At 40.1% G+C, this 288,358-nt stretch overlaps 3 protein-coding genes across 11 annotated transcripts in view; 2 read left to right on the top strand and 1 right to left on the bottom strand.

Annotated features, from left to right (window-relative positions):
- The window catches only part of zgc:153039 (uncharacterized protein LOC767698 homolog), a 117,176-nt gene extending 6,435 nt beyond the window's left edge, over positions 1–110,741 (bottom strand). The window contains exons 1-13 of the mRNA XM_059945254.1: positions 108,809–110,741; positions 106,588–106,722; positions 105,025–105,162; positions 97,483–97,782; positions 96,698–96,805; positions 96,195–96,306; positions 77,626–77,783; positions 74,945–75,027; positions 50,813–50,937; positions 19,442–19,634; positions 17,792–17,966; positions 1,503–1,649; positions 1–1,358 (exon numbers count right to left, since the gene is read on the bottom strand). The exon at positions 1–1,358 is cut by the window's left edge and continues 6,435 nt beyond it. Of these exons, the coding sequence (XP_059801237.1) occupies positions 520–1,358; positions 1,503–1,649; positions 17,792–17,966; positions 19,442–19,634; positions 50,813–50,937; positions 74,945–75,027; positions 77,626–77,783; positions 96,195–96,306; positions 96,698–96,805; positions 97,483–97,782; positions 105,025–105,162; positions 106,588–106,722; positions 108,809–108,983 (2,688 nt within the window). The 5' untranslated portion in view covers positions 108,984–110,741 and the 3' untranslated portion in view covers positions 1–519. The remainder of the gene's footprint in view (positions 1,359–1,502; positions 1,650–17,791; positions 17,967–19,441; positions 19,635–50,812; positions 50,938–74,944; positions 75,028–77,625; positions 77,784–96,194; positions 96,307–96,697; positions 96,806–97,482; positions 97,783–105,024; positions 105,163–106,587; positions 106,723–108,808) is intronic.
- Positions 110,742–129,046: 18,305 nt separating this feature from the next.
- On the top strand, positions 129,047–245,387 carry LOC132378379 (lisH domain-containing protein ARMC9). Of its 8 annotated transcripts, none has more exons than XM_059945272.1 (26): positions 129,047–129,154; positions 131,094–131,178; positions 131,987–132,112; positions 136,835–137,005; positions 140,125–140,280; positions 155,089–155,181; positions 157,278–157,302; positions 164,955–165,115; positions 167,714–167,812; positions 172,415–172,453; positions 173,620–173,657; positions 187,192–187,303; positions 189,906–189,998; positions 200,975–201,065; positions 201,206–201,329; positions 202,232–202,371; positions 203,558–203,634; positions 203,968–204,042; positions 204,137–204,227; positions 208,335–208,393; positions 210,864–210,968; positions 214,051–214,151; positions 220,118–220,254; positions 229,692–229,797; positions 231,768–231,943; positions 243,668–245,387. In XM_059945272.1, exons 2-26 carry the CDS (start codon positions 131,128–131,130, stop codon positions 243,694–243,696), a joined length of 2,475 nt encoding a protein of 824 aa, XP_059801255.1. In that variant the 5' UTR covers positions 129,047–129,154; positions 131,094–131,127; the 3' UTR covers positions 243,697–245,387. The 8 variants fall into 8 exon arrangements, with proteins under 8 accessions (XP_059801255.1, XP_059801238.1, XP_059801241.1 ...); XM_059945255.1 differs by having other exon boundaries at positions 210,864–211,001; positions 243,668–245,349; XM_059945258.1 differs by having other exon boundaries at positions 164,958–165,115; positions 210,864–211,001; positions 243,668–245,348.
- LOC132378414 (UDP-GlcNAc:betaGal beta-1,3-N-acetylglucosaminyltransferase 7-like) lies at positions 243,669–283,869 on the top strand. 2 transcript variants are annotated; one of them, XM_059945316.1, is made up of 2 exons: positions 243,669–243,785; positions 278,349–283,869. In XM_059945316.1, exon 2 carries the CDS (start codon positions 278,349–278,351, stop codon positions 279,552–279,554), a length of 1,206 nt encoding a protein of 401 aa, XP_059801299.1. In that variant the 5' UTR covers positions 243,669–243,785; the 3' UTR covers positions 279,555–283,869. The 2 variants fall into 2 exon arrangements, with proteins under 2 accessions (XP_059801299.1, XP_059801306.1); XM_059945323.1 differs by lacking the exon at positions 243,669–243,785 and adding an exon at positions 252,297–252,478.
- The last annotated feature ends 4,489 nt before the right edge of the window (positions 283,870–288,358 follow it).

Here is a 288,358-nt window from a genome sequence, read left to right as displayed (position 1 = left end):
GTTTCAATTACAATTTGTGGATGAAAAAAATTTAAGTTGTTCATATCTGATGGAAGAAATTTTTAGTGGAGATCTTTTAGTGGTTTGCAATATTTTCATGATACTTTATGGAAGCACAATCTAACTTGTTAGAAATAATTCATATTTGACATATGTTTTAAGATTTTGTAGAACAACTCCTGTGAGGCTTCTTCAAATCTCGAAGTGCTGATTGTGTTGCTGGATACAGTGGATTTCACCTTTGCCACTGTATGCAGAGGAAGAAAGTAAACTACTAATAGCAACAGCAGAGCCAATGAACATCAATCCTTTTGTTCATTTTCAGAAATTTGGATCTAAAGCAGTGGTTCCAGTCTGTGGTCCACGGACTCTTTGCTTAATGGTATTGGTCCATGGCATAAAAAAAAGGCTAGAAAACCCTGATCTAAAGTATCATTAGATCGTTTCCCAACCTTGCACCTTTATTAGTGGCAACACCCTCTTCATTACCACCACAAGCAACAGCATAAAATGCAATATCTAAAGATCAATACTGGTGACTGCACTAATTCCATGAATTAACATAGTAGGTCCCAGGTCCCTGGTCAAGATATCAAGCTGCTCTAGGTATCTTTCATGTAGAGTAATGTCTGCAGGAGGCCGTGGCAGGTAAAGAAAGCGGATTGCAGGATGGGTATCCTGCTCTAAAATCATCTTATTTACAGCTATCAGATAATCATTTGAGATTTTCATTGCATTCGTTGGGAAATTGTTTACAAAATTACCCTCTTCTTGACTCACTTGAGGCATCTGCTTGTGCCAATGTAATGCGGCAACATCATCCCAATGCAGGGTTTTAATTGAACCTTTAATACGTAGCTGACCTAAAAGCAGTTTTAGTTTTTTCTCATGCTCTCCAGCACTGTTCCCAGATTCAACACACAAAAAGATTCGTAGTTTGGCTGTCCTCCAGGAACGTACCATGTTGAGAATACATGCCATTTGTAACAGAAACAAACTACAAGTATCTACATAATTAGCACTGTCAGGACGTAGTGGATTAAGTGGCCACACATCAATGGAGACTTCATAATTCTTGCGGTTGAACAGATCAGCTTTGTTGAGCTGGTTGAAGTATCGGGCCAAGCAAACATTTTTTAACATTTTAATGGAATCGGAGATAATGCCCACATACTCTTTGCCTGACAGTTCCTTGGGAGAGGAACGACGTCTGACTGCAGGGAAATGTGGCAGTAGGCTGGAATTATCATCACTGTTGATAGAAGAATTATCTGCAAATGCTGGGATTTGTTGTAAGCCATCCTCGGGGACACAGTCATCGTAGAAACCAAGGATAAGAGTATTGGGTCTCATTCCACCTAAAAAAAAGGAAGGCAGTATAAAGACAGGATCTTAATATGCTAAGATGGAAATATCAATGCAGGTTTGCTTTTACTGATTATCCAAGAATAAAACAATTGCTATGAATATTGGTTTAAAATGAATTGATTTTTAAAACTTACCTAGACCAGAGATGAATAAGAGATGTTGTACTCCATGACGCACTGAATCAGCGAGTGTAAGGCTAACAAATGATTTTACATTCAACGCATCAACCAAGCTTAACCAGGAATCATACTGTGCCTGAAGAGGATCAGAAGGCATCTCATCTAAAAGGCAGAATATGGGAGTATTTAAGTTACTTTTACTCGTATATACAGACTTTTATTTACCCAATATTTATCCAGATACTTACAAAACAGAAACCTTTTTAACCGTTAATAACATGCAAACTGAAATCACACTATCATTCTAAATGTACAGTGTATTCAGTTCATTGGGGTCCAGTATATTTTGGCCAAGTTAGCAAAGTTTCATGAAAATGGTTAAGAAAAGTATTAAAACACACAGAGTAAATGATGCATTTAAATGAAATATAAAATACCAATAGTACTACAGTACTATAAAACTAATAGTTCCTAATAGTTACTGATGGAGGAATTCATCTAGTGTACACGTGAACAAAATCAGTGCAGATAATGGACTGTCTTCATACAATTCTGTTGACAACTGCATCCTCTACATCTTCATTTTCATTGTAACATTCAAGATAATCGTCGATGCCTTCAAATACTTTGTAGTTCCTAACTTGTTGAAGTAGTGAAATTGTTTAATTTTCACTTCTGCCCATTTCTGGTATTTCCAAGCCAGAATGCTTGAAACTGCAAAACAGTTCGGAATTGTCTTCCTGATAATTTCTTGCCAACTATCGGTGACAAATATCACTGCTTTTTGAACACAAACAGACACAAGTGACACTAGTTAGAAGCTGTCCAGCAATAGTCTCCTGCCCAGTTAAGTGGCATAGTGTCCCAAATAAAAGTTGATTAGTTTTTGCAAATTTGCAGCTTCACCTATTAACAGATAGCCCAATTAACCCGAAGCACTGTACACAACAGCAAATTTGATAAATACTTTTGGAATGGTGAAAAGATTTTATAATAAATGAGAAAACTTTGATGGGAACTGCTGCTTCCTCCTGGCTACTACTGAATTATCTGTCTTACTCAGGTGATTAATGGTTGCATTTACTGGTTGCCGGAAGGCACTGAATTGACAACAGCAGAGTTTCAATACTTGGCAAAATCTTGTAATATAAAGTGTTGCTTATTTATACTACTGAGGCAAATATTTAACATTGAATTGAATGTTTGTTACCCTGGTTACCAAATCAAGGGGAAAAAACACACTGCTAGCCTTCAAGATTTTACCACCCCCCTATACTCCTCTCATCAACACATATCAGTCTCCCAATCACGATGTTGAAACAAAGGATGCCACTGAAGCTGAACAACCTATGACCTGCCACCTGAGTGAACTCTCAAATAAGAGTGACCGCCATTCGTGTAATATACTGGATAAAATATGCATAATAATGAACTCAGATTTATAACTGTTCACAAGTCAAACTTATCAAATGTCAGCTGCATGATGAAATATATTTTAAACAAATGCAATTTTGTAGAACCTGGCCCAGCAATAAAAATGGCGTGTATCATGCTGACATAATAAATCAGCACAGACAGTTTCATATGCTGCGAGGTTATACACAAATTGCAATGTGGTAATAAAAGTACATTTCTTGTTTTTGAAATGATTATTTGCCCTGTGGTTATTTCAGATAAACAAATGCTTATTTTTAAGGGTTACTTATGAAAAATGAACAAATTAATTCAATGACAAACAGAGCTGAGAGGGCTGGCAGAACATAGGAGGAACAAATGGAAGAGAGGTTGTTCATCAAAAATAATATTATGTTCCTGGAAATGAATGACGTGCTTAAGCAGCAAAGGTTGTATTTGGGTATAACTGAAAAAAACTAGAACACTGTTACAAAAGCTCCGCACAGAACCAAAATTGTGAGAAACAGGTATGTTTATCTCAGAAAATAAACCAGTGCTGCCTCTGGAGGTGTGATGCGGGGTGTGTGTGTGTGGAGGGGGAGGGTGTTAATTTACTCAATAGTCACTCAGAAGTACATGCACAGTAGAAGCAGAAGAAATTCCTGAAAAGTGCACAACAAATTGTCCAGATCAATTTATGTCTACCCAATGAGAAAGAACAGATTTTTTGATTTAATTCCAAGCATTTCATCGGGAAATCATTTGAGGACTAATGATGAAAATATCATACCAGGTGGAAAGTAATCATGAAGTAAGATAATAAACTATCAAAAATACTTTATTTCAGCAAGTGAAAATGATCTGGCGCAGATGGACTGGGAATAAGTATTGACAGGTGGAACAGAAAATATGCAGAAGGAAGCCTTTAACCAGATAATGTAGCCATATCTTTTCATTAGCCATCTTGCTCTTAACATGAAAGCGAATGCATCCAAAATCAGAGCTCCCAAGACCAGTGATTCCTAACTTTTCAGTCAGTATAGATTTAGTGACACTTTAGAAGGACTGGACTTGCACCAAAATAAGTTTCTCTTTGCATACTGTGTATATAGATCAGGTCACTGCACAGTGGAACAAGGTTTAAAAAAAACAGCAGAATGCAGAATAAATTATAACAGCTACAGAGAAAGTGCAGTGCTGTTAAACAATAAGGTGCGAAATCATAATGAGACAGATTGAGGTCTAGAGTCCATATTATTTTAATATGGGTTACCAGACGTCTTATAATAGCTTGAGTCTGGCTGGTGTATCTTTTGCCTGATGGGAGAGGGGAGAATGGTTATGGGGGCTACGTTACTGAGGCAGTGAGAAGAGGAGACAGAGCCCATGCAGGGGTGGTCCTTGATGAGCTGAGCCGTATCCACAACTCTCTGCAATTTCTTTCAATCAGGGGAAATACCTGATTGCCATACCAAGCTGCGATGTATCCAGACAGGATGCTCTCTATAATGCATCAATAAAAATCGGTAAGGATTGATGAGGACATGCCAAATTTCTTTTACCTCCTGAGGAAATAGAGGCATTTGTGAGTTTTCTTCGTCATGGTGTCTACATGGTGATGTTCACCCCTAGGAACTTGAAGCTCTCAACATCAGTTCATTGATGTAGACCAGAATATTCGCATTGCCCCCCCCTTCCTGAAATCAGCAACAAATCAACCAATAAAATGGTGTCTTGATTAAACCCTTCCCCTCAATGCCATTGAGGGAAAGGTTGTTGTCCTGACACCACTTTAATAAACTCTCTTATCTCCTTCCTGTACTTGGACTCATCATTATTTGAGATAAAGCCCACTACGGTAGTATAATCTGCAATCTTGTAGATCTTCTCTTCATCTTTTATTCTCCAGTCTCATTGAAAGCCCAAAATGTTGACTGTACTCTTTTCTACAGATGCCGTCTGGTCTGCTGAGTTCCTCCAGCATTTTGTGTGTGTTGCTTGGATTTCCAGCATCTGCAGATTTTCTCTTGTCTGTGATCAAGGGTTCCCAACTTTTTTTATGCCATGGACCCTTAATATTAACTAAGGGGGCCGTGGATACTGTGCAAAGCAAAAGTGGAAGATTGAGAGATTTTGGATGTTAAGGAAATCAAGCCAAATGACTTTTAGTAAAGGAAAACGGCAGGATGTCAAAAGATCAGTCATGATCTTGGTGGACGCCAGAACAAGCACAAGAGGCCAAGTGGCATATTTCTGCTTCTACATCCTACGCTGTTCCAGAAATGGCAAAAGATTTTGTTGGAATCTTACAACACTCCAGTGGAGCTTAGGGGGGATGGTGGCGCCAAACGGCGACTCCTTTGCTTGCATCTTCAGAAACAGCTCTATTTCCAACTTAAGTATCTCTGTTTTTCCCCTTTCAGGGTTCTTTTGAAGACCCTGACCTGGAGTTACACGCAGGCTTCAGTTCTTTGCGGGAATGGGGCCCGTTCTTGGGGTTCCATGACTGGCCATTATTCGACATGCCAAGGGTTTGGCCTGAGTGTTTGGAAACCTAAGTTATCGGGGCTCTGGAGACTGACAGATCGAGGGTCAGTGTCACAGGAGGAGACTCGTGTGTTGTCGGGGAGGCTGGAAAATCTTTCACTGTGGGCCCGAAGACCCGAGGTTTTTGCAATCTTCAGACACAAAGCTCAAAAAAAGCAACGAAACGGACTTTTAACATCAGAAACCAGCAGGTTGTTGTTATGTCTCCGGCTCGCTGTGAGAATGGAGGACACCTCCCTCTCCCTTGCCAGGGAGAGTGAGAACTTGTGGTTTGTCGAATGTCGGATGAAATGCAAAGTCTTTGGGGTAACTTTGGTCTGCGTCTTTGCTATTGCTTAGCACACGCTTGAGCTCGGTGATGGTACCGATGTGCGTTTTTTTGCTGGTGGGGGGGGGAGGGGTATCTGCTGCTTACGTGTGGGAGTGGGGAGCTGGGGCAGATTTTGGGGTTCTCATGTTTAAATGTCGTTCATTCTTTGGGACACTTCAAAAGCATTTCAGGATGTATATTGTATACATTTCTCTGGCATTAAATTTGACCTTTGAACCTTTGGACACACCTTGGGTATAGTAGCACTGAGATGAAGATGTTATACTCTTATTCACAAAATGTAAGAAAAAGGCCACCAATTAGGCAGCAAAACAACAGGACAAGAGGCAAACTGAAGCAAAAATTAATGTTCAGTGCACATGGTTCATTGAACATTAAATAGACAATGATCTACAAAATGCAATAAAAGAATGCTTAATGAAATTTCAAGTTGTTTGACAAAATAACATGTTTGCAAAACTATTTTTTGGGATCTGTGCCTCAGTGGCAGAGACCAACATTTATTCCCCATCCCTAACTGCCCTTAAGAAGCTGGTGGTGAATGGCTTTCTTGCGCCTCTGTGGATTTCCTTATAATGATATTTCTCACATGCCATTGGGCAGAGTTCCAGGACACTGAGTGAGTGACAATGAATGAATGGCAAAATATTTCTTAATCAGGTTGGCATGCAACTTTGCAGAGCAGCTGCAAATGGCAACATTCCCATATGGCCTTGCCTTACTTGGCAGTAGAGATCATAGATTTTGGATGCTGTTGGAGTAATCTAGGGAGGTATTTTCTCCCTGATACCCATGGACTTCAATTTTTAATCAGGACTCTATACTGTTAAAGGTAGTTACTCATCCTTCATCTTTCAAATTCAGCATTTAGTCCATGTTAAGATCAAGACTGTAATGAGGTCCAGGGTGATATGGTCTTAACAAACAACTAATTGAGCATCAGTGAGCAGGTGATTGGAGACTAATAATTGTCAATGATGCCGTCTATCTATCATTTTGTTGATGGTTAAGAATAGAGATTGATAGTAGCAATTGTTTTTCTTAAAGACAAGGTGGTTAATGGACAACTCATTAGAGGTATCAAGAAATTTTATTGGACTATGGAAAGAGAACAGGACAGTGGGATGAACTGCACTTCCCCTTCGCATAGCTGACCTTTTGATTGGGAATAAATATTTTGTGAGAATTTGCCAATTCTGCAAATATCAACTCAAAACCCAAAATACTTTGTGAGAGATATGTGTCTTTGACTAGGACTGCTAAACACGTGGTCTGCTGTGCCTGTTACACATGGATCCAATGAACTCTATGAAACTGACCGTGTGTTTAACAAATATAATAGCAGTTGTCAAATACTTGTGCATACCTTCAGTGATCACAATTAAATGTGAATTTTTCTTATTCTATTTCTGAATCATGTAGTCTCTTGGATGTGTAGCCATATTTGTGTAAAATTTGTTTTCTCCAAATAACATCTCAAGGTATTCATACAAAATTGAATAATTCAAACAAAATGTTTCATTCTTTTATGATTTACAGCTGAGGAAGAATTTTCTTTAACATATGATAGTTGAGAAAAAGGCCAACACTTAGTGATGTATTCACAATCACTCTGAAACTCTATCATTTATCTGTTTCAAGGTCATTCGGAGCTGTCAAGGGTTATTAATAAAAATATAAAGGGGATGTTTAAAGCTTCTAGTAAGTGCTCCATTATGTGTTACAGTTGGAGGCATTTTAAACTTTTATCTTTAAACTATTGTTATACTTTATGTACAATAAAAACTTGGTTTGAATTTCTCAAACATTACAGTTTGTGAATTATTGTCTCTTAGTCAAAACTGCAACACCATGTTAGCTATGGAATAGACTTGATATATTCGAGCAAAGTCAGAAAATGCTGGAAACACTTAACTAGTTAAATGGTATCTACGAAGAAGAAGACCTGATTTCCAGCACCTGATGTATTTTGCTAATGAAATACTGGAGCTCATTCCACAGATGAATTTCAATCTATTGGCAAGAAAAAGGTACTGCAATGATTCAACGCATTTATAAATTGGCCGTGAACTGGGTTTTAACATAAATCAATGGGTCTATGAATCTTTATGACAGAGCAAAATGCATAAAGCTGCAGGTAGTAAGTACACCAAAAGAGATTTAGATTCAGTTTAAGGTTAGAGCCTCAAGCAGAAGAACTGGAAACTATAAGCGCTACAAGACAGTGGCCAAGGCATTTTTCAAACATAAAATAGTTCAGATTAAAACTAGACATATTCCCACAAGACTATATTTAACTGAATGAGAACAGTCATTAACATGCAAAAGAACTTAGAAATGATATCTGAAACAAAACTGAAGCCTGTATTTACGATAAGTTCAAGATTATTGTCATTCAACTGTACATACATATATCACCAAATGAGACATTCCTCTGGACTGAGGTGCACAACACAGTACAAATAACTCACACATAACACAAGTTAATTTAACCTCAGCAATATTAGCATATAATGAAGTGTATACAGTATAGGATACAAATTAAAAAGTAATCAGGATAACACTACTGACGCTCCATACATGATGAGACCTGGGTGGTGGCCAGGAGTTCAGCAGTTTCATGGCCTGGGAGAAGAAGCTGGTTCCCATCCTAGTAGTCCTTGTCCTAATACTACATTACCTCCTGACTGAAGGTAGGGGGTTAAAGAGATTATTGAATGATGGGAGGGGTCACTAACAATGTATAAGGGTCCTGTGTACACAGTGCTCCTGATAAATGTACCTTATGGGTGGAAGAGAGACTCCAATGATCCCCTTGGCTGTCCTTATAATTCTTTGTAGGGACTTTCATTCCCATACTAGACAGCAATGTAGCTGGCCAGGCGGTCAGGACACTATCAATGGTGCTCCAGTAAAAAGCTGGTTAAAATGGAGTGGTGGGGGGGGAAGCCTCACTTACCTTAATCTCCTCAGAAAGTGGAAATACTGTTGTGCTTTCAGGGACCAGGCGAGATTGGTTATTATATGCACAGCTAGAAACTTGGTGCTCCTAATTCTCTCCACGGAATCATTGTGTATGTGCAGTGAGGAGTGATCGGCTTGCACCTTTCTGAGTCTACAATCATCTCTTTAGTTGAGGCTTAAGTTGTGTTCACACCATTCTACCAGCTGCTCTATCCCATATCTGTATGGCGTCTTGTTGTCGTCGTTGATGAGGCCAACAACTATTGTGTCATCAGCAAACTAGATGATTCAGTTTGAACTGGATCGCGCTGTACCGTCATGCATTAGCAATGTGAACAGCAGCATGCTGAACATTAAGCCTAGGGTATGCCAGTGCTCACAGTGATGGAGCTAGAGATGTTTCTGCCAACACAGACTGACTGTGGCCTTTCTGTCAAGAAATCCAGGATCCAGTTACAGAGAGAGGTGTTGAAGTACAGCATGGACAGTTCACCCACCAGCTTCTGAGGTATGATCGCATTAAATGCCAGGCCGGTCAATAAACAGCATCCTGACATATAGGGCACCATTTTCCAGGTGGGACAGGATGGAATGGAGAGTAGAGTCTATATCATCATTAGGAGATCAATTTGGGCAGTAAGCTAACTGGAAAGGGTCCAATACAGCAAGAAGAAGGGATTTAATGCGTTCCATAACCAGTGGCTCAAAGCACTTAATTACTGTTGAGGTCAGTGCCACTTGTGGTAGCCTTTGAGCCAGGTTACTATCGCCCTCTTGGGCACTGGGATGATGGAGGCTGCCTTGAAGTCTGAGGGGACAGTGGACAGTTCCCGAGATGCTGAAAATGTCTGTTAGAACCTCAGTTTTATACTCAGAAAGTAGAGAGAAAGAGAGAACATATAAATATTTAGGGAGAAATGACAAGAAATCTATGACAAATAATGAAATAAGTCAAGGGAAAATCATGCTCTGTTGCTGACTAGAAAAGCATAAGACCAAATATATTAACGTAGTATTTTGCCATTCAAAAAGGTTTGTGGCAATGGGATATTTAAGGATAAAGTCAAGAATCTGAAATAATAAGCAATCTTAGTTGCAGGGGAAAAAGAAACTCTATGAAAGGCAGCAGACCACAAAATAGTGAATCAAAGAGTAGACAGAAAGAACAAATAGTACAGGTGTTAACTGTAAACAAATCCTTGGATATGGAACTTGTACAGTGGATAATAAGCCCATTCTACATCCAGCCCATTCTGTAAAAAGGCTGGATGGTTTGGAGTTTGTAAAATATGTGGATAGTTTTTTGTAGCAATACATAGAGGTACCAACTAGAGAAGGGGCAGTTTTGGATCTCCTGTTAGGGAATGAGATAGGTCAGGTGATGGAGGTATGTGTTGGGGAGCACTTTGGGTCCAGTGATCACAATACCATTAGTTTCAATATAATTATGGAGAAGGATAGGATTGGACACAGGGTTGAGATTTTTGATTGGCGAAAGGCTAACTTTGAGGAGATGCGAAAGGATTTAGAAGGAGTGGACTGGGACAATTTGTTTTATGGGAAGGATATAATAGAGAAATGGAGGTCATTTAAAGGTGAAATTTTGAGGCTACAGAATCTTTATGTTCCTGTTAAGTTGAAAGGAAAGGTTAAAAGTTTGAGAGGGCAATGGTTTTCAAGGAATATTGGAAACTTGGTTTGGAACAGGAGAGAGATCTACAATAAATATCGGCAGCATGGAGTAAATGAGGTGCTCGAGGAAGATAAAGAATGTAAAAAGAATCTTAAGAAAGAAATTAGAAAGGCTAAGATATGAGTTTGCTTTGGCAAGTAAGGTGAAAATAAATCCAAAGGGTTTCTACAGTTATATTAATAGCAAAAGGATAGTGAGGGATAAAATTGGTCCCTTAGAGAATCAGAGTGGACAGCTATGTGTGGAGCCAAAAGAGATGGGGGAGATTTTGAACAATTTCTTTTCTTCAGTATTCACTAAGGAGAAGGATATTGAATTGTGTAAGGTAAGGGAAACAAGTAGGGTAGTTATGGAAACTATGATGATTAAAGAAGAGGAAGAACTGGCGCTTTTAAGGAATATAAAAGTGGATAAGTCTCCGGATCCTGACAGGATATTCCCTAGAACCTTGAGGAAAGTTAGTGTAGAAACAGCAGGGGCTCTGACATAAATATTTCAAATGTCATTAGAAACAGGGATGGTGCCAGAGGACTGGCATATTCCTCATGTGGTTCCATTGTTTAAAAAGGGTTCTAAGAGTAAACCTAGCAATTATCAGCCTGTAAGTTTGACGTCAGTAGTGGGTAAATTAATGGAAAGTATTCTTAGAGATGGTATATATAATTATCTGGATAGACAGGGTCTGATTAGGAACAGTCAACATGGATTTGTGTGTGGAAGGACATATTTAACAAATCTTATTGAATTTTTTGAAGAGGTTACTAGGAAAGTTGACGAGGGTAAGGCAGTGGATATTGTCTATATGGACTTCAGTAAGGCCTCTGACAAAGTTCCACATGGAAGGTTAGTTAGGAAGGTTCAATCGTTAGGTATTAATATTGAAGTAGTAAAATGGATTCAACAGTGGCTGGATGGGAGGTGCCAGAGAGTAGTGGTGGGTAACTGTTTGTCAGGTTGGAGGCCGGTGACTACTGGTGTGCCTCAGGGATTTGTACTGGGTCTAATGTTGTTTGTCATATGCATTAATGATCTGGATGATGGGATGGTAAATTGGATTAGTAAGTATGCAGATGATACTAAGGTAGGTGGCGTTGTGGATAATGAAGTAGGTTTTCAAAACTTGCAGAGAGATTTAGGCCAGTTAGAAGAGTGGGCTGAAAGATGGCAGATGGAGTTTAATACTGATAAGTGTGAGGTGCTACATTTTGGTAAGACTAATCAAAATAGGACATACATGGTAAACAGTAGGGCATTGAAGAATGCAGTAGATCAGAGTGATCTAGGAATAATGGTGCATAGTTCCCTGAAGGTGGAATCTCATGTGAATAGGGTGGTGAAGAAAGCCTTTGGTATGCTGGCCTTTATAAATCAGAGCATTGAGTATAGGAGTTGGGATGTAATGTTAAAATTGTACAAGGCATTGATGAGGCCAAATTTGGAGTATTGTGTACAGTTCTGGTCACCAAATTATAGGAAAGATGTCAACAAAATAGAGAGAGTACAACGGAGATTTACTAGAATGTTACCTGGGTTTCAGCACCTAAGTTACAGAGAAAGGTTGAAGAAGTTAGATCTTTACTCTTTGGAGCGTAGAAGGTTGAGGGGGGGACCTCTATCGAGGTATTTAAAATTATGAGGTGGATAGATAGAGTTGACATTGATAGGCTTTTTCCATTGAGAGTAGGGGAGATTCAAACAAGAGGATATAAGTTGAGAGTTAGGGGGCAAAAGTTTAAGGGTAACAAGAGGGAGAACTTCTTTACTCAGAGAGTGGTAGCTGTGTGGAACGAGCTTCCAGTAGAAGTGGTAGAGGCAGGTTCGATATTGTCATTAAAAAAAAATTGGATAGGTATATAGACAGGAAAGGAATGGAAGGTTTTGGGCTGAGTATGGGTCAGTGGGACTAGGTGAGAGTAAGCATTCAGCATGGACTAGAAGGGCCGGGATGTGGCCTGCTTCCGTGTTGTAATTGTTATATGGTTATATAAGCATCTCAATGTAACAGATCAGGTCAGACATTTGGGATACATTTAGTAACTTGTCCAAACAACCTAAATGCGAGAGCTGGCAATGAGATAAAATTATACTTCTTAATGCTAATTAATGTCCTTGTAAGGCTAATTAACAGCAACCACGCCCATTTTAAAAATACAGATTGAAGTTGATAAATTTCCAAGTTCCTTAAGCTGCATCACTGCCTGGTTCAGAAATTGCACCATCTTGGATCGCAAGACCCTGCAGTGGATAGTGATGTCATCTGAGAAGATCATCTGGGTCTCTCTTCCTGCCATCACGGATATTTACACTACACGCTGCATCCGCAAAGGAAACAGCATTATGAAGGACCACATGCACCCCTCATCCAATCTCTTCTCCCTCCTGCCGTCTGGGAAAAGGCTCCGAAGCATTCGGGCTCTCACGACCAGACTATGTAACAGTTTCTTCCCCCAAGCTATCAGACTCCTCAATACCCGAAGCCTGGACTGACACCTTGCCCTATTGTCCTGTTTATTATTTATTGTAATGCCTGCACTGTTCTTGTGCACTTTATGCAGTCCAGTGTAAGTCTGTAGTCTAGTGTAGCTTTCTCTGTTTTTTTTTTAGTTCAGTCTAGTTTTTTGTACTGTGTCATGTAAACCATGGTCCTGAGAAACGTTGTCTCATTTTTACTATGTACTGTACCAGCAGTTATGGTCAAAATGACAATAAAAGTGACTTGACTTGACTTGAAAAGGAAGCCAACATCTCAGAGGATCTATCTTGGATTCAACACATTAATGCAATCACAAAGAAGGTAAGCCAGTGCTTCGTCTTCATTAGGAGATTGCGGAGAGTTGGTATGTTAACTTACATCCTTGCAAATTTTACTTGAGTACGGTGGGGAACATTCTGACCGGTTCCATTATTGCCTAATATGGAGCCTTCGAAGGGGGCTACAGAGGGTTGTAGATTCAGCCAGCTCCATCACTAGCACAACCTCCCCTATCGAGGACATCTTCAAAAGGTGGTGCCTCAAGAAGGTAGCACCCATCATTAAGGACTCTTACCATCTGGAACAAGCCCTCTTCAGGTACAGAAGCCTGAAGACCCACAAAACACCATCCACAAATTTACTAATCAAGTCTTGTGTATTTGCATCAGTTACATAAATAACAAATACCAAGGGTCCCAACACCAATCCCTGGAACACACCACCAGGCGCAGGCTTCATTCTGAGAAACAACTTACTAAGCCCCCTCATTATCAAGGTTCTCTATCTCTCATTATCAAAGGGTTAATAAACCTTACCAGGTTTACCCTTCACCCTGATAGGAGCAGGCTGCTCCTGGACACCATCTGTCACAATCTTAAAAAAAATCATTCTTGCCATTAATTCCTTTCCTGTCAAACAGCTCAGCGAACTGACTTCTGCTAAATCTTGTCTGATTCCCACAAAATTAGCCCCGCTCCAGATTAGGGCCCTGATTTGTGGACCTGCCCTATCTTTTCCTATCACAATCTTAAAACGAACAGAACTGTGGTCACTAGAGCCAAAGTGCTCCTTTACTGCCAATTCAGTTACTTGCCCAGCCACTGTTACTTAAATTGTCTAGAATTATCCTGTTCTGAATGGGGTCCCTCTATATAATGACCTATAAAACCCACCCCCCATCCAAGCCCTAACGCTCTTGGTAGCCCAGTCGATACTGGAGAAATTAAAATCTGCCATGAATACAACGCAATTTTTCTTACAACCATGAGTAACTTCACCGCACGCCTGCTTCTCAGGTTCCCATGGATTATTGGAGGTCCATAAAAGCCCCACTATAGTGAACCCTCCCTTTTTGTTTCTACTCACCTGGCCTCCCACAATAATGTCATCTCTAAATGCTGCTTTTACATCCTCCCCTATCAAATAGGCTACATCCCTTCTTTGCTTTCCTGCACCTCTGTCGTGCCTGTGGTGTCTGTATTCTGGATTACTGAGCTGCCAGTCCTGCCCTTCTCTCAACCATGTTTCTGTTATGGCTACAACATCCCACTCCTCAGAGTCAGAGTTCATCTGCTTTATCTGTCAAAGCTCGAACACTGAGTATTCCAATCCCTGCCCTTACTGTATCCCTGGCCATCCTGATTACTAAACTTGCTCCACAGCTACTGGCTTCTGCCATGACTTGCTCATACTGAGAGTCCTCCTGACCCCGCCGATCTACTTTAAACCTTCCCGTGAAGCAATTTCGACCATAACTGCTGGTACAGGACATAGTAAAAATGAGACAATGTTTTTCAGGACCATGGTGTTACACGACACAGTACAAAAACTAAACTGAACTAAGTAAAAAAAGAACACAGAGAAAGCTACACTGGACTACAGACCTACACTGGACTGCATAAAGTGCACAAAAACAGTGCAGGCATTACAATAAATAATAAACAGGACAGTAGGGCAAGGTGTCAGTCCAGGCTTCGGGTATTGAGGAGTCTGATAGCTTGGGGGAAGAAACTATTACAGTCTGGTCGTGAGAGCCCGAATGCTTCAGAGCCTTTTCCCAGACAACAGGAGGGAGAAGAGATTGTATGAGGGGTGCATAGGGTCCTTCATAATGCTGTTTCCTTTGCGGATGCAGCGTGTAGTGTAAATATCTGTGATGGCGGGAAGAGAGACCCCGATGATCTTCTCAGCTGACCTCACTATCCGCTGCAGGGTCTTGCAATCTGAGATGGTGCAATTTCCGAACCAGGCAGTGATGCAGCTGCTCAGGATGCTCTCAATACAACCCCTGTGGAATGTGATGAGGATGGGGGGTGGGAGATGGACTTTCCTCAGCCTTCGCAGAAAGTAGAGACGCTGCTGGGCTTTCTTTGCAATGGAGCTGGTGTTGAGGGACCAGGTGAGATTCTCCGTCAGGTGAGCACAAGCAAATTTCCCTGCAATTATATTGGTTTCTCACTGTTTTAAATGCAACGCTAACATCCTGTACCGGGCACCTCTACTTTAGAAGAGACCTTGATGGTCCAGGAGCCTAAATTCCTGGTTCCCTGAACCAGCTTGTCAGCCATGAATTTACCCAGCCTCTGATTTTATTTCTCACCTCACCAGCTGGTGGCGCAGAGTGTAAAATGGCGACACTACACTCAGGGACTTGCTTCTTAATTTCTTGCCTCATTCCCAATACTCACCCTGCAGGACCGCATCGCCTGTTCCAGCTACCTTTCAAAAACCTACCAGCAGTTAATTCCGTTTTTGCTAGTACTTCTCATTTTTTTAAGTGAAAGTTGTATGGCAGCAGGTGCCTGACTACCTCTCTCTGCCAATTTTACCCAGGACCTTCCTGCCTTGTTCAGCTCTATAAGTTAAAGATTCCTCCCAATTCTTGTTTGGGCAGTTACCACAGGCCTTGATCCAGACAGTGCCATGATACATTGCCCCAATATGGTCAAGGGGAACTTTCATGTCTTAGTTGATGCTGTCCTTCAACTGCACTCTCTGTCTGCTGCCCCACCCCAATCCACCCCCACTTCCCTGTATGCTGCCTCTCTCCTGCCCCTGTCCCAACTGCAGCATCAGGGGTTACACTGCCATTAGGCATTCCTTTTGTATTCAGTCTCCCAAGGGATTTCCCACCATGATCACAGGTCCTCTGTTGGCAATACAGAAAACAAAACCTTATGGACAGCCAAGAGTCGTCTTAAGTACACAAAGACCTGACCAATATGGAATCATGGCTAATTCTATCCATGACAGTCACTGAAAAGAAGAACTAAATAACATGGCTCTGTAAAAACATATCATAGATCTCCTTATTTTAAAAGGGAGCACAAAATACCGAGACAATATTAGACTAGATTTACATATATTATTGGTTCAGTTGTAGATAAAATATTGTGTTCAGTTTCAAATGCCCCAATTTAGAATAATACTAAAACCAGAGGTCTGCAAAAAAATAAATGAGAAAAGGTACCACGAAGAGAGGCTCTGATTATAATGGAGGCACTGAAAAGCTTTGGCAGTTCATATAAAAACAGAAGGTCAGGCAAATCTGGTACCAGTTTTCAAAACAGAGTTACTATTGAAGTAAATAAGGAACAATTTTTGACTGACTGATCTATAATTTGAAGTCAAAAATAATTTTTCTGAATTTCAAATCAGAAACAATTTCTTTTCAGTTTTGCTCCCCCTCCCCCAGGAATCAAAGTGAAATTGCACAAATGATTGAACAAAAAAAGAATTGGAGGGATACGAGGACATAGTGGGAAATGTAATTGGAACTACTTGCTTGAATGGAGAATAAACATTATGAGACTAATTGTGCTCAGTGGTCTGCATTTAATGGCCTGTTACTTTATAATTACTATACATTTTTAATAATAGAAGCAATATTCACTCAACTTTTTAGGACACTAATTAGTACTTGAAATGCAAGGTACAGGAAAAGTAAAATTGACTAAATTCACAGCTGTTTCAGAAAACAATCTGTGTATGATATTGAACATTTTTCTTTTGGTGAAATTAACTATTATTTCATAAATGTGAATTGATAGAAAAAAAGTGTTGTAAATTTTGAAACGTAAGTGAATCCACATATAACTGTAGTTTGTTGGTATGTTAATACAGTGATTGATAAAATCAGGAAACTGTGCAACACAAATATTACTCAAGTTTAAATAAGATGCTTGTTACCTGAAAATGGTTCAATGTATTCGTAAGCATTCAGCAAGATCCTAGCATGAATAATTGAATGTGACATATTGCAGAATGTTGGCAGCAAGGAAAATCAAAGTCACAATAAGCAATTTGTTGGTGAGATTCATTGGGTGAAGTGATGGATGTAGAATACAAAGTTTTCAAACTAAGAGATTGAGATAACTTGGTATAGAAAACATCACACAAGCACAGCAGAGATATTCACTTAGGGTCAAAATCGACATGGCAGACTTTATCTACCTCTAATCTATGTTAAATCCAAACTTGCATTTCTTCAGTCAAAAAAAACTTTAAAAGAGTTTCACTTCACAATAACATTAAAGAGAAGAAAAGCAAGGATTGTTTACCATGGAGCATAGAAGTTTGAGCAGAGACTTAATCCAGGTGTGGAAAATTAGGAGAGCTATGATAAAGAAAGAAGAAATTGTCTCTATTAAGACAGAACCAAATAATTCAGTTTCAAGGTAACTGGCAAAGAAACAGAGAGGAATTCACATTTTTTATACAATATGAATTTTTATATAATGGATTGTGATGGACTGGAATGTACTGAAAAGAATGGTGAATATAAAATTAGTATCATTTTGGGTAATCAGAGGTATGAAAATCTCTTTGACCTGCACTATAAACACAGCATTTTAACAAATTTAAAACTCATATTGGGAAATTAAGAGCAAACAGTTGCCTACCCAAACTTCCTTTCTGAACGTGACCGAGGACATACAATCCACTCTTTTTTAGGTCATTTGCAAAACTTATGAGTTGAGTGCTTGTTCTAGGGTTGGCCACCATCAGCAGAACTTGTGGGCGCCAGAATTTGACATGATCCTTCCGAACATCAAGCATGAGAAGATATTTTCTGACCTGAAAACACGTTACAGAATTCAGAATTTCACTGCATAAATATATTAACAGTATGAATACAGATCAGTACAGGGCCTTCGGCCCACTATGTTGTTCTGACCTTTTAACCTATTCTTAGATCAATCTAGCCTTTCCTTCTCACACAGCCTTCCATTTCTCTTTCATTCAGGTGTCTATCGAAGAATCTCTTACATGTCCCTAATAGCTCTGCCTCTACCAGCACAATGGCAGTGTATTCTACACACTTACCACTCTCTGAGTAGCAAACCTACCACTGACATCTCCCCTATATTGTCACTGGGTGGCAATGGCTAATATGAAAGGACATATTTTGACGTATGCTCTCTCGTATTAGACGTTGCCATCCTGGGAAAAAGGTGCTGGCTATGCACTCTATCCATGCCTCTTATCATCTCATACACCTCTATCAAGTTGGCCTATCTTGCTGTATCTTTCCTTATAAGGCTAGTTCTCTAATCCGGTCAGCATCCTGGTATATCTCTTCTGCACCTTCTCTAAAACTTTTCTAAAATGAAGTGAACTACCACAGAATAAACTACAAAAAAATCTATTTCTTGAGTGAAGTGAAAATCAAAATTGATTCTGATTACGAATTCCTCTTAGGAACACTTGTAAATCTGGACCAATTATCAAAAAATATTCCTTCATTCTTTTGATGATGACATTCTTGTACTGATATTTTGCATTTAAGTGCCATTTCCTTAGTCATCTTGACTTTCGCATGGTAGGATTTCAACGAAATCTGCTTTTATTTGATATGTAATCAATATGCAGTCTTACATATGTGGATTATTAAATCAATAATAGGCATTTGTAGAAAAATATACAACTTTGTCTATTTCTCTGAATGTTACTGTTAATCTGATAGCTAGATAATCTGAGACAGAAGCTTGACATAGTTACTGCTGAAATGAAAAGTAACTTCTTTCCCCAAATGGGCAACCAATAAGATCTAATCCTGAACCACGGCAAATTTGTTTAATTAGCTTTTCTTCTATAGAAAACGTTCTTGCCGTACTTCTGCAAATATTTTCTCCTACTTCAGTGCAATCAAATCTTGCAAACTTTTCCAATATTCAATTTATTTTGCATTAACATTAACAGGTCCATAACAATCTAACAGAACACCAGTTTTGAGAAAATTTCATCTGAGAGGTTTCTCTGCAAATATTGCCTGTTTCCCATGTTGTATTTTTGATTCAGATTATGAGCATCAGCAACGCTTTAGAGCTAACTACAATGGCAAATCTGCCTGTATTTTTGCATCATCGAGCGATGTTAATGAAAAAAGGTTTTATTTACAGATTTCAATCAACCTCAGCTAACTGTTAAAATTAGATTTGATCAGAGGTACAATTGCACTAATGATGATTTGTTAAAAGATCTATTACACAAATGATTATATTGCAGAATTAACATCATCTTAGAACAGTTTCTATAATAGTTATCCGTACCTGATGGAAGATAATAGCTTGGCTGATATAACCCCAGCTGCTAGAGGGTGATACATAGTGAAGGACCACCAGCAATATCAGCATGAAAGCAATACTGGATGAAGCATATATTGGGCTGATCAAAAACATCATAATTCCACAACCAATGATCCCCAGAACGCAAGTGTGCCAGGTGAAGTAACGGAAGGTTGGTCTGAGAAGAGAAAAAATAAAGATGGAAAAGAACAAATTAGTTGAAGAGCTAATGTGATGCGTTCTACAAATTAAATATGCCATTTTTCAAGGGCAGTAGAATATTATTGACTGGAGTAAATACAAGCTGCATTATGCACTGTCCTATCCCCCACAATCTCACTTAATTAACAACAGTAACATTTGAAAGCAGGTGGAAAACAGACGTTTTACTAGGTGAACAGTATGCTTTGTTCCATAAATAAGTCTGGAGGCATTTTGCTTCCTGAGTAATAAATACTGGGTGGGAGATACAAGGGGTAAGGGCCTTGTTACTTTTTTCAAAATAAGGTATAAACAAGTTATATCAGCTTCTTTTTTTTTGCAAGAAAACAATTTATTCCATATTACTAGAAGAGAATGGCAACTGATTGAAATTTCAAATGTTACTGCAAGATAGTTTATCCCTTTAATTCTTTTAATTCAAAATCACTTCATTTGAATTATCTATTAATTTGAATTCCTTTCAAGCATAAATAGCCTTGAGTGCTGTTTGATTTAAATGTGTTAATACAGATTACTATATAATTTTCAAGACATCCAGACTTAGAATTAACAGGAACAGTCTTTACAAAAATGCATAAAATCAGAACTGAAGATGTTATAAAAGGAAGGTTATACAGACAGTTTTAGACAGGAAAATTAAAATCAAGATTTATATAGCCATTTCTTTTGATTATAAATTTTAATCTTTAAAAACAAAAGGAACTTTATGTATTGTCTCTAAACTCAATAGTTTAGTCAGACATTTAGGTAATAGACTTCATCACATTATGTATGGTGCCCCAAAGCTACCAATTTTAAAAAAGTAAATATGAACAAATTTATTCCCTCGGTAGGGGCTCAATTCAACATCAGAACAATAACAATTGTATTATAAGTTGTTCATACTGTATATCTGTCTTTCTGAATGCTCTGTGGTGAAATTTTTCCAGCTAAGTCAAATCACCACAAGAAGCAAATTCAATAAAAGCAGAGATGCCAGATACGGCAAAGAAAATGCAATGCAATAATAAGAGCAAAAGCTAAGCAGCTAGTTGTTTATCAAGTAGACAGGAAATGCACATTTACTATAACCTGAGGAGAGTTAACAAAAAAAACTTAACAGAGAGATTTAAGTAACAATTCAGTTATAGCAGAGGATTCAATGAATGATTGTTGTAAAATCTATTCAGCACTACAATTTATGAATACAAAGAGTCTTTAATATGTAAAAGTATCCCAAGGCTCTTCATGGAAGCACTAAAGAGAATGGATACTATTTGGTCGTGCAATGTATTATCGAATTTACAAAACCATTAGGTGACCAGCTTTGCACCTCAAGCTACAGAAATATGTGCAAAAACTTGAACAAATGGAGAAGGTGAAGAAGAGATTTAAGACAATATAGCCAGGATTGTAACATTTTAGCAATACGGATACAATGGGGTTGTTTCCTTTGGAACAGGCACAACCAAAGGAAGAAGTAAATCAGGTGTAAGTTGGGTCTAGATGAAGTGAACATGGAAGTTACTTGAGCAGGGAGAGCACGAGGAAATCTGCAGATGCTGGAAATTCAAGCAACTCCCTCTCCTACTTTCAAATCTCTTACTATCTTTCCTTTCAGTTAGTCCTGACGAAGGGTCTCAGCCCGAAACGTCGACATTGCTTATCCCTATAGATGCTGCCTGGCCTGCTGCATTCCACCAGCATTTTGTGTGTGTTGCTTGAGCAGAGGGAGGGCAGGTCAATAACTTTGGGGCACAGACTTATATAATTGATAAGAGGGATTACTGGGAAGCTGACAAAAACATTTCCATCTGGAATTCAGCAATGGCAGCTCAATATTGCAGGTTATGGTGTTTAAAGATCAGAGGGTGGGAGAAAGTTAAAAGAGGGGAAAATAATATTGGTTAAGGAATCAAATATAGGCATAGCAAAACAACCTGACCAGCTTGAAATAACAGTTATTATGATTTGAAGATGAGAATGAAAATAAGTTGGGCACTATTGACCCCCAGACAGTCAGAGTAAGAAAAGGAAAGCAATTATCAAAGGTTCACATTATTGAAGTATACAATTCTGAAACTCTTCTTCTCCAGATAGCCACAAAACCAAGAAAACTGCAGCATGATCATCAACCCCTAAATCCCCCTCCCTGCACAAAAAAACACCAGCAAAAATGGAACAGACACATTATGTAGGGCAACTTGTACTTACTTATTCTGACAAGAAAAAGGATACTTGTCCCGTCAGTTCAATTTCTCTCTTCATTAAGTCCCGATAACCCTGCTACTTTATTTGCTTGTATGTTCCAGCAAATCTAATTCAGTTCCTTATTATCTGTCTTTGAATCTAAGTCTCTAAATAATTATTACCAACAAATCACTTGTAATCCAGAGGAACCAACACACTGGGCCACTGTTACACCACTAGAATGTTTGCTGTGCTATCCCATGTCCACACTTTGGAAAGTCTGATCACCTGGCTGTACTTCTACTCCCTGAGTACAGGCAGAGACTGAACACTGCAGCACCAGCAGTGAGAATCAAAAAGGTTTGGACAAGGGAAGCACAGCAGAGCTTACAGGACTGCTTTGAATCGGTGGACTGGACTGTATTCAGGGATTCATCTTCGAAACTGGATGAGTACGCCACAATTGTCACTGTTAAAAGTGTGTGGATGAGTGTGTGCCTACAAGGAAGATACTGTACGTACCCAAACCAAAAGCCACGGATGAACCAGGAGGTTCGTAGTTTGCTGAGGGCTAGATCTGTGGCATCCAAGCCTGGCGACCCAGGTCTGTACAGGAAAACCAGGTACGATTTGCGGATGATTACATCAAAAGCAAAGGAACAATTCCAAATGAGGTTAGAGACAGAATTGGAAGCACGTCAGCTCTTGCAGGGTTTACAGGCCATTACACCCTACAGCGAAACCTAACATCATGAAAGGCTGTGATGCTTCACTCCTAGATTACCTCAACGCCTTTCAAACACACTTTGAAAGGGAGAATAAAACTACAGCTCAGAGGATCCCTGCAACATGCAGTGACTCTGTGATCTCTGTCTCAAAGGCCAACACCAGACTGTCCTCAAGAGGGTGAACAGGCCCCAATGGAACACCTGGAAGGACTCTAAAACCTGTGGGGACGTTCAAAGACATTTTCAGTCTTGCATCCTTAAAGTCGGAAGTTCCCACCTGCTTCAAAAGGGCAACAATTATCCCAGTAGCCAAGAAGCGCAGGGTTAGCTGCCTGAATGACTATCATCCAGTATAACTCACATCTACGGTGATGAAAAGCTTTGAGAGGTTGGTTATGCCTCAGCAAGGACCTGGACCCACTGCAATCTGCCCATCGCCACAATAGGTTCATGGTGAATGTGAGCTCATCGGCTCTTCACGTGGCCTTGGATCACCTGGACAATACAAATACCTATCTCAGGATGCTGTTTATTGACTGCAGCTCAGCGTTTGACACAATCATTCCTCCAGTCCTGATCAAAAAGCTGCAGAACATGGCCCTCTGTACCTCCCTCTGCAACTGGATCCTCGTCTTCCTCACCAGAAGACCATAGTCTGTGCAGATTGGAAATAACATCAGGGATACGCAGCCCACTGCTCCACTCTCTCTACACCCATGACTGAGTGGCTAAGCACAGCTCAAATGCCATCTAAAAATTTGCTGATGATACAACCATTGTTGGCAGAATTTCAAATGGTGATGAGAGGAGGTTAAGGAGCAAGATATATCAACTAGTTGAGTAGTGTCGCAGCAACAGCCTTGCACCCAGCATCAGTAAGACCAAAGAACTGATTGTGGACTGCAGAAAAGCAAGATGAGGATACACACACCAATCCTCAGAGGGATCAGAATTGGAAAGAGTGAGCAATTTCAAGTTCCTGGGTATCAACGTCTCTGAGGATCTAACCTGGACTCAAAACATCGATGCGGCTACAAAGAAGGCACGACAGCAGCTACTTTAGGAGTTTGAGATGATTTCGGTATGTCACCAAAGACACTTGGAAATTTCTACAGTTGTACCGTGGAGAGCATTCTAACTGGCTGCATCACTATCTGGTATGGGGAGGGAGTCTACTGCACAGGATTGAAATAAGCCGCAGAGAGTTGTAAGCTTAATTAGCTTCCTCATGGGCACTAGCCTCCGTAGTATCCAGAACATCTTCAAGAAGCGATGCCTCAAAAAGGCGGCGTCCATCATTAAAGACCCCCATCATCCAGGTCACGCCCTCTTCTCACTGTTAACATCAGGTGGGAGGTATAGAAACCTGAAGGCATATACCCAATGATTCAGGCCCTCTGCCATCTGTTTTCTGAATGGACACTGAACCCATAAATACTGTCTCACTACTTTTATTATTTCTATTTTTGCACTACTTATTTAATACAACTATTTTCTATACACACACTGTAATTCATGTTTTTTTTCCATTATTACGTATTGCAATGTACTGCTACCACAAAAAACAACAAATTTCATGATATATGTCTGTGATATTACACCTGATCTGGATTCTGGTGATAATTTACAGTAACCAATTCACTAAACAGTGAAAAAGCAACAAACTACTGAAGCGAACATCTGCAGATGCTGGAAATCCAAATGCTGGAGGAACTCAGCAGGTCAGGCAGCATCGAAGGAAGAGTAAAACAGTCGATGTTTCAGGCCAAGACCCTTCATCCAGCAGCCCAGTCAGCGACAGGAGCAGGCCACAGTACAAGGTTTCTCCCAGCTCAGTAACGCTTGTTTAAAAGTACAGAAGCAACAAGCGAGGCAGCCATTGTTGGGAGTAGGCCAGTGGTGAGAGTAGGAGTGTCAGGCTTTGGCTCAAAGGAGGCTTCACTCGGAAGAGCCGTTGGCTCTGAGTAAGTTTCTGCTGAGGTTCCCTTTTTTCCCTCTCATTGTACCTAGTGTAGTAAATGGCTGTCATGTGTTCTTCATGCCGGCTGGTGGAGTCCTGTGAGAACTACATCTGCATGAAGTGTATCCAGCTGCAGCTCCTTGAAGACTGTGTTAGGGATCTGGAGCAGCAGCTGGATGACCTTCGGCTTGTACAGGAGAGTGAGGAGATCATCGATTAGCGTTACAGTGAAACAGTCACCCCAAAGTTGCAGGATGTGACTGTCAGGAGAAGTGCAAATGTGAACAGGTAGCTAGCACAGAGCACCTCTATGGCCATTCCTCTCGATAATAAATACACCACTTTGGATGCTGTTGTGGGGGATGACCCTCCAGGGGAATGCCACAGAGACCGGACACCAGGTCACCGACACTGAGCACAGGTCCGCAGTGCAGAAGGAGATTTTCCGACACTTAAGGAGAGATTGTTTTCTTGACAGAGAGATGACTTCTTCCCTGTAGGCCACCTTGTTATTGTTTGAGATTAGGCCGATTAATGTAGTGTCGTCAGCAAATTTAATGAGCAGATTAAGGCTGTGGGTGGTGACACGATCATGGGCATATAGGGAGTAAAGGAGGGTCTTGGTACACAGCCCTGAGGGGCTCCTGTGTTGAGTGGAAGCTGTGAAGGTGAGGGAGCCCACTCTTACCATCTACCAGCGATCTGACAGGAAGTCCAGGATCCAGCTGCACAAGGCAGGGTCAAGGCTGAGGTCTCTGAGCTTCTTGTCGAGCCTGGATGGAATTATGGTGTTGAATGCTGAACTGTAGTCCAAGAACAGCATTCTCACATAAGCATTTCTCTTCTCCAGATGTTTAAGGATGGTATGTAGAGCAGTGGCTATTGCGTCATCTGTTGATTGGTTGTGTCGTTAGGTTAATTGTAGGGGGTCCAGCTTGGGTGGTAGCAAGCTGCAGATGTAATCCTTGACCAGACTCTTAAAGCATTTGCTTATTGTTGAGGTGAGTGCGACAAGACGCCAGTTGTTCAGGCATGATACCTTGGTCTTTTTTGGTACAGGGACAATGGTGAATAATTTGAAGCAGGAGGACACTCTACACTGGGAGAGGAAGAGATTAAGAATATCTGTAAATACACCTGCCAGCTGTGCTGTGCACATCCTGAATACTTGTCCTGGGATACCATCCTTGTGACTGTCCACTCGTTGGAAACATCTGCGTGTCTCAGCCACAGAGATGACCAGGTGCAGGTTGTAGCGGTGGCTTTCCTCAGAGGCTGGAAGTTAGTTATATCGAACTAAGCGTAAAAGCCATTGAGCTAATCTGGGAGAGAGGTTGTGATATTGGCAGCACCACTATGTTTGGCTTTGAAGTCTGTGATGATATGTAACCCTCACCACAATTCTCGTGTGCTGTTCGTTGTGAATCTTGACTCAATCTTGTCCTTGTATTGTCCTTGATAGCTTTATGCAGATCATAACTGCTTTTTTGAACTCTAGCCGATCTCTAGTAATGTAAGCGCAAAGTCACACTGTCAGTGTCACTTTCTGCTTTGGGAAATTCCCTGACTGGGGGACATCATCATCGATGCACTTCCGAATGAAGCACGTGACTCCATCTGTGAACTCGGAGACATCCTCGTATGGAAGACATTCCAGTCAACGTCATCAAAGCAGTCCTGCAGCATGGAGGCCGAATGGTCGGACCAACAGTGGACGGTTTTAACTATGGCCGTCTCTTGTTTCAGCTTCTGCTTGTACATCGGCAAAAGCAGGATCGAAGAGTGATCTGATTTTCCAAAAGCTGGGCAAAGGAGAGCTTTGTAAGCGTTGCGGAAGGGAGTGTAACAGTGGCCAAGTGTCTTATCTCCACCAGTGCTCACCTGGATGTGCGGACAAAACTTCAGAGACCTTCGTGAGCGATGCTCGATTAAAGTCACCAGTGATGATGAAGGCAGCCTCCGGGAGCGCAGTCTCCAGCGCGCTGATGGTCTCATACAGTTCCTTGAGAGCCAGGTCGGTATCAGCCTGCAGCGGAATGTGATGATAACAGCCGTGAACTCCCTCGGCAGCCAGCAGGGTCTGCACAGCAGCCCCCTGGTCTGGGAAACAAAAGGATCTGAACGCATACACATTCTGGGGGTTGCAGCAAGCATTGTTGACCATGAAGCATACTCCTCCTCCTTTACTCTTCCCAGAGCGGTTTCTCAACCTGTCTGCCTGCAACAGGGAGAACCGAAGGGCTGGATGGCGTGATCCGGTATCTCCTCCATCAGTCAGGTCTCCACGAAGCACAAAACATTACATTCCTTTGTTTCCCACTGGTAGGAGCTTCTGGCTCTCAGTTCACAAAACGTGTTGTCCAGGGACTGAACGTTAGCTAGGAGTATGCTAGAGAGCGGCAGTCAATTTGCACGACATCTCAGTCTCACCAGGACGCTGGCCCTTCTCCCTCCTCTCCAGTGCTTCTCCCAAGGTTGTAAGAGTTGAGTCTCCCATGGATCGCGCAAGCAGGGGCTCCCAGTGTAGGAAATGCAGCATTTATCCACATTTAGTGAGTAAATGCCGTCTTTCCGATGTTCAGAAGGGTCAGTCTATCGTATCTGATGTGACCATCAGCTACTTGAACAGAAAACATGAAGAAAACTGTAGAAATTATTAGTATAGTATAAATTTGGAATGGAGCTCACAACATGGCTGCTGTACGTGGCGCCATCTTAGAAAATGTATGGCATGTTCAAAAGTGATGAGTTGCATCTGAGCCCGAGGGGGATCAATATTCTCGCAGGCTGGTTTGTTCGAACTGTTGGGGAAGGTTTAAACTAATTTGGCAGGGGGGTGCGAACCGGAGTGAAAGGACTCGGGATCAGACGGATGGTAAAAAACCAAAGATAGTGTGCAGTCAGACTGTCAGGAAGAGCAGGTGGATTATAGGACAAAATTGCAGGCAGCAGGGTGAGTATCAGTGCATTAGGGATGCAGAATCAAAAAGGGTAGCAAATACAGCACTCAAAATGTTATATCTCGATGCACAAAGTATAAGAAATAAGGTGGATGATCTTGTTACACTATTACAGATTGTCAGGTATGATGTTGTGGCCATCACTGAATCATGGCCAAAGGACGGTTGCAGTAGGGAGCTGAAAGTCCAAGGTTATATGTTGTATCCAACGGATAGGATGGAAAGGCAGAGAAAAGGAAAGTGTGGCTCTGCTGGTAAAGGATGGCATCAAATCAGTAGAAAGTTGTGACACAAGATTGTATGATGTTGAATCCTTGTGGGTTGAGTTAAGAAACTGCAAGGATAAAAAGACCCTGATGGCATGTGAACCACAGCTTACAAGAGGAAACAAAAAAGGCAAGTCAAAAGGGCAATATTGTAGCGGTGTGCTACTCGCAGCGCTAAAATTTCGACACGGAGTCGGTAACTGCAGTCGAAGGAAAGACATTATTCAAAATCCTCAGCCTCACTTTTAAGCCTCCCTCACCCTGCCCCCCGTGGCGCAGAGGCTCCAAAGCTCTGTGCTCGCAAACCCCCGTAGGCTATCTCCCTTAGCCGGAAAGCTGGCTAATTGTGAGCCGGTTCGGATGTGCCAGGGAATGGGTCGCCACATAACCCCCCCCCCCCCCCCCCCCGAACCGGCGATACACCCCCCAATGTCCACAGTCTGGGCCGGAACCTGCTTGTGAGGTCGGCCTCTGCGCCACGGTGCCGGAAACTCGACCGGTTGCGCCAGGTCCACATGGGCCGGTTTGAGTCGGTCCACCGTGAAAACCTCTTTCCCTCCAACGTCCAGCACGAACGTGGACTCGTGTTCCGGAGCACCATAAATGGCCCCCCGTATGGCCGCTGCAGCGGTGGCCGATGCCCGCCCCTTCGTACAAACACAAACTTACAGTTCTGCAGGTCTTTGGGTACGCAGGTCGGGTTCCACCCGTGCTGTGAAGTGGGTATGGGGGCCAGGTTACCGAGCTTCTTGCGTAGTCTGCCCAGGACTGCTGCGGGATCTTCCTCTTGCCCCCTTGGGGCTGGTAGGAACTCCCCGGGGACGACCAGGGGTGCGCCATATACCAACTCGGCCGACGAGGCGTGCAGGTCGTCCTTGGGCACTGTGCGGATGCCGAGTAGGACCCAGGGAAGCTCGTCCGCCCAGTTGGCTCCTCGCAGGCGGGCCATGAGGGCCGACTTCAGGTGACGGTGGAAACGCTCCACTAGCCCATTCGACTGTGGGTGGTAGGCAGTTGTGTGGTGCAGCTGAGTCCCCAAAAGGCTGGCCATAGCTGACCACAGGCTGGAGGTGAACTGGGCGCCTCTGTCGGAGGTAATGTGGGCCGGTACACCAAAGCGAGATATCCAGGTGGTGATCAGGGCTCGGGCGCAAGATTCGGAGGTGGTGTCAGTGAGCGAGACCGCCTCTGGCCATCTTGTGAACCGGTCCACGATAGTCAGGAGGTTCCGCGCTCTGTGCGACACTGGCAGGGGGCCCACGATATCCACATGAATGTGGTCGAAACGCCAGTGGGCGGGATGGAACTGCTGCGGTGGGGCTTTGGTGTGCTGCTGCACCTCGGCCGTCTGGCAGTGCATGCACGTCCTGGCCCATTCACTGACCTGTTTGCGGAGTCCGTGCCAAACGAACCTGCTGGAAACCATCCGGACAGTTGTCCGGATGGAGGGATGCGCCACGTTATGAATGGAGTCGAAAACACGGCGCCGCCAGGCTGTCGGGACGACGGGACGGGGCTGGCCGGTGGCGACGTCACAGAGTAGGGTCCTCTCACCTGGGCCCACGGGGAAGTCCTGGAGCTGCAAACCAGAGACTGCGGTTCTGTAACTCGGAATCTCCTCATCTGCCTGCTGTGCCTCTGCCAGTGCCTCAAGGTCTACCCCTTGGGAAAGGGCATGAACGGTAGGGCGAGAGAGCGCATCCGCCACGACTTTGTCCTTACCCGAGACGTGCCGGACATCCGTCGTGTATTCAGAGATGTAGGACAGGTGGCGTTGCTAGCAGGACAACCAGGGGTCGGACGCTTTCGTAAACGTAAAGGTAAGCAGTTTGTGGTCCATGAACGCGGTGAAGGGCCGACCTTCTAGGAAGTACCTGAAATGCCGGATTGCCAGGTAGAGCGCCAACAGTTCCCGGTCGAGAGCACTGTACTTGAGCTCGGGTGGCCGCAGGTGTTTGCTGAAAAACGCCAGGGGTTGCCAGCGACCTGCGATGAGTTGCTCCAGCACCCCACCGACTGCCGTGTTAGATGCATTCACAGTGAGGGCGGTAGGGGCGTCCATTCTGGGATGTACTAGCATTGCGCTGTTCGCCAAAGCTTCCTTCGTTTGAACGAAAGCGGCGGCGGACTCCTCGTCCCAGGTAATGTCCTTGCTCGGACCCGACATCAGGGCGAACAGGGGGTGCATGATCCGGGCAGCTGAAGGGAGGAAGCGGTGGTAGAAATTGACCATACCTACGAATTCCTGAAGGCCTTTGATCGTGGTGGGTCGAGGGAAGTGGCGGACCGCATCTACCTTAGTGGGCAGAGGGGTTGCCCCGTCTTTAGTAATCCTGTGGCCCAGGAAGTCAATGGTATCGAGTCCGAACTGGCATTTGGCGGGGTTGATTGTAAGACCGTACTCACTCAGTCGGGCGCAGAGTTGACGGAGGTGGGACAGATGCTCCTGACGACTGCTGCTGGCTATGAGGATGTCATCCAAATAGATGAACGTGAAGTCCAGGTCCCGTCCCACTGCGTCCATTAACCGTTGGAACGTCTGTGCGGCATTCTTCAGGCCGAATGGCATGCGGAGGAACTCGAAAAGGCCAAACGGGGTGATGAGAGCCGTTTTGGGGACGTCGTCAGGATGCATCGGGATTTGATGGTACCCTCAGACGAGGTCTACCTTGGAGAAGATCCGTGCGCCGTGCAGGTTTGCTGCAAAGTCCTGAATGTGCGGCACAGGGTAGCGGTCCGGTGTGGTAGCCTCGTTCAGCCTGCGGTAGTTGCCGCATGGTCTCCAGCCCCCTGTCGCTTTGGGCACCATGTGCAGGGGGGAGGCCCATGGGCTGTCGGACCGCCGGATGATCCCCAATTCCTCCATCCTCTAGAACTCCTCCTTCGCCAGTCGGAGCTTGTCCGGGGGAAGCCGCCGAGCGCGGGCGTGGAGGGGTGGTCCCTGGGTCGGGATGTGGTGCTGTACGCCGTGTCGGGGCATGTCCGCTGTGAACTGCGGTGCCAGAACTGATGGAAAATCTGCCAGGACCCTGGTGAATTCGTTGTCGGACAACGTGATGGAGCCGAGGTGAGGGGCTGGCAACTGGGCTGCACCCAGGGAGAACGTCTGAAAGGTCTCAGCGTGTACCAGTCTCTTCCTGGGCAGGTCGACCAGTAGGCTGTGAGTCCGCAAAAAATCCGCACCCAGAAGCGGTTGGGCTACGGCGGCCAGTGTAAAGTCCCACGTGAACTGGCTGGAGCCGAACTGTAGCTGCACCTGACGGGTGCCATAGGTCCTTACTGTGCTGCAATTCACAGCCCTCGGGGGGGACCTGGTGCCCTGCTGCGGGTGTCGTAACTCGTCGGGAGTTAAAACGCTGATCTCGGCACCAGTATCGACCAAAAACCGGCGTCCCAACCTTCTATCCCACACATACAGGAGGCTATCCCGATGGCCAGCCTTCGTAGCCATCAGCGGCGGCTGGCCCTGGCGTTTCCCGGGAACTCGCAGGGCGGGTGACAACGGCGGGCTTCTGCGCCCCACCACTGGTGGTAGAAGCACCAGTGTTCATTGGGCCGGGGGTTGGCGGGCTCTGCGGCTGGGCCTGGACTGGTTTGCTGCTGGGAGCCTGGCTGGGAGACCTGTGCGATGGACGCCCCGCTCACCTTTTTGACGTTCCACAGCAAGTCCGCCCGGGCTGCCACCTTCCGGGGGGTCACTGAAATCCGCGTCGGACAGCAGCAGGCGTATGTCCTCGGGCAGCTGCTCCAGGAATGCCTACTCAAACATGAGGCAGGGCTTGTGTCCTCCGGCCAGAGACAACATCTCATTCATTAAAGCCGATGGAGGTCTGTCGCCCAAGCCATCCAGGTGCAGTAAACGGGCAGCCCGCTCGCGCCGTGAGAGTCCGAAAGTCCTGAGGAGCAGGGCTTTGAATTCCGTGTACTTGCCATCTGCTGGGGGCGACTGTACGAACTCCGCGACCTGGGCCGCTGTGTCCTGGTCGAGGGAGCTCACCACATAGTAGTAGCGGGTGTCTTCTGAGGTGATCTGGCGAACGTGGAATTAGGCTTCGGCTTGCTGGAACCATAGGTTCGGTCGCTGTGTCCAGAAACCCGGCAGTTTCAATGAAACCGCATGAACAGAGGCGGCGTCGGTCATTTCTGGTCCAAAAATCGTTTGGACCGTCGGGGTCACCAATTGTAGCTGTGTGCTACATGCAGCGCTAAAATTACGACACGGAGTCGGTAACTACAGTCGAAGGAAAAAACTTTATTCAAAATCCTCAGCCTCACTTTTAAGCCTCCCTCAACCTGCCCCCCGTGGCGCAGAGGCTCCAAAGCTCTGTGCTCGCAAACCCCCGTAGGTTATCTCCCTTAGCCGGAAAGCTGGCTAATTGTGAGCCGGTTCAGATGTGCCAGGAAATGGGTCGCCACAATGTTATGATAATCATGGGAGATTTCAACATGCACATCGATTAGGAAAATCAGGTTGGTAATGTATCTCAAGAGAATGAGTTTGTTCAATGCCTACATTGTGATGTTTGCACTGTTTTTGTGCACTTTATGCAGTCCAATGTAGGTCTGCAGTCTAGTGTAGCTTTCTCTGTGTTTTTTTTTACGTAGTTCAGTCTAGTTTGTGTACAGTGTCATGTAACACCATGGTCCTGAAAGACAGTCTCATTTTTACTATGTACTGTACCAGCAGTTATGGTCGAAATGACAATAAAAGTTGACTTGACTTGACTTTCAGAGCGGTTTGTCATTGAGCCTACTGGGAAATCAGTTCTACTGGACTGGGTATGTAATGAACTGGAGGTGATTAGGGAGTTAAGGTAAAAGAACCTTTAGGAAGCAATGATCACAATGTGATTGAGTTCAACATGAAATTTGATAGGAAGAAAGTTTGACAAAGCACTATATCAGTGGAGTAAAGGAAATTACAGTGGTATTAGACATAAGAGTACATAAGTCACCAGATGAATTGCACTAGAGAGTTCTGAAAGAGGTAGCATTAGAGATTGTGAAAGCATCTTTCAAAACTCATTGGACTCTGGTATGGTGCTGGAGGACTGGAAAATTGCAAATGTCACTCCATTCTTCAAGAAAGGAGTAATGCAGCAGAATGTTAATTATAGGCCAGTTGATCTGACCTCAGTGGTTGGGAAGATGTTGGAGTCAATTGTTAAGGATGAGGTACTGAAGTACTTGGTGACACAGGACAAGATAAGACTAGTCAGCATGGTTTCCTTAAGGGAAAATCTTGCCTGATGAACTGTTGGAATTCTTTGAGGTGATTACAAGGAGGATAGATAAAGGGGATCCAGTGGATGTTGTATTATTTGGATTTTTAAAAGGCCTTTGACGAAGTGCCACACATGAGGCTGCTTACCAAGTTAAGAGCCCGTGGTATTACAGGGAAGTTACTTGCATGGTTAGAGCACTGACTGATTGGTAGGAAGGAGTGAGCAGCAATAAAAGGATCCTTTTCTGGTTGGTTGCCAGTGACTAGTGTGTTCTTCAGGGATTGGTGTTGGAATAGCTTCTTTTTCTGCTGTATATCAATGATTTTGATAATGGAATAGATGGTTTTGTTGCCGTTTGCAAATGATTTGAAGATTGGTAAAGGAGCAGGTAGTTTTGAGGAAACAGATAGGCTGCAAAAAGACTGAGATTAGGAGAATGGAAAAGAAAGTGACAAATTAAATACAATGTTGGAAAATGCATGGTCATGCACTTTGGTGGAAGAAATAAATGTGCAGACTATTTTCTAAATGGGGAGAAAATCCAAAAATCTGAGATGCAAAGAAACTTGGGAATCTTCGTGCAGAACAATCTATAGGTTAACTTGCAGCTACAGTCAGTGGTGTGGAAGGAAAATGTGATGTTAGCATTCATTTCAAGAGGTCTAAAAGAGCAGGGATGCTTTACAAGACACTGGTGAGGCCTCACAACAGTGGTGAATTTGTGGTATTTATTACAAGCAGCTGTGGAGGCCCGGTCATTGGATGTATTTAAGGCAGAGCTTGATAGGTTCTTGATTGGACACAGCATCAAATGTTTTAGGGAGAAGGCCGGGAAGTGGGGCTAAGGAGGGGGAAAAAAGGATCAGCCATGATAGGCCAAATGGCCTAATTCTGCTCCTAGGTCTTATGATCTTATGGATCAGGACTAAACTGTTGTAGGAACTGAGTAGGTTGAACAACTCCACTAGAAGTACAAGACATCAGCACTAACTGTTGTGCCATTATACATGCTGTCCTTGAGAGACGTGAAAAAATAAAAGACCCATAATATACAGAATTTCAACCACATTAACATTAATTGGGACTGTAGTTGACTAAATACAAAAGGAGATGCAAAGTTACTAAAATAAATTCAAGAGAACCACAACAAGGACATTAAAACAGTGGTTCACACCAAATTTGTTCTCTAAGCAAAAAAGAAGGGGCGAGTTATGAGGGAGTCAGATAGGGAAACTTCCAAATGTGAATCTCCAAAAAGGATAAGCTTAAGACAAATATCCTAGGGTCTACAAATGATCAAGCGAACGTAAGTTAAGGGGCTACAAGGAATGGTATGGAAGGGATTTCTCAGTTGGCATGAACATACTGGGTTGAAAAGCCGCCTCCAAGTCTCCTACCATGCTCAAAAGTGTAAGTATAAAATTAAAAAGAAAATCAGAGGGTACATAAAAGAATAGTTGCAGGTAAATCAGGAGCAGGTCATATTCAGGACCAAAGCAGCAATCCAGTCAAATTCCTGTGTAGTTCTAAATGAACTGGTGCTGCAATGAGAGGATAATGCAGAATTTGTCACTGTGAAAGATCATAATGACAAATGTACAAGAGAAGTGGACATATCCTGTGGCTTTGATTTTTTAAAAGTGCATAAATCTCAGGCTGAGATGAAATATATCCCAGTGTCCTATAAGCAGCATAAGGGGAAACAGTTTCTATAATTTTCCAATCCACTTGGCTATTGGCACTGTACCAGAAGAGTAGAATACAGCTAATGGAGGATTATTATTTAAATAAGGAGAAAGGGACAGGCCAAGTCATTTTCTCAGTCAGCCCAGCATCAGTAATGGACAAACTGATGGAATTCAAAAGGAGAGCGTAAGCAAGTTTAGAGCAAATTGTTAATTATTGATGGATTTGAGATAGGTAGAGAGAGACTAACCTTATCCAATTATTTTGATGAGATAACAAAAAGGTTGATGAGGGCAGAGCTATGTTTTTAGCAGAGGGCATTGTTCTTGGGTTGCAAGGGAAAGTGGCAAGTTAGGCTAAAAACAGACTCATTGAAACACAGTAAAAAGTAATGGTTAACAGGAATTTTAATAAACAGAGGACTTCAGAGTAGGATTCTGGAGAGTTTAGTATTACTCCCCATCTTTTTGTAATATGCATTAACTACATAGCCCTCACATTTAAGAAGAGTGCTGGTGACACTAACATTTCTGATTGGCAAGGACAAGATGGACCAACTAGCCTCCATCCTCAAGTGCTATAAATCTTATCATTCAATTTGTAGATTTTAAAATATGGTTGTTCTTTGCTAAATTTAATAGTAACTCCTTTAGAAAAAGAAGAATGATGTGTAGCACACCTATAAAAAAAATGCCCAGATTATTAGTGTACCAGCAATTACACACTTCAAGGAAACCGATGCTATTAACAACTGTATTTATCAGGTACTGTCAAAAAGGCCAATACTTAACAAATTATAGCCATGTCCTGTGTACTTTCTATACTGATGTTACTAATTGAGCAGTTTTGACAGACTAATAATAAGGATAACCATTTATCCTGAGGTTGTCACCTTACACCTGATAGTGCAAAGCAAGCAAACAAAATATACCTGAGTTACAAACAGCTTTAATTCAAAGAAAGCAGTTTTGTTCATTTTTCTATCCCATCAGTTCTTTATTTTTCCCCAATGTACAGTGATGAGCCAAAAACAGCCTCAAAATGAAATCTTGCTTGATGTCATTATCATACAATCTACTTGCCATAATCAAGGCAACCAACTGCGAAGACTGTAGTAAAAATGAAAGCTGAGAAAGCCTCTCAGAGGTGCTTTTCTACACTAAGCAGCGTTATTATTTATGTTTTAAGAACCTTTGTAGCAGCCAGGTTTTTTTAAAAATGCTTAGTGCATTCAAACTGAATTAATAGTTATTTGCAGATGACTTGTTCAAGGATATTATCCATACCTGGGCCAAAAACAATTATTTAGAAAGCCACTTAAAGAAGCTGATTGTTCAGTTTTATTTTATGGACCATGAATTGGGCTGGCCTGTGGCAATACAGGGTCACTCTCCATTAAAGCATCACTTCAGCGTGACACTTTTGGTGTCTGTGCTACGTCTGTACGACAAGTGGAAAATTAAATTTACAGTTAATCTATGTGCACATTAAACAGACATATTTTATACTGTGATTTACTTCAAAGAATTGTTTTGCACTTAGCAAAGAATATTCTACATACTTCGATACATTTCAGTAATTGAATTTCTACGCCAAGCAAAGAGAAGTTGCTTTAAGGAAATAATATCCTTATTGTTGCTCTTCTACCCTTTCCCTTTGTGCTACAGGTTTCTGCAAGGCTTTTCCAGTTAACCCGGAATTATTCGCTTTTTCAGTAGTCTGTCAAGTGAAATCAAGATTCTAACATTTTGTCAATTAAAACTATGTTTTATGTTACTATTTAATAAGATTACAGGACTATATTATTGTTATATTTTAAGACTAGCTTATTTTGTGCTCTATCTCTACAAAATTAGTATAGTAGAAATAGACTGTTTTATGCAAATTATTCATTCACACTGCACATACTGCAGTGGATTTCAACTTGCTTGCTTGTGCCACTTGAGCAAAATGGTCGTGTGTTCTCATTTCAAATGCCTGTTGGTGCTTCTAACACCCCACCTGATGCAGCAGATTTCAGTGGCCATCCAGGTAGATAAAGCTATGAAGTGAACAATGCGATAGTGGCATGAAAGTGGACTTGAGGTTTGGCTTACAGTTGCTATTTTCCTTCACCCCCTCCCCCCGCCCCCCCCCCCCCAATATCTAGCCATTACGCATGCATTAAAAAGCTACAAGATAATTTTGAGCCGAGAGTTATCTAGGTTGATCCTTAGGTATACTGAATTTAAAGTAACACATAGCACATTTAGTGTTGTCGGAACAGCACGTTCGGCACAATTTTTCATCTCACCAGGAGTAATCTGCTAGGCTATTTACTCTGAAAAGTAACTTTGTTAATGGATCTAATGAAAGGAGATTTGGAAAGCATTTCACTTTATCTACCTGAGGAATGACACCATCGTCAGCAGTGCTTGATTTACTAAAGCCCAGGTTAACTATAGTTACATGGTATATTCGATGCTTTGCATTTCTTTCTTCATCCTCAATGGTGAAAGATGCCTGGTTTCCAAATTACAAAATCTTGACTAAAACATAAGTCCCGATACATTTATTACTAAATTTATACATAACTACTGAAGGATACGGACAAGAGAATTATCATTGATCTCACAAAGCACGTACAGCATAGATTAGAGACTACTCAGACAAACTGGTCCACATTAATGATTATCAAAAGGAGGTTGTCCTCTCCCCACAGCACGGCAAATTCTTTCCGATCAGATACAGATCCAGCTTTGTACCATGGAACTGCCTGCTCTCCTACCCTTCAGTACATTCCAGACCCTAACCACCTGATGCGTAAAGATGCATTCTCCCCACGTTACTCTGAATTTTGCCTCCTACAAATTCAGAAACTGAATGCCACTCAAATTAAGAAAAGCACTGCACCCAATGGAACTCGACCCTCCCAACTTCAACCCAAGAAAATCAGTGTACTATTACAGCGTCCTGTTACTCAACTATTTTTTTTCCCGCGTTCCTCTCGCCTCTCTAGATTCATTCTTGATGATGAGGCATCTTATTAAATGCCTTTTTAGTAAGTGCATATATACTGTATACCTTATTTTAAGTCAATTTTAAGTTTTCTTAATCTTTTCACACTTGACCAAGTGATTTCTAATTCTGGACACAATTATGACAGCTGAAGGGCCTGTTTATCTTATTTATCCATAACATTCAAAACCAATAGCACAGGTTTTAAGTAAAGAACTGATTGAATGAAGTATTTTTGCAGTGGATGATGGTAGGGGTTTGGAACACACTGCTTGCCAAACAGAAGACCTCATCACATGTAAATGTGTACTTGAAAAACCATAATCTGCAGGGCTATGGACCAACAACTGCAAGTCAGAATTAGGCTGGAGAGTAGCATCGAACAACATACACAAGACTGGCTGATCAGCCTCCTTCTGTATCATAAGTTGACAATGACTCCACAAACAGGGAAATCCTTCCATGGTCTTCAGTCTCTTTCACCAATCAACTTCCCAGCTCTCTACTTCATCATTCCCCCTTCCGCTTCACCTATCACCTTGTGATTCTCCCTCCCCTCTCCCCACCTTTTAAATCTACCCCTCAGCTTTTTTTTCTCCAGTCCTGCCAAAGAGCTTTGGCCTGAAACATCGATTGTACTTCTTTCCATAGATGCTGCCTGGCCTGCTGAGTTCCTCCAGCATTTTGTGTGTGTTGCAGGGAAATTCTCCATTTCTGATGGGCAAACAAAGCAGTTACACGGTGGTGTGGGGCAGTTTTCTACTATTACAAGTTATTACTGGCACATCTTTTTATGCCAAAACATCCGGCCCCATGTTCCCAGTACCATCAGTCATGACATGTCTCAACACATCTATTCTGTAACTGACTGCCAAGTGTTGCTGTGAGGAGCTCCTACAGAGGAATAGAATCATTTTGCTGAAGATCATGGAAATATTCTTAACTTTGCCTCCTGCACTCCCACAGAATGAAGACTTTCATGACTTTCCTTTTCTGTTAGTACCTTATTGCTTAGGATTGTTTGCAACAGGCTGCAGGACCAAACAGAGTTGGCCTGATTATGCAGCTTTTGAGATTAATTATACATGTAGTAGTCACTCCTTCGGAATGTGCATAGTTTCCAGCTTACCACCTCTTTCATGCAGAGCAGAACTAGAATGCTTTTTCACTTATGACTGAAAAAGGTCAGATCATCTGGCTAGTTCATGGTAAAATGTTGATAGATTGAGGATGTGACTGGCCAAGAGCTTAGATTCTGGTAAAATATATCTGTGCAGATGACATTGTGCCTTAAGAGATGACCAACTTCCAACTACCAGACCTGTTCGGAATGTGTACTATTTACCAAAGCAGTAGTACCGAATAACCTTGTGTGAAGACAGAACTTAAGTCTCCATTTGGATCATCTGCTGGTTACTCCCGCCATAATGTCCATGTTTGCCCATAAGAGGAAAACACAGTGAAAGCTGAAATAATAACCCAGTTGTCAATCAGCTTGTTTGTTACTCTTCTGGGGCCAGGGGATGACTTTTTCAAGTTCATCTGCAAAACAGCTTAATTCCCTCTCTTTAATGTTTTTTTTCTCCTTTTCAAGGTGGTTGGGGTCCTGTGATCTACAGCTGCACTCAAACTGTGGTCATTCACGGTGATGGGTTCCAACTTGCTGAATGTCTGTTTTCAATATTTCCAGCAGCAGCCTGGAAGACGGTGCCATCGTGGTGCAGTACCTGTGGACTCGATTCCTTGCTGTTGTCGCCAACTGAAGTGTTGCAGGAGATCAGAACATTGAGACAGTGGGTGCGGCTGTTAGAGGCCTCTGCACTTGAGCAATTGATCACACTCTCTCTCCTCTTGATGGGGGTGGAGGGGAGGAGAAGAGTCTGCTAGTTCTCTAATCAGGTGAGCTCAACCAGGAGTCATTTCAGACTGTAATGTCGAAACGATCTGCTTGCCTCCCCTCTCGCTGTGGAAAGCTGACACCTCTCTGTCCCTTGTCAGTGAGAGAGAGCACCTGTGGCAAGTCACACCATTGGGTGAACAATAGTTTTTGTTGCAGATCATGGTCTCTCTAGGGGGACTTGCTTGGTGGGTAGCAAGCACTGCTGTTTCCTGCTGTGGGGGGAAGGGGGATTGGAGTTGGGTTGATGTTTTTACGCTACTTGTGTGTTGGAGGTGGGGGGCTTGGGGTTCTAACATTTTTCTGTCATTCATTCTTTGGGGGTTTTCTTCTGTTTCGTGGATGTCGTGTGAAGAGTACAAATTTTGGGTTGTATACTGTACACATTCCCTGATATTAAATTGAACCATTGAAACCAAACAGAAAGATATCCTTATTTATCACTAAAAGATGGTAATGAACAAAGATATTTGCCATCTCTGTCAACCTGAAGCTTTGAGACGGCAAAGTTCACAGTCAGTACTGCGGATTCCTGGGATTATTCCCACCCGACAATGAATTACTGAGCATCCAATTTCAGTCACTATCCTGGCATTGAGATAATCACATCTGGAGGTCTTGAGTAGTCTGGGACATAGATGAGTTGTGAGTCTGCGATTACAACTGGCAGATTGATGCATGGCTCAGCTGGGTGACAACATTATCTGCCTTAGCTCCAGCAAACAGATATGACTGAGGCATTTCTTGCAGGCTCTGCTTTTGCTATCCTTGTTTGAATAAACTGTCCTGTTTTATTTCTCTTTGCAGCAGTTAGTGAACCAAATGCCTTTGAAAAAATGTGTGACAGCATCATCGATGCACTAATAATTTAATGAACAAAACTCAAATTCTAAAGCTGCTTTAACAGGATTTGAACTTGCAATCACCAAATTATTAGTCCAAAACATTGAATTCAAAAGTCCAATAATTCATCATAACTATTTAAAAAAATTAAAAATAGAGTCACAGATTTGTACATCACTATGTTTGTGCTAAACACCTTGGCCATCTACAATAATGCCATTTGCCTGCATTCATACATTTGCCTGTATCCTTCTGTGGTTTACCTATTCAAATGTTTGTCTAAATGCCTCAAAATTACAGTATCATTTCCTCAATATTAATCTACAGGTAAAATTATCTCCTATTTTCAACTCCAGTTTCACCTGAAGGTTGCACTTGGCATTCATGGCACCTTGGGCTCAGATCCACTAGCTATCAACTTCAAAGTCCCAGGAGAGATGACCCCAAGAAACCAGCCAATTACAAAACTACACTTCTATTTGGAAATTCACAAAGTGTTCACGAGAAATCCAAACAACGAGTAATATTTACATATGGAAAACATACACTAACATTGAAAGAGAATCTAATGTTATAAACAATGCAATAACATGTAGATTAAGCTTGTGGAAGAGAGTTGGTTTGAAAGATAACAGAACAAACCTCTGACTGTATCCTTGTCACAGCAAGAAAGCAAAACATGGTTAAAGACAAAAATATGGATTTTTCAAATAAATAACTGTGTAGCTGGAATGTGATGCTTTTTCATTTAGCCAGTTTGTAAAGTTGAGAAGAATTTGCAAGTCAAAAGCAGATATGTTGGAGGTAAACAGCAGGGAGTAGTAGCAGGAAGAGATAGAACAGCTATAATATAAACCCTCAACGACTGAGGGGCAGCAAAGTCAACGTCTGATCAAGCACAATTAAAATGAGAACAACACATAAATTGTCACAGAGGAAAGCAGCAATGTTTGAAAGTAACAGGAAAAAAATGGATTAAGCAAAGTATGAGATCTTCTCAGAACTATCAGTTGACGTCAAACCTCGTTCCACCAGCAGCCTTTCATTACCCCAAGTTTAAATAGATTGTTGGGATTTTTCTGTGCCAATGCTGCATTGACAGTGAAACTGTTGATTGCTCCACTCTGGCAAACTATCAGATCCTTATTTGTTCTCCCCTTTGTAGTTAAACCCCCATCTCATTCATGAAATGCTATTTCCTTGCAGCGAACCACATCTAGTCCAAACTAACTTCACACATTAGCACAAAATATTTTAGCATTATTATTATCCTGTTCCCAAACCATTAGTAACACTCTTTATAAATAAAATTCTTAATCTTCTCACTCTCCAAATTTCGTTCTACCACAAACATATATCCTCAACATTGACATGGTCTGGAGGCTTGTGTGCCTCAATGACCTGGAGAGATATGTTGGCTGGAGTCAGGGCTTTATGCTTTGGCGCTTGGTAGGGTCACCCATGCCAAACAAGTCGAAGGGTAGAGGTCAAAGTAAAAGTGGTCCACTGGTCCTCCAGGTTCGGGGGGGGGGGGGGGGGGAGGGGGGAGAGTGGGGTGGATTCAGATCAGGGCTAACAAGCCTGACTGATAAAACACCTGAGGGCAATGATATTTCTGAGACCCTACACAGAACTTGCATGACTTTCATGAGCTACTGACATGATGAAGAAAGTTCTAAACAATGCCGAAGAAGGAGAACCTTCATTGCTGTCCTAAACGCCAACGGCATAATGGCAGTAGGTAGATAAATCCATATATTCTCATCATGCTTATCTATACCAATCCTATGAGTCTGCATTAATTCCATATCCCTCTCCTTGTTCTGTCCAGATACCTCTTAAATGTTGCTTTTATTTGTATCTCCACCAGCTCCTCTGGCAAATCATTCCAGACACTCCTTATGTAAAACGTTTACCACTCAGATCCCCTTTTAAATCTTTCGTTCAAATTAAACCTATCCCTTTATTATCAGACACAAATACCAAACAAAACAGATTGTGTTATCTACCCATCTCTGCCTCACATAATTATCATATTATCTCAGCTTAGTGCTCTTGGGAAGATAGACACATCCTATCCAATCTTCTTCATACGTTAATCCCTTCAATCAAAGAAGCATCATTGAGAATTTTTTTTTTCTGCACCTTCATCAACATCTTTTCTATAGTGTGGCAACCAGAACCTTGGGGCCTGCTGGAATCGATTCCTCCTCAAACCCTCCCAAGCAGACCACAGAAGGGACCTGAGATTCCTGAGGTCTCCGTATGCTTCTAGTTATTGTCCATTTCTACTACGGACTGCCATTTGTGGTCAGTCATACTCGGTCCTTCAGTGTACTTTTCAATTTGAAGGCAAACTCCCAAACACCTTGGAGGCTTGGGCAAATTGCAGATCTCTTGTTCATCCTCATATATGGCACGAGAATCTCATCCTGCAAGATTCCCCTTTTACCTCATTCGGTTGTTGGAGTGTACTTATAATGCTGTATGAAGGACTCATGGTAGTATGTGGGCCTGCTCATTTCCTATTCTATCACCTACTTGAGAGCCTGCCCACCTTACAAATTAACAGGGATTCCCAGCCTTCATGAGATTCCAGTGGGTGTTGGTGTGCCTGCTGTTTAAATTATACAATTTGCCTCTTGCTCTACACAGCCTCCCTAATCACTTAAGAGTTGGCCTTCACATGATCCTTTTATGCTTTTGTACTCCTGACCTTATGCTCCATCTATCAGATACCCTTTGCTGTCCTTAGTTTCTTCAGGCAACCTCTGCTACATCAGAGTAAATACCAAAGACATTCGAATGAGAATGTCTCTTCTAATTCTCTTATTAATAGATGAATTGCTGCAAATTTTCTGCAATCCTGTTTACGAAACATTGCTGTACAAAAGCAGCATCAATTATCAAAAATCCTTACCACTCCAGGCCATGCTCTTTTCTTGTTGCTGCCAACAGGCAAAAGGTACAGGAGCATCAGGACTCACACCACCAGGTTCGAGATCAGTTACTACTCCTCAACCATCAGGCTCTTGAACAAAAGGGGATGGCTACTGTACATCCATTTAAGGATTCTGTTATATTGCTATTTCATGCTCATTATTCATTGCTATTTATTTAATCTGCATTTGCAGTTTGTTTACAGTTAAAAGTATCCGATGTTTACAGTTACTGTTCTGTAGATTTGCTGAATTTGCCCACAGAAAAAGAATCTCAGGGTTGTATGTGGTGACATGTACGCACTCTGATGATAATTTTTACTTTGAACTTTGAAAAATCCTCCCTTCTCCACTTGTCATTTGTTTAGTCAATCATGGTCTGTTGATCCAATCCAGCAACTCTGATCTCCTGTTTCTTCTGCCTCAGCCCCAGCCACCTGAGCAGCCTACATCACCTTGTCTGTAATCTATACAGCAATCAGTTTACATGATTTAGGAGTGCTTTTAGTCATTATTTGTCTTGAGACATGGAACACTATTACATTTGTCACATTCTTAAAGATCTGTTCCTCTGAAGCCCCCTTCACATGCTCTGGAAGTTCAATATTGTGATTTATACGACAGGTGACTAGGATTCTGTAACCAGCTAACTTCTGTGCGATTGTATGTTCTATAAACACCATCAACAGTTTCACCGCTATTACAAATCACAAACTATTCAATTACATTTTCTTTACTTATCTGGTAGATGTGTCATGTAATAAAACTGGATCAGGTCTGGGCCACATAACTGAATATCAATGTTCAGACCTCCCATCTGATCCTCAATCTGCCAGTATGACTGCTCGATCAGCTAGCTTTGCCAAGTTTGCCTTATTAACTGGCTACCTGTACCATATTTCTTTCACTATGGCCAAGTTTAGCGTTTCACAATTCCCTCATGAATTATAAATTTTCTTCAGTCAGATTCCACAATGTTTTCAACTCGTATGTTTGTACTTAGCACTCCAGGGTTTTCTGGAGGATAATTCCACACAGGTAAGAGCCCTATAATCAATGAAGTTTCAAGGTATCCAGCAAAACGTGGACAAGGAAATCAACTAAATACAATCCATCGTTCTTTTAACTCCTGAATTTCTGATCATTCATGTTGAAGACTTGAGAGATGCGTAGAAGATGGTTTGAGGCAAAGATAGAGTGGACAGCCCAAGGTGGGAAAGGCAATTATGAGGGGGCATAATTTTAAAGTGATTGGAGGAGGGATGTCGGAGTTAAGTGTTTTACACAGAGAACAGTGACTGCATGGAACATATTGCCAAGGCTGGTGGAAAAGGCAGCTACATTAGGGGAATTTTAGATACGTACATAGATGATAGAAAAACAGTGGGCTATGTGTAAGCAGGTGTAAGTCACTCCTTGCCTCCACTAAGGTGTAGCACCTGCTTAGCCCCACCAACCAGGGTCACGTGAAGCCAGGAGCACAGGTGGTGGATGGTCGTATGAGCAGTTGGTGCATATTACAAGTCCTGGTTACATGACCACTGATGTCAGACAATCTCTGGAGAGTATTGATAATGGCTGGGGTCACCCGTCTTGTAAAGACACTGTCCAGAAGAAGGGAATGGCAAATCACTTCTGAAGAAAAATTGCCAAGTATAATCATGGGCATAAGACCATGATCACCCACGTCATACGACACGGTACATAATCATGATGATGTGGCAGGGAAGACCGTAAGATGCAGGAGCAGAATCAGGCCATTTGGCCCATCAAGTCTGCTCCAACATTTCATCATGGCTGATCCATTTTCGTTCTCAGCCCCAATCTCCTTTCTTCTCCCCATACCCCTTCAGACTAATAAACAGTCTATCAATCTCTGACTTAAATATACCCAGTGACTTGGTCTCCACAAGTTCCATAAATTCACCACTCTCTGGCTAAAGAAATTCCTCCTCATCTCCATTCTAAAAGGATGTCCCTCTATGCTGAGATTGTGTCCTCTGTTTTAGACTTGCCCATCGTAGGAAACATCCTCTCCACATCCACTCTATCATGGCCTCTCACCACATGATGGGTTTCAATGAGGTCATACCTCATACTTCTGAATTCCAGTGAGTACAGGCTCAGAGCCATTAAGCACTCTTCATCTGCAAGCTCTTCAATCCCAGAATCATCTGCATGAACCTCCTTTGAACCCTCTCAATGTCAGCACATCTTTGTTTAGATGAAGTAAAATTGGATAGGTATATGGACAGGAAAGGAATGGAGGGTTATGAGCTGAGTGCGGGTCGTTGGAACTAGGTGAGAGTAAGCGTTTGGCACGGACTAGAAGGGCCAAGATGGCCTGTTTCTGTGCTGTAATTGTTATAAGGAATCCAAAACTGCTCACAATACTCTGTGACACCTCACCAGTGCTTTATAAAGCCTCAACATTTCATCCTTGCATTTATATTCTAGTCCTCTTGAAATGAATGCCAACATCGCATTTACTTTCCTCACCACAGACTCAACCTGAAAAAGAACGTTCAGGGAATCCTGCACGAAGACTCCCAAGCCCCTTTGTACATCAGATTTTTGAATTTTCTATCCATTTAGAAAATAGTCTACCCTTTTATTTCTTCTACCAAAGTGCATGACCATATATTTCCCAACACTGTCTTCCATCTGCCACTTCTTTGCCCATTCTCCTAATCCTTCTGTAGCCTCTGCCACTTCTTCAAAACTACCTTCTCTTCCACCTGTCTTCGTATCATCTGCAAACTTGGCCACAAAGCTAGCAATTCCATTATCCAAGTCATTGACATATAACATAAAAAGAAGCAGACCCAACAAAGGCCCCTGTGGAATGTCACTGGTCACCAGCAGCCAACCAGAAAAGGCTCCACTTATTCTCACTCTACTTCCTCCTGCCAATCAGCAATGCTGTATCCATGCCAGCATCTTTCATGTAATACCACAGACTCTTAACTTGTTAAGCAGCCTCATGCGTGGCACTTTGTCAAAAGCCTTCAGAAAATTCAAGCACATGACATCCACCAATTCGACTTTGTCCTTTGCTTATTTCTTTAAAGAATTTCAACAGATTTGTTAGGTAGGACTTTCCTTTAAGGAAACCATTCTGACTAAGGTCTATTTTATCTTGTGTCTCCAAATACCCCAAAACCATCTCCTTAACTATCAACTTCAACATATTCCCAACCACTAAGGTCAAACTGACTGGTCAATAGTCTTCTTTCTTCTGCTTCTTTCCCTTCTTGAAGAGTGGAGTGACATTGCGATTTTCCATTCCTCCAGAACCATGCCAGATTCAATTAATTCCTGAAAGATCATTACTAACACCTCCACAATCTCTTCAGCCACCTCTTTCAGAACCATGGGCTATGTTCCATCAGGTCTAGGTGACTTACCTAACTTCAGACCATTCAGTTTCTCAAGAACATTCTCCCTTGTAATGGTAACTTCGTACACTTCTGCACTGACACTCCCAAACTTCTGGCATACTGCTAGAATCTTCCACACTAAAGACTGATGCAAAATACTTAATTAGTTCATCCACCATTTCCTTGTTCTCCATTACTAAGTCTTCAGCATCGTTCTCTGTCGATCTGATATCTACTCTCACTTCTCTTTTACATTTTTATATATCTGAAGAAACTTTTGGTTTCCATTCTTCCTTATTAATTACTATGTTAGTTGTCTTCTATTGACTTTTGCAGGCTTCCCAATCCACTAACTTCCCATTAATTTTTGCTCTATTATATGCCCTCTCTTTGGCTTTTATACTCGCCTCAACTTCTCTCATTAGCCACGGCTGGGTCATCCTGCCTTGAGAATACTGCTTCCTTTTTGGGATGTATACATCCAGCACCTTCCGAATAGCTTGCAGAAATTCCAGCAATTCATTGCTGCTCTGCCATCATCAGTGTTCTTTTCCAATTGATTTTGACCATCTCCTCTCTCGTGCCTCTGTAATTCCCTTTACTCCACTGTAATACTGATACATATGACTTTAGCTTCTCCTCCTCAAATTTCAGGGTGAATTATATCATATTATGATCACTGGCCCCTAAGGTACCTTTATCCTACGGTCACTAATCAATTCTAGTTCATCGCACAAAACCCAATCCAGAATAGTTGACCACCTAGTCAACCATGAGGTGCTTTAAAAAGCCATCTCTTAGCATTCTAGAAAATCCCCCTCTTGGGATCCGGCACCAACCTGCATATTGAAATCCCCCATCTCTCATAATGTTGCCCTTTTGACATGCATTTTCCATTTCCTGTTGTAAAAGACTTTTTATCTTTACAGCTCCTCAGCCCTAACACTCCAGTTCCCATTACCCTACCAAATTAGTTTAAACTCTCCCCAACAGCTTTAACAAAGCTAGATTTTAGTCCCCATCAGGTTCAGGTGTAACTTGTCTCTTTCTTATAGGTCTTACCTTCCCCAGAAGAGATCCTGATGATCCAGAATCTGAACTCCTGCCACCTGTACCAGTATCTCAGTCACACATTTATCTGCCAAATCAACTTATTCTTAACCCTCACTGGTGCATGTCACAGGCAGCAATCCAGAGATTACTACTTTGGAGGTCCTACTTTTCAGCTTTCTACCTAGCTCCCAAAAATCTCTCTTAAGGACCTTCTCACTTTTCCAACACGTGCCACTGCCTGTCAATATGTACCAAGACTTCTGGCTGCTCACCGTCCCTCTTTCAAATTCCGTGGACCTGATCCAAGACATTCTTGACCCTGGCACCTGGGAGGCAACATACCATCCTGGGGTCTCAACTGTGCCCACAGAATCTTGTCTCTGTTCCTCTGACTATAGAATCTCCTATCACCACTGCAGTTCTCTTCACCTCCCTTCTCCTCTGAGAGTCACAGCACCAGACTCACTGCCAGAGACCCAGTCACTGTGGCTTCCCCCCGGTAGGCTGTTACCCCTCAACAGTATCTAAAGTGGTATATTTATAATTGAGGAGAATGGCCACAGGGGGACTCTGCACTGGCTGTGCTTTTCCCTTCCTATTCCTGACAGTCACCCAGTCACCTGCCTCCTGCAACCTAGGGGTGACTACGTCCCTGTAGCTCCGGTCTATCATACCCTCATTCTCCCGTATGAGCTGAAGGTCATCGAGCTGCAGTTCCAGTTCCTTAACTCGTTCTCCGAGAAGCTGAAGCAGATGTGTTTGTCCGTTAGACTGGAGGTCTCCCAGAATTCCCACGTCTCACACCCAGTACAAAACACTGCTAATGGAGCCATTCTCGCTTTACGACTATGCCCTATCGGCCGAGGAATGAAGAATTAATAAAAGAGAAGCTTACCAGATACTTACCTGGCCCAAAGCCATTCACAGCAATGGCCTCTCCACTTGCGCTTGAGTTATTTTTATTCACCTTTTCTGATGAATCCCGCTTAGAGATTGGTCACAGTCCAACTCTGAAAAGCTGCTGCGAAGTTCTACTTTTTTTAAATCTTAAGTGGGAACCTGATTGAAAAGCTAGCTCAGGTCAAACACTCCCGCTCAGTGATTGGTCGCAGTCCAACTCTGATTGTACAGCGAGTTAAGAGGTCAACACAACAAAGGTCTGTCCATTGTTGTTCTGTTCTGTGTTAAGACAAGGTAGCAGGGAGAGGACGATCACCAAATGCAGCTTGTTAGCACCATCAGCACTGGTCTGAACAAAACCCGGAGGACGGTGCTGCCAAATTGAAACTAGTGTGTGACTTGATACACAGATCGATCGAACCTCATCCACACCAATCTACCTGTGGCTGATGCGTCTGCCTTTAATTGTATTGTTAAAATAACAATCATGCTGCACCCCTTCTGGAGACCTGAAACCTGTGCACACACGGAAGAGATCCAGCTTCATTTGCTGAGGCAGTATCATCATGTAAATGAGTTAAATTTTAAACATATGCACCTGCTCAAAACTAATCACCTCCACATTGCAGCAGGAGCTACCAGCCAGACCATACATTACAATCCGTAACCTCATGCGTTTCACCAGTTCCTTTTTACTCATGTAAGAAAACAATCCTGGTTGAAGGAAGTGTGCAGAATGCAATACAACACTTCAGCATGCGCAATTTCATCACTGTGGCACCTCTTACTATATTCCATTATGAAAAATGGTAGTTAATTATACATCTGATTGAAAGCAGCAGCCTCCAGGATGCCATCCCCTATGGCTGAGTGGCAACTGCTGAAGCAATTATAGCCACATTCACTTAGCAGTGCTAAGGCAGATTTTCTATTTTGCTTTGATGCTCCCAACATCTCAGCAGTCAGTTTTAGTCAATTTGATTCATTCTACACAGTATCAAGCAATGGTTGATAGCCCTGAATACAGCAATAACCATGGGACCAATATACATCCTGGCTGCAGTGCTGAAAAGTTGCTCCTGAACTAGCAATGCCTCAAGGCTAACTGCTCTGATCGACTTGCAACACGAGCATCTACCCTGTGCTGTGGAAAAACAACCCAGTTATGTCAAGGGCACTAAACTGAAAAATCCAACTGTGCTATTTACTGCCCAGTCTGCTCTCATCTTGCTCTCCGAAAGCATCATTGACAGTTTTATAAAATTGCACTAAAACCTCCATGACACCATCATGGAGTCAACGAAAACCTTTGCTCAAGTTTAGATCTCACCTTCACCACTTGGTAGTAAACCTCACTGCAGGCTCTGTCCATAACCAACCAAATAACATGGATTCCAAAAACAAGTGGAGGTGAAGGTTCCTGGCTTTGACATCAAGGCAACTGTGGCAGCAAGACATCCTCGTAAAAATGAAGTCAATGCAACTGATGATGCTATAGCCTCTGCTCTCCACTCCGTCCTGTCCCAGCTGGAAAAAGGAGTCTCATATGCCAGGATGATGTTTATTGACCTTAGCTCAGTGTTCAATACAATCATTTCTCAGTTGCTGGAGGGTAGTGTCCTTGTTGGATCTCAGGCCTCCTCCCTGTAAATGCATCCCGGACCGCTTGACAGAAAGGCCAGAGTTAGTCCGTGTAGAAAGAAACATCTCCAGCTCCATCTCGCTGAGCACTGGCGCTCCCCGGGGCTGCACACTCTGCCCGCTGCTGTTTGCACTGCAGACAAATGGCTCTACTGTTAGATCCAGTGCAAACCGAATCATTGCAGATGACACAACAGTGGCTGGCCTCATCAACAATGATGAGGGGAGGTAGAGAGACTGGTAGAATGGTCCAAGAACAACGACTTGACAAGAGCAAAGAGGAAACTGTGGACTTCACGCTGACCACTCCTCACTGCATCTACATGGCTTCTCCATGGGCAGAATTAGGAGCACCATGTTTCTGGTAGTGCACATAATAGGCAATCTCACCTTGCAAAGTAATTTTAAGTTGAGAACATAGAAATCTCAATACATGCTGTAACAATGCTGCATATATTTATTTTTTAATGAACTAAAATCTCTTTCCTACCTGAAATTTGGTGCTGAGGCCCATTCCAGGGCCAGGCAGGCTAGATCCACAGCAGCATAGACCAACAGAAAAATGACGGTCACTATTCCAGCAATTGTATTCAGTTTGCCAGTAAACAAAACAAGCTGTCAAAACAAAATATGTAGTTTTAACACCGTGATGAGCATTCACTTATTCTGAAACCATGGACACACACAAAAAAAAATCAAATGACAATGCTTGCCAAAGCTTTCCCTTCTAAAATGGTAGAGACAATTTGCCTCTGGCAACATTCAAGAAGATATTTTAAAAAGGTCAAGAATTCTTCCCTCAGTTGCTGTAATCGTTATGACACACCAACTGCCAAAGGGCAGATATTAATGTGAGTAAATGAGTACTGCTGTAAGTTATTGCATATTATACAAATACATCATTTGTTACAAATGAGATGCTCTATGATGGTGATGTTTAAGTTATATTTATCAACAAGGAAGTGGCATTTTTAAAATACATATTAAAACCACTGACCATAGGCATAGACACACAAAGTAGTACCAAAATTCCTCACCAATTCACTCGTACTGCTTTATTATTGTCAAATATATCAAGATCCAGTGAAAAGCTTGACTTGCATACTTTTCAAAAGTGTCAAATCACGACATGATGCATTGTGGAAAAACAAGGTAAAACCTTAACATTGTAGAATACAGTGTAAAAGCTCCAAAGAATGCAGAGCAGATAATCATGAAGTGGTAGATCATAACGAAGCAGATTGTGAGGTCAAGAGTACATTTTCTCATATAAGAGGTCCATTCAAGACTCTGATAACAGCGGGACAGAAGCTACCCTGGAGCTTGATGGTATGTGATTTCAGGCTTCAGCTTGTATCTTTTGTATCACTGCCAATTTATTTTGCTACAAAATTCTGACTTGAAAAAACTTCACATTTCATTTTCCTGAGCAACCCTTTACCAGTAATAAATGCACTTGGCATCAGATAGTTCCAAATTCTTCCCACTTTTCTTTTTCCTAATTTTTTTAAAATTCCGTTTACGAACATCTGAAATGTATGCATTTCAGCTGATAAATACTCAATCGTTTGCAATAATTGGTGAGTTAACTTCAGGTCATCAGATGGCCTTTTCAGCTCTATTTAGAAAAATCATACAAAGTTATAGAGAGCCCATTTTTGATAATACCTTGTTGTATCGGCACTGCCCATTTTCGGTTTTACTATGGAGTGTATTGACATAGCACACAGTATTCCAACCGTTTCTAATTCAGGTACAGCTCCAATACTAATATTAACTTAACTTGAGAAAAGTCAAATTTTAATATCAGGAGTCAGTAAGAACAGGCTTGATTCAAACAAAAACTTTTTGTTCTCAATGGGTTACACAAACCAAAAAAAAATTGTTAATACTTTAACATCGAAGTAAACTTTTGAGCATTTATGGCTGCTCTAGTCATGCAGTGTATGAAGCCAATTTGCAACCCTGACAAGCGGTAGCGAATGATAAGCTGACTGGGAAGACATTACAAACACAATGGCCCCTAAACAAACCCTCAGCTCATTTAGGGAAAATAAAGTTGAGGAAGAGAGAGAAAAAAATCAGCGTCCTTCCTCAAACAGAATCACGAGAAAAGCTTCCACACTAGGAGTATTACGGGTGAGGAGGATGAACTTGGAACCTGGAACAATACATGCAACTACGGTGTTGCCATTACAGAGACCTGGTTGTGCAAGGGACAAGACTAGCAGCTCAGCTCAGCATTGCTGGGTTTTGTTGTTTTAGATTTGATGGGGATGGGGGGTGGGCAGTGTAAAAGAGGTGGAGGGGTTGCATTATTGCTAAGTGAGTATGTCACAGCAGTACTCAGAGAGCACACAGTGGAGGGACTTTGGGAGGTGCTCAAAGACAAGAAAGGTGAAATTATGCTGATGAATAGTCTAGCACCCCACTCCCCACCACCAACAGCCACTGAGATGTGATAGGCCAGGTACATAAACAGAGTATGGAAAGGTGCAGAACCAATAGGGTGTCATAGTGGGGACTTTAACTTCTCCAATATTAATTGGAACTTACTTAAAAGAGGCTTAGATGGGGTAGGCTTTCTCCAGTGCATCCAAGGAGGATTCTAGGAACAATATGTGGAGAGTCCAACTAGAAAGAAAACTTATTGAACCTGGCTTTGGGAAATGAGCCAGATCAGGTGACAGACCACAGTGGGTGAACATTTTGGGACAGTGACCACATCTTATTATGTTTTAAGATGAATACGAGTATGGATAAAATCAGATCTGGTGGGACGGTACTAAATTATGGAGGACAAATAATCTCAGAACAAATCTCAAGAGGAGGAGATACAGATAGCACCAGAAGGCAACTTCTTTGAGTTTATCTGCAAACCCATTTAGATTCTTCTCTTTACTGTCTCCTTCCTTTTCAAGGTGGCTAAGGTCCTGTCAGTCTGTAATCTAGAACTGCACTCAAACTGTGGTTCTTCACAGCAGCGGGTTCCCACTCTCGGAGTTTGCCAAGTGGCCCAGCTTTTTCAACATCTCCTGGAGTGGCTTGAAAGTCGTGCGCCTTTGGGATGCGGCTGTCAAGAGGCCCCTGCACTCGAGCAATCGCCCTTTCTCTCTCTCTCAGCGGTGAGAGAGAGAGTTTGTTGTCAATTCTTGAGTCAGGGGAACTCCAAAGCAACGTTGCAGACTGTAACACATACAGCGAGACACTGGCCTCCCCTCTCACTGTAGCAGGAGGGAGGGAGAGGGATGGATGTCAAACTGTTGGGATAAACAGTGATTCTTGATGCACTATAAATCATGGTCTCTTTGGGGGCTTTGCGATTGCTTGCTTGTGGTGGAGGAGGCTGATACTTCCTGCTGGAAGAAGTGAGGGGAGCGTTGACACTGCTGCTGTTTGTACACGGAACAGGGAGGGGGGCTTTGGGGTTCTACATTTCTCTATAATTCTTTGGGGGTTTTCTTCTGTTTCGTGGATGTATGTGAATAGTAAGAATTTCGGGTTGTATACTGTACACATTCCCTGATATTAAATTGAACCATTGAAACCAAACAGAAAGATATCCTTATTTATCACTAAAAGATGGTAATGAACAAAGATATTTGCCATCTCTGTCAACCTGAAGCTTTGAGACGGCAAAGTTCACAGTCAGTACTGCGGATTCCTGGGATTATTCCCACCCGACAATGAATTACTGAGCATCCAATTTTAGTCACTATCCTGGCATTGAGATAATCACATCTGGAGGTCTTGAGTAGTTTGGGACATAGATGAGTTGTGAGTCTGCGATTACAACTGGCAGATTGATGCATGGCTCAGCTGGGTGACAACATTATCTGCCTTAGCTCCAGCAAACAGATATGACTGAGGCATTTCTTGCAAGCTTTGCCTTTGCCCTCGTTTGAATAAACTGACCCGTTTTATTTTTCTTTGCAGCAGTTAGTGAACCAGGTGCCTTTGAAAAAAGGTGTGACAGCATCATCGATGCATTAATAATTTAATGCATTAACAAAACTCTAATTCTAAAGCTGCTTTAAATAGGATTTGAATTTGCAAGTCACCACTGAACTACTGAGGAAATAAACTGCCATCAATCAGCTTCACATCGTATATGCAGGAGTTGTTAAAGGCCTGCTGATCAGCGTTCAAGATCGACATATTCTACTAGGAACAAAGATGGTAATGTATCGAGTATAAGGGCAAGTAAGTCATGCTGCAGCTATGTGAAATCTTGTCAGACGACAATTTGAGTATTGTGTTCATTTCTAGTTGGCCTATTATAAAATGACTGTGGTAACTGTGGTGGAGGCGCAGAAGAGGTTTACTAGGACGCTTCCTGGATTAGAGGGTATCAGCTACAAGGTGGACAAACTTAGGTTGCTCTCCTCAGAGGGGAGACCCCATGGAGCCTTTTAAAATCATCAGGGGCATACATTTAGAAGAGTCAGAATCTTTTCTCCAGAGTAGAGATGTCAAGCATAGAGGCCGTGCTTTAGCACCGGGGGCAAGGAGAAGTTTAAAAGTAACATGAAGGGAAAATTTCCTTTTTCAGAAGTAGAGACAGAGAGTGATTGGTGCCTGGAATAGATTACCAGGGATAGTAGCAGAAGCAGGAGGTTTGGAGTTGAAGAGGCTTTTAGACAGTCACATAAAAATGAAGGGGATAGACAATACAGGTGAAGAACACTTTGTATATATCGGCAACTAGATTGGCAGAATACGAGTCAAATTGCTTGTAGAATACCATATTGTTCCATCCCTGGTCCAATTACTACCTTTCTCTAATCTTGGCCTCATTATTTAGAACACATCAGTTGCAAAAGCTGCTCTTTCTGACTTTCACTTTCAGTCCCAATGCAGCTTTGTATATAAATGAGATGCAAAGCTATGGATACAAGCATGCCCTTCATCCAATCTGCCACTCAAACTTACTGTTCTTCTCTTCTGAACCAGGTTGCTTATCTAATTGATTTGTGTCTGTTAAAAAAAATGAGTATTTTGTTTTAAAAATGCCCACTTATTGAAATCTGAGTGCTGAAGCAATTTGAAGAGGTAATTAATGGAGATTAAATCGTGTTGTGACGTGATGGATATTCACTTCTCAGGATATTCAATTCTATCCTCAGCTTTCCAGCACAGCAGCATGACCTTTCCAAAGGGTCACAGGTGCTCGTGACAAAGTTAATCTTCTAACAAATATACCTTGCCCAGTATCTTGTTGTAAACAAGAACCAGTATTCAGTTCTTTCTTTCTTTTTAAATCTTTTTATTAGTTTTAAACAAACATAAATGAAACATGAATACAAAATGTTTGAGAGTACATAATTAAGTTTAAATAGACATTCAGATGTATAATAATAAAAATATATAACCTCTCAAGCTCAGAACATTAATGAACAAAGAAATAAAAAGAGAAATAAAAAGAAAAACCCCAGAAAAAAAGAGAAAAAAAAACAAAAAAAAACACTAACCAACATGAGCCATTGAATAATGTTAAGTACATATACAGTTGTGCCAATAACTCCGAACCTCCATCCAAATAATTAAGGATAATATAAGTAAGGTTTAGGAAAAGACAATTCAACTCATGTGAAAATGTTGAATAAAAGGTCTCCAAGTTTCTTCAAATTTAACTGAAGGATCAAAAACCACACTTCTAATTTTTTCTAAACTCAAACAAGAAATAGTTTGAGAAAACCACTGAAATACAGTTGGAGGATTAATTTCTTTCCAATTCAATAAAATAGATCTTCTAGCCATTAACGTAACAAATGCAATCATTCGTTGAGATGAAGCGGATAAACAGCTATTATCCGTCATTGGTAAACCGAAAATTGCAGTAAGAGGATGCGGTTGGAAATTAATATTTAAAACTCTTGAAATAATACTAAAAATATCTTTCCAATAATTTTGTAAACAAGGACAAGACCAGAACATATGAGTCAATGAAGCAACATCAGAATGACATCTATTGCAGGTTGAAGTAAGAAGAGAATAAAATCGAGCCAGTTTATCCTTAGACATATGAGCTCTATGTACAACCTTAAATTGTATTAGGGCATGTTTAGCACAAATAGAGGACGAATTTACCAATAATAAAATTTTTTCCCATTGCTCAGTAGATATAGGACAATGCAACTCTTTTTGCCATTCCTTCTTAATTTTTTCTGATACATCTAACTGTAAATTCATGATCATCTTATTTCAGTTCTTAATATGGGTAAATTGCAAACAGCAATCAGTTTGGAGTTAAAAGCACAATTTAGCAACAGCACTGGTCACAGAGCACGGGATGCTCACTGACAGCAGGGGCTGGCTGCTCAAGATATATGGTTTGCATGAATTGTCCATATTTTAGCTCACAGTGAATTTGGACGTAATGTGGGCAGATCTGAAGATTTCATACCAAATAATTGGTTTAAAGTTAAAAGTTTATGGAGGAACAAGATATGGTTTGTAAAGTGATATTGGAAAGCATTGGCGATTGTTAGGTATGTACAGGAGAAAGATAGAATAACAGAAAATAGAGCTAGAATTTATTCCTCGACCTTCGGTTTCTGTGACAGATGATTCATTCGCCTGCAATTCATTGGTATGTTATTTTAGTTCTTAAGAATTGTACCTGTGTTTGGAAATCATTTGTAGTTTATAAATCTTTTGTAATGCAGAAACCAGAAATACTCTGTGTGTTAGATGTGTGTAAACAAATATAAGTCTAAATTTAAATATGTATTATTAACAATAAATGGTTTTTACTTCATTAGTGGAAATATCTCCTCCTTGTGGTGGTGGTGGGGGTGGGACCCACCATTCGAACAGAGGGTAGCAGCAGCTAGACCTCATCACAGAGACTTGACAGGGAAGCAGGTTTGTTTTTGAAGAGTAGCTGGATACAGTATAACCTCCCTATTGTGATTAACTATATGGGACTGGGCGTAAAATCTTTGGAGTTAGGACTTTGCAGGCAGAAAAACCCAACACCATCGCAATGAAACAATACTAGTTCAAATTTACACTAACTTGCATCAGACAGGAAAGGGTCAGCTATAGCTATGAGGTAGTGAATGAAAGTATCAGTGAACAAGTATCCTGTGTAAACAAATCAAATATGACACAAATCCTTCAAGTAAGAAAGTGCTTTTGCCGTTTGAGAAGGAACTGTACATGGCCCAACAGCGTAAAAATCTTATAAGGTCTATTAAGCACCTATAGTTATCAACAGTGTTAAAGGAACATTAATGCATTGTAATTTCATGTTCCAGTGAGAAATGTATACCCACACAAAATATTTGTTGGTTTTCAATTTGAGGGCATACTTATTCAAGAATATTCTATGCTTTGTGCCTCCATAAACTTTTAACTTTAAACCAATTATCTGGTATGAAATCTTCAAATCTGCCTACAAAATCTCCTGTGGGCAATAGTGCGGACAACTCATGCAAATACTTCTAGAGTTGACAATCTTTTAAATTAGCACTTCCAAAGTCTCTCCTTATCTGGATAAGAAATGGACCAAAGAATATGCATCCTCTAAATGTGAATTGGCATTTAGTTATCTTAACATAGACTTCAGATATCAAAAATAGACAACTCTTCTCCAGCAGTATCCTCACTGCTGTTGCTATTAAGAAATAAATCAAATTGGCAAATGTTCTACACAGAAACATTAGCCATGTTATATGCTAGGTGGAGTCGAATCAGTATATAGGAGATTGAAAATCTGACTGAATGATGGCACAACAACTTCTCAACACAATGCCAGAAAAACCAAAGAGCTGATTATTAACTACAGGTGGAGGATACCAGAGGTCCACGAGCCAGACCTCATCTGGGGATCAGAGGTCGAGAGGTCCAGCAACTTCAAATTCCTTGGCATTATCATTTCAGAGGATCTGTCCTGGGTGCAGCACGGCAGTACCTTTAAATTTTTTTTTTTAAAAGAAGGTTTGCAAAGATTCTGCACGTCATCTAAAACTTCCACAAACTTCCACAGATGCGTGGAGGAGTATACCGAGTGGCTGCATCATTGGCTGGTATGGAAACATCAGTGTCATTGAACAGAAAATCTAACAAAAAGTAGCAGAGAAAGCAGAGACCATCACCGGGACGGCACTCACCACTACCAACCACTTCCGCTAGGAGTACTGGCACAGAAAAGCAGCCGCAATCATCAGGGACCCCGACAACCTAGGCTCTGTACTCTTCTCATTGCTGCCACTAGGGAGGAGGTACAGGAGCCTGAAGTTCCACATCATCGAGTTCAGGAAATTATTTCCACTCAACCATCAGGCTCTTGAACAAGAGGGATAACTTCACTCACCCCAATACTGAACTATGGACTCACTTAATCATGTTCTCAATATCTGTTGCTTATTTATTTTGATTTTTTAAAAATCTCTTCATCTTTTGCACATTGGTTGTTTGTGCATCTTTGATGTGTGCAGTTTTTCAATGATTCCATTGTTTTTTTTATTATGAATGCTTGTAAGAAAATGAATCTCAAGGTAATACGTGATGACATTATATGGAATTTGATAACAAAATTAGTTTAAATTTGAAATATAAACAACAGGCAATTCCCCACATGGATTGTTGCATCCCTAGAAAAATAACCATTTCACTTTTTCTGTAAGGCAAAGCTATAACATCTATGCATGCATTAAGTAAAATAAACTAATTGATCTTTATTCCTCACACAAATTCATAGAGTCCATATTTTATTCCACAACTGCAAACTTTTTGGTAACGATTTATAAAATTTGTAAGTGGATTACTTTCATAACGCAAAAGGCTAGCAGTTTATTAAATGACTAGCACAGCGTCCATAATTACATCATCTCAAATTGAAAGATCTAGCGCAATGTATTTACTGAAGAGAAAGACAACATGGCGTTTACCAGAAAGGTAAATGAGAATACAGAAGAGAGGAACTGAAATATGGACAATCTTCAAATGCTGAGAACCAGACAAAAACAATTGTGGCAATGGAGCACTTCAAAAGTTTCAGGGGGAGAAAAGTTGCACCCATGGCCAGAATTAACTTGTGTATGCAGGGACCAGGATGTGCCGTAATTTGCCTACTGCCACAATAGGTCTAAAGCAGAAGCAAGCTCACTGGCTCTCTACTTGGCCTTGGAGCACCCGAACAATAGCAATACCGACATCAGGCTGCTGTTTATTGATTACAGTTCAGTGATCAATGCTAACATACTCTCAGTACCAATTAAAAAGCTTCAAAACTTTGCCCTCTGTCTGCCGCTGACGAAGTCGAGAATCTATTTGCAAAGTGAAGTACACAGTCTGTGTAGATAAGAACTAACATCTGCTCTCCATTGACGATCAGGATGTATGCTTAGCCCACTGCTCTATTCTCTCCACACCCATGATTGCGTAGCTAGGCACAACTCAAATCCGGTCTATGAACTTGCCGATGACACAACTTTTGTTGCAATAATGGCATATGATAATGAGGAAGCATACAGAAGTGAGACAGATCAGCTGGTTGAATGGTGTCATAACAACAACCTTGTACTCAATGACAATAAGACTGATTGTGGATTTCAGGAAGGGGAAGTCAAGGGAACACACACACCAGTGCTCAATCAAGGGGTCAACAGTGGAAATACTGAGCAGATTCAAGTTCCTGGGTGTCAACATCTCTGAAGATCTATCCTGGGCCCAATATATTGACGCAATTACAAAGGTACACCAATGATTATATTTCATTAGGAGTTTGAGGGGATTTGGGTCATCACCAATGCCTCTCGCAAATTCCTTCAGATGTACTGTGGAGAACATTCTAATTGGTTGCATCACTGTCTGGTATGGAGGGGTCACTGCAAAGCTGCATAGGGTTGCAAATGCAGCCAGCTGCATCACGGGCACTTTCTCACCAGTATCGACAATATCTTCAGAAGGTATTGTCTCAAACAGGCAGCATCCACCACTTAGGCCATTGCTACCATCAAGGTGGTGGTCCAGGAGTCTGAAGACACTCAACATTTTAGGAACAAGTTTTACCCCCCCCCCCCCCCCCGTCCTCAGATTTCTGAACGAGTAACCCACTATTTTTTGGATTTATTTAATTTACAGCATTTTTATTTTTGCACTGTAATGCAGCCACAAAACAACAAATTTCACCTTGTTTGTCCATGATATTAAACCCAACTATAATTGAGAAAAGACTGCCTTCCAAATCAATGCTTGCTTCAATAGAATTTAAATTAAGTTTAGGACAGTAGCTTGCAAATTCAGAGGGGCTGGGTGTGAGAACTGTGTAAAGTCATTCAGAATGGCCACCAGGCAAAGACTGTGACCACCAGCAACTTAAGGAAAATGGAATGCTGAATTACAACCAGACATCACAAAATAGTTCTGTGGAGGCACGAGTTAGATAAAAATCTTATTAAATAGATGGCAGTTTCTTTCAACTTGTACACTTATTTTTTTTTTAAAAAAAGACAGGAGGTGGTGATTTGAAAAGCCCTACTTCTAATTGCTTGTAATGAAACTTCTGAAATCCACTTCACAAACTGCACTGAACTTAACGCGAGCAGGAATGTTTTCAGCCATCTGTGCCAGAAAGCCTTCCATCTTAAAAACCCATTACCTCGCCTTCCTTACAACTCCTCTTAAAATTCATCTTTCAGAAGTGCTTGAGTCACTGTTCGACATCTTCAATGGCCAGGAATCTATTTAGATCCACTTGCTACAACAACCATATCCACAAGAATATGTACATTAACCATACCCCCAAAACAAAGCAAAACATCCTAAACACTCCTTACCCCTCATCTTTATACTGGTTATTTCCCACTAGACGTTGCCCTGATGCAGAATTTCAACCAAAATCATCAAATGGCCCCTTGCTTCCAACGATGCTGTTGAGCTGCTGAGGTCCAGAATTTGGCATCTGCAGGCAGTTACATATCCTCTCACCAGGAGTGAGATTAAATAGTTTGCATATTATATATCAAAAGCCATAAACGCAAGATAGCTTTCCCCCTCCTCGGGGTTTTAGATTTCCTTTAACACAGCTGTATTATAATACATGCTCTCATAGAGACCCAAGACTGATTTAAGATGTTACAAAATGATTTTATTTTTTAAAAAATCCAAGAATCAGAGCACACAATTTATTCCCAACACAGAACTGAATGTTCCACATTCCCCACCTAACTGGCAGTTTTAAAGAAAGACACTGTATTCTCACATTATATGGCTGGTGGCAATTCATGTCACTGAACAGAGTACTATTAGAATTCATGGCAGAAGTAACTTGGTTACGAACAGCCCTGCTACCACCTTGTGATCAATTCTGGGGACTCCAATTAATCAACGACCATTATTATTAATATTTATAGCATTTTGCATCAGCATTTCAATGAAATTATGCCATCTACTAGATGACAGCTTTCAGCGAGCATTAGTGCCACTTCCGAGAATACAATTAGCAACATAATCATCCAAAAAATTGAATCATGAGAAATGGTTATATCTTGAACTATTCCAACTCTTCAGCTGCCATTACTAGAAGTGTAACGTGTCATGTTAAGTTTACTAATTTAAAAACTGCTTTTGCAAGCTGTTTTTTTAAAAAGTGTAGCTCCCATTTTGCACAATAATTCAGGAGTGTTTATTTTCAGTGAAGAGTAAGTTGGAATTTCTTCCAGTTTTACAGAAGGATTTTCAAATAACTGTTTAAAATTGCACTTCTATCCATGAGTCCACAGTTGGTAATTATATTTGCAACCCAAGATTGAGCCATTTCTAGATTGACTCATTCAGTGAAGGTGTGCCCAACTTTCAGAAAAAAACAGCAACAGCATGGGTTTGAAAAGAGAATTGAGGAAGATTTCTTATAAAGCAAATTACATTTCAGGTATCAAGTGAACTGATTTTGAAGCAATGACAACATCTCAACAAGTTGGATCGTGGTCTCTAGTCTCTCCTTTTCAATGATCCAATAAACTTGGATGGTACTATTTCCAAGTCATTTCTGTTTTCTGTCTCCTCCAGCTTTGCTGCAAAGGTTTCCAACTCTCAGGTGAAATTATCTGTCTGATCCTCTCCTCCACAAATTAGCAGTATAAATCGACACTTAAAATGTAGATATTTTACCCTTTTTTTTTTGAAAGTGTGACAACACAGTAAGCTTTTATAACCAATATTTCTATTCCTTGCTAATTTATGAAGACAAGTGGAGAAATTAGGATTCCAAGTTGACAATGCACATCCTCAAGTGCAATGGTACAAAAAGAGGAACCCCCAAAAATCTGGACAGATGTAGGATGAGGTAAAGGCAATAAGTATAGTTTTGCCAACAACCAATTCCACAACTCAACTGCTCCACCACACACAAAAATGGATTGGCAAACTAGAGTGGGGTGTGCTCTATCTTAATGAATGCAGCAATCCCCACAATGAGAGAAAATTATAACAATCCACACCCTGAAAAATTGCAAATGTTGAGAAAAATAAAACAATTTGAACAAAGATTATCATGAATGTGGAGCATTGATAATCTTTTGAAGCTTTCAAATAAAACTTAATTCTGATTCTAAAATTACAAATCCAGAGGGCTTCAGTCTGCAGGATATTCAAAGAAAAATAATTATATACTGAGCTTCAATACTGGCCAATGGATCAGACCATATTTATTCAGTTGCTAAAGAATTTCTACAGTAAATGCCGTGACTGAACCAATGGAGTTAAGTGTTGGATATATAAATGCAAATAATAGAGCATCTTGGTTAAGCAGCAGTTAAATCAGGAGGACTGCATGTAGATGTCAAAATAGGGATAAATTAATAATACTAGGCACATTAATCATTAGTCCAACATAATGAAATTACACAAGACCCTACGGTAACATTTGGAACAGTTATCTTTACTTGACTGGACCATATAATTTTTTTCTGCATGTCAGCTTCCAGATTTATCATTCAAAGCATTTCCGAGCAGACAAAGGGGCAAATGAGTGACATGAGGCTTTCAAATCTCTGGTGGCTTAGAGCAACTTATTAGGTTCTGAAAATGATTGTCAATTCACTGCCGCAAAGAGCAATTTCTTATAGTGCTTTTTGTTCCATCATTTAAGCAGGAGGAAATTTCAGTTCATTTTAATCTTCAAAGTGCACAATATACGCCAAAATGCTAAGCAAAATCATGTCTTCTGATTTTAAAACCTTTGACACATTTATATGGTACTTTTATATATCCAGACTTTGAAAAATTACAAATAACATGTTCCATAACAATAACATCCAACTCAAGAAACTGTGCTTTTGTTAACCCAGATGCTTAGACATGAATAATTAAATGTTGACGTAATATTCTTTGGATTGTATAACAAAAGACCAATATTTTGAAAACGAGATCAATAGAGGCGCCCTGTTTTCAAAGTATAATTTTAAAGGCACGAGATAAGCTACAAGTGGAAACCATATAGTTTGTAAATAAAAGCCCTGAACATGTAAATTGGTTCAAATGAAGGGTATGATTGTCAAATGTAGCTGATCGCTCATCTTAAGAAAACTATAATTATTGTGATTCCCACCAAAGTAGAACTGAGCAAGATATTTGTCACAGATCATCCAAAAACCTTTAATTCAACTTGATGTCACGAAATTATAAACAGAAACGCAAGAGTGTGCACCGTTCTTTTTGTGATTTGGCTACACTGAATTACAAGGAAACAGTGGTTCTCTTAGATATGTTAAACATGGGGCCAACTGATCAATTTTATGACCTCCACATTACGGAAAAATACTCCTGCATCACATTTCTGTCTTTTAATACTTACTTTATAGGGAGTTGGGTAATGTCCTCTGGCATACTGTGATTTTCATGGACTCAGAAGCAACCTCTGAAGAATTCCATTTCAAACACAGTTTTACATGAAGCTTCTTTTCACCCTTTTCAAAAACGGAACTAAATAATTTTGAAATAAATGTCTATTTTTATGCTGCATAAAACAGCACCTCATCATCACAATAAATATAGAGATAATAAGTACTGATGATACAACCATCAGTACATGAGCAGAACAGCCCTGAGAATGAGAAATTAGACCAGTTATGGTTAAATTACAAGAAAGGTTCAATGGATGGCAAAATAATCATATTTCAAACAAAATTAAAATCATGTCAACTTCTAACCATGTCAACTGAAAATGGTTTGAACACCTGCCTTTCAAAGTAAGTTAGCCAACAATATAAAAGATGATAACACAAGATTTTTCAGATATATAAAAAGTGAACTAGAGGCAAGAGCGGATAACAGGCCGCTGGAGAGCAGGGAACGGCAGACAAAGAAATGGTAAACGGGGCAGAGGTGAATGTAATTGCTGTTACTAAAGAGAAGGTGCTTGGGAAGTTGGCAGGTCTGAAGGTAGATAAGTCACATGGACCAGGGTTCTGAAAGAGGTAGCTGAAGAGGTTGTGCAGGCATTAATAACGCCCTTTCAAGAGTCACTAGAATCTGGAATGGTTCCGAAGGACTGGAAAATCGCAAATGTCATTTCACTCTTCAAGAAGGGATGGAAGAAGGGAAATTACAGGCCAGCTGGTCCAACTTCAGTGGTTAGAAAAATGCTGGGAGTGCAACATTAAAGTTGAGGCTTTGAGCTTCTTGGAGGCACATGACAAAATAGGCCAGAGTCAGCATTGTTTCTTCAAGGAGAAATCTTGCCTGACAAATATGCTGGAATTCCTTGAGGAAATAACCGGTAGCATAGAGAAAGGAAAGTTGGTGGATGTTGTTTATTTGGATTTTCAGAAGGCCTTTGACCAAGTGCAGCAAATGAGGCTTCAAAACAAGAGCCCATAGCATTACAGGAAAGATAATAGCATGGATAGATTGCCTTACTGGCAGGAGAGAAAAAGAGTGGGTATAAAGGGGACCTTTTCTGGTTAGCTGCCTATGACTAGTGGTGTTCCACAGAGGTCAGTGTTGGGACTGCTTCTTTTCATGCTATATGTCAATGATTTGGATGAGGGAATTGAGGGCTTTGTGTCCAAGTCTGCAGACGATACGAAGATGGGTAGAGGGACAAGTAGTATTGAGTAAGCAGGGAGTCTGCAGAGGGACAGACAGATTGGGAGAATAGGCAAAGAAATGGCAGATAGAATATAGTGTAGGGAAGTCATGCACTTTGGTAGAAGGAATAAAGGTGTAGACTATTTTCAAAATGGGGAGAAAATTTAAAATAAGAAGTGCAAAGAGACTTGGGAATCCTTGTACAGGGTTCCCTCATGGTTAACTTGCAGGTTGGGTTTCGGTAAGGAAGGCAAATGCAATGTTAGCATTCATTTTGAGAGGACTAATATACAAGAACAAGGATGGAAAACTGTGGCTTTATAAAGGCACATGTCAGACCACACTTGGGAGTGCATTATTGGGCCCCTTATCTAAGAAAAGATGTGCTGGCATTGGAGAGGGTCGAGAGGAGTAAACAAGACTGATATGTGGCATTAAAGGGTAACATGAGGAGTGTTTAATGACTCTAGGCCTGTACTTGCTGGAGTTTAGAAGAATGGGGGTGATGGACAGACGATCTCATTGGAACCTATCAAATGTTGAAAGGTGTAGACAGAGTGGATGTGGGGAAGAATTTATCTTTTTTTTTACAGTAGGTGTGTCTAAGACCAGAGGGCACAGCCTCAGAACAGAGGGATATCCATTTAGAACAAATGAGGAGGAAATTCTTCAGCCAGAGATTAATGAATCTGTGGAAATCATTACCACAGGCATCTGTGGAGGCCAAGTCACTAAGTACATTTAAAGCAGGAGTTGATAGGTTCTTGATTCGTCAAGGCATCAAAATTTATGAGAAGAAGGCAGGAAAACGGGACTGAAAAGGAAAAATCAGCATTGATGGTATGGCAACACAGATTCAATGGGCTGAATGACCCAATGCTGCTCCCATGTTTTATGGTCTTCAAAGCACAAAATTCTTTCATATGTGAAAAAACTTCCAAGTTTTGGTTTATTTAACAAGATGAACATTCCTAGGAAAGTTGCATTCCAAAAATTGTAGAGCAGAGGAACTTATCCAGCTGCTATTTGTATGTTTACACCCTGACTGAAGCTGAGGATGTGAAGACAGAGCTCAGTAGTGCAGGGAGTGGTTGTGAAGACAGAATAAGCAACTCCTTTTCTCCAAGAGATGCTGCAACTCATAAATGTCACAATTATGTCAAATTCAAAAGGGACAAAATTACCATCACCAACAAACAATAAGCCTCACTTTAAAACTGACCATCTGTCCTGAATTAAACTGGAAATGAATAATAGAAAACCTTGTTTAATTCCATCCAGTTTTACCATCATCCCAATGTGGGAAATTGGTATAAAATGTTTCCATCTTTGAATAAATTCTCTATTACTTTTTCCTGGAGAAAGCAGTGCAAAATATGTTTCCTCTCCAAATTGCCTTGTCCTCACCTACCACTCCACCAGCCTCCGAGTCAAACGTATAATTCTGCGTAACTTCCGCCACCCCCAACTGGATCCCACTACCAAGGACACTTTCCCTCCCCCCCCCCCCCCCCGCTTTCCACAGGGATTGCTCCCTACGCGACTCCCTTGTCCATTCACCCCCTCATCCCTTCCCACTGAATTTCCTCCTAGCACTTACCCTTGCAAGCAGAACAAGTGCTACACCTGCCCTTAAACTTCCCCCCTCACCACCATTCAGGGCCCCAGACTGTCCTTCCAGGTGAGGCGACACTTCACCTGTGAGTCGGCTGATGTGGTATACTGCGGCCGGTGCTCCCGGTGTGGCCTTTTATATATTGGTGAGACCCGACATAGACTGGGAGACCATTTCGCTGAACACCTATACTCGGTCTGCCAGAGAAAGCAGGATCTCCCAGTAACCACACATCTTAATTCCACATCCCATTCCCATTCTGATAGGTCTATCCATGGCCTCCTCTACTGTCAAGATGAAGCCACACTCAGGTTGGAGGAACAACACCTTATATACCGGCTGGGTAGCCTCCAACCTGATGGCATGAACAATGACTTCTCTAACTTCTGTTAATACCCCTCCTCCCCTTCTTACCCCATTCCTGATAATATTTAGTTTTTCCTTTCCTTTTTTTTCCTCTCTCTTTTTGCCCATCACTCTGCCTGTTCTCCATCTCCCTCTGGTGCTCCCCTCCCCCTTTCTTTCTCCCTAGGCCTCTCTTCCCATGATCCTTTGCGTTCTCCAGCTCTGTATCCCTTTTGCCAATCACCTTTCCGGTTCTCAGCTTCACCCCACTCCCTCCGGTCTGCTCCTATCATTTCACATTTCCCCCCTCCTCCTTCTGCTTTCAAATCTCTTGCTATCTTTCCTTTCAGTTAGTCGTGACGAAGGGTCTCGGCCCGAAACTTCAACAATGCTTCTCCCTATAGGTGCTGCATGGCCTGCTGTGTTCCACCAGCATTTTGTGTGTGTTGCTTATTTACTATTCCTGTTTAAAAACTCAAGAATTCTTTCCCTGCAGGTAGCTGCAAAGCAAAAGAGATTAATATACAATTATCTTTGCTGTGGCTTTCTGACTAATGTCGAGTGGTTCAATGGTTACTTGTAGGATAAATATCTCTTCATATCCAGAATATGGGAAAGAGAAGTACCTCCATTCTTCACTTTTAATGCATTGATAAATTAGTGTTAAGAAATTTGAGGTCTAACTTCATAGATAAGACCGTAAGACATAAAAGCAGAATTAGGCTAATTTGCCCATCAGGTCTGTTCTGCCATTTCATCATGACTGACCCATTTCCCTCTCAACCTGTTTTACTGCCTTCTCCCCAGAATGTTTCACACCCTGACGAATCAATAACCAATCATCTTCTGCTTTAAATTCACCTAATAAACGGGCTTCCACAGCTGTCTGTGGCAAGATTCACTACCCTCTGGTGAAAGAACTTCCTCATATTGATGCCAATATGTACCACGACTTCTGTCTGCTCACTCTCACATGTTGGAGAGGGATCTGGAAGGTGCAGATTTGTTGATTAAAGTGTTTTTTTTGGATAAGCTAAAACCTATTCAGAGAAACGCAGCACTAGCCAAGATAGCTTTGGGGTGACAAAACCATCATCATAGAGTACTGAATATTAAAAGAAGTGAAGAGTTTGCTGGGGCTTTGAAAAAGATCTGAGTCCTTACTAGCAACAGGAGAGGACTGGAGAGCAGCAAATGTTGTGCCTTTGTTCAAGAAAGGAAATACGAATAATCTAGGTAACTGTAGGCTTGTGAGCCTCACATCAGTAGTAGGGAAGCTACTGCAGAAGATGCAGATTTATGTTCATTTGGAAAAGCAAGGCCATCTTAGGGACAGTCAACATAGCATTGTGCAGGCCAGGTCATGCTTTAGGAACTTGATTTGATTGAGTTTTTATAAGGATGTGACAAAAGAGCTTGATGAGGCCAGGCTATAGCTGCTGATATTATCTACATGGACTTAATTAAGGCATTTGACAAGTGTTACATACCCCATGGGTATCTTGCGACTGTCTTATGACCATGATGTAATTGAGTGACTTGTGATGGTGGGGTGATGTAATTTTCCCACCAGTGTGAGGCCACATGATGTAATTTTCCCGCCAGTGTGTGGTCACATGATGTTATGTTCCAAGAGGTATATAAGGGGAAACCCCTGCTGTGATGCAGTTAATTCTGGGTAGTTCGTTAGTTAGTTTTGCTGCGTGTTCATCTCATGACGCAGTTTCATTTTTAAAGTGGAGTTTATATTTTCTATTGTTAGGAGTAAAAACCGTTGTGCCGGCAGTTTCGCCATTCCCTGCCGGTTCTGGTTTGTTGCATCTTTATTTACCTTTACAGTCGAGTTGGAGAGTGAAGACTTTACCGAAGTACGGAATCTGAAGGATTGAGTAAAGTTGGCGTCGTTCGGCGGTTTAATACAGGATCAGCCTTATTGAATCTTCGTTCAGAAATAGTGACCGGCATCTGAGATAACCCCTGTAAGATCAGGAAGGTTTGTGCAGTGTTCATTCGCCAAGCAGAATGTCAGTTCCTTTAAACTGTCGTGAATCCTTTGGACAAGGCATCTCTCGACTGTGATCAGCAGATTCGTCATTTTCTTCGGAGAAATTGTTGTTGCAGTAAAGTCTCTCCTTACTGACTGTATAAATCACTTGGACTTTCAAATTTACCACTTTAAGAACTACTCCAGAGTTTGGCTGTTTGCCGTGTAGCAGTTAACTCCCGGTTAAGTTAGTTGTTTGTTTATTTTTCACTTTTGTTGAGCAGAGTTTAATAAATGTTTATGTTTGTTTATAAAACCTGACTCAATTCTATATTTATTGTTGCCGGCCATATAACAACAAGGTTCCTCATGGTGGGTTGATTCAGAAGACAAGAGGCATGGGATATGCACTGAAAGTTTGCATTCAGAACTGGCTTGCCGATAAAAGGCAGAAAGTAGAGCTGGAAGAATGTTCTAAAGCAGAAGGTCCGCGACCAGTGCTGTTCCACAAGGGAGGGTGCTGGGATACGTGTTGTTTGTGATATACACCAACAACTTGGATGAAAATTTAAATGGGTGGATTAGCAAGTTTGTGGATGACTCCAAGAATGATGGGGTTGTAGGCAGTGTAAATAACTATCAAAAAATAGAGTGGAATACAATTATAGATATCAGCAGAGAAGTTTAAACTGGGCAAGGGTGCGGTTTTGCACACAAGGTCAAATGAAAGGAAAACGTATATAGTTAATGGTAAACCCTTTAATAGTATCCAGGTAAAGTAGAATCTGGGGGCCCCAAGTGCATAGATCACTGGAAGTAACCACACAAGTGGATAAAGTGGTAAAAGAAGCATATAGCATGCTTGCCTTCGTTGGCAAGGGAGTAGAGTACAAGAGTAAAAAACATGCATGCTGCAGCGGTATCAGTGAGACCACACGTGGGAGTATTGCATGCAGTTCTGGTTACCCTGTTATTAGACTGTGGAGAGCAGCCAGAAGATATTTATAAGGAAACTGCCTGGACTTGAGGGTATGAGCTACATGGACAAACTTGGGATGTTCACCCTAGTTTTGGAAGTTGAAGAGATACCGAAGATGTTTTTATAATTGAGAGGCATAGGTAGGATGGAAATGTCAAAAACCAGAGGACACGCTTTTCAGATCTGAGGGGGTAGTTGAGAATAGCTGTGATAGTTTGTTCCTTAAAGTTGTTATAGGCAGGGGTGGTAGTGGGGATAAAGCTTCCACTACTTATCAACTTCGTCCAGCCCCTGGCCTTCTCATTTGACTTAGCTACTAACTCCGGCAGAACTGACAGGAGAAGGGACAAAGATGGGTTACTTAAAACCAGTCACTTCAGGCAGATGGAATTGGTCAGCAGTGGCTGGGAGCTCATCTAGGAGGACAACTTTGATCTCAAACCGCTGCTGCCATCTTCAGACTATATCCACTCATAGGGAAAGTTCCGGGAGTAAAGCCCGAGGAAAAATCCGGAGCTGTAGTCCCTAAGAGGCAGCTCTACATTGAGTTCAACTCTGACTGGCAACTCCCATGACCCCACTGGTGTCAAACTATACCGTTCCTTCGGATTCATCAGCTGTGTGGAGGAGGAGCTGCTACATGTGCTCTCCATAATGTATTGCCCTGGCTTGTTTATCATGTAGACAGCTGGGACACAACATCCATGGTCAACAACAACTAACAGAGGGCCTCAAGTGGCACATATCGGGAGTAGGTTACCAGTGGAATCAAGCACTCTGATGAAGTTTAAGAGGCTTTTATGTAAGCTTTTACGACAGGAATGGACGGATATACATTGGTACAAATTGGCATCAAGATCAATACATAATCACAGGCTCAATGGCCTATCAAGTGCTGTAATCTTCCATGTTCTACATATGTGTTATGGCATACAAATAGGCTATTCAGCCCTACACATCCATGCTGACCAAGAAATCTGCTGGAGCTAGAATGGAGCAGCCTGTGACCAGTTCTTTGGTCCTCAATGTGCTGACATTTTAACCTACTCCACAATCAGTCTAACCCTTCCCTTCTACACAGAGCACAAATCTCCGTTTTTCTTTCACGTGCCTAACAAAAAGCCTCCTAAATGTCCCTAATATGGCAGCCACGACGACCACCCCGCCAGTACATTCCAGACACCTACCATTGTGTTTACAAAAACCTACCTGACATCTCCCCTAAACATTGCTCTACTCACCTTAAAAGGATGTCCTCAAGTATTAGCCTTGGCAGCCTGGAAAAAACGAGCAGGCTGTCCACTCTATCTATGCCCTTTATAACCTTATACACGTCTAACAAATCTCTTCACATTCCTCATTTGAGGGAACAAAAGAATATTCCCTCATGGAGGCAAGCTCAGGTCAGGCAGGCTTCCCTTCATTAATAACATGTCACATCCAGCTCATAAGGAGAAACCGTGGCCATTGAGGGTGCTTTTGATATGGAAGTTAGCAGTCAAGCTAAAATGGATCTCTGAAGAAAGAAGGGGATCATACTTCCAAACAAAATAAACATTGGCTTGAAACATTACTTGTTTCTTTGTCCACAGATGCCTCCTGCCTCAAGCACTCCCAGCATTTTGTTCTTAGCTCAGATTTTCTGCAACTGCAATTTTTTTGCTTTTCAATTACAATTTAAATGCAAATTGTTCTTGACTAAAATCTTGGGGGGGGGGAAAAAACTGCTGAGCTCCATTGTAAACTTCGAACACATGGAAGATTTATGTGCTTGAAAAATTCTGTATACAGCAACAGATAATTATCTCATTGCTCTCTGTATCATGAAACGATCATACCTTTCCACTTCAGGGTCAGAATAGATCAAACTCATTAAAGTAAGCATTTTGCAGGGCCATTCATTGCAATGTCACTAAACCTTCCATCAATCTGCTGCAGCATTCTCCTTTCATTGGACATGCAAGAGATTTGACTTGAAATCCCGAGAGGCTTCAGTGGTCTGCCACTTCCAGCAGTCCGGTGAATTACTTCTGATCTGCAAAAGTAGGTAGCCTCCCTCCACCTGATAATTACTGCCCATCACCGAACTCCTAAGACCCATAAATTCTTTCTCCTCTTCTATCACTGCAAATTTCAAGATTTCTTATTAAAACATCTCTGCATTCAATCAGAAAATTTAACTTCCCAACTGTGCAACCAGAGATACCATTTTGTTCCATCTCACGGGGACAACAAAATGCTCTGACTAGGGGAAAGTGACTGAAGAGGGACTGGGCACTCCCTGGGAATAGAGGGGAGGAAAGAATTAGCTCATTCATTTCAATTACTGCACCAAAATACAAAGACTGTGGTTCCGGCACCTTGTGAGAAGCAATTATTGTGAAATGGCACTGATAAAGAAGTGCTTGATTATATAGTCAGCCGCTTTTACTGAAGGTGTACAAGTTTGCACATCAGATGATAGATCAGCAGCATCACTGTTTGCATGAGGCTTTACACAGGAATAATCCAAGACTAATCACATCGTGCTGCTCTTTCCCTTTGAGATGCCATCTTTCCCTGTTTTCAATACTTATTCAGATTTCCCACAAGCAGCAATGGTCTCTACTTCAATCGCTCCCCACTACAATGCATTTCCTTCCCCAATGACCCTGTGAAAACCTCACTCTTGATACATTTGAACAGAAGCTCCAGTGCAGGAGGCCACCATTCAGCCTATCACAACTTTGCATGCTCTCAGGGCCCCAGATGGAAACCCCCTTGGTCACAAGAAAAATGTGCAAGCTCCAAGCATACATTGTCCAAGGTCAAGACCGAATCTGGGTTGCTGGTGCTATAACAAAGCAGTGCTACAGATGCAGCACTCTATGCCATCTACTAGCAGAGTAAGTTAATAAAACCTTCCCTCAAAAACTTCTTAATGTGAGGAAATAGGATTTCACAATTCATTCTAGCAATCTCTAAAAAATAAGCCTTTCCTCTGATCTCAAATATCCTATTATTAATATAGTCCCTCATATTTGGTGACACTGGCAATGTATTCCACCTTCAATAAAATCTAAATCTGGAATCAGTACAAGATTAATTGGTTATTGATATTCACTTGCCTAATTTGATAAATATTGTTCGATCAGAACTCAAAATGATCTGAAACAAGTATTTCAATCATTCAACACCTTTTAATCTATCTTTCAACATAGATCACAAAAGGAGTCGTATTCTTTATGGTAATGACCCACTCTGATGACTAATTACTTCATTAAATGTAAGATTAACCACTTTTTTAATCTAATTTTTCAAAAATTCTATCGACTTCTGGCAGCATTAAACCTCTAATAATGTGAAGTGCCTTTTACTCAAATATTTCCTTGTTCACTTGGCTCCTGAAGGGTACATTAGCATTGGAGATAATCCAGGTTAATTCATGGGATGAGAGGGTTGTACCATCACAAAAAGGTGAAATAGTCTGGCCCGTTGTTTAAGAGTTTAGAAGAATATGGAGTTACTTGAATGAAGTATACAAGATACTAAGGGGCATGACAGGGTAGATAATGAATTATACCGATCAGTAGGAGTCTCAAAGCAGAATTATCACAAGCATGCAAGGGGGCAGTCAATCAAAAAGATGCGTAGGAATTTCTTCTCACAAAGGATAGCGAAACTCGGTAATTCTCTATTTCAAGAAAATATGTTAGTGAAATCAATGGAGGTGTTAAAAGACAATCAATAGTTTTTCTTTAGATATAAAGATAAAAGAGTTGAGGACAATGTGGAAACAGCAAAGGAAAACTGTGGCGGGGCTGATTAGGCATGAACAGTGAATGACAGGTTAGATTTAAGTGCCAGCTGGCCTTCATCTGTTCCGAATTCCTTCTGACCTTTAGCTCACAAAAACTTTGATAACTTATCTAACTATTCATTAAGAAATGTCCATTGGGAAGGGGGATGGGGGCAGGGGCAGGGGCAGAGGCAGAGCCACAAATGCTTCTTTCAAATAATGGCATACAGAAAAAAAGATGGAGTTAATTCGTCCAGATCCTCGTACAATTGATCCAAATTTAATGAGAAGATCATTGCAGATAATCTCTCAGTATTTAAACCCAGACATGGCTCTCACACAGCTGATGTCTAAAAATGCCATGTTGGAAGGGAAAGTTGTGTGGGCTGTTGTCTAAAAGCCTATCAAATGCAACCTTAAACTTAATTTTTTTGGGGGACGAAAAGGAATTAAATACCAATTAAAATGTATTATTCTGCAAAAAACATAGGATTTTGTGTGTATGTTTTATATATACACACACACACACAAATATTATAACTGCAAAGCTGCAATCTAATTCATCTGTTTTACCTAAAATATTAAATGGTAATCATGATTTTGGACAAACAGTAACTGAAGTTTGCCATTTGGCTTAAATAAAATTTATTTTTTGGTTGCTGAAAGAGGAGGCATAATAAAATCCAGGTGGAAAATTGGTCGACATCAATCTTGTACAAATTGTTCCATATGAACAAAGTTTCGTAGATTGTCAAATCTTGAAACAATTCAACAAACAGCAATCAAAAGATATTTCTCCCACAGAAGACAAAAAAACAATTCTGTAGATATTCAATTTTTTGTGCATCATTGACTACATCAAAACAAACCAATCAGAAGTACCTGCACTAGCAGCCATGATATCAGAACAGCAGCCCAGGGGTTTCCACTACGTGAAGTTTTCTTTGCAGGCATGAGAAGTTTACCTAAAATGTGGAAAATAATTTTTTTTTGTTACTTTATGAAGTATTAGCGCATGAACACATTCACCTGCAGTTTCTCTTTCTGAAACAGCAAAAGGATTTCAGAAAAACAAATCCTACTTATCTGAAGATGCTCATTACAAGTTTTCATACAATATTAATTACTAGTCAGTAAATTTATCAAGAAGCTCACTTTATTATTATAAATTCTGATATCTCTTATTACTTTTGAACAAGAAACAGTTGTACCCACTACATGACTCCTTGGTCCACTTATCCCTCCCCACTGATCCCCCTCCTGGCACTCATCTCTGCAAGCCTGTCAGGGTCTTCTAGTGTTCCCAGTGCAGGCAACTCTACACTGGAAAGAGGCAACATAGATTGGTGGTCCGCTTCATTGAGCAACTTCACTCCATCCACCACAAAAGCCGGGATTTCCCAGTGGCCACCCATTTCAATTTGACTTCCTATTTCTAGTCCAACACGTCGGTCCATGGCTTCCTCTACTGCCACAATGAGGCCACACCTGGGATGGAGCAGAAAAATTCCATTCCGTCTGGGTAGCCTCCAACCTGATGGCACGGACATTGAATTTCTTCCCTTCCCCCTTCTCTTTTTCCATTTCCCCATTCCTGTTCCCTTCTTACCCCTCATCTTCTCCACACCTGCCCATCACCTCCAGCTGTTGCCTGTCGTCCTCCTCTTTCATCCAGTTTTCTATCCTCTCCCATCAGATTCCTCCTTCAGCCCTTCACCTATCACCTTCCAGCTTCTTTCTTCATCCCCCCCTCCCCCCGCCACCTTCCGCACTCACTTATCATTAGCCAACTTGTACTCTTCCCGCTCTCCCCACAATCTTTTCTGGCTTCTTCCTCCCTTTCTTTCCAGTCCTAAAGAAAGCCCTCAGCCCAAAATAACAACTGTTCATTCCCCTCCATAGATGCTGCATGACTTGAGTTCTTCTAGGATTTTGTGTGTTGCTTACGATTTCCAGCATCTGCAGAATCTCTCATTAATGTTGAACCCTGTATTCAAGATGGTTTCTGATTATTAATTTTTTATGTCACATCTTTAAAATAATGAATTAAAAATAGGGGTTTTAATATCAAATAGTCTGGAAAATCTATTACTATGACAACCATACTTGTGGATTAATGGAGTTTGACTGTAGTCTATATGGCTCAATAATGTGAGTTCTAAATTTACTTTGGACTAAGGTGGGTTAAATTGATTAAATGGTGAATTTTGGAAACAGTTTCCACCAAATTAATTTTGCAGTCATTATTAACAATGTTTGTTTCACTCTTTAATTTAGAAACATTACTGTAAATGTTAAAAGCATTTTTGAAAGCCTCATGGTTATTTATTACCAGTGATTAAACCACTAATTGCAGGAGGCAACGGTCCTTGTGAAGCTAAAAGCTAATGAAGAATATTCAGAATAAGGTTACAGTGCAAATAATCATAGTTAATGACAGGAATTAGAATCAAAAGTGATCACAGCTGGTTCAGAATCTCACCTCAGGTGCACAGGAAGGCAGTATGTCATCAGATGTAATAGTTTAATGGAACCAATTCATCAATTCAAACAAAAATGCCTGGCTTATTGTCCTCATTTGGGATATTTCTCAGAAATTCCATCACTTACTTCCCCCCCCATCTTTGTGTCTAGCAAAAATGGTTGCATGTTTGATTCAAAACTTCAGTATTGAGGCTATAAAGTGACCTTGCAATACTCGCCATTTAGAGCTGGCCACATTCCTTTCAAATATCACAAAATTTATAACACAGTTTAACCTTTACAACTGGTTTTACTTGTTGGAATAAGCATTTTATGACCATCAAGCAATTTTACAGGAAAAGGATAAAAAAAAAGATTTGACAAGTATTTTCCTTGCATCCCATAAGATCAGCTTCCTTAATTCTATTTTTCTAATCTCCAAAGTGTAGGTCTAATCTGCTAAGTTGCTCATTTTTTACTGCAAATATACCGTTATCTATGTAAAAGACTAATATCGACATGACAAATTCCTTTCCCCACATTCTCCCAAAATGTTACACATTTTTGCCCCCTCTTAATATTCTTACTTTTTCAATCTACATACAGTTTTTAAAAGATAATGCAAATATGTAATGATTACTGCCTAAAGCTGAGCACTGCTTTAAATAAGCAGTTTCCTGAACAGCACACTTCTAACATCATGCAAAATGCTGGAGCTCAGATCAGGCAACAACTATGCAGAGGAATAAACAGTTAATGTTTAGGGCAAAGATCCTTCATCAGGACTGGAAGGAAATTGGGAGGGGGGAAGAAAGTTCTTTTGCCTCCCTTTCCAGTCCTGATAAAAGCATTGACTGTTTTTCCATTTTCATAGATGCTGCCTGACCTGCTGAGCTCCTCCAGCATTTTGTGTTGCTCTGGATTTCCAAAATCTGCAGAATGCAGAATCTCTTCTGCTTCTACTAACTCATATACTAAAAAGCACAAGACAAGCATAACATTTTGCGTAAAAATGCAACTTTAATACCAACTAAATTTTCAACACAGCTTTGATTCCATGCACTCATTTCGTAAACAGAAAATAGCTTCAAATAACTTGCCAAATATATCATCCTTAGCGAGAGCATAGAGAATTCTTGATGCTCCAATCAGTGTGCTCATGGCAGCTGATAAAGTTGAAGAGTAGACTCCAATTATGACAAAAGGACCCCAGACATTAATGTCTTCAAGGAAACCATAATTATATTGGAGAAGAAATCTGCAAAAAAAAAGAAACAGAAAAAAAAAATCACACTTGGAGAAGCATGCACCCAGATAACAAAAAAAAAGTTGATTCTATGAAATGCAATTGCTGAGCCACCTGACACCATTGCCTGGATTTAGTCAGTTGGTGATAGCTCAACAGGCAGTTCGACAATTGAACAATATTTAGAAGGCAAGTAATACTAAGAAATATGCAACCAAGTTCATACAGTTCTGGGCTCCTACTCACCAATTACTTCAAAGGGCTGACTTTCACTCTTACTCTTTCAAAAAGCACAATTCCATGAATACCAATCATCAAGTTAGTTGGCACAGAAACAGGCTCTGCCAAATGTGCCAATTTACCCATGTCTCTCAAATCTAGGTATCTATCCAAGTACCGTGTAAATGTTGCCTGCATCACCAACTTCCTGACGGCTCATTCCTTGCACTGATCACTTTCTGGGTGGAAAAAGTTGTCCTTCTGGGTCCTATTAAGTCTCTCTCCTCAAAGCCATACCCTCTAGTTGTTGCTTTCCCAACTTTGGGGGGGGGGGGGGGGGGGGGAGAAAGGCCATGCATATTAACCTAGTCTATGCCCCTCATAATTCTATACACTTCCTCATGATCACATCCGCATTCCCCTATGGCCCAATTAAGAAGTCCCAACCTTCTCCACCCCTTTCAATAACCAAGTCCCTTGAGTGAGTGTAGTCATCGTCATTGCCTTTTCAAATACACACTGCTCACGTGCAATCTGCTGCAAAAGCTGTCAGAGCAGAACAAGTCATCAGCTCAAAAATAAACTAATTTGCCCTCACCCAATGGACACATAACACTTTCCAGAAAAGGTTATTAGGCAGCAGCCTGTAAAAGTTCCATCACTTTCCATTTTGGTATCTTGTGGTTCCAAGGAAAAGGAACCTGGCATACCTGGACTTCCAGCCACTACCATACTATCAGAGCAACTCATTATCTTAAAATAACAACATAAAAAAAACCGAGATCAGAATCATGCAATAATAGATTACACTATGTACAATGCTTACATCTTGGCAACATAAACCTCTCAATAACTATATGTAATGTGTGGTCCAAGCATTCATTTCAGTTACTTTACTCTGGGAAAACATTACATTTTTAGAGTAGCAAACACACCTATTTTAGTCAGAAAATAAGCTATCAAAAGAGCTTAAAATAATTGCATATTCCAACTCCAGATTCAAAATGCTACAAGTCAGCGTTTCTAAGTGCAGCTAATAAAACTAATGAGGCACACAAGGCATATCCAGGAGAGTGGAGTGTGCCATTCAATTTTCATTATCCTATTTGTGCATCTAAGATTCCATGTATCCAGTCTCCCACGTGACGTGCATACATATGTACAAAAGGCTTTCGTGGCAGGCCAGCCAAGATGACTCAACATTACTGTACACTTTGGTTCTACACGCCCTACAAATTGCTTTTGCCACTAAGCTATTGCTTGCAGCAAACTATAACAAAAACAAAGCTTCCATCATTCCCTTTGTTTGATTTAACAAAATACGCTTCATACATCAATGCGATTTTATTTATTCTGCTCGACATTTATCAGTGTAATGCTTCCTGCAGAAAACAGATGCCTGCGACAGGTATTGAAGACCACAATGATTACAACCTAGAACAACATTTCTTTTCCAGCACACTTAAAACCTATCTGCTGCTGGAAAAGGAAGCTAAAAGCATTATTTTTGCATTTGTTTTGTGAGATTTGTGGAATTAATTGATTAAAGTTTTTTTTGGAAGAAATGCCCAAAGTAAGTACAGCATTTGTTTTAAATTTGCTTCAGAAAGGGTTTCTTCTTTCAAGTTAGTCGCTAAGGCTTATAATAAAATGGTTTCTCTATAATGTTAACTGCTGTTCTTTGTGCAGCAGCATGTTTGGGTTATAACTGATAACGGGGCTTCGGAATTCAGTGTTAACTGATGGAAGATGTTATTCTTTCTGTCAGACAGACAGACATGTTTGTATGAAAGCTGTTAGTTTGTGCGGGCTTTGGGGAGAAGGAACGAGGAGGATGAAGAGAGAAGACGTGGCTTGAGGAGATGGTGGGTGGCGAGACCTTCTGGGCCCTGGGCTCCGGGCAGTAGCCCAGAGTCGGCGATGATCGAAGGAGGATCAGTGAAGAGAAAAATCAGTGAGCTCCAACGATTTGTGCACTGGCCTGTCTAATGAGATTACTGGCGCCAATTTATATTTTGTTTCTCTACTAGTCCTATAGTCAAATACAAAATCTTAATCGTTTAACCGTGCAACGTGTACTGCTGGTTATTTTGGGGCACTGATTTTACACAGGGGACGCCACACGCAGCATCCACCTAAATGACAGTGCTAAGGTTTGGCCGGGCAGGGGGTGGGGGGGGGGGGGGTATCACCCTGCGATCATGCCACTAGGCAAAGCGAATGTTACTGTAGAATGGAGCATTAAAGTACAAAAGGTGCTGCAGAAATGCAAACTCTTCTTGTTTTAAAATAGTGAAGCGAACAATGAGATCAATGGTAGGTTCTTTGTGCATGACCTCATGCCAAATTATAGTGATCCGCATCATCAGACGGGTGGGTTTAATATTTCTAGTATCTAAATGCTGGTTTCCAAATCAACTGATCACAATGTGATTACCCCACTGTCCTTCACCTCGCAGACTACAAGCTAACATTGCTGCCTTTCCCTCACAGGACAACACACTCAGCACAGAAACCAGTTCAGCGAATCAACTTCATGGCAAAGATGTCCATCTTCCATTATCAAGTCTAAAACCGGATAAATTACTCCAAGTCTTTAAGATGCTCTTACTTTTTATTTTAAATTGTAAGGTGGCAGGAGTAAAGGCCCAACTACTGTCTTTTCCAAACACAAACAAGAGAAAATCTGCAGATGCTGGAAATCCAAGCAACACACACAAAGTGCTGGAGGAACTCAGCAGGCCAGGTAGCATCTGTGGAAAAGAGTAAACAGTCGACGTTTCGGCTGAGACCCTTCATCAGGACTGGAAAGGGAGGGGGATGGCAGAATAAAAATGTGATCTATGTATCATAGATATGTCACATGCATCAAAGTACAGTGAAAGTACAGCATTGCATTCTTTTCATACAGATCAAATCATTACACCGTGCATCATGATGTTTCAAGGTAAAAACAACACAAAGCACAATAAATTTCAACAACTACAGAGCAACAGCAATGCAGGTAGACAATAAGGTGCAAGATCATCAAGAGGTGGATTGTGAGGTCAAGAGCTGATTTTAACCCATGAGGTAACCATTTTTAGTCTATCAGCAGAGTTGAGATGGGGTTAAAAGACTTTGCATATGAAATTCTAATAAAATTACATTGAGTTGTAATCTACAAGGCAAAATTTCTTTATAAAGAGAACATCCTTTCTGCAATATGCCAACAGAACCAGCTTAATCTTCCTCCTTGAAATTATTTTAAACTCTTTTTCTTCTTCTGACATTAAAGATTTACCACAGCTTGTTTAGCTACAGTTTAAACTGAAAAACGTAAACCTCCAAGAAGATGAGCTTTAAAAATTATTCAACCATGCGCAACAAGCTTCTGCTTTTTATTCAAACAACTAATAACTTCGATTGAAAACTGTTCAAGCTGATTTGCATCATTTTACCACCTGTTTTCTACAGTAGTCATCCTATTTAAATTTGCTACAATGTTAAAATTTGAATTAAATTGGAATCTCAAAAAAAAAGAAATCAGTTAATAATACTAATGAATAGATTTACTCAGATAACTGTAATTTTTGTTGGTGATTCAGCAGTCCTTTATAGCAAAAGTGCCAAATCAAGTATAAACACCAATTTTTTTCCTTTTTTTTATATAAAAAAGCTCTTGGAGAGCTATTTTGCTACACTGGAAAGAATCTAATGGCTTGCCTCCATTATGTCATATCTCAGCTTGGAGAAAATTAGAAGCAAGACACTTGATACATCCTTTAATTTTGAACAAGTCTGGTGACCCTTTATTCAATATTTTCACGACTTAATTTATTTTTATTTATTTATTTTTCTTTATTCTCTTTGGGGAAAATCCTTATCCGTGAAGGTTCGGAGATGACTGGAAGGATGGTTTTTTTCCTCTTTTTTTTTAAATTTTATCCTCAATTGGACTGCCCAATCTTTCTTTTTTTCTTTCTCTTTTTTTGTTTCAGTTTAGTGGGTTTTTTTTCCTTTATCAATAAAATTTCCATTTTTTTATTATTGCTATGAGGAGTTGTTTTTTTGACCATTGTATATATAACAGCATAACATTTTACCTATTTGATTTTAACATTATATACTTTGTTTTTATTATTGCTGTTTATGTCCATTATCTGTTTGCTAAACTCTGATTTGTATATTCTTTATTTGAAAATCAATAAAAAGATTGAAAAATGAAATGAAATGAAAAGCTCTTCTTCCAGGACCACTCAAAATATTGGGTTATGAAAGCAAGATTTGAATTATGTTTCACTGTATACACTCTGAATCTGCTATGATCTGAAGACAATTTAATTCTTCACAATTTGTCTGAATCATCAGCAAATTCTCATTTGCTTCAGTGACTTAGAACAGATGCAAAAAGGTTAAATATTGCCATGCATTGCAAAATCACCAGTCAACAGTACACTACAAACTTCAGTGCGTATTTTCAAAGTATGTATACTATATACCACCTTGAAATTTGTCGTCTTACAAGCAACCACAAAGACACCCAATGGAAACCATTAAAAATGGTCCAACACCCAAAGTGCAAAAAAGAACAAATCATGCAAACATAAAAAGTAAATAAATAACTCAGAACTAAAGTTCATGAAAGCCAGTCCATGACAAAAACAATACTGATGGCTATTGATAATTGGGATGAATCACAGAGACTGATGGAGGGGAGGCAGTGGGGGAAAGACCAGGCAGAGATGGACTGAAGGGTACGGCGGGGATCAAAGTAGCTTTTTAGTAAAATGAAATGCTAAGCTTCAGCAAATATGTTACTTACATTTTAACATGAAAGCATCAAGTCCAAAACAAAACATCTGTATTGGAAAAAAAAGCACCGATCAAGCTATCCAAGGTGAGGCAAATGCTACTTTATTTCTGCAATTGAAGTCAATGCCCATTTGCCTAAAGTGACAAAGATGGATTAATTACTAACTTATTTTTTTTTAACTGAAGACAGTGTTTGGGTGTGCAAAGCATGGACTTGCTGCAATACTGGCACAAAGCCACAGGTGCCATCGCACATTTCAAGCTCTGGGAAAGAACCTAAGCCATAGATTATGGATGGAAATCAATTGGAGGTACAATTTTCTGTCATTCCCAGTGTTGATCAGAGTAAAGGGTCTTCACTTGCTCGTAACCATTACACAGCCTGGGAATACAAGATCAACTGGCAGCCACATCTACATTTTAATAGCTTATTTAAACATCTGCAGTCCAATGAACAACTATATTGTGATCGGCAAGTGATATAAGTGTGGAAATTTTTATTCCGAATCTAACCCCGGTCAGAATTGTTCCTCCGAGTTAGCCCTCCAATAGTCATAGGGCATTTCAACATGCAGGTAGATTGGAAAAATTAAGTTGGCGCTGGATCTAAAGAGGGGGAGTTTCTGGAATGTCTATGAGATGGCTTCTTAGGGCAGCTTATTGGACTTTTGACCTGACACCCACTTATTTTGCTTTGTAATCAAAGCAAAGCATTTTAAACAATTTAGAGCACTACTAAACACAAACAAGTACTCCTAAAGAATTTTAATGTCAAAAATAGATCAAATTTCTACCATGGATCAACATTTGCTTTATACCTTCAATACATAACTTAGTTACTAATTTAAGCATAAAAGCACAATCCTTAATAGCTTTACTTCACAGAAACATGACAAATTCTGCAGACGCTGGAAATCCACAGCAACACACGAAATACCAGAGGAACTTGGGCCAGCGGCATCTATGGAAATGAATAAACAGTCCATGTTTCAGGCTGAGACCCTTCATCGGGACTGGCAAGGGACAGAGATGGCAGAATAAAAATGTGGGGACAGGGGAAGGAGGATGAACTGGAAGGTGATAGGTGCAGCCAGGGAGGTAGGAAAAATGGAGATAAAGGGCTGGAGAGGAAGGAACCTGATTGAAAAGCTACAGAACATGGGTCTTTGTACCTCCCTCTGCACCTGGATCCTCGACTTTCTAAATGTAAGACCACAATCTGCGAGGATTGGTATTAACATCTTCACCTCACTGACAATCAACACCGGCGTGCCTCTGGGATGTGAGCTTAGCCCAGTGCTCTACTCTCTCTACACCCATGACTGTGTGGCTAGGCACAGCTCCAATGCCATCTATAAATTTAGTTTTGATACAATAATTTGTTGGCAGAATTTCAGATGACAAGAGAACATACAGGAGCGAGATACATCATCTAGTTGACCGGCGTCACGGCACAAGCTTGCACTCAATACAAGACCAAAGATCCAATTGGGGACTTCAGAAAGGGAAAGGTGAGAGAGCACACACCAACCCTCAGACAGATTAGAAGTGTAGACAGTGAGCAATTTCAAGTTCCTGGGTGTCAATATCTCTGAGGATCGAAACTGGACCCAACATATCAATGCATCTATAAAGAAGGCAAGAAAGTGTCTACATTTCATTAATTTGACGAGATTTGGTACGCCTCCTAAAGCATTCAAATTTCTACAGACGTACCGTGGAGAGCATTCTGACTGGCTGCAACACAGTCTGGTATGGGGTGGGGGGTTGCCACAACACAGGATCGAAACAAGCTGAAGAGAGTTGTAAAATTAGTGAGCTCCGTCACGGATACTAGCCAACGTAATACCCAAGATATCAAGAAGCGATGCCTCAAAAAGGTGGCATCCATCATTAAGGATCTCCCACCACCCAGGACTTGCCCACTTCTCATTGTTACCATCAGGAAGGGGGTACAGAAGCCTGAAGACACTGTTAGATGCAGTGGGAAGATGGGCTGAGCGCAGGTGCTCAAGAAATGGAGGAGATGTGGGTGAGGGCAGCGTCAATGGTGGAGGAAGAGAAATTGTTCTTTGAAGGAGAAGGATATCTCTGATGTCCTGGAAAGGAATGCCACATTCTAGGAACAGATGCAGTGGAGACTAAGGAACTGGGGAAAAGGAACAGCATTTTTACAGGAGATGGTGGGAAGAGGTAGCAGAAGAAGAATTGGGGAGCATCACCTGGCGAAGACCTGGAGCATGGCAGACATAGCTGGGGCCCATTCAGGTGCCCATAGCCACCCCTCAAGTCTGGAGAAAGAGGGAGGAGCTGAAGGAAAAATCTGAGGGGGAGGAGCAGGTCTGCCAGACTGTGGAGGGTGGTGGTGGAGGGGAACTGGCTGATTCTTTTATTGAGAAAGAAGTGGAGAGCATTAAGTCCTTAATGGGGTATGGAAGTGCATAGGGTTTGGACATCCATGGTGAAAGTGAGGCAATCAGGGCCAAGAATTGAAAGTTAGTGAGGAGACCGAGAGCCTAAGAAGTGTCACAGATGTAGGTGACAAGGGACTGAACCAAGAGAGATAGAATGGAGTTGAGTTATGAGGACATGAATCAGTGGGGTAGAAGCAGTTAACCGTAGGCCTACAGATTGAAGGAGGTAGAAACAAGCAGTAAGGGGTAAGAGAACTAAGGTTTGGTGGCAGTAGATGGAGATCTCCAGAGTTAATGAGGTCAATGACAGTGTTGGAGGCAGTTTTCTGATCGTCAGGAATGATGATCAGTATGAAGAGGTGCCCGAGAGTTGCAGCCTAGTAGAGGTTAGTTCACCACACTAAAACAGTGCTCACTTTATCTGCGGGTTCGCTGGTAAAGTTGAGATTGACAGAGAGTGGAGAGAGCTGTGTTCAGAGGGAGCAAGGAGAGAGGAGTGCTGAAGTTGAACCAGTTGATTCCCTTTGGCAATTCGAGACGAAAAGATCAGATCAGGGTGCCCAACAGGAAGAAGGTTGGAGATGGGGGAGGGGTCATCAATGGAATTCGTTTGGAAACAGAGGCGATGGAGGAAGAGAAGGGTGTTGTGGCGGGCACAGAACTCTCTAAGGTGCGGGCAAAGCAGGACAAAGCCGAGGCCCTTACTGAGGACAGAAGATTTTGCCTCAGAGAGGGGAAGGTCAGAGGGAAGGGTGAAAACACGGCAAGGATTACAGCTGGGATTGGGGTGGGGGTGTGGGGGAAGGAAGAGCTGGTGGTGCCCCTGGAGAGGGGAGGGTTGGAGTGTTCAGGGAAGGTGTGGTGAGGTGCTGAGCACCCAAGAGTTTTACTTAACATCTAGTCTTATTACACCACTGATTCCAATCATAACTAAGGTTCTCGCATACTTAATTCAAACACCAGTTTGCCTGTTATGTATTACTACTTTCAATATTAATCCCACCTGTAAGTTTCAAATATGTACTTAAGATTTGTAAAATGAGCATATATTGACAATAAATGAAACAGGTGGAAGTCTTGATGCATAATTTAAACAAGATTGTTAAATTCTACTGCTGCTGCAACTTATCATTATACTGTGTTTAGAATGTTGGAATAAAGCAGCAAGTGAAGCCTCAATCTGAATTTAATCGGGAGGTTTCCAGAACTTCACAGAAAATATAGGAAGCTGGAATGGCAAGAGTTGGAAACAATTATTGAGGAAAAGAAAGCCATCCAGTGTGCAAGGGTACAGAGTTTGAAAAAAATAAAATGGTAATGTTTTATCCTTCACATTTTTAAAATTAATTTTTCTACAACTTGAACAAATTTTTGCTGCCTTAGCTCAGAAACTCTTATTTTGTGTGCCCTCTGCTGGTTAGTCCAAGTAATTCTGAATACAATTCCTTCAAGAAAATTCAATGACCAAGATAACTTGCAATAAAACAGAAGTAGTTTCCTTTCTGTTCCGTGGTCAAAGATCACATTTTTACCTCACTCACGTGTTTGGTTTGAACAACAACTGAACCTAGTGACCATGTCTGCATGCTTTAATGCACTGGGTTACTGCCTGTGATTGACTGATTAAATATTTGCATTAATGAACCTACTAAAATGGCAACAGTGTAAGAGTAACAGTTAATCATCTGACCCTGTTTGCTTTGCATTCATTAAAATCTGGGCTGATCTTTCACCTTGGTATTATGCTCTAGTATTACCCAATATCCTTTGATTTAGTCAGTATTGACTTCCTCAATGTCTGAAAATCCATTAAACATTCATTGATTGCAAACCAACAGATTTACAATGTTATCTTGACGATATGCCCCCTGCAAAGATTTCTCCATTTTGAGATCCTTCATCTCTTTGGTATTCGCTCTGAAATTTTCTTCCTCATTAACAGAGGCTTTCCCCTCTTCTGCTCCCGTCAGCGAAATGATAAAACACACGAGACAACGACTTTACCTAATAACTACACTTTATTAGTTGCCACTGCTTCAAACATCTCAAAGACTCACTTTGTACTTTAACTCTGGTGATTAGTTTCTTCCAGAGCTCACTGCTTGTAATCAGATTTTGACAGCTGTAGAAGAAACTGATTAGGTCTATATGACTGGGCACCTCACTCAGAATCTGCAATTGTTAGTCTCCAGGGTATTGCTTCCAAACATCCTGTGAGTCGCCTTTTTAAGGCAGTGGGAAATTGGGGTGACTGCAGGTGTGGGAAATGGAGGAACTGAATAAGGTGAATAGAATGGAGTTGAGGTATGTTGGCACGAGTTCTGTGGGGCAGGAGCAGGCAGAAACCAAGGGCCTAGCCGGACAGTCAGGTTTGTGAATCTTGGGTAGGAGGTAGAAACGAGCAGTGCAGGACAGGGAACTAACTGAGTTTAGCAGTGGATGGGAGTTCTCCGGAGTTGAAGAGGTTAGTGATGACAGTCTTCTGATGGTCCTGAGTGGGATTCTTTTCAAGGTAAGAAGTGTCTGAGAGTTATTCTGCTCATTGTATTTGTTGAGCATTTATAACTTGAGCAGAGACTAAGCTCTAAATTGCCAATTTCCAGGTATTTTAGGAAATACATTTTGTGTGGTTTTTTTACATTTCATGAAAAAGAGAAATAAAACTTCCTCTGTTTTGCTGCAAGTTATCTGGGTCATTGACTTGACAGGGTGATTTGAGACATTGCTACTGCCCTGGGATTTTCATGCACAACAGTCTCTAGAACTTAGAGAATTGCACGAAAAACATAAACCATCCAGCAAGCTGCAGGCTTGTGGTTGAAAACACTTTGTTAGGGGTCAGAGGAGAATGGCCAAATCTGGTTCAAGCTGACAGGAAGGCGACAGTAACTCAAATAGTCACGTGTTACAACAGTGGTGTGCAGAACAGCATCGCCTAACATACTGACAACACGAACCCTGAAGTTGATGGACTGCAGCAGTGGAAGATGTTGACCATACACTCAGTGGCCACCATTAAGTGGGGTACCTAATAAAGTGGCCAGTGAGTGTATGACAATACTTTCAATAATCTTGGTGATGTAGTGATGGTAAACTTAGATGTACTGCAGCTTGAGCAAATTTTTTTTCAGGAACCATTGAACAGCAGCTGATGCAAGGGTACTAATTCTAATGCTGGGCAACAAGGAAGTCAGTAAGAATTTGAGTGGGATCAAGACAACAGAAGAACACTTTTGAATAAGACGAATCTGACAAGCCAGGAAAAATATGAGAAACAGAACTGGCTCAGGAAATTAAGACAGGCAAAGGGGAGAAAGGAAAGAAAGAAATCTACCTTAATGAAGAAATCCACCAGCTCCTTCTATTTGTCATTAATAAGAATGGAGATGTCAGTCTGCATTTTGTTTGCCTTTAGTTTCATCTCAGATGCAAAACCATCCATAAATTCATGACTAATTTAGCAATTTACTCAGCATGGCAAGAAAAATTGCAGTGTAAAAATATCAGATTGCCATACTACATTTTGCACAAAATTTGCCTGGAGAATGCCAATTCACTGGAGAATTGAAGCATATTGCATTTAATTTCTTCTAAGTTTTAGCAACAGAAAGGAATAAGATACATCCCTGTCATATGCTCAGGAGAAACAATGGAAAAATCTACACATTAGGTCAGTCATTACTCGAAATCAAAACTTATTTAACCACCTACAAAACCTCCAAAGATGGCACAAAGTTGGTTCAGATTCGCAATCAGGATCACCCTGGTGCAACTTAAAGCAATTAAGCTACAAGCCACTCAAGTATTGCCCACTTAAAATTAGATGAATGTCTCACAACATTTTAAGGATGTTATTTAAAATCGGCATAACATTCATTCTTCTTTCAAACCTACCAGCTAGTTCAGAAATGGGTAACAAATTAAAAATGCAGGTGCTGGAATCTGGAACAAAAACAAATGTAAGAACTCAGCCTGTCAAACAGCACCTGTGGAAAGTGAAAACAAAGCAACACTTAAAACGTTAACCGATTTCTCTTTCCACAGATGCTGATTTATTAGCTGCTTTCTTCCACTATTTCTGATCTATAACCATATTCAGTAAACAGAGCAATAATTAATTAACAGAGTTTAATCCCAGAACAACTGAAGGTGACCTACATGAGAGAGTAGATAAAAACTGAAAATGCATTCATCATTTCCAGAATGCTGCATTGCTACAGCAGAATGTAATTGCACTGAAAGGTGGCGTATAAAAGCACAGGAGGTTAAATGCTTTCTTTTAAGGGAGCATAACGACCTGACTGCATTGTGTGAAAATGAATAATGTGTGTTCAGAATAACATTTCTTGCTAATGGCACAAGCTTGGCTAAAATTACATGTCTTTGTCACACATTTTAAATCAATTCAACAGAAGGAATGCATTTCAATTCAGTTTCATTAATAGAAGAACATATAAAGTCACAAAATGCAAAATGATTGAATGTTACATCTATTACTTTGCCCATTAGGATTGAAGCAATCGTGTGAAAGTGTCTGCTTATTTGTGGACACACATGATTTGGCTCCAATTGTTTCAGCACACTTTGCAGCAGCATTAAGTCAAATTGATCAGAAAATTCTGGTTCTAACTTCCAAGAACAAATTACATTCACAATGATATTTTCAAGCATATTTCATAGATTAAATGTTGGTGTAATCAAGCAACAGTCTTTAACAATAACGGGAAAGAAATAGGAGCAGGATGTTGCAATCGGGGCTAAGGAACTCGGGGGGGGGGGGGGAGGGAGCATAAATTAGATAGCTTATTAACTATCTCAATTGTTTCGGCACATTTTGCAGCAGCATTCACTCCAGCTGAGGCAGAGGGGGCAGTGTTGCTGTTGGTAAAAAAGAATGAAGTCAAACCATTAGAAAGAGGTGACATTGGGTCAGAAGGTGTTGAATTGGTGTGGTTAGAACCAAGGAACTGCAAGGATAAAAATGCTTCGATGGAAGTTACATACAGACCTCCAAACGATAGTAAGGAATGTTGTCTACAAATTACAAGAAGATAGAAAATGCATGCCAAAAGGGCAGAGTTACAACAGTCATGCAGGTAGATTGTGAAAATCAGGTTGGTGCTGGATTTGAGGAGGGGGAATTTCTAGAGTACCTACAAGATGGCTTTTTAGAGCAGCTCGTGGTTGAGCCCACTGGGGGATCAGCTGTTCTGAATTGGGTGTTGTGCAATGACCCAGAATTGATCAGAGACCTTAAGGTAAAAGAACCATTAGGGGGAAGAGACTATAATATGATCAAATTCACCCTGAAATTTGAGAAGGAGAAGCTAATGTTGATATATCAGTATTACAAAGGAGTAAAGGGAATTACAGAGGCATGAGAGGGGAGTTGGCCAGCTGGCTTGGATGATGGCAGAGCAGCAATGGCTGGAATTTCTGGAAGCAATTAGGAAGGCACAGGTTATATATATCCCAAAGAGAAAGTATCCTAAAGGAAAGATGCCAAAACAATGGCTAACAAGATAAGTCAAAGCCAACATAAAAGTCACAGGAAGGAAATAAATAGAGCACAAATCAGTGGGAAATTGGGGAACTTATACCAACAGAAGGCAACTTAAAAAGTCATTATGGTAAAGACAGAGCATGAGAGAAAACTAGCCAATAATATTAAAGATGATACCAAAAGTTTCTTCAAGTACATAAGGTGTAAAAGAGAGACAAGAGTGGATATCGGACCACTGAAAAACTATGCTGGAGATGTGGTAATGGGGGATAACAAAATGGCAGGTGAACTGAATAAGAATTTTGCATCAGCCTTCACTGTGGAAGACACTAGCAATACAGTAGAAGTTCCAGGTGTCGGGGGTCATGAAGTGTGTGAAGTTACAATAACTAGAGAGGATGTTCTTGGGAAACTGAAAGGTCTGAAGGTAGATAAGTCACCTGGACTCGCTAGTGTACACTCCAGAGTTTGGAAAAAGGTGGCTGAAGAGATTGTGGAGGCATTATTAATGAATCACTAGATTCTGGAATGAATCTGGAAGAGTGGAAAATGTCACTTCACTCTTCAAGAAAGGAGAGAGGCAGAAGAAAGGAATCTATAGACCAGCTAGTCTGACCTTAGTAGTTGGGAAGATGTTGGAGTCTATTATTAAGGAATTTGTCCTCAGGGTACCTAGAACATGATAAAATAGGCCATAGTCAAAAGAAAATCTTACCTGACAGATCTTTTGGAATTCTTTGAACTAGCAACAAGCAGGATAGACAACGGAGAATTGGTTGATGTTGTGTACTTAAATTTTCAGAAGGCCTTTGACAAAGTGCCACATGAGGTTTTTAATAAGGTACAAACCCATGGTATTACATGAAGAAGGATGTAATTACAGGAAAGATTCCCGCATGGATAGAGCAGTGGCTGATTGGCAGGAAGCAAAAAAAGGGAATAAAGGCAGTCTTTTCTGGTTGGCTGCCAATGATTAGTGGTGTTCCACAGGGGTCTGCGCTGGGACCGATTCTTTTTATGTTATATGTCAACGATCTGGTTGATGGAATTGATGGCTTTGTTGCAAAGTTTGTAGACGATATGAAGACAGGTGGAGGGGCCGGTAGTTTTGAGGAAGCAGGCTACAGAAGGACTTAGATTAGGATAATGGGGAAAGAAGTGGCTGTATAGTCTTGCACTTTGGCAGAAGAAATGGTTGACTATTTTCTAAATGGAAAGAAAATACAAAAACCCTTGTGCAGGATTCCCTACAGATTAATTTAATTTGCAGGTTGAGTCTGTAGTAAAAAAAAAAGCAAATGTGATGTTAGCATTCATTTCAAGAGGACCAGAATATAACAGCAATGATGTAATGTTGAAGCTTTATAAAGCACTGTTGAGGCCTCACTTGGAGTATTGTGAGCAGATTTGTGCCCCTTATCTTAGAAAGGATGTGCTGAAACTGAAGACAGTTCAAAGGAGGCTTGCTAAAATGATTCCAGGATTAAATTGCTTGTCATATGAAAATTGTTTGATAGCTCTGGGCCTGTATTCACTAGAGTTCAGAAGAATGAGGGATGATCTCATTGAAACCTATTGAATGGTGAAAGGCCTTGATAGAGTAGATGTGGAGAGGATGTTTCCTACTGTGGGAAAGTCCAAGACCAGAAGCCTCAGAATAGAGGGGCATCCTTTTCAAATGGAGATGAGGAGGAATTTCTCTAGGCAGAGGGTGATGAATCTTCAGATTTCTTTGCCATGGGCAGCTGTGGAGGCCAAGTCCTTATCCATATTTAAAGCAGAGGTTGATGGATTTACTTTACTTTATTGTCAACAAACAATTGATACTAGAGAGAACAATCATCACAGCAATATTTGATTCTGCACTTCGTGCTCCCTGAAGTACAAATCCAAGTAAATATAATAAAAAATCTAAATTATAAATCATAATTAGAAAAATTGAAAAGTGAAAGTAAGGTAGTGTAAGTCAGGTCCGAATATTTGGAAGGTACGGCCCAGATTCGGGTCAGGATCCATTTAGCAGTCTTATCACAGTTGGAAAGAAGCTGTTCCAAAATCTGGCCATACGAATCTTCAAGCTCCTGAACCTTCTCCCAGAGGGAAGAGGGACAAAAAGTGTGTTGGCTGGGTGGGTCGTGTCCTTGAGTATCCTGGCAGCACTGCTCCGACAGCGTGCAGTGTAAAGTGAGTCCAAGGATGGAAGATTGGTTTGTGTGATGTGCTGGGCTATGTTCACTATCTTCTGCAGCTTCTTCCAGTCTTGGACAGGACAACTTCCATACCAGGTTGTGATGCACCCTAGAAGAATGCTTTCTACAGTGCACCTATAAAAATTAGTGAGGGTTTTAGGGGACAGGCCAAATTTCTTCAGCTTTCTCAGGAAGTAAAGGCGCTGGTGGGCCTTCTTGGCAGTGGACTCTGCTTGGTTAGACTAAGTCAGGTCATTTGTGATATTCACACTGAGGAACTTAAAGCTTTTGACCTCTTACACCTGTGCACCACCAATGTAGATGGGGGTCATGCGGTCCGCTACTCCTCCTGAAGTCAGCAACCAATTCCTTTGTCTTGCTGACGTTGAGGGATAGATTGATTGGTCAGGGCATGAAGGGAGACAGGGAGAAGGTGAGAGAATGGGGCTGAGAGGAAAATTAGATCAGCCATAATGAAATGGCGGAGCAGACTCAATGGGCCTATTTCTTCTACATCTTATGCTCTATGGTCAAAATGAATTGTCGATCTTAGCCAAACTGACTTCAGCTGTTCTAGAATACTACAGAGTCAAAGGGAAAAGAGATGCTGTTAAATTACTCCCAGGCTCTGCAAAGTAAGTCTGGGCTGGTAGCAGTCAAAATTGGCCAAAGCACTGGTTCTACTGAAAGACCTAACATTCAATGAAGCTCTCGTCTGAATAAACTTTTCAATAATGTAGTAGAAATCACTACTTCTAAAGTTGTCTGGCCAGTTGTCTCCTTTCACCTTAAATCTATGTCCACCATCCTAGAAAATGACCAACTATTCACCTCATCTAGGACCCTCCTGATTCCATAAAGCACAGTAATGTCATCCATCAGCCACCTACACTCCAAGGAGAATCAATATAAAAATAGAGCTCTAAACTATCCAGCCTCCCCCTGCAACTCAAGTCCTCCAGTCCTGGTAATGTCCCCGTGTATCTCTCCTGCACCTTTAACGACACCTTCCTAGACCCAGGCAACCAGAACCGCATGCAATATTCCAAGTGTGGTCTCACTGAAGCCTGTATGCAGCTATAATTTGACCAGATCCTCAATATCCTTCCTCAGAGTTTTCTAATCCTGTCAGCCTTGTCCTTTGCTGTCTAACCAGAACATGCTTACTCCCAACTCTCTACACCACACTTTTCAAAGCCAAACTTGCCAGATGTCTGATTACTTGCCAACAGTATCTTCCGGTCATCCCTTGCAAGACCCTGTCTAATGCCTTTAAAATTTACCTTTCCCCTATCTAAAGCTTCAACTTGTAGACCAGCCCTACATTTTTTAACAATTCATTTCAAAGTGAATAGAGTTATGGCCACTGGCCCCAAAGTGCTTCTCAGTAACTTGACCTACCTCATTTCCCTAGAAAATCTAATGTTGCCCCTCCCTAAGTAAAGCCATATATTGTTTGAGAAAACTTTCTTGAACAATTTCTGTCCTACCTAAATGCTTTCTGCAATAACAGTGCTAGTCATTAGAGGAAATAGAACTCACTTACCATTACAACCTAATATTCTTACATACAGGTACTTGCTCCTCTTTAGTCCTAAGGATTATTGTTTGGTCTATAATAGCCCCAGCAAAGTAATCATCCTCTTACCCCTTCTCTTCTCCTTACCTGCCCATCACCTCCCTCCTTCCTTTTCTCCCATGGTCCACTATCCTCTCCTATCAGGTTCCTGCTTCAGCATGTTACCTCTTCCACTTGTCCAAGCTTCTCACTTCATTCCCCTCCCCCACCTGGCTTCACTCTCACCTGCCAGCTTATTCACCTTTCCCTTTCCCCCCTTAATCTGGCTTCTTCCTCCTTCCTTTCCAGTCCTTATGAAAGGTCTTGTCCAAATAAATGTCAACTGTTTATTCCTCTCCATAGATGCTACATGACCAGCTGAGCTCCTCTAGCATTGTCTGCGTGTTGCTCTGGATTTCCGTCATCTGCAGAATCCCTCGTTCATCCTCTTATTTTGAAGTTCCGTCCATGTACCATCAGTAGATGACTCTCTCTCATCCTCTTGCCACTAAGTACATCGTCCCTAAGCAATACTTGTGCAATATTAAAAAAACACGGCTCTTCTCCTGTCTTAATTCCATTTCTTGGGCACAAGTTTGGAAATTACGCTCAGAGTTGCTGTCAAAGACTAGCAAATTGTGCACCAAATATTTGTCCATGTAATGTGATTTGTATATAATAAAATTTAACCCAATGCAACTCATTTAGATCGCTTTCATTAGAGAAAATGATTTCTCATTTTTATTTCTCTTGTTTAAAAGATCTTCCTCTCCTTTAAATTCAAACTCAATCTTCCCTGGATATGAAACTAAGGAAATTTTCTTTCTAAGAACAAAAGGCTGAAGACCATGGAACCTGGGAGAAGAGCGAAAACTGATGAAGGAACTCAGATCAAACAGCACTTCAGAGGGGAAAGGGAAATGTTGCCATTTCAGGGTAATCCTGATGCAGACAATCTCCCACCATTCCCCCCAATGGATGCTGTTTGACCTGCTGAGTTCCTCTGGAAGATTTACTTTCTAGCTGAAAAGTGCATTTGAATGCACCTTACATTAAGAAATGCTTATTTAAAAAGGTAAATTATTGTTGCAGTAAGAAACTAATAAGGAATACTTTCAATGTTTATCTCAAAAGTTAAACTTCAAATGAAAACCAACTAGTTATAAAACTGCATTGCTTTGTCGTCTGAGTACAAAATCCATCTTTGAACTTGCTGCAAAGCGTTTTCATTTCAAGTCATCAATAAATACTTACTGCACAGCAGTTTCCGAATGCAATAGCATTATCAGTTAACACTAACAAGACAGTGCTTTTGGTAACAATATGTATTAAACCATTGACAATATTAATAGGAGCATCGACGTTATTGAGTACTCTAACCACAAAACTTTTAAAACACAACCATTGTTGACAAGCATCCAACTCTTATGTTCAGCAATATTTTATTTTTAAGTGTAATGTTGGATTGTTACTGAAATTGCTGGCAGTAATTCCAACTCAAACGTGGAATGAGTAAACAGTTAAAATGACAAAGATCACTCTTAAAGCCTTGGGTAATTGATACATCACTGTCTTCTTGAATCAAAAGTTCCTTCAGTACTTTCAAAATTGTAATGGTAATTCTACAAGCAAAACTGAATGAATATATGATTATCAAATTCACTTTGTAATTGTATTACAAAGGGCTGACCACTTGGGAGTTGTCCAGCATGAAAAAAAAATCAGTCTTAGGAAATATAGACTCACCTATCACATGTGCAGCAGACCATGACAGATAAAATATTGTACACAATGTATGTAAAAATTACAGCTGTTATTGTGCCTCTGGGAATAGAATAGCTGGGATTCTTTAAATCACCTGGTAATGACAGCAAGACAAGGATTTATGATTTTAGTTAACTTTTTTTAAACAACCCAAACTTCATTGAATGCTGCTTGATGCAGAGATAAAATTACACTTACAACCAACAATTCAGCAAAGGAAGTGCCATTTTATTCATTACATTTTTAATTCCAATCAACAGACGCTGATAAAGTACAGTCATAAACATGTTTATCAGGCAATATATCTTGCTGATACCATAATGCAGGCAAATAGTTTGCTTTACAGTTCAAATTTATTAGTTAATAATGCTCTGTATCAAGCTGCTCTTTCATAACAGAGATTGCATATAATAATTTGATTGCAAACAATGTACTATTAATTTTATGGAAATAATTTACACTTCAAATATTGGTTTGAGCCTTACCTGACATATTGGATCCAGCCATAATACCGGTGCATCCATTGAACATAACAGCAAATACAGCAGCAAAAGACATCTTCACACCAGTTGTGTAGTCTGCTACATACTTAGCTGCAAAGAAAAATGAAGATTTTAAAAATGTGAATAATAGTGCAGGCCTAAACAATTTAGAGCAATTGGAGTCCATGATACATGGAAAAAGGAAGTAGCTGTTTGTTTTTCATTTTATGGCAATCTTCCCACACCATTTAGGCATAATCAGAAAAAAAAATCTCAAGAATAAAAGTAGAATATTTCTTAAGCTTCCTGCTCACGGAATTGATCCAACTCTATGTTAAGTGATTTCATGACTGAGCAATAACAAAAACATAATGTCAGTCAACATCAGATTAATAGCAAATTGGAATGAGCTTGCATCCCTAACTTTCTAATGTAGATAGCATCCAATCTTACGGAAACAATCTTAAATAAAATTAGTCATTGCTCAATGAATAGCTGACCACAGAAAAGCAAAATCCAGAAAGCATATACAAATCCAACTCTCGCCAAAAACCTTGTGACAAGTGATTCACTTAAAAACCAGTAAGGTTCTGAGCAAAATTCTATCAAAATATAGAAATATTTAAACAAATGTAAATTAATTGCCTACATTAGAATAAATGCATATTTACATGCAAGATTAATTTTTAAATTCTGGCAATTAATAAACTGAAATAAATGCAATTAAGTCAACAAAGGCCTTTAGAATTCATCAATTTTCATTACAAGTAGTTTTTGCATCAACTTACATGGAAGGTTGCTCTTTAGAGTTGACAGATTAAATCCAGTAAATAAACCCTCTCGAAATTCTGTGTTATTCCCTGATGTCACTGTAATATTAATAGATCTAGGTGACACTGCAAAGAAGCTAATAAATACTGTGCTGAGCACCACTATAACAATGATGAAAATTATGAAGGTAGCTTTGGCATAGATATCAGCTCCAACCAAACACACAAGAAGGCATAAGATGAGAATCACTGTGCCATAGAGAAGTTCATACCAGTACGAATGAGGAAGAACCTGAATGCCACTTCTTGTGGTTTGCCCTGTTAAAAACCAAAATGGTTCAATTAGCAACCTGCTTTCGCAGAAAAGGAACTACATCTTAACGTATGATACCGACAACTGCAGAATTCCTTAGTTCCATTAAATATTGTTTCTATACAAGTTTCTTTGTCAATGCTATTTCAGATTAAGGATGCTTAATGCCATTTCCTGTACCCAAGCACGAGGAGAACAAAATCATTGTTACTCTAGATCTGATGCATCACAAAAAAAATACAAGAATAATAATTTTAAAATAAACAATAAGTACACCAACACAACAGCTTGTATACATTGATTGATTGTATGTCCATAAAGTAACACTGGGCTGTACATAAAGAGAATGAGGGGAAATAATAAAAGAACGGTGGAGGTGTTGAACTGATTTAATGCTTGGGGAAGTAACTATTTTGAGTCTGGTGGTCCTGGCATGGATGCTATGTCACCTCCTCCCTGATGGGAGTGTGACAAACAGTGGCATGAGCAATGCATGTAAATGCAGGGGTCCACAGGAATATCGTCTAGTTAGTGCTGGCACCTACTATGAATGCATGGGACATCTCTCATTAGGTCATGTAATTCACACATGTTCTGTACAGGAAAAGTCACTAGGCTTCACAGCAGTAAATTATAGAGCAGACACTTTGGCTCATTACCACATTGGAATTAAACAATTAGAGTAGTTCTTCCCACATGAAAAAAAAAGTTAAAATGGTGTGACCACTGGCAACTCCATTAAACATCTGGAAACAATAGACAGTAAGTGCAGGAGTAGGCAGTTCGGCCCTACTAGCCAGCACCGCCATTCACTGTGATCATGGCTGATCATACACAATCAGTACCCCGTTCCTGCCCTCTCCCCATATCCCTTGACCCCGCTATCTATAAGAGTTCTATCTAACTCTCTCTTGAATGCATCCAGAGATTTGGCCTCCACTGCTTTCTGGGGCAGAACATTCCACATATCCACCACTCTCTGGGTGAAAAAGTTTTTCCGCATCTCTCTTCTAAATGGCCTACCCCTTATTCTTAAACTGTGGCCTCTAGTTCTGGACACACCCATCAGCGGAAACATGCTTCCTGCCTCCAGTGTGTCCAATCCCTTAATAATCCTATATGTTTCAATCAGATCCCCTCTCATCCTTCTAAATTCCAGTGTATACAAGCCCAGTCGCTCCAATCTTTCAACATATGACAGTCCCGCCATTCCAGGAATTAACCTTGTGAACCTACTCTGCACTCCCTCAATAGCAAGAATGCCCTTCCTCAAATTTGGAGACCAAAACTGCACACAATACTCCAGGTGGGGTCTCACCAGGGCCCCAGGTACAGATGCAGAAGGACCTCTTTACTCGTATACTCAATTCCTCTTGTTATAAAAGCCAGCATGCCATTAGCTTTCTTTAATGCCTGCTGTACCTGCATGCTTACTTTCATTGACTGATGTACAAGAACACCTAGATCTTGTTGTACTTCCCCTTTTCCTAACTTGACTCCATTTAGATAGTAATCTGCCTTCCTGTTCTTGCCACTGAAGTGGATAACCTCACATTTATCCACATTAAACTGCATCTGCCATACATTTGCCCACTCACCCAACCTGTCCAAGTCACCCTGCATTCTCAATACATCCTCCTGACATTTCACACTGCCACCCAGCTTTGTGTCATCAGCAAATTTGCTAATGTTACTTTTAATCCCTTCATCTAAATCATTAATATATATTGTAAACAGCTGCGGTCCCAGCACCGAACCTTGCGGTACCCCACTGGTCACAGCCTGCCATTCCAAAAGGGACCTGTTAATCACTACTCTCTGTTTCCTGTCGCCAGCCAATTTTCAATCCATGTCAGTACTCTGCCCCCAATACCATGTGCCCTAATTTTGCCCACTAATCTCCTATGTGGGGCTTTATCAAAAGCTTTCTGGAAGTCCAGGTACACTACATCCACTGGCTCTCCCTTGTCCATTTTCATAGTTACATCCTCAAAAAACTCCAGAAGATTAGTCAAGCATGATTTTCCCTTCATAAATCCATGCTGACTCTGACTGATCCTTCTACTGCTATCCAAATGTGTCGTAATTTACTCTTTTATAATCAACTCCAGCATCTTTCCCACCACTGACGTCAGGCTAGCCGGGCTATAATTCCCTGTTTTCTCTCTCCCTCCTTTCTTGAAAAGTGGGACAACATTAGCCACCCTCCAATCAGCAGGAACTGTTCCTGAATCTATAGAACATTGGAAAATGATTACCAATGCGTCCACGAATTCTAGAGCCACCTCTTTAAGTACCCTGGGATGCAGACCATCAGGTCCCGGGGACTTATCAGCCTTCAGACTCAACAGTCTATCCAACACCATTTCTTGCCTAATATAAATTTCCTTCAGTTCATCCTTTACCCTAGTTCCTTTGGCCACTATTACATCTGGGAGATTGTTTGTGTCTTCCCTAGTGAAGACAGATCCAAAATACCTGTTCAACTCATCTGCCATTTCCTTGTTCCCCATAATGAATTCACCCGTTTCTGCCTTCAATGGCCCAATTTTGGTCTTAACTTTTTTTTTGCTATTCACATACCTAAAGAAGCTTTTACTATCCTCCTTTATATTCTTGGCTAGTTTACCTTCGTACCTCATCTTTTCTTGGCGTATTGCCTTTTTTGTTATCTTCTGTTGCTCTTTAAAAGCTTCCCAGTCCTCCGGTTTCACGCTCATCTTTGCTATGTTATACTTCTTTTATTTTTACACTACCCTTTACTTCCCTCATCAGCCATGGCCACCCCTTACTCCCCTTAGGATCTTTCTTCCTCTTTGGAATGAACCGATCCTGTACCTTCTGCATTATTCACAGAAATACCTGCCATTTTTGTTCCACTGTCTTCCCTGCTAGGGTATTGTTCCATTGAACTTTAGCCAGCTCCTCCCTCATAGCTCCATAGTTCCCTTTGTTCAACTGTAATACTGACACATCCGATTTTCCCTTCTCCTTCTCAAATTGTATGTTAAAACATATCATATTATGGTCACTACCTCCTAATGGTTCCTTTACCTCGAGGTCCCTGATTAAATCCAGTTCATTGCACAACACTAAATCTAGAATTACCTTCTCCCTGGTCGGCTCCAGTACAAGCTGTTCTAAGAATCCATCTTGTCTTTGAACAACATCTTTGAAAACAGTGTTGAGTAACTAACTTAATCAAATTGCAGAGGTTACTGGAAAACTGATACAGTGGATTCTGGTTGATTGGGACATATCAGGATTAGCACATTTTAAGTTTCACGGAAATAGTTAAAAAGGTGTGTGTGTGCCTGCGTGCACGCATGCCGTCCTGGTTATATGCATCTTCGAACAATGCATAATTGTGAATCTGCATCGAACCTATTTCTAGTAACTTCTCCTTATATGCGTCCAAAACTCAGTTATGCCAGGCTGTTGGGACGAGAAGCACCGCTTTCCCGCTAATACAAGTCATGTGCGCACGCCTCAGTCTCACTCCTGCCAGTCTCGCATTGGTTTTGGCAGCGTGTGGATGTGTGATCTTGCACTCAAACTTTTGTTGTTGTTATAACATAGGACGCTTAGGAGGCATAGGTAAAGTCCTGGGCCATCAGCCAAGCAGCAGAGAACTGCTTTAACAGTTGAAAAAAAGTTGGAAATTATAAACAGGGCTGCGTCAGGTGAAGGTAACAAAAAGTGCAGTGATTGATTCATCACAAGAGTCTTCAAAGATTGTTACCAAAGTGCGTAATCTGATTATGACAATAATGGAGAAAATGTTGAGTTTGTACATTGAGCATGAAACAAAGAAAAAAACAACACTCTGTTCTGATAATCTTCATGTGAAAGCTTTGGAAATTTATGGTCGCCTTTGTTCAGAGGCTAGTGAGGAACTGTCAAATGATGATGTTAGCTTTAATGCAAGTATGGGATTGTTTTCTAAGTTTGTTAATCATCACGGGGTTCACAACTTAGCTGTGCGTGGTGAGCAAGCTAGTGCTGACCATAAAGCTGCTGAACGCTACCCTTTGCAGTTGTGGGCCATGATAGCCGAGTTAGGCATCACACCAAAGCAGGTGTTTAATGCAGACGAGACTGGGCTAATTTGGAAGCGTATGCCAAAACGCACTTACATTAGTAAGGATGAAAAAACTACGTCAGGTTTCAAGGCAGCAAAAGATAGGTTGACTCTGCTTATGTGTTCCAATGCCAAAGCAGGCTGCGAGATGAAGCCTCTCTTAGTTTACCATTCACTAAACCCCCGTGCTCTTAAGGGCTTGTGTAAGAGTATGCTTCCTGTCCACTGGGCAGCTAACAAGGAAGCGTGGGTCACTGGTAAAATCTTTGAAGACTGGCTTGATAATCATTTTGCTGTTGAGTCTGAATGCTACTGCCGGGAACAAAACCTTGCCTTTAAAGTTCTTTTGTTGCTTGACAATGCGCCAGCCCATCCTAAACATTTGGACAGCATTCATCCTAACCTAAGTACTGTATACCCTAGTATATTAACTTTCTATGATTTATAATGTTGAATATTACCTTAAATTGATTAAATATAATATGGAAGTTGCCTTGTAGTACTGCTTTTTTTTTGTATTGGTATGGAAATGTGAATAAACTACGGATAAGATATACTTAGGAAGCCCTCCAGAACACATCCCTATTTTCTCCATTTAAATGATTATTCACATTATGCATTGACTGTGAGGAACGTATCCCCCACATATAACAAGGATAGTGTGTGTGTGAGTGAGTGTGTGTATACACACACACCACTAGATAGTGTTTATATATATAAAAAACATTACCAATACTACAGTACTATAAAATTGTATTAGTTTCTAATAGTTATTCATGGAGGAATTCTTCCGAATGCTGACGTGTTACTTTCACTGTAAATGAACAAAATCAGTGCAAACACCTCGTGCCTTCGTTGCCTTTCTGCAGGAAGTGGTGCAGTAATCTTTTAAAGTCGAAAACAAAATTATCAAAAAAATTACTGCGTTTTTTGAATCAGCTATTAGCCCAAATGGATAACATAACACAAGCAACTGAAGCTATTTAAAAAGTATTTGCTCTAGAAACAAGGTGCATTATCTCACAGCCACACAAGTGCACACAGTTAGAAACTGTTAGCAACAGTCGCCTGTACCAATTAAACAGCATTTTGTCCCAAATAAATGAAGTGAATCCTGACTATTTTCTTGTTAGTTTTTGTTCTTTGAGAGTTGTCCTAAATAAGTGTTTGTCCTGATTAACCAACAGTTTGATGAACCAGAATTCACTGTACTGTATTCTTAAGCAACTTGCTGTAATACTGATGGGTTCAATCCCCCTCATAACACAGCAGGATCAAAGTTAGAAGTCCCGGATGGAAGTTCCCCATGGGTTTGTTAGGACATTAGCTGGACTCAAAAGAGCAACACAAGTACATACACAAGTTGCATATTTAATCTCAGGATCAGGAAGTAACTTATGTACTTTTTCCAGATATTAGAAAGAGAAGGTAGAGGAAATTCTCACAAATGCTGTACTGATTTGAGACTATTTCGAAGAGGCTCACACTAAAAGTTGCAGTTTTGCTTTCAGAAGAGTAAGGATTCACTTGCTCACAATATGCAGGGAAATGTTTGAAATCAATTGCTTGTTTCAAATGAATGTTAAACTGAAAACAAAAGCTTCTCCTTTGTGGAATGCAAGGTAACATCTCTCCATTATTGCTCTAATTTCCAGTAACCACTGCCGTTTCCCACATCCCGTTTTTTCCGTGGCCTCTTTATCCCTTCTCTTCCTCTTCCCCCATGACCTGCCCATCACTTTCACCTTCTTCCCTCTAGCTTGTGACCTCCATGGCCTATGGTCCTCTCCAATCAGATCCCTCCTTTAGCCCTTGCCTTTTTCTTCCGGTCAAGGTGACACTGGGCTGCAGCCTCTGTCACGGCCAAGGCTTAGACGCAGTTTTTTTTGTTCATGGGGACGGTTTAGGGGCTCAGGGAGTTATAGGTCGGATTAGGGTTTTGGAACAGGGATGTGGAGGAGTTACAGGTCAGCATCTACTCTGCATTTGAAGTCCAGTGACATGGACGGGTGATGAAGGATATCTGAATTCCAGGCCTCCACTCTGCCCTTGAAGGTGAGCGATGTGAACATGGAGCCAAGGGATCCGTGGAATCTAGACGTGCGCTCTGCACTTGAAGGCCAGCGGCATGGAGAGGTGATGAAGGACAGCCGTGGATGACGGGCTGTTCCGGGATTGGACATTCAACTAACCAGTAGACATGAGGGTAACTTAGTGGATGAGCCTGGACTTCGCGGTCCTGCCATTGGCTAGTACAGTTGTCAATACCAAGATCGAAGTCCTAAGGTCAATCAGAAGTCTGGAAGTCAAAGCCTGGAGACCCATCCTGAAGATGGAGGGCTGTCAGTATGTGTCAGTTGGAAGGAAAAAAGGGATTTGTTTTACTGTTTGTTGCATTTGGCTTTGTTGTGTTATATTGTTCCGACGAGCCCTCTGAGCACGTTATGATGGCACCAGAGTGTGTGGCAACACTTGTGGGCTGTCCCCTGTACATCCTTAGGTGCCGACTGTCAACACAAATGATGCATTTCACTGCACTTTTCAACGAACAGGTGACACACAAATCTGAATCTGTAACCTCCCAGCTTCTCCTTTTACTTCTCGATCCCTACCCTCCTGCCTTACCTGGATTTACACATTACCAACCAGCTTGTATTCCTCCTCCTTCCACCCTTTTATTCTGTCCCGTTCCCTTCCAGTCCTGATGAAGGTCTCTGTCTGAAACACCAACTATTTATTTGCCTTCATAGATGTTGCCTGATCTGCTGAGTTTCTCTTTTTTGTGCACATTTATCCAGATATCCAGCATCTGTGATGTCTCTTGTATCAATCATTTTTCACTTCCTTAAAGATTCCACACACGCTCTCGCAATGTGACAAGCTACTTGATATCCTTATCACAAAGATCCGTTTCCACACCAACTGTAGTAAATGGGATTAGCACATGTAGGTACTTTATAGTTAGTACTGTCATGATGGGCTGAAGGGCCTGTTTGGCTTACATCACTATGACTTCCTAGTTCAAGGCTCATGTTGTCCATTTTGTATTACAGTTCATTAATCCTTGTGCTTTTTTTGCTAACAAATGTGTAAATAATCCCCTAAAATTAAGTCAATAGCATTGGCAGAAACAAATAATAATGTTGAATTAATCCAAATTGCTTACCGACTGGCAAACCAAAAACATCAACAATAGATTCAACAAGACCCAGGATGTAAAGAGCACTCCCGCATACATTTGCCAAGAAGAACATGACTCCAATGCTGCCCCCAAACTCTGGGCCCAAAGCTCGACTGATCATATCTGGCCACAGCATTAAGGAAAAACAGCAATATCTTTTGAAAACCCTATGATTATTTGCAATCAATACAGTCTGTATTTGATATTAAAACAAGGCTTGTTTAATGAAGTCAGGTGTGAATACATTCTTGCAAGTGCAATGCACAATAATGCTGGTATATTTAATTTATATTCTGCCCCATATGAAATTGGTGTATTGACTTGACACTAGTGCATAAAGAAAGGAGTCAAAACAGACCACAGATAGGTACAACGTTGGCTTGCACAGTGCGAAAAATTCAGAAATATTGAATCTAAAAATGAGAGCCATGTTAGTGAAGCTTTAGAAGTGCACACAGCAGCACATCATTTATAAGCATTACCTCAATTCTCAGGCTAAAAGGATGGGTTCACTGTCGCATTAGAGTGCAGAAAAGATGAAGGAAAAAAATATTCTGATTTGTTTGTGGAAGTTGAGTGCAGTTAATATGCCTTTTGTTGAGAAATACAATTTAATTTCTCCTATTTCTCTTGGTCTCTGCCACTCTGGGATAAGTGGCAAATATATAAACAGACTGGTAGACAGCATTGATTTAAGTAAGCAAACCTCATGGAAGTAACTAAACTCAACAAGGCATAACCTTCTGTACAAATAACTGATCTTGTTTGGGACACTGCATTCACAATATGAGGGCTTCAAGGGTTGAAACATGAAGATAAATCTCAATAGGTTGGCTTCTGTTCCATTTAGAGGGATGGCTAACTAGCTAAAGTTTTAAACTTATAGTGGGATTCAATGGAGTCGGCAATCTCAATGTCGTATTGATAAAATTGTTGTCACACCATTCAATAAAACTTCATTGGGTAGTCATGAAGAAGCTACTTCCTCTCGAGGAACAATATCAAAACTGGAGCCAGTCTATTTGGGAGGAAAAATCAAGGAACATTTTCCATGCAAAGGATAAGGGAAATAAGGAATCTTCATCTATGAGATTTTTTTTTTTTGCCCAATTGCTGTTTTCAAGACAGGTATAGATTTAAATTACAAAACAGCCAGTTCTTATTTTGATAAAAAAATCACTAATCTCAGTAATAATCATTCCACTTTCTACAAATTCTATGGTTTCAATTTCACTACACCATGTAGACAGGCTGCAAATGATTGCAAGCAAAAAAAGAACAGGAAAGTAAAAGTGTTCAAAAATTAATCTCAACAAAGAATTTTGTTAACCTGAAAAAAGTCATTAATGTGAATTTAATTACCTTTGGCATATTAAATAATTTTCAGAATTATTAATCATCGCCATTGTTAAATATTGACATTGCTATTTCTAAATGTTAGTACAACTGAAACTCTTAAATCTAGAAGCTGCAAAAAGTTATTTTGGTAAATTACTAAGCAACAGTATTTAAAGCTAAATATTTTATAAATATCATACCAAAGGATACAGTAGGCACCACCAGCATCCAATGCACCATTTGTGGAGACAGCACACACTGATAACACAGTCATGCTTATGATGAGATATGCCACAACGAACATAAGGATAGTTTGGTACAGTCCTGCTTGACCAACAACAAAACCTTTAATTTAAAAAAATAGAGGCGGTTATTAAACAAGAAAATACATTTGCTATGCATCATGATGAACCTGGTTGGGGGAAAAAAGTATTAATATCCATTCTGCACTAACATTATATTACAAACTGTTCAGTGAATTGTTGAATTGATCATAGATTTCTAGGGGAAAAATTATTTTCAAAGGAAGTTAAATTCATCCCACTGATCTCCATTAGGATATCAAAAGTCTCTGGGAGAAAAAATATTAATAATTCCAATTATATCCAACAACGTCAACAGATTTTGGTAAGATTTGATTTAAGATTATAACCTTCAATACTATTAAATGCTCTTTTTTCTTCTTTCTTGTTCAAGGCTCTTTATAATCCAGAGCCATGAACAAGAAAGAAGAAAAAAATAAGTTTCACTGTAGGAAAGTGAGCCTTTGCAAATGTGAGTACTTTATTTTGAGATGTTTGTTGAGATTGTCCATAGAACAAGGCAAACTAGTTTCAAAAGCAGATCACTATGCAACCAAACAATATTGCAAAGAGGTCCATAAACAGCATACTAGGTAAGTATCCTGCTTTGTTTAATGGGGAAATTTGAGTACCTCAGGATCTTCACCTCACATGGATGTTTGGAATGCAGAAACAGAAGATCATTCAGGTGCTGGTAGATGTTTTGTTTTGTGGAATTACTGAGAACTAACGTGACTTCAGCTTAGTGCTACATCCAAAGATGACAAAGTAATGATCCCACAGTTCTGCAATGAAATTCTAGCTTGTGTCGTGTAGGAATCCAACCCACAACTTTATTACCAAAAGGGAAGTGCTACAAGTTAAAGCTGAATTTTAAAATAGCAAAAATCTGGTCAATGATAAAAATCTGCATTAATTCCCTTTTCTACAAAAGGAAAAATTCATATGTAAAATTGGGATCATGACCTTTTAGAGATTAAAAAGTACCACGAAGCACAAATCACATCTTCTATTTGGTCAGTTTTTATTCACTTGTGCCAGACATTGTTCAGGAGAAAATAAGGAACTAAGACAAGAAGTCAAAGTGAAATTTCAATACACTGACTGCCAAAATGGACGCTCATCCAAATAATTCTGAGTATGTTATGGTTTGCAGTTACTCAAGGGCACATCATTAGTCTATTTCCAAGGCAACAGAAACAAAGATTGAAATCAAGACATTGACCAGTATTTTTAACAGAGTGAAGTCATTAAAGCAGTAAGAACAAAGTCGGCCATTCATAATCACATTCAAGCAAAAACTTCCACTCCAACCCTTACACATTTTGATTTATCTTTTTTGTTTGTATGGGACACCTGCAAGCGATTTTTCATTACATTAGTCAATATCAACGAGCTAGTTCAGGAGGATACTTTTTTTTAATATAAACTATGCTTTTGGAGGCTGAATTACTGAAAGAGAACGTCAGTAGAGTGTTAGTGATACAAACACAATGTAATAGTTCCCACACCCCTCCTAGAAAGTGACTTCATATAAAACCTAATCACACGCCTTATGACTAATGGGCAGATAAATAATAAGACTCATGGTGGTGGCAAATTTTAGGGACATAATTTCAAAGCTCGTCGCCTGAACAACTCAATGCTGTCACAAACTACAGGTCAAGGAAGCTAGAGGTTCAACAATGAATTTCCAAAACTCTGCGAGGCTGAGAGAACTTTCAAAGGTGGGTAGGTAGAACCAGGAAGGAACTGAACAAAAGTACAATGTCCACAAAAGTTGAGGAAGGCAGGACTGTGAGCTACCGTACATATGAACCCGGCTAGTTCAAAAAGGCTATTAAGTAGTCGCCCTAATTGTTTATGTTTAGGGCATGCTAATTTAGTTTTGTCAAGGTAAAATTTACCCTAAATAATATGTATTAAGTTAGAGATTATTTGAATTAGTATTTTTAAACTGGAGAATAAAAACAGTGATAGAAATAGTAAGACAGTCGGGCATCAACAGAGCCACCTCGGGTCTCATCCGACTGGGGTTGACGTCAAGAAGGGAATTTCCATGTTGTGACCGAGAGAAACAACGAGCAGCAAGTTCGGGGTCGGGCAGAAACTTTGGGGCCAGCACTTACCTATTCGCAGAAAAACCACCACACTGAACATGGAAAGCAGGGTGGGTATCACCACCCCAAAGAAAGTGGACAGCTTCTTAGCCGACGCCTGCTGGCCGTCCCTCGGCCCACGGGGGCTGCCAGCATCGGGAGCCACGTTCAACCTGTAATTGAGCAGGGGAGTCCGTTCAGCCATGGCTGCAAACAGCCGACAAACTCACAAAACCCACGCCAGCACCGCACTCCGGCTCTGTCGCCACTCATGTGACCAGTCACATGACAGCCGCCGCCTGCTGCTCCGCCGCTCTCGTTGCTGTTGTGAGGAGTGCAAAGAATGGCTTCGGTAGTTCAAACAAGCGTTCACCACGTCAGCCACATTCAGTTTCACTATTACTCCATTACTTCCTACTTGATGCGTAGTTTTTAAACAACTAATAGATTTGGAAATTGCAATAACACTTTCAAATGTATTAAAAGTAATTACGCACCTAAACCGCTTTGGTTTTCAGTTAGTTAACAAGCAGGATGTCTCGTAAAGAGGTTCAGGTTTTGGGGTTTTGCAGCAGTTCTGCACAAAACACTTCTCGTTCAATGTTAATGCACCTGTTATTTTGGTCTGGCGATTGATGCCTTGGAGTGCCTTTGGCGAGTTCTCAAAGTGAATTTTGCTTTAGGTACAGACGTCAATCTTGGTGTACAAGGGGTACACAGATTGTAAGTTTGGCGTCGGGATATAGTGTGTCAATCCAGTCGGCTTCTTTGTCCAAACAAGTTTCTGTTGTGTTCTGCCGAGCGTTGTAGGCATGCTATGTTGGGGCTGGGATGTGAGGCGACACTTGCGGGCTGCCCCCGCTCATCCTTGAGTGAGTTGGTTTTTGATGCAAACAACACATTTCACTGTATGTTTCGATGAACATATATTACCTGTGCTGACGATAAACTTAAAGTTATGGTCAACAGTAAACCTCAGGATATTAATGATTGGCAACTCAATTATGGTACTAAACGAGGTGGTTAGATGTTCTTTTGCTAGAAAAGGTTATTTCCTGTCAATTTTGTAGAGTAAATGTTAATTACTAAAACATCCTATATCTAGATTGTGATGACTGCAATTATGACTGCTTCATGTTATGTTGCAACTGGAATTTAAGATGTTCCTACAGCTTAATGGTCTTAAAATTGTGCAATCATCAGCTACTTTGGACCACCTGATGGAAGGAAGGTGGATCGAGCTGCATCAGCATTCATCATGCATGAGGTCTATGGGAAGACTTTTGCAGCTCTTCCATATACTTCTACTCTCGGGTTTTGTTATTATTAGCATGCAGAGGTTATTCATATCACAGTGGATGACTTTAAATATTTACAGCCTATCTGTTACTGCATACTCTGTTGGATGTAGCTAATTCTTCCTTAAAAATCAATATTCAAAAACATTTTTGAGTTCCTCAACTGTGAAGTTTTTGCTAATCTATACATCAACAAAATGTTTCATTTGTTAACTCACTAGAAGCATCTACTAATCTACATTTGAGCAAATCAGTAAATTTAAAATGTTGCTTCCTTCCATACAGGCGAAGTCCACATTGCTTACTTCAGACGTTTATAGCATTTGTAGTTTTAAACTCTTGATCAAACACTTGCAAGATTCTGCATACATGCTTTATTCTCACCACTGATGTAGTAAAGCATTTTAGATTGGTGCATGGGCAGTCACACAGAGTTACCACTCCATCACACTGCATTGCCACTGATATATGGCCCATGTAGATCTCTGGTTGGAAAGGAATTTTTGCTAAAATCAACAAAAAAGGCTATTTTATCTGTCGAATATGTAGTAGTATGAGCTAACATAACAATTAAAAAAAAATTAGGCACAGATCCATCCAACTCAGAATGCCTGCAGTAAAACTTTAAATACTCCTGTGCTATAACAGTTTTAATAAAGTACTTTACAATTTACTTTGCCTCATAGTTTACTTGTCATTGTACAGCTGTAACTGTGTCTTTTTATTGGGAATATTTGCTGATTGAGAACAGTATCCTTCCTGTAGTTCAGGAGGGTTTTGTAGACCTAGATTTATAATATTCTTCCAGTTCATTGAAGTACATACTGAAAGTAATCCAGGTCTCAAAAGGGCACAGATCACTGCTGCCATGATACCCGTAAGTTCTTGGATACTCATTGGAAAGCAGTGATGAATTTAACTAGTGATGTTTGCCTTCGCCATGAGGTAACAACTTACAGGAAGAGGTCAACATTTCCAGAGTCTTGCTATAGATCTTTATAGCCTCCGTAAAAATCCTCCAAATTCATTAAAAGCATAAGAGAAGTAACATCAGTAACCTCTCCCAATCCAAAATCCCCAGGACCCAGTTACTCTTAAGTGGCTACGTTAGACAGGTCACATTGCTTGCAGGCCAGACACCAGATTCCCAAAGCAGATGTACCATTCCAAGTTTGGTCATGGGTAGGGAATACCAGGCAGAGAAATGTGCTCAAAACCTCATGTGGAGGAAATATACATGTGCTGAAACAAAGTGCTTACTCTAAGCCAGGGTCAGTTGGGTTGGATAGGAAGTGGCTCAAAAGTTGATGGTTGGAAATTTAAACCGGAGAGGAAAATGGTGGTGGCAATACAGGCAAAACCCCACATTACTGAAGGGGTGGGGGGGTGGGTGGTGGCCCAAAAAATCGTCCGAATCAAGATTTTTCCAGAGCACAAAAAAACATAGATGTGCATGTCAAGAAATGAAAGCTTGAACTAAAACAAAAATTGACACAAATTCCATGACAGTTCAATTTTAATCTGCATCTCATATTAGTTGGCATGATTTGTAAAGTTAAATATGGGTTTATTGAGGGGTTACCGATATATGAACCACATTTTTTCAAATGAAAATTTGATTGCAAGCTTTCATGTTTCCATTTCCATTGGAGGTATAGGACAGCCACAGTATAATATGCACAAGTAGAACAAAATGGATGTCTTAACTGGGAATGAGAGACAACTTCCAGGCAATACGTTACAGAGTGGACATCTCTCCAATACAATGCACAGGTTTCTGCAGAGGTCCATAATGCAACACTGGAAACTACTGTAAAATACTCAGATCAGATTGTCTTTTGATTGTGTCATCTATCAGAAGCTAACGATGCAATGTTAGAGATATAAGTTTCCTTTAATACACCATAGCAGAGAATGATATTCTGTTTGCAATTGTTTTAGATTACCAAATTTGTAATTGGTATATTATCAAGTTCCTCATTGAAAGCTGTGTGCCATTATTACACTTCCACTTTTATTCACATATTTCAGTCCAATATCAAAATCTGTTATATTTCTTCAGAATCTAATTTGTTTGTACATTAATGCTGAATTGAGTTAATCATCTCCTAAAACTTTTAAGTGCTGTATTAAGTGATTTCATAATCTTATATCTAGAAATTTCCAGCCGTCATTTTAATAATACCCGATGTTCAGGAATACAAAATGAAAAATGATGTGAATGTTCAGAATGCAAAGTAAGAACACTGGAAACTCTTTTGCAGCAGTCATCACATCAAGTCAAAGAAAAAGTTAATGGAGCACGTCAACAGTGTTTTTCATTTGTATGTTCTGATAAAGAATCACTGATCTGAGATAACTTCGTTTCTCTTACACAGGATTTTGTTGATAGGACGAGTATTTTCAATATATAGAAGTAATGTGGCCATTATGGAGACTCGGGAAAGAATGGCTGCTGAATATGCCAGATGTTTCAAAAGGGCCACATGAAGGGAGGCAAAAGAGGTGGGGGAGTGACAATGTTAATCAGGAATAGTATTACGGCTGCAGGGAAAAAGAGTAATTCATGGAGGGATGGTCTACTGAGTCACTATGAGTGGAAGTCAGAAACAGGAAAGGGGCAATAATTCTATTGGGTGTTTTTTATAGACACCCCCCCCCCCCAATAGTAACAGAGACATCGAGGAGTAGATAGAAAGGCAGTTTCTGTAATGGTGCAATAAAAATAGGGTTGCTGTGTTGGGTGATTTTATCTTTTCTCATATAGACTGGTATCTCCTCAGAGCAAGGTGATTTAATGGGGTGGAGTTTGTTAGGTGTGTTCAGGAAGGTTTCCTGACGCAATATGCAGATAAGCCTATTAGAGGAGAGTCTGTACTTGATCTGGTATTGGGAAATGAACCTGGTCACAGGTGTCAGATCTCTCAGTGGGACAGCATTTTAGAAGTAGTGATCAGAACTCTATCTCCTTTACCATAGCGCTGGAGAGGGATAGGAGCAGACAATTTTGGAAAACATTTAATTGGGGTAGCGGGAAATATGATGCTATTAGGCAGGAACTTGGGAATATAAATTGGGAGCAGATGTTCTCAGGGAAATGCACGGCAGAAATGTGGCAAATGTTCAGAGAACATTTGCATGGAATTCTGCATAGGTATGTTCCATTGAGACAGGGAAGGGATGGTAGAGTTAAAGAACCATTGTGTACAAAGGATGTAGAAATCTAAATAAAAAGAAAAGAAAAGCTTATGAAAGGTTCAAGAAACTAGGTACTGTTATAGCCCTAGAAAATCACAAAAGTGCCAGGAAAGAGCTCAAGAATGAAATTAGGAGAGCTAGAAGTGGCCATGAGAAGGCTTTGGCGAGCAGGATTAAAGAAAACCCCAAGGCATTCTACAAGTATGTGAAGTGCATGAGGATGAGCTGTGTGAAAGTAGAACCAATCAGGAGCGATAGTGGAAATGTGCATGGAGCCACAGAAGGCAGCGGAGGTACTTAGTGAATACTTTGCTTTAGTATTCACCAGTGTAAAGGACTTTAGCAATTGTGGGGATGATTTAAAACAGACTGAAACGCTTGAGTGTATAGACCAGGGGTAGGCAATCTTAAGCACAAATCTTAAGCATGTGTTATTAATTCATTTGAGGCAATACATAACTCGATGTATTTAAATTGATAATTCCCATATTCAGGTTTTTTATGGCAGTTATCTGGCCCACTGCGCAATCTGGCCCACAGAGGCAAAAAGGTTGCCAACCCTTGATATAGACATTAAGAAAGAGGATGTGCTGGAGCTGTTGAAAGGCATTAAGTTAGATAAGTCACTGGGACCATACGAGATATACCCCAGGCTACTGTGGGAAGTGAGGGAGAAGATTGCTGAGCCTCTGGCGATGATCTTTGCATTATCAATAGGGATGGGAGAAGTACCAGAGGATTGGAAGATTGCAAATGTTGTTCCCTTGTTCAAGAAAGGTAGCAGAGATAATGCAGGAAATTATAGACCAGTGAGTCTTACTTCAGTGGTGGGCAAGTTATTGGAGAAGATCCTGAGAGGCAGAATTTATGAGCATTGGGAAAAACATAATTGGATTAGGGTTAGTCAGCGTTGACCTGTCAAGGGCAGTTTGTGCCTTACGAGCCTGATTGAATTCTTTGAGTAAGTAGCAAAACACGTTGATGAAGGTAGAACAGCGTATATGGATTTCAGTAAGGCATTTGATAAGGTTCCCCATGCAAGGTTCCTTCAGAAAGTACTGAAACACGGGATGCAAGGAGACCTTGCTTTGTGGATTGAGAATTGGCTTGCCCACAGAAGACAAAGGGTAGTGGTAAATGTTTTGCATTCCGCATGGAGGATGGTGACCACTGGTGTTCTGCAGGGATCTGTTCTGGGACCCCTCCTCTTTGTAATTTTTATAAATGACCTGGATGAGGAAGTAGAAGTATGGGTTAGTAAGTGTGTTGATGACACAAAAGTTGGAGGGAGGTGATTGTGGATAGTTTGGGGGGGGGGGGTGGTCTGAAGTTATAGCCAGACATCAATAGGATGCAGAACTGGGCTGAGAAATGGCAGATGGAGTTCAACCCAGGTAAGTGTGAAGTGGTTCATTTCGGTAGGTCAAAACTGAAGACAGAATATGGTATTAATGTTAAGACTCTTGACAATGTGGAGGATCAGGAAGATCTTGCGGTCCATGTCCATAGGACACTTGAAACTGCTGTGCAGGTTGACAGTGTTGTTAAGAAGGCATATGGTGTGATGGCCTCCATCAACCATGGGAATGAGTTCAAGAGCTGTGAGGTAATGTTAAAACTATACAAGACCTTAGTTAGACCCCACGTGGAGTACTGTGTTCAATTCTGGTCACCTCACTACTGGAAGGATGTAGATACTATAAAGTGAGTGGAGAGGAGGTTTTCAAGGATGTTGCCTGGATTGGAGGTGTACATTATGAGAATAGGTTAAGTAAACTTGGCTTTTTTTCCTTGGAGTGACGGAGGATGAGAGGTGACCTGATAGACTTGTATAAGATGAGAGGTATTGATAGCCAGAGGCTTTTTCTCAGGGCTGAAATAGTTAACATGAGAGGGCATAGTTTTAAGGTGCTTGGAAGAGGTAAGGGGGATGTCAGAAGCAATTTTTTCACATAGAGTGGTGGGTGCATGGAATTCACTGCCAGTGATGGTGGTGGAGGCAGATACAATAGGGTCTTTTAAGCTATATGGAGCTTAGAAAAATAGAGGGCTATGCGGTAGGGAAATTCTAGACAGTTTCTAGAGTAGGTTATATGGTCAGCAGAACATTGTGGGCCAAAGGGCCTGTAATGGCTGTAGATTTCTATGATTCTATGATTCCTGGGTAATGTATAATCTGATTTAAGGAAATTTCACTTTATGCAAATTTCCCCCTACATGTTAAAAGCAATTTTCAAAATGGTATAGTAATAATAAGCAACACACACAAAATGCTGGTGGAACACAGCAGGCCAGGCAGCATCTATAGGGAGAAGTACAGTCAACGTTTTGGGCCTGATGCACCATCGGTAACTCTAGGAGACTGGAAGTGAACGATAGGCTTTTATCAACAGCAAAAAGGGAGCACGGCATGTCAAAGACTGAGGGAGGAGCAGTGCCCCAATCGCCTTTATACAGGGGTCTGTGGGAGGAGCCACAGGAGCAGTCAGCAGGGGGGCGTGTCCAGACAGGTATATGTAGTTCACCACAGGGCCGAGACCCTTCGTCAGGACTAACTGAAGGAAAAGATATGAAAGTGGGAGGGGGAGGGGGAAATCCAAAATGATGGGAGAAGACAGGAAGGGGAGGGGTGAAGAGCTGGAAAGGTGATTGGCAAAAGGGATACACAGATGGAGAAGGGAAAGGATCATGGGACAGGAGGCCTAGGGAGAAAGCAAGGGGGAGGGGAGCACCAAAGGGAGATAGAGAACAGGCAAGGAATGATTGTGAGAGTGGCAGAGAGAGAAAAAAAGTGGGGGAATAAATAAATAAGGGATGGGGTAAGAAGGCAAGAGGGGGCATTAATGGAAGTTAGAGAAAATAATGTTCATGCCATCAGCTTGGAGGCTACCCAGACGGAATATAAGGTGTTGTTCCTCCAACCTGAGTGTGGCTTCATCTTGTTTGTGTTTTCTGCAGATTTCCTTGTGTTTGCGTTTTTAAATTCACTACTGCGGCTTGAATTTCCAGCATCTGCAGATTTCCTCATGTTTTGTAATAATAAAATGGTTCATGTTATTCATTAATGACTGAGTATAATATGTATTCCATTGGATGGTGTTAGCTGATAATTCAATTAAATAGAAGACTTCTATCAAGTGTATATAAAGCAATCTAAAATAGGTGGCTGTAGAAAACAGACGTTTCTGGTACAGAGGTATTGGCTTATAGACAGTAATCAGGAACAGAACTCCTACATAACCTGAGGACTGCATTATTTTTTCCCCATTTGTATTTACTGAATAACTACTCTTCAAATACTGTTAATATTTTACCAAATCCTTAGTTATATCTGCTACTTATATGAAAGCACATTTTGCATGTAATAACAGTTAAGTTTACAGGACATATGGTACAATGAAGGGTCATATTTGAAGAAAATCTTTTCATTAGTTGAAAGTGGAAACAAACTGATTTTCATATCACAGGAATGTATTTGTTATCCAGATCCTAAACAGACTCAAGAGACTTGATGTGAACAAGTGAATTCACTTTGAAGATGAATGTAGTAATCTAATATATTTGTAATAAAAGTGTGCACTTTGTAACTACACTTTAGAAAAGTTGTGACTCGCCAAGCAATGTCAAAAGCAATGGTTCTGAAAATTTATTTTGTATAATTATTTTTGTGCAATTTTGAAATCCCTGCTTTATATAGTGAAAGAAGTTCTGAATATTTTGGAGTTGGTGACATCAGCTTTCTAAATTTGAAGCCTTACAAATCTCTTAAACCTGAGCAAACCTTTTTATTAATCTCTGATAAAGAACCATGACATAGTTTCATTTTCTGTAGATTTGTGTTTATGTGATATGACTGCCAGGTCCCTCTTTTAAACATTTAAAAAATTCTAATGTTCATCACTATTTCTTAACAGTCCCAAATACTGTGCATTATAATTGATTTTCTGTGTAAATAATGAAACATTTTAAAGAGCATACTAATGATCTGGGGTCATTTTAAATGTTTTGAAAAAAAGGCTTGTGATTTTCTACAAACATTTCACACACATTTTAAATAGATTTTTTTCCAAATGAAACAAACATTATAATTGTGATAAAATAGAGTATTGTGCATTTTCTCCCAATGTTCTTTTTCATAAAAAAAATAACATATCAGAGTCAGGTTCCACAAATGGTTGTGGCCTTTCTGTAACTTTATGTTCATCACCTATGAATCCATGTAATGAGAAGCAGGATGGCATTCATTCAAAGACAGTGTCACAACTGACTTTGGATTCATTGTTAGTTAATATTTACATAGATTTCATGGCTCAGGAACATATAGTTTTATACTAAATGAACCATGTAAAGAGCTGATGATGGATTTCCTACAATACACGTTATCTATTTCCTTGAGCTAACAATAAAAAAGGGACTAGCCTCAAAATTACAGAACCTACAGCACAGACATAAATCAAATGGCTCAAATGATTAATGCCAACAGTTATGCTCAAGTTGAACCTCCTTCCTTGCTTCTTTATCTAACATTATTGAGATATTATAGTCAATTCTCTTTCTGGTGCTTTCTAACTTGAAGAAAAATAGAAAGGGATTGGATATTCAGCATGACAGGTGTACTTGTGGAGAACAAAACAGAATTAACACTTCAGGTCAATGACCTTAATCAGGACTGGAAAAATGAGAATACAAGCATATTTTAAATTGTAGACAGTGGGTAGTTAGAAGTGAATGCTTGAATGAACAAAGAGAATATCTGTGATAGGGTGTCAATTATGGTTAAATATAAAGGAGCAACACACACAAAATGCTGGAGTTCAGCAAGTCAGGCAACATCTATGAAAGGAGGTTAATAGTTGACATCTGGCCCCATAGATGCTGCCTGACTTGCCGAGTTCCTCCAGCACTTTGTGTTGCTCCAGATTTCCTGTGCTTCAAGTCTCTCTTGGATTAAATGTAGAGGGTTAGATTGAATGCATGATTGTTCAAAAGGAACAATTGCATTCAGTGTCTTCTAAGAGAGAGGAAAGAATGCTAATTAATCATAACTGATCTGTCTGCAGGCATGTAATTGGAGTTGAAAAATCCAACATGCTGGAACTGTGAAATGCAGAACACAGCACCTGCTGGAACTCTAAAATAAAAGAGACATTTGGTGGATAAAACAATGTCAGCTGAGCTGATATGACAATTTATGGCCTTACTATAGAAAGGTTAGTAATCTGAAATTATTGAATTCAAAATTGAGTCCCAACTTACAATATAACTCTCAGATTGCAACATGCCTTGATGGAAGATGAAATACTGTTCCTTTGCTTATGCTCTGATGAAGCCCAATGTAAACTTCAGAAATGGCATCTCATAAATCTATCAAACAAACTGGAAGAGACAAGTTATTAAGAATAACAGATTTGTTTTAAAGCATAGAAAGTGGCCATTGGATCTGTGTCAAACCTATATAAGCATAATCGAGATATTCCTACCCCAATGTCCATCTCCCCAAAGGCTGCCGGATTCTCTTATCAGATACCTAGCTAGCTTCCTTTTGAATAACTTATCCATGAAACTAAAATCCCTCAACAGTAGAATGATTTTGTTACATTTCTTCTACAACCTCTTAAAAACAGTCACATCTTTCCCACAGTGGGACACCATAATCAACATAATTATTTAATTGTTGCCAAACTTATGTTTGATATATAAATAAATATTTAATGTCCAAATATAGGACGTTTGTTACTGGATTAATGGGAAAAAGAAATAAAGTACAAAAGAGAATTAAAAAATAACAGAACATTGAGTGAATACTGACTAACTAGAGTCTGATTTTAAAACTGAGAAGGACACAAGCATGATTAAAGCCAAGTTACCAGATGAGAGGAAAGCTTATTTTATGGAATTGAGTATAGGTCTCTAGTTATGAGTAGGAATAAACTATATGGCTCCTTGAACTTGCTTTGCAATTTAATGTGGTTGTAATTTATCTGATATTGGTCTCAATTCTGCTTTCCTGTATGTTCCCCATAACCCTTGATTACACTGTAGATGAAAGAGTATTTATCTTAATAGTGAATACATTAAACAATACATTACTCTTTGAGATTTTTATAAATGACCTGCATGAGGAAGTGGAGGATGGGTTAGTAAATTGCTGATGACACAAAGGTTGGGGGTGTTGTGAATAGTGTGGAAGGCTGTCAGAGGTTACAACGGGACATTGATAGGATGCAAAACTATGCTGAGAAGTGGCAGATGGAGCTCAACCCAGTTAAGTGTGAGGTGGTTCATTTTGGTATGTCAAATATGATAGCAGAATATAGCATTAATGGTAAGACTCTTGGCAATGTGGAGGATCAGAGGGATCTTGGGGTCCGAGTCCATAGGACACTCAAAGCTGCTACTCAGGTTGATTCTGTGATTAAGAAGGCATATGGTGCATTGGCCTTCATCAATTGTGGGATTGAGTTTAAGAGCTGAGAGGTAATGTTGCACCTTTATAGGACCTGGTCAGACCCCACTTGGAGTACTGTGCTCAATTCTGGTCGCCTCACTACAAGAAGGATGTGGAAACCATAGAAAGGGTATAGAGGAGATTTACAAGGATGTTGCCTGGTTTGGGGAGCATGCCTTATGAGAATAGGTTGAATGAACTTGGCCTTTTCCCCTTGGAGCGACGGAGGATGAGAGGTGACCTGATAGAGGTGTACAAGATAATGAGAGGAATTAATTGTGTGGATAGTCAGAGGCTTTTCCCCAGGGCTGAAATGGCTAGCACGAGAGGGCATAGTTTTAAGGTGCTTGGAAGTAGGTACAGATGTCAATGGTAGTTTTTTTTTATGCAGAGAGTGGTGAGTGCATGGAATGGGCTGCCGGTGGTGGAGGTGGAAACGATAGGGTCTTTTAAGAGACTCCAAGATGGCTACATGGAGCTTAGAAAAATAGAGATCTATGTGTAAAGCCTAGGTCGTTCTAAGGTAGGGACATGTTCGGCACAGCTTTGTGGGCCAAAGGGCCTGTATTGTGCTGTAGGTTTTTCTATGTTTCCTTTAAACAATATGTTTTTCACAACTATCTTGAATAGCAAATTCCAAAGATTCACAACTCTTTGAGAGAGGAAATTTCTATTGTCTTCATATTAAATGCCCAATTCCTTATTCTGAAACTATACTATTTGGCTGTCAGTTCTCATGAGGAGAAACATCTTTGCATCTACCTTTTCAAGAGCCTTCAGACCCCTCCTCCCACTCTGGAAAAAATCCAACTTTTTCTCATTATGCAACTCATTCATTGTCAGAATCAACTTGCTAAACTCACTTTGTACTGCCTCCAAGTTCAAGTTTATTCCCTCTTAAAAAACTGTATGCACGTGGCACCACTATCTTCCACATTTCTGTAAGCTTTTTTCCTGTTATACACCTTCCTTCCTGTAATAAAGGCCAATATTCATTTTCCTTATAATTCCTTCTTATCCAAACATCCTAACTGTTGCATAAGCAGGACTACTCAAAATTATTAAAAATATAATAAGGTTCCATTTAACATTCTTTTTAACGTTCCTTTCAAACAGCCCAACAACAAACACTAGAATGAAGTGTTTTCTATTGCACCAGATCTAATCTGTAATCTCAGGATATTCCTATTCCAGACAACATCTCGTTGAGCCTCACAATGAAGCTCATGCAGCAGGTTCAGGGCTTACTCATTTGTATTAGTCTTGAACTTGCAGGCATTTAAATTGGACAAAGGCCAGATTTTGTATACGGAACTTTTGGCAATCACCAGCAACATCTGATCCATGGTTCTTTCACTGCTCATGTAAACTGACCTGCTGAGTGCTTACAACATATTACAAAAGAAAACTAGAGAGCAACAATTTAAGGATTTTAAAAAAAAAATCAAAGATATTAGAAGAAACGGCTTCACCTAGTGTGGTAATAGTGTACATCTTGCCACAGGAGGAGGTTATTCAAGTGAAGAGTGTAAATATATGTCCAATAAGCTTCATAAGTATGTGAGAGAGAAAAGAGTAAAGGTGGTATTCCTGATAGAAATAATCTACTGCAGGAAAGGGATTGTTAATTTCTCAGATTGAAGCCCTCTGTCAAGACTTCGGCAGATTGTTTGTTACTCCAGATTCTATTATCTGCACAAGTGCTCTTAGGAATTGTTTGAGCCAGATGTCCTGTTTCTATTACATAAATCTTAAATGATATTGTGTTTAAATAGCTAGATTTTTGAGATGACCAGAAAAAAAACAAAATGTTCTTTCTGGGAAATTTTAATTGCTGGTTGGAACTGAGAGGGAGGTAATTAGAAAAGGAAGTAAGAATTCCTGCAATAGGTAAAGAGTTCTTCAAGCAAGGTTATGGAATTAGAAAGGAAATAACATACTATATTAAATATTGATTATGGAGATTGCAATTAATAATTACAGATATTCATTGGAGTGATCAGTTAGTCTCACAGATTTCAACACTGGACTATTTCTGTGCAGTGTGTGTATCGATGATTTAGAAATAGACCTAAAGGGAATATATTTTGATAATAAGAAACCAGCACGAACTGTATGGAAACAGACTCTGTTGGGAAAAAGCAGAGGGATTTGCGGATACTGTATAGGTTTACACAATATTAGATGAAACACCTAAAACTTATAAGATTGTATTAACAAAAATAATGGAATTTTAGTTTTTGTCAGAAGAGGAATAGGATAGAAAAGTCACATGGGAATATGAGGCAATAAAAAACCTTAAGACTTCTGAGGGACTGCTGGGTATACTTTTGGACTTCACCCTATAAGCAATACGTCAGGTACAATTTGAGTCCGCATTTGCCCACCAAAGAACAGTGGCAATCCTTAGTGACTATAAGGAACTTTTGATGATGCAAGACATACTATTTAAATATTTTTTTAAATTTCATGCTCAGAATTGAAAAGGATATACAGCAATGCTGCTTCAACATCATTTTTCCAATGTATTTATTCAAGGGATGTGGATATCATTGCCAAAGCACTTTGAAGAGACAGAAATCCACAATACAGGCTTCCCCCACTAACCGAAGGTAGAGCATTCCTATGAAACGGTTCGTAAGCTGGAATATCGTAAAGTGAATAAGCAATTACCATTTATTTATGCAGTACACTGCAAGAACAAAGCAGATTTTCTCCAAATCACTGTGGTACTTGGCACTCCAATTTATAGGACTCCTGAGTTCTGATAAAAGACGTAAGACCATAAGCCATAGAAATAGCACTGTTCAGCGCAATGGTTAGTCTTCACAGTTGTAAAATAAAAACATTAGAAGGAATGTTGAGAGCAGAATTAGGCCATTTGGCCTATTGAGTCTCCTCTGCCATTCCATCATGCCTGATTACTCTCCCTCTCAACCCTATCCTCCTGCCTTCTCACCATAATCTTTGATGTCCTTACTGATCAAGGACCTATCAGCCTCTGCAGTAAATATGTCCAGTGGTCTCCACAGCTGTCTGTGGCAATGAAATCCAGATTCACCATCCATTGGCTAAAGAAATTCTTCCTCATCTCTGTTCTAAATAGACGTCCCTCTATTCTGAGCCGTGCCCCCGGTCCTAGATTCTCCTACTATAAGAAATGCTTGGACAATACAAATATCCATGTTTGTATTCCCACAATTGTAATCGATAAGCTATAGAACCTGGGCTTCTGTACCTCCCTCTGCAATTGGATCCTTGACTTCCTAACCGGAAGACCACAATCTATGTGCATTGGTGATAATATCTCTTCCTTGCTGACAATCAACACTGGAGCACCTCAGGGGTTTGTGCTTAGCCCACTTCTCTACTCTCTCTATACCCATGACTGCGTGGCGAGGCATTGCTCAAATACTATCTATAAGTTTGCTGATGATACAACCATTATTGTAGAATCCTAGATGGAGACAAGAGGGCATACAAGAGTGGGAAGTACCAACTAGTGGAATGGTGTCGCAGCAATGACCTTGCACTGAACATCAGTGAGACAGAAGAACTGATTGTGGACTTCAGGAAGGGTAAGACGAAGGAACACATACCAATCCTCAAAGACGGATCAAAAGTAGAGAGAGAGAGAGAGTAGTTTTAAGTTCCTGGGTGTCGAGATATCTGAGGATTTAACCTGGTCCCAACATATTGATGCAGCTATAAAGAAGACAAGACAGTGACTATACTTCATTACAACTTTGAAGAGATTTGGTATGTCAACAAAAACATTCAAAAACTTTTATAGATGTACTGTGGATAGCATTCTGACAGGCTGCATCACTGTCTGGTATGGTGGGGAGGGGGCTACTGCACAGGACTGAAAGAAGCTGCAGAGGGTCGTATATCTAGTCAGCTCCAACTGGGGTACTAGCCTGCAAAGTGCCCAGGACATCTTCAAGGAGCGGTGTCTCAGAAAGGCAGCGATATTATGCACTTACCATAATATTAGTTTAGGGGAAAGGTCTTGATAGAAATTTAAGGGAAGAACTCTGGACTATTGCACTTATTCTCACTAAGCAATAATAATTTACTTTAGTTTAGCAGTAGTATAGTAGATCCACCAGAATTATAACATGAAGGAGAGACTGAATTATGGCTGTTGTGAATGAGAATAGAAAGCAAACAAATTAGTGCATTTTTGACCCTTGCTAACAAAAAAAATCATTCACCCATCCAAACCTATCAGTTTAACAATAGCAACACACACAAAATGCTGGTGGAACACAGCAGGCCAGGCAGCATCTATAGGGAGAAGCACTGTCGACGTTTCGGGCCAAGACCCTTCATCAGGCCTGTTGTGTTCCACCAGCATTTTGTGCGTGTTGTTGTTTGGACTTCCAGCATCTGCAGATTTCCTCGTGTTTGCAGTTTAACAATAGCAGTAATTTAATAAACTTACCCAAAACACTTACTGCCTATCTTCCCTCTGCACTCTCAGTCCTGATGCAAGCTCTTGACTCAAAACATCAAACATCCTTTTGCCTCCATTGAAGCTGAATGAACCACTGGGTTCTTCCAGAGGTACATCTATCAACGCTGTGCATCCAAATAATGCATAAAGTTCCCTATAGTCTTTATTTTTTTATTGTATGTTTGTCAAATATTGTCTGACTAAGATGGCACTGGAACAATGTACATCAGCAACTCTCTGCAAATCTCAGGGATCTATGTGGTGGCATGTGTGTACTTGCTTAATTTTACTTTGAACTTTGAAGCTTTACTTTGTATATGTAAAGGGGGTTTCTTCTTTTTTCTTTGTTACTGTGTATGTAATCAAAAGGGCTTCTTTGTTTTGTTAACTAGCAGGAATGCTCCTTTGTCGCGAGAGAGTGCTGGAAGCTTGTTTCGGTTAAAATTTACTGATAACGAGAATTGTATTCCTCTGTAAACCAAATGGGGATTAATGTTGTTCTTTCTTCTGAGTCTGTAAGCGGTTGTTGACGGGCTTTTGGGCAGATCGGCGCGAGGGGGTTGAGAGAGAGGACGCAATGCTGTAAGCTGGGCGAGGAACAGACCCCAAGCGGGGGTCCAAGGCCAGGAGGTACTCTGAGGAGGGGGGATGAAGCTAGATGTGCTTGGTTGACCACTCGGAGGGTCCTGAGCTGCGAGTCGAGTTCGGAGGGGATTGAATGGTGGCCAGAAGACTTCAGTAATTGAGCTCCAACGGTTGCGCACGAAGTGGTTTGGACTTTGATAAGTTTGGCGCCTTTTCTTTATTTTTTTCTCGTCATATATACTGTATCGTTATTAATCACTTAGTTATAGTAACCTTTATAAATTGTACTCATTTAATCGCTTATGGTGTACTGTCTGTTTTTGGGTGAGGCGGGGACATCACACAGCATCCACACCAGCTGATTACCCAGTTTGGTGGGACCGAAGGCTGCTCCCCCCCTAGATGAGAACGAGCTGAGCGAGCCTGAGGTGACCCGGGGGTTACATATATTTATATAATGTCTGTATTCAGAACTTCAAAAGTTTGTTTTGGTCTATATAGTACTTTGCACCTATGCTCCTTTCACTTATTAGTGACTTTTGACAGCACTACTCATTTATCTTTTGAATAATTGACATAAAGGAATATATTCTTCATGAAGCACACTGAGATATTTAAAAATGATGCAATAAAGCACGATTTTAGAACATTTCTTACTTGACTAATGCATTTCATGTAAAGCTTTTTCAAGGTACTTCAATAAATCTATTGAAAGTATTGTATTAATTTTCTGAGTAAAATACAGCACATTCTTTAATGTAGTCATCAATCTTAAGGAAGGATAAATCTGTAACCATAATGAAAAAGCACCATCCAATGGACTAAAGCCAAATATTTCAAACCCATTTTGAGGTAAGACAATTATTCAGTTTTCTCATTTCTGTGCAGACAACTAAAGCATGCAAAACACACTAAAAAAAAGTTTGCTAATCTTCAGTGTTTAAAGAGGAATATTGTAATTTCATCACCTTTGATGTTATGCTACATTAATATTATTTAAATCAGATCAATGTGTTTGTCCATTGCATTCAATTCAAATAATATATGATATCCACAAGATATTTTTGTAGCAATCAGCTTTGATTAGCATTTTCATTTGACTCAAAAGCTGGAATCAATTTGTGTGAATCATTTATAATCTTTTGAGTGACATCTTAATAGTCTGGGCTATAGATCCAGGATTCAAGTCATTAATTCATTTTTCAGTTGTCGAATAAAATTTAAGCAAAATGCTTCAATGGGCAGGGTGCTCAGGAATTGGCAAAGAAGATGCAGTTTTGATGCTTTTCAATAGTAACCATAAATATAGATTAATGCTGTTCCTCTAACTAATCAATATAATTGTTAATTGGTTACTGATACGGTTTACAGTCAATTTCCATGAAATGAAGTAAAAAGCGCATGTCGCACAATGTAATTCCACCAAAATTGTAAGAAAAGATTATGTCTTCCTGCTTTCTTTTTGTAATGGTACATATCTGGCAGAAGAAAGATTGACAAATCGGGCTGATCTCAAGTTCAAATTGTGCATTTAAAAAAATAAGAAATAAGATAGATTCTTTCCTTCTCATGTGTTTATCTAATTTCCATTAAATGAGTTAGTCTCCTTTCAAGAACTTGACTCATTTTGTTCTCTGTGGCAATTCCCAGGATAAATTCCAGAAAGATAATTTTTACACAAAACTTATTGATGTATACTTACATTCAACAATGCACATAACTGTTTCTCTTCCAGTGGCATGCTGGAAATTGACAACTACTGGATAAATATCATGTCATTCTGAGCCTGTTCCTTTACATCAAGACACTGCATTCTTTCTGCTATTTATGCAGGACTTCTGTGCATTTCCAATGCATAGACAGCAAGCTCTCAATGATACTGTGAATACTTCTCCATTTTAAGCAGTCTTGGCCTCAAAATTTCCAAGAATCAGTGGGAATATTACACAATTTCAAGGACACTTTGAGCACATCTTTGAGTCCTTTCCTATCTGTCTAGTAATCATTTTCTGTGACAGAGCTGGGAGTAAGTTATTGGACATGCAAACAAATGTGACCCACTCAATGGAAGATGATAACCAAAACTATACGTGGTACTCCAAGTATAAGATAAACAAGATTCAAAAGTTCAAAGTAGAGATTTGTTTTCTTGTAGGCATTCACAGTAACTACAAAGAAACACAGAAGCAATTAAAAACCACACACAGCAAATATGGACAAACAACCAATGTGCAAAATACAACAACTTCTGAAAATACAAAAAAAAATTAAATATTTAAGCAATAAATATTGAGAACTTGAGTTGTAGATTCCTTAAAAGTGAGCCCATAGATTGTGGAATTAGTTGAGCATTGGGGGTGAATGAAGTTATCCCATTTCAAGAGCCTGGTGGTTGAGGGGTAATAATTGCTGCTGAACCTGGTGGTGTGGGACCTGAGGCTCCTGTATCTCCTTTCCACTGGCAACAGTGAGAAGAGAGCATGACCTGGATAATGGATGCTGCTTTTCTGTAACAGTGCTCAAAAGATCCTGTCGAAATATGGTGATAAATTTAGTGGAGCAAGAGCAATTAGAAACAATGGGTCAAACAGGATATCTTCGGTTTGTGTTTCTGGGGTAGGAGAAAACGGCGTTACAAGATTTGGGAACCATCGGTTTGGAGGCTGTGGAGGGACTATCTCCTGATCTGTGGTGGTACAGGAGACAGTGGCCTATGACTATTTGTAAGGTCATAATCCAGGGGTCAGAATGAGGAGGTGTCGGAGAGCTGCTGTCTAGCCTGCAAGGTAGAGCTCAGTCTGCTTCCATCATGGCACTATTTACATTACTGAGGAAGGGTAAAAGTTTGTTTGCAGCTGAGGAATATCTTATTAGAAATTAAAACAGCTGCAATATATTACAACATCTCCTGTAAAAATACCATTCCCTTTAATCAGTTCCTTCATGTTCACCACATCTGTTCCCAGGATGAGGCGTTCCTTTCCAAAACATCAGAGATGTCCACTTTCTTCAAAGAACAGGCGTTTCCATTCCTCCACCATTGATTCTGCTCTCATCCACACCTCCTATATTTCCCAGACATCCATCTTCCCAGTACCTTAACAGAGATGGAGTTCCACCTGTCCTCACCTACTACCCCACAAGCCTCTGCATCCAACGCATCAATCTCCGCAACCTTCGCCATCTTCAACAGGATCCTACCACCAAACACATCCTTCCCTCATCACCACTTTCCACAGGGATTGTTCCTCCCCACACTTATCTCTGCAAGCAGAAGAAGTGCTACACCTGCCCATTCACCTCCATTCAGGGCTCAAACAGTCTTTCCAGGTGACAAAACACTTCATCTGTGAATCTGTTGGGATCATCTGCAGTATCCAGTGCTCCTGATGCATCCCAATCCAACATGTTGGTTCGTAGCCTCCTCTTCTGCCACTCTCATGTTGGAGGATCAACACCTCACGTTCTGACAGGTAGCCTCCTACCTGATAGCTTGAACATTGATTTCTCCAACTTAAGGTAATTTTTCTCCTCTCCCCTTCCCTCTTCAATTCCTCACTCTGGCCCTCTTACCTCTTCTCCTGACCTGCCTATCACCTTCCCCCACCCCACGCCATGCCACCCCTCCTCACCTTTCTCCCATGGTCCACTCTCCTCTCCAATCAGATTCCTTCTCCAGCCATTTAACTTTTCCACCTGCTGCTTCCCAGCTTCTGACTTCATCCCCGCCCCCAGTCACCTGGCTTCACCTGTCACCTTTTAGTTTCTGCTCCTTCTTTCCCTTTCGTTTCCGGTCAAGATGATTAGTCTCGGTCCGAAATGTTGACTGTCTATAAATTTCCATAGATGCTGCCTGGCCTGCTGAGTTCCTCGAGTATTTTGTGTGTGTTGCTCTGGATTTCCAGCATCTGCAGAATCTCTAGTGCAACACATTGTTGTGATGTTTTAAAAGATTTATAGTAGTTCATGTCATACTCCCCTAATCTCCGAGATGGAGATACAAGAGTCAAATCACTTTTTATTGTCATTTCGACAGTAACTGCTGGTACAGTACACAGTAAAAACGAGACTTTTTTTAGGGCCATGGTGCTACATGAGACTGCAGATGCTGGAATCATGAGCTTTTAATCTCCGAGGAGTCAGGAGCGGGTTCCGCAAGTGCTGGGGAGTGAAGTATCTGCAACCTTTGCACTCGAGTCCTGCCGCCATCCTTCTCCACCCTGGCGCCGGGTGGAGGTCCGGGTGCTTTACGACACTTCACGACGAGTTGCGTTGTTGTTGTTTGCCGTGTGTTTTGCTTACCGTTGCCAAGGAGCCGTTTCCGGCGAACGGCCGACTGCCGGTAACGGTGCTTCGTTGCACGGTGGCAAAGCTCAAGTTATTCATTTGTAAGTGCTTTAACATACGGTGGCCAAATAGCTGTTTTGCATTGGAGCTGAATGGGGATTGGTAATTATAAACAGGATGGGCCCGATTAGCTTGGCCGCATGTTTCTAACGCCTCATTCAGTTTATCTGGAAAGATCAGTTTTAAATAACGTGAGATTTTCTTGATTTGCATGCGTTTGTTCTTCTTTCGCGCTTTATAATTGACTTTTTTCTGTAGTATTGGGAGAAATAAAGACGTGTTCTCTCTTGAGAAAGGTGCGGCTTTGAAAAAAACAAGCATTAATAAAATAAATTCCATGTTACAGCATCACAATCCGTGAACTTCCTGTGCTACAACACAGCGTGAGCCTCCCTACACTGGTCAAGAATGACCATCCTTTTCCCTTGCCAATGATGCCAACACCAAATGAGTCAAAATAAAACCAAATAAGGTGATATCCTCGTTTAAGAAAGGCAGATTATGTCCCGATGAAGGGTCTCGGCCCGAAATGTCGGCTGTTTTCCCCCTTTATAGGTGCTACCTAACCTGCTGAGTTCCTCCAGCATTTTGTGTGTAATGCTCAAGATTTGCAGCAGCTGCTGTTTATATTCACTTCCATAATTTTCAGCCACAAAGGAGGTAGATGGTCATATTCAACTCCCACCATCGCCCCCCCCCCCCACCACCAAATTTGCTTTGGCAGACAGGAGCATATCAAAGGAAAGAGTTCATCTAATTTTCATCGCTCCCATAGTGCCAAGTGACCAACAAAACAAAAGCATAGGACAACAATGGTGATGGGCTTACATTCTAGGGCATTTGTTTTATACATTAAGCACTGCCTTTATTTCCTGTTTAAATTAAAACAGTATCTCAGTTATATGAAGATGGGTACTTGTTATTCTTTCAGTATTCATTGTATGATATATGCAGTTTGTTTTCAAACATGCAAGATATTTGTTTTACATTTTTGTCAATTGTGTGTGTGTGTGTGTGTGTGTGTGTGTGGGGGGGGGGGAATATTCTGATCTACAGATACTTTTTCTTGACACTGTAAATTTTTTTTACCTGTAATAAATTTTGCCAAACTCATCTGCTGGCTTTTAAACAATAGAAATAGAAGGGGAACAAAAGAATGAATATGAAATGATGTGAGAGAGTCTGGTGTGCATGATTGGTGGCAATACAGTAGCTTCCCTTTGTTCTTTGTGTTATACATCTCAGAAATAGGCATTTTAAGCTGACCAAGGTGCCACCTTGATTGAACTAATTTCTTTTGCCGATGTCCCTCTAAACCTTCACTATACGTGATCCTGCCCAAATGTCTTTTCTGTGTTCTAATGATATCTATTTTGACCACTTTGATTGGCAGCTCATTCTGTATGACCACTACACTAAATCCCTTTTACATCTTCCTGATCTCACGATAAACCTTTGGCCTCACTTAAGGCTACCCTGCCCATGGAAAAACACTGTCCATCCACTTTGCCTATGCCCCATGACTTTATAAATGTCTTTTATAATAGCATTAGGTTTCAGGAATTTCCAGCATCTGTTGATTCACTCATGTTGCCTTTGAATTCACTACTGCAAAGCCTCTTCCAGTGATGCAAAGGGTTTCAGCCCGAAACATCGTCACTACCTCCTCCCATAGATGCTGTCTGGCCTGCTGAGTTCTGCCAGCATTTTGTGTTTTTATTCAGGAAATAAATGGTCTTTTCTCTGATTTCCCTAACTTCATGACCTCCATGGTAAATACAGATAAAATGCATTTACTCACAACCTTATCCATTTCTTATGACTCCACACGTAGGTGAGCATACTAGTCCTTAAGGACCCATTCTCTCCCTAATAACCCTTTTCCTCTTAATATACTTATAAAATCACCTAGGATTCTCCTTTATCTGATCTGCCAGATATATCTCATATCCTTATGTGTATTTTTTTGTTTTAATATAGATTGACTATGAGGTGATAGTACAATTTATGGATCATGGGGGACAACTTGACGTATGAAGCTGAACTAAATGGTTTGATAAAGGAGGTAGGTTGGAAAGAGTTTGCCATTTTGGACGTTAAAAGATTTCTAACCTAAATTATTAACAATAAGTCAAATTTACACTGTCCTTGTCACTTGTGAAGTAAACATTACAAAAAGTTCAATCTTGGCCATGTCAGTTGATATACCTGTTGAATGAGTTTAATTACTGATGGGCAATCTCCTTGATTCCTGGAATTTAACTAATACAGCCTGGTATCTCATTTCCACAGATTAGAACTGTTGTTTCATATCTTTAAAATGCAATATTTTGAAATAAAAATAATTATGTTTCCACATTTTTCCTCCTCTCATTCTTAGTCATTTTTTGTTCCCCTATAACCTTTTTATTTTCTGACCTTGAGTAGGAATTAAATTTCTGTGCTCTATATTTCCAAGATTTTTCACTTTAATTTCACAATCTGTAAATTTAATTATTGTTCCAGTTAATTGAGATAACTAATTTCACTTGTTGTGTCTGTTTCAGATATTGCTCTTTTAGGCGCTTAACATGAGAAAAGTTAGAAAACCTAATCATATAATAAAATTAATTACAATGCCCTGCCACAGAAAACTATGATCCCTGATTATTGGGAAACTGGTTTGAGGAAAGGGAGACTTTTAGTACAAATTGACACCGGTGAATGCACTAATTCAAAGAAGTGAAATCTTAATTTTCATCCTATTCTCATTTTGAACCTGAGATAACTTTGTCTTCTCTTGCTGTCAAGAATAATAACATTTACCATTAATCATTTTAATGTTGACACTTTTAATAAATCTACACCTTAAACTGTTTATGTTTCCTATGCAGTATTTAAAGTTTGCAGCTTTTGAAGAAACAGTGAATGCGTTTGATGAGGAATGCAAGAACAAGGGAAAGACCATCCCAAAATCACCAGTGAGTGCTGGCCAAAATTCAAAGACATTGCTCATTCAGGTAAAACGTGTTCTTTGTACCATTAAGTGAGATTTGCTTAAGTAAAACGAACTGCAGTTAATATTACATCCTGAGGTATTTTGGAAAAATTTTATGTATTCAGTATTACAATAAGTATCTTATAATGAAACATGTTTTTAGGTATATTGATAATGACATAATCAATGTCATTATCAGGCTGCATGGCACACTGATCTGAAATGTTAGGTTGCATGGGATTTGGGTGAACTAGTGAGATAGATTCAGAATTGTCTTAATGATTGGAAGCAGATGGTGATGGTTAACATCCAGTTCTCCAAATAGAGGCCTGTGATGAGTAGGGTGCCCAAGGGATCAGTGTTGATACCACAGTTATTTATTAAGCATGTAAATGTTTTGGATATGAATGTAAATTGCATGATTAGTAAGTTTGCTGATTATATTAAATTAAAGAATCATGTTGAACTGTACTGAAATATACCTTTTTTGTTTTAAATTCTGTGTTTTTGATTTCTTTTTGTTGCTCTTTGATTTTTATTTTGCGTGTGGGGGATTTGATACTTTGATTGGGTTAACTCCTTGGTTCTTTGTTTCGTGACAGTCTGTGGGGAAGACGACTTTCAGGGTTGTATACTGCATACGTACTTTGACAATTAATGTTTTTTGAATTTTGATAGTAAAGCAGGTTGCAAATAATTGCAAAGAGATCTTGATTGATTAGGGAGATGAACTGAGGATTTCAATTGAGAAAAGTTGAGCTGATGCATTGTGGACATTCAAACTGGGGGGATAGAAGTTAAACAGTAAATGACAGGGCACTGACAGGTGTGGTAGAACTGAGGAACTTGGAGCACAAGTGCACAGTTTGCTGAAAGAAGGCAGGAGGGTGATGAAAGCCGTTAGCATGTTGACCGTCATCAGTCAGGACAGAGACTTTATGTTGCAGTTATATAATTTGTTGGTGAGGCCACACTTGGAGTATTGCCTGCAGTTTTTGAGACTCTGTTATAGGAAAGGCATTGCTAAGCTAGAGAGGGTACAAAAGAAAGTTAATGACGATCCTGCCTGGACTATAGGTCCTGAATGACTGGGAGAAATTGGCCACACTGATCTTTGTTCCTTAGTGTAGGACAAAGAAGGGTGACCTCATATAAGTTTATAAAATCATTCGGAGCATGGATAATTTGGACAGTCAAAGTCTTCCCCAGGTTTGGGGATTTAAAAGAAACCCGAGGCATCCAAACCAGGATCAGCAGTCAGACTGATCTACACCTACACCCACTAACATCAGCCTGACTTGATTATTTTCTGTCAGTCACCTTAAGTGCAGTCTAGCATCGCTTTTAAGGACATACAATCAATTTATTAATATAAGTTGTCTTATGTATTTCTATTTATTGTATTTTTTTGTTATTGTTTTTTTTGGGCTACATCAGATCCAGAGTAACAATTATTTTGTTCTCCTTATACATGTACAGGAAATGACATTAAACAATCTTGAGAGGTAACCTCTTTACATAGGGTAGTGTGTACTTGGAATGAGCTGCCAGAGGAAGTAGGCAAGATGGATCCAATTGCCATACATAAGAGGCACTTAGAATAGGTACATGGGTAGGAGGGTTGTGTGGAACTGGAACCAGCAGTGGTTGGCATGGACCAGTTGGGCTGAAGGGCCCATTTCATGCTGTATTGCACTAATATGTTAAGTGGCTCACTCCTTACTTTTCAAGAATGTGATCAAATGGATAACTGAGGCTCCAGTATGACTCAAGCTTGATACCATCTATGACAAAGCCGCCAGTTTGATTTTTCATTCCATCCACTGCCCTATATATTCATCTGCTTGATGCGAACTGCCAACTGTATTACATTTGCTTACTAAGTCTACTTTGATAGTATCTGCCAAATCCATAGGCAGCAGGTATATGAAAACTTCCCTTCAATTCTGACTCTGGAAATACATTCCTTTTCCATCATCACTGGGCTCAAGTTTTGGAACATCCTACCCATAACTTTATGGGGATATTTTCACCAGAATGTTTGTAGCAGTTCAAGAAAGTAACTCACCATGCTGTTTAAGTCAGTTGGATATAAGGAAAAAATACTGATTTTGCCAGTGATGCCTATATTCCAAGAATGAATGACAAATAAGCTGATAATCAAATTCAAAGTTCAAAATTTATTATCAAAGTGTGTAGATGGCAACATATACTACCCTGAGATTCATTTTCTTATGGTCATTCACTGTAAATGGAAAGAAAGATAATAGAGTCAATGAAAAGACACACAACCAACACACACAAAATGCTGGAGGAACTCAGCGGTCCAGGCAGCATCTGTGGAAAAGAGTACCATTGATATTTCAGGCCGAGAACCTTCAGCAGGACTGGAGAAAAAAAGATGAGGAGTAGAATTAAAAGGTGGGGGGAGGGGAGGGAGAAGCACAAGGTGATATGTGAAACTGGGAGGGGTAGGGGTGAAGTAAAGAGCTGGGAAGTTGATTGGTGAAAGAGATACAGGACTGGAAAAGGGGAATCTAATAGGAGAGGACAGAAGACCATGGAAGAAAGAAAAGGGGGAGGAGCACCAGAGGGAGGCGATGGGCAGGCAAGGAGATAAGGTGAGAGAGGGAAATGGAATGGAGAATAGTGGGGGGGGGGGGGAGCGTTACCAGACGTTTCATGCTATCAGCTTTGTGGCGACCCAGACAGAATTTAAGGTGCGGATCCTCCAACCTGAGTATGGCCTCATCGCGACAGTGGAGGAGGTCTTGGATAGACATATCGGAATGGGAAGTGGAATTAAAGTTGGTGGCCACTGGGAGATCCTGCTTCTTCTGGTGTAGGTGTTCAGTGAAGCGGTCTCCCAATCTATGTCACGTCTCACTGATATACAGAAGGCCACACCGGGAGCACTGGACGTAGTATATGATCTAACAGACTTACAGGTGAAATGTTGCCTCACTTGGAAGGACTGTTTGGGGCCCTGAATAGTAGTGAGGGAGGAGGTATATGGGCAGGTATAGCACTTGTTCCGCTTGTAAGGATAAGTGGCAGGAGGGAGTTCAGAGGGGAGGTACGAATGAACAAGGGAGTCACTTAGGGAGCAATCCCTGCCGAAGGCAGAAAGTGGGTGGGAAGGAAAGCTATGTTTGATGGTGGTACCCTGTTGGAGGTGTCAGAAGTTAAAGAGAATTATATGCTGGGCGTGGAGGTTGGTGGGGTGGTAGGTGAGGACAAGAAGAACCCTATCATTGGTAGGGTGACAGGAGGATGAGGTGAGGGCAGACTTGCGTGAAATGGAAGAGATGTGGTTGAGAGCAGTGTTGAAGGTGCAGAAGGGGAAGCCCCTTTGTTTGAAAAAGGAGGACATCTTTCTGGAATGTAATCCTTAGAGCAGATGTGGTGGAGAGAGAGGAATTGAGAGAAGGGAATGGTGATTTTACAAGTCACAGGGTGGGAAGAGGTATAGTCCAGTTGCTGTGAGAATCCTTGAGTTTATAATCAGTAAATAAGAAGCGGAGTCAAAGAGATCAAGAAAGGGAAGGGAGGTGTCGGAAATATGCCAGGTAAATTTGAGGACAGGGTGGAAGTTGGAAGCGAACTTGATTAAGTCAATGAGCTCCACTTAGGTGCAGGAAGCAGCACCAATGCAGTCGTTGATGTAGCATAGGAAAAGTGGGGGACGGACACTAGTGTAGGCTTGGAACATAACCAAAAAAGACAAGCAACCATGTGCAAAAGGCATCAAACTGTGCACGTACAAAAACGAACTAACTAACTAACTAAATAGATAGATAGATAAATAAGCAAGCAAGCAATAAATATCAAAAACATGAGAATTGAGTTCATAGGTTGTGGGAACAGTTCAATGTTGAGCTGAGTGAATTTGCCCCCTCTGGTTCAAGAGTTGATGGTTGACGGGTAATAACTGTTCCTGAAGCTAGCGTTGTGGATCCCTAGGCTGCTATATGTCCTTCCTGTTGGCAGCAGCAAAAAGAGAGCATGACCTGGATAGTGGGGCTCCTTGATGGTAGATGCTGCTTTCCTGTGACAGTGCTCCATGTAAATGTGCTGAATGGTGGGGAGGGCTTTACCTGTGATGGACTGTGCTGTATCCACTACATTTGTATTTCTTTTCCATTCAAGGGCATTGGTGTTTCCATACCAGGCCATGATGCAACCAGTCAGAATACTTTCCACTGTGCATCTCAAAGTTGTAGATAACATGCTGCATCTGCATAAACCTGTAAGAAAGCAGAGACCCTCCCATGTCTTTGTAACGGCAGTTATATGGTGGACCCAGGACAGATCCTCTGAAATGATAATGCCGAGGAATTTAAAATTGCTGACTCTCTCAGCCTCTGATTCCCTTATTGAGGACTGGCTCGTGGACCTCCAGTTTCCTTCACCTGTGGTCAATAATCAGCTGTTTGGTTTTGATGACATTGAGTGAGAGGTTGTTGTTGTGGCACCATTCAGCCAGATTCTCAATATCCTTTCTACATGATGATTAGTCATCAGCTTTGATTTGGCCCACAATTTAAATATGGCATTGATGCTGTACTTAGCAACACAGTATAAAGTGAACAGAGTGGGGGGGGGGGACTAAGCCCACACCCTGTGGTGCACCTGTACATCAAGGGATCCCAAAGTACAAGAACAACTTCTTTTGGAAATCATTATCTTCATACCACTTCTTTTTAAAGCAGACAAGTAACTTTGTTATCCCATTTTTCAACAGAAAAATTTACTTGAAGCATTTGATGAAGGAAATAGAAAGGCATTCTTCAAACTTTGGGAGCAGTACATTTCACCTCATGCTGGAGAAAATAATCAGCTGCTTAGAAAGCTGGAGTTTCACCTTCATGTTCATTTTGCCATTTATCCTTTGAAGAATACTCGTGGAAAACCTGTAAGTTAAATAAAAATACTGAATTATTTTCTTAATTTCCATGTGACAAATATATTTTTACAAAATTTTGCTGAATTTTGTACTTAAATTTACCTGTACCTTTCTTTTGTAGAGGCTTGGAGGGTTATAATATTGTTACAAAATGAAATAGCTCTAACTTTTTTATTGGATAATACAGTACTTTGTTCAGCATTAATTAAGCTATTTGAGAACAATTTCTTTTTTTAAGCTTTGTATTTTAACAGTTAGAGCAACCATATAGATATTGATTAAATCAAAAGAATAAACTTCAAGAAACAAAGTCTTAATGTTTGACCAGAATAATAAGTATCGAGTGTGAAGGGGGCATTTAATCTGTACATTCTTCACTTTCTTGTATTTAATATTAAGATCATTTTAAGAAGCAACTCTCAAATTGAGTAGTTCTTCACACAGACTTAAATTACCAGTTCAAAATGTACCTATAGCATGTACTTAAATCACCTGCTCAAAATTGAAAAATATGTGTCTTCACATGTTATTTCTATGATGTATTGCTCTTTATTTGTCAATAGACAATCAATATGGTTGACATTTGCCACATATAGGGCATTTGTATCTTAATACCAAAGCAAGTAGATATTTCATTGTCAGCAATGGGCTGTGTTGAGGTAACAAAATTTATCCAGCAGATGGTGCTGATTTATCTTTGTATTTTTAATAGTTTCACATTATCAATGAAAAATTCAAGGTAACTTTCTTGATTTTATTTGTAAATGTTAAATATGGTAGGAACGGTCTAGTTGTTCAAGGCATGTCATAACAAACAAAGGTCTTGGGTTCAGTTGTTACTGTTTTGAGGTTGGTTTAACTTGCCACGTAGGGTAACCAAAGGAAATGATTGCTTTGGTGAGAATTCAGTGGACTGCTGATTACATAGAAAACTATCATAATGTTGTGCTTGTAATGATGAGGGTATGAGAAAATTGGATTTAACAGTTTTTTAAAAAATTACAATGCTAAAACATTACAAGATAACAGTGTTTGTTGGTTAAGTTGACGATTCACCTTAATATCCTCCTGATTTCCCCCATTATCACTCCATCTCTATCTATGTCCTACCTTATGTCAAGTTAATTCATATAACTATATAACAATTACAGCATGGAACCAGTCCATCTCGGCCCTTCTAGTCCGTGCCAAACGCTTATTCTCACCTAGTCCCACCGACCTGCACTCAGCCCATAACCCTCCATTCCTTTCCTGTCCATCTTATATAATATTAAGGAATGGTTGTGCATTCTGAATCCCAAAACCAGTTCCAATGTCATTCTGGCTGCAATGGCATAGACATTTGCTTTCCAATTCACTGTATCTCTAGTTAAGTCATTTTAATAGAGATGCAGCACTTTATCTGCAATAACCTATTCTATTCTTCATTCCCTGTCTGAAGGGATCTTGGTGAAAATCCGAATAAAAAATCAAGTGCACAAAATCTGAAAAAAAAAACAACAACAAACAAAACGGTGGGAACTCTCAGCTGGTCCAGCAGCATCTTTGGAAAGAAAAACAGTTAACATTTCATGTCCAAATTGACATCAATATTGGACTTACTGCATTTTCTACCAGTTACACATCTGTGATGAGCTCAACGTTTCACTCACTATTAGTGCAACCTAACTTATAGGCATGGCTAGGTAACCTAATCCACAGCCTTGCTTATTGCAACACATGACATAGACAGAAAAGCATGATCACCATCCATCTTCTCCATTAACCCACTGGATCTGGTTTTGTTCTGTTTGTACTGTCCATGCTTTCACTACTTTGCAACAAATATCCTCCATTATCATAATTCTTCCTATACCCATTTCAACAAGGAAGCATATATTAAAAAAAACTTTTTTAGTATTGGGGTCCGTATTTAAATTCAGTTTGCAAGCTCTTTTTGGGGTATTTAACTGGTTGCATTGTTTGTAATGTTTTCAAATTTGCTAGCACGGCTTAACTTCTGGAAATGAAGTTTACAGAATCTGAAAAATCCTGTATTTAGATTTGAGTTTGAGAGGCATCTGATCATGTGATAGCAGGGAACTTAATATAATGGTGGTGAACGTTTTTTAAGCAGTTTTTTAGCTCTATAAGAACATAACATACATTTTAAAGTTGTATTACATTGTACCTTTCAGTAACAAGCAGTCACATTGCCTTGGTTGATGTAAAGTTGCTGCTATAGAAGATGAAAGTGATGAATTGTAAAAGAATATATTTTTGATTTTTTTCTGTATTTGTAAAATCACAAAAAAAATTGATAGACAAGTACAGGTAAAACATGCAGTTCAAAACTATCTCAGCACTTAATAATGTTGTGTTTGAGATGGAACTTCTGTGGTACCTAGCTGACTGTTATGCTGTAAATGGAGTACCATTGCCAAGACTGAAAATGTTCTTGGAGTGGAGATCATGCCCAACCTGATCTGCAAGGCTTGTTCTTCTGCTCTGTATTATCCAACTTACACATTCTTTATTCTATGTCTTCATCTTCTGACTGTACCCATTCACTTATTAAACAGATAACCCTGTTTTATAGCTTATTCCCCATGGTCACCCTCATTTTACCTTATGATAGGCATGCCCCATCCCCACATTCTTTGCAGATTTACAAACTGCTTTTATCTCATTACAGTTCTAATGAAATGGCCTGACCTGCTGAGCCTTTTTTAAGCACTTTCTGTTTTTTATTGAAAATTTCCTCTTAACTTACAGTCATAATACATAATTGTTCATTCTTTATCATTTCTTTTATGAGAAGCAGACACCGCCACTTCTGCAGACTATTAATTTAGATGAACACTATTTATCAGATTGATATACATATTACTCAAATATGCAGTAGTGGAATGAAGCATAAAAATTGATAAAAGTGGTTAGCTACAAGAAATTAACATAATTATTTAAAATATATGTTTCTCATCCTGTAAAAGAAAATTTGGTAAAAAGTGTAGCAATGGTTGATTGAATGGAAGACATCTGACAGCATCTCAAGAGTCACATAAGTCGGAGTTAAATAAAGTGTGTTTACTAAATTGAAGTAATGTTAATTGAACCTCCTTTTGTTAATGCTAATATCTTTTCAACAGGACAAAGATGATTTGGAAGAAAGAACTTCTCATTTCAAAACATACCTGGAAACTAGAGGTGCAGCATTAAGTCAGACAACAGAGTTTTTGCCCTTTTATGCACTGCCATTTGTCCCTAATCCCACAGTACACCCATCTTTTAAGGAGCTTTTTCAGGTATGAGCTACTTTATACTGTAGTTTACTGGATGATGGTGGTATTTGGATATATAATAAGTTCATTACATTTTTATGGTATTTTCTTTTATAGACGGGTTAAATCTCAAAGATCAGATTTTCCCCTTGGAGCCTATAAAATAAAGAAATCTCTATTGTGGGGAAGTGTATGCTAATAGAACTATTAGCTTTTTTCTCAGGATAATACTAAGATTGATGTTTCTTGTGTCACAGTACTGCCTTTTTCCCCTTAATAATTTCTCTGAGTATTTTTTTGTATGTCACTGTCTTTTTCATTGGTTCATTGAAATCGTAAGACAATATACCAGTGTCCTTACTACTGCTTGTAATGCTGCTGATGTTTAGGACAGCAATGAATGTCTGCCATCTCTGGCAGTGTTCAGGGCTTCATTTATCATATCAGTAGCTTCCTCTGGGTTTCCACTACTGTCAGTCATGCAAGGCCCTGGTGGAGACTCAGAAGTATTGAAACACTCAGATGTAGAAAGAGTCTTCATTGCTGTTTCAGTAACAGTTTTGTTTGCCCAGTCAGGGTTGTTAGCCTGAGTTGAACCCCTGAACCTGGATGACCGGTGGACCACTCTTAGTCGTTTCTTTACACTTTGACCTGTTTAGCATAGATGACCCTTCCAAGAGCCAAAGCATAAAGCTCTGACTCCAGTCAGCATAGCTGTCCGAGTCATTGAGGTATGCAAGCCTCCAAGCTATGACAAATTTGTCGTCCTCTTGGAGGTACCAATGTCCAGTATAATGATAACTGAAAGCAAAATTAATTTGTGTTAATGGCAGTCATTTCTTGAGATCAGGAATCTGTATGAAGAACAAGTCTGGCAATTTTTATTTTAAATTTTGTCATATTAATTTTTTTTACATTCTTCGCGTTAACTGATGATCAACAAGAAAGTGTTAGATAGTAATTTCACGTGTTTGGCCCATTGAAGGGAGCAGAAGGGAATTCTGGGTATAGCACCAGTCATATGTAAAACTGATGAAAGTGTCAACCAAGTGAACAGTACAACATATAAAAAAGGAAAAATAATCATTGGATTGGACTGAAGCTTTATCCAGCCATCTCTAATTATGATTGATGACCAACCGTTAAAACACCTAACAGAAGAAGAGATTCCAAGAATATCCTCAGTCTCAACAATGATGATGCCCAGCATTGTGCAAAATAGATCTTGGCTTCTCTCCAGCCTCTACCATCACAAAACTCCATGACATTACCTGGAATGAGCAGACTGGGGGGGTCAGCAGGAGACGCTCATGGAGTGAGCACTGTTTCAGATTCGCTCTATAACCTTTACCTTTTTTTAACCTATGATCACCCTTATTTAACTTAATTTTACCTACACCAAAAGGTTCTTGCTACTTTTTTGGACTTATCTTTAAGAGTCTATTGTGAATTTTGAAGAAGTGAGTACAGAAATGGCTTTGAGATCTAAAGGGCGAGAACCCGGGAAAGATTCCAACGGGAACGGAAGGAAAAAGAAGACCGATCCTAAGCGCACTGAATTGACTTATGAAATGTTATTGGAGCTTTTAAATGAAAAATTTGAAGAACCACAAATTTTCAAACAAGATATAAAGGCTTTTCAGGATTATATGGATAAAACTGATTCAGTAGTTAACCAGCAGCAAGCTCTAATCGCAACTTTGCAAGAGGACGCTCGGAAGCGAGACTTGATCATCGAAAAACTGGAGCAGAAATTATCTTCGACTATTAAACAGGTGGAAACACTTAAAGCCAAGAGCGTTGACTTTGAAAATCGGTCCAGAAGACAGAACTTACGCGTACTTGGTCTCCCGGAAGGTATTGAACAAGGGGACCCCTCGAAGTATTTTGCTCAACTTTTAAAGGATGTGTTTCCTTCTGTATTCCCAGACAGTCCTCCATTACTTGATCGCGCCCACAGAATTATGCGCCGATCACCAAGTTCTGCATCTAAACCACTGGTTGTAATTGTCCGATTTCACTATGTGCATGTCAAAGAGCAACTTATTCGTGTGGCTCGGCGTTTAGGGATGGTCAAATTCCAAGAATTCGATTTTCGATTAGTGAAGGATTTTAGCCCAGAAGTAATAAAGGCAAGGCTTTTTAAACCTCTGATGTCCAAATGTTATGAGAAAAATCTAAAACCTGCACTCTTATACCCTGGGAAGCTCAGAATCTCGCCTCCGAATGCACCACGGCATGTTTTTCTCTCCACATCTGAAGCTCAAAGCTTTCTGGATGAGCATTATTCTACTGTTTGACTCTTGTTTTTAATAAATGAGTGATTTTGATCATTACAAAACAGTTTTTGTTTCCGAAACCAGATTTTGTTTCCGGCTATTGGTGTAGGTTTACTCTATATTTTATATTCTAATTAAAGTTTTTTTTTCGATGTGCTAATCTTTTTATTTTACTTACTTTAACCACTGTACTTTATCTTTGGTCATTATTATTAATCCTTCGAAGGTGAATTTTTTTTACTAAGATGGCGGTTTCTTCTGTAAAATATTTTTTGCTTTTTTTTTGATTTTGCCATTTTTTTCTCGTCTTCTTCCTATAATGCACTCCTTATCACAGTTTAAATTTTTTTGGTTTGTTTGGGTTTTAACCTGATTTATAAGTTACTAGTGATTATATTCTTTTTGTTTTTTTTACTAGCAATTATATTAAGAAGTTTGTTTTACTGTAGCGATCATTATTTTTTTTGGAGTTTGGGTGAATCTTTTTTTTCCTTTATATATGGAGTTGCCTTCTGCTGATATTGGCGTAGATTTAGTTTAATTCCTCTTTCTTCCCAGCCTTCTCCTGGCTTGGGAGGGGCTTTCTCTTCTTGGGTGGGGGGTGGATTTTTTTTCTAAATCCATTGTTCTTTTTATCAGTTTTTTTTTCAGTTTTTTCATTTGGGCTGATTTTAAACTATTAAAATGTCCGCGATGTCATCACTTCCGGGTCCGCCCCTTATTTTTTTTCCTCTTCCGGGTGCATGAGTTCATAATTTGGTTAACCCTTTATATACCATAGGGTTGATTTCAGAAATATGGCTCAGACCATTAATTTTGTCTAATGGCTTAAACCATCTGATTAAACGGAAAAAGATTTTCAAAGTATTCCAAAGACTGAATGCACATATTATTTTTGTACAAGAAACTCATGTGAGGAAAGAGGACAATCATCGTGTTTTTTAGGTTTTGGAGGGATCAACAGTACCATTCGAATGCTAAAGTAAAGGGAGTTTCAATTTCTATTGACGCCTCTATTGCATTTGTCCAACACGATATTATTTCGGATCCGAATGGCAGATTTTTGTTAATTACTGGATTACTTTTTAACAAAAAGGTTGTTATGGTTAATGTTTATGCTCCAAATGTGGATTATCCCGATTTTTTTAAGTCCTTATTTACTTCCCTACCTAATCTAAATGAATATAGGTTAATAATGGGTGGTGACTTTAATTGTTGTTTAAATCCTTTGTTGGACAGATCTATATCTACTCAGACTTTACCTAATAAGTCGGCCACATATTAATTATTTTTTGACTGATAATGGAATTTTTGATATTTGGAGATTTCGGCATTCTAAGGACAAAGAGTTTTCATTTTTCTCACATGTTTATCATTCTCACTCGAGAATTGATTATTTTTTATTAACTCTTGTTTTATTCCATCGGTAATTGGTTGTAATTATGATATTATAGCCATCTCTGACCATGCAGCATTAAAAATTTCTATTAAATTTATGGATACAGCTTCTAGTGCTAGACAATGGCGATTTGATTCTACCGTACTGCAAGATCCGGATTTCATTAAATTTATGAAGGAACAGATCGATTTCTTCTTTTCAACTAATTCCACGGATGATATTTCTTGCGGAACACTTTGGGACACTTTTAAGGCATATATACGTGGACAGATTATCTCCTATTCCATTGGTTTGAGAAAACGCATTAAGAAGGAAACTCTTTTATTGGTTGATAAAATTAAAGAGATTGACAAGAAATATTCAAATGCTCCTAGAAAGGAGCTTTACAAACAAAGGGTTGAACTTCAAATGGAATATAGTTTATTACTTACATCTTCGATTGAAAATCAATTAAAATCAATTTATGCACCAAATGAAAATGATGCAAAATTTATACGAGAAGTTTTTTGAACTTGGCTGATGCACATGATAAAATATTAATAGGTGGAGATTTTAATTGTTGTTTAGATCCAGTTCTGGATAGAGCAACTAAAGGTGCTATACAATCAAAAGTAACAAAACTAACTTTATCTTTAATGAAAGATTTAAATCTGATTGATATATGGAGAAAAATTAATCCAAGAGAAAGAGATTACTCATTTTATTCAAACAGACATAAAACTTACTCAAGGATTGATTTTTTTTTATTATCAAAAAATATTCAAGATAGAGTGAAAAGTGTGGAATACAAAGCAAGAATATTGTCAGATCATTCCCCCTTGATAATGACAATGATAATGATGGATAAGGAGGAATCGATTTATAGATGGAGATTTAATTCAACTCTATTAAAACGTCAAGATTTTTGTGATTTTATGAAAAAACAAATTCATTTTTTTTGGATACAAATCTACATTCAGTTGAGGATAAAATTGTATTATGGGAAGCGATGAAAGCATATTTAAGGGGTCAGATTATAAGTTATACATCTAAAATTAAAAAGGAATATGTAGCTGAAATAGATCAATTGGCAAAAGATATCATAAAGTTAGAAAAAGAATCTTAAAGATACATGACAGAAGAAAAACCAAGACAACTTGTTAATAAAAAACTACAATATAATACACTCCATACATATCGTACAGAAAAAGTAATTATGAGAACTAAATATTATGAATTAGGTGAAAGATCGCATAAAATTCTTGCTTGGCAGTTGAAAGAACAGGTTTCTAAAACAATAAATGCAATTAGAACAAGTGTAAATAAGGTTACTTATAAGCCTTTAGAAATTAATGAAACTTTCAAAAATGTTTATACTGAACTATGTAAATCAGAATCGCAAAATAAGACTGCTGAGATAGATAAATTTTTATCACAAATAACCCTTCCAAAATTAAATTTGGAAGAACAGAAAGGATTAGATATGCCCTTTACATTAAAAGAGGTTGAAGAAGCTTTAGGATCACTTCAGAGTAATAAATCCCCAGGAGAAGATGGTTTTCCTCCTGAGTTTTATAAAAAATTTAAAGATTTTTTAATTCCTCCTTTTATGGAATTAATATACCAAGTGGAAAGAATGCATAAACTTCCGCAATCTTTTTTAACAGCGGTCATAACTGTATTGCCAAAAAAAATGATAGAGACCCTTTAAAACCAACATCATACAGGCCTATTTCTTTGTTGAATACAGATTATAAAATACTAGCAAAAATTTTATCTAATAGAATATCTAAATATTTACCAAAATTAATACATATGGATCAAACAGGTTTTATTAAAAATAGACAATCAATGGATAATACAACTCGGTTACTTAGTATTATTCATCTGGCACAAAAAAGAGAGGAAATGAGTGTGGCAGTTGCTTTAGATGCAGTAAAAGTATTTGATAGATTGGAATGGGATTTTTTATTTAAGATATTGGAAAAATATGAGTTAGGAAAATCTTTTATACAATGGATTAAAACTTTGAATACTAATCCTCAAGCTAAATGGTCAGATTTCAACACCATTTTGCTTAATGAGGTCAACTAAACAAGGCTGCCCATTATCACCTGCTTTATTTGTATTGGCAATAGAACCATTAGCAGAATTAATTAGAACAGATTCAGATATTGGGGGCTTTAAAGTTAATCAAGAAGAATATAAGATTAATTTATTTGCTGATGATGTTTTGATTTATTTAACAAATCCATTGCAAGCGTTGCAAAGATTATCTTTTAGATTGGAAGAATATGGGAAAGTGTCAGGCTATAAAGTAAATTGGGATAAAATTTTAAGAATTATTATAAAGCAAATCAACTTAGATTTATTGCGTCTTTTTTCGATGAAGAAAAATCGGCATGGATTAAAATAGAATTGAATAAGATAGGAGAAAATATACCAGAAGATTTTATATATAAATGGGAATCCAAATGGATACGGGAAAAAAAAGAATCTCCTATATTAAAACACTCGATTGATTTATGGAATAAGGTAAAAATAGATGATGAGATAACGAAATCTTTATTAGCAAAAAGAACTTTAATCCAAAATAGGCTTATTCCTTTTACAATGGACAATAAATTTTTACATAATTGGTTCCAAAAGGGGATTAAATATATAGGTGATTGTTTCGAAGGTATATTGATGTTGTTTGATCAATTAAAAAATAAATATAAAATATCAAATAACACTCTTTTCTGTTATTTTCAATTAAGAGCCTATTTACGAGAAAAGCTGGGACAAACAATGTTGATGCCAAAACCTAGTGAAATAGAAATATTGATTCAGAAAGGAAGAATTAAAAAATTTACATCTTGTATGTATAATTTGATTCAAAAGCAAATAATTAAATTAGGAATTCATAAATCAAGACAAAAATGGGAATCTGATTTGAATGTTAAAATTGATAGGAAAAATTGGTCAAGATTATGTTTTGATAGTATGAGAAATACAATAAATGTTCAACTTAGATTAATACAGTATAATTTTTTACATCAATAATATATAACACCACAGAAAATAAATAGATTAAATTCAAATATGTCTGACCAATGTTTTTGATGTAATCAAGAAATTGGTACCTTTTTACATTCTACTTGGTCTTGTTTTAAAATTCAACCATTTTGGATAAATTTAGGACTTTTATTGGAACAAATTACTGGAGTACAACTTCCACATAGTCCACTATTATTTTTACTAGGAGACATTGAAGAGACAATACTGAAACTTAAATTGAACAAATATTAGAAAAATTTTTTAAAAATTGCATTGGCAGTTGCCAAAAAGTTATTGCAGTTAGTTGGAAATCTGATTTATATTTAACTATGGATCGTTGGAATAATGAAATACATAGTTGTATTCCATTTGAAAAAATTACGTATAATTTAAGAAATGAATATGATATATTTTTGAAAATTTGGCTCCATACTTACAAAAGATAGGATTAAATACATAGGTCCTTTGAAGATAAAATTATAGTAATTGGGGAAAGTAAAAAATAAATATCAAAAATTATTTTGAACTCCATGGAGCATGTGGGGATCCTCCGATATCCAGGCAATCTTTCTTTTCTTTCTTTTTTCTTTCTTTAGGTAAGGGTTAAGGGGAGGGGGGAGGGTTAATATTATCTTTCTTACTTTTTTACTATTACATTTATTCTTCGTAATTTCTAAAATTTAATAAATAAATATTTTTATAATGTATGATTTTCTTGGGAAATTGAATTTTCCAAAATTATCATCAGATGATCTTTCAATATTAGAAACTCCTATTACGGATGCAGAAATTAAAGGGGTTATTTCCTCTATGAATTCTGGGAAAGCACTAGGTCCAGATGGGTATACAGTAGAATTTTAAAAATATTTTTCCTCTACTCTTTCTCCTTGGTTATGCAGGGTTTTTGAAGAAGCAATTAGATTGGGTAATCTGCCACAACCTTTTCATAGAGCTTCCATTTCTTTAATAATGAAGAAAGATAAAGACCCTACTGACTGTGCATCCTATAGACCAATATCCTTATTGAATGTAGATGCCAAGATCTTTTCCAAGTTACTGGCATCCAGGCTGGAGAAGGTATTACCTCAAATTATCTTGGAAGATCAAACTGGTTTTATTAAAAATCGCTATTCTTTTTTCAATGTTAGGAGATTATTGAATATTGTTTATACTCCTTCACATAGCACCTCAGAATGTGTCATTTCATTAGATGCGGAGAAAGCATTTGATAGAGTTGAATGGCCATACTTACTTACTGTGCTTGAGAAGTTTAATTTTAGTCAGACATTCATTTCCTGGATTAAACTGATATATCATACTCCAGTAACCTCACTTTTTACTAACAATCAAAGATCTCCCTTTTTTTGTTTATTTCGGGGTACTAGACAAGGCTGTCCTCTTAGTCCATTATTATTTGATATTGCTTTAGATCCCTTGCCAATTGCTATTAGAGAATCACGGAACATTTTTGGCATTACTCGTGGGACGGATATACATAAGTTATCATTATATGCAGATGATTTATTATTATTTATTACTGATCCTGAGTAATCCTGCAGTTATATCATTGTTGGCTCAATTTAGTAATTTTTCCGGGTATAAATTAAATCTTAATAAGAGTGAATAGTTTCCTTTAAATAGACAGGTTCCAATTTATGGAAATTTACCTTTTAAGTTAGTTAATGACTCTTTTATATACTTAGGGATTAAAATCACAAAAAATTATAAGGACTTATTTAAGGTTAATTTTTTAACCCTTAATTGATCAGATTAAATGTTTATTCACTAAATGGTCACCATTATCTTTATCTCTGATAGGTCGGATTAATGCTATTAAGATGATTATTTTACCCAAGTTTTTATATATATTTCAAGCAGTACCAATTTTTATTCCGAAATCTTTTTTTGCTAATGTTGATTCAAAAATTTCCTCATATATATGGCAGAATGAAAATCCTAGATTAGGTAAAAAATATTTACAGAAGGCAAGAAAGGAAGGTGGATTGGCATTGCCTAATTTTAGATTTTATTAATGGGCAGTCAATATCCGATATTTGATATGTTGGTTAAAGGATTGGGATTTATCTTTTAGCCCTCATTGGGTGAACTTGGAAATTAAATCTGTACAAGGATTTTCATTGGGTTCTATTTTAGGGTCTTCTCTTCCCTTTGCTCTTTCTGAATTGCAGAAACGAATTGACAATCGATAGTTAAACATTCTTTATGTATATGGTTTCAATTTCAGAAATTTTTTGGGTTGTTTTTTGGGTTGATTTTTTGGTTTGTTTTAAATATTCCTATTGTATCCAATTTCTTTTTTTATCCTTCTATTATAGACCAAGCTTATTCAGCTTGGAAGACTAAAGGATTACTACGATTTTCCGATTTATTTTTGGATAATTGTTTTATGTCTTTTGAACAATTATCTATTAAATATAATTTGCCGAGATTTCATTTTTTTTAGATATTTACAGATTAGGAATTTTTTAAATACTGAACTTCCTACCTTTCCAAGTCTTGAGTCTTCGGGTATTTTGGAGAATTTGTTAGAACTAATTCCTCACAGAAAGGTGTAATATCAAAACTCTACAATATAATTATGAAAATACGTTCAGAGCCCTTCTGTAAGATTAAAAATGAATGGGAAAGAGAACTTAACCTTACTATCCCTATTGAGAATTGGGATAAAATCCTTCAATTGGTCAATTTATCATCTATAACTGCTAAACGTTCATTAATTCAGTTTAAAGTTGTGCATAGGGCTCATATGTCTAAGGATAAATTGGCTCATTTTTATTCCTATATAAATCCTATTTGTGACATGTCATTCTGAGCTAGTGTCTTTAACTCATATCTTTTGGTCATGTCCGCTTTTGAAAAAATATTGGACAGACATATTTCCACAGTATTGAACATTGATTTACAACCTCATCCTATTACTGCAATTTTTGGTTTACCGATGATGGACTCAGTCCATTTATCTTCTTCTGCTTGTCGAATGATTGCATTTCTTACATTAATGGCTGGAAGATCTATTTTGTTGAATTGGAAAGAAATTAATCCTCCTACCGTATTTCATTGGTTTTCTCAAACTATGTTAAGTCTAAATTTAGAAAAAATTAGAAGTGTTGTATTTGACCCTTCTATTAAATTTGAAAAGATATGGAGACCATTTATTCAATATTTTCATATGATGTAATGTGATCCTGTTCCAAGCCTATTTGATTTTCCATTTTTGATTTTACATATGTTGAGAGGATCGGAGTTGACGACACTGATGATTTTGAATTTTTATTAGATATTATAAATAGCTCATTTTTTTTAATCTATATTTTTTTCTCCTTTTTTTCTTTTTTCTTTTTTTTTCCTTATTAGTTATTAGGTTGTTAGATTAGTTTTTCCAGCATAAATTATTTTATGTTTTTTTAAAATATATATTATGATATACCTAGTTTTCCTTTGTTTATATGTTACTTGTATCATCCATGATTTGGGAAGACTCATTTATATTGTAACTATTGCTTATGTATCCTTTCATGTTCAGTTTAAATTTGTATGTTTGTAATCCCATTATCTATGTATTAATCTTATTATGTTGATATTAATAATGATAATAAAAAGATTGGAAAAGAAAGAAAAGGAATGAGCAGACTGATGAGAGCACTTGAGATAGTGATTATCGGCCCAAGCAACTTCCCAATTGTATTACTAAAGACCAGGAGTACCTGCTCCCTTGCCAAGCTCTACCAGCACAGTTATATCAACTTGATAATGTGAAAATCTGCCTGTTCACAAAAAAGCAGTGGTCCAATTCTAGAATTTGTCATGTCATCAGCCTAATCTCAATCATCTGTAAAGTGATGGAAGTTATGATGAATTGTGCTACCAAATAGCAGTTATTTACAACCAAGCTATTTGCCAATGCCCATTTAATGTTTTACCAATCTTAGCAGAACATTGGTGTAAACATGGACCAAACTGAATCAGAATCAGGTTTGTTATCACTGACAAATGTTGTAAAGTTTGTTGTTTTGCACCAGTAGTACAGAACAAGACATTAAAAACTACTGTAAGTTTCAAAAATAAACAGTGCAAAAAGATGAGTATTGAGGTTGTGTTCATGGACTGTTCGAAAATCTGATTGTAGAAGGGAAGAAGCTTTTCCTTGAATGTTGAATGTGGGTCTTTAGGTTCTTATACTTCCTTTCCAATGCTAGTAAACTGAAGCTGGCTTTTCCATCATCCACAAGGCACAATTCAGAGGTGTGGTTGAACTCTATCCACTTGTATGGGTGAGTGCCACTCTGACAGCTTTGTACCCCACTCACACTGTGTGTTATTGCACTGTTTACAAAACACAGTGCAGTTACCCCCGTGTACTCTAACAACTCTTCTCAAACCATTAGCCTTTGCCACCAAAAATGATGAGAGCATTAGGCAACTCCCCTCCAAGTTAGTTCACCTTGCTGATTAGAAATATACCATTCGTATTTCAGTGTGCTTGTGTTTAAATCCTCAAAATCCCTACTGAACAGCACTGTGGAAGTATCTTTATCAGACCTCAGCAGTTCAAGGGGGTGGTTCACTATCACCTTTGCAAGAAACATTGCGTGCAGTAAATGTTGGCCTTGCTTGCAATGCCTCTAAATCAGAAAATGATTACATCTTTAAAAAATCATTTAAAATTCTATCAGTGGCACATTAAAATATTCATTCTTAAGGGAATAATATTGATCATGTCTTTTGAACTTTCATCCTTCTCATTCAGAACTAAAGGTCTTATAACTGCTAAGAATAATATTTAAGCCCAGGAGTTCTTCCAAGGTCAGTTGTGAAGTAGAAAGTGGGGGGAGCAAAAGGATTAATTTGCTCTTTAGTTTTATTATCCCTTTGGACAGATACATACAGTACTGTGCAAAAGTCCTAGACACATGTAAAACAAATTCTGCAAGGCAAAGATGCTTTCAAAAGTGAAGAAATAAGAAGTTACCAAATAACAAAAAAATTACTATCAAAAGCAGTAAACAGTAAAAAAAAACTAAACTAAATCAATATTTAGTGAAACTGCCCTTTGCTTTTAAAACTGCATCAATTCTCTTGGGTACATTGTCATGCAGTTTTATGAGAAAATCGGCTTGTTCATTGATCTAAGCACGTTAGAGAACTTGCCACAGTTCTTCTGCAGACTTTGGCTGTCTTGCTGGCTTCTGTTTCTCCAGGTAATCCCAGACAGCATCGATGATGTTGAAGTCAAGCATTAGTGGAGGCTATACCATCTGTAGTAGAACTCCTTGTTCTTCTTTGCGCTGAAGATAGTCCTTTCTGACCTTGTCCGTGTGTTTGGGGACATTGTCCTGCTGCAGAATGAAGTTAGGACCAATCAGACACCTCTCTGATGGTATTGTGTGATGGATGAAAATTTGCTACTTCTCAGCATTGAGGATTCCATTAATTTTCATCAAATCACCAACTCTCTTTGCAGAAATGCAGCCCTAAACCTGCAGGGAACCTCGGTTGTGCTTCACTGTTGGCTATAGACACTCATCCATGTAGCGCTCTTCAGCTGTTCTAGAGACAAACTGCCTCCTGTTTGAGCCAAAAATTTCAAATTTGCTGCCATTTTTCAGCACCTCAATCCTTGTGTTTTTGTGTATAAGTGAGTCTCTTGGATTTGTTTCCACTTTGGAGAAATGGCTTTTAGCAGCCAATCTTCCATGAAGACCTCTTCTGTCGAGACATCCCTAGACTCTAGAGGGGTGTACCTGGATTCCAGTGGTTTCTGTAAGTTCAGAATTGATAGCAGTGCTAGACTTCTTCCAATTTAGAAGGGACATCAGATTGATGTTTCTCGTGTCTGCTGCACTCGTGTCTGTGGCCGACTACTGGTTTTTGGTCTTCCTCCTTGCCCGTTTCTTTGAGCTTTGTCAAAGAGCTTGGATAGCACATCTTAAAACTTGTCTGCTGTGAAATTTCTGCTTGGGAGAGACCTTGCTGATGTGAAAGAGCCTTACCATCTGGTGTCTTTTTGCTATGCCCACTCTTGCTATCGTGTAAGAGTTGATGATTTGAAGGTTAAACTGTCACATCTGCCACACCCATTATCTCCGAAAGTCTTTTTATAGCTTGCCGCTGGCACTGGCCTTGGACTCCCAATCCCTTCAGCAATCTGACTATGGAAATAGCTACAAATCCTCTGTAGCCAACCTCTACCGGGAAAATCTGGACCTTCCATCCATGCTGCTTAGCATCTGTGGGCAGCTCAGTGTATCTTACATGTTTCCGCTCATACATCTCATAGACTGTATTTTCCCAGGGCACTGTGAGCTCTGAGATTACTACAACCTTCAGACTGCTGGATCACAAGACCAGATCAGATCTGAGGTGGTACTGGCTATTTCTGAGAGAAATATTAGCCTTTTGTCACAGTCAACAGCCATGTTCCAGTCATGAGCAGGTTCCAGTTTGCCTGACACCAACTGAGTCACTGGGCGAGGCACTGTCTGTCCTTGCCTGACCAAGGGAATGGTGGATCTTCCAGTCATATGGGGCTTAATGTTATTCAGCCTTTGCTTCTCCACAATATAGCTGCCCTTGCGCAGTTTGGAAGAAACATTTGACAGTTTTGGTTCATTTGGCTTTATTGTTACATTTGAATTTAAAATCTGTGAATTCAAGTTCAGCTGCAGAATTAAAATTTACAAACTAAAAATTTAAGCTGATAGTAGAAATGCAAGAGGTACTCTCTTCAGTTGAGACTCTTTAAAAAAAAGCTTCATCTATTCTCTCAAGGTATCAAATAAAAACAGCATTCAGGGAGCCGAGTGTAGATGTGCTTGGGGTCCTGGCCAAAATTTATTAATTGATTAGTGATGAAAAATATAGATTATCTGATCATTGGCCCATTGTTGTTTGTAGGGATTTGCTGCCCTTCAATACATTAGAGCAATGACTACATTTTGAAAGGACTGTAAGGTTTTGGAGAAATGCAGAGATAGTGACAAGCGCTGTTAAAATGAGCAAATGTATTGTAGTATTTCTGCTGTTGTGCAGCAAATGCCTGCTACTACTGTAGTTTGTAACTTCCTGTATCATATAGTTTTTCACCAGATAAAGGTTCTTTGTCCCTTTGCGCCTTGCATCGCTAAGGTTCAGAATAACATTCTGCTGTCCAAATAGGTTAGATTACATAGATGCTAAGGTATCAATTCTTCCATTATTTAAACCAAGTATTTCAGGGTTTTTTTCTCTCTATTAGCTTCTCCAAGAATCAAATCTGTCATCAGTACTTGGCATTGGGTGGCAATCCCGAATAAATATTGTGCTGCACTGTTCTTTCCAGTGCAGCTATCCTACAGAGTGAAATCTTGTAACTTTTAGAATTCATAGTAAAACTAACAACCACTTATGTTTAGGGGATCCTGGAGAAAACAATAAAACAATCAAATCTAAATTGTCAAGACTGAATGGCTAATGTACTAATTAGGAAGGTGGCCCTATTGTAAAAACATACTACCAAAATTGACTAAGAATTTAGTTACGTGTTGGCACAAAACAACGCAGTGGGATTATTTTCATGATCAAATTGATTTAGAACAATGACCACGAACTGTCCTTGTGAAGCTGGCACAATGAACATTGCTATTGATTCGCATATTCTAAGAGGATATGAAAAATATTGGCACAGTTTTTTGTCTGGTGAATGATGAAAAATGTATTCCTGATGACACATATAATTCTTATGTTTCTGTAACACATTTCTCCATCTCCCAAAATTGAGCAACTATGCTCTTGCTTCATTTGTTAATTATTATAAGGTAGTATAGCAAATTTGTCTAATTTTAAGATTAGCAGTAAATAATGAGCTTATTTATTACTGTCAAAAGTTAACATTTGATATCTGAATATCGCTTTCTATCACCTCTAGACAGAGCCTATTCTGCTAATGTAAGGACACAAAATAAGGGATATTATACTTCTAGCAATTAATGCCAAATTAAGCTGTTCCAGCACTCATAAATTGTGGATTTCCAGGATTATTTTTTAACTTCTACCTTGAAAAGCTTCAGGAATAATGGCTATTTTTGTCTTGCACTTATTTTCTTATAATGGTTCTTTTAATTTCACTTTGCTTTTCAGGATTCTTGGATCCCTGATTTGAAGATAAAATTGCAAAAATTTTTGTCTGCAAGTTTAAATGTCCCCAGTGCCCCAAGGCTGCTGTCTATATTTGTATCCTTTTTAAAAATATCTTAATCTCCTTGGAAAATTTTTATCTTTTATGACTGAGATTTAGTCTTCCAAAGGCAGGCATTAGAATAATGCAGCACAAGAACAGGCCCTTTAGCCCACAATCTTCTGCCAAACTCACTAAATTAGCAATCAAATGCCTAACCAAACTTGTCCATTTTGCCTACACAATGTGCATATCTTTATATTTCGTGCACCTATCTAAGAGCCTTTCGTGTGGCTATCTAAGACCCTTTTGAATGACTCTAGTATCATATTTGCCTCCACCACTACCCTAGGCAGTGTATTTCAGCCACCCATCATTCTGTAAATATCTCCTTTGAACTGACCCCAATTGCCTTAAATTCATACTCTCTGGTATAAGACGTTTCAATGCCAGTGAAAAACTCCATCTTTACCAACCATGAGTCTCTATAAAATCTTCCCTCAGATTCTACTACACCAGACAAAGCAAATTCATATTGTCCAATTTTTCTTTATAGCTCATGCCCACTGATGCAGGCAGCATCCTGACAAACTTCTTCTGCATCCTCTTCAAAGCCGCAACATCCTTTCTATAATGGGGGTGACCAGAACTGAATGCAATACTCCATATGTGGCCTAACTAAAGCTTTATAAAGCTGCAACATACCTTTCTAATCTTTGAACTCCACTCCTCAACTTATTAAAGCAAGCATGCCACATGCCTTCTTTACCACCTCATCAGTCTGTGTAGCCACTTATGGACTTGGACCCACTATCCTTCTGCACATCAACAATGTTCAAAGTCTTGCCATTAATACTGCATTGTCTTTTCACATTTGCCCAGATTAGACACATATCTGCTATTTCTCCACCCATATTTGCAACTGTGCTAAGTCATCACCAATCTATATATCATCTGCAAGCTACTAGCCCATCCATCGACATTTTCATCCAGTTCATTTATATGGACCACCAACAGCAGTGGTCCCAGTCCAGTTCTCTGCAAAACACCTCTGGTCACAGACCTCTAGCCAGAATAAGTCCCACTGTCATTACCCTCTGTCTTCTATGGGCAAGCCAATTCTGAATGAATATGGCATATTCACTGTGACTCCCATGACCCTCCCATGAGGGACCTTGATCAACACCTTACTAAAATCCATGAAGATAACTTCCTTAGCTCTACCTTTATCAATCATCTTCATCACTGCCTCAAAAATATCAAACAAGTTAGTGAGAGTAAATTAGTAAATATTTGGAGTGTAAGCAGTGGGGAGAGGATGTGTATAATGGAAAGATAGAATGCTGCAAATACTGATGGTTTAAAATGAAAGCAGACAATAATGAAAATACTCCGACAGCACTTGCAGAGAGAGTAGCAGAGCCTGACAATGGTAATGGATATATAGTCCTTTTTCAAAGAAGGTAAAAGAACCAACAGATGGACAAATGAACAAGTTAATTTATTAATTATTTGGCTGCTGTATTTTTCTGTTGTTACTGTTTGTGATTAGTCTCAGCCTTCTTACTTGAAGAAAGTCTAATTGCCTATGAGATGGGTATGACAGAATATCTCATTTTGTATAAATTCGAATAAGTGACAGAGAGATGAAGAAAACAAAAGAAATGCCTGTTCTAGAATGGAGGTCAAGAGACAGTGAATGACACAAGTGAAGGATAATTCTGTTGATCTGGAATCTAATCTAATGAATCTCTGTTGCACTCTTTATCTCAAGTATATTCTTTCTTAGGTTGGAAGACCAGAAATGTACAGTTTTCCAGATACTCAAATCCTCTTGCAGTATAATCCATATGGCTTCCTAATAGCATGGTGTAACAACATGTTCACTTATGCCCATATCCTTCTGAACACCAACATCATTCAGTCTCTTACCATTTAAAACAATACTCTTCTATTCTTTTTATCCCCTCTCTTTTTTTTTAATCTTATAGTTTATCTGCCTCATTGATATCCATTCATTCAGCCCATGAAGCCTTTGATGTTAAAACTTGGGGTACTAGCAGGATATGGAGGTTGTTAATTTATTTACAATTTCTATAAAAGTTGTGTTTGCTGAACTTAAAAGTAATTATCCTTGACCTATCTTTCAAAGAAAGAAAACGGACACGAGTACAAAGGTAATGCCATTCAATTTAATTTGTGACTTTTAAGATTGTTATTCATTATTTTCACACAAAAAATAGTGAACTTGTAATCATCCAGACATTACAGAAACCTTTTAATCCTTTATTGAGGTGAAAATTTAAACATTTGACAATTTACTACAATTTTCAGATGATTTTCGATATTTTCAGCTGCTTGTCCACTTGTCCACTTATTTGTGAGTAATGGTACTAAATACTACTGTCTTTTGAAAGTCCAGTGGTATAAAAAAATTCTGAAAACAAAATTATTCACTGACAGTGCTCATCTTTTTGTGTTACATAGTATTCCATTGTATAAATTGAGTAACTGGTCCGACCAGTTTATGTTGATGTTAATGACCCAATTTACCATCTTCCCATCTTTCCTCATTCAATCTTGGTGTCTTGAAATTGTTGGAGAGGTGTTGATAAAAACAGGCCTTATGTCTTATGTATTGTACATTATCAGTGTGTGCTGAATTTTGTAAGTTTTACATAAGGACTTCAGTTCATAAAGCTGGGGACAAAATAAAGAAGTAGAATAATGACCTAATATAGCATGCCCATGACATGATTCTTAGTGGCAAGTTACAGTTATGCTTGAGAGTTTGTTATTTGGGAATTGTCTGTCATCGTCACCAAGAGGTTTCACAATCTAGGCTGCAGTTCAATATAGCAAACAAGTTACTATCCTTAATGTCTATATTTGCTTTATTAAATTGAAAGAAAACTCTTTTTTGGTTTGTGTCCATTTAGGGATTTTTTGATGGGGAAATATGTACATTCCCATGGGGGTGGGGAGGAGAGAAATGAACACTAGAGACCCTGAGTTGGCTGAGATTATAAAAATAAACAGCAAAAAACATGACAAATTTTCATAAACACGAGATGCTGTAGATGAAATCCAAAGCAACTCACACAAAATACTCGAGGAACTCAGAAGGTTAGGCAGCATCTATAGAAATAAATGAACAGTTGACATTTCAGGCCAAAACCCTTCTGACTCAAAATGAAGTGGGAAGGAGCCAGAATAAGGTTGGGGAGAGGATGGAGTATAAGCTAGAGGGTGGTAGGTGAAGCTGGGTTGGGGGAGTGGGAATGAAGTAAGAAGCTGGGATGTGATAAGTGGAAAAGGTAAAGGGCTGGAGACTTAGGAATCTGAAAGGAGAGGTGGGGTGAACATTGGGAGAAAAGGAAGGAGAAGGGACAGCAGAGGGTGTTGTTAGGTAGGTGAGGAGAAGAGAAGTGGTAGGAGGGGGACCAGAGTGGAGAACTGAAGAATAGAGAAGTGAGGGGGGAGAAAATACCAAAATTTGGAGAAATCAATATTGGTGCATTAGGTTGGAGGCTACACAGATGAGGATTTCTCCTCCAAACTGAGAGTGGCCTCCTCGTGGCAGTAAAGGAGGCCAGGCGCAGAAATATTGGAATATGAATGGGAATTGGAACTAAAATTTATGGCGACCAAGAAATCCTGCTTTCAGCAAATGGAGTGAAGGTGCTCGACAAAGCTGTTCCCTAATGTACGTGTGGTTTCACTAATGTAGTGGAGGCCAAGTCCACAGTAGACGAACCTAACATAGTTGTAGGTGAAGTGTTGCTTCACTTGGAAGGACTGTTTGGAGCTCTGAATAGAGGTGAGGGAGGAGGTGACTGGGCAAGTGTAGTACTTCTGCTTGCAGGGATAAATGCCAGGAGGGAGATTGGTGGGGAGTGATAAATGGACAAAGGAATTACAGAGGGAGAATTCCTTTGGAAAGCAGAATCTGGAGGGAGGTAAAGTTGTGTTTGGTCATAGGGTCTCGTTGAAGATGGAAGAATTTGCAAAGATGTGTTAGATGTGGAGGCTCGTGGGATGGAAGTTGAGGACATGAGGAACTCTATCCCTGTAGGGCAGTGGGAAGATAGGGTGAGGGTGGATGTCTGGGAAATGCAGTTGAGGGGAGCATCAGTGGTGGAGGAAGGGAGTTTTGGTGTTTCCCTTGCTCCACCATCGAATCAAGAATGGAGTTTCCCTTCCTCTACCATTGATTAAATTCACTTAGTCCATTTTTGACACCCCTCTCTCTTTTTTTTCAATTTCTCTGTCTCCATATTTGGAGACAATTTGACTACCGATATATTTTATAAACCTCTTGACTCCCATGGCTATCTTGACTATACCTCTTCCCACCTGTCAGCTGTAAAAATGCCATTCCATTTTCTTAGTTCCTTTGTCTCCACTGCATTTGTTTCCAGGATGATTCTTCCCTTTTCAGTATATCAGATATGTCCTCCTTCAAAGAATGGGGTTTCTCTTGATGAAAGGCCTTTCATCTGACTATCATCTCCCCTAGTGCTCCTCCTCCTCCCTTTTTGCTCACTGTCCACTCTTCTCTCCTTCTTCAGCCCTCTACTTTTTCCACCTCAGCCCTTTGGCTTTTCCATCACATCTCAGCTTTTTTCCTTATCTCCCCCTCTCCCCCACCCACCTGGCGTCACATATCACCTGCTAGCTTGTATTTCTCCTCTCCCACCTAATTATTCTGGTTTCTTCCCCCTTCCTTTCCTGTCTTGATGAAGGGCCTTGGCCCAAAATGTTGACTGTTTATTCATTTCCATAGATGTTCCTGGACTTGCTGAGTTTCTCCAGCAACTTGTATCTGTGGCTCTGACAGTTTTTCATATTTTCTTATCACTTAGCATATTCTTATTCACCCTATCTTTCCTTCAGCTCTTCACGGATTATATCCCTCTGTAACACTATGGGCAGCTTACACTAGACAATTAGCCTAACAATCCTCAACCACATTTTCATCTTGCACCCACACTGTTTGTTAAAATCTTACCACAAATAAAACTAAATCTATCATAGAAAGTTCAGAGAGGAAGTAAAAGAGATAATGAGAGAGAAAGAGAGCATGAGAAAAGATTTGGCAGGAAACATAAAAGTGTGTCTAAAAATATTCTAAAGGTGAAGCAAAAAAGGATTTTAAGAGAAAAGAGGAGCTTTCTGAGGATAACCAGGAAATCCATTCATGGAGGCCAAGGCATGACTGATGTACTAAATGAATATTTCACATTAGGCTTTACCATGGAAGAATCAGAATCAGGTTTATGATCATTGACATATGTCGTGAAATTTGTTACTTAGCGGCAGTTCAATACATAAGAGTTAGATACATACAGTAAAAATAATTTTAAATGATGCAAAATAGAAGGTCGATAGGATGTCTACAAGTTGAAGCCCGATGGACAAAGCCCTGGAACTGCAAGTCTGCTGGGGAAGTCAGAGCCTGATGGTTGTGAGTCAGAGGCGGGGGCTGGAGGACTGTCTGTTTGTGTGAGTGGGTGGGAAGGAGGATAAAAGTTTGTCTTCTTGCTGTGCTGTTGTTGCTTGTGCTGTTCTAATGCTATGTTGGCATTAGAATTTGTGGTGACACTTGCCTTAGGTTGTGTTGGTTGTTAATGTAAACAACATATTTCACTGTATGTTCAATCTGCATGCGATAAATAAATGCGTCTGAATCTGAAATAGTGAGATAGTGTCCCTGAGTTCCCAGAGCAGACAGGAATCTGATGTCAGAAGGGAAGAAGCTGTTCCTAAAACATTGAGTGTGCATCTTCAGGCTCCTCTACCTCCTCCCTGATGGTAGTAATGATCAGAGAGCATGTCCTGGATGGTAAGTGCCCTTCATGACAGATGCCGCCTTCTTGAGACATCACATTTTTAAGATGATGGTGGGGAGGCTGGTGCCATGATGGAGCTTGTTGAGTCTGCAACCCTCTGTAGCATTTTCCAATCCAATGCATTGGTACCTCCCTGCCAGATGGTGATGTAATCAGTCAGAATGGCCTCCATGGTACATCTGTAGAAATTTGCGAGAGACTTTGGTGAGATATCAAGTCTTCTCAAATTCCTAATGAAGTATAGCTGCTAGCCTGCTTTCTTGATAATTGCATCAATATGTTAGGCCCAGGATATATCTTCTGAGATGTTGATATCCAGCAGGCACTTGAAGCTGCTCACCTTTTCTACTGCTGACCCCTTAATGAAGAATACTTGTGATTTCCCTTTCCTGAAGTCCACAATCAATTCCTTGGTTTTACTGACACTGAGTGCAAGGTACCACTCAACCAGCTAATCTAGCTCACTCTTGTATGCCTCCTCCTCATTATCGGAGATTGTGTCATCAGTAATTTTATTGATGGCTTCTGAGTTATGCCTAGCTGCACCGTCATGAGTGTAGTGACATTAGAGCGTTAGGCTAACCATGCGTCGCTGAAGTGACAGTCACTGTGTTGACTGTCAGAAGATGTAATTATGGATGAGATAGTCATTGAACTTAAAGTGGATAAAGTAATTATTATTGGGACCACTGCTTTTCTCAACTTTGGTGTACTACCCTGTACTAGTGTAAATTTGCAGCTAATAAAATCTACAGGCATAGTGACCTGTGAGGAGATTAATGGCATATTTCAAGGAAATATAAACAGGCAGGTAGAATGGCAGATGAAATTTAATGTTGAGAAATACCAAGCATTATACTTTAGTGAGAATGGGAAAATACAATATAAATTTGAGGTCAGATATCTAAAAAGGGTAAACAAACAGAAAAACTTTTGGAAGTAAATGCATAGTTAAAAAAAAATCGGTAGAGTGAGGAAATGATCAAAAAAAATCACATGGCATCCTGTCGTGTAACCTGGCAAGACACTATCAGCAAACACTGGCCTTGAAATTAACAATCAAAATGACATAAGAAAACTGTTTCATGTGGAATGGTTGGGATTTGAGGAATCACAGTGGAGGCAGATTCAATTGTAACATTCAACAAGTGCTGAATAACTATCTTAAAGGAAAGAATTTGTAGGGTTTTTAGGGGGAGGCCTGAGAAAGGGACTGGGTACATTGCTTAGATCCAGTGTGGGTTTTTTTAAGATCAATAGCCTCCTTCCATGTTATGACTGTACTGTGTTTCAGAAAATTACCCTTGTCCACGTAGAATGCATCCTAGTTGCTGAGAGACTGGACCAAATTACAGAGGCCTTGGTAATCATCTTCCAGGATGGTGCCTAAGGACTGAAATACTTAGTATAAATGCACAAATGATAGAAGCATGCAGGATCAATTGGGAAAATCAGATTGGTAATGGATCTCAAGAGAGTGAGTTTGTTGAATGCCTGCGAGATGGCTTTTTAAATCAGTTTGTCAATGAGCCCACTTGGGGATCAGCTAAACTGGATTGGGTGTTATGTTATGAACCGGAGGTGATTAGGGAGCCTAAGGTAAAAGAACATAAGGAAGCAGTGATCACAATATGTTTGTGTTCAACTTGAAATTTGATAGGGAGAAAGTAAAGTGTGATGTAGCAGTATTTCAGTGGAGTAAGGGAAATTACGGTGGTATGAGAGAGGAGTTGGCCAAAATAAATTGGAAGCAGATGCTGGCAGGGATATCAGCAGAGCAGCAATAGCATGTGTTTCTAGGAAAAATGAGGAAGGTGCAGGACATGTGTATACCAAAAATGAAGAAATACTGAAATGTACAACAGTACAACTGTGGCTAACGAGGGAAGTCAGAGCTATTGTAAAAGCAAAAGAAAGGGCATACAACAAAGCAAAAGTTATTGGGAGGATAGAGGTTTGGGAAGTTTTTAAAAACCTACAGAGAGCAACTAAAAATTTCATGACAAGGGAAAAGATGAAATGTGAAAGCAATCTAGCAAATAATATCAAAGTAGATAGTAGAAGTTTTTTCAAGTAAGTTAAAAATAAAAGGGAAATGAGAGTGGATATAGGACTGCTAGAAAATGAGGCAGTAGAAATAATATTTAGGGGCAAGGAGACGGCTGATGAACTAAATGAGTATGTTGCGTCAGTCTTCACTGTGGAAGATACTAGCAATATGCCTGATATTTTAGTGTGTGAAGGAAGAGAAGTGGGTGTACTTACTGTTACAAGAGAGAAGGTGCTCAAAAAGCTGAAAGACCGGATGAACTACACCCTAGGGTTCTGAAAGAGGTAGTGTTAGAGATTATGGTAGCATTCGAAATAATCTTTCAAAAATCATTGGACCCTGGCATGATGCCAGAAGACTGGAAAATTGCAAATGTTACTCCACTCTTTAAGAAAGGAGAAAGGAAATTATAGACCAGGTAGCCTGGTTGGGAAGAGATTGGAGTCTATTGTTAAGGATGAGGTTATGGAGTTCTTGGTGACACAGGACAAGATAGTACAAAGTCAGTATGGTTTCCTTCAGGGAAAATCCTGCCTGACAAACTTGTTGGAATTCTTTGAGGAGATTACAAATAGGATAGATAAAGGGGATGCAGTGGATGTTGTATACTTGGACTTTCAGAATTTGACAAGGTGCCACACATGAGGCCGCTTAGCAAGTTAAGAACCCATGGTATTACAGGGAAGTTACTAACATGGTCAGAGCATTGGCTGATTGGTAGGAAACGGCAAGTGGGAATAAAATAATCCTTTTCTGGTTGGCTGTCAGTGACTACTGGTGTTCCGCAGGGGTCAATGTTAAGACCACTTCTTTTTATGCTGTATGTAAATGATTTATATGATGGAATAGATGGCTTTGTTGCAAAGTTTGCAGATGATACAGAGATTGGTGGAGGGGCAGGTAGTGTTGAGGAAACAAATAGGTTGCAGAAGGACTTAGAAAGATTAGGAGAATGGGCAAGAAAGTGGCAAATCAAATACACTTGGAAAATGCATGGTCATGTATTTTCATATTAGAAACAAATGTGTGGACTATTTTTTAAACGGGGAGGAAATCCAAAAATCTGAGATGCAAAGGGACTTGGGAATCCTTGTGCAGAACACCCTGAAGGTTAACTGTCAGGTTGAGTCGGTGGTGAGGAAGGCAAATGCCATGTTCGCATTCATTTCAAGAGGTCTAGAATACAAAAGCATGGATGTGATGCTGAGGCTTTATAAGGCACTGGTGAGGTCTCACCTTGAGTAATGTGAATAGTTTTGGGCCCCTCATCTTAGAAAAGATGTGCTGGCATTGGAGAGAGTCCAGAGGAGGTTAACAAGGATGATTCCAGGAATGAAAGGGTTATCATACAAGGAACGTTTGATGGCTGTGGTTCTGTACTCGCTTGAATTCAGAAGGATGTTGGGAGGATCTCATTGAAACCTTTCAAATGTTGAAAGGCCCAGACAGAGTAGATGTGGAAAGGATGTTTCTTATAGTGGGAGAGTCTGGGACAAGAGGGCACAGCCTCAGGATGGAGGGACACCCTTTCAAAACAGATGTGGAGAAATTTCTTTAACCAAAGGGTGGTGAATTTATGGAATTTGTTGACACATGCAACTTTGGAGGCCAAGTCGTTGGGTGTACTTAAGGCAGAGATTGATAGGTTCTTGATTGATCATGGCATCAGAGGTAATGGGGAGAAGACCAGAAACTGGGGTTGAGGAAGAGATTTAAAAAAAAGGATCAGCCATGATGGAATGGCGGAGCAGACTCGATGGGCCATATGGCCTAATTCTGCTCCTATGTCTTATAGTCTTATATTGACTGAAGCAAGTTCAATGTTTGGACTTGGAGCAGCTTTTTATTGAAAATGTCTGCATGAAAAGAATTCATTTCATTTATAAACAAGAACTGATTAAAAATAATTCTGTTGACATTACAATAGCAGAATTGGTGCATCAACTCCAGCAACAGTTAACAGAGACCCAGCAGAAAGCAGCAACATACATGAAAAGATACAACAAGTTACAAGCGGATTACCATAACCTGATTGGAGTCACTGCAGAACTAGTTGATTCCTTAGAAGCTACAGTAAATGGGAAAATGGTGAGATGTTTATCAATTAATTGGTTGATACTTTTGATGTATCATTTTGTGATTGCAAAAATATTTTAAAATTTGAACAACAGTGCTCTAAAAATATCAGTGAATAATCTGTGGTGTATGATTTTTATGATCTTGCTCAAAGTGTCTCATGTATGTAATTGATTTTTATGTGAATAGTTCATACAAAATTTATTTTAATGTAAATTCAGCAGTAACCTTTCAGTTCACATAACAAGAGTGTTTTGGTCATTAAGTGCCATCTAACTATCTCTCAATTACATATTCCCATAAAACTTGACACCTCTTCATTCTAGAAAGGTATATTCTCCTTACTTACATTAAGTGATATATCCTCCATAATGTTGTGTGGTTGAGAATCTCTTGGGTTTATCATTCTCTGAGTGTAGAAATTTTTCTTCATCTCTGTCCTTAGACTTAACCACAAAGAGATTCTCCTGAGGCTGAAAACTCAGAGTAACACGCAAAAATTGCTGGAGGAACTGCAGGTCAGGCCCATCTATGGAAAGGAAATAAAGTCAATATTTTGGAGTGAAACCCTTTATCAGGACTAGAAAGGAGAGAGGAAGAAGCCAGAGTAAGAAGTGGGGGGGGAGGGGGGGAGAAGCAGTACATGCTAGAAGGTGATAGGTGAAGCCAAATAGGGGGAAGGGGGAATGAAGTGAGCAGTTGGGAGGTGATAGGAAGAAAAAGTAAAGGACTGAATGAGAAGGAATCTGATGAGAGAGGAAAGTGCACCTTGGGAGAAAGGGAAGGAGATGGGGCATCAGAGGAAGGTGATAAGCAGATGAGGAAAAGAGGTAAAAGGGGGACTAGGTTGGGGAATTGAAGAAGAGGGAAGGGGAAGAGAAGCTAATGTTCATGCCATCATGTTGGAGGCTACTCAGATGGAATATGAGATGTTGTTCCTCCAACCTAGAGAGTCACCTCATCATGGCAATAGAGAAGGCCATGGACTGGCATGTTGGAAGGGGAATGGAATTGAATTTAAATTGGTTGGCCACCAGGAAATCCTGTTTGTTGTGGACAAAGTAAAGGCACTTGACAAAGTAGTCCCCCAATCTACATCGGGTCTCTCCGATGTAGAGGAGGCCACAAGGGGATGATACAGTAGATGACTCTGATTGGCTCAGAGATGAAGTGTTCCCTCACCTTGACAGGCTGTTTGGGGCCCTGACTGGTGGCAGGCAAGGAGATGAATGAATATATGCAGTAGCTCTTCTGCTTGCTTAGATAAATGCCAGGAGGGGATATGGACAAGGGAATCATGGAGATAGCTGTCCCTGTGGAAGCAGGGAGTTGGGGGGAGGTCAATCAAGGTGTGGTAGGATTCTATTGAAGATGGTGAGTTGTGGAGAATGATGTGTTTGATGTGCAATCTCATGGGTTATCGCTGAAGACAAGGAATTCCATCTCTGTTAAAGGCGACACGCAAATGTCTAGAAAGTGGAGGAGATGTGGGTGAGGGATTATCTCAAGACTGTGACATCAAGTTCTAGGATCCCCCAGCCAGCAGAGGACATTTTATCCTCATCCAGTCTGTCCAGTACTATCAGAATTTTGAACATTAAAATGAAATCCTCATTCTTCTAAACTCCAGTGAATTCAAGCCGAATCTAACTGATTTCTTCTCGTATGACTGTCTTGCCATTCCCAAGACTCAATCAGGTAAACCTTCACTCCAATTGCATCAAAGTTTCCTTAGGTAGGAAGGCCAACACAATATACAATGCTCCTGGTATGATCTCTATAATGATAGAGAATTATCCTTCTCCCTGTGTTCAAAACATCCTGCAACTAAGGCCAATAAACTATTTGCCTTTATAATTGCAAGCTGCACCTCTACTGTTTGCTTTCACGTACTTGTGTATGAAGATGCCCAGGTGCCTTTGTACATCATATTTTCCCAATTCTACTGCCAATTTAAATATTACTGACATACTGTAGATAATTTCACTTCAAATCTCCCATGGATCATTCAATATTATTGCTTAGGTGCAGCCATGAATTAGGAAGTAAATGGTCAAATTAGAAGTGTAGTTTTACTTTGATAGTGAATTCAAAACAAAAAGGATTTGAGTATCATTAAAAATGTAAGAATCATTTGCTAGGTATTTGCTGCTATTTAATTCTTGACTGCCAAAATGTATACAAAAATGCATAAGAGTAACTAGCAAAGCCATCTATTTAATATTTATATTAAAATTGTTAATTTATGTTCTCATTGAAAGTTTGGTTGCAATAGAATGCCCCAATGATCGATTTTAACTATGTTTATGAATAAAATGTCACTTTTAGACATTTGGGGATAACTTTTAAAATCTTTAGAAGGAAGTATTTTAAAAGGAATTCAAGATAGTCATAAGGACTAGTTATCTCTTGAAGCAAACATGTCAGTGCTGAAGGCAAATCAGTTTAGTTAATGTTATACGTCATAACACTTGACCTAATAGCAAACAACTACGCCTGACTTCTTAGCTGAGGCATCCTTTGATCTACATTGAACATGCAAAAAAGGTAAAAGCAGTGAGAAAACAGAACAGCACTTAACATATTTACATTTCTGTTTCTTGTTCATAGATCACCCCAGAGTACCTTCAGAGTGTATGTGTTCGATTGTTCAGCAAACAAATGAGACAAAACATGGCCCAAAGTATTGACTTCACAAGGCCAGGCACAGTGAGTACAAAACATTGAAATTTTTTTTCCTAATCTAGTGAAATAATTCTGAAATATTCCTGAATTGTGAGTAATTATATGTAATTATTCTGCTTGTTTTCAAATACTGGGTTCATTTTGTAAAGTCCTACAGCACGGAAACAGACCCTTCATTCCTGCTTGTCCTTGTGAACATTGTTGCCCAGTGAACTAGTCCCATCTCCCTGTGTTTGGTCCATGATCCTCTAAGCCTCTACTATCGATTTACTTATCTAGATGATTTTTAAATGATGCCTTCCTCCACCACTGTTTCTGGCAATTCAGTCCACATTACCCTTTGCATGGAGAAACTGCCCCTGATGTCCTTTTCGAATCTCTCACCTCTGATCTTAAACATATGCTGGGTTTTTTTCACCACTCTCTCTTTGGGGAGAGAAAACCTTGCTTTTGCCCTGTCTATTGCCTCTCATAATCTTGTACACCTCTATCAGGTCACCCTTAATCTCCTAAATTCCATGGAATAAAGTCCTAGTATATGCAACCACTCCTTGTAACTCCTTGTAACTCAGGCAACATCCTGTGGTCTTTCTGGTTCACTAGCATCTTTCTTGTTATAAGGTGACAAAACCTGTACATGGTACTCCAATGTGTGTTCTTGTATAACTGCAAAGTAGCTTCCAAACTCCTATACTCAGTGCTCTGACTGATGAAGGCCAGCATGTCAAATGCTTTCTTCACCACCCTATCTATTTGTGATGTGACAACTGTGCATTGACATTCTTAGGTCATCTGTTACACAGTGTTTCCTGGGGCCCTATCATCTACTATGCTGTACCTTGATTTGAGCTCTCAAAATTCAATACCTTACATTTATCTGAATTGAAAGCCATTTGCCAATCCTCAGCCCACACACCAAGCTGATCAAGATTCCCCTCTAATTTTTCATAACCTTTTGCACTGTCTACAACGCCACATGTTTAATTTATGAATGTGAGCATCTAGGAGTTTTGCATCACAACTGATGCTAAGAACAGATCAGAGACTGGATATTATCAGCTGTCTCTTTGTACTCCTCTTATCAGTTGAATTATCTTTAATGAAATTCAAATATTAGATTATATTAGATTACAGTAGGATGTCAGGAGGATGATATGAGAATGAAGAGTGACTTGGACAGGTTGGGTGAGTGGGCAAATGTATGGCAGATGCAGTTTAATGTGGATAAATGTGAGGTTATCTACTTTGGTGGCAAGAACAGGAAGGCAGATTACTATCTAAATGGAGTCAAGTTAGGAAAAGGGAAGTACAACGAGATCTAAGTGTTCTTGTACATCAGTCAATGAAAGCAAGCATGCAGGTACAGCAGGCAGTGAAGAAAGCTAATGGCATGCTGGCCTTTATAATAAGAGGAATTGAGTATAGGAGTAAAGAGGTCCTTCTGCAGCTGTACAGGGCCCTGGTGAGACCCCACCTGGAGTACTGTGTACAGTTTTGGCCTCCAGATTTGAGGAAGGACATTCTTGCTATTGAGGGAGTGCAGCGTAGGTTCACAAGGTTAATTCCCGGAATGGCAGGACTATCATATGTTGAAAGATTGGAGCGACTGGGCTTGTATACGCTGGAATTTAGAAGGATGAGAAGGGGATCTGATTGAAACATATAAGATTATTAAGGGACTGGACACACTGGAGGCAGGAAGCATGTTCCCGCTGATGGGTGAGTCCAGAACTAGAGGCCACAGAATAAGAATAAGGGGTAGGCCATTTGGAACAGAGATGCGGAAAAACTTTTTCACCCAGAGAGTGGTGGATATGTGGAATGCTCTGCCCGAGAAGGCAGTGGAGGCCAAGTCTCTGGATGCATTCAAGAGAGAGTTAGATAGAGCTCTTATAGATAGTGGGGTCAAGGGAGATGAGGAGAGGGCAGGAACGGGGTACTGATTGTGTATGATCAGCTATGATCACAGTGAATGGTGGTGCTGGCTAGAAGAGTCAAATGGCCTACTCCTGCGCCTACTGTCTATTGCCTATAATAGGTAGCCATTATCACTTGTGATCAAAAAATAATTTATACCTCAATTGTCTCTGTTACTAAACCAGCAATTAAATAACAGTCCAATTGAACTAGTAAATCATAGAATATGGTTAAGTCGCATCATAATAACTTGTTTGTTTTTTAATTTTTCAATATAAGTCTGTTACTAGTAACAATGATCATGAAGGTGTTTGACTATAATTAACAACTAACTAATTATTATCAACAATTATTAATGATTAATAATAATTATTAATCATTAATAATTATAATTAATTAAAACAGTTCATTCATGTACTGCAGGAAAAGAAAGGCTGATGGCACTTAACTATGGCACATGTGAAGTTTTGCATTTTGGGAAGGTAAACCAGGACAGAATTTGCACAACTATTTGTCAGAGCCCGGGGGATTGCTATAGTACAGGGAGACCAAGAGTACAAATACAGAGTTCCCTGAAAACAGTGACACAAGTAGACAGAATAGTGAAGAAAATATATGGCAAGCTTGAATTCATCAGTTGGAACATCATGTTACACCTGTGCATGATGTTGCTGTGACTGCATGTGGAATATTGTGTGCTGTTCTGCTCACCAAGCTACAGGAAGGATGTAATGTCGACTGGACAGATTGAGATAAGACTGGATAGGCTGAGATTGTTTTTGCTGCATAATAAATCAGGAAGAGTGTAAGTAAAGTGAATGATCACAGTCTTTTTCACAAGATAGGTGAGCTTAAAGCTAGAGGGCATAGGTTTAAAGTGAAAGAGGGAAGATTCAAAACTTAAAATGGTGTTGGATATAAGGAACAATCTCTCAGGATGTAGTAGTGGAAGAATAATTAGAACACTTAAAATACATTTAGATGTCTACATTGATCAGAGAAAGTTTAGAGGGTTAAGGGCAAAACATAGGACTAGCTTTGGTAGGCATCTTGCTTGTCAAAGACAGATTGGGCCAAAGGACATGTTTCCATGCTGTATGACCCTACAGGGTAATTTGATGTCCATATTTGTTTCTACCTATGTGTTATTGGTCACCATATACCCTCTAACACCTTTTAGATAAACTATGTAATCAATAGTTAAAGAAAATTTACTAGCTCTAGAGGGGAAGTATGCATGAGGAATAATTTTTCCTGCAAAATCTGTATCATGTCAATAAATTAAAAACAAAACAAACAAAATATAAGTCTTAAAAAGGTACTTTATCCCTGGTTCTTTATGTCAGGGACATCTAATATTAGATCACCTGAAATATATCAGGAAGTCTGTGATATATGAGGAAATTGTCTCATGAATAATTAAATCAAGAGTAGTGTTTTCAGGTTTTCCTATTTTTCCCTATTTAACCCTATTTTGTTAATATGTGGAAATAATGACTCAATCCCCTGGCATTCCAATGCCATTCAAGTTGTTAGTTTGATGCAACCACCCCCTCCACCAAGACTATAAACATGCATACCTGCCTTAATGAAAGTAAGTGTGCTTCTGAGCATAGTCTGTGGCACTATGCCATGTAATGTAGGTAAAATAGTGATTTCCCTTGAAGATTTTCAGCAAAGTACCGGGGCTAGAAGTGGTAGCCATGAAACTTGTCCACTTTCTGTTGGTCAACCTTCTAAGCTATGTTCACCCTCTAAGCGAAAACTACGTGTCTGTTAAGTTTGATTTATCCATTACTTTTGTAGTGACTGACTGTGCTGTTACTAGCTAAGCATTGTCATTAAAAAAACTAGTTCCTATCCCAGATTCATTGACTTGGCTCATTCACATCTCTGTAACTCCTGAATTTAATTCTGCATTATTCACACCATGTCTTCAGTATCCAAAACCATAAGCTCCAGAATTTCTTTTCTAAATCTTTCTTCCTCTTTATACCTCTTATTTAAAGACATCAATTGAAAATAAACATTTCATACAAACTGCTGGAGGAACTCAGCAAGTGAGGCAATTGAAACATCTGCATAGAGCTATTGTCTTGGTTATTTTACCCAGTTTTTACCCAGTTTTACCTTCCAGTTTGGCCTGGCATCAGATTTTGATTGATGGTGCTTCTGCAAAGTACTTTGGTATGTTATAGGTGCAAGATTAATTTTCTTGTTCATATAAAGCAATTGTATGTTAACAAAGGATCTCATTGTATAGTTTTACCTTTAGTCTCTCTTTTACAAATTTTATTTTCTATTTGTCAGATGTCATAATAGCTATTATGATGTTATTTACTGTGAATTTACTATCAAATCTTATATTTGTTGCCTTAGTTATCTTGATGGCAGATTAAATATCAATAACATTTACATTTGTTATATTGGACTTTTTAATATATTGAATATTTAAAAATTTGCTTTCAACTATATATGTAATTACAGTTTTAATGATTTTGTTTGCATTTAAACTTCATCCATTTGCTCTCAACATTTTCACGTATAGCTTTTCAGTTTAATCATATCCTGTGGTTGGTGGAAGCTAAAGGGCTACATCTACATGTTTTATTTGGTTTAATATATTAATAGCATTTAAAGGTTATTTTTCAGATTTTCTAACTTATGTGAATGTTTTCTATTTGTTGTCTGATTATCTATCCAAAAAAGGATGTTTACATTAAGAGTCCTTGTAACAGTGAAGGATCTGTGAGTTTCTAAATTTCTTTCTAGACTTCAGAGTATCTGTTCCTGTTCTATCTTTTTTTAATTTCTATCTAATTATATGTTTTTTTGCCATGTACACAGTATATTATAAATATAAAGTTGAAATAATTACGTACTGCCCTCCAGGTGTTCTGAGAAGCTTAACTAAAATTAAGCAGGATCTAATTAAAATAATCAATAGATCTTAGGAACTCAAATTTTAACGTGATTGTCAGAAAATGTGGCTGAAAGTAACAATGGATTACAACAGTTAACTAATGAATGGCCATTCAGTTTCTTATTCCTGTTGCAATACTGTAAGTGAAAAAGTAGTGTCATTATCTTGTTTAATTTTTCCTAAATCTAGAAACACCAAATGAAATTAAGTCATACTCTAGGTTCATTAGTACTGATTGGGCTAAATGGTTGACAAAATGCAGGTTTTGGTTTGGATTTGTTGAATAAGGAACTTTTAATGGATTATTATTTTTGAGTTCTGCATTGGCAGAAGCAAGTTTGCATTTGTTTAATACTTAGTGAAAGTCCCCACTCTTCAGTAATGTTGTTAATGACACCTAGTAGCAGTGATCTTTAAAACAGATTCCTCTATAATTACAAACCATTGGAAGTCTTACTAATTAAAATTAAATCGATATACTTGTTAGAATTAACTTGGACCATATGCAGCACGATAGGGTTTTTGTAGGGAATTTATTCAATTTTTCTATCTGCATATGTGAAGAGGAAAACATTTAATTCAGAGTTAATTTCAGGCAAGTTTTATATGGCAGTCCATCTCCCTCACAAATTCTTACACTTAAGAATATTTTCTGTTAATTCCTTTGATGAAACTATTTGGCCTGTATTTCTTAACTTAACATGATTTTATGCTGGTGTGCTAATTTTCTTGAGCTACTTACAAACAATATATAGCATGAAGCTTTGGATATGCCTTATCTTGCTCGTCATTAAGTGCAATGCATGTAATCTGTATGAAAAAATGTTTGGGTTCACTAATGAAATGCCAAAATTACCATTATTCATAAAGCTCTTGCATTTGGGTATTGGCTGATAATTTTTCCAAGTTCATCCTATAATACTGCATGTATCAATTGATTCAATTATAATTAAACCAATCTATTTTAACAATTCAATTTCTTTAAAAACAGGCATCATCAATGCTGAGGGCATCCATAGTTCCTACTATGTAAGTCACTGCTTAATGGAAAAGTTCAAATTGAATTTGTACTACTGCATGAACTGTGGTGCTATTTTTATTTCTCACAGATTCCATATATGGTTTTAATGTTTATTACAATACTCTTTCCTTGCTCATCCATTGCTGTAAAACAAGTCTGATTCAGTTATTTGAAACTAAAATATATGGGTGTCTTGGGAGTTTAGCAGTTAGTGCAACATTATTATAGTTCTGGGAGTCAAAATTTAATTCTGGCGCATCAGTAAGGAGTTTGTATGTTCACCTTGTGACCATGTGGGTTTGTTCTGAGAGTTCTGGTTTCCTCCCACAGTCCAAAGATACCGGTTATTAGGTAAATTGGTCATGTTAAATTGTTCTGAGATTAGGCTAGGGTTAAATATGCAGGTTGCTGGGTGGTGCAGCTCATTGAGCCAGAAGGGCTTGTTCCATGCTGCATCTCTAAATAAGTAAATAAATAGACCTCTAGGGTGTACAATTTGAAATATATTTATCTATCTCATTTTAGAATTAACAAGATGCAAATTTTTCTGCTCGCTTAAGACTGAGATAGGACTCTGCTATTTCCGATTATTGCTTGTTTTACAATTTGCTTAAGGGTAATAAGCAGCATTAACTTAAGAATATTACTTATTTTCTTTTAGACCTTGAGATGTAAGAGCAGAATTAGGTCATTTGGCCCATCGAGTCTGCTCTGCCAATTAAACATGTTTGATCCAATTTTCCTCTCAGCCCCAAACTCCTCCCTTCTTCCTGTATCCCTTCATACCCTGACCAATCAAGAATCATCAACCTCTGCTTTAAGTATACATAAAGACTTGGCCTCCTTAGCTGCCTGTGGCAAAAAAATTCCACAGATTTGTCACACTCTGGCCAGAGAAATTCCTCCTCATTTCCTTTCTAAAAGATGTCCCTCTGTTCGGAGGCTGTCGGCTTTGGTCTTAGACTCTCCCACCATAGGAAACATCCTCTCCGCATCCACTCTGTTAAGGCCATTCACCATTCGATAGCTTTCAATGAGGTCACCCCTCATTCTTCTGAATTCTAGTGAATATAGGCCCAGAGCCATCAAACGCTCTGCATGTGGCAAGCCAATCAATCTTGGAATCATTTTTGTGAACCTCCTTTGAACCCTCTCCAGTTTCAGCGCATCCTTTAGTAGATAAGGGGTCCAAAACTGCTTACAGTACTCCAAGTGAAGACTCACCAGTGCTTTATAAAGTCTCAACATTACATCCTTAATTTTATATTCTAGTCCTCTTGAAATGAATGCTAACATCGCATTTGGCTTCCTCACCACAGACTCAGCCTGCAAATTAGCCTTCAGGAAATCCTGCACAGGGACTCCCAAGTCCCATTGCACCTGAGTTTTTTGTAATTTTTCTCCATTTAGAAAATAATCAGCCCTTTCATTTCTTCAAAGTGCATGACCATGCAGTTCTTGACACTATTCCATCAGCCACTTCTTTGCCCATTCTCCTGATCTAAGTCCTTCTGTAGTCTCTCTGCTTCCTCAACATTACCTGCCCCTCCACCTATCTTCATGTTATCGGCAAACTTTGCAACAACACCATCAAGCAAATCATTGAAACATAACATAAAAAAAAATGGTCTCAACATAGACCCCTGTGGAATGCTAGAAAAGGATCTTTCTATTCCCACTCTTTGCCTCCTGCCAATCAGCCAATGCTTTATCCATGCTAGAATCTTTCCTGTAATATCATGGGCTCATAAGCAGCCTCGTGTGGCACCTTGTCAAAGGCCTTCTGAAAATCCAAGTACACAACATCAACCGATACTCCTTTGTCTATCCTGCTTGTTATTTCTTCAAAGAATTTCAACAGATTTGTCAGGTATGATTTTTGCTAGCTGACTACGAACTATTTAATCATGTTGCTCTAAGTACCCTGAGACCTCATCCTTAATAAACAACTCCAACATCTTCCCAACCACTGAGATCAAACTAACTGGCCTATTGTTTCCTTTCTTCTGCCTCTCTCCCTGGGATTTTCCAGTCTTCTGGAACCATTCCAGAATCTAATGATTCTTGAAAGATTATAACTAATGCCCCCATGGTCTCTTCAGCCACCTCTTTCAGTCCAAGTGACTTATCTACCTTCAGACTTTTCAGTCTTACTGAACTTACTCTCTAGTTATGGTAACTTCACACACACACACTTCAAAATCCTGGAACTTGCACCATTTGCTAATGTCTTCCACAGTGAAAACTGACACAAAATACTTAATCAGTTCATCCACCATTTCATTGTCTCCCATTACTATTTCTCCAGCATTGTTTCCCAATGGTCTGATATCCACTTTCATCTTTCTTATACACTTTATGTATCTGAAGAAATTTTTGGTATCCCCTTTAATATTATTGGCTCACTTACTTTCATATTTCATCTTTACCTTACTGACTTTTTAGTTGCCTTCTGTTGGTGTTTAAAAGCTTCCCAATCCTCTAACTTCCCACTAATTTTTGCTCTATTATATGCCTTCTCTTTGGCTTTTGCATTGCCTTTGACTTCTCTTGTTAGCCACGGTTATGTAATCTTGCCTTTATAATACTCCTTCCTCTTTGAGATGAACATATCTTGCGCCTTCTGAATTGCTTCCAGAAATTCCAGCCATTGCTGCTCTGCTGTCATCCTTGCCAGTGTTCTTTTCCAATTATTTCTGGTCAACTCCTCTCTCATGCCTCTGTAATTCCCTTTACACTGTAATACTGACTTTAACTTTTACTTCTCAAATTTCAGGGTGAATTTGATCATATTATGATCACTTGCCCCTCAGGGTCCTTTTATCTTAAGCTCTCGAATCAATTCTGGTTCATTGCACAACACCCAATTCAGAATAGCTGATCCTCTAGTGGGCTCAACCATGAGCTGCTCTAAATAGACATCTTGTAGGCGCTCAAGAAATTCCCCCTCCTCGAATCCAGCACTAACCTGATTTTTCCAATCTACCTCCATGTTGAAGTCCCCATGACTGTTGTGATGCGTAAGTCACATCCTCACTACTGTTTGGGGATTTGTATACAATTCCCAGTAGGGTAATCTTATCCTTGTAGTTCCTTAGCTCTATCCATAATCCAGATGCAAGCTATCCCTTCTAGAAGAGAGCCCAATGATTCTGCCCTCCCTCTACCCACTCTCGTTCTCGCCCACAGAACTTCCTGTCTGTTCTCCCTAACTAACTTACCCACAGAACTTCCTGTCCATTCCCTTGTCACCACAGTGTGCCTCTTCTCCCTCCTTTCCTTCTGAGTTACAGAGGCAGACTTGCCTCGACCACTGTGACTTTCCTCCATTAAGTCATTCTCTCCCCCCCTCCCCACTCTATTGGTGTCTAAAGTGGTATATCTGTTGTTGAGAGGGATGACCTCTGCACTGGCTCCTTAAGCCTTTTCTTCTTCCTGACTGTCGCCCAGTTTTTTGTGTTCTGGGTGTAACTACCTCAATATGTCCTATCAGAATCAGGTTTATTATCATTGGCATCTGTGGTGAAATTTGTTAACTCAGCAGCAGCAGGGTGTGTGTGTGTGTGTGTGTGTGTGTGTAATACATAATGTAGAAAAAAAGCAATATAATAATAAATAAATAAATCAATTACAGTATACATTTATTGAATAGATTAAAAATCGTGCAAAACAGAAATAAGATATATTAAAAAAGTGAGGTAGTGTCCAATGGTTCAATGTCCATTTAGGAATCAGATGGCAGAGGAAAAGAAGCTGTTCTTGAATCGCTGAGGATGCCTTCAGGCTTCTGTACCTCCTACCACAGATGCCAACAGTGAGAAAAGGGCATGTCCTGGGTGCTGGAGGTCCTTAATAATGGACGCTGCTTTTCTGAGACACTGCTCCTTGAAGATGTCCTGGTACTTTGTAGGCTAGTACCCAAGATGGAACCGATTAAATTTTCAACCCCCTCAGCCTCTTGAATGATCTGGAGTTCATCCATTTCCAGCTCTAACTCCTTAATGCAGAGTGTTAGAAGCTGCTGCTGGATGCACTTCTCATAGTTGTAGTCACGGACACTGGAGGTCTCCTTGCCTTCCCAAATCCTGCAAAAGGAACATTCCACTATCCTGTCTGGCATCTCTACTGTCCTAGCTGAGCAGATATAAAGAAAAGAAGGCAAAAAACTTAACCTTGAGCCTTTCTTTCCTTTGCTTTCTCTGACTGAAGCCTCAAGATCATGACTCTGACTCTGTCCGCAGATGAAGGCTGCTGCAACAATTGCTGCTGTGCTTGCCCCTGCCTTCCTTTAATTTGCCCTTACTAATCAATCCCAAATGCTGATTGGTCACTGGTCAAATAGTTTTTTTGCTGTAGTGACCTGCTGCTGCCTGATTGAACTCCCTCCTCTTAAAACTTCTAATGTCCAGATTGGCTGATGGTCAAAGCTCTTTAGTTTCACTCCTCAAAGTTTCTTTTTCTTACTTAGAAATTTAATTATTTTGATACCCTAAAGCAAAATGTGATAATGATTGCTTCAGACTGCTTTGCATTGCTCAGAAAATTTAATCAGGCCCTTCCTGGAGCGATTAATCATTACACAAGAGATGACATTCTTCATACAGTGCTCGATTTGGAATATTATGAGGATAATGAGTCCCAATTTTCCTTGGAATGACCATTGTTGACCATATGCTGGGTTTTAATAATCCACTATTACATTGAGGCTCAAGTAAGTTAGGTCTGGTACAAGGGTGATTGGTTGGCACCCACCAAATTTTCTGTCATTTTCCCCTGGCTGTACTCTTTGATGGTCCCATTATTGTGATTTCCCCCACAGCTCTGTTTCTGTAGGATTCTGACCATCAATTTTCCCAGTCATTGTCCCCATCCATCTCATGGTCCAGAACCTTTTCCTCAGTCACTTGGTTCTTTTATACTTAGACCATTACTCCCCCACCACTTTCTGCCTCTCAGCCACAACCCTGATATTCAGCTGTTTAATGGATCAGTGTTCAAAGCCAACTACTCCCAGTGAAGTAGATCTGTTAGATCTTTGTGGCCCAGGAGACTCTCGTACATCACTTCAAATTACAATCACTTAGGCAGACCCTTGTTCTACACACCTCTCCGATCTATTTACCTAGCTTGCCTAGAGGAACTCCTGGCACTGATCCTTAACCAATGACTATCAGCCTTTCTTCAGCTTTGCACCGCCTCTACTTGTTTCCTGGATATAGCCACTGTTCAGGTAACACATGTTCAACTACAGACATGTGGTGTGCATTCAGTAGCATCCAGGTTACTGAAATTTGCAGTGCCAGGCTACAGGCAAAACAGTCATTGGTGCATCACTAAAAAAACCATTCAGGTGTATGAGAATTTCAAGACCTTATTCTTTCCCTTCTTCTCAAAGATGATAGTGGAAGAATTTCTGAAGGAGATTTTGTTCCAGAATCAGAAGGTTGCCAGTCAATGCACCTGAAATGAAAATTCCATTTCTGTCTCCACAACTGCTGCCTGAAATGCTCTGTATAACCAGCATGTTCTAGTTTTGTTTCAGAGTTCCAGTATCTTTTTTGCCTTCTGAATCAAAATTCAAGTCAATAACTTTTAATTAGTGTGAGAAAAAGTTTGAAAGCAATGTAAGTTTTCCATATCAGAGAGGGGAGGGGGAAAGAATTGAGAGAACAAAGGAATTGTTGGTGGCAGTATGAAGGCCTAGAATGAAGAATGATACAAGTGAGAGGGGGTGGTGAAAGATTATTAATTGCTGCTGATCTGTCTGGATGAGATGAGTGAGAGCAGATGAGAGAGTGGATAAAGTGCAGGAAATGAGAGTTTCAAAATACAGCAGATGCTGGAAATACCCAGCAAATAATTCAGTGGGGAAGCAGAAGAACAGTTAACATTACAGCTTGATGATATTTTTATCAGTACTTATTAAAAAAAAACAGCTGCTAGTCATTGATAAGACCTGGGGGCAATAATGTGCCTTTTGTAGGTAGAAGAAATTAATTTTGTTAGGCATTTAATTAATTCACACAACTTCACGAGACAAAACGCTTGTTTCTATGCTGTACTGTTTTACGTTGTATGGGCAAAGAACTAGCAGATAGAGTTTAATCATGGGCACTAGCCTCCCTAGCACTGAGGACACTTTCTGAAGGTCATGCCTCAAAAGTTAACATCTATTATAAAATGCCATCACCCATGACATTTCCTCTTCTCATTGCGACCATCAAGAAAGTACAGGAGCCTGAATACACACAATCAACATTTCAGGAACAGCTTCTTCCCCTCTACTATCAAATTTCTGAATGGACAGTGAGACCACGAAAACTTCCTCAGTATTTTTTCCATCTCATTTTGCACTTTTTTTAACAGTGAATACTCTATGCATATTGTAATTATAGATTTTATTACTAATGCAATGCACTGCTGCCATAAAAAAACAAATTTCACGACATATGCTGGTGATATTAAACCTGTTCCTGATTCTGATTCTGGAAGATCAGATGCTGTTCCTCAAGCTTGCATTGGATTTACATTAAAGAAATAAAAGAGGAAATTCCTGGGACCTAGACAAAGACTTTTGTATCTTCACCAGCAAAAGTCAAGGACCCAGAGTACTGGAAAGTAGCCAGTCTTGTTCGTTTGTTCAAGAAAGGAAAAAGAGATAATCCAAGAAATTTTTGGAAGATGAGCCTCACATCAGTGGTATGGAAGCTATTGGAAAGGATTCTTAATGACAGAGTATATGCCACTTGGTAAAACTTGGCTTGTTTTTCCAAATGCTTTAAGTAAGGCAGGTCATTTCTGACAAACTCGATCGTATTTTTTTGAAAGGATGACAATGGTAATTAATAAAGATAGAGCAGTGGATTTTGTCCACATGGATTTTAGTTAGACAGTTGGCAATCCCTCCTGGTAAGATAATCCAGAAGGTGCTCTGGGAGTAATCCCCAAGGAAAAATTTGGAACTGGAGTCCCTAAAACAGTCCTACATTGAGGTGAATGCTAACTGGCAACTCCTGCAACGCTGCTGGTACCAAACTCTATTGGTCTCTGCTGTTTGTTTGGATTCACTAGCTACATGGAGAGGGGGAGCCTGCCGAATTGGCAACAACTTGCTCTCCATATCATACTGCCCTGGCTTGCGTATCACATAGACATCTAGAATGCAACATCCACAGCCAAGCCTGACCAATCAGCCTTGTATGCTGGACAGTGGACTCGGAAAAACTTTCAGATGTTCTTCACATAGTTCTGTGCACTGCTTTGCATTGCACCTGAAGGTGTATGGAACTTTTATTTAAAGTTCATTTGTAAAGTTTGCATCTCCAGCAATGAAGCTTTATTCCACTACCCCACCCCCGCCAGTACTTCAGTGAAGTTTTATTTTAATTTATGTAGTCCAGGATCTGGAGTATGGCATGAATCCATGAGGGAATTTGTGGAATGCCTACAAGATAGGTTTTTAGAGCAGCTTGTGCTTGAGCCTGCTCTGGAAAGGCTACCTTAGTTTGGGTACTGTGTAGTAATCCAGATCTTATCAGGGAGCTTAACGTGAAGGGATCAGCAGTAATCATAATATGATTGAATTCATACTGCAAGTTGAGAGGGAGAAGCATAACTTCTATGAATTGCAATGGAATAAAGGGAATTACAGAGGCATGAGAGAGGAGCTTGCTCAGGTGGATTGGACGAGGGGATGACGGCAGAGCAGAGATGGCTGAAGTTTCTGGGAATAATTCACAAGGCACAGAACAGACATGTCCCAGAGAGGAAGAAGTTCTCAAATCACAGGGGTAGAAAACTGTGACTGACAAAGGAATTTAAGGACCACATAAAAGCCAAGGAAAGGACATATAAGGTAGCAAAAGTGAGTGGGAAGTTGGATGATTGGGAAGCTTTTAAAATCCAACAAAAGGCAACTAAAAAAGCTATAAGAAGGGAAAAGATGAAATATGAGGGCAGACTAGCCAATAATATAAAGCAGGATACCAAAAGTTTTTTTTTCCAGTTATATAAAGAGTAAAGGGGAGTTGACAGTTGATATTGGACTGTTGGAAAATTATGCTGGCAAGGTAGTAATGGGGGACAGAGAGATGGTAAATGAACTTACTGGGTATTTTGCATCTGTCTTCACTGTGAAAGACACTAGCAATGTGCCAGAGGTCTGTGAGTGTCAAGGAGCAGGAGTGAGTGCCATTGCTATTACAAAAGAGAAAATGCTAGGCAAACTCAAAGTTCTTAAGGTGGATAAGTCACTTGGACCATATGGACTACATCCCAAAGTCCTGAAAGAAGTTGCTGAAGAGACACATTGGTCATGATCTTTCAAGAATCACTTGATTCTGGCATGGTCCTGGAGGCTGGAAGATTGTAAATGTCACTCCATTCTTTAAGAAGGGAGGAAGACAAAAGAGAGGAAATTATAGGCAGTTAGCCTAACTTCAGTGGTTGGGAAAGTGTTGGAGTCTATTATTAAGGATGAGGCTTCGAGGTACTTGGAGACTAATGATAAAATAAGTCAAAGTCAGTATGGTTTCTGTAAAGGGATATCTTGCTGACAAATTTGTTAGAGTTCTTTGAGGAACTGACAAGAAGGACAGACAAAGGAGAGGCAGTGGATGTCATTTGCTTGGATTTTCAGAGGCGTTTGATAAGGTGCTACACATGAGGCTGCTTAACAAGTTAAAATCCTATGGCATAACAGGAAAGATACTGGCATGGATAGCAGAATGGCTGACAGGCAGGAGGAAGTGAGTGGAAATAAAAAGGGACTCTTCTAGTTGGCTGCCAATGACTAATGATGTCTCTCAGAGGTCAGTATTGGGACCACAACTTTTCACATTGTTTGTCAGTGATTTAGATAATGGGATTGTTGGGTTTGTGGCAAAATTTGCAGATGATATGAAGATAGATGGATGGGTAGGTAGTGCTGAAGAAGCAACACGATTGCAGTAGGACTTAGACAAATTGGAAGAATAGGCAAAAGAGTGGCAGATGGAATTCAGTGTTGGGAAATGTATGATAATGCTTTTTGGTAAAAGGAACAATAGTGCAAACTATTATCTAAATGGGAAGGTTCAAACATTAGAGGTACAGAGGGATTTAGAAGTTCTCGTGCAACACTCCCAGAAGGTTGACTTAACAGGTTAAGTCTGTGGTAAAGAAGGCAAATGAAATGTTGACATTTATTTCAAGGGGAATAGAATATAAAACCAAGGAAATAATGCTGAGCCTTTTAAAGACACTAGTCAGATCGCACTCAAAGTCAACAGTTTTGGGCCCCATATCTCTGAAAGGATGTAGTGTCATTGGAGAGAGTCCAGAGGAGGTTCACGAGGTTGATTCCGGGAATGAAGGTATTGATATATGAGGAGTGTTTGACAGTTTGGGCCTGTATTCACTGGAATTTAGAAGAATGTGGGGGGGATCTCATTGAAACCTACTGAATGTTGGAAGGACTAGATAAGGTGGATGCGGAGAGGATGTTTCCTATGGTAGGGTTTTCCAGAACTGGAGGACTGTATCCAGAGATACCGGCCGCGTGACAGATGCACTGCCACCTGGCTGGTCGGAGGACACTCCACATGCCAATCAACATTTGGTCCCTCCCAACTAACCAATGCACACCTAAATTATTGGTCACCTTAATTGGATTATCTCGCCCAGCCCCATGCTTTAAAAGGTGAGACTTGCTCTTGGCTAGCCCTCTCTTGCAGACCACCACATTGGAGGAAAGTGCATTGATTTATGCTTGGGAAGGTCTATCGTTTGTCCTGGTAAGGAAGCCGCAGCTATCCAAAGTCAAGGGGGATAGCTGTTGTAGTGTTTTTCCCTTGTTCTTTGTTTGTGTAACCGTACCGCTTCCTGTGTATTGTAGTTGCTTGTGTTGACCGGACTTCCCCTTGTAAATAAATTCCTTATTATTAAAACTGTGTGTGTCCAGGCCTCTACTGTTGAGACTCAAAGAACCAGTTATTTTCCATCACAACAAGGACACAGCCTCAAAACTGAGGGGTGACCCATTAGATCAGAGATAAGGAGGAATTTTTTTTTAGCCAGAGAGTAGTAAATTCATGGACTGTGGCAGAGGCCAAGTCCATGCATATATTTAAGGCAAGAAGTTGATCGTTTCTTGTTCGGTCAGGGCATCAGAGGATATGGTGAGAAGGCAGGTATGTGGGGTTGAGTGGAATCTGTGATCAGTCATAACGGAATGGCAGAGCAGGCTCAATGGGTTGAATGTCCTGATTCTGCTCCCAAGTCTTATGGTCTTAATGGCTGAGCTGAACTGAAGCTGATAGTCAGGATCCTTCTGTGAAATGACTGGTACTTTAAATTTTAAGTTCCAGAGACTAAGGTAAGTACTTTCATTAGAAGTAGAAAGCCACCACTTAGATTATGGTTGATCTTAGCCATAACTCCAATTGTCTGCCTAGTTCTATGTATTTTTTTGCTGCTAGCTAATGAAAATCTGACTAAAAGTAAATTACTGCTGATGTTAGATATTAAATAAATACACAGATCATAAGAACAAGAGCATCTGTGGAGACAGAAACTGAATTAACATACCAGGTAGACACCTGCAAATCGACTTCTCTCTGTCTTAAAAACTTTATTTATTCAAACCTCTCATCCAGGAGAAAATTATTGATTCCTCTCCCTTAATATCCATCTTAAATAGTCCACTTTTAAGATCTTTATTCCTGATTGTACCTTTTAGGGAAAATTGTTTTGCAAGGGCTTTATTAAATCCTTTGAACCATTTACACATTTCAGTCAGCTTGCCTTTATTTATTCTCAAGCAAAGTGTAGCAACATTTATCCAAACTTTCTACTTACTTGATTGGACTAATTGAATTCTTGTTTCATTTCAATATGCTTGTTTTCCAAAGACTAGCAGAGCAGTGCCAATTGAATTACCAAACTTTAATTCCTAGAGTTTCTTTTCAATCTCCATGTTATTTGGTAAGAAGTTACTTAGAGCAGTAGTCTTTGACAGGGAACATGAATGAACTGTCTGCTGGAACCACTAATGCAGCATTATACAGCTTAGCCTTGGTTGATTAACTGATTTTAGTACTAAAATAAAAGAAAGAAGTCTATGAAGCATAATTTCTAACTGTAAAGCAAATATTTGTCCCAATAGAAAACTGGTCAACAGCATTGATTATTTTTTTATTTAATGAAATAAATAATGTAAAAAATAAAGGAAGAGGGTAACCTTATTTGTTTTCTCACTATGCCTCATAGTTTGCTAACTTTCTGGCTGAAATTACGATATTTTGAATATTTAAATACATTCGTACATTGAGGAACTTTTCCAAAGCAAGACTTCTATTTATTACTATCAGAATATTTTAGTTTTCAGATGGGAAGTTAAGTACTTACGTTTCCTATTCAAGGGAATAACTGTAGGAATCTTAGTCACTGTAAAATATAAAAGACATTTGTCTCAATAATGGAAATAAGACACATAAATAAATTATCTGTTCTATTGATATTGGTTGAGCAATGTTGATCAGCAGTCCAGGAGAGCCCTTCGTCATACAGAACTGTGCAACTTTTTTCAATCATCTGAAAGCACACAGGACCTTGATTTAACTCGTCAACTAAAAGTTTGTGGTACAGTCAACTGTACTGCATTGAAGTGAATGTTAAATGATCAGTGACAATGACGGTCACCATGACCTTGACACTTTTTAGGAAAGCAATCAACATATGTGAAACTTTATTTTAAATCTCAGGAAATCATAGATCTTGATGAGGTCAAATAGTACAATTTGTGTTTGTTTCTTTAAAAGCATGGTTTCAGAGAAAGAAAAATTAGTAAAACTCTGGGGAAAGCTTTCGAACTACCAAGACTGAAAATTTTATTGCAGCTGAAATTTTTGTGTAATTTGGACAGTTTTATTCTAGAAATAAAGCACTTAGAGGGAAATGAAAATACTGTTGAGAAGCTAGGAGACACATTTTCCATACTGAGACACCCAGATGGGTGTCCATAATTACTCTACTGCAGGTTGTTGATTTTCAACAACACAGATGAGCATGTCCCTATTTCATACTTCATACTTCTCTGTTGAATATCTAGCCGATTATATGGCATGTGTACTTTTCTCACAGATGATCATAGCCATCTTAGGTTTAAGCCTATCAGAGAGGACCTTCTAAAAGCAATTGTTCAACATTAATTTTAAGAACACATTTAATGTTTCTTTTTAAATATATTGTGCAATGATTTTTATTTGTGTGTGTGTGTGTGTGTGTGTGTGTAGTGGATTCGAGTTAATTGGGCCATTGGTTATCAGGGCAACCACTTTATTTACAAATTTTAAAGAACAAAAAGTAATCAAGAAAATAGCTGAGATTCCCTTCATTCTTTCAGGCAGGTGCCTGTGGCCAAACAGTTTCTAATTATTGTCACTGATAGTTAATGAGAAATATGCAGTAAGGCAATTCATAACAGTTTTGCTCACTGTAGTTTCAAACATTTGGGTTTGGAAATGTCAGAAATGGGCGGGAGTGAAAATGAAACATTTCACTACTTCAACAAGTTAGGAACTGTGAAGAAATTGAAGGTATCAACAATTGTCTTAAATGTAACCTTTGGTCTCCGTTGAACGCTCAGCTTTCACCTATGGCTCCAAGTAGCTGTTCGACAGGCGGGCTAAACCCAGGTAATTATAGCCAGTGGGTCTCGTACGTTGGTGAAATAGCAACATGCCCATCTTAGCATTCCAAGTCTGCTCTAGTGGAGGGTTGATGAGATCTTCACTAAGATCCAACAACCAGGAAGGCTCTTCTGTAATGCTCCGTGGGCAGCAAAGGGCATAATGAGGCACAGAAGAAGTCACGGTTATCTACTGCAACCAAGGAAAATCCCAGATGTAGTGACTACTTGAACTATGGATCCAGACTTGTAAGGTCAAGGTACCAGAACGGTCCCAATGCAGCAGCTTTTCCAGTTTAAAATATCTTCCACACATGTTTCCTATCATCATCGGATACTACAGACAACCACCAGTGGGATTGATAATATTCTCATTTGTTATGTATTTTATTTAAATACATAATTTGTTACTCTGTTAAATGGTAGTTTGCCTTTTTTTTATACCTTTTTAACTATTTCCATGAAACTTCAGCTATTTGGGCCAAAATGTAGTGGCCCTAATGTGTCCCAATTAACCAGAATCCACTGTATGTATAATTGTTGTATATTCTTACTAAAGTACAAAAGCTGCAAATATTTCTAATGAAGTTATTCTAAGAGTGTCACTGTTAATATTTCCACTGCTTTGTCAACAATAACTTTGGGGGTAAAAACTTGTGATTGTCTTGTTTTCTGAATTATTTGAATTACCAAATCAGCCTTGCAAATTACGAATGAAATTAAGCCATTTTCATTTGCTCTTATTTAATCAATTTTATATTCTATTTTCTCAAAGTAAATTGGTTAAATTTTCTGTCAGTACCCTGAAGTGTGATAAGACTGGAAGTTTATTGCTTCTAATAATATTGTTTCTAATGAATGTTTGAAATCTCTAGGAATTCTAATGATGTACCTTTATTAGCATCTCTTGATTATGAAAAGTTGAAGAATGATTTAATTTGTGGAAATGATCGACTTAAGGCACTTCTTCTGCAAGCACTCCGTTGGGTATGAAATGTAGTTTCATTTTGTAGTTGCACTTAATTTTGATGTTCTTGCTGTTTGACGCATGTGTAATGATGGATTGTTTTCATGTTTTGAATTGTGAATGTTTATAATCCAGTCCAATATGTACAACTGTTGAAAGTTCTGAAAAACTGCAATGGTTAATTTGTGCCTACCATCTTAAAGGTTATACTTCAAATTCTTTTATATCACTCTTTTATATCACCAGAAAGCTTCGTGTTTCCATCGTAATTTTCCTGCATTTTTAGTCTTACTGGAAAATGGACATTTAATCGCAGCTGGGTAATATCTTTGTGAGGCTGTGACTATCATGGCTCTTTCAAGGCATGTACACCACATCATAGACCCACTGAGATATTGAGGGACATAATGTGATGAGGCATCATATTGTAGAGTCGTTCCATCTGAGAAGGTTAGCTGAATTGCTCTTGTATAGAACTGACTATTGAGTCCATATTACCTCATGTCAGAGCAATTCAGCTACTCTTGCTCCTCTATGCAAAAGTTTTTACTAAGTTCAGAACCTGGTCCAGTTACTTTTTGCATGCTATAAATAAAACCCTCAATAATGCAGGGCTTTCTAGGTACAAACCATGTACTATGTAATTTAAAAGAAAAACTGCTCATGTCATTTATTTCTGGTTCCTCTGTCAATCACCTTATTTCCATCTCTCCTCTTTCTTCATCCTTCTACTAATGGAACTGTTTCTGTCCAGCTATTTTGTCTGATTCTATCATTCAAGTACCTTAATCAGAGTTACTCGCAACATCCACGTATCTAAGGAGAACAACTGCTGTTTCTCCACTCTACCCATGTAACTAATGAACGCCAACTCTGGATTAACCGTAGTAAATTTCTCTTGCATATACTCCAAAACCTTTACATCTTTTCTTAAGTATGCAGTCTAGAATTCAACACAAATCCTTAGATGTGAATGAACCTTTGTTTTATAAAAAGTTATTATTGACTTCCTTGCTCTGTACATTATGCTTCTACAATGTCTAGAATCCCTCTGAACATGGTGGACAAATTGAGAAAACTGTTTAAAAAAATGAAAGAACTACATACATGTATCCTCTGCTCTCGTTTATTTTAAGTAGTTATACCCTCTTGTTTATATTGCCTCTTCTCGTTCATTCCATTAAAATGGAATACTTCAAATATCTCAACATTTCTTTGACTATCTTCCTGCCCCCTCACCTAGCTGTCTATATCCCTTTGGAGTCTGTTGCTCTCCCACTCACATTTCACTATCCCTTCAAGATTTGCGTCATCTGAAAATGTGAGAATTCTGCCCTGTATATTCAAATTCAAATCATCAGTATTTATTAATAAGACAGTGCCCCTACTAATGACCATAATAAATTCTATCTTTTACTGCTACTCTTTTTCTTGTTACAGTGAAACTCTAACAATCAGTTACACATGAGACTAAGGTGGTACTGTACGGGCATAGTTTCCTGATAATTGGATGCTATTTCTACCAACGTACATTTAATTAATTTTTTAAAAGATCTGTATTACTATAATAAATATTGCAGTGCCTGAGATACGTTTAAAGTGAGCACAAGAATGGAGACCCATGTGAATGGAAAAGGCGCAGGGAAACCATGGCCCACCAAATGAAAAGGGGGTGCAACAAACATGATCTGGCCAGCCAGATTCTGAACTTTCTGGATTTTCCTGCATTCAAATAGTGGGTTAGCATAGGTTAAGTGTACTTGTGTAATTTTCTACCTATCTTCCTTTTTTCTGAACTGGAGAGGTATTGATAAGATTGTTCTGCTTGTGTTAAAAGGCTGGTAAACCTATTAAGATTAACTGTTATGACCATTTTCCAAGGCTTTCAATCTTGATGGCAAACCAAGTTCTTAAACATGATTTCATTTCATAATCCATTTTATATAATTATATCTTTCTCTCACTTTTCCTGCTCTCCATCTTTTAAGAGCTAGATATTGGTGGAGAGACTGCTTCAAGAATAATATTTAGAGTTCAGGACTCCTTCCAGATAGTAGGTTTGCTAAATGAGGAATGTTTAAGCAGATGGGATCTACTCTTTCTTGAGATTAAAAGACTGAAGGGAGATAATATAGAGTCGTACAGCACAGAAATGAGCCCTTTGACCCACCACATACATGCCAATTTTTTTTTTCAAAAATGACTCAACCAATCAACCACTCTGTGAAAACAACAAAATTTCCTCATTAAAATTCCTTCCTCTCGTCTTAAGTGTATGGAGAATGATTCTTACCATGTACTCTATTTCTGTCTCTTATAAATGTGTATACCTCTATATAGGTTGCAAAGAAGACACATTTTATATAAATAATTGATCACTTATATTTGCAAAGCCTGTGATTAATCTAGCTTTTTTCATTACCAAAATTCAAATTAATCATTCCACAGATATTGCAGAGGTTTTTATTTGATTTATTTATTGCCGATTTTAAATGTATATTGTTTATCAATTTGAAAGTGAATTAGAATGGTAGAGTAATATAACTGGTATTCATATATTAAATACTATTAGTTTGATACAGTATTAGAAATCACTTTAATATTTTATTTTTACTCTTGTAGCGGCTGACACAGTCTCAACCTGGAGAACAAAGAGATACAGTCCTTCAGGCTTACATTAATAATGATCTGCTGGAATGTCACAAAAAGTACCAGGTTAGCTGATTTTGACATGGAACATGGGACAGTACAGCACAGGAATAAGTCCTCTGCCCCACAATATATTCACAGACAATGATGTTGATGTGACGAATGCCATCTGCCTGCACATAGTCCCTCTATTCCTTGCAGTTCATGTCTAAGTGCCTCTTAAGGTTGCTGGCATATATGTTTCCACCATCTGCCACTGTCTGCATTTAAAATAAAAAGACTTGCCTCTTTTAAAATTTCTCCTTCTTACCTTAAACCCATGCTCTCCATTATTTGGCATTTTCACTCTGGGATAAAGACTATTTACACCTTTCTAATTTTATATACTTCTTTAAGGCTGTCCCTCAGCTTATTCTTAAATCTAAACAATGTCTTCTTAATCAAAATTATTTTGACTGTGAAAATACGGTGCTGCCGTTTTTGTAGTGTACCTAAATAGCTTTGTCTTTTCTCATTTCCAGCAACCTATTTCTTGTGTCACTGGAAAAGAGAATTAGAAATGTATTAATGTTACAGATGACACCAAATCAATTTAAAAATAATTCTCCTGTTCTGGTTACCTAGATCGCTATGAGGATATCCTTGTGCCTGGGTTTGCTAGAGCTGTTGGGATGATTTAAACTAATTTGGCAGAGGGATGAGAACTAGAGTAATAGGGCTTAGGTATGAGTAATATGAGTAATGTTATATTAATAAGTGGCATGAGTAATAGGCAGTTGGTAGGCAAGTAGATATAGTGTATAGCGAAACTGCGAGGAAGGACAGGCAGATGAGTCAAAGTCAAAGTAAAATGTGTTATCAGAGTACATAAATGTCACCACATACAACCCAGAGAATCTTTTTCTGCGGGCATACTTAGCAAATGTATAGAACAATAACTGTAAACAGGACAACAAATAGTGCAAATATAAATAGCAATAAATAATGAGCATGAAATAACAAGGTAAAAGAGTTATTAATTATCTCTTGTTCAAGAGCCTGATGGTTGAAGAGCAGTAACTGTTCTTGAACCTGGTGGTGTGAGCCTTGAGACACCTGTACCTTCCACCTGGTGAGAAAAGAGCATGGCCTAGGTGGTGGGGGATCTTTGATGATAGATGCTACTTTTCTAGAGCAAAGTATGATAATGATAGAGCAAAATTGTAGTCACTGGGGTAAGTTGAAGTGTAATGGGGGCAAAATCAAAAATGGTGACAAATACAGGACTGAAGAAGTTATATTCGAATGCATGCTGTATATAGAATAAGGCAGATAATCAAAGCACAGTTAGAGATTGGCAGGTCTGACATTGTAGGCATCACTGAGATGTGTCTGAAAGAAGTTTGTAATTGAAAGCTTTAACATCCAAGGATACATATTGTAACAAAAGGACAGGCAAGTAAGCAGAGGGTGTGGTGTGCCTCTGTTGGTAAAAAATTAAATCAAATCCTTAGAAAGGTGACATAGGATTAGAGAATACAGAATCCTTGTGAGTAGAGTTCAGAAACTGCAAGGTTAAAAAGACCCTGATGAGAATTATTTGCAGGCCTCCGAACAATAGCTAGGATGTGGGATACAAATTACAATGGGAGATGAAAAAAGGCAATGTTGTAATATCCATTCAGGTAAATTGGGAAAATCAGATTGGCGCTAGATCCCAAGAGAGGGAATTTGTAGAATGTCTTTGAGATGGTTTTTAGAGCAGTTTGTGATTGAGCTCACTAGGGCTAAGGCAATTGGGTGTTGTCTCATGACCCAGATTTGATAAGTGAGATGGAGGTAAAGGAACCGCTCAGGACGCAGTGATCATAATATGATACAGTTCACCCTGCAGTTTGAGGGAGAGAAATTAAAGTCAGATTATCATTACCAGAATATCTTCACTTCTGGGGCACCTAGGCGTGACTCGAGTAGCAGCAATACTCTCAATGGATACAATTAAATATTCCTGTTTCAGCCTGTAACAGCTAAAATGCACAACTGCTTTCAAGGTCAGTACAGTCAACAAAGATGTCAATGCATTTAAACAAACTATCACTGCTTAAAACTGATGGAAACAGCACTGTTTGTGGTCGGAAGTGCCCACGGAGGACACCTCGGAGGAAGCGCGGGCATAGGTCTGGATTACAAGTGCGTTTAAGGAAATGGAGTTTTAAACTCCCTCTACCAACGATCTTGCTGGCAAACTTGCGAGCTCTGGTGAACAAAATTGATGATCTCAGAACCAGGGTGCTGAATCAGAGGGACATTAGGACCACGTGTGTCTTTTGTTTCATGGAATTCTGGTTAACTCCTTCCGTACCAGATGCAGCGAATCAGATCGGCAGGTTAACTACACACCATCAGGGTAGACCTATAGAGTCTCTCAAAAGCAGAAGTATAGGAGGTGCCTTATGGTCAACCGTTCTTGGTGCACATATATATCAGTGCTGTCCCAATTCTGCTCACCAGACCTGAAATATCTAACAGTAAAGTGTTGTCCTTTTTACCTATCACGGGAGTTCTCTGGGGTCATTTTGGTAGCAGTTTACGTTCCACCTCAGGCCAATGTCAAACAGGCTTTAGGTGATCTGAGTAATGGGATCAACATGCATGAAACAGCGCACCCTAACACCTTCACCTTAATTTTGGGAGATTTTAACCAGGCTAGTCTGAAAAGAATCACTAAGCAACTACCATCAAAAGATCACTTGCAATACCAGAGGAAATGACACACTGGATCATTGCTACACCACTATCAAGAATGCCTACAGTGCTATTCCATGCCCTCACTTCAGGAAGTCTGATCACCTGGCTGTACTTCTACTCCCTGAGTATAGGCAGAGACTGAAGACTGCAGTACCAGCAGTGAGGACCAAGAAGGTATGGACAGGGGAAGCACAGGAGCACCTATAGGACTGCTTTGAATTGGTGGACTGGACTGTATTCAGGGATTCATCTTCGAAACTGAATGAGTATGCTTCAGTTGTTACTGACTTCATTAAAACCTGTGTGGATGAGTGTATGCCTACAAAGCCATACTGTACATTCCCAAACCGAAAGCCGTGGATGAACCAGGAGGTACGTTGTCTGCTGAAGGCTAGATCTGTGGCATTCAAGTCTGGCAACCCAGGTATATACCAGAAACCCAGGTATGATTTTGGAGGCAATATCAGATGCACGGCAACTCTGGCAGGGTCTGAAATGCATTACTTCCTACAGAGCGAAACCCAATAGTATGAATGACAGCGATGCTCACTACCAGATGAACTCAACACCTTCTATGCCACTTTGAAAGGGGGAACACAACCTCAGCTGTGAAGATCCCTGCTGCACCTGATGATCCTGTGATCTCAGTCTCAGAGGCGGATGTTAGACTGTCTTAAAAGAGAGTGAACCCTCGCAAGGTAGAAGGTCCTGTTGGAGTACCTGGTAAGGCTGTGAAAACCTGTGCCAACAAACTAGTGGGAGTATTCAAGGACATTTTCAACCTCTCACTGCTATGGGTGGAAGTAGTTCCCACTTGCTTCAAAAAGCCAACAATTATACCAATGCCTGAGAAGAATAATGTGGGCTGCCTTAATGACTATCACCCGGTAGCACTCACATCTACAGTGATGAAATGCTTTGAAAAGTTGGTTATGACTAGACTGAACTGCTGCCTCATCAAGGACCTGGACCCATTGTAATTTACCTATCGCCACAATAGGTCAACGGCAGACGCAATTTCAATGGCTCTCCACACGACTTTAGACCCCTGAGACAACACAAACACCTTGTATGTCAGGATGCTGTTCATCAACTATAGCTCAGCATTTAACACATAGAAAGCATACAGGCCCTTCGGCCCACAAAGCTGTACCAAACATGTCCTTACCTTAGAACTGCCTAGCCGTCACCCACAGCCCTCTAGTTTTCTAAGCTTTCATGTAGCCATCTAGGAACCTCTTAAAAGACCCTATTGTTTCCGCCTCCGCTGCCACCGTCGACATCCCATTACATGCACTCAGCGCTCTCTATGTGAAAAAACCTTACCCCAACATCTCCTCTGTACCTACTTCCAAGCACCTTAAAACTATGTCCTCTCGCGCTAGCCATTTCAGCCCCAGGGAAAAACCTCTGACTATCCACACAATCGATGTCTCTCAATATCTTGTACACCTCTATCAAGTCAGCTCTCATCCTTCATTGCTCCAAGGAGAAAAGGCCGAGTTCACTCAACCTATTCTCATAAGGCATGCTCCTCAATCCAGGCAACATTCTTGTAAGTATCCTCTGCATCCTTTCTATGGTTTCCATGTCCTTCTGTAGTGAAGCGACCAGAATTGAGCACAGTACTCCAAATGGGGTCTGACCAGGTCCTATATATCTGCAACATTACCTCTCGCCTCTTAAGCTCAATCCAATGATTGATGAAGGCCAATAGACCGTATGCCTTCTTAACCACAGAGTCAGCCTGCACACAACCACTTCACACTTATCTGGGTTGAACTCCATCTGCCACTTCTCAGTCCAGTTTTGTATCCTATCAATGTCCCGTTGTAACCTCTGACAGCCCTCCACACTATCCACAACATTCCCAACCTTTGTGTCATCAGAAAATTTACTAACCCATCCCTCCACTTCCTCATCCAGGTCATTTATGAAAATCACAAAGAGTAGGGGTCCCAGAACAGATCCCTGAGTACACCACTGGTCACTGGCCTCCATGCAGAATATGACCCGTCTCAACCACTCTTTGCCTTCTGTGGGCAAGCCAGTTCTGGATCCACAAAGCTATGTCCCCTTGGATCCCATGTATTCTTACTTTCTCAATAAGCCTTACTTGGGTTACCTTAACAAATGCCTTGCTAAAATCCATATACACTACATCAACGGCTCTACCTTCATCAATGTGCTTAGTCACATTCTCAAAAAATTCAGTCAGGCTCGTAAGGCACGACCTGCCTTTGACAAAGCCATGCTGACTATTCCTAGTTATATTATGCCTCTCCAAATGTTGATAAATCCTGCCTCTCAGGATTTTCTCCATCAACTTAACAACCATTGAAGTAAGACTCACTGGTGTATAATTTGCTGTGCTATTCCTACTCCCTTTCTTGAATAAAGGAACAATACTATCATTCCCACAATCCTGATTGAGAAATTGCAGAACCTGGGTCTCTGTACCTCCCTCTGCAATTGAGTCCTTGACTTCCTAACCGGAAGACCACACCTTGTGCGGATTGGTGATATCATATCATCCTCACTGACAATCAACACTGGTGCACCTCGAGTGTATGCTTAGCTCACTGCTCTACTCTCTGTATACACTTGACTGTGTGGCTAAACATAGCTCAAATACCATCTGTAAATTTGCTGACGATACAACCATTGTTGGTAGAATCTCAGGTGATGACGAGAGGGTGTACATGAGTGAGATATGCCAACTAGTGGAGTGGTGCCACAGCAACAACCTGGCACTCAATGTCAGTAAGACGAAAGCTGATTGTGGACTTCAGGAAGGGTAAGACGAAGGAGCACATGGCATCCTCATAGAGGGATCAGAAATGGAGAGAGTGAGCAGCTGCAAGTTCCTTGCTGTTGATCTCTGAGGATCTAACCTGGTCCCAGCATATCAATGTAGTTATAAAGAAGGCAAGACTGTGGCTATACTTTATTCAGAGTTTGAAGAGATTTGGCATGTCAACAAATACACTCAAAAACTTCTATAGTTGTACCATGGAGAGCATTCTGACAGGCTGCATCACTGTCTGGACCAAAAGAAGCTGCAGAAGGTTGTAAATCTCCAGCCTGGGTATTAGCCTATAAAGTACCCAGGATATCTTTAGGGAGTGGTGTCTCAGAAAGGCAGCGTCCATTATTATGGACCTTCAGCACCCAGGCATGCACTTTTCTCACAGTTACCATCAGGTAGGAGGTACAGAAACCTGAAGGCCCACACTCAGTGATTCAGGAACAGCTTCTTCCCCTCTGCCATCCGATTCCTAAATGGACATTAAAGCTTTGGGCACTACCTCACTTTTTTAATAAACAGTATTTCTGTTCTTGCACATTTTTAAAATCTATTCAGTATACTTAATTGATTTACTTGTTTATTTATTATGTGTTTTTTTTCTCTGTGCTAGATAATGTATTGCATTGAACTGCTGCTGCAAAGTTAACAAATCTCACGTCAAATGCCAGTGATAATAAACCTGATTCTGATTCTATTACAGTGGAGTAAAGGGAATTACAGAGACATGAGAGAGGAGCATTGGTAATCGCCACATGGGTGGCAACCATTATCAGAGTTAGGGTCCATATGGAGAAGAGAAGCCCAGGGGCAGTTCAACCAGCATACAATGCCAATTCTTTCCATGTTGGCAAACCAGTGGTTGCCAGCTTTTCTGGGTCTAGTCTACACGTGCGGGCATGGACTGGGTGGCCAGTTATAGAAATGTGGTGCTGGACTCCTTGTTTTGTGTCTGTAGTATAAAATATGGGGTTGGTGAGGTTTGGGAGTTTGCCTAGCAGTTGAGTAAACTCACGTGTGGTGGTACATGTGCTTGACAGATTTGTTCTGGGGAACTTATTGGGGAGCAGAGTAAAGACCCAAAGTCCTTGACATCGACAAGCTGTCAGTTCTTAAGATCGACTAATAGTCCTTGGGCATACAGGAAATCTACACCAAGCAGAGGTGTAGCCACTCTAGCCAGGATGAAGTCCCATGTGTAGCATTGCCCACTGAAGCAGAACGTCACCCGTTGTGTTCAGTAAGTCTCCATCCTGCTGCCCTTGGTGACCTCCAGCTAGCAGCACACTCATTTGAGCACCTGTGTCACACAGGAAACATGTTCTGAATGGGTGTCCGTAATGAACATTAGATGGCCCTGGCAGCTGGAACCCATGGTGTTCACAGACCTCTGATGTCCAAATGTGCTGGTACTGTCAAAGCTGCAAGGTGGTTGGCACTCCCTCGTGTTCGTACAAAAGTAAGCATGGTAAACACACAGGCCTGATCTCATCTGTTTCGGAGCCACAGGCATTATCATGTTGGGGATCTTGCTGACCAGGCTTATTGAGATAGGGAAAGGAGAAAGAATTTTGCATTGCTGCCTGGCTAAGTGGAGACTATCAGCCATTTTAGCAAGCTCCCTATAGTCTTTCATGGGTGCATTAGCAAGGGCAGTGGGAACTTGACCAGGCATTCACGGCATGAAGAATTCATTAAAAATAAAACAAGAATGGTGATTTCCCAGGAGAGACAGTAAGTGATCCATTTGCTCCAACAGCTTAGCATCACCAAGGCCAGGCAAGGAGAGCAACTGTTTGTCACACTCAGACTCCGATACATAGTCCAAAAGTCTGTAAAAGGTGGGTTTTCAGCAATTGGTATTTCTCATGTTCAGGCAGGTGTTCTAGTAGACTCATCCCTCTCAAAGCCATGGAATTGCTGAGCAACACTACCACATAGAAATATTTGGTGTCATCAGTGTCTTGCAGTGTGAATTGGGCCTCAGCTTGTACAAACCAAACAACAGTATTTTGCTCCCAAAACTCCAACCGTTTCAAAGTAACTGCATTGTCCGACATGTTCACTAACTCCGGAGTTGTCCTGGAGCATCAGGGTCACCAATGTAGGATTTTGCAAATGAAAATGGTGGTGGTGTTTTATGATTAAGAAAAACCATAACAACTCATTTATTGTACTCCAACATTGAACACCAACTGGTAACAAATATGTAATTATGTCATCATGTCAGACCAACCTCTAAAAGTGAATCCTAACTTAATGTCAGTGGTTGTGAATTATCTATACTTCCACCAATAACATTACCTTACACTTAAAGATCAGTTAACACTTTGGGTGGTTGTGGACTTAAATAATAGCTTTCTGAAGAAATGGAGTACAGTATTCTGTGGTGGTAGAAAAGTGTTTCCTATGGAGAAATTCTGTTACACAAAATTTAAGACCTGTTAGATTACGTTTTTGTTTTACTGTTGGACACAGTGCAGGAACAGAGTACTTGGAATGATGTTACTTGTCAGTTCAACTGCATGAGAACATTTTACAATTCTGACTTGGCAGTAGCTTCAACTCATTAAAGCAGATATTTCCATAGTTTTGGATGTCCCTATTACATTGTATTGATGCAGTATGTTTATTCTGTCTTTGGTGGGTTCATGTGAGAAGGTAATACAGGAAACAGTAGTTCAGTTTTATGAACAGACTAGTAATCCAAAGGCCTGGATTTTAAATTCAGGGAGCGTGAATTCAGAACTGCCATAATAATTTAAGATATTAAATTTATTTTCCAAAAATGCCAATCTGGAGGTGAAAATCTGCTATAAATACGTGATCATGATTGTTGTAAAAATCCAACCAGTTAACTCATGCAACTGTATTGTATTTATTCCTTTTTCATCCTTGGAGATTTAAACAGCTGAAGGTTATAATACACCTGACAAATAACCTCAGTTTTTAATGTTGCCAAGTTTTCACTTTACGACTCCATATGTTGTGGTACATTCAGCCCTGTTTCTCACCCAAATATAAAATAAATCTAACAAGAATCAACAACATTCAGTCATATTCATGTTTCCTAAGCTGGAAGGTAGCCAAAGTTCCAAAAATTTTGTTCATTTTAATTTTATTTTTGTTTCTTCTAACATTGCTTCTAGCATACAGTGTATTGGCCTTCATCAATCGTGGAATTGAATTTAGGTGTCAAGAGGTAATGTTGCAGCTGTATAGGACCCTGGTCAGACCTCACTTGGAGTACAGTGCTCAGTTCTGGTCGCCTCACTACAGGACGGATGTGGAAACCATAGAAAGGGTGCAGAGGAGATTTACAAGGATGTTAGCTGGATTGGGGAGCATGCCTTATGAAAACAGGTTGACTGAACTCAGCTTTTTCTCCTTGGAGCGACGGAGGATGAGAGGTGACCTGATGGAGGTTTATAAGATGATGAGAGGCACTGGTCATGTGGATGGTCAGAGGCTTTTTCCCCAGGGCTGAAATGTCTGCCACAAGATGGTACAGGTTTAAAGTGCTTGGGAGTAGGTACAGAGGAGATGTCGGGGTAAGTTTTTTACACAGAGAGTGGTGAGTGCGTGGAATGGGCTGTCGGTAGTGGTGGTGGAGGCGGATATGATAGGGTCTTTTAAGGTACATGGAGCTTAGAAAAATTTGAGGGCTCTGGGTAACCCTTGTAATTTCTCAGGTCGGGACATGTTTGGCACAACTTTGTGGGCCGAAGGACCTGTATTGCGCTGTAGGTTTTCTCTGTTTCTATTTAACTTTACTTCATTTTTTGTGGCCCTTGGGTCACTGAACTGATTGCAGATACATTCAACGGAAGGGAGGGAAAAGCAGTTTGCAGTGGATCTTATGCCAGGTGGATTATACTTTTCTGAATTGCTTTGCCTGTTATATAGCTTTTAACCATTTATGTATTACAATCTAAATGCTTGAGGTTCTGTGATCAGCTTCAAAGCAATGGTGCTCACCACTGACTTCAAAATTATACAAAACGTGGAAGATTCTTGGTTTGTACTGGTCAGCGATCAATTCAAGGAGGTCTCTGTTGTTCTGCACACATAGATGAGTAGTCAGTCAAATTGGAGAATTGTTACACATAGAAAATAAGCAAGTGGAAAGTGCATTTTTACAGACTGTAACATACTCCTACACAAAGTTAAAAGTTAAAACAATAGTGAAACCTTAATTATCACAAACTTTTAAAAAAGTAAAATTATTTTAAATTTTTTTGAGGGTGGCAAAAATGGAGGAAGAAATCCACTGTGTCTGCATATATAATAGGAGTATTGTAGTGCAGGGGATGTTTTCAGACCCTAATCATGACATCAAAAAACTATTTACCACCTCATTTAAACAAAAGAATAATGTTGTTGTGATTTTTTTTACAGTATACCTGTTCTGTTTAGTTCACTCATTTCTAAAAATTATTTTTGGGAAGTTACTAAACAGTGCTCCCTGTGAAATAATATAGTTAATCTCTGACAGCAACATAGGTTTATATGTTTAACTGCCCAAGTATGTGTTTCAGAATTTGCTGTAATTTTATAATATTCAGTGAGACGGAGTGCCTTGGACCTTAAGTTTGGAATTAGCTTGGCTGCAGTCCATTCACAGACTTCCATGTCTGCTTGCATGGAATCACAAGACCTCAAGTTAATTATCTGTATCTCAATCTTTATTTACAATGCTAATTAGTCTTATCACTAATTACAGCTTTTTCTGTATTGTGTATCCAACACATTTGCATTCAAATGGCTTGGGACTTGAATAGTCCATAAGACCATTAGACATGGGAGCAGAATTGGGCCATTTGGCCCATCAAGTCCACTCTACCATTCAGTCATGGTTGATTTTTTCCCCTCTCAACCCCATCCTGATGTCTTCTTCCTGGAACCTTTGACACCCTTATTAATCAAGAACTTATCACCTCCACTTTAAAAACACCCAATGACTTGGCCTCGACGGCCATCTGTGGCAATGAATCCCACAGATTCACCAGTCTGCTTACATGGATGTGTGCTCATATCCCACTGTTCTCCATTTTTTTTCTCAGCTCCATGGCAACTGAATTTTGTGCAGCAGTTCCATCCAGAAGCATCTGGTCTACCAAGTTTAAGCTCTGAATTACTGTCCATTTATAAGAATTGTGTTTGTATGCTTGTCCTGTGGAGTTGGTATTGGTTTCCTCGCATACTCCAGAGATGTGTAGTATGGTTGGTTAATTGGCCACTAATTGGTTGGAGGATAGAGGGGGGTTGGTGGGTGGGATTTACGGGAAAGTAGGGAGGATAAAATGGGATTAGTCCTGAATTGATGTGGAATACGTCGTTGAAGATCAGTGTAAATTCACTGGGCTGATGGAGCAGTTGCTATGTTATATAACTTAAAGCAATCAACAATATGGTTGCAGATGTCTTTGCTTTGAAAAACACATGGCTTGTATATAATTTCAAACCTACTTAAGTAAGGTATTGAAGTCAAATGTTTTCATTTTTGCAGAAAAGTGTAATAAATTTGTTAAATTCAAAGAGTGAGATTGTCCGACAGTATACAGCACGACTAATCAATGGTTTTGCCTCGCTATCTCATGGTAAATCTTTTTTAATCATATAAAATTTTACTTGAATTTTGAAAACCTTTTGTTCACTTTTTTTGTTCTTCTACAAACAAAACATTAACATTGGAGATGTTCTTAACTAGTTCCTTTTAATTTTATCTTCTGTCTATCAGGCCGAACATATTTGGCTCAGAACATGGTATTACTGAAGATACTGGAAAAAACACTAGAGACTGAGGAAGAGGATTCAATAACTAGAGAAAATGTATTAGGGGCTCTACAGAAACTTAGCCTCAGGTAATGAAAACGTGTATTAATACAGTGTAACAATGCAGATTCAAAATCCAAAGGATTTAGAAACAATAAATTATTTTTTTGAAGTGAACAAAACTTGGTTTATGAGGGAAATTTTAAGAAAGACTGTTAAAGAAAGGTAAAGAGCTTTACATATTTAGGGAGTCAACTCTGTGGAATGCAGGGTCTAAATAGTAAAGGCATTAAGGAACAATGCAACATCAACCACTTTCTTGAAATGCAACCACCCCCACATCCCGAAACCAGGATGTTGCCTGTATTGCAGTAAATGAGCAAAACTGTGGTCAAAGAGAGATTTTAAGTGATGTTTTATTGGAGAAAAAATTAGCATGTTTAGTGAGAAAATTTGGAGTTTAGACATTGGACAGTTGAAGGCAGTCTCCAGTGGTCTGACTATCAAAATTGGAGGTGATCAAGAAAATAGAAATGGAATTTCCTTTGTATTTAGACCATATTTGTTTGTAAAGTACTGATTGCTGCTAGATAGTTGAAACCAGGTAAATAAGTTAGATGTACATTAAGAATAAGACTATTGCAGTGTTTTCAAAAACACAAAAACCTCTGCAGATGCTGGAAATACAAAGTAAGACACAAAATGCTGGAGGAACTCAGCTGTTTGGGCAGCATTCAAGGAAATAAACAAACAATTGACATTTCAGGCTGAAACTCTTCTTCAGGTCATGAAGAAAGGTTTTGGCCAAACATCGACTGTTTGGTCATTTCCATGGATGCTGCCTGACCTGCTGAGTTCCTCCAGCATTTTGTGTGTGCTGTAGTGTTTTTGTACTGTTTTGGTTAATTTCTCTTGAAATTAAAAAAAATTGCCACTGAGATGTACCTGTAAAACTTTGCAACATTGCTATAAAGATGCTTTTCCTTTTAAGACGAAAACTGCAATCGGCTATGATTAGAGATGACATTATTTTCTGGCTGACAAGAGTTCTGGAGGATTCTGATTCTTTGTCGGATTACACTTTGGAATATTCTGTTGCGTTGTTCATGAACCTCTGCCTTCGGACCCAAGGTAACCACCATGAGCTTTCCTAGCAACGAACTGTAATTAAAAACTACTCATTGAACTCATTGTATAATAAAAGATGTAAGAAAAATAGTTTTGAGTGAACCAGGCATAGCAAAATAATGACCCTGTTAATGAAGTACTGAGAATTGATTCTGCTATATTTGGACAACAATGAAAACACTTCTCTGTAAGTTATGCAAATATTTTGTTTCTAAATTCACCTTTTCACTAGCCATTTGTCATTATAACTTTCCAAGTGCTTTATAAGATACATTTTATGAAGAAAGGTTTCTCTCCTGAAAGGTTAACTATGATTCTCTTCCCATGGATGTGGCCTGACTTACTGAATATTTCCAGCTGTGTCCATTTTTATACAAAATACGATGTGCCATGTTTCAGGATTCCTAATAAGGATTAAAAAATTAGGCTTATAGTCAGCTGACTTGGTTAACATCAGTATGTGGAGATACAGGTTCATCACACAAAGAATTGGACTCAGTTAAGGAATCTAGCCAGATCTTTTAAGGACCAAATTTTGATATTCTGCTATTTATTCATACTGATTCTTGCAGTAACTCCATTTGTGTGAACCTAACTGCAAGGATTATGGGGTTAAAGTACACCAAAGATGGTGGTAACAGGTTTGATTGACAGACTGATTTTACAAATCTTGGTTGTGGAAAGGTGTAGAAATTTAGAGGTCAAACGTGTATCCTGTTCACTTGAGAAAGTAAACATACTTTGTTTATTTTCTTCCAGGCTTAAGCTCAGGCAAAGCAATGTAGTCAAGAAGAGCGACAAGACTTTATGTTGGCAACCAGTTTGCAATTTCATTTCCAGTTGATTTTCCAGTGAGGGAAAGTTTATACTCAAAATGGTAGAAGACAACTCCAGAATTCAGATAACTTTAGTTCAGAAGACCATTTTAAAATCAAACCATCATTAGTTCTAAAGATTCTGAAATTATTTAATCTTTTGGATTATTTGGCAATATTTCTTTTTTTCTCTATGACATAAATGAAATGAAACACCAAAATGTACATTTAACACAGGCAATAATATTCAGCACGTCAGTAGAGGCGTGATTGGACAATCTGCTTACTTAGTTGTTATTGAAACATTACTTATAAGTATTTCCATATTTTAACCAGTTAAAATCTGAAGGAAGCTTTTTTCTACTACTTTTCAGGTAAACGGAAATGTGTAGAAGATGGCAAACGAGTATTGAAGGTGTTGTCTGATCTTTTGGGCCATGATAATTATGAGGTACTAACTAAATTTTGTTTGTTTGTTGCTGTTCCTAGTCAGATTTCTTCAGTAGATGCCACCAAACTATATATTTCACCCAAATGTCTTATTATTGATGTTTCAAGATGCCTTCCTTTTTAGATTTCTTTCTCATTACAAATCTGCCTTAAGATCACATGAAGTTTTGTTAATTATATATGCTAGCAAGCTTGTCCTTGTACCTCTACCTCACCATATTTGTGCATATGAATAATTGACAAACATGGAGTTGTCAGTTAGTTATGAAAAAAAATGTTTTCCATGCTTTGTAAACCATGGCTTAATTTACTGATTGCCATTTCCTTCTTTCAGATAAGGCCATATGTGAATGGGGCCTTGTACAGCATTCTTGCCATCCCTTCATTACGTGAGGAGGCAAAAGCAATGGCAAGTACCTTAAGAGGGAGTGGGGAGAAAAAACATTTTTATCATGATGATTTATTTTGATTTCATTGTGCATTTTTTCTAAAACATTTTTTAGGGTATGGAAGAAATTCTACGGTGCTTTATCAAAGAGGGGAATTCAGAGATGAACAGACAACTTGAGTTTATTATAAAGCAACTTAATTCAGGTTAGTATACCAAAGAAGGTGTGCAGATTTGCTCTGGTACACCTGATAATCAGTTGTATATAGATCTGGATAGCATAAACAGTCCCTGTTTGGCGCAGGATTATATTCCTGAGAATTGTCCGTAAACTGACATTTATACAAAACATCGAACACCTACAGTACAATACATGCCCTTTGGCCCACAAAGCTGTGCCAAGCTGTGTCCTTACCTTTGATATTACCTAGGGTTACACATAACACTCTATTTTTCTGAGCTCCATGTTCCTGTCCAGGAGTCTCTAAAAAGACCCTATCCTATCTGCCTCTGTCACGATCGTCAGCAGCCCATTCCACACACTCACCACTCTCTGTGTAAAAATACTTACCCTGACACCTCCTCTATACCTACTTCCAAGCACCTAAAAACTGTGCCCTCTTGCGTTAGCCATTTCAGCTCTGGAAAAAAGCCTCTGACTATCCACATGATCAATGACTCTCATCATCTTATAAACCTCTATCATCCTACATCATTCCAAGCAAAAAAGGCTAAGTTCATTCAACCTATTCTCATAAGGCATGCTCCCTAATCATCCTTGTAAATCTCCTCTGCACCCTTTCTATGGTTTCCACATCCTTCCTGTAGTGAGGCAACCAGAACTGAGCACAGTACTATCATATTTAACCCACCAAAATGAACCACCTCACACTTATCTGGGTTGAACTCCATCTACCGCTTCTCATCCCAGTTTTACATCCTATCAATGTCCCACTGTAAACACTAACAGCTCTCCACACTATCCACAACACCCCCAACCTTTGTGTCATCAGCAAATTTACTAACCCATCCCTCCACATCCTCATCCAGGTCATTTATAAAAATCACAAAGAGTAGGGGTCCCAGAACAGACCTCTGAGGCACACCACTGGTGACTGACCTCCATGCAGAATATGACCCATCTACAACCACTCTTTGCCTTCTGTGGGCAAACCAATTCTGGATCCACAAAGCAGTGGCCCCTTGGATCCTTTGCCTCCTTTCTTTCTCAATAAGCCTTGCATGGAGTACCTTATCAAATGCCTTGCTGAAATCCATATACACTTCGTCTACTGCTCTACCTTCATCAATGTGTTTAGTCACATCCTCAGAAAATTCAAATCAGGCTCGTAAGGCACGACCTGCCTTTCGCAAAGCCATGCCAACTATTCCTGATCATATTATGCCTCTCCAAATGTTCATAAATCCTGCCTCTCAAGATCTTCTCCATCGACTTACTGACCACTGAAGTGAGACTCACTGGTGTATAATTTCCTGGACTATCTCTACTCCCTTTCTTGAATAATGGAACAACATCTGCAACCCTCCAATCCTCCGGAACCTCTCCCGTCCCCAATGAGGCTCAGCAATCTCCTCCCTCACCTCCCACAGTAGCCTGGGGTACATCTCATCCGGTCCCGGTGACTTATCCAAATTGATGCTTTCCAAAAGCTTCAGCACATCCTCTTTCTTAATATCTACATGCTCAAGCTTTTCAGTCCAGTGCAAGTCACAATTGCCAAGATCCTTTTCTGTAGTAAATACTGAAGCAAAGTATTCATTAATTACCTCTGCTGTCTCCTCCGGTTCCATACACACTTTTTCACTTTCACACTTGATTGGTCCTATTCTCTCACATCTTATCCTCTTGCTCTTCACATACTTGTAGGATGTTCTGAGGTTTTCCTTAATCCTGTCCGCCAAGGACTTCTCATGGTCCCTTCTGGCTCTCCTAATTTCTTTCTTAAGCTCCTTCTTGCTAGCCTTGTAATCTTCTAGATCTCTATCATTACCTAGTTTTTTGAACTTTTCATAAGCTCTTCTTTTCTTCTTGATGTCTGTTCCCAACTTATGCTTCCAAGTTCCTGCCTGATAGCCTCATATTTCCCCTTACTCCAATTAAACGCTTTCCTAACTTGTCTGTTCCAATCCCCCTCCAATGCTAAAGGAGATAGAATTGTGATCACTAACTCCAAAATGCTCTCCCACTGAGAGATCTAATACCTGACCAGGTTCATTTCCCAATACCAAATCAGGTGCAGTTTTGTACCTGTAGTCTCATATAAGTCAGAATTGTACACTTTCAATGAAGGTAAATTAACGTGACCTTTTATTAATTGTCTTCCCGTGTAGTTACGATGGTATAAAATCAGAATTACCACATCCAATGGCTAGTTGTGATGGCCTTAAAAGAGCAATGGATTGTTTGATAAGGTGTTTTACAAGTAGGAGAGATTTGTCTTCTCAGTTTCCAAAGCAATTGTTTTATGTGGACTCTTGCTGTGAGCTGGCAGGTTTATTCTTAGAACACCAATCATAAAACATTACAGCACAGTACAGGCCCTTCAGCCCACAATATTGTGCCAAGCTTTTAACCTGCTCTAAGATCAATCTAACCTTTTATCCTTACAAAATCTTCCATTTTTCTAACATTGTACTGATCTAAGAGTTTCTCGAAGATTCTTGTAGAATTTTTGAAGATTGATTGTCTTTTGAATTAACTAGCTACTAACTCTCTTCCATAACTCCCGAAGGTGCTTACTTCCATGCTTTTACTAACTTCCGTGCTTTGAAAATGCTTTAAACATTTTAGGGAGAATTTGCCTAAAGTCAGATTTCTGTAAGGAGTGTCTTCCTTCATTTGTGTAATTTGGCAAACTATTCAATTCAATTTCTCAGAATGACAGCAAGCATGAAAAGGAATCCAGAAGTACACTGTAGGTATATGAACAGAAAAAGTCATAAAGAGAGCTTTTGACATATTGGCCTTCATAAATCAAAGTATTGAGTACAGAAGTTGGGATGTTGTGTTGAAGTGGTATAAGGTATTGATGAAGCCAAATTTGGAGTATTGTGTGCAGTTCTGGTCACTTACCTACTGGAAAGATGTCAATAAGATTGAAAGAATACAGCAAAAAATACTGGGACTTGACTTGAGTTATAGGGAAATGTAGAAAACTTTATTCCCTGGAGTATAGGAGATTGAGGGGAGATTTGATAGAGGTACGCAAAATTATGAGGAGTACAGAAAAAAATGGATACAGCCCAGTTCACCATTGAGCACAACTACCTGAGAGCTGTCAAAGGACCCCCACCATACAGGCCATGCTCTCTTCTCACTGCTGCCATCAGGAAGATGGTACAGGAGCCTCAGGACTCACACCACCAGGTTTAGGAAAAGCTATTACCCTCAGCCATCAAGCTCTTGAACTAGAGAGGATAACATCATTCAAACTCATTCACTCCCAACACTAAACTGCTCCCACAACCTCTGGACTTAACTTCAAGGACTCCATCTAATGTTCTAGATATTTATTGTTTATTTATCAATTATCAAAATTATTTTTCTTTATGTAGTATTTGCACAGTTGTATTTTGCACATTGGTTGTTTGTCTTAATGTGCTGTCTTTCTTTGATTCCATTGTGTTTCTTTGTATTTATTGTGAATGCTTGCAAGTAAATCTCAGGGTTGTGTATGATGACAAATGTACTTTAATAATAAATCTACTTTGAACTTTAAACCTTTAGAACATTGAGATTTGGTATATGCAAGTAGGTTTATTCCACTGAGGTTGGGTGAGACTAAAACTAAGTCATAGGTTAAGGGTGAGTATGTCATAACACATGGATGGGACGGCTATGGTCCAGGCGAGGGTCATTGGGACTAGACAGAATAACAATTTGGCATGGACTTGATGGACCTGGGCCTGCTTCTGTGCTGGAGTGCTCTATGACTCCATGACTCTAAGAGTTTTTACCAAAATGATTACAAAACACTAGGAACTTCATATATGGAGATAGTCTCAAGACACTTGGAATGGAGGAGGCGAAGAGGGATCTGATGAAGCTATTTTAAAATTATGAACAGGGTAGACAAGGGGAATCAGACGACAGAGAATAAAGTTGATTATCAGAACCAAAAATGGTATGAAGGTTTTTTAAACACAGCAACTGGTTAGTGCCTGAAATATCTTTCAGTAGTAGTAAAAGAAGCAGGTTAAATTCAGAAGAAAAGAATTTTCAGGTACCTATTGATTGGACTAAATAATGTGTTTCCATGTTGTAACTAGTCTTTAATTCTGTGATCTGACAGAGGAGATGCTTGAAGATTCAGATTCCGATGATGAAGGGGAAGATGATGATGATGATGAAGTAAGTGCCATTTTCACCGGAAATTAATAAAAATTGAAAATTCAGACTTTTTTAAAATTAGTACTGACATTAAACATCCTATTGCAGCCTTCATAGACTTTCAGTTGTCAAAATGTTTGTATGCATATAATTGTTAAAATACATAAAATTATTTTTCAACTATTGTGATGATAGCTGGTTCTTCACTTGAGAAGATCAGGGGTTTGGAAGAGTCCTCGGGAGTGGTGGCAAGATTGTTTGTGACTGTAGAGGCCAGTTCTGGATCTGCAGACTCTGAAGCAGTAGGGACACGGAGCAGTTGGAATGCAGGCACTTGGGTAGTAGCATCCTTCCTGCGTTTTCAGCAGTCGCTGTTCTGGATTCCTCAAAATTCTTGGCTGCTGTGTTCTCCAGCGATTTCTGACACAAGCCAGCTGTTGCCACTCGTTGACCTCAATACTTGCCTGAGAGAGCTGCTGCTTAAGTTGGTCTTTGTACCTCTTGCACGGGGCACTGCGATCTCTCTTGCCCTGAGAGAGTTCTGCATTGAGTGCTGATTTTGGAAACCTGGAGTTGTCCATGAGAGACACATGGTCTGACCAGCAGAGCTACTTGAGCAGCAAAGTGGCTGCAGTGCTTGAGGTTGAGTCTTCTCCAGGACCTCATTGTTGGAGACACGATCCTGCCAGTTGATACCCATGATGGAGCGGAGGCAGCACTGGTGGAAGTGCTTGAGCAACCAGATTTGCTTGCGGTTCAAGACCCAGGCTTCGGAGCCGTATAGCAGCATTAAGTCTTGGAAAATATTGCAAGGCTGGGAGAAGCAGATGTGAATTTGTTATTAATACTGAGCTACCTGCACTCACTGACTGTGGAATTCTGTCTGCTGAGCCCCCTTCACAGTAATAACTCGAAACCCAGACATATCAATAAAGTTTCCACATTTTGTTATCGTGGGATCATGATGGTGCCATTTAAAGCTCGTTTTTTAAATAAAAGATCTCCAGTTTGATCACACAAACACGAGGAAATCTGCAGATACTGGAAATTCAAGCAACACACACAAAATGCTGGTGGAATGCAGCAGGCCAGGCAGCATCTATAGGAAGAAGCACAGTCGACATTTCAGACCAAGACCCTTTGTCAGGACTAAATGAAAGAAAAGATCATAAGAGATTTGAAAGTAGGAGAGGGAGGGGGAAATAGAAATGTTAGGAAAAGACAGGAGGGGGTGGAGTGAAGCTAAGAGCTGGAAAGGTGATTGACAAAAGGGATACTGAGCTGGAGAAGGGAAAGGATCATGGGATGGGTGGCCACATATTTTAATTCCATGTCCCATTCTCATTCTGGTATGTCTATCCATGCATGGCTTCCTCTACTGTCAAGATGAAGCTACACTCATGTTGGAGGAACATCACCTTATATTCTGTCTGGGTAGCCTCCAACCTGATGGCATGAACATTGATATCTCTAACTTCCGTTAATGCCCCTCCTTCCCTTCTTACCCCATCCATTATTTATTTATTTATCTCCCCCCTTTTTTCTCTCTCTCTGCCCCTCTCACAATCACTCCTTGCCTGTTCTCCATCTCCCTCTGCTGCTCCCCTCCCCCTTTCTTTCTCCCTAGGCCTCCCGTCCCATGATCCTTTCTCTTCTCCAGCTCTGTATCCCTTTTGCCAATCACCTTTCCACCTCTTAGCTTCACCCCACCCCCTCCTGTCTTCTCCTATCATTTTGGATTTCCCCCTCCCAATTTCAAATCTCTTACTATCTTTTCCTTCAGTTAGTCCTGACGAAGGGTTTCGGCCCGAAATATCGACTGTGCTTCTTCCTATAGATGCTGTCTGGCCTGCTGCATTCCACCAGCATTTTGTGTGTGTTGCTGCAGTTTGATCATGCAGGTTTAAAATCATGATAATTAATATTCTTTTCGGCACTTTGAATATCACTTTCGAGGCTTCAATGAAGAGAGGCTTCAGTCAGAGAAAGCAAAGGGAAGAAAAGCTCAAGGTTAAGTTAAGAACATCCAGCAGCCAGGGCATGCCATTTCCTCACTGTTACCATCAGGTAGGAGGTACAGAAGCCTGAAGGCGCACACTCAGCGATTCAGGAACAGCACTTCTTTCCCTCTGCCATTCAATTCCTAAATGGACATTGAACCCTTGGACACTACCTCACATTTTTAATATATATTATTTCTGTTTTTGCGTGATTTTTAATCTATTCAATACATGTATACTATAATTGATCTACTTGTTTATTTAATATTATTTTTTAAATTTTATTTATTTTTTTCTCTTCTAGATTATGTATTGCATTGAACTGCTGGTGCTAAGTTTACAAATTTCACTTCACATGCTGGTGATAATAGACCTGATTCTGATTCTGATTTATTTTATCCCTTAAAAGTTGCTGTCTTCAACTTGTGTAATCAGGAAAGAAGCATGAAAATATGGGCAACATGATTTATTTATGTAATTCATTAAAACAGGATGATCCTGATGCAATGGAAGCTGACTTGGACAAGGCTGAAATATTAAAACCTCAACCTGGAGAATTATCAGGAGAAAAGCTACTAACGGCTGAGTACCTTGGGGTGGGTGTTCATTATCAGACATCTGGAAGCACTGTAAGTTGAATACTGAAGATTACTATGAAATATGTAGGTAATTATAAATTCAATAAAAATATTTAAAAGATAGAAAACCTTGTATTTCTATGGTAGCTTTCATGACCTTTGGATATTGAAAAGGATTTTACACTTAGTGATGTATTTCTGATGAATGATTAGTGTTGCAAGGCAAGAAAAGCAGTGAGTATCCTTGTCCTTTAGGGCCCAGAAAGGTAACGACCAGATAGATCATCTACCTTAGTTGTATTGATTGTTTAACTGACTAGATATAGGCCACCCTGCTACCCTTACTCGTTTGTCCTAGAAAAATTATAAAATATTTAATATTTCAAAGTCTAAAGGAGATATTTAGTCAAATTATTTAAACTGTTATGTGGAACTTGAAGTATAGCTATAGGGTAATTATTTCTGCCATTTGAGAATGGTCTGGTTATAATCAGAAGTCTAGGCCAGGCTTTTCATGAGCATAGAAAATTCTACTAACAAGATTGAAATTGGGAACTCCCTTCTTCAAAAAACATTTGATATAGGTCAACAGTTAATTTCCATCAAGGCGTACAGCACAGAAATGGGCCTTTTCAGCCCTCTTCATCATTCTGACTGTGATGCCAATCTTTGCTAATTCCATTTGCCTGTATTAGACAAACATTTTTCTAAACCTCTCAAATCAGAGTATTTGTTTAAAGCCTTTTAAACTTGTAAATTAATCTACTTCCACTTTCTCCTGTGGCTGCTCATGAGAATATTCGTCATACTGAGTGAAAACCTACCTTTTAAATCCTCTTTATATTTCTGTCCTTCTACTTTAAATTGATGCCATGTCATTCCCTGTCTGGAGAAAAATATTAATGTCACATGTACCAAGTTGCAGTTTCAAGTTCTGATTATCTATCATCCCTATGCTCCTCATAATTTTGGAAATCTCTATATAAATACAGTCATTATAACTAAGGTATGATATTGAATGCCAGGTAGGATTGACTATGAAATGGTCTACCATTCCAATGTTCCTAAGCAGATAGCTCAATGTTACACATTTCGGATGAAACTGTATCAAGGACTGCTAATAAATCAGAAAACATAACATCATTTTTCTCTTGATTCATCACATAATATGCTCTGTTGCATTGCATTCTTGCCGTTGTTAGTAATTCACTTGATAAAAGGCATTGTTGACATGGTTTCAAGCTGTCGTACTTGTCAGTTATTTACTTGGCCATATATAATTGGAGTTTCACAACGACCAGTCGGCTGCAGGCCACATCACTGCCTTAACTGGGTATATGCTGATGGATGTTGGGGAATGAGAAGAGATCTTATAAGAACATATAAAATTATGAAGGGATAGATAAGACAGAGACAGTACGGTTGTTTCCACTCATAAGTAAGCCTCAGGATTTTGGGGGAAATTTAGGACATTGATGAAAAAGAAACTGCTTTTTCCAGAGAGTAGTGAATCTGCCCAGGGAAGCAGTAGAGGCTACTTCCTTAAATATATTTAAGACACAGTCAGATAGATTTTTGCGTAGCAGGGGAATTAAGGGTTATCTGAAAATGGAAGGTAGGTGGAGCTGAGTCCAAGGTCAGATTAGCCATGATCTTTTTGAATGGTGAGCTAGCACAAGGTGTCAGAAGGCCTATTCCTGCTCCTATTTCTTTTGTTCTTATTGTGTTTTATGTTGAGGAGCACCCAGGCAGTGGATGAAGATCTTGTATCTCTGTACTGAGAAAAGGGCATCTGTCCATGATCTTTTCTCAATTGTCATGTTTAACAACTTAAAGCAATATAGAAAGGTTGTCTGAAGTACCTAGGTGATCAGATTCTTTGTGGGATTTTAATATTTCTATGCACTCTATGTACTGCAATAGTGAAATATAGATATTGCAGCTGTTCAGCCAAGTAAATGTTGATAGCATTCCTCAGTTATAGTGTGTCATGGTTCTTGGCAATTATTCATTGAGCAGCCTTTCTAAACAAAAAAAAAAGGTACAATTCCAGAATTTCCACTTTTTTTTAAACTACTTAAGGAAAATCACAATTAATGCTCTGTAGTGGGGAGTTATTAAGAACAGTGCATAGATTTGGGTGACTAATGATCTCTGTGACCTTGCATATTAGAGGAGCGTAATCAGTACTTGTGTCTTGCTAAGTGGAATGCACTACTCTGTTTGAGTCACAAGCTGAGTCACAGCCATTCCTTTAAACCAGAGGCTGCCATTGACTTGAAACTTGGCTATAAGATCAAAAAGCTAAGTATTCTGTGACAAATGACTTGCCTCCTGATACCCTGAAGGCACAAGAAAGTGAAAGAATATTCTCTGGCTGCCAGCAACATTCACTGGACTTGGTATCTACAGAACAATGTAGACCAACTGACTTTGCCCCATCCACTGTTGCAACATTATTTCCTCAATCCATGGTACACAGCAGCTGCATTTGTACTAAACACCTCCAGCTTCTCCAAAAGTGCTTCCACAACTGAACCTCTGCCATCAAAGACAGAAAATGTATGAAGGTTCTCTACTAAATTGCACATCATGCTGACTTGTTATACATCACCATTTCATCATTATTTCAAGGGTCAAATTCTGGAATTCTCTACCTGAGAGCCTTGTGGGAGGGCGACTAGAAATGGGTAGTAAATTCTGGCTTGCTAATGAAAGCTTCTAGACTTTTTCATCAAATAGGCACATTTGTAATGAGTTTTTTTTTACTTTATCAAAGCTATATACAATTGTTTAACAAAATAATAAATGTTGTAAATGCACTTTTAGCTGATTAGTTCTAATAGTTGTGAAATGGACCCTCATTTCCCTTTTAGAGTCGGAATCTGAAGATATGATATGTAAGATATCTTGGTATAGCAAATAGCATCTTTTGAATGCTTAAGATCATTGAATGTGCCTTTATTAACTGGATTAAAGTAGAAGCTCTCCTGATTTCTTGTCTGTACTTGAGAACTAAAAGAGTTACAAAAAAGCCATGAGAATTGACAGTTATAGTAGGAAAAATGTTTTTTTAAACAGTGAATTTTCTATTGAACAGATAATGACGAATACATTGAAGGCAAGAAGGAGGCCCGTACCATCTTTGAAAGAAAGTATTGATGAGCCCCTCCAGCGACCAGTCACACCGAGCACGCACAGGTTGGATTATGTACCATAAGTAACTGCCAAGAACTGAATTAATAATGTTAGGAAGAAAAGCTTATACAGGTTCTCCCCAGGTCATGAATGCCCAACTTATGGACACTTTATAATATATGAGTGAACTCTGCAGACCTGCTGTTCAGGAATTTTCAGTTTGGTGGGAACAGAACATTTCTGTGTGCCTTGTCTTTCAATCCCTTCTTCCATCCCTCCCACTCCGGTGCTGCATGAGCTGGGGGCTAGATCTGAATCGATCTAGCTGGAAGCATTGAGCAAACTCACTCACTCATCAAGTCAGTGAGGTAAGCTGCCAACCATTCTTTCTGTGCCTGCTCACTCTCCCATCTCAGCAGTTTCTGTGATCCTCTCGTAGCAACTTATTTGTTCACTTCTGATTTAACAGTTCAGGTTACAAACAATTGTAAGGAATGGGACCCTGTCAGCATCTGGGGACTATCTGTTTTTGTTTTAGATGAGTTTTTTTTTGCTGGAAAACTATTTACAAATTTTTAACTCATAATATGTTAACAAATGGCACCGCTGCAGCATGATGTTTGCTATTACAGCTCAGGCGTCAGAGTTCAGAGACCAGTTCTAGTGTTCCATGTAAGAAAGCTTGTGTGTGCTTCCTGTGAAGCGCATGGGTTTCCTCCAGGTACTTCAGTTGGTCGGTTAATTGGTCATTGTAATTCTCCCATAATCAGGCTAGCGTTGAATCGGAGGGTTGCTGGACAGCGCAGCTCAATGGGCCAGAGGGGCCTGTTCTATGCTGTATCTCTAAATAAAATAAAATGCTCTATGGCAGCTTTAAAGTAGAATATGTGACTTGTTATTGTGATTTTTGAATAGTTATATATCAATAAAAGATGCAGGATAAGATTTCCATTATGCAACTATTTGATTTGCAATATATAACCATTGACAAATAATGTACATGTTAATATTGCTGATGAAAGCAGTAACTAAAGATGTATTAGTTATCTTGTAATGAAGAAAAGAAATTAAAAGGGAAATGAAAGAAAGAGAACTCTGGCTTTGTGACCCAGAAGGGAAGTGGGAAAAGGAGGTCAGTTCTAGTGAAAAGGGATTTATTAGGGGAACAGAAAGGAGGTTCTGGAGACGAGAACAAGATTCCCGGATGGTATGTTGTCTCAGGTGCCGTAGTCTATGACACCTCAGAATCAGAATCAGGTTTATATCACCCAGCGTATGACATGAAATGTGTTAACTTAGCAGCAGCAGTTCAATGCAATACATAATCTAGAAGGAAAAAAACAAAATAGTAATAATAAATAAATAACTAAATCAATTACAGTATACAAATATTGAATAGATTAAAAATTGTGCAAAAACAGAAATACTATATATTTAAAAAAGAAAGGTAGTGTCCAAGGGTTCAATGTCCATTTAGGAATTCTATGGCAGAGGGGAAGAAGCTGTTCCTGAATCGCTGAATCCTCCTGCCCGATGGCAACAGTGAGAGAAGAGCATGCCCTGGGTGCTGGAGGTACTTAATAATGGACGCTGCCTTTTTGAGACACCGCTCCTTGAAGATATCCTGGGTACTTTGTAGGCTAGTACTCAAGATGGAGCCAACTAAATTTACAACCGTCTGCAGCTTCTTTTGGTCCTGTGCAATAGCCCCCCCCACCCCCCTCACCATACCAGACAGAGATGCAGCCTGTCAGAATGTTCTCCACAGTGTATCTATAGAAGTTTTTGAGTGTACTTATTGACATACCAGATCTCTTCAAACTCCTAATGAAGTATAGCTGCTGTCTTGCCTTCTTTATAACTGCATTGATATGTTGGGACCAGATTAGATCCTCAGAGATCTTGGTACCCAGGAACTTGAAACTGCTCACTCTCTCCACCACTGATCCCTCTATGAGGATTGTTGTGTTCATTTGTCTTGCCCTTCTGGAAGTCCACAATCAGCTCTTTCGTCTTACTGATGTTGAGTGCCAGGTTGTTGCTGTGACACCACTCCACTAGTTGGCATATCGCACTCCTGTATGCCTTCTCATCACCAACAGTGCTTTTATCATCAGCAAATTTATGGATGGTATTTGAGCTCTGCCTAGTCACACAGTCATGTATATGTAGAGAGTAGAGCAATGGGCTAAGCGCACACCCCTGAGGTGCGCCAGTGTTAATCGTCAGCGAGGAGGATATGTTATCACCAATCTGCACAGACTGTGATCTTCCAGTTAGGAAGTCGAGGATCCAATTGCAGAGGGAGGTACAGAGGCCCAGTTTCTGCAACCTCTCAATCAGGATTGTGGGAATGAAGGTATTAAATGCTGAGCTATAGTCGATGAACAGCATCCCGACATAGGTGCTTGTGTTGTCCAGGTGGTCTAAATTTGGTCCAAGCCATTGAGATTGCATCTGCCATTGACCTATTGTGGCGATAGGCAAATTGCAATAGGTCCAGGTCCTTGCTGAGGCAGCAGTTCATTCTAGTCAGTACCAACCTCTCAAAGCATTTCATCACTGTAGATGTGAGTGCTACTGGGTGATAGTCATTAAGGCAGCCCACATTATTATTCTTAGGCACTGGTATAATTGTTGCCTTTTTGAAGCAAGTGGGAACTACTGCCTGTAGCAATGAGAGGTTGAAAATGTCCTTGAATACTCCTGCCAGTTGGTTGACACAGGTTTTCAGAGCCTTACCAGGTACTCCATCGGGACCTTCCACCTTGCGAGGGTTCACTCTCTTTAAAGACAGCCTAACACTGGCCTCTGAGATAGAGGTCACAGGATCATCAGGTGCAGCACAGATTTTCACAGCTGTAGTTGTGTTCTCCCTATCAAAGTGAGCATAGAAGGCATTAAATTCATCTGAACGTGAAGTATTGCTGCCATTCATGCTATTGGGTTTCACTTTGTGGAAGTAACGTCTTGCAAACCCTGCCAGAGTTGTCATGCATCCAATGTCACTTCAAACCTCATTCAAAATTGTCTCTTTGCCCTTGAATTAGCCCTCCACAAATCCTACCTGGTTTTCTGGTGTACAGGCCTGGGTCGCCAGACTTGAATGCCACAGATCTAGCCTTCAGCAGATGACGTACCTCCTGGTTCATTCACAGTTCTTGGTTTGGGAATGTACAGTAAGTCTTTGTAGGCACACACTCATCCACACAGGTTTTAATGAAGTCGGTAACAACTGCAGCATACTCATCTAGGTTTGGAGATGAATCCTTGAATACAGTTCAGTCCATCAATCCAAAGCACACCGATTCTCAGATCGAGTGCCTAGCATCTTTAAGTTTCCACATATCAACTGGGACTCCCATACAGTAAAAGGACTAGATCGGATCAAGTTTGTCAAATGTGTTCAAAAAAGTTTCCTTAGTCAGTATGTAGAAGTCCCAATGGGAGAATGTGTGATACTTGATCTGCTATCAGGGAATGAGACCAGGCAGCTGACAGAAGTTTGTGTAGGGGAACTCTTTGCATCCATTGATCATAATGTTATTAGATCCAAAGTAAATATGGAAAAAGATAGGTCTGGTCTGCTGGTTGAGATTCTAAATTAGAGAAAGGACAATTTTGAAGATATCAGAAAGAATTTGGCAAGTATGGATTAGGACAGGCTGTTTTCTGGCAAGTGTGTATTTGGTAAGTGGGAGGCCTTCAGAAGTGAAATTTTGAAAGTACAGAGCTTGTATATACCTGTCAGAATAAAAGGCAAAGATAACAAGCGTAGGGAGCCTTCGTTTTCAAGAGATATTGAGGCCCTAGTTAAAGAAAACAAAAGAGGTACATAGTAGGTATGGGTAGGTAGGAAAAAATGAGGTACTTATGGAGTATAAGAAATGCAAGAGAACACATAAGAAAGAAATTAAGAGGGCTAAAAGAATGCATGAGGTGCCCTAGCAGTCAAGGTGAAGGAGAAGCCTAAAGGATTCTACACATATGGTAAGAGCAAAAGGATTGCAAGGGACAAAAATGGTCCTCTGGAAGATCAGAATGGTAATCCATGTGTGGAGCAGAAGAGATGGGGGGAGATCTTAAATGGATTTTTTGCAGCTGTATTTACTCAGGAGATGGACACAGAGTCTATAGAAGTGAAGCAAAGCAGAATCAATTTCATTGACCCTACACAGATTATAGAGGAGAATTGGTCTCTTGTCATGAGGCAAATTAGGGTGGATAAATCCCCAGGGCCTGAGAAAGTGTTTGCTTGGACCCAGTGGGAGGCAAGTGCAGAAATTAAGGGGCTCCAGCAGAGATACTTAGTTCTTCCTTTGCGATAGCTGAGGTGCTAGAGGATTGGGGGATAGTTAATGTTCCATTGTTTAAGAAAGGCTCTAAAAATAAATCAGGAAATTATAGGCCAGTGAGCCTGGCATCATTACTGGGAAATTTATTAGAAGGTATTCTAAGGCATGAGTACTTAGATAGATTAGGCTTTGTGCATGGTAAGTTGTGTCTAACCAATCTTATACAGTTTTTTGAGGAAGTTACCAGAAAAGTGGATGTTGAAAACAGATAATTTAGCAACCTTCCACATGGGAAGTTGGTCTAGAAGGTTCAGTCACTTGATATTCAAGATAAGGTACTAAATTGGATTACTGATGACATTTGCTGATCATTTGGATAATCAGAGGCTTTTTCCCAGGGCTGAAATGGCTAGCACGAGAGGGCACAGTTTTAAGATGCTTGGTTGTAGGTACAGAGCAGATATCAGGGGTATGTTTTTTACGCAGAGAGTGGTGAGTGCATGGAATGGGCTGCCGGTGACAGTGGTGGGGGCGGATACAATAGGGTCTTTTAAGAGATTCCTGGACAGGTGTATGGAGCTCAGAAAAGTAGAGGGCTGTGAGTAATCCTAGGTAGTTTCTCAGGTAAAGACATGTTTAGCACAGCCTTGTGGGCTGAAAGGCCTGTATTGTGCTGTAGGTTTTCTGTATTTCTATGACATCAAGATTTGGGTTGTAGTGGGCAGCAAAGAAGACAATCAGAGCTTGCAGCAGGATCTGGATCAGCTGGAAAAATGAGCTGAAAAATGGCTGGTGGAATTTACTGCAGACAAATATGAGATGTTGCACTTCGGACCAACCAGGGTAGGTCTTACACAGTGAACAGTAGGACTCTAATGAGTGATGTAGAACAAAGGCATCTGGGAATACAGGTCCCTAATTCATTGAAAGTGATGTCACAGATAGGTAGGATTATAAAGAAAACTTCTGGCACATTGGCCTTCATAAATCAAAGTACTGAATATAGGAGATGGGATGTTATGTTAAAGTTGTATAAGACATTGGTGAGGCCTAATCTGAAGTACTGTTTGCAACTTTGGTCACCTACCTACAGGAAAGATGTAAGTAAGGTTAAAAGAGTACAGGGAAAATTACAAGGGTGTTGCCAGGACTGGAGGACCTGAGTTACAAGGAAATATTCAATAGATTAGGACTTAATTCCTTGAAATTTAGAAGATTAAGGGAGAATTGATAGAGGTATAGATACAGCAAACGCAAGCAGGCTTTTTCAACTGAGGAGTGAAACTACAGCTAGAAACATGAAAAGTTTAAGGGGAACCTAAGAGAAACTTCTTCACTCAGGGGTTCATGAGAGTGTGGACAAACTGCCTGCACAAGTGGTGCATGTGAGCTCAATTTCAGCTTTTAAGAGAAATTTTTGATAGTTACATGGATGGTAGGGGTTTGGAGGGCTATTGTCCCTGTGCAGGTCGACCAGAGTGAGCAGTTTAATAGTTTGGCAATGACTAAATGGGCCAAAGGGCCTTTTACTGTGCTGTACTTTCCTATGACTTTTAACTCAAGATTATATTTTAAGGAAATTAACAGAAACGAAGTAAATCAGAAAGTAGCAGGCAGAATAATATATGAATAGAAGAGTTGTGTATTTTGTGTTACATTGAGGTTTTTATGACTATTTTGATGAGTATTAATTTTTTCTTATTCAGCTAAATATATTAGTTCCTGATTTTGTAGGTTGGGAACTGCTCTGGAAAAACATGAAAGTAGAAGCCCTAGTACGGAGAGCAACCTGTATTCACAGCAAAGCTCTCGACCACCTACTCGAAGTGGGAGCAGAACAAGTGATTCTGAGTTTGGAGCTTCACCAGTTCGTAAGTTGAAAAACCATATTGATTGTTTAGAATATTTTTATTAATACACAGGGTCTGATCCTTAGCAATTATTTCCCATTCATTGTTTCACACAATATATGAATGAACTTTTCTCCCCTATAAATACCAAAACTCCATTTCCATCTCCCTTCTCTCCCCTATATCTCTCACTGTCTCTTTCCTCTTCCTGACCTTCCCATCTCCCATTCTCAAACAACCCATCGTTATCTGCCCCACCACCCTTTTGGCTCTCCATCCCCAGCCTCCCATATCCATTCATGTTGACTGTCTGGTCTTTCTGGACAATGGAGGCCATGGTTAGTGAAGTGGTATTGAGAAGGCTTGATGTTATTTAAAGACACCTTGTACATGTGCACAGATGGAAGATGTCAGTCATCAGTTTGGCTGCTATGTCATGGTTGCCCTGGATGGTGTCAAGCTTGAATATTGTTGCAGTTGCCCACTCATTAACACTGCTGCAGCTTGTAAACAGTGGCATAGCTTTCAGGAGGTGAATCACTAGCTGCAGAGTATCCAGCCTCTGATCAGTTCCTGTAGCCTAGTTATCAATGTAGTTAATACAGTGATATTTCTGGTCAGTGGTGACCTTTTCGTAGAAGGCAGTTTGTCAAATGATAATGTCATTGAATGTCATGTGGTGCTGATGTCAGTGATGTGTTTGGTGCTGGAGTAGCACACTGTATATTTCTATTTTTGTTCTTTACAAATAAAGACCATTTTTCTGTGCAGCTCCAAATAGAGCTGAATATACTAATCATTGGTGAATATTCCATGATCTTACGATGAAAGAAAGATTAGTTATCTAACACCAGAGACAGTTGCACTGAAGAATTCTTGGCTCCATATCCTATTGCCTTAAACAACAGCCATCTTGTGCTGATTATGACAATCCCCATTAATTATAGCTTTACTCAGTCTTTCTAATGCCACATATCCAATTGCTACCACAATGTTAAGGTCAGTTACTTTCCAATTCTTCTTTGGAACTTAGTTGTCTTGTTCATGTTTCAGGCAAAGGGGTGCATGGGTGTGCAGCCACATTGTCTTGACAGAAGTCAAACTAAACATTAATGATCAGATAATCTCTAAGCTGTTTGATAGCACTGGTAATGGTACCTCCATCATTTTGTTGATGTTTGATAGAAACTCAGGAGGATCATAAATAGCCAAATTGTCCTGCATTTTGTGGAAAAGATATATCAGGGTAATTTTCTTTTCTATCAGCTGAATGCCACAATTGTGCTACACTGAAACAGCCTGGCTGAAATCACAGCTAGTTCTAGAGCATATATTCAGTACTATAGCTGGACATAGTTGGGCCCCATTGCCTTTGCTATTGTCATCAAACTCGGCCATTTCTGTGAGCTGAATCAAATTCACCGAAGGTTGGGCTCTGTTACGATAATAACCTCCAGAGGAGACCAAAATTATTGTTAAGGTGATTCCTCTAACTGAAAGGAGTTGAAAATGCTGCTTGATCTACTGTGTTCATTTTCTGGGCTCTATTGCTGAGGATGAGAATATTCATAGAATCTGCAGCTTATGTTAGTTGCTGAACACCAGAGTTAACATGACTCATTTATTTTAAGGTGATCAGCTATATCTGCTATATTTTGGTTAGTAATCCAAACCAACAGCTGACCAATTAAAGAGCTGGACTACCTCTTGATTCCCTTTCTCCTCATACCACCTAGGGCCATGTGAACAAGAACAAAAGTATGTTCCTTAATGGAGTCCCATGAGTTGTAAGGAAAATTTAGAGGATAACTACAGGAGTCCTTAAAATGTTAATATGTGCACTTTAATTCATAAAGTTTTAGACACTTGGTTAAAGAGCTGTTCTGGTCTCGGGTACAGTACTATCCAGAGAGTGGTTCTTCCTCTCGTATGCAGAACAAAATATGCAACCCATAGAACTACACTCTACTTCTTCACTCTTCCTCTGTTAGTACAGAGTTAGTGCAGTGAGGATGGCTCTGGGGGCTGTGTTGTGTTCTTTGTATGAATTGTGGGAGACCTCCAACCTCTCAGTTAACCACATCTGCACCAGGTGCACCAAACTGTGGCTCCTCAATGAGTGTGTTAAGGAACTATCGATGACCTTCAGCTCATACAGGAAACTGACGAGGTAATAGATAGGTGCTACAGGGAGGTGTTCACCTCTAAGTTTCAGGAGGCAGGCATCTGGGTGAGGGAAGGAAAATGGGCAGCCAGTGCAGAGTACCCCTTTCGCCATTCCCCTCAAGAAAAAGTATACCACTTTGGATCCTGTTGAGGGTGGTGGGGGGAGGTGGGGCAGGATTTGACCCACTGGGGAAAAGCCACAGTGATCAGGTCTCGGGTACTGTGGCTCAGAAGGGAAATGGGGAGGGGGGGGAGAAGAAAACTGCAGGAGTGATAGGGAATTTCATAATTAGAGGAGTAGACAAGAGAATCTGTGGACTGTTAGAGGCAGCTGGATGCTATGTTTCCTTGCAGGTGTCAGGATCAAGGATGTCTTGGATTGGGTCCATGGCATTATAAGGGAGAGGGTGAATAGACAGAAGCCTTGGTACATATTAGCACCAATGACATGGATAGAAAAAGGGAGGAGGTTGTGAAGAGGGAATTTAGGGACCTAGGCAGAAAGCTGAAAAGCAGGACTTCCAGGGTAGTAATATCCGGATTGCTGCTTGTGCCCTGTACTAGAGGGTAAGAAAAAGATGATTTGGTAGATGAATGCATGGCTGAGGAACTGGTACAAGGGGAATGGTTTCTGATTTCCGGATCGCTGGTATCCCTTCTGGGCAAGATATGACATGCGCAAAAGGGACAGGTTATAGCTTAACCCAAGGGGGGGACCAATATCCCCTTGGGCAGTGAGCAGGTTTAGTAGAGCTGCTGGGAAGAATTTAAACTAATTTGGCAGGGGGAAGGAAAACAGAATGATAGGGCTGAGGATGGGGAAGTTGGTATGCAAGCACATGCAGTGTGTAGTGAGACTGTAAGGACAGGCAGATGATAGAGCAAATTTACAGTCAGTTGAATAAGTTGCAGTGTAACGGGGGAAAAAACAGAAAAGGGTAATGAATACAGGAGAGAAGGTGTTATATTTGAATGCACACAGTATACAAAATAAGACAGATGATCTTGTAGCACAGTTATAGATTGCAGGTATGACATCGTGGGCATTACTGAGTCCTGGCTGAAAGAAGATGATGGTTTGGTGTTTAACATCCAAGGATAGACATTGTAAGCAGATAGGCAGAGGGGGTGGCATGGCTATGTTGGTAAAAGATTAAATAAAATCTTGAAAAAGAGGTCACATAGGATCAGTAGATGTAGAATTGTTGTGAGTAGAGTTAAGGAACTGCAAGGGTAAAAAGACCCTCATAGGAGTCCTCTGAATAATAGCCAGAATGTGGAAAATGTGGAAAAAAAGTAGAAAATTCATCTCAAAAGGGCAATGTAATGGGGGATTTCAATGTTCAGGTAGATAGGGAAAATCAGGTTAGTGCTGGGTCCCAGTAGAGAGAATTTGTAGAATGCATATGCTGTGGATTTTTGGAGCAGCTTATGGTTGAGCCCACTGAGGGATCAGCTATTCTTATTGGGTAGTTGGGTAACGTACCAGATATGATTAGGGGGCTTAAGGTAAAGGAACCCTAAGGAGACAGTGCTCATACTATGATAGAATTCACCCTGGAGTTTGAGAGGGAGAAGCTAAAGTCAAATGTTTCAGTATTACAGTGGAGTAAAGGGAATCACAGAAGCATGAGAGAGGAGCTGCCCAAAGTTGATTGGAAGGGGACAGCAGTAGGGATGACGGCAGAGCAGCAGTAGTTGGCATTTTTGGCAGCAATTTGGAAGACTCAGGACAGATGCATCCCAAAGAAGTAGTATTCTAAACGTAGGATGAAACATCTGTGGCTGACAAAGGGTGTCAAAACCAACATAAAAGACAAAAGAGCAAAAATTAATGGAAAGTTAGAGAATTGTGAAGCTTTTAAATACCAACAGAAGGCAACTAAAAATGCCATAAGGAGAGAAAAGATGAAATATGAAGGTATGCTAGCCAATAATATGAAAGATACCTAAAATTGTTTTCAGATATATACAGTATCAAAGAGAGACAAGAGTAGATATCAGATCCTGGAAAATGACTCTGGAGCGGTACTAATAGGGGACAAGGAAATGGCAGAAAAAACTGAGTAAGTATTTTGCATCAGCCTTCACTGTGGAAGACACTAACGGTATGCTGGAAGCTCAAAAGTGTCAGGGCAGAAGTGAGTGTAGTTACTATTCCTAGGGAGAAGTGATTGGGAGGGTGAAAGGTTTGAAGGTAGATAAGTCACCTAAACTACACCCAAGTTCTGAAAGAAGTGGCTGAAGGGATTATGGAATTATTATTAATGATCATTCAAGAATCACTAGATTCAGGCCTGGTTCTGGAGGACTGGAAAATTGCAAATGTCACTCCACTCTTCAAGAAGGGATGGAGGCAAAAGAAAGGAAATTATAGGCTTTTTAGCCAGACCTCAGTGGTTGGGAAGGTGTCGATTGTTAAAGATGAGGTTTCAGGTAAAATGGAACAAAATCAGCATGGTTTCCTTAAAGGAAAGTCTTGCCTCACAGATGTTTTGGAATTCTTTGAGGAAATAACAAGCAGGATAGACAAAGGAGAATTGTTGGATGTTGAGTACTTGGATTTTCAGAAGGCCTTTGACAAGATGCCACACATGAGGCTGCTTAGTAGGGTAAGAGCCCATGGTACTACAGGAAAGCTACTAGCATTTATAAAACATTGGCTGATTGGCGGGGGCATAAAGTGGGTATAAAGGGAGCCTTTTCTGATTGGCTGCTGGTGACTAGTGGTGTTCCTCAGGAATCAGTGTTGGGACCGCTTCTTTTTACATTGTATGTCAATAATTTAGATGACAAAATTGATGGTTTTTGTGGCCAGGCTTGCAGATGACACGAAGATAGGTGGAGGGTGGGTAGTGTTGAGGAAGCAAGGAGGCTGCAGAAGGGACTTTGAGAGATTAGGAGAATGGGTGAAGAAGAAGCCAGTGGAATACAGTGTTAGGAAAAGTGTGGTCATACACTTTGGTAGAAGGAATATACGTAAGTGTAGACTATTTTCTAAATGGGGAGAAAATTTAAAAATCCTAGGTGCATAGGGACTTTGGAGCCCTTGTACAGAATTCCTTGAAGGTTAATTTGCAGTTGAGTCATTGATGAGGAAGGCAAGTGCTTTGTTAGCATTCATTTTAAGAGGATTCAAATATAAGAACAAGGATGTAATGCTGAGGCTTTATAAGTAACTGGTGTGGCCTCACTTGGGGTATTATGAGCCATTTTGGGCCTCTTACCTAAGAAAGGATGCGCTGATATTGGAGAGGGTTCAAAGGAGGTTTAGGAAAATTATTCCATGTTTGTAAGGCTTATCATATGAGGACTATTTGATGGTTTTGGACCAGTACTCGCTGGAATGAAGAAAAAGGGGGATCTCATTGAAATTTTTCGAATGTTGAAAGGCCTCGATAGTGTAGAGGTGGAGATGATGTTTCTGATAGTGGGGTGTGTCTAGGACCAGGGGGCACAACCTCAAAATAGAGTGACGTTAATTTATAATGGAGATGAAGAGAAAGTTATTTAGCCAGAGGGTGGTGAATCTGTGGAATTCATTGCCTTAGGTGGCTGTGGAGGCCAGGTAATTGAGTGTCTTTAAGACGGAGAATGATGGATTCTTGATAAGTTAAAGACTGAAAGGATTGGTGAGAGGCAAATGGATTAGCCATAATGAAATGACAAAGCTGTCTTGATGGGCCGAATGGCCTATTTCTGCTCAAATGTCTTATGGTCTTACAACGGGTAGAGAAAGAAAAATGACTGAATGAATATCAGCACCAAGATAACCTCACTAAGCAATGCACTTTGGCTGTGTTATTCTCTAATCATTTCATATAATTCCATATTTATGGCTCAAAGAATAAGCCCAGTGCATATGTACATGCTGCAAGTGCAAGGCAGAGACCATCATCACATTAGGAATTAAACATTACTACTGTGGAACTCCATCACACCCCCACCCAAATTAATATATTTGGGACCACTACTAATCAAATACTTAGATTGGACACTGAATCCCAAGATTGTATCTGCAAGAGCACATCAGAGGCTGTGTTTTATGCAACTGGGAACTGAACTCTGAATTCCAGCTACACTGTTATCTGAGTGCACAACATGATGTCTCTGTGCACCAACAAATCACTAAAGCTTCATTGGAAAATCCTAGGAGGTCCCAGTAGATGATGGATAAGAGCAGCAATTGGCATGTTGCAGTAACATCTATAACATATTTGCGCACCATTCAAAGTTAGAGATGAATGTTGCTCATTTTAGCTTAGTAGAAATCATAGAATATACCACAACAACGTTGTTGTTGCTGTGACTTCTCACCGCCTTCTCAAGGACAGTCATTAAGTTCATTAATATCTGTCTGATAACAGATATCCCCTGAGTAAAACACTGAGGGAGTGAAATTCCCCCCCTCCCCCACACCTCCGATCTCCTGATAAGGACTTAGGTTTCTTCCTCCTGTAGTCAATAATCAGCTCCTTGATTTTGCTGATGGTAAATGAGAGGTTGTTGTTGCAGCACTATTCAACCAGATTTTCATTGGCTCTCCTACATGCTGATTGGTCACTGCCTTGAATTTGGCCAACTACAATGGTGTCGTCATCAAATGTAAAAATGGCACTGGAGTTGTACTTAGCCTCACAATCATTGGTATGAAGCAGGTAGAGCAAGGGGTTAAGCACACAATTTTGTGGTGGACCTGTGCTGATGGTGATTTTGGAGATGTTGTTATCAATCCATACTGACTGGTATCTGCATGCGATAAAATCAAGAATCCAGTTGCACAAGGAGGTATTGAGCCCTAGGCCTTGGAGCTTATTGATTATTTTAAGAAGGTGTTGAGTATTGAGCTGTAGTCATTGAAGTGCAACCTAATGTATGTATATTAACTGTCCAGGTGTTTCAGGGCTGAGTGAAGAGTCAATAAAATGGCATCTGCTGTTGACCTTTTTTGACAGTAGGCAAATTGGAATGGTTACAAGTCAGTCCTCAGGCAGGAGTTGAAATGCTTCATGACCAACCTCACAAAGCACTTCACAGTGGATACAAGTGTTACTGGATAATAGTCATTGAGACAGGTTATTGTTTTCTTGGGCACCAGTATGATTGAAACCTGCCTGAAGCAGGTGGGTACATCAGACTGCCGAAGTGAGAGGTTAAAGATGTTAGTTAACACTCTAGACGATTGATTAGCACAGTTCCTCAGTATTCTGCCAAGTACACTGACTGGGCCAGATACTTTCCATGGGTTCACCCTCCTAAAGGGTGGTCTCAGAGAGTGAAATCACAGAGTTGCCAGGGGCTGTGGGACTTTGTGAAAGTGCTTCCATGTCCTGTTGGTCAAGGCGATTAGAAAGGATGTAAGATCATGTAAATACCATTCCAAAGAAGGCACAATAGCACCTCTACTTTCTTGGAAGTTTCAGTAGATTCGGCATGTCGACTAAAACTTTGACTATCTTCAATGTGTGCATGGGTGCATAGTGGAGAGTATTCTGACTGGTTGCATCATTGCCTGGTATGGAAACATCAATCCCCAATGGAAAAACCTATAAAAAGTGATGGATACAACCCAGTTCTTCGCAGACAAAATCTTTTCAACCATTAAGCACATCTACAAGGAGTGCTGCCACAAGGAAGCAGGATCCATCATCAAGGACCCACCATCCAGACCAGGCTTTTTTCTTGCTGCTGCCATCAGGAGGGAGCCTTATGTCCCACATCACCTGCTTCTAGAACCCATCAGGCCCATGAACCACCTCCTTCTGCCCAACATTTGGCACCTTATACGTACCTTTAGAAGTTGTATAAGACATTGGTGAGGCCTTATTTGGAGTATTGTGTGCAGTTTTGGTCACCAGCCTATAGGAAAGTTGTAAAAAAATTTGAAAAGGTACAGAGAAAATTTACAATGATGCTGCCAGGACTGGAGGACCTGACTTGTAAGGAAAGATTAAATAGGTTAGGACTTTATTCCTTGGAATGTAGAAGACTGAGGGGAGATTTCATAGAAGTATACAAAATTATGAGGGGTATAGACAGAGTAAATGCAAGCAGACCCTTTCCAGTACAGTTCGGTGGGACTACAATTAGAGGTCATTTGTTAAGGGTTAAAGCTGAAATAGTTAAGGGGAACATGAGGGGAAATTTCTTCACGCAAAGGGTCATGTTAAGAGTGGAACGAGCTGCCAGTGCAAGTAGTGCATGCAGGCTCGATTTCAATGTTTAAGAGAAGTTTGGAGGGCTCTGGTCTAGGTACATGTTGATGGGAGTAGCTAGTTTAAATGGTTCAGCATTTGTGCCAAATGCTGATGTAACCCCCTGGGTCGCCTCAGGCTCGCTCAGCTCATTTCGTCTAGGGGGAGCAGCCTTCGGCCCCGCCAAACTGGGTAATCAGCTGGTGTGGATGCTGTGTGAGGTCCCCGCCTCACCCAAAAACAGACAGTACACCATAAGCGATTAAATGAGTACAATTTATAAAGGTTACTATAACTAAGTGATTAATAACGATACAGAATATATGAAGAGAAAATTAAAGAAAAGGCGCCAAACTTATCAAAGTCCAAACCACTTCGTGCACAGCCGTTGGAGCTCAATTTCTGAAGTCTTCTGGCCACCATTCGATCCCCTCCGAACTCCTCGACTCGCAGCTCAGGACCCTCCGAACTCCTCGGTCTCTCCAAACAGCTCAGGACCCTCCGAGTGGTCAACCAAGCACATCTAGCTTCATCCCCCCCCCCTCCCCCCCGGAGAATCTCCCGGCCTCGGACCCCCCTTTGGGGTCCGATCCTCGCCCAGCTTAGAGCATTGCGTCCTCTCTCTCGACCCCCTCGCGCCAATCTGCCCAAAAGCCCGTCAACAAAAGCTTACAGACTCAGAAGAAAGAACATTAATCCCCATTTGGTTTACAAAGGAATACCATTCTCGGTATCAGTAAATTAGCATTCCTGCTAGTTAACAAAAAGAAACCCTTTCCCAACAATAACAAAGAAAAAAGAAGAAACCCCCTTTACACTGAGATGTGCCAAAGGGCCTGTTTGTGTGCTATACTTTTCTATAACTATAATTTCAGCAAACTTGAAATCTCTCATTAATGCTGAAAAAAATAGTTATTACAGTTGATATTAATGTCTTGTCATCAATATAAGAACCATTTTGTTTGCTCAATTATCATTCATTGAGTTCTTCAGTTAATCAATGTCTTATCGCTACTTGTATGCCAAAAATTGAATTGATTGACCTAAATTCTTTTTTCAAAACTCAATTTTTAATGGAAGTGTTATTTTCTTCTGTAGATTTTGATCACAATTCTTCAATTGATAATTATGATCGTGAGCTTCTACCGGCTTCAAGTTCTTTCGACATGGGGGCATCTGAGAAATTAAACAGAAGATCTATCGGGTAAGAAGGCATTACAAGTAATATTGTGAAAATATTCTGTCAAATAAATTTTATGAACATTTGTCAAAGATGATTGACAATACAGGTTCTTGTACTTCAACTGATTGCTTCATGTGCTCCCTGCAAGGAGTTAATCATTCCACACGTAATTATACTTTAAAGTATATCTTACAATATTTTGCTTTTGATTTAACTGGGAATGTATCATCTTACATTTCTGCAATTGCTTTAATAAAGCCTTGAAATAATTCTGGCATAGTCTGTATTAGTGCTGCAACTCAGCATGATAGATATTTTTGTCTTTGTCGTATACATGTTGTGAAACCCTCTTTTTCTGGGCATCTCTATAGATGCAGCTGGTTAGCCCCTCACTAACAGCCGCCAGACTCAAAGGTGAGAAAACCACCTTTCCCAGACTCCTTATGTCTATAGTAGATATGACTTTGATCCCACGAATACCAGGAGGCTAGGATATCTCACCCACCCTCGTCCCGGTCTGTGTGAATACTGTGCCCATGCAATCACCTGTTGGCAAGGAATAACAGACTGTACACTGCATACAATAATAAAGAAAGTATATTTCTGAATGTTAACCAAACAGTTATTTTAAAAAAAGGGCCCATCATAATTAAAAGTCAAATGTGCACAGGTTGGAGCTCAAATCTTCCAAAAGCCAATGTGTCCAATGTACTCACATTGATAACTCCTATTCACCGATCACCGATAGAATTCTCCCTCTTGGGCTCCATCGAATCACACATTCCCGTTGCATTGAATCCTATGGGCAGTTCTCTTGAGCTCCTCTCTCCATCTCCCACTGAAAAAAATCTCAACCCACCTCAGTATCTGTCACAAAACCCTTTCTTGAGCACTGTCTAGAATCTTCTCCCAATTCCACCATCCTGATTGGATAACACAACATTACCAAGTATAAGCATCACAACCCCTTATCTTTAATGGTAACCCAAACACAACCAGCAGAACACACTGCTTCTACAGAAAGCCATTAAATGAAATACCCTACAACATTAGCAGTAAAATCTTAATCAGGAATTACATAAGTTTTCTCCAGAAGGAAATTCTAAAGGGAGGAGGAAAGAATTTTGCACCCGAAACATCACTACTCTTGATTTTCTTTCCAATTAAATTAAGAACAGAAGAAACATAAGAAAGAGGCAGAAGGCTTCTCTGCTCCATCTAATCTCTAATTAATCATCATCTCCAATTTCTCCCATATCCGAAAACTATCATTCTGATCCAGGGAAGCCCTCTGAAGCAGAGAATTTATACCCTTTTGAACAATAAACCTTTCCTTATCTAAATGCTAAATGGCTATCTTCTCATCCTTGGATTGTGCTGATCGCATATTATATACTGTAGCTGGAGGAAACATCTGTTGGCATCTACTCCATCAATTACTTGTAAAATGTATAATGTAAAGAAAACCTACTATATATTCCTTTTTACCCAAATTTTCTTCATCCCTTCTGCCTGACTGGTAAAGATGAAAAGTCCTTTAGTTAATGGCAAGTTTTGTGGTGCTGCAAAAGTTGACAAATTTATGGCTAGATTCTATTTCACTTCCTTCTGGAAGTTTTGAAGAAAAATCTGTATTGTTTTCTCTTTATTTTAATTTCTAAACATTATTGCCTCTAATATTTAAAACATTTTTATTAAAATTTCCAATTTCCTGTAGCTACAATATTTTGCCTTTGTGTCATGTAAAGATGGGATTAATAACGTTTAATAAAAATTGATTATGTTATGAATATTTTCAGTTTGTTAGTGGTGTAACTTTAGATGAATTTTGGTAATGCTGGAGAAAGAATAGCATTGCAGTCGTGAAAAAGTAACCTTTATGTCAAAAGGATTAAATGGTGGTTAATTAGCAGGTGTTACTTAACCTTAAAATTTGTCACACGAGAAGTTTGGTCTTTTATTAATCCATAATATTATATCTTCCCTTGCAGGCAAAATGATTATATGGCTGCATTCAACAGTAGGCCCAAGATCCCAAGGACTCCAGATATATCTACAAGTCCACGGAAAGTCAAAACTCAAACAATTGCCCCTCAGTTTTCCCAGTCTGGCCCTCAACAAACAAGTCGTCCAAGTTCTGCTGGGTCGTCTAATAGAAGCAGACAGAGTAAGTGATTTAAAGCAGAGAAGCTTAAAGATTCTTTGTATTCTCACAATTTCCTATCCAAAATGTTCTGTTAGACACTGCATCAGAGTATGCTGAGATATAGATTAGAGTCACTGATTCCTTCATGATGAATAGCATGATAATCAGCACTAATTACAGTGACCTGCAGAGAGCTGGAGAACTGCAGCTTCAATTTCACCCTGGTGAGTTTGCAGGATTGTTCCATTATGACCAAGATGCCCATCTGAGCTGGTCCCACTTGCTTGCATTGGTCCCATAACCCTATAAACCTTTCCTGTCCATGTACCGGTCCAAATGTCTTTTAAGCAATGTACCTGCTTCAACCACTTCCTCTGGAAGCTTATCCTCTACACCCATCACACTCTGCATGAACAAGTTGCCCCTCAGGTTCGCTTTGAATCTTTCCCCTCTCACCTTAAACCTATGCCCTCCAGTTTCAGAATTCCCAACCTTGGGGAAAAGTTATTATTGATGCTCCTTGTGACTTTATTAGCTCTATAGGGTTACCTCAGCCTCAAAACTCCCAGTCTGTCCAGACTCTCTTTGTAATTCGAACTCTCCAGTACCACTAACAGTCTGGTAAAAAAGAGAGTCATTGGCATACTGGTCCCCACAAATCAAAGTACTGAGTCCAGGAGTTGGGGCACCACACCAAAGCCTAATTTGGAGTATTGTGTACAGTTCTGGTCACTTACCTATAAGAAAGATATTAACAGGATTGAAAAACGGCAGAGAAAAATTACAAAGATGTTGCTAGAATTTGAGGACTTAAGTTGTAGGGAAAATTTGAATAGGTTGGGACTGTATTCCCTGGAGCATAGGAGAATCGGGTGAGATTTGATAGAGGTATACAAAATTATGAGGGGTATAGATAGTCATAGAGAAATACTGCAAAATAAACAGGCCATTTGGCCCATCTAGTCCATGCCTAAACCATTTAAACTACCTATATCGATCTGCACTGAGACCATGGCCCTACCATCCATATAGCTATCCAGTCTTCTAAAAAACGTTGAAATTGAGGCATGCACCACTTGTGCTGGCAGCTCATTCGATACGCTCTTGACTCTTTGAGTGAAGTAGTTTCCCCTCATGTCCCCTTTAAATTTTTCACCTTTCACCCTTAACCCAAGTTGTAGTCCCATCCAGCCTCAGTGGAAAAACCACCACCAATACTGCTCTCACCCACATCTCTTCCATTTCACACACGTCTGCCCTCACCCCATCCTCTTGCCACCCCACCAGGGATAGGGTTCCTTTTATCCTCACCTACCATCCCAGTAACCTCTGCATCAAACACATATTTCTCTGTAACTTCTGCTATCTCCAACGGGATCCTACCACCAAGTACATCTTTCCCTCTCCCTACTTTATGCAGGGATCACTCTCTACACAATTCCCTTAACCCTTGACCTCTGGTTGTAGTCCCACCCAATGTCAGTGGAAAAAAACCTGCTTGCATTTACCCTATCTGTACCCCTTATAATTTAGTACACCTCTATCAAATCTCCCCTCAATCTTCTACATTCTAAGGAATACAGTCCTAACCTATTCATTCTTTCTTTATAACTCAGGTCCCCTAGAACTGGAAACATCCTTGTAAATTTTCTTTGTACTCTTTCAACCTTGTTTACATCTTTCCTGTAGGTAGGCAACCAAAACTCTGCACAATACTACAAATTGGGCCTCACCATCATCTTAAACAACTTCAACACAATATCCCATCTCTTGGACTTTGATTTATTAAGGACAATATGCCAAAAGCTTTCTATACAACCCATCTACATGGGGTGCCACTTTCAACAAATTATGGACCTGCATTCCTAGATCCTTTTGTTCTGCCATGCTCCTCAGTGCCCTACCATTCACAGTGTAAGACTCACTCTGGTGGGTCCTACCGAAGTGCAAAACCTCACAATTGCTTGCATTAAATTCCATTTGCCATTTTCCAGCTGATGCAGATTTCTCTGCAAGCCATGATAGCCTTCTTCACTGTCCACTACATCCCTAAATTTGGTGGTGTCATCTGCCAGTTTGCTGATCCAGTTAACCACATTATCATCCAGATCATTCATAAAAATGACAAACAACAATGGACCCAGCACCGATCCCTGCAGCACACCAGTAGTCACAGGCCTCCAGGAAGAGAGACAACCCTCTGCTACCACTCTCTGGCTTTTCCCACAAAGCCAATGTCTAATTCAATTTACTACCTCATCTTGAATGTCGAGCAACTGAACCTTCTTGACCTCTTATGCAGGACTTTGTCAAATGCCTTGCTAAAGTCCATGCAGACAAGATCTACTATCTTGCCTTCATCCACTTTCCTGGTAACTTCCTTGTAAAACTCTATAAGATTGGCTAGACATGGCCTACCATGCACGAAGCCATGCTGACCATCATGAACCAGTCCATGTCTATCCAAATATTAATATATATCCAGTCCCTTAAAATACCTTACAATAACTTTCCCACACCTGATGTCAGACTCGCCGGCCTATAATTTCTTGGTTTATATTTAGAACCTTTTTGGAATAACATTGTCTATCCTCCAATCCTCTGTTACCTCCCCTGTCACTAAGGATGATTTAAGTATCTCTGCTAGGGCTCCAGTTATTTCTGCACTTGTCCTCCAGTGGTCCGAGGGAACATCTTGTCAGGCCCTGGGGATTTATCCGCCCTGATTTACCTCAGGGTAGCAAACGCCTCCTCTATAATCTGTTTAGGGTTCATGAAATTGATGCCACTTTGCCTCACTTGTATAGACTTTGTGTCCATCTCCTGAGTAAATACAGATGCAAAATTAACTTATTTAAGATCTACTCTATGTTTTGTTTTCTCACATGAATTATCATTCTGGCCTTCCAGAGGACCAGTTTTGTCCATTGCAATCTTTTTGTTCTTAACATATCTGTAGAATCCATAATAACAATTATAACATATAACATTTACAGCACGGAAACAGGCCATCTCAGCCCTTCTAGTCCATGCCAAAATCCCTCAGGGAATCCCTTAGGATTCTCCTTCACCTTGTCTGCTAGAGCAACTTCATGCCTCCTTTTAGCCCACCTGATTTCTTCTTAAGTGTTTCTCTTGCATTTCTTGTACTCCACATTTGTTCCTACCTGCCTGTACCTGCTATTCACCTTTTTTCCCCTCTTAACAAGGGCCTCAATATCTCTTGCAAACAAAGGTTCCCTACACTTGTTATCTTTACCCTTCATTCTGACAGACACATACCAGCTTTGTGTACTCAAAATTTAGTGTTTGTAGCCCTTCTACTTACCAAGTACAACTTTGCTAGAAAACAGTCTGTCCTATTCCACACTTGCCAGATTATTTTTTATACCATCAAAACTGGCCTTTCTCCAATTTAGAATCATGGCCCATGGACCAGATCTAACTCTTTGCATATTCACTTTGAAACTGATGGCATTGTGGTCACTTGATGCAAAGTGTTCCCCTACACAAACTTCTGTCACCTGCCCTGTCTCATTCCTTAATAGCAGATCTAGTATTGTATGGGATTCCTAGTCGATATGTGGAAAGTTAAATTCACCTACTATAACAACCTTATGTTTCTTGCAACAGTCTGCAATCTCTCTACAAATTTGATCATCTGAATCCCTAGGATTGTTGGATGATATATAATATAGCCCTATTAAAGTTATCATACCTTTCTTATTTCTCAGTTCCACCCATAACACCTCACTAGACGAGTTCTCCAGCCTGTTGTGACGGAGCACTGCTGTGACATTGATTAGTACTGTAACCCCTGCTCTTTTAATCCCTCCCGTTCTGTCGTCTAAAACAATGGAACCCTGGAGCTGCCTGTCCTGCCCCTCCTGCAACCGAGTCTCACTGATGTTACAATGTCATAATTCCAGGTGTTGATCCATTCCTTGAGCTCATCCGCCTTTCCTACAATACTCCTTGCATTGAAATATCTGCAGTTCAGGACACGAGTTGCAGTATGCTTGACCTTTTGATTCCTGATTTTGTCTGAGGCCTCACCAACATCTGTCTCCACAACCTGTCCACTAACTGTTCTGGCACTGTGGTTCGTTCCCATCCCGTGCAACTTCAGTTTCAACCCCACTGTGTAGCATGAGCAAACCTTCCCAGTAGAGTAAATGCAAGTGGACTTTCCCACTGAAGTTAGGTGCAACTAGAACTAGAAATCATAGGTTAAGGATGAACAGTAAAATATTTAAGGGTAACATGAAGGATAAATTAATAATAAGATTCGTACAGCCAGATTTGGGGACAGCTTCTTTCCAACTGTGATAAGACTGCTGAACAGTTCCTGACCCAGATCCAGGCTGTACCTTCCAAATACCTGGACCTGACTTGCACTACCTTACTTTCCCTTTTCTATTTTCTAATTATAATTTATAATTTAAATTTTTATTATATTTATTTTGAGTTGTACTTCAGGGAGCGCAAAGCGCAAAAGCAAATATCACTCTAGTATCAATTGTTTGGTGACAATAAAGTAAAATAAATTCTTCATTCAGAGGGTGGGTGAGTGTGAAATGAGTTCCCGGCAGAAGTGGTAAATGTGCATTTCAGTTTCAACATTTAAGAGAAGTTTGGATTGGTACAACTTTTATTTGTACCAATTGGAAGGGGTATGGAGGGTAGTAGAACAAGCATAGGTCAATGAGACTAGGCATGATAATAATTCATCATGGACTAGATGAGCCACCAACCTACCTATCCCTCACCTGGCCACACCTATCACTTGCCCTCCCGCACCTACTTATTCTGACTTCTGCCCCCTTCCTTTCCAGCCTGATAATGGCAAGAGAGAATGGAAGGAGAAGGGGAGAGAGTTTGGAAAGGGAGTGAGAAAAAAGCAAGGGAAAGGGGGGAGAGAGGCAGAGCCAGAGGGAGAAAGAGTTTGCACTGAAAATACAGAGAAGTGATGGGATATTATGCCCAGTGCAGAAAGAAGTAACACTGTGTTTGGAGATGAGCCATGTAAAATTCCAAGCAGCATTCCACCGAGATTACACAAGACCTCTTGAACTCTTGCCAAGGGACTTTGAACAGAGCCGCCACTGATCCTGAGACGTGTCGCGGGAGGAGGTGATGGATGGGAGAGATGTCCTTGTGCTCCAGTGAGGTCCCTCCAGGTGAGGGGCAGGAAGATCTCTGCACAGCCCAGGTTACACTCATTGACAGAAATCATTAGAGATGTGGGTATCAGACCTCATCCTACACTCGCCACGTGTGCTGGCATTGGGGGGAGGATGGTGCATGGGGTGCTGATCAAGCAGACTGCTCTGTCCTGGATGGTGTCGAGCTGTGGGGGTTGTTGGAGCTACCCTCACCCAGACAAGTGGAGAATGTTCCAACACACTCAATAGTCTGAACTGAGTTTATTGTTTTTTACACACTCACACACACACACACACACACACACACACATGATACACACATGTATCCCAAAGGATACAGTGTCACAGAGGCATTATGTCAGTGGTGTTTCCTGTTCAATGTTTTCATTGGCTAATAGAAGCTTTCAGAGGAAAATGTGATGCTGTAGAAATTAACATGGTAATTGGAATAAAATAGCCCATTGAATTTTAAGTTTTTGTTGTACTTTTATTTTTTTTGGTCGTGTTTTAAAATATCTTGAATACCAAAAGGGCTGTTCAAGAGAGTTCAGATTTATGAAAGACTAAATGTTATTCCTGAGCAGCATAAAATGGTGTTGAATAACATTCAAAGGCTTAATCATTGTATCAGGTCATTGGTGGTAAAGAAATAAGACACAGAAATGCATTTTCATCAAAATGCAGAAGTTCTTAGTTGTACTGTTCAGTTTACTTATAATTTTCATTACATTTCTGTGTCGTTCTGTTGGCGACATTCATAAATCCAAGTCATAAAAGATAGATTCAGGACCCATCCAGGACTTAAACATATAGATATTAGAGCAACTATAACCAAGTCTGATCCAGAGACATACTGAATGAATTCAGTGAGCAACTGTGAAATCCAACACAAGGTGCTTCAAAGCACCAGCTGTGTTTGCAACTTTACTGAAGGGAGCCTTAATGTATTTTAGAGCTTCAAGGATGACAAAGGAGATTGAGACAAAAGTAATGGATGTATGATGAAGGTTAGGTAAATAATTTAAGTAAGAACCAGGCTGAATATAATTATGTGAAAACAGAATCGTCAGTGGCATTTCCAGTGAATAATCGGTGATCTTTGGAACTAGCGTACCTACACTTTCCACCCAAAAGTGAATGATTAATTGTAATCCTAAAGGCATTTCATATGACCAATTTACTACTCACACTTGCCCTCATGTACTTCTGATTCTGTGAATTTAATTTATCTATCTTTTGGTTTACAACTTGCCTATTAAGTCAGCTTAGGCTGTTACAGACAAAGCAGTCTTGGGGAGCATTGATAAGACAGGGCTAATTCCTGCAGTTCTTGTATACCCACCTTTTGGTCCTTACCATAATGACTGGCAGTCACCCATCTCTTTAACAAACATTACTTTCTGCATACTGTACTGGAGGATTAGGAGGCCATCTGTTGTTCAACAGATAGTATTTTTGAGGCCTCATTCTGTCCCCTGTCTGCAATTTCTTCGATGATGTTTTAGAACCTTTGACATGCAGTTACTTGCACTTAAACCCAACTTGTTTGTTCCTTTTGTAGGCAGCCAATCATACAGAAAATAACAAATCTTTCCTCGGGAATCACCTGTTGAAGTTTCAAAACATAGCCAATTTCCTGTAATGATCATGCTTATCAAATTCTATCAACAGAGCTCAAGTTAGAAAATTAATTTGTAGAATACAACACAATAGAGAGACTGTGCTATGAAACTCTGCATGTGCATTTTTGTATAATATGACTGACAGAATACTATGGAAATAATTTTTAAAGTGTAAATAAGAGTAATTTATTCTTTTGTTTTATTATAGCACTTTAATGTGCTGGTGTTTTTATTTTTTTAAATGTAAAAATCTTAGCCTCCATTCTTGATAGCTTTAACTTGTGTATTGCACATTTATAATAGTAATTCTTTTGAGAAATCTTGTATTTTGCCATATTATTTGATAATGAAATACTTAAAATATTGCTCTGAAAACATAAAAGAATGGTAATTTTTCTGAAATAAAACTGTGTTAGTGCAAAAACTGGTTTTGAAAAATGTGCTCATGTATCTATAGTATTTTACATGTGATGTAATGAACTGTATTTTATCAATGAGAAATAAAATCTGACATCAATTGTCTAATTTTGACTTGTTGAGGATATCAATATAAAATTTACCTAATTATCACAACCTCAATATATACTTAGCTAAGGATATTAATCCCATACACAGAATAAACCTCACTTCATTCCATCAATATGAAATTTTGATGGTGTGGATTAATACTGTACTACATGGAACAGGCAACAGCTTGTGCATATCATACAAGTCCATCTTAATGTGGAAAGATTGTGTTTGTTGTTAGTTATTCAATATGGTTTATAGGTCGCACAGAATTCTCCAAGTAATTAAGCAGAAATCACCCACAGTTACTTAACATTCAACATGAAGTAGTAAATTGGATTAGACATTTGCTTTGCAGGAGAAACCAGAGAGCGGTGGTAAATGGTTGCCTCTCTGACTGGAGGCCTTTGACGAGTAGTGTGCTGTAGGGATCGGTGCTGGGTTCATTGTAGTTTGTCATCTATATCAACAAGCTGGATGATAATGTGGTAAACTGGATCAGCAAATTTATGGATGACACCAAGCTTTGGAGGTGTAGTGGACAGCAAGGAAGACCATCGAAGTTTGCTGCAGGATCTGGACCAGATGGAAGAATAGGCTGAGAAATGGCAGACAAAATTTAATGCAGACAACTGTAAGGTATTTCACTTTGGGAGGATGAACCAGGATACTACTTGCACAGTAAGTGGTAGGGCACAGATCCATAATTCCTTGAAAGTAGTATCACAGATAGTTAGGGTCATAAAGAAAGTGTTTGACACAATGGCCTTCATAAATCAAAGTATTCAGTACAGGAGATGGGATGTTATGTTGAAGTTGTACAAGACATTGGTGCAATATAATTTTGAGAATTGTGTACAGTTCTGGTCACCCACCTACAGGAAGAATGACAATAAGATTGATCTCATTGAAACCTATCAAGTGTTGAAATGCCAAGACAGAGTGGATGTGAAGAGGATGTTTCCTTTGGTGGGAGAGTCCAGGACCAGAGGACACAGCCTCAAAATAGAGAGACATTCATTTAGAACAGAGATGAAGTTCTTTAGCCAGAGGGTGGTGAATCTGTGGAATTCATTGACACAGGCAGCTGTGGAAGCCGGCTCATTGTGTGCATTTAAGGCAGAAGTTGATAGTTTCCTGATTAGTCAGGGTGTGAAAGGTTATGGAGAGAAGGCAGGAGAATGGGGTCATGACAGAAGTGGATTAGCCATGATGAAATGGTGGAGAAGACTCGATGAGTCGAATGACCTAACTATACTTCTATGTCTTATAAGAACCATGGACCAAGCGCTGATCCCTGCATTCCGTAGTCACAGGCCTCCAGTCAGAGAGGCAACCATCTGCTACCACTCTCTCAATTTTCCTACAAAGCCAATGTCTGATCCAATTTACTACCTCATCCTGAGTGCTAAGTGACTAAACCTTCTTGATCAACCTCCCATGCAGGATCTTGTCAAAGGCCTTGCTAAAAGTCCATGTAGATAACATCCACTGCCTTGCCTTCATCTACTTTCATGGTAACCTACTTGAAGAATTTTTATACCGTTAGTTAGACACAACCCACCATCCAAACAACCATGTTGACTATCCTGAAACAGTCCCTGTCTATCCAAATACTTTTATGTCTATTCCCTTGGAATACCTTCCAATACCTTTCTCTCTTCTGACATCGGGCTCACTGGCCTATAATTTCCCAATTTATTTTTTGAGCCTTTTTTTAAACAAAGGAACAACATTTGCTATCCTCCAGTCCTCTGCCATCTCAGCTGTAGCCAAGGACATTTTATACATCTCCGCGGAGGCACTGTATTTTCTATACTCATCTCCCACAAGGTCAAAGGGAATACCTCATCAGGCTCTGGAGATTTATCCACCCTTATTTGCCTTAAGACAGCAAGCACCTCCTCCTCTGTTATCCATATATGATCTATGACCGCACTGCTGTTTTGCTTCACTTCTATAGGCTCTATGTTTGTCTCCTGAGTAAATATGGTTGCAAAACATCCATTTATTATCTCCCCTGACTCTTTCAGCTCCATTCATAGATGACCTCTTTGGTCTTCAAGAGGACCAGTTTTGTCCCTTGTTATCATTTTGTTCTTCATACACCATCTGTACAAGCCCTTCAGATTCTCCTTTACTATATAACAAAATATTACTACAAGTAAGTTAATAAACTAAAGATCAAAATGTGTGTGGTGCAATAGGTAAGCAGCAAATTATAGATTCAAATCTTTTTATATCATTTCCAATACAAAGGTGTAAGGAAACAAACAGTACAGTAAACAGCTTACTGTCCCAGTGACGAGACCTTGGTGGTGGTATGGTATTCATTAGTCTCACAGCCCTTCTGATCTTGTACTTCTTAACCAGGTCCTCAAATCTCTCAAAAACCAAGGTTTCCTAAACCTGGTGTCCTTGCTTTTTATGTTGACAGGAATATACAAACTCAGTACTCTCAAAATTTCACTTTTGAAGGCCTCCCATTTACCAAGTACACTTTTGCCAGAAAACAGCCTGTCCCAATCGACACTCGCCAGCTCATTACAAATACCATCAAAACTGGTCTTTCTCTAATTTAGAATCTCAAGTGAGGATCAGACCTATTCTTTTTGATAATTACCTCGAAGCTAATGGCATTAAGATCACCAGAAGCAAAGTGTTCCATTACACAAATCTCTAGCATCTTATGACTACACAGTATCATAACTTACTGTATTAGTTTCTAATTCAATTCTATGCAAGTGTTCATATCCTTGTTTGGTATTTTGTATTTTAAATGAATTTTTGCTGTCTGAAAATTAGGTTTTTCTTGATAAACCTAGGGACCTTACATTTACCAGGGTTCACTTCGACCTGGCTCCCATTGCTTGTAGGGAAGTGCTAATCACAAAACCTTCATGGGAAGCATTACTTCTTAACTACAAATTCTGTGCCAATAGATTTCCTAATAGGCAAGGCTATTACTTAAAATATGTACAGTGTTACAGTGTTATTAACAGTTGTTGCTTTAAGAATATCAAAGCATTAAGTAAGGCACTTGGCATCTAGACTTTTGACCATTTCTTCCAGGGTCGTTGTTGAGTCATCCTTCTCAATCACATGATGTAGAACATGCCATGCTTGAGGCATTGATCATGTGGATAGTCGGAGGGCTTTTTCCCCAGGGTTGAAATGGCTGCCACAAGAGGACACAGGTTTAAGGTGCTGGGGAGTAGGTACAGAGGAGATGTCGGGGTAATTTTTTTACTCAGAGAGTGGTGAGTGTGTGGAATGGGCTGCCAGCAACAGTGGTGGAGGCGGATACGATAGGGTCTTTTAAGAGACTTTTAGATAGGTACATGGAGCTTAGAAAAATAGAGGGCTATACATCAGCCTAGTAATTTCTAAGGTTAGGACTTGTTCAGCACAACTTTGTGGGCCGAAGGGCCTGTATTGTGCTGTAAGTTTTCCATGTTTCTATAAATTCCTAAGGCATGGCTTCTTAATGGAAGCAATTGCTTCAAGTTGAGGGCTGACTTAGGGCAGCTTTGCCTTTGATTAATGAAATCAGGTAACTCATTTCCCTGACAGATGATGGCACAATTAACTTTTGAAGCTCGATACCATAGTAAGGATTGGAATATCTGCAAATAACAGTCATTAGTGATGATCAGTGACCTTTGGTGGGGATTTCATGGCTAAAGTGAATTCCCCAGAAGCACTGGGATTAAAGATGGATTGGTTTAGCCCCTCTTCCTTCCATTACATGAAGGAATATGATAGAATTTCCCAGTGTAGCACATGCAAAAAGGAAGGCATAGTCCTTTCAGCATCAACTTTACAGTTCTAAAAATGATGTACCAGGCAACAGAATGAGTATTAATAGTAAACATAGAAACATAGAAAACCTACAGCGCAATAAAGGCCCTTCAGTCCACAATGCTGTGTCGAACATGTCCTTACTTTAGAAATTACCTGGGGTTACCCATAGCCCTCTATTTTTCTAAGCTCCATGTACCTGTCCAGGAGTCTCTTAAAAGACCCTATTGTATCTGCCTCCAACACCATCACCAGCAGCCCATTCCACGCATCCACCACTCTCTGCATAAGAAACTTACCCCTGACATCTCCTCTGTACCTACTTCCCAGCATCTTAAACCTGTGTCCTCTTGTGGCAACCATTTCAGCCCTGGGAAAAAGCCTCTGACTATCCACATGATCAATGCCTCTCATCATCTTATGCACCTCTATCAGGTCACCTTTTTATTTTTCACATGTGAATAGAGGCTTCTAATTTACAGCCCAAAACTCCTACAGTTTAACTTTACAAAGGTAATTCAATGGCTGTTTATCAAACCCTCCATGTGACATACATCACCATTTCAGTTCATCAAATATATGTCAGCTCGCATGTTATTCTCCTGCTTGTTCTGTAATCTATTCTCCTCGATTCTACTGTTCCCCTACAGACCAGAAGCAAATTACGATAGCCAATTAATGTATCAATCTGGATGTGGGAGGCAACTGGAGTATCTGGAAAACCTACATGGTCATAGGGAGAACATGTAAACTCTGACAACACCAGGGGTAAGGATTCAGCCAAGTGTAAGGCAGCAGTTCTGCCAGCTGCACCATTGTGATATTTATCTTGTGGACAGGGTGATGGACAGTGTATAATTTCAGGATTGGGAAAGAGATAAATGGAAAATAAGTTGCCAGTGGGCCAGAATAAAAAGGATGATGTTCAGTTTGCCAAGGCGAGTCTGCTGTTAAAGCAATCAAGTTGATAGGTGAATTGGGGAAGACAGATAAAGAAAAACAAAGGGACAGGTAAAAACTGTAGAGTGCAGCTCAGAGCTGTTGAAACACGAGACCAAAAGCAAAATGATGGAAAAGCTGGTCAGTGTGTGGAAAGAAAAATTAAGTTATTATTACACTGATGTTTAACCTCATAGTAGGAACGAATAATGCAGAGACATTGAAACAAATTACAGGTATATGGAATTCATGTCGATACCGATTCCCAATTGGAAGATGTGGTGCCTTACCTCAAGCAAACATTAGGGCAGTACAGAAAGCTGTGGATGGATTGGTCAGAAGAGGAATGAGTTACAGAATTAAAGTGACAGCAGAATCAACTCACACCAGGCCCTATTCACAGCAGAAAGGGTTATAGAAATAATGCAGATAACTTTCAACTATACTGTACAACTCTTTCTTATGATGGAATTATATGTTTGTTTCCGATGTTGGGGAAGTCCAGAACGAGGGGTCACAATTTAAGGATAATGGGGAAGCCTTTTAGGACCAAGATGAGGAAAAACTTCTTCACACAGAGAATGGTGAATCTGTGGAATTCTCTGCCACAGGAAACAGTTGAGGTCAGTTCATTGGCTATATTTAAGAGGAAGTTAGATATGGCCCTTGTGGCTAAAGGGATCGGGGGTATGGAGAGAAAGCAGGTACAGGGTTCTGAGTTGGATGATCAGCCATGATCATACTGAATGGCGGTGCAGGCTCAAAGGGCCGAATGGCCTTACTCCTGCACCTATTTTCTATGTTTCTATGTTTCCACATGACACAGTACAAAAACTAGACTGAAATACGTAAAAAAAACAACACAGAGAAAGCTACACTAGACTACACTAGACTACCTACACTGCACTGCATAAAGTGCGCAAAAAACAGTGCAGGCATTACAATAAATAATAAACAGGACAATAGGGCAGTAAGGTGTCAGTCCAGGATTCAGATTTTGTGGAGTCTGATAGCTTGGGGGAAGAAACTGTTACGTAGTCTGGTCGTGAGAGCCCGAATGCTTCAGAGCCTTTTACCAGACGGCAGGAGGGAGAAGAGATTGTATGAGGGGTGCATGGGGTCCTTCATAATGCTGTTTCCTTTTCGGATGCAGAGTGTAGTGTAAGTGTCCGTGATGGTGGGAAGAGAGACCCCGATGATCTTCTCAGCTGACCTCACTATCCGCTGCAGGGTAATTAATTAACATTAATGGTTCAATTCAAGTTACCCAAAGGGGCTTTTAAAAAAAAACAGCTTAGATAAAGGTAATGATCTTCATTGTCAGTATGGTATTCATTGAAAACAAAAATAAAGTGTTATTTTATTGGGAAGTAGTATTAATATTTCTACAAAGTTAGAAACAATCCTTCCCTAATTGCCTACACCGTGCTGTATCGCTAAATAAATAATAAAATAAGACCTTGGCAAATGAAAGCATTCTTTCATAAATCTTGCAGATTGTATCTCATCTTTCTTTGCTACAATTTCAGGAATTTTTGTCACTTACGTACTTGCTTTCTGTTGGTACATACTATTTTCTTCATGTAACAATGAGGATCAGTTTCTTTGTACAAGTCTTGACCCCAATTCCATTTTCCAAGATTATGAATATTAAGGGTCCAATCCTCAGCATTGGACAACAAAGTTAAAATCACTGATTACATTGTACGTCTCAATCCTTTACAGGAAATTTTATGTAATTAGTAATTGTCTGCTGGACAGAAAGAACCTCAGTCCGTGTGAGATAAACTGGGAGACAGAATCTGGAAGGCAGCAGTGAACAACGACATTTTCACATAATTTGTGTATTTCTGACTCTTCCTAATTTCCCTGGAACTGAGAAGAAACCACATCAGTAGATCTGAAGTCATATACAAGCAAGATGGATTAAGGTGTTTTAAATCATATCATAATTCTTCAACACCATTGGTGGAATTCAAACTCTTAGCCACAGATCAATAATACATTAAACATGACGCTAGATAAGGGCCGTGCAATCCCAAATGGAGTAACTTATATTTGGAATCATAATGCATCTTGCTCATTATTTGAAAAGCAGACCATTTATTTGAACACTAATTGGGCAACACCAAGATCACCTAGTTCCCCACATGATGGAACTTGTGCATGGTGATGTTGAAGGAGAATCAGAATTAATCAAAGAATGGCAATATGGCAGGAACTGTGGTTGTTGAAGGTTTCATAGAAGGAAATGATAGTCAAATAGGCTTAGAGCTTATCAACACAAACACTGATGGCTGATTCAAACAGACATTGACTGAGACCTTGAAGGGTGATTTGCCTTTTGCAGTGGAAGGTAACTCTGGTAACACAGGAACTGATGAAAGTCCAGATCCACCAGCACCATCTTCCATCTGATTGATATCATGTGTTTGTGCTGCTGGCTGTCAAGGTGGAAGGTGCATCCAATGGATGTAATATTCAAGGGCTTTGGTAGAATTAGTTTCTCTCACAAATACAGGAAATTCAGATATGAACTGAATAAATTATGACAATAATTGATGACGAATGTTGAATAGGTTTTCCTGCTTGGTCAAGTTCTCTCCTTGGTCATAACAGCGCATGATTTGTTGCAATGTCCTTCAGCAAGGATATGCAGCATAGAAATATCCAAATGACACAATTCAGACAGATTGGGTTCAAGTAAAAAAGATTTTCTCAATTCTTTTGTTCTCAGTGTTGTGAGAATACAGTCAACCTGTGAGCAAACAGTGGAAAAAAATTGCTGCTAGGCTTTGTGTGTCATCAGAGAGTCCACCTTCCTACTTCAGACTCACAGCAATGTGGCGAGCACATAACTGTTCCCTGAAATGGAAAAAGTACATCAGCTATCCCTTTGCCTCCATAGATGCTGCCTGGCCCACTGACTGCCTTCATCAGTTTGCCTTTTGTCCAGATTTCAACATTTACAGTCCCTTGTGTATCCGTTTTCTGAAATAATCTGACAAGACACCATGGTGCATGGGAACTGTTATAAAGCTTGCAGGTACCCCAATTACAAAAAAATGCAGCAATTAAAAGCAGTTTACTCATTCCTGTATTACTCATACACATGTGATCTGGTCATGCAGAAGCTTTAAAGAGGAAGGTGGGGGGAAGAGGTGTTGCTCACCATTACCATAATCACATTGGATTTTCTTTACAGACATTTAAAGAGAAAATACAATCTAATCATCTGATAGTGCAGTTAAAGCAATACTAGTACAAACAGGTTCAGTCCTCGAGAAGTTTTTTGTCTCACTTCATCTTATGCCGTGGTATTTAACTGTCCCACCTCCTATATTTACTGAGGAGAATATTGCCTCTCAGTATATTGTTTCATGCACCTTGTCTAAGTGCTTTATGTGCTTTATTCAGGCCCCTGTTTACCATAGAGTCTGCACTCTTTGCTGCTCCAGTTATCCAGCCAGGGACATTCCAGTGGTTTATTCGTTTCTCATCCCATACTGATGTAGATCTGACTTACTGAGTAAGCCACTTCGGTCTGAGGCTATATTTCACAGTATAATATACAAGTTACATTCTTTTTAAAGTTTTAAAGTAGCCTTACCTTAAATACTGACAAAGGGTCTCGACCCGAAATGTCGACTGTGCTTCTTCCTATAGATGCTGCTTGGCCTGCTGCTTTCCACCAGCATTTTGCGTGTGCTGCTTGAATTTCCAGCATCTGCAGATTTCCTCATGTTTGTGTTACCTTAAATACTGACCATATTGAAATTGCAGCAAAAGCCCCTGTGACATTAATTCAAGTTTCAGGTTTCAAGGCCATTCTTCAGTCTACAAGTGTAAAGGAACCGAAAGTGATCGTTACTCTAGATCCAATGCAACATAACAAAAAAAACACAATAAGCATAAAACACTATTCATATCAATACACAAGCTTAGCTTATATACAGTGCCGATAAAGTGTATTCACCCCCTTGAAGTTTTCATGTTTTATTGTTTTACAACATTGAATCACAGTGGATTTAATTTGGCTTTTTTGACACTGATCAACAGAAAAAGATTCTTTCGTGTCCAAGTGAAAACAAATTTCTACAATTGGTCTAAATTTATTACAATTATTAAACACAAAATATTCAATTACATAATTACTCACCCACATCGAGTCAGTATTTAGTAGAGCCATCTTCATCAGCGATTACAGCCTTGAGCCTGTGTGGATCGGTCTCTATCAGCTTTGCACATCTGGTCACTGCAATTTTTCCCCATTCTTCTTTACAAAACTGCTTAAGCTCTGTCAGATTGCATGGGGATTGTAAGTGAACAGCTCTTTTCAAGTCCAGCCACAATTTCTCAATTGGATAGAGGTCTGAACCCACTCTAGGACATTAACTTTGTTGTTTTCAGGCCATTCCTCTGTAGCTTTGGCTTTATGTTTGGGTCATTGTTTTGCAAGGAAACAAATCTTCTCCTAAATTGCAGTTGTCTTGCAAACTGCATCAGGTTTTCCTCCAGGATTTCCCTGTAATTTGCTGCATTCATTTTACCCTCTACCTTCACAAGCCTTCCAGGGCCTGCTGCAGTGAGGCATCCCCATAGCATGATGCAGCCACCACAATGGTTCACGGTAGGGATGGTGCGTTTTTGACAATGTGCAGTGTTTGGCTTACGCTAAGCATAGTGTTTAGTCTGATGGCCAGAAAGCCCAATTTTGGTGTCATCAGACTATAGAACCTTCTTCCAGCTGATTTCAGAGTCTCCCACATGCCTTCTGCAAACTCTAGCCAAGATTTTGCGCAAACTTTCCCAGTACTGTGACTTTAGAAATGGACTTTCTCTTGCATTCAGGGACAGGCTTGTATGTAGCATGCATAGTGAAAGCTCTCAAAAGAGGCTATTATCTGAAAGAGACCTCATCTTAGAAATGGCATTGACCATTGCAATATCATTAGAGACTGCAGCAAAGGATGCAGCAGGAAGAGGAAGTTAGAAAGTGAAATGCACACAGCACAGAAACAGGTCCTTCAGCCTGTTTCCACCATAGTCAGCCATACCGCTCTCATCCATGTATCTATACAAACTTCTCTTAAATGTTACAACTGAACCCACATCTACACAAAACTGATCATTGCCCTAAAATGCTAACTCAATTTCTCCCTCCTCAGCTGAGGTCTGATTTTCTGAATCATCTTGTTTTATTTCAAATTTTCAATATCTGCAGTATTTTTTTTATGGGCTATTTGAAAGCTGGAGAAGAACTGTCTAGGAGGGGGACTGCACAGCTTGAAGAATACCTCCACTGTGCCGCCGAGACGAAGCAGTTTCAACGGAAGGAGAGACTGGGAAAGACCCAAACAGCTACATCCACCACCACTTCAACGACCTACACCTGCCAACACTGCAATAGGAGTTGTGGATCACGGAACAGCCTCTTCAGTCAGATTAGCCACCAGGAGAAGAATCATACTCGACTACGAGTGATAGCTGATGATGATACTATGTGGAGTATCTAAATAGGCACTCTTAAGAAGTGTCAGATTTAAATTTGTGCACTTCTTGAACTCAAGGGCCTAGAAGTTGCTTAATGACTTTTTGTTTTGATGTGAAAACAAAGTTATTAAGCACCTGAAAGTTGTGTGTGAAAATCGAGTAGGAACTTCAATTGCAAAGTTTCCCTGTGGAAGGCCACACTGAAACCGACAAGGTCAGCATAGTACTCCCGACTGAAGCATTGCAAGTTCTTGCAGTGTCAAAATGTTATACAAAAGATACGATTTTTGCGAATAATTCTTAAAGAGGGACATCACAAGACAAGCTATACTTTAATAGCCATAGCAGAGTGTTAATAACAGGAGGGGGTGGAAGAGTGCTCCTGAGGGGGTCACTGGGACCCTATTAGACTGATGAAGAACAATACTTGCAGGTATTGTGCTAGAGGGCCCTCCAGATTCTCCTGCTAAGAAGTTGCCAGTGATACCTCTGTAGGTCTATGGATGCAGTCTGAATGTTTACATTGAGGTTCCCACTGTGCCTATGCCCACTCTGTCTGTTCCTGTGCCTGTGCCCACTCTGTCTGCTCCTGTGCCTGTGCCCACTCTGTCTGCTCCTGTGCCTGACAAGTGAATAAGTCAGCAGTCAACAACTGCTTAATAATGAATCTCTTAAATGGGGAAATGATTCATTGTTACAACCCTTTTTTAACTTTTATTCTGCAGTTTATTCATTTCTGAGATTCTTATGGTTACAAATTGGAGAGATTTTCTTTTTCCTACATCAACCTTCAGTGTGGTTCACAGTAGGTACTCATGCATCTTGGAGTGTGTTCATGAGCAACATTCCCTCCCTATGCTGAGATTCCAACACATTTACGAGAGGCTAAAGAATGTTTTCCACTGAGCTGGTAATCTTCCAGAAGTGAATGTCTGTCTCAGTATCTGCCCGGGAACATCCTGTGCCATACAGAGACCTTTGTCAGTCAGACCTTTGAGATGAATTTCACATTCCAGACCTGCAAGGCAAACCCACAGACCACAAAGTGGTGGATGACTAGCTCCTGGGCACCAGGACCACACAGAGGGCAGTGTGCAAGAGACTGAAATTTCAGCTGCACATGAAAACTCTGACAGTAGGTACCCTTCCTGCGAACATCCAAATGAAGTCTTGCTGTTTGCTTGAGAGTTCTGCAAATGAGTGTGCAAAATCAGTCGGTCTACTCTGGCCTTCCCAAGGTTTCCCAAGATCATCACTTCTTTGCTTCTGACCTTCTAAGTTGCCAGTCACAGCATCCAAGAGCTGGTGTATATTGCATACAGTGTTGTTAATGGTTATTTCTGAATGAGTGTGTCAGACGCTGCAACACTCCTGCTCTCTGGCAGCTGAAATGGGTCAGACTCTGCATTAATGCTGCTCTTTGGGAATTGGGGTGTATCGGACACTGAATTATTCCTGCTCAGTGGGAACCATAGCATGTCAGACTCTGCATCCTGCTCTCTGGGGATTGGAATGTGTTGGTGTCAGCATTACTCTCGATTTTTGGGAACTGGTCTGAATTGGACTCTACGTTACTCCTTACAAAAGACACAAAATTCTGGAGGAATTCAGTAGGCCAGACAGCCTCTATGGAAAAGAGTAAATAGTCAAGGTTTCAGGCCACAACCTTTCAATGGACTGGAAAAAAGATGAGAAGGGGGAGGGGGGAGGAAGAAGTACAAGGAAGGACAGTCTCAAGGGTGCCTCACCTGAAAGGACAGTTTGGGGCCGCAAAAAACTGGTATGTCGTGGGAGACGCTAGATCAATAGCAGCGAGCTGGCTGCTGGCTGTGTGCCCAAAGACCCGAATACTTTAGGCACAGAGTTCAGAAGAAGCAACACAACAGATTTACACCATAAATCAGCGAGTTGTTTTGTTACGTCTCCCCTCTCGCTGTGAAACAGGGACACCTCTTTTTCCCTTATTAGGGAGATGGAAAGCCTGTGGTATGTTGAATATCGGGTGAAAGAGTAGTCTTTGGGGTACTGCAAGTCTGTGTCTTTATTGATGCTTTGCTGCATACTTGAGTGCTCGGTGGAGGGCGCCAATGCTTTCTGCTGGGGGGGAGGGAGGGGATCATTGCTTTGCTGCTGCTTGTGCATGGGAGGGGGAACTGGAGGGGCTTTGAGGTTCTAACATTTAACTGTCATTCATTCCTCCGAGCACTCCTCTGTTTTTGCGGCTGTTTGCGAAGGAAAAGCATTTCAGGATGTAAATTGTATACATCTCTCTGACATTACCTTGAATGGTAGTGAGGGAGGAGATGTGAGGGCAGATAGGGCACTTGTTCCACCTGCAAGGGTAAGTAGCAGGAAGAAGATCAGTGGGGAGGGATGAATGGACAAGGGAGTGGTGCAGGGAGTGATCCCTGTGGAAAGTGGGTGGGGAAAACGTACTTTGTGGTGGGATCCCGTTGGAGATAGTGGAAGTCACAGAGCATTACAGCATGTGCTGGGCGCAGAGGCTACGGGGTGGTTGGTGAAGTCGAGAGGAACCCCATCCCTGGTGGGGTGGCGGGAGGACGGGGTGAAGGTAGATGTGCGCAAAATGGAAGAGATAGATGCATGTGAGAGCAGGGCTGACGATGGAGGAAGGAACGTCCCTTTCTTTGAAGAAGGAGCACACTTCAGGAGTTCTACATCCACACTACTCCCGCTGTCTCGGAGCCGGGGTGTGCCGGACTCGGCAATACGCCTGGTTTCTGGGAGCTGGGGTGTCTCGGACACTAAATTCCCGCTCTCTGAGAGCTGAGAGAGACATGCCACCCACTGCCCACTGAAGACCTATCTCTCCGTTGGCAAAGAAATCGCAGACCGGACAGAGAACGGGCAGCATCGAGCCCTCAGCCCACACCCTCAGTCAGCGACTCCAACCTGGACGTCAGTCATTGTGTCATTTCCCACAGCTGTGCCGCACAACACCGGAGGAGGGTTCGTTCAGAACCGAGTCAGCTTCGCGCCCGCTTCTGCTGCAAAGCCCTCGCATTAAGGTAACTTAAACATTCATGTCTACGAACAGCACCGTCAAAGGAACTGAATTTGAGATTGTGTCACATCGCAAAGCAGACCTGATTCAAGGATCTCACACAACTCGGTATTACCGAGCAATTGACATATAGTTAAGTGCTTTTTCCCCGGTGGTTTATTTTCACATGGTGAGTAAATAAAGCGAGGCTGGGGGTGGGGGGAGGGGGGGGTGGAACATTTTTTTAAGAAGTCATCAAACTTACGCCGAACCCCGTCGGAAGAAAATAATTATTCTAAAAGGATGAATTGCACGTTGTGGTGGTTCGCGAAAGAGGTTTCTTCAAATATATTGTGTTTGCTCCAAAATCGTTTCGTATAAAGCACTCTAATAATGCCCATGTCGCTAATGCACGTCATCGTTTCCTAATTGGTTTTACTGCAATATTTTGGTATGAATACTATTAACTTTACGAAGTGCAAGCGAAAAGGACAAAGCTGTGTTGTTGAGGCGCTGAAGACAGGAATGGAACTGAGGAGCAGTAGCGAGAATCTTTTCATGTCGCTGGGTGATCAACGATGGGGACAGATTTAGACGGGCAAATGTGAGGAGAATTTGAAGTGTAATGCTGACGCTATAAATTAGTTATACCGGGCGCTTCAGTTATCCCAATTTGAACCGGGGTATTAATACTATTAAGGGTAGAAAGAACGAAGAATCAATATATTATGGATCGAAGAGATGGATGTTTCGGGACCAAAAGGCGTTGCTACGTGTGTTGCAAGGAATGAATTGGGTCAAATTGAGTGGAATTTTTTGTTTTGTTTTGATAAATCCTGCTTTCGAAGACACTTCCCAGCCAGCGTGATTTTGGTGTTTGGAAAGCGTTGAGAGAGAATGCCCTAGGACGAGATTAATAGTCACTTTGAGGAAAGTTAACTGATTGAGGAAACGCGACACTGATTTATGAAGGACAAATAGTGTTTTACAAATTTGATAGCATTTTGATGAAGTAGCATTTGGAGTTGAGGAGGGTAATGCTGCTGAAATGTGTATATGGACCAGAATAAGAATCGGGTTTAATATCACTGGCATATGTCATGAAATTCGTTGTTTTACACCAGCAGTACATTGCAATGCATAATAAAAATACTGTATATTACAATAAGAAATATATACGTAAGACGTACGAAAAGAGAGCACAGAAGTAGTGAGGTAACGGATGGGCTCATTGTCCATTCAGAAATCTGATGGCAGAAGGGAAGAAGCTGTTCCAAAAACATAGAAAACCTACAGTACATTACAGGCCCTTCGGCCCACAATACTGAGCCGAACATGTACTTACTTTAGAAATTACCCAGGGTTACCCATAGCCCTCTATTTTTCTAAGCTCCATGTACCTGTCCAGGAGTCTCTTAAAAGGCCCTATTGTATCCGCCTCCACCACCGTTGCTGGCAGCCCATTCCACACACTCGCCACTCTGCGTAAAAAACCTACACCTGACATCTCTGCATCTACTTCCAAGCATCTTAAAAATGTGCCCTCTTTTGTCAGCCATTTCAGCCCTGGGAAAAAGCCTCTGACTATCCCAATGATCAATGCCTCTCATCATATTGTACACCTCTATCAGGTCACCTCTCATCCTCTGTTGCTACAAGGAGAAAAGGCCAAGTTTACTCAACCTATTCTCATAAGGTATGCTCCCCAATCCAGGCAACATCCTTGTAAATCTCCTCTGCACCCTTTCTATAGTTCCAACAGCCAGTAAGGTGATCAGAACTAAGCACGGTACTCCAAGTGGGGTCTGACCAGTGTCTTATATGGCTGCAACATTACCTCTCGGCTCTTAAACTCAGTCCCACAATTGATGAAGGCTAATGCACTGTATGCCTTCTTAACCACAGAGTCAACCTGTGCAGCAGCTTTGAGTGTCCTATGGACTCGGACCCCAAGATCCCTCTGATCCACCACACTGCCAAGAGTCTTACCATTAATACTATATTCTGCCATTATATTTGACCTACCAAAATGAACCACCTCACACTTATCTGGGTTGAACTCCATCTGCCAATTCTCAGCCCAGTTTTGTATTCTATCGATGCCCAACTGTAACATCTGACAGCCCTCCATACTATCCAAAACACCCCCAACTTTTGTGTCATTGGCAATTTTACTAACCCATCCCTCCACTTCTTCATCCAGGTCATTTATAAAAAGCATGAAGAGAAGGTGTCCCAGAACAGATCCCTGAGGCACTCCACTGATGACCGACCTCCATGCAGAATATGACCCGTCTACAACCACTGTTTGCCTTCTGTGGGCAAGCCAATTTTGGATCCACAAAGCAAGGTCCCCTTGGATTCCTTGCCTCCTTACTTTCTCATTAAGCTTTGCATGGGGTACCTTATTAAATGCCTTACTGAAATCCATATACACTACATCTAATGCTCTACCTTGATCAATGTGTTTAGTCATGTCCTCAAAAAATTCAATCAGGTTCGGAAGGCACGACCTGCTTTTGACAAAGCTATGCTGACTATTCCTAATCATATCATGCCTCTCCAAATGTTCATAAATCCTGCCTCACAGGATCTTCTCCATCAACTTACCAGCCACTGAAGTAAGACTCACTATTCTATAATTCTTCAGGCACACACTTTGATGTTAGCCATGAGAAGATGCCATGTCCTGGGTGATGGGAGTCCTTAATGATGGTTGCCACCATCTTGAGGCATTGCCTTTTGAAGATGCCCTTGCTGTGGGGTAGGCTAGTGCCCATTATGAAGCTGGCCGAGTTTACAACTTTCTGCATCTTTGCAGTAGCCCATTCATTCCAGATGGTGATGCAGTCAATTAGAAAGCTTTCCATGGCAAGGGTCTTTGGTGACATACCAAGCCTCCTCAAACTCCTAATGAAATACGGCCACGGTGTGCCTTCTCTGTAATTGCATCAACATGTTGGGCCGAGGATAGATCTTCAGAGATGTTGACACCCAGAAACTTGAAACTGCTCATTGTTTCCACTGCTCACCCCTTGATGAGGATTGGAACATGTTCCCTTGACTTCCCCTTCCTGAAGCTCACAGTCAATTCCATGGTCTTACTGACATTGAGTGCAAGGCTGCTGCTGTAACACCACTCAACCAGCTGATTTATCTCAGACCTGTAAGGTTCCTATTCACCATCTGATATTCTGCCAGCAGTAGTTTTGTCAACAGCAAATTTATAGATAGCATTTGAACTGTGCCTAGCCACAAAGTCGTAGGTGTAGGCTGTTGATAAGATGCCTTATAACAGGCATATCAGCAATGATGAAACATGGTTAGGTTACAGGCAAAGGCCATCCTGATGACTGGCTGATTTTTGGATTTGAAGGTGAACAATAGGATTCTTAAGATTCTTAACATTTAGTATCCAAGATACTAAAGATCCAAGATATCCTGAAGTGGGAGGGTGAAGAGCCAGAGGTCGTGGTACATGTAGGTACCAATGACATAGGAAGGAAAGGGGAAGAGGTCCTGAAACGAGAGTATAGGGAGTTAGGAAGGCAGTTAAGAAGAAGGACCGCAAAAGTAGTAATCTGGGGATTACTGCCTGTGCCACGAGACAGTGAGAGTAGGAATGGAATTAGGTGGAGGATGAATGCGTGGCTGTGGGATTGGAGCAGGGGGCAGGGATTCGTTTCTGGATCATTGGGATCTCTTCTGGGGCAGGAGTGACCTGTTCAAGAAGGACGGGTTACACTTGAATCGTGGGGGGACCAATATCCTAGCGGGGAGGTTTGCTAGGGCTACAGGGCGGACTTTAAACTAGTAAGATGGGGGGGCGGGAGACTATTTGAGGAGACTATGGGAGAGGAGGTTAGTTCACCAGTGGAGCAAGTAAATAGACAGTGTGTGAGGGAGGAAAGGCAGGTGATGGAGAAGGGATGCGCTCAGCCCGAAGATGTAGGGGAGAAGAAAGAAAAGGATAATAAATTTGAATGCATTGTTAGGGATGGAAAGAGAGGAGGAGATGGAGAGTATCTTAAATGTATCTATTTTAATGCTAGGAGCATTGTAAGAAAGGTGGATGAGCTTAAAGCGTGGATTGATACCTGGAATTATGATGTTGTAGCTATTAATGAAACATGGTTGCAGGAAGGGTGTGATTGGCAACTAAATATTCCTGGATTTAGTTGCTTCAGGTGTGATAGAATAGGAGGGGCCAGAGGAGGAGGTGTTGCATTGCTTGTCCGAGAAAATCTTATGGCGGTGCTTTGGAAGGATAGATTAGAGAGCTCCTCTAGGGAGACCATTTGGGTGGAATTGAAGAATGGGAAAGGTGCAGTAACACTGATAGGAGTGTATTATAGGCCACCTAATGGGGCGCGTGAGTTGGAAGAGCAAATGTGTAAGGAGATAGCAGATATTTGTAGTAAACACAAGGTGGTGATTGTGGGAGATTTTAATTTTCCACACGTAGACTGGGAAGCTCATTCTGTAAAAGGGCTGGATGGTTTAGAGTTTGTGAAATGTGTGCAGGATAGTTTTTTGCAACAATACATAGAAGTACCGACTAGAGATGGGGCAGTGTTGGATCTCCTGTTAGGGAATGCGATAGGTCAGCTGACAGATGTATGTGTTGGGGAGCACTTCGGGTCCAGTGATCACAATAGCATTAGCTTCAATATAATTATGGAGAAGGACAGGACTGGACCTAGAGTTGAGATTTTTGATTGGAGAAAGGCTAACTTTGAGGGGATGCGAAGGGATTTAGAGAGAGTGGATTGGGTCAAGTTGTTTTATGGGAAGGATGTAATAGAGAAATGGAGGTCATTTAAGGGTGAAATTATGAGGGTACAGAATCTTTATGTTCCTGTTAGGGTGAAAGGAAAGGTTAAAGGTTTGAGAGCACCATGGTTTTCAAGGGATATTAGAAATTTGGTTCAGAAAAAGAGGGATGTCTACAATAGATATAGGCAGCATGGAGTAAAGGAATTGCTCGAGGAATATAAAGAATGTAAAAGGAATCTTAAGAAAGAGATTAGAAAAGCTAAAAGAAGATACGAGGTTGGTTTGGCAAATAAGGTGAAAGTAAATCCGAAAGGTTTCTACAGTTATACTAAAAGCAAGAGGATAGTGAGGGATAAAATTGGCCCCTTAGAGAATCAGAGTGGTCAGCTATGTGTGGAACCGAAGGAGATGGGAGAGATTTTGAATGATTTCTTCTCTTTGGTATTCACTAAGGAGAAGGATATTGAATTGTCTAAGGTGTGGGAAACAAGTAAGGAAGTTATTAAACCTATGACAATTAAAGAGGTGGAAGTACTGGCGCTTTTAAGAAATTTAAAAGTGGATAAATCTCCGGGTCCTGACAGGATATTCCCCAGGACCTTGAGGGAAGTTTGTGTAGAAATAGCAGGAGCTCTGACGGAGATCTTTAATATGTCATTAGAAACGGGGATTGTGCCGGAGGATTGGCGTATTGCTCATGTGGTTCCATTGTTTAAAAAGGGTTCTAGAAGGAAGCCTAGCAATTATAGACCTGTCAGTTTGACATCAGTGGTCAGTGACATCATTAATGGAAAGTATTCTTAGAGATAGTATTTATAATTATCTGGATAGACCTGTCAGTTTGACATCAGTGGTCAGTGACATCATTAATGGAAAGTATTCTTAGAGATAGTATTTATAATTATCTGGATAGACGGGATCTGATTAGAAGTAGCCAGCATGGATTTGTGCGTGGAAGGTCATGTTTGACAAACCTTATTGAATTTTTTGAAGAAGTTACGAGGAATGTTGACGAGGGTAAGGCAGTGGATGTAGTCTATATGGACTTCAGCAAAGCCTTTGACAAAGTTCCACATGGAAGGTTAGTTAAGAAGGTTCAGTCGTTAGGTATTAATGCTGGAGTAATAAAATGGATTCAACAGTGGCTAGATGGGAGATGCCAGAGAGTAGTGGTGGATAATTGTTTATCGGGATGGAGGCCGGTGACTAGCGGGGTGCCTCAGGGATCTGTTTTGGGCCCAATGTTGTTTGTAATATACATAAATCATCTGGATGATGGGGTGGTAATTTGGATTAGTAAGTATGCCGATGATACTAAGGTAGGAGGTGTTGTGGATAATGAGGTGGATTTTCAAAGCTTGCAGGGAGATTTATGCCGGTTAGAAGAATGGGCTGAACGTTGGCAGATGGAGTTTAATGCTGAGAAGTGTGAGGTTCTACATTTTGGCAGGAATAATCCAAATAGAACATACAGAGTAAATGGTAGGGCATTGAGGAATGCAGAGGAACAGAGAGATCTAGGAATAACTGTGCATAGTTCCCTGAAAGTGGAGTCTCATGAAGATAGGGTGGTGAAGAGGGCTTTTGGAACGCTGGCCTTTATAAATCAAAGCATTGAGTACAGAAGTTGGGATGTAATGTTAAAATTGTACAAGGCATTGGTAAGGCCAAATTTGGAATATTGTGTGCAGTTCTGGTCACCAAATTATAGGAAAGATATCAATAAATTAGAGAGAGTGCAGAGACGATTTACTAGGATGTTACCTGGGTTTCAGCAATTAAGTTACAGAGAAAGGTTGAACAAGTTAGGTCTCTATTCATTGGAGTGTAGAAGGTTGAGGGGGGATTTGATCGAGGTATTTAAAATTTTGAGAGGGATAGATAGAGTTGACGTGAACAGGCTGTTTCCATTGAGGGTAGGGGAGATTCAAACTAGAGGACATGATTTGAGAGTTAGGGGGCAGAAGTTTAAGGGAAACACGAGGGGGTATTTCTTTACTCAAAGAGTGATAGCTGTGTGGAATGAGCTTCCTGTAGAAGTAGTAGAGGCCAGTTCAGTTGTGTCATTTAAGGTAAAATTGGATAGGTATATGGACAGGAAAGGAGTGGAGGGTTATGGGCTGAGTGCGGGTAGGTGGGACTAGGTGAGATTAAGGGTTCAGCACGGACTAGGAGGGCCAAGATGGCCTGTTTCCGTGCTATGATTGTTTTTTGGCTATATGGTTATCAGGGGTCATTATTTTTTAAAAAAATTAATGGCTCAAAACAAATGGATGAAGGTAGAGCAGTGGATGTGGTGTATATGGATTTTAGTGAAGTGTTTGAAGAGGTTTCCCCATAGAAGGTTCATCCAGAAAGTCAAGAGGCACAGGAACCTGGTGGCGTGGGATCCATGGAGACTTCACAGCATAGATTCAGAATTGGCTAGCACACAGAAGGCACAGGGTAGCAATAGTTGAGCATATTCTCCCTGGAGGCCAGTGACCAGTGGTGTTTCACAAGGATCTGTTCTAGGATCTCTGCTCTTGGCAATTTTATTTTAAATAAATTACTTGGATGAGGATGTGGAAAGATGGGTTAGTAAGTTTACAGATGATCCAAAGGTTGTTGTCATGGACTACAGTGGAGACATAGACAGGTTGCAGAGTGAGCTGAGGAAACAGATGGCGTACAATCCAGAAAAGTGTAAAGTGATGCACTTTGGAAGCTTGAACTCGAAGGCAGAGTACAGGGTTAATGGCAGGTTTCTTAAGTGTGGAGGCTGAGGGATTATTTTGGGGTACAAGTCCACAAATCAAAGTTCCTAGACAAGTTGATAGGGTAGTTAAGAAGGTGCATGGTGTTGGCTTTCATTAGTCATGGGATTGAGTTCAAGAGCTGTGAGTTAAAATTGAGGCTCCATAAAACTCAAGTTAGACCACCTGGAGTATTATGTTCAGTTCTAGTTGCCTCATTATAGAAAGGGTGTGGAAGCTTTAGAGAAGTTGCAGATGAGGTTGTTGCTTGGATTAGAGAGTGTGCCTTATGAAGAAAGTTTGAGTGAGCTAGGACTTTTCTCTTTGGTGTGAAGAAGGCTCAGAGGTGACTTGATGGAGATGTATAAGATTATAAGAGGCATAGGTAGAGTGGACAGTCAGCACCTTTTCCCCAGGGTGAAAATGACCAATACCAGCGGACATCCTTTTAAGGTGAGTGGAGGAAAGTTTAGGGAAGATGTTAAGAATTTGTGCACAGTGGCAAATTCCTGGAATGCACTCCCAGGGTGGTAGTAGGGATAGTTAAGAGGCTCTTAGATTTGCACATGGATGAAAGAAAAATAGAGCACCTCCACCTCCATTTAGGGCCCCAAACAGTCCTTCTAGGTGAAGCAACACTTCACCTGCAAATCTGCTGGGGTCATCTATTGGGGGACCTCTTCGTTGAGTACTGCCGCACCATCCACCATAAGTCGGACTTCCCAGCGGCCAAACTTTTTAATTCCAACTCCCATTCCCATTCCAAATGACAATCCATGGCCTCTTCGTGTACCAAGATGAGGCCACTCTCAGGAGGAGGAGCAAAACCTTATATTCTGTCTGAGCACCCTTCAACCTGATGGAATGTATACTGATTTCTCCTTCTGGTGAACAAATTTTCCCTGCCCCTCTATTCGCTACTCTGACCTTTCACTTCTTCTGTCTTGCCTATTACTTCCCCCCGGGTCCTCTCCTTACTTTTCTCCAGTTGTCCACTCTCTTCTCCAGCCCTTGACCTTTCCCATCCACCTATCACCTTCTTGCAAGCCTCTTTTCCCCTTCCCCCTACTTTTTTATTCTGGTATCTTCCTTTATCCTTCTTTCTCAGTCCTGAAGAAGGGTCTCAGCCTGAAATGTTGACCGTTTACTCTTTTCCATAGATGCTACCTGACCTGCTGATTTTCTCTAAGCATTTTGTGTGTGTTGCTCTGGAGAGGTATGAGCCGTGTAGGAGGGAAGGGTTAAATTAATATATAGGTCAGCACATCGTGGGCAGTATTCTGCTGCACTATTTAGGACAGTACATTCAGGTCTACATTTGAGGCTGACACCAATTCCATTGAGTGTCATGAATTATGAAGTGAAGTTGCAGGCAAAATTAGTGAGGTGATGGAATTACTTTATAAGGCAGTAGAGATGTGGATATGATGATTCATAAGGAAATGTGGAGGAAGAAAGAGATTGGTGCAGGATGTAAACTTGCTGGTGAAGTCAGTATTTAGAAGATGCACCTTTGGCAGCAATTACAGCTTTGAGTCCAGTCCTGCTGAACAGTCTCTGCCGAAACAACAACCATACTCTTTTCCATCGAAGCTGCATGGCCTACTGAGCTCCGCCAGCATTTTGTGTGTGATGCTTGAGTCTGTGTGGACAGGCCTTTGCACATCTGGACACTGCAATTTTTCCCCATTCTTCTTTACAAAACTGCTCAAGCTCTGTCAGATTGCATGGGGATCATGAGTGAACAGCCCTTTTCAGGTCCAGCCACAAATATTCAATTAGATTGAGGTCTGGACTCTGACTTTGCCACTCCAGGACATTAACTTTGTTGGTCTTAAGCCATTCCTCCGTAGCTTTGGCTTTATGTTTAGGGTCATTGTTTTGCTAGAAAACAAAATCTTCTCCCAAGTTGCAGACTGCATCAGGATTTCCCTGTATTTTGCTGCATTCATTTTACCCTCTACCTTCACAAGCCTTCCAGGGCCTGCTGCAGTGAAGCATCTCCACAGCACGATGCAGCCACCGTCACATTTCATGGTAGGGAGGGTGTGTTTTTGATGATGTGCAGTTTTTGGCTTATCGTCTGATGGCCAAAAAGCTCAATTTTGGTTCAATCAGACCATAGAACCTTCTTCCTGCTGACTTCACAGTCTCCCACTTGCCTTCTGACTAGCTCTAGCCGAGATTTCATGTGTGTGTGTTTTTTTTTCCAACAGAGGCTTTCTCTTTGCCACACTTCCATAAAGTTGCAACTGGTGAAGCACCAGGGCAACAATTGCTGTACGTGCAGTCTCTCCCATTTCAGAAACTGAAGCTTGTAACTCCTCCAGAGTTGTCATGGGTCTCTTGGTGGCCTCCCTCACTAGTTCTCTTCTTGCACAGTCATTTTTTGTTGATTGAGTTAACTCTACTCCAAGAAGAATTCAGTGACTTGGAAATTTTCTTGTATCCATCTCCTGCTTTTCAATAACCTTTTCATGGAGGTGTTTGGAGTGTTCTTTTGTCTTCATGGTGTAGTTTTTTCCCCGGATACTGACAGTTGGACCTTCCAGATACAGGTGTATTTTCACTATAATCAATTGAAATGCCTTGACTACATTTAGGTGATCTCCATTTAACTAATTATATGATTTCTGAAACCAATTGGCTGCATCAGTGATTATTTGGTGTTTCATATTAAAAGAGGTGAATACTTATGCAATCAACTACTTTGTGTTTTACATTTGTAATTAATTTTGATCACTTTTAGAGATCTGTTTCACTTTAACGTGAAAGAATCATTTTCTGTTGATCAGTATCAATAAAAAGCCAGATTAAATCCACTGTGATTCAATGTAGTAAAACAATAAAACATGAAACATGATAAAACATGAAAACTTATGGGGGGGGAAGTGAATACTTTTTATAGAAACTATACACAATTCTTGGCTTTATCAACAAAGGTATGGATTATAAAAGCATGGAACTTATAATGAACCTTTGTAAAACATAGGTCTGTCCTTAACAGGAGTATTTGTGTTCAATTGTGTTCATCACACTATAGGAAGAATGTGAAGGCGCTAGAGAAGGTCCAGGACTGCAGTTTCTAGGATTGGTTAGAGAAACAGGGTCTGTTTTGTATAGCAAAGGCTGAAGGAGGATTTGATGGATGTAAACAAAATGAATAGGAGCCAGTAGAGTGGACAGTGACAGGTTGTTTCCACTCGTGGAAGGGTGGTGACTGAAAAGTCATGGGGATCAAGTAGCATTGATGTTGTACAGTACAGGAACGAACCCTTTGGATGTTATCTGAATCACTCTTGTGGGCATATGAACAAATTTTGAGACAAAACTATGCCAGCAATAAAATAAGATACAGTGGACAGGAAATGTGCAAATGTGAGATCTTAAGTTTTAGACAATCTTGAGTATTAATCTATTAATATATTTAATTATTTATAATTATATTTAATTATTAATATATTAATCACAACAACCAAATACTGTATATTCTTTTGTCTATCATTTCAGTTCCTGAATGCCATCAATTTCTGATCTTGCATTTGGCTTTGCCAGAATGGGTAGAATGTTCTCTTAATCTGATCAGGTGTGATCTGTGAAAATACACCATCTGAATGATTGGGAAGGGATTTTTCTTGAGATGCCCCTGGACATTGATGTCCTAATCTTTTTACTGCTCAGACCTCCAGCAATGGAAAGACCATAGGTTCTGTTTTCAAGCTACAGTTTGAAAGTTTCTCTGAATCCCAGCTTCACAGAAGCTCTCCTTGAGATGAGGAATCATGTGGACAAAGTTAGTGGCCAATCAAGTTTCAGGGGACAGGTGTGGAGTTGTTTTCATAAAAGAGTTAGCCGTCTAACATGGGAAGCAGTTCTGAGTCTGAAGAGTGTAGTGTCTTGTCGTGAATGCAAGCAAGCTGAACAGAAGAAATGGTGACCTGTGCAGCCAGAACTGATCATGGTTATTTCTGGAGCTGTTTTTAATTGTGGCAAGCTGAAAGCACTATTCATCAAAGCCTCAGAGTGTACCACCCATTCAGTTTCTCAACCACAATTGCTTTGGCCTTTAGGTAGCTGATGATTTGGTCTTACTCAGGTGTATGCCTTGAAGCATTTACAGTAAAAGAGTCAGGATGAGTTGATATCATTATTCAGAGTTTGCTGAACTGTGTTGCTGTCGTTAGGGTGTCTCATACTTGCAGGTGTTTACTTGTTAAAAGTTTAGTGAGGGAATCTGATCGTCAGAACCACATTCAGGTTTAATATCAGTGGCATATGTCATGCAGTTTGTTTTGTAGCAGCAGTACATAACAATAACATCTATAAATTACAATAGGAAGTATATATGTAGCTAAAATTAAATAAGAAGTAATGGGTTCATTGTTCATGGTGCAGAAGGTAAAGAGGGAGAAGAGGGGAGCAGTAGTGAGAGGGGACTCACTAGTCAGGGGAACAGACAGGAGATTCTGTGGATGTGAACAGGACACTCAGATGCTATGTTGCCTCAGAAGTGCCAGGATCAGGAACTTTTTGGATCACATCCACAGCATTTTGGAGGAGGTGGGAGAGCAGCCAGATGTCTTGGTATATATTGGTACCAATGACATTGGAAGGAAACTCAAAGAAGTCCTGAAGAGAGAATTTAGAGAGCTAGGCAGAAAACTGAGAAGCAGAACCTCCAGTGTATTAATTTCTGGATTGCTATGTGCGCCATGTGCCAGTGAGGGTAGAAACAGGAAGATTTGGCAGATAAATGTGTGGCTGAGAAGCTGGTGCAGGGGGCAGAGCTTCAGGCTCTTGGATCATTAGGATTTCTTCTGGGGAAGGTATGACCTGTACAAAAGGGATGGGTTGCACCTGAAACCGAGGGGGACTAATATTCTTGAGGCCAGGTTTGTTAGACCTGTTGGGAGATTTAAACTAATTTGGCAGGGGGATGGAAACCAGAATGAAAGGACTCAGGATAGGATAGATGGTAAAAAAGCAAAGATAGTGTGCAGTCAGACTGTCAAGAAGAGCAGGCAGATGGTGGATCAAAATTGCTTTCAGCAGGGTGAGTATCAGTGCATTAGGGATGCAGAATCAAAAAGGGTAGCAAATACAGCACTCAAAGTGTTATATCTCAATGCACAGAGTATAAGAAATAAGGTGGATGATCTTGTTGCACTTTGACAGATGGTCAGATTGTTGTTGTGGCCATCACTGAATCGTAGCTGAAGGATGGTTGTAGTTGGGAGCCAAATGTTCAAGGTTACACATTGTATTGGAGGGATAGGAAGGGAGGCAGAGGGGGTGGAGTGGCTCTGCTGGTAAAGAATGGCATCAAATCAGTAGAAAGATATGACATAGGATTGGAAGATGTTGAATCTTTGTGGGTTGAGTTTAGGAACTGCAAGGGTAAAAGGACCCTGATAGCAGGTCTGATAACAGGCCTCCAAACAGTAGCTGGGATGTGGACTAAAGATTACAATGGGAAACAGAAAAGGCATGTCAAAAGGGCAGTATTATGATAGTCATGGAAGATCTTAACACGCAGGTCAATTGGGAAAATGAGGTTGGTAATGGATCTCAAGACAGTGAATTTGTTGAATGTCTACAAGATGGCTTTTTAGAGCAGTGTGTTGTTGAGCATACTAGGGGATCAGCTATACTGGATTGGGTGTTAACTAATGAACCAGAGGCCATTAGGGAGCTTAAGGTAAAGGAACCCTTAAGAGTTGGTGATCATAATATTGAGTTCAACTTGAAATTTTATAGGGAGAAAGTCTGACGTAGCAGTATTTCAGTGGAGTAAAGGAAATTACAGTGGTATGAGAGAGGAGTTGGCCAAAGTAAATTGGAAGGAGATGCTGGCAGGGATATCAGCAGAGCAGCAATAGCTTGCTTTTCTGGGGAAAATGAGGGAGGTGTAGGATAGATGTATTCCAAAAGAAAAGAAATACTCAAATGGCAAAATAGTACAATGGTGGCAAGGGATGTCAAAGCTAAAGTCAAAGAGAGGGCATACAACAAAACAAGAATCAGATAAAGGATTGGAAGCTTTTAAAAATCTACAGAAAGCAACAAAAGGAATCATTAGGAGGGAAAAGATGAAATATGAAAGCAAGCCAATAAACAATATCAAGGAGGAAAATGCTCTTACAAGTATATAAAAAATAAAAGAGAGATGAGAGAAGATATAGGACCACTAGAAAATGAGGCCAGAGAAAGAATAATGGGGGACAAGGAGATGGCAGGGTAACTGAATGAGTATTTTTTGTCGGTCTTCACTGTGAAAGACACTAGCAGTGTGCTAGGTGTTGGAGAGTATAAGGGAAGAGAAATGAGTGTAGTTACTATTACAAGGGAGAAGATGCTCAAAAAGCTGAACGACCAAAGGGTGGATAAAGCACTAGGGCCAGATGAGCTACACCTTAGGGTTCTGAAAGAGATAGAGATTGTGGTGGCATTAGTAATGATCTTTCAAGAATCATTGGACTCTGGCATGGTTCCAGAGGACTAGAAAATTGCAAATGCCACTTCACTCTTTAAGAAAGGCGGGAGGCAGCAGAAAGGAAATTATAGACCAGTTAATCTGACCTCAGTGGCTGGGAAGATGTTAGAGTCAATTGTTAAAGATGAGGTTATGGAATAGTTGTTGATACAGGACAAGATAGAACAAATTCAAAATGGCTTCCTTAAGGGAAAATCTTGCGTGATGAACTTCTTGGAATTCTTTGAAGAAATTACAAATAGGATAGATAAAGGGGATGCAGTGGATTTTCAGAAGACCTTTGACAATTTGCTGTGTGAGGCTGCTTAGCAAGTTAAGAGCGCGTGGTATTACAAGAAAGTTGCTAGCATGGATAGAGCATTGTCTGATTGCTAGGAGGCAGTGAGTGGGAATAAAAGGATCCTTGTCTGGTTGGCTGCTAGCGACTATTGGTGTTTCGCAGGGATCAGTGTTGGGGACTGCTTCTTTTTATGCTGTATATCAATGATTTAGGTGATGGAATAGGTGACTTTGTTTGCAAAGTTTGCAGGTGATACGAAGATTGGTGGAGGATCAGGTAGTGTTGAGGAAACAGGAAGGCTGCAGAAGGACAAACAGATTAGGAGAATGGGCGAAAAAGTGGCAAATGAAATACAAAGTTAGAAAATGCATGGCCATTTGGTAGAAGAAATAAATGTGCAGAGTATTTTCTAAATGGGGAGGAAATCCAAAAATCTGAGATGCAAAGGGAATTGGGAGTCCTTGTGCAGAATGTCCTTAAGGTTAACTTGCAGGTTAAGTCATTGGTGAGGAAGGCAAATGCAATGTTAACATTTATTTCAAGAGGTCTGGAATATAAGAGCAGGGATGTGATGCTGAGACTTTTTAAGGCACTGGTGAGACCTCACCTTGAGTATTGTGTACAGTTTGGGGCTTCTTATCATAGAAAAGACATGCTAGCATTGGAGAAGGTCCAGAGGAAGTTAAAAAGGATGATTCCAGGAATGAAAGGGTTATCATATGAGGAGCATTTGGCTCTGGGCCTTTATTCACCGGAATGTAGAAGGATGAGGGGGAAATTTCATTGAAACCTTTCAAATGTTCAAAGGCCTAGACAGAGTAGATGTGGAAAGGATGTTTTCCCATGTTGAGGGAAGCCTAGGATAAGAGAGCACCAGCTTTAGGATACAGGAGCACCCATTTAAAACAGAAATGTCTTTATCCAGAGGGTGGTGAATTTGTGGAATTTGTTGCCACATGCAGCTGTGGAGGCCAGGTTGTTGGGTGTATTTGAGGCAGAGATTGGCCATGGTATCACAAGTTATGGGGAGAAGGCCAGGGAGTGGGGCTGAGGAGGGGAGAAAAGGATCCGGCATGATTGAATGGTGGAGCAGACTCGATGGGCTAAATGGCCTAATTCTGCTCCCTTGTCATATGGTCTCTTTCAGAAATCTGATGGTGGAGGGCAAGAAGCTGTTCCTGAAACGCTGAATCTGTGTTTCTTCAGGCTCCTGTACTTCTTCCTTGATGGTAGTAATGAGAAGAGAGCATGTCTGGGTGATGAGGGTCCGTAATGATGGTTGCTGCCTTTTGAAAGTCTCCTGGATGCTGGGGAGGCTAGTACCCATGATGGAGCTGGCTGTGTTTATGACTTTCTGCATTCTTTTCTGATCCTGTGCAGTGGCCCTCCATGCCAGACAGTGATACAACCGACTAGAAAGCTCTCCACAGTGCATCTGTAGAATTTTGCCAGAGTCTTTGGTGAGATGCTGTATCAATTCTTCTCAAAGCTCATTACAAACTTAAATTTTATACTTCCTGACAGTATGTAAGTTTACTATTTTGATTTGGCTTGTGGCTTCCCTTTGAACTTAAAGTTGTACAGTGCAGAAATAAGCTGAACTTCACCATGCTGAACATCTTCCTGAGTTAGTCCCATTTGCCTATGTGTATCTCAGTTCCTACTGACTGTTCCTATCCATCTACTTGTTTGAATATCTTCTAAATGTGTTATTATGCCTACTTCTACCTCTTTCTCTGGAGCTCATTTCATATACCCACCCTCTGTGTGGAAAATCTTTAAATCTTCTTCCTGTCAAATTAAACCTATGCCCTCTAGTTTTAGGTTCCCTACCCTGAGGGGAGGGTTATGGTAGGGGCAACAGAAATCAGAGGCTGTCTACACCATCTAAGTCCCTCATAACTTTATAAACCTCATAAGGCCACTCCTTACCTTCCTGCACTCCACAGAAAGGAGTCCTAGCCTATCCAGTATAATTTTGATATAATTTGTGTCCTCCAGTTCGGGCAAAATCTTTGTAAATCTTTACTGCAGCCTCTCTAGCTTAGTCACATCCTTCTTATAGCATAGTGAGCAGAACTGCATGCTCTTCTTTGGTTACTGTATGTTCTAACTACCATTTTGTCACAATTCTTGTACTGAATGTCATGGCTGGTGAAGGATTCTATGAGGTCATCTTCACCACCCTGTCTAACCATGCTACTAACTTCAGTGAATTATGAACTTGTATCTCAGGGTCTTCCTCTGTTCAGCAACTCTTCCATGGGCCCTGCCGTTACTGTGTATGTCCTGCCCTGATCACACCTCCAAAATGCATCACTTCACTCTTATGAAAGTTAAATTTCACTTCCCCAGATGATCCCTACGCTGCTGTAACATTTAGGTGTAGTTAAGGGAACCTGCATGCATCCGAACACTGTAAGTTCCCATAGCTTCACCTGTATCACGGAGGAAGTAAATAGAGAACTTTCTGGTGAAGGAGGTGAGGGGACTGTATGTAGGATGGGAGTGCAAAGGGAATGAGTATCCCTGCTGAAAAGGCTCAGATGGGGCCAATAAACTGGAAATAACAACAGCGGTGAAAGGTGTTGTAGGGAAAAGGATACAGAGGGCTAATAATAGTACATAGGGGTGTGGATTGTGCTCATGTGGTAACAGGGAACCACAGACAAAGCCCAGAAAGGGTGACATAGAATGCAGAAATGATGACACCCAAGTTTCCGGAACTTCTCAAATTGTGTTGTAGCATGCATCCAATGTTGTATTTAAAATTGGATTTGCTATTCGACATGTGGATAATCATTTTGCTCTGTAGTCAGGACTTAGTCTGCGATATAATTAAGTCTTCCTGTAGCCACCATTCTGCTATCAAAATGTAGATTTATTGGTAATGCTGTCAATTGAGAATGTGAAAACTGTACCAAATTCATGCTCAGGTAGATCAGCTTTGACTGGTCTCCTGGTGTGCAGCAGTGTTTTTTTAAAGTAAATCACCCATTACTTTAAACACCAACTCCTTGTGGCCTCTCAGTTTGCTCCTACAGTGTGGTGGAAGGCATCCGAACTATCATAGACTAAGTGGAGGGACAAGAACAAGCTGAAGTATAGATATACCAAGCCATTCCTGCTTGTAGATCATGCCAAGAGCCTGACTTTGGCTGTGTGTGGGACATGAGACAGCAGGCTGTGATGGGAAGGTCGACAGAAGAAATTAGGTCAGTGCTTGGCAGGGAGACAATGGCCTGATGTTCAGAAATGGGGTCACAATCAAAAGGACCAGACTACGTAACAGCTTCTTCCCCCAAGCCATCAGACTCCTCAATACCCAGAGTCTGGACTGACACCAACTTACTGTGCCCATTGTCTTGTTTATTATTTATTGTAATGCCTGCACTTTATGCGGTCCTGGGTAGGTCTGTAGTCAAGTGTAGTTTTTTTCTGTGTTGTTTTTACGTAGTTCAGTCTAGTTTTTGTATTGTTTCATGTAGCATCATGGTCCTGAAAAACATTGTCTCGTTTTTACTGTTTACTGTACCAGCAGTTATGGTCGAAATGACAATAAAAAGTGACGACTTGGTGAGGATTTTTCAGAGAGCTGGGGCTTGGAGGTCAACAGCAACAGTGCTGTTCTCATCAATGCTTATAATTAGTGGGCTGAAACTATTTACAAAAGCTTGGCAACATGGGTGACAACACACACAAAGTGCTGGTGGAACACAGCAGGCCAGGCAGCATCTATAAGGAGAAGCACTGCCAACGTTTCGGGCAGAGACCCTTCGTCAGGACTAACCGAAAGGAAAGATACTAAGAGATTTGAAAGTAGTGGGGGGAGGGGGAAATGCGAAATGATAGGAGAAGACCAGAGGGGGTGGGATGAAGCGAAGAGCTGGAAAGGTGTTTGGTGAAAGTGATACAGAGCTGGAGAAGGGAAAGGATCATGGGACGGAAGGCGTTGGGAGAAAGAAGGGGGGGGGGGGAAGCACCAGAGGGAGATGGAGAACAGACAAACAACTAAGTATGTCAGGGATGGGGTAAGAAGGGGAGGAGGGGCATTAACGGAAGTTAGAGAAGTCAATGTTCATGCCATCAGGTTGGAGGCTACCCAGCCAGTATATAAGGTGTTGTTCCTCCAACCTGAGTTTGGAATCACTTTGACAGTAGAGGAGGCCATGGATAGACATATCAGAATGAGAATGGAACGTGGAATTAAAATGTGTGGCCATTGGGTGATCCTGCTTTCTCTGGCGGACCGAGCGTAGGTGTTCAGCGAAACAGTCTCCCAGTTTGCGTCGGGTCTCACCAATATATAAAAGGCCACACCGGGAGCACCGGCCGCAGTATACCACACCAGCCGACTCACAGGTGAAGTGTCGCCTCACCTGGAAGGACTGTCTGGGGCCCTGAATGGTGGTGAGGGAGGAAGTGTAAGGGCAGGTGTAGCACTTGTTCCGCTTACAAGGATAAGTGCCAGGAGGGAGATTGGTGGGAAGGGATGGGGGGGGGGGGGGGAACGAGTGGACAAGGGAGTCGCGTAGGGAGCAATCCCTGCGGAAAGCAGAAAGGGGGGGAGGGGAAAATGTGCTTGGTAGTGGGATCCCGTTGGAGATGGCGGAAGTTACGGAGAATTATACGTTGGACCTGGAGGTTGGTGGGGTGGTAGGTGAGGACAAGGGGAACCCTATCCCGAGTGGGGTGGCAGGCGGATGGGGTGAGGGCACATGTGCGGGAAATGGGAGAGATGCGTTTGAGAGCAGAGTTGATGGTGGAAGAAGGAAAGCCTCTTTGTTTAAAAAAGGAAGACATCTCCTTTGTCCTGGAATGAAAAGCCTCATCCTGAGAGCAGATGCGGCGGAGACAGAGGAATTGTGAGAAGGGGATAGAATTTTTGCAAGAGACAGGGTGGGAAGAGGAATAGTCCAGGTAGCTGTGAGAGTCTGTAGACTTATAGTAGATTTCAGTAGATAAGCCGTCTCCAGAGATGGAGAGAGAAAGATCAAGAAAGGGGAGGGAGGTGACGGAAATGGACCAGGTAAATTTGAGGGCAGGGTGAAAGTCGATGAGCTCAGCATGCCTGCAGGAGGCAGCGCCAATGCAGTCGTCGATGTAGCGAAGGAAAAGAGGGGCATGGATACCCGTATAGACTTGGAACATGGACTGTTCCACAAAGCCAACAAAAATGCAGGCATAACTGGGACCAATACAGGTGCCCATGGCTACACCCTTGGTTTGGAGGAAGTGGGAGGAGCCAAAGGAGAAATTATTGAGAGTAAGAACTAATTCTGCTAGATGGAGGAGAGTGGTGGTAGAGGGGAATTGGTTAGGTCTGGAATCCAAAAAGAAGCAAAGAGCTTCGAGACCATCTCGGTGGGGGATGGAGGTATATAGGGTTCCAAACTCAGGTTGGAGGAACAACACCTTATATACTGGCTGGGTAGCCTCCAACCTGATGGCATGAACATTGACTTCTCTAACTTCCGTTGATGCCCCTCCTCCCCTTCTTACCACATCCCTGATATATTTAGTTGTTTGCCTGTTCTCCATCTCCCTATGGTGCTTCCCCCCCCCCCACACTTTCTTTCCCTCGAGGCCTCCTGTCCCATGATCCTTTCCCTTCTCCAGCTTGGTATCACTTTCACCAATCACCTTTCCATCTCTTAGCTTCATCCCACCCCCTCCGGCCTTCTTCTATCATTTTGCATTTCCCCCTCCCCCCACTACTTTCAAATCTCTTACTATCTTTCCTTTCAGTTAGTCCTGACGAAGGGTCTCGGCCCGAAACATCGACAGCACTTCTCCCCATAGATGCTGCCTGGCCTGCTGCGTTCCACCAGCATTTTGTGTGTGTTATTGTTTGAATTTCCAGCATCTGCAGATCTTCTCATGTTTGCAACATGGGTGAGTTGTTAATTGGCTTTGTTTTATCCTGGAAGATGGACTTCCACACCAGATGGGAAAACAAGCAGGTTCCATGCAGCTTGATACTCATTGACTGCATTGTAAATCTGAGCAGCAAGGAACTGCTGCAAGGTCTGTTTAAATTTACTTTTTACAGTTTGCTTAAAGAGAATAACTATTGTTGGAATATCTAACACTGATGATTTCAGGTGCAGCAACGGCCATTGCCTTGTCTCTGTGGGATTTCTAGCACATCACCTTAAAATTCCTGTCAGTTGTTATTTGAGCTGTCCTGTTAATGTTACAGTGACATTTCTTCATGTTTGGGTCAAAACACTCTCTTTCCCTCTCTCCATGGACATGCAAATTCCAGCCTTTTGGATATTCCTGCAGATCCAATATGAATGACTGAATTGAATCTATCTCCGCTCCATTCCAGGCTCTGAATACTCACTGCGTGAAACTTTTGGTTCTATTTCCAGTCTCTTTCTTTCTGGAGCTCCCTTTCTTCTTGGGCTTTCTGTCACTGATAGGAGTTACTCTGTATTTACCCTGACTGGGGCCTTCCAGCAGTTCTATCTCATCACCTTGCAACCCCCTCTGTTCCAAGGAAAACAACTACAAATTTCTCCATCCTATCTACTAAACTGCCTGAAGACCCTGAAACATCCTTGATAAATGTCTGCTGCACCTGCATTCCACTTGTGATTGAACCAGGATTTTATTAAGACCATAAGACAAAGGAGCAGAAGTTGGCCATTCAGCCCATCGAGCTCATCATACCACTATAACTCTTGTATTCAATGCCTCTGTTTGGAAAGAATAGAATCCCACAAGCTATTTCAACCTTCACCAGTTTCAATTAGCTATGCACACAAAACCAAGGTCTGTTCTTGCATCCTTTTTAGAATTACATTGTCTAGTTTGCATTGTTTCTTCTCATGTGTCCAATTAACAAACAGAACATTTTGTACTTCAATACAAAACATTAGTTTTAATTTGCTGCCTATTCCAGGCACCTGTTTCTATCTTGTTGCAACCTACTGCCATCCTTTTCCATGTTAAATACACTTCCTGGTCTTATCATCAAAACATTTGGAAATTACACCCCATGTAACCAAGTCCAAGTCATCAACAAAGAAGGTCAGTGCTCCTGGGGGAGCTTCATTGTTCATTTACAAGCAAGTGTTTACCACAAATGTTTCAAATTAGCAAATTGAAACAGGAGTAAGCATTGGCCACTCAAGACTATTCCACCATTCAAAAAAGTTATAGTTGGTTTTCTTGTGTTTTCAACTATCTTCCCCATGTACCACGGTAACTTTACCCACTTAGTGCCTTCACAAATTAAAGTTCCGGTTGATTAATTTTTCTTTGTCTTCAATCATGATGGCAAGCCTATAATTTGGCATTTTAGGAAATAATCTTTGGATAGTCATTCATACCATATCAATTACATTTCCCTTACATATCTTCATCAAGATATTGCCCAGTTAGTTGGACATTATTTTCCTTTTGACAAATGAATGCTGGCTTGAGAGGGTGCAGAGCAGATTCAGCAGGATGCTGCTGAGACTAAAAGGCATGTCTTATGAAGATAGAATGAGTGAATCTGCAGATGCTGGAAATAAATTTTAAAAAACACAATATGCTGGCAGAACTCAGCAGGCCAGACAGCATCGATGGGAGGAGTTAATGACGACGTTTTCGGCCTGAAACGTCATCACTACCTCTTCCCACAGATGCTGTCTGGTCTTGTGAAGGTAGGCTGAGTGAGCTAGAGCTTTTCTCTTTGGAATGAATGAGGATGAAAGGTGACTTGAAAGAGCTGTACAAGAGATAGATAGCCAGAAACTTTTTCCCAGGGTAGAAATGACTAATATGTGGGGACATAACTTTAGAGTAATTGGAGAAAAGTATAGATGGGGATGGCAGAGGTAAGTTCTTTACACAGAGTGGGGCTGCAATAAACACTCAATCAGGGATGGTGGTAGAGGCAGATGCATTGGGGCATTTATGAAAATCTTGGGCACACAGTTAATAGAAAAATAGAGAACATTTAAGAGGGAAGGATTAGATTGATATTAGAGTAGGTTAAAAGGTCAGCACAATATTGTGGTTGAAGGGTTTATACTGTGCTTTAATGTTCTATGTTCAAATATCCAGCGTGATAATTCTTCCTTTGCTGAGGAAGTAGTATCTTTCCTTGGTAACAGTTGTTGTAGAGTACTTGGTAAGGAAGCCACTTTCTTAATCAGATTTTCTTCTGGTTTCTGATTGGTGGCAGATTCATGCAGCAGATAACTCAGTCATCCAGATTTGATCTTAACTTTGGGGACCATCTGTGTAAAGTTTGCATGCTCTCACTGGTTTCCAGGATGTGCTGGGAGGTTAATTGTCTGTGGTAGATATTACTCCAAGTAAGTGACAAAAAGGAATCAAAGGGGAATTGATAGAAATGTAAGACGTGGAGAACAGTAATGGGCCAATCTGCCTTTTGGGTCCCAGCAATTGTTCAACATGACTGATCAAGCATTTTGGTATCCTAACAATATGTATTTTATCTCTAGGGCATTAAGAAATGCTTCTACCTTACTGAGTATATTTAAAAGTGTGTCCTTCACTAACTACTATACCAGAGAATTCCACTTGTCTGAATGAAGAAATTTCTGCTGTCTCTTTTCTGAATATTTTATGCTGAACCCAAGGCTGTGACCCTGGGTTCTGGATTCAGAGTATCCTTCCTGTATCTACTCTGTCATAATTATTTACATTAAGTTACATCTCCATTCTGTTATTCACTAAACTTCTCTAAATTAGTAACCTCATTGCATCCTCCTCAAGCTCAACACACCCTCTTAGCTTTGTGTCAATTGCAAACTTAACTGTTAGATTTATTGTTAACTATTACAAATCCTGATGACGGGTCTCAGCCCTAAACATTGACTCTTTATTCCTTTCCATAGATGCTGCCTGACCTGCTGAGTGTTTCCAGCATTTTGTATGTGTTGCTTTGAATTTCTATCATCTGCAGAATCTCTTGTGTTACATTTATCTCCATTGGTTGATACGTGGGGCCTGGGCACTCATCTCTGTGACATCTGGTCACTGTCTGAATCCTGGACAAAGATTGATTTATTTTTGGACAAAGATTCATTTTTTTCCTCTTTTGGCAGGAAAAAGAGGAAGAAATAAGGAGATAAAGAAATAAGGAGAGAGGGAACAGGACTGATGTGATAGTTTCCCAGTGTAGACTTGATGGGGGTGAATGTTGTCAAATGATGCTGTATACATGAGATGTGAGAACTGATAACTGTCCAACTACTCATATGTACATGTCTGCCCAACTACGTACAGCCGTACAAGCAAGCATTTGGGACACAGCTGGGTTGAATTTGTGGGATGCTGTGGGGCCACAGGCACCTTCTGCATGTGGGAGCTGTGTTCACAGCTGCTGTTCTGACTTGCAAACTGCCTGGGTTAAGAAGACAGGATAGGGCCAGAACCTTGCTATAACCTGGGGCAGAACTGCACATGGAGAATATTTTTAGATTTCCTTTTTCTTTTGCGCTCACTTTGATCTAAATTTTTTTGATCCTTCTAGATTTGTTTGTTATCAGCCTGACTCTCACATAAAAACCCTGTGTCTTTTGCCTTTCCATTCTACTCTATTTCACTCTCAGATGGAAATGTTTTAACCATACCCTGTGGAACTTAATCCTGGTTGTTTACAGAGTAAATATCTTTGGGCATTCAGTAACCAAGGGAGTGATCTGAGCTGTAGTGTCTGATTTACTCCAGTCACTGTTTGCTCGGACTGTTAATGTCCATTTGTAATGTAACGCTTCCACCAAAACTATTCATCACTGCTGTCTCAATGCCAACAGTGGGAGTACAGCCCTTTAGTCATTCATAAATATACTGAATAGCTCAGCTCCCAACTCTAATAAAGATATTTAAAGATTAGCTATATATGTCACGTTCAGTTCCGGTGTGCTCTGTAAGGAGTTTATATGTTCTCCCGGTGACTGCATGGGTTTCCTCTGGGTGCTCTGGTTTCCTCCCACAGTCCAAAGACATACTGGTTAGTAGATTAACAGGTCATTGTAAATTGCCCCATTATTAGGTTAGGGTTAATTAGTTGGGCCAGAATGGCCTGTTCCAATCTGTATTGCTGAATAAAATTTAATAGTCTAGATACATAAGAAGGGTAGGGGAAATAAAGACAGCACTCTGAAAGACTAGTCGAGATAAAGACCTCCCATTTTTATCCCCGCTTTCCTTGCCGAGCTTGGATTTCACTTTACCCTGGCCAGATGTTTCAGCTGAATGAGGAGGGAGTGCAGTCACGCCTGGGATATTTTATGCTGTTCTGGTTCCCTTACCACAGGAAGGGCAATTAAGCTAGAGAGGTAGAGAAATATTCAGAAAAGTGTTGCTGGGGCTATAGGGTTTGAGTTATAAGGAGGGAGTGGAGAGGCTGGCACTGATTTTTCTGGGGTGGAACAGGCTGAGGGGTGCTCTTGTAGTGGTTTATAGAATCACAGGGGCAGAGATAGGGCAGATGGGCATGGTTATCTGCCCAGTAGTAAAGTCTAAATCTAGAGGGCATGGGTTTAAGGTGAGGGGGCAGAAATGTAAAGAGGACCTAAGGGACAAGTCTCTCTAGCAAAGGGTGTTGAATATATGGAATAAGCTACCAGAGGAAATTTAGGTGGGTTCATTGATAGGAAAGGTTGAGAAGGATGTAAGCCAAACATGCAAATAGTGCTAGCTCAGGATGGCATTTCTGTTTGACATGGATGAGTTGGGCCCAGGGGTGTGTTTCAGTGTTTATAACTCTATGACACCGATGGGCCTATTTTTCCATTGGAAAAGGCCTTTATCAAACTGATTCTTTTATTTTTAATGGTCCATATGCTTTTCAATAGCAATAATGATCACGTAACCACTTTAAACTGTCGTCCCCAGGATACTTGCCACAGTGTCTTGGCCTATTTCCCAAGAGTAAGTCCATCAATGTTACAATTTAATAAATTATTTATTTTTTACTTACCCTGCACCACGTGCTTCCTTAAACTGCTCAAGGTCCTGTTGATGTAAAGCTGTGCACACATCCTCAGCGAGCAAGTGGAATTGGGCACTAAGGGATGGGCTGCTGACTGCAATGATGTTGCAAATGGGAGACATGTATCAGCATCAACAATCCTGCTGTGAAGCTATCCAACCAGCACTGGCAGTTTTACCCCTGACTGGAATACTGGAATACGAAATAAGACAATTATTCTTGCCCTTGATAGAAACAGTAGCCAAACTGGTGTAAGAGCAGGTGAGGACGTGACCAATGTAGTTATGCTACCAAAACAAGGTTTGTAGATTCAACTGAGAGTTCAAATCCAATGTGAATAATTTGTTATTTTTAAAAATTCATTTGTTTTGTACTTGGGATAAAAAGACATGGATTTGCTGATATTTGTCAGTAAATGTATAAGTAACTAGCTTGACCTTCGGCGTGAAATGTTGATTATTGCCATACATGTACTTGCCTCTTTCAAAAAATTAGAATATTAAGTGGTGTGTGGGTAAAGAAAGGAATCCCTTTATATTTATACAGAATGACTAACTGTTCTGAGATTGTTGATTGAAAGTAGTTATTTAACTGAATTATCTATGTAATCACTGAATTCATGTTTCTGTTTCATCATTGTTAATGAAGATGTACTTTAGGGGGAAGAAACAACTAAAGGTTTGCTTTATCATCTCCTTTGTGCTTGTGGCATTGGCTGTGCTGCAGAAAAACAGCAACACAAACCAGGAGTCACAGAGCGTCTTCCAGAAGTCCAGCTCCCCACGGGGCAGACAGGTTGTCAATTTTTTGAACTTCTTCACGCTGATGGACGACTTCTTGAGTCCAAGTAAAACAGAGACAACTGCCACAGAGACAAAATCAGTAACAAGGAGGGAAACCAAACAATGGGATATAACAGCCATCAACTGTACTCCCAGCAACATCACTCGCACTGAGTGGTTGAATGGCTTGGAACCAAACTTTGAACAGTTCTTACGATACAGACACTGCAGGTATTTTCCAATGATTCTCAATCATCCTGAGAAATGCAGCAGCAACATCTATCTTTTGATCATTGTTAAATCCATCATAACACAGTATGATCGAAGAGAAGTGATCAGGAAAACATGGGGCAAAGAAATGGAGCTGGATGGGAAGCAAATTAAAACATTGTTTCTTTTGGGCACTTCATCCATTGAAAATGAAAGGTTGCATCATCAAAAGCTCTTGGAATATGAAAACATAATTTATAAGGATATTCTACAATGGGACTTTATGGACACTTTCTTCAATCTCACCTTAAAAGAGGTTAATTTTCTCAAATGGTTTTCTACTTACTGTGAGAATGTTGAGTATATATTTAAAGGAGATGATGATGTGTTTGTGAGCACAAAGAATGTTCTTGAGTTTCTTCATGCACCCAACTTTCAGAATCTTTTTGTAGGTGATGTATTGTACAAGGCCAAGCCAATTAGAAAGAAGGAAAATAAATATTACATACCTGAAGGATTATACAATAAAACTTACTATCCACCGTATGTAGGAGGTGGTGGATTTTTGATGGCTGGTTCACTGGCAAGGAGATTACGTAAAGTGTCAGAAAGTTTAGAGCTGTACCCAATTGATGATGTTTTCTTGGGGATGTGCCTAGAACTGTTGGGAATAACTCCTATACATCACTGTGGCTTTAAGACCTTTGGACTTGTGAAGAACAAAAACAGTAAGATGAATAAAGAGCCTTGCTTTTACAAAAGCATGTTGGTGGTGCACAAACTTCTGCCAACAGAGCTTCTAGAAATGTGGAAATTAGTTCATAGCAGCATTAGTTGTTCGAAGAAAATGAAATTACTGTAGGTATGTCATCAAAGCCATTCTGGAGTTGGGTGTAACTTGTAATGTGAAAGCAAAATCTTGTGATATTCGATAAAGAAGAATGTACATTTAACTTATTTTTCCATCAACAATCTCAATTTTTAATCTTTTTTCACCTGAATCTTTGACTTGTTATATAGAATTTAAATGGTTCCAAGTGGATTTGTATTTATGTATTATTCATTGCCTAAAAATGGAATGATAGAAAATATAACATTTTCATGAAAATATGTAGAGCTATAATTTTTGAGAACTTAATTTCACAATAATGAAAAAAACAATTAGAGTATATCTGAATATTGGCAGCACACCCCTGTTTCTATGATTACTGCTCAGATCTCTTTGATCATGTTAAATGTGGATACCATTGTAGTTGGAGTAGTGATTGTGATTATAAAACAAAACATTTTTCTCAACAAAGCTACTCTCTGCAGAGGCTCTATGCAAGTTTCCCTCTCAGCTTTAAATCTATTCTTCATACATTAGAGGGAATGAAATTCTGTAATAATTCATTTTTGACCTTGTATTTTTAATACCCCACACACCATTTGTGTTTCGTCTCCTAAAACACTTATGTAGAAAACAGTTTCTTCTGTAACACAAGCATGAATCGAGTTTGATTGGACCTTTAAAGTGTGTACCTACACGATGGCATGAGCTGAGTTTCTCTAAAGAAGTTCTCTTCATAAAAGTCATTACAATTTAGGTCAGTGGGTACTTGGTGCAAATCTGTCTCTGGAACCTTGAAAAGGATTAATACACAAATCCTGGGGTTGTGGGGTGGCGGTGAAGCTTATTTTCTTAGCAAAGTGGTTTCAAATGGAAATTAATCATCTCCATGGTACCAGACTTGTCAGTCAAACTCAGTTCTTCTTAAGCTGGGTGGATTGGCTTGATTTGGAGTGGCAGCCCTTCCTGACCATGTACCTAGAATATGAAATAGGATTCTTGCCCTTGGCTGAATGTTAGTGGACTTCTTTCGTGACACATACCAGCTCAGCAAACCTTTTTTAGAATTCTAAGCCAATGCCTGTTAAGTTAATGTGTAAAATATTATGTTAGATGTTCATTTGACTCAATATCTTAAGATGTTGCTTTCTGAAGTGGATTTCCCAAATACTGTTATAGTTTGATTCAGAAAAGCAGCAGTAACATTGTGACTTGGCCCATAATCTAGAAATATCAATGGGAGTTCCACTACAAATTTTTTAAAGAAAGTTCTAGGAAATATTTGGAATCAGCAGAGAGCAGTGATAACATGTAGACCCTAGTTTAAGAGATATTTGGTAGGAAGTTATGACCACTGAGTGAAATGTCCATGATTAGTTCATGTTTGGGAAAAGAAAAATTATGTTGCACCTCATTGGGGCATCATGTACTAACTCTCAAGCATCTGCAGTGATCAATAGTTTAAGGAAATAATTTGGGCAGTATTATTTCTTTCAACCCTTAAGACATTTTAATTTAAGACTAACATATTTCTGAAATTGTTATTAATACATTCATTTATTATAGTTTGTACATTTCCTGCCTTTGAAATCAATGGGAGAATATCCCCTGTCTCTCACTGAACATGGTACAGATTTCTGTTGTGAGTGTAGGCCACTAAAGTAGCATATCAACCAAACTTCCTTGCTCATGTGGAACTCCATAAAGAGTCAGATGATGAAGTGCAACCTAGAGCCCAGTGTTAAAGTAATTGTCAGTTTCTAGTTTTCTGTTTTTGTTTCTGTGTGCTGTGGGAATCCTGAAGCTGCTGTTAATCCTAACTAAGTCTCGAATATATTTTGCAATAGGATCAAAATATAGCAGATTGATTTAATTGCAAATTTTGCGATAGTGGGAGAACTTCATCCCTTATTAATCACTTGTTATTTTAAAACTGTTTTCAAGTTTATACATTAATTCATTAAACCTTTTATGCAATTGAATGAACTGTGATTTCCCCAAGAACCCAACAAAATTATGCTGTCCATTTCAAGCCACTGAGAAATTTCTTGCCTCCCCTTCCTCAGAACCCAATAAGTGACCTACTTCTTACTTTTATTTCCAGTGGTTACTGATGTGGTGTATTGTCAATAATTTCTAGAAAGCTTCTGTGCACCAGATCCATTGCATTTCCCATCCAGAACCATCATTTTCTCAAAGAATTTGGTCCAGTTTATTGATCTTCAGTTCCAGTATCGGAGAGGTCACTGCTGTAGGGCAGATTCTATATTGCAATATCTTCCTTGATTGTTGAGTCTACAATCTACTGCAAGAGCTGTGGGGGGTGGGGGGAGTAGTGCTTCATGTATGGAATCACTGAAAAAAAATGTTAACTCGAGTTTTGAGAAAGTTCATAATTTGTTGAGCTCTGAAATTAAAACTCATTGGAAAATTTTGTAAATGGGAATGTCTGATTCTGAAGTATAGCAGGACAATTATGTTTCAATTCGTGCATGGAACTGTTTCATTAACTTAAAAATGGTTACTGGCAAAGTTTGCATGTGAAGTACTTTGCCGTGCAGCTGTGAAAACAATGATGTACTCTGTTTACCTCAAAATTATTGGTAGGTTGACAAATGTTATAAGTGCCAAGCAACTCCTTGGGCTCCATGTCAGGATCCCTGCCCAGATCTTAAACTGTACAGAATGAAAGTGAATATTAGCAGACTTTTTGAAGTTTTGAAAGGATAGCCAGCAACAGAAGGCAAATAGGTCCAATGAAGGATGAGATCACAACAGTGAGTGATATTATTGGCTCAGTAGCCCAAAATATGGAATCACTTTGGGTGCAGATAAGAAACAGTGTAAGAGGTTTCCATAGGACCAGTGCATTGGCCCCCGTAGTGTGGCAATGCAGTAGATCAGATTGTAAACCAAGAAATAATGGGGTTCTGTAGTAGTTTGGTATTTTAATCAACATTTTGAATGGACAAATTGTATTAGCAAAGTTACTTCACCAGGTGAGTGTGGAGGTGGGGACTGGTTAACCAACAGAAAACACAGTCCATATAAATTGGTAATTTTTGGATTGACAGGGTACCCCAGGGATCAGTGCTGGGTCCTCAACTATTAATAATCACTGTTACTGATTTGCATCTCAGGACGAAGTATGCGGTATCCTTTTTGTTAATGGTACAAAGGTAGATGGGTTAACGGGTGTGAGGAGGACACCAAAGCCAGAAAAGGGGCATCAGCAGGTTAAGTGAGTGGGAAAGGTGTGCATATGAAGATGTCTGTTAAATGTTCTTGCCATTTCTGCCTCCACCACCATCTCTAACAGCTCATTCCAGATACCAACTATTCCCTGTGTGAAAAATTACCCCTTGGCTCCCCTTTAAATGTCCTCCCTCTGGACTTACACCTATGCCCACTCGTTTTACACACCCATACCAAGGGAACCAAACTCTGTTTATCCTCCCTGGTGCTTCTCATAATTTGTATTGAGTAAATGAATTGTAGAATCTGGTGGAAGCACAAAGAGAATTAAACAGGATTAGTGTAGAAAGGTGTTTGATGGTTGCTATGGACTTAATGGGCCAAAGAATAAGTTTCCCTGCAGCATGGCCCTTTGACTCTAACATGAGAGGATCTAATTGCAACATCTAAGCTTCTGGAGGATTGATAGGATGACTGTTGAAAGGATATTCCTTTAAGTGCAGTGTTGTAGAAATAGAGGGGCTGGTTTCAGAACAAGGGATTTTCTAGGTTGGATACTGATGAGGATGAATTTCTTCTTTGATGCTTGAGGCTCTTTGGAATTGTCCACCCCGGAGAACTGTGGAGGTGGAGTCACTGAATATATTCAGATGAAGGCTAACAGATACTACAGGATACAAAGGTAGTGGCAGACAGTGGGGAAGTGGTGGTACAGCCAGGGTTGGATCAGCTTTCATCTTACTGAATGACAGAGCATTATGACCAATTTACAGCAAAACCATTTCAGTTATGTATGCCCACAAACCTTAACATCTCTCTCCAGTTCATCCCTTGTGTTTTTATCTGAACTTTATTTCACACATTGGAGGGAGACAAGCAACATTAAAACATTACAAGCAACTAATTTCATGCTTTATTAAATTGCTTTAGCTGAATTATTCTGAGTTGTTTGCTTTGATTTATTTGTCAGTTTTGCTTTGTTCTTGTGCTTAAATTCATTTTTGTAGAACTATTTAAATTCATATAAACAGGAGTAGATGAGACAGGAAATTGTTAATTAGGATAAAGCAATGAATAATCTATTTTTCAGCTATATTTTCAATGGTGGGTTGGTCATAATGCACATTTTTATGTTGATGTTCAAACAAAGCTTTGGAAGATGCAACACATGTCTACTATGAAACCAATTTCAAAGAAATTCTGATTAATTAAAATTTTCCTTCAACTTTATCAAATTTTTTGACCTATTTTTCCCTCACAAATGTAGCCCATATTTAAAGAAGATGATTATGCTTGAGATATGATGCATTGAATTGAAAATGTGTCTGTGTATTCTGATGGGTATTAGCACGATGGTAAGATTGATCCATCAAAATTACCTAGAGTTAACTTTACATTAAAGAACAACAGGTCCACCTCATTTACTAGCCAGCATTCATCTGTATGTAATGTACCAATCTCCCACTAATAAAAGAGGTGATTTACATCAGTAATCTAAGCAATGATCCTTGCATTAAATTACTTAGATTGCACTAATTTGAAACCCAGTGTGGTTAAATGCTTTGCTTGTGGAGATTATTCACAAGGAAACATTTTATTGGTAAATGCACTGATCAAAGATCATTGATTAAAAGCAAATACTTCACTGCTTAATCCTTGGTTACAGTACATCCAAGCAGCTAATACACGGCATAGAATTACAAAATCTAGACACTGAATGGTGTCACTCATTAAAATCTGTTAATATGGCAGGTAAAGAATGCTGTTTAGGAAAAATGCTGAAATTGAACAACTCGTTTTAAAAAAAAAATTTGAATAAACCATCTATGCCATTCTTGGATTGCACCCAGTTTTGATGTTGTAAGTTATTGCTGTATGGATTGCCTTGCCCACTTAATGCATTTCAAAAAAAAAATGCATCACCAGAATAGTTACGGTTTCATTGAAAATTGTGTTGGTCTGGTTTACACCTGGATCAAATGGTTAGAATGCGGCTGTTCAGTTCCTCTTTTGACTGGTCTAATTTCACCCACCTGTGTCCACCTGGATCCGCCTGGATGCTTTCCAGGCAGTATCCACAGTCAGATCTTATAAGCCTTCTACTTCTGGCTTTTGCTGCAACCCAGCACCACGTTTGATTTTGAAGGACATCTATGTATTTTTTTTTAAAGATGGATGTTCTATGATGTTTGCATCTGTTAGTGAAATAATAAATTTCTCTTAGCCCTTGGAACAGGAAGCAGACCTTATTTGACCTCTCAAGTTCAACAGCAATCCAAAGCTCGATGGTAATATGTTGAAGAAATTATTCTGATTTACTGTAAAAAAGATTTTGTCACCAATCACTATGGAAGACTTTACTCTGTTAGGGAACAGAAATAAAGACACAAACCTCAGTACATGGTTAACCCTTTTATTACGTGATCATGGGGAGCCGTTGTCTTATGACTCCGACTATGTCAAGCTACATCTTAAATTTATACAGTAAATTTTGGGCAAAAGCCAACATCTATGTTCAGTGACTTCAAAAGCACTTGTTAGGTATCAGCAAGTTTTTCCTGTGTGATGCACAAAATTAGAGGTGCAAGTCTATTTGTTACTTGCTAGACAATCTCGGAAAAACGTTAACAATATCTCGTTGCTGGGATGATCTATGTCTGGCTATTGTTAGATCACACAATCAAGGCAACGCCTGCCTCTTATCTCATCACCCTTATGACCCAAGTCTTGAGCAATATCTAGCTAGACAACAACATGTAAATCAAAATCAATCTTAACATCATTTTCTTTCATACAAGGGAAGTTCAAGTAACCTCATATTCAGTAAATCCCTCCCTCCCACCCTCAAAATGGAAGTGTAGGGCCATTTTTGTAAGTGAAGTCAGTCTTGTTAAAACTGATGGTCTAGAAGCCATAGTTGTGCTCTAGAAGCTTAATTGGACAACCTACGTGAATGTTATGGCCATGGGAGAAGATCAGAGGCTGTGTGCCTTGTGATGATTGACTTGACGCCTGCTTTTCATATTAGCCAGCTCCAGCAGTACTTTGCAAACCCATAAACTTCACCAGCAAGAAAGCAAGGTCACAGCGTAATTCCATCTGCTTCAAGTTCCTTTACAAGCTACAGACACTTCTGCTTTTGATATGTATTGCACTTCCTTCATTTTCACTGAATCTAAATCTTGAACTCCTTAACTAAAACCACTGTGGCAATTTACTTTGATTTGGTTCATTATACAGTGAAAAGATTTGTTTGCATACAACCCAAATAAATTATTCCATACATAAATACATTGAGGTAATTAGAAGGAAGCAAAATGTAATGTTAAAGTTACAGAGAAAATGAAGTACAGGTAGTCAAATAAACTCAAGGGCCACAATGAGGTCGATTGGGAGTTCCAGCCTTCCTCTTTAAGCAAATGAGAGGCGAGTTAATGAGTCTGATAACAGTGAGTTAGAAGCTGCCCTTGAGTCTAGTGGCACAAGCTCTCAAACTTTTAAATCTTTTGCCCGTGGCATCCTGTTTTGGGTGACTATATCAGTTTCCAAGTAAAAGGGCAGATAAACACCAGTGAGGTGCCCAAAGTGTCATTTAAGCTGACAACTTTGGCAGATATAATAGGTATGACATTGTTGGCATCACTGAGTATTAGCTGAAAAAAGATCATAGTTAGGAGTTAACATCCAAGGATACACAGGTATGCAGAGGGGATGGGCTAACTCTGTAGGTAAAAAATGAAATCAAATCCTTACAGGGAGGTGACATAGGATCAGAAGGTGTAGAATCCTTCTGGGTAGAGTTAAGTAACTGCAAAGTTATAAAGACCTTGATGGGAGATATATAACCCCCAACAGTAGCCAGGGTGTAGAATAAAAAATTCAATCTGAATTAGAAAAAGCATGTAATATGTTTAATGTTATGGTAGTCATGGGGGATTTCAATACATAGGTGGATTAGGAAAATGTGTTGGTGCTTGGTCCCAAGAGAGAATTTGTAGAATGCTTATGAGATGACTTTTTAGAGCTGCTTGTGGTTGAGTCCATGAGGGGTAAGGGCAGTTCCGGATTGGGTGTTGTGTAATGAACCAGATTTGATTTGGGAGCTTAAGGAGCTTTTAGGAGGCAGTGATCAAAGACCTCTCAAAGATGAAGAAGTACTCTAAAGAGAGGATGATGCAACCACGGCTGACAAGGGGAAGTCAAAGGTAGCACAAAAACAAAAGAGAGGATGTATAATATAGCAAAAATTAGTGCAAAGTTAAGGTAAAAAATAAACAAAAACATAAGGAGAGAAAAGATGAAATATGAAGGTAATCTAGTCAATAATATCAAAGATGATACCAACAATGTTTTCAGATATATAATGAGTAAAAGAAAGGCGAATTGGGTATTGGACTGCTGAAAAATTATGCTGGAGAGGTAGTAATGGGGGACAAAGAAATGAAGCACAAGGTTAGTAAGTATTTTGTGACAGTCTTCACTGTAGAAGACAAAAGCAGTGTGCTAGAAGTTCGAGAGTGTCCAGGCAGAAGTGAGTGTAATTGTTATTACTAAGGAACTGAAAAGCTTGGGAAACTGAAAGGTCTGAAGGTAGATAAGTCACCTATACTAGATGGTGTACACCGCATGTTTCTGATAAAGGTAGCTGATGAGATTGTGAAGGCACTGATAGTGATCTTTCAAGAAATCACCAGATTAGGATTGGTTCCGGAGGAATGGAAAATTACAAATGTCGCTTTACTTTTTAAGAAAGGAGGGAGACAGAAGAAAGGGAAATTATTGACCAGTTAGCCTGCCTTCACTGGTTGGGAAGATGTTGGAGTCCATTATTAAGGATGAGGCTTTGCGGTACTTGGAGGCACATGATAAAGTAGGACAAATCACCATGGTTTGCCTGACAAATTTGTTCAATTCTTTGAGAAAATAACAGGATAGACAAAGGAGAGTCTGTGGAATCACAAACAAGGGAAAATCTGCAGATGCTTGAAATCCAAGCAACAGACACAAAATGCTGGAGGAACTCACCACGCCAGGCAGCATCAATGGGAAAGAGTAAACGGTCAATGTTTCAGGCCAAGAAAAAAAACGTTGAGAAGTCTGAATAAGAATGTGTGGGGAGGGGAGGAAGAAGTACAAGGTGATAGGTGAAACTGGGACAGGAGGAGGACTAAAGTAAAGAGCTGGGATGTTGATTACTGAAAGAGATGCAGGGTTGGAGAAGGGGGAATCTGATAGGAAAGGATAGAAGACCATGGATGAAAGGAGCACCAGAGAGAGGTGATGGGCAAGGAAGGAGATAAGGTAAGAGAGGGAAATGGGGAATGGTGAGGGGAAGGGGGGCCATTACCAGAAGTTCAAGAAATTGATGTTTGTGCCATCAGGTTGGAGGCTACCCAGATAGAATATAAGGAGTTGAGAGTTAGTGGATGTTGTTTACTTGGATTTTTAGATGGCATTTGACAAGGTGTCGTATATGAGGTCGCTTAAGAAGAACCCGTGGTATTAAAGTAAGCATGCAAGTACAGCAGGCAGTGAAGAAAGCTAATAGCATGTTGGCCTTCATAACAAGGGGAGCTGAGTATAGGAGCAAAGAGGTCCTTCTGTAGTTGTACAGGGCCCTGGTGAGACCCCACCTGGTGTAT

The sequence above is a fragment of the Hypanus sabinus genome, chromosome 2 (assembly GCF_030144855.1).
Source record: "Hypanus sabinus isolate sHypSab1 chromosome 2, sHypSab1.hap1, whole genome shotgun sequence".
Lineage (NCBI taxonomy): Eukaryota > Metazoa > Chordata > Chondrichthyes > Myliobatiformes > Dasyatidae > Hypanus > Hypanus sabinus.
This window is presented reverse-complemented; position numbering and strand designations above follow the sequence as displayed.

Bases quoted from the DNA above. Each gene is read 5' to 3' on its own strand.
- LOC132378379 (XM_059945255.1), top strand. From the start codon at position 131,128: ATGGGGGACAACTTGACGTATGAAGCTGAACTAAATGGTTTGATAAAG. The intron at 201,330-202,231 runs GTAATGAAAACG...TTTCCTTTTAAG, and splicing joins CTACAGAAACTTAGCCTCAG to ACGAAAACTGCAATCGGCTA. The intron at 202,372-203,557 runs GTAACCACCATG...ACTACTTTTCAG, and splicing joins CCTCTGCCTTCGGACCCAAG to GTAAACGGAAATGTGTAGAA.
- LOC132378414 (XM_059945316.1), top strand. From the start codon at position 278,349: ATGTACTTTAGGGGGAAGAAACAACTAAAGGTTTGCTTTATCATCTCC.